General features: G+C 34.4%; 2 protein-coding genes across 2 annotated transcripts; both read right to left on the bottom strand.

Annotated features, from left to right (window-relative positions):
- Window positions 1–35964: 35964 nt before the first annotated feature.
- LOC147077659 (uncharacterized) lies at window positions 35965–57985 on the bottom strand. The gene is made up of 4 exons (XM_085940063.1): window positions 57881–57985; window positions 39055–39216; window positions 37308–37532; window positions 35965–36114 (listed from the first exon to the last, which is right to left on the bottom strand). Exons 1-4 carry the CDS (start codon window positions 57983–57985, stop codon window positions 35965–35967), a joined length of 642 nt encoding a protein of 213 aa, XP_085796189.1.
- A 12280-nt stretch (window positions 57986–70265) lies between these two features.
- Window positions 70266–277398, bottom strand: LOC147077658 (uncharacterized). Its single transcript, XM_085960663.1, has 11 exons — window positions 276807–277398; window positions 218790–218821; window positions 168031–168093; window positions 118721–119443; window positions 79422–79546; window positions 78047–78188; window positions 77534–77726; window positions 76461–76495; window positions 72907–73034; window positions 72047–72175; window positions 70266–71513 (listed from the first exon to the last, which is right to left on the bottom strand). The coding sequence occupies exons 4-11, from the start codon at window positions 119289–119291 to the stop codon at window positions 70398–70400; spliced, it is 2439 nt and encodes an 812-aa protein (XP_085816789.1). The 5' UTR covers window positions 119292–119443; window positions 168031–168093; window positions 218790–218821; window positions 276807–277398; the 3' UTR covers window positions 70266–70397.
- Between the last annotated feature and the right edge of the window lie 10960 nt (window positions 277399–288358).

Here is a 288358-nt window from a genome sequence, read left to right as displayed (position 1 = left end):
ATGGTCCAAAAAGATCGTGACTAGGCGATGCGCAGATTGTGCAAATGACGCGAGCCGAACGAAATATAATTTGTCATAAAAATTCAACATGCGTCCTTTTAATGATATGTGTATTATTATATTCGTAATAATAATAGTATATTCATTGACATGTTTTCTTTTTCAAGTACACGCGGAACGTTTTTTAGTCATCTTTACACGATTTAAGAATATATTCCTCCGACGCCATCACAAAACAAATTGACGTGCTCACACCTCCACTATTCCGATTGGCGAGTACTGCTAAATTTCGTTCCACATACTGTTGAAAATTATTTGCCGTTTCACTTATGTACGCTCTTACGTACCACACTGTGAAACCAAAAATTCCATTACGATAATATTCTTATGTTCAGTAAATAATTTTATTGTTAGTATTAAATCACTGAAGAAACAAAAATCAACTTTAATAACTCCCTTTTTTCTGTTATATGCAAAAGGAACACTTTGAAACTGGTATTTAGATTATGAAACCATATTATCTAGACCATGGTTTCCCAAACTATGGGTCGCGACCCACCAGTGGGTCGCGAGCGAATATTGAGTGGGCCCTAGCCACCGTATACATAAAAAAAATAGGAAGTGATAAATTTGATATTTAATTCAGCTGTTTATAATTCCTAAAAATTGAAATAAACTAAACCAACTAGTATGTCAACAAAAGCAAGTGAAGAACTCATTGATTTATCAGAAGATACGTCACTGAAAAATAGTTTCAATCATAAACAGTTAACGAAATTCTGGCTCTCAGTTGCTGATAATTATCCTTGCCTGTTCGATGAAGCTATGAAAGTCATCCTCCTCTTTACTACCTCATATCTATGTGAGGGCGGATTTTCGGCTATGGTTAACATTAAAACTAAATACCGAAATAAATTGGATATATCAAACTCACTGCGATTAAAAGCAACTAAAGTTGAAGTTGATGCTAAAACTGTAATGAAGAAAAATAAGAAACAAATACATCCTTCTTCCCATTGAAATAACTTTCTTGCAGGTGTAGGTATTTAAGTAATATTTTTTTTTTATTTAAGTTGTGTTTCTTATTTCAACAGTCTTTCATTCATATTGGTAACGCTTATAATTTTTTTTTCAATTAGAACAAATAAGACAGCATTAAGTAGTTCCACGAGTCGCCACTAGAGAATCTGAGCATTACCAATATTTATGCCCTCTTTTCTGTAAGACAGCTAAGAGGTGGGTCCCAAGATTGGAAATTTTTGTTAGATGGGTCGGAGCCCAGTCAACTTTGGGAACCACTGATCAAGACATTGAATTGAGAATAATTATGAATATATTTTTAGACTACAATAAAAGATTGATTGAATTGTTTTCATACGAGCTCCTGTAGCTCCGGAAGAATATGAATCACTTATATATAAAATGATGCTGTCTCTGAGTAGTGTAATAATAATATAATGAAGAGATGATTGGGTCTACAAAGTGAGCCATCACACATCATAATACCTATTGTGAGCATCTCAATTATGTTTTCCGTATCGTGAGCGGTAAGTAGCTAACAGTAAGTATCCGTAACACAACACAAGTGACAGTTAACTTGGATAACCGTAACTATACAAAAAGGCCAGTGGCGTATTCACTATACATCGGGTTCACCAATATTTTGGAATTTATTTAAAAATAATTAAAAGATAAAAAGAACTTTTTATATACAACGTTTTTAAATCTTCTGTTGAATCATATAAAGTTGACTTGACTAGCTTAAACGATCAAAAAAACTTTGTACTTGATAGAAATACAGAATAAATAGAATACTGAAATGTCATTTTGACATAACATATTGATTTCCATAGTAACGCGCGTATATATTAATAATTTAGTTGCTAGGACCCCAGACCCCTAGTAACCAATAATAGTGTTTTACTTTTTACGGATTCCTTCCGAAATAACCTTTCATACAAAACAGAAATAACTGAAAATAAATTCAATTCTACTTAAAGATGGCTAAAAGTATTAAAAAAATGTATTGGCACTGTGTTCTGATATATTCTAAAAGTTTCTAATGTCTAGCTAGTCGGGAAGTTAGTTAAAATCGATTGCAAGATTTGTACTGGATAAACAACCACCGGACCAACAAGAATACGACCTAATAAAAACGTTGTAATAAACAATTGTATACACTAGCAGGGCTATTCTAACTAACTAACACGGGTTTCAGTTATTTTTCTTGATCCAAAATAACACGGATATCACTCAGGGCAATTTCAAATACGAGACGGTTATCTCGCTTTAAAACAGTTAACACGGGCATGAGCGGTCATGTCAGAAACACAGTTTACATATCGGGATAATTAATCTGAATACGATACAGCATATTTATGACTTTTTTTTATTGATTTTGGAGTTAAGTGATATGTTAGAATCCTGCAGGCATAACCAACGAGTCGATCGCACAATATGCCTATACCCTGTACATGAAAATGTAAAAAGGGAGTTCGAAAAGGAAGAATTTAAACATCTGAATTAACCATGAAAAAGCCCGCGTAATTGATTTAAAAAAAATAATCAACACCATGTGTAAATGTAGTCTTAGTTCAATAAAAACAAATACGTGTGACTAAAAGAGTTTAATGTGTACTGTTTATCGCGGATCTTAACAGCCTACCTCCACCATTCGCTACTGGAACGTATAATATACTCTGTGTTAATAATCAGTTCCCAAAAAATTCGAAATAAAAAGTATATCGTTAGTTCACAAAGATTGGACACACGTGACCTACGACACATTGTCAAAATATCATCAAAATATCATTAAAAATAGCTACATTACGAATAGCACAGTAAAGTTAATAACCCGAAAAAACGTAAAGTTCATAAAATTGCCTATTCTCAATTGATCAGAGTTCCACGAAGTAAATCCCAGTGGTGCCATTTCGCTTAGCGCGCCACTGTCCGTTCTACCGAGCCGGGGCTTGGTTCGCCGACCTCACAATAAATAATTGACCCCACAATAATTTAGGAATTGAAATTCCACAACGGACGTGTGTCCCAGCTTATTATATACGCACGGGCTGTCGGAAAGTCAAAACGGCATGTCGGAAAGTCAAATGTGTCAGTGCACGTACCGCATTTTTTCGACAAATTAGAAATTCTCAGCCGCCTCTGGGTGTGAGTAAAATTAAATTAAATCAAAACAGTTAGTGATGGGCGCGACACACAAACATGGACCAACCGCCCTGCACCACATTCGATATTAATCGAGCGTATCAGAAAGCCCCGCGTTTAGTATGAAGCATCATCAGTTTTTTTTTTACACCTGGGAATGTTTCAGGAGCAGTTATCCAAGTGTGCTTTCGAGTTTAAATTGATTTATACCCATCTGAGTCATACTAATATAAAAATAATACAAAACAAAGCCAATTCAAAACTTCATCATCCGCAGTAAGACAGCGTTTTTTTTTTTTGAAATGAAATATTTGGGAGTGACAGTTGTCATTTCGGTAGGATTAACAATATTGTTTTGAACGGAAAGGTGCATGTTGGGCATAACGCGGAGAGACCACAAAATTAACCAATGGATAAAGAAGCCGCTAATCGGATGAAATAGTAATATGCTGGACATATCGCTTGGTGAGTGGACAACCGCTGGACAAATGGTGGTACATTAGAGGCATTAAACGAACCACAAGTGCGCCCTAAAACCCGATGGATCGACAAACTCATAAAGGTCGGAGGACGTACGTGCCAGCGAAGAACTAGGAACCGAAAATACTAGAAGGAGCTAGGTGAGGCCTTCATTCAGCCGTGGATCGAGCCCGGCTGATGATAATGATGATCTGCTGTGGTATACGAATGCCTATACCTGTACTAGTGGCGAAGACTACCCTTGTGGGAGTAAAATGATCAAGACATGTTCACGAGACTGATCTCAACCAGATTGAGCCACATTTGCTTACAAAAATTTGAGTAACAATATTATCTTATCTATTCACTATGCGTATTAAATAATATCAAATTTTTGGTTTAAATTACACAGCATTATCTAGTCAATCGGATCAAAATTATTTTTTTTTATTTCTTACTGAGATGAATAAAACGAATCCTATGTCGAATATTGAACAGTTCAAAGAGCAATAAAATTTCAATTAACACAACATGACAAGGCACACGATGAACTATTGTATATATTAAAATGTATGTGATATTATACATACTTCGAATTTATACGTTACTCACGATTTACATTAAAAATTTTTAGCAAAAAAAAAATGCATTTGGGGGTCGTCATCTTACAGGAATTTCTCGCAGTGTCCCGCCGGGTCAATCTGACTGTGACAATTATATACCTAACCTGCTATAATGGTGGTTAGTTATGAAATTACAAATTCACTGTTCCTTCTCTACCGGGGTGATTAAGCGCGAAATATATTATGGTGCATGTCACAGACTATCACGTGACGTCACAATAAGCTGCCGCTACTGGAAAAAGTGTGTAATGTCGTTTTCCTTGATGTTTAAAATGTTATGAGACTGATGCTCCCATCGCATAGCACATTTTGAACCTTTAAGCGAACATTGTCAGTTGAAAAAATCTGCCGAAATCATCAAAACAACAATGAGGTCACCTCACGTTGAACCGCACTGCATCGACACCTGCATGACGTTTCGAAAGTTTTATCATACTCCCCACATGTCTACACATTTTCGAATCATGTCAAAACCACGTTTTTTTGTTTTTAGTGGTCGGCACTATGTATTTTCTATAAGAATATTGTCTATTATCTATGGTTTGCAGGTTGGGTTCTGTTCAAAATATTATCTATGGATATAATATTGCAATATTGATACAAATTGCAAATAACGCACACGTAGAAACTGTTAAAATTAATTGAAATTAGCATGAATAATTAATAATAATTGAAAATACTAATACATTAGAGTTGGCACTCGGCACAGAATTGAGAGAGGTGGTGATCGTTCAAAATATTCTGCAAAATGACGAAACCATATACTAAATTTGTCGTAAAGACAGCGTGACAGTGATGACATGCATCTCAATTTGATCACAACTTTACGCGAATGCTAAAATGGCCGTAGCTAACAAAATTATTAAAAACTGACTCACTGATAGGTATATCAATACGATCGATTCGAATTTCGAAGTGAAGAATATTTTTCTTTTTTTAAACTGATAGACAACAAATTCCACCTGTGAATTTGAAGCATAGATAACAGATATATTAAATACATAGACGATTCAAAGGCACAGCACGATGCTAAATATTATGACAGTTAGTAATTTTATTTGTGTACCAAAATGTAAGACGCGCGTCAACAGGTGAGCCAAATTATTTGCGTCCCGGGTGTTATTAGGTGGCGCTTACCTAACTGGGTCCGTAATTATAATAAGTACACGTGTAATTCACTAATAACATTTAAAAATGACAGAATTCCCTGAAAGTTATATCAGTACCTCACCATCTGACAGCCTCGCCTTCAAACAAAAAACATAATTATAAACAAAAGAGTATGTAGATCAATGGTTTTGAAACTTTTCTTACATCACGTCGCCCTGAGTGTAGGACATGTATGTAAAATTCTGCCACACCTTCGTATGCCGTTCTTCAATTTAAATAAACGTAGGTATTTATTAAATTTGGCTGAAGTGATACAATTCAACAAAAATATTTTTCAAAGATCAGCACAAAGAAATACATACACAATTGCACATTATTTAATGGACCCACATTGGACGCTAAAGATGCACCTAGCGTGTAACGATTAGGTGACCAATCGATATAACTAGCATGCTACGAGGGTGGGTCAATAAGTCCTTAGAAAAGCCGACAGGTGGCGCGACTAGTACTGTAAGCGGTTTGTTTTCATGCAGCGGCACTACCGATTCAGTATGCTGCGAAGTTTCAATCAGATTGGTCGGGTTGTTGTGTGTTTCTCGTACATTTAAAAAAAAAATTTGCTTGTGGAAAATGGAAAAATGGAAAATGGAGAAAATTGAGTTTAGAGCTGTTATTAAACATTTTAATATAAAAGGGTTAACAGCAAAGGAAATAAAAAATGAGTTGGATTTAGTTCACGGCATATCTGCTCTTTCACTTGCAACTATTTATAACTGGTTAAATGAATTTAAACGTGGTCGTACATCAACAAAGGATGAACCACGCTCAGGACGTCCTGTAGAGGTGACTACACCAGAAATGATCAATAAAATCCACGATATGGTGTTAAGTGACCGAAGATTAAAGTTGAGTGAGATAATTGAGGTTACAGGGATCTCAAAAGGTAGCGTCATTTCTATTTTATATGACAAATTGGGCATGAAAAAAAATTCTGCAAGATGGGTGCCGCGTTTGCTCACAGTCGACAATAAACGCAATAGGGTGGTGGCCTCTAAAGCCCTGTTGTCGCTCATGCAACGCAATCCGGATGAATTTTTTCGTCGCTTTGTGACTGTAGATGAAACATGGATACACCACTATACTCCCGAGACGAAAGAACAGTCAAAGCAGTGGATTGCGAAGGCAAACCATGTTCAAAGAAGGTGAAAACCGTAAAATCAGCTGGTAAGGTTATGGCTACTGTATTTTGGGATGCACGTGAAATTATTTTCGTTGACTATTTGGAAAAAGGAAAAAAAATAACAGGGGATTATTATGCATCTTTATTGGACCAGCTAAAAAACAAAATTGAAGAAAAACGGCCTCATTTAAACAGGAAAAAAATCCTCTTTCATCAGGACAATGCCCGTGTTCATACATGTTTACGATCAATGGCTAAAATTGAAGAATTGAAGTTCGAATTGGTCGACCACCCACCGTATTCGCCAGATTTAGCCCCCAGTGACTTTTTCCTTTTCCCAAACTTAAAAAAATGGCTAAGTGGACAACGTTTTTTTTCAAATGAAGAAGTCATCCATCGGACAAATGCTTATTTTGAGGACCTTCCGAAAACTTATTTTTCTGACGGTTTAAAAAAAATTGAGAAACGTCTAACCAAGTGTATTGAGCTCCAAGGAGATTATGTTGAGAAATAAGAAAAAAATACAAAAATAAAAACTGTTTTAATGCTTTTTTCTAAGGAATTATTAACCCACCCTCGTATTTAAATGTAGTAATTAAAAAATAATTATCTCGTCAGCAGTCAATGTGCTTATTATCCTACTGTGCGACGGTAAGAGGAACGAAGCTTCAGTTTGAAGCGCGGGGATTCACATCTTATCTTTCTCTCACTCCTGCGGCAGGAAGCGAGTGATACAATACGACGAAGTCACCTGGGCTTTATCATGGTTAATTTGAAAACGATTTCCATGTAAGCTGACTAAGGTAAGAAAAATAGGTACTTATACTTAATGCTTTCCCTTCAAAATCTCAATGAAAACATATTTTATTATAACTGAATGTACACGCTTTTTACATGTTGGACATGCAAGGTATAAATATTCTCGTGTTTTTAACTGCCAATTGAAAATTAGCCTTCACAAATCACAATCAGATTCAAAAGTTATTTTTAAATTTCGCGAGCTGCCAACGTGTTTTTTAAACTAAAATAAAATATGAATGTTGACACCGTAGCGATAAGGTTGCGATCGTGCATCTGAATTTGAATTAAGATTGTCTGTAAATATTAATTTTTCGAGCAGTCTGCGGCGCCCCTGGGAGTTGCTCGCACCGCCCCGTGGCGCCGCGCCGCACGCTTTGAACACCACTTGAGTAGATCACACACACTCAACCGGACATAAATATTACAGCGAGGTACCTATTACTTGATATCCCTAGCGGAATGTGCAATTTGCTTGATTAAAGTTTGCAGAAATTAATGTATTTTGGTTACTGTGCGTTGTACCTAAACACAAGTCTCTTTATAATTAATAGCAAATACATTTGCAATATATACATACTATTAAAGTTATTAATTAATTGTTCACGAACTAGGAGTAGATATTATGACAACATAATATGAAAGGTTTGTTTATGGATTGGGACCTGGCTTAGTGCTCGGCCTAAGTGGTTTGGCGGGCGCGGCGCGGCGGCGTCTTGCGAAACTCAAACGTATAACCGTGTGTATTATGCCCCAAAAAAGACACTCTCTGCCAACATTTCACACACGGTTATACGTTTGAGTTTCGCAAGACGCCGCCGCGCCGCGTCCGCCAAACCACTACGGCTGAGCACTTAGTGTTTGTATTTAATATGCTTAAAAGAATATGGGAGAAGTACTCGCTATATTTATGGTAATTCATCATCATCGGTACTATAACCTGCCATTAGTAATGCCAATTGGGAGGGCAATAAATATGTTCAATGAGAATGATATATTCCACTTATGTGAGAGTGAGTTTAGGTAGACGTTGTTTGATAAATTTTAAGATAGGGTCTCTACCAACTTAGTTCTCTCGGCGTGTTTCCATGTAGTTTTATTTTTGTTATTTACTCATATTACCCTGTATTTTTATGTCAACATTGTCTTACTACAACGTTTTTATTAGCTCGTATTCTTATTTGTCCGATGGTTGTATATCCGGTACAAATCTTGCAAATGATTTTTAACTAACTTCCCGACTAGCTAGACATTTGAAACTTTTATAATATATCAGAACACGATGCATATTCTTTTAATACTTTTAGCCATCTTTAAGTAGAATTGAATTCATTTTCAGTTAATTCTGTTTTGTATGGAAAGTTATTTCAGAAAAATCCGTAAAAAGTAAAAGACTATTATTGGTTGCTAATGGGGTGGTCCTAGCAACTAAATTAGTAATATATACGTGCGTTACTATGGAAATCAAAATGAAATGTCAAAATGACATTTCAGTATTCTATATTTGTTTGGTTGTTTGTTTTTTACTTACTTCATATCAAGTACAAGTTTGAGCATATTGAGCATAATAATTCAACAGAAAATTTAAAAACGTTGTATATAAAAAGTTCTTTTTATCTTGTAATTATTTTTTATGTCAAGTCGTGAACGCTTTGAATTTATAATTTGTCATGTTCATTATGTAAAATATATTTTATAAATAATTTGAAACCAATGTGCATATTGGCCGCCACCAGAAAAGGTTTCTACCCCCCTATGTCTGCCAGTTGGTGGTTGGGTAAGGTTAGGTTAGCTTAGTTTCCTCTCGTTGATACATGGCCTACCCAACGGAGTCACCAAGCCTGGAGCATATTATATCGATTTAAAATTACGTAATTTGCACTGATTGGGTAGGGTATATCACAGTAGTATGACGAATTGTCCGTTATAAAAAAATATCACAATGACAATATTATGTTCAACATTTACGAATTAGCGTAAATTTCAAGGCCAACTTTTTCGTAGCATTCCTGTATAGAAATACTCCATCTGTTTAATTTTATCTCAGTGGGTCGCACCATATTCAAGTATGAGACGACTGAGGGATCATCGTACTGTTATGGATCTGTAACTCCCCTCTGTATAATATCTCCCCAATGACAATAGATTGTCTTTTGTTGATTCATCGATACCCTAAGTTACTAATAATGTACTATTATTAAGAATATTCGATCGATGTGATTTCGACTATGACGATGTACCTACTCAATATTATATTATTGATCAACCCCAATTTATCCACCCTATCTAGCTGTGTTACTACACACATATAAACCCTTGTACATGAACTAAGCATCACTAATATTACTTACTTACTATTTCATATTAATACTATTGTAAATGATCCTTGGATCCATTCAACTCGGACCATTCAACTTGTTCAAACATAATTCAGCTCTGCTCACCGAGTTGTTTCACTGCGGATCGAACTCTATTGAGTTTTTTCTTTTTTATTTATACACCATGTAATTGTAAATTGAGTATTGACGAATAAACATCTCTGAAGATTAACATCCATCGAGTCTTATTACTGACATGAACCTTCCACTGGATCACGAGAAGGATCGGAGCCCGTTGGTAAGGATTTCCGTTGCCGAAAACATAACAGTACCTACAACGCGCACAGTTCCGAAAATCTTCCTTTCAAAGATGTCCAGTTTCCTCGCATATTTTTCTAAAGTAATATTAAATTTATACTAGATACGATTCTATAAATTAATAAAAATGGCATAAAAGGCTTGGCCAAATGAAGTAATCGTGATATTTATCAAACACAAGGTGTATTCTGTATCAATCTTGAAAAGAATGACTAGTTCCGAGAATAATTGGCTTTATTGATTTCGTAAAACTCTAGAAATGAATAAGATAATAGTTAGGATGCAGCACGGTGCGTCCATAACGTCAATTTATTACGACGCCACTCGGTTGAATAACGAGTGAAGAAAATATTCAACGAAAATAGCTTCACGTACTATTAACCGACGAGAATTTGGTTATAAGATAAGTTTCAAGGATTCAAATTGGTAAATGATTATCATTAGATACATCTGAATAACAATGCTTGTTGTAGAATAAGGATTGGTTCGATTTCCTAAACCTGGATATTTAAAATAATTACAAGATAAAAAGAACTTTTTATATACCTACAACGTTTTTAAATTTTCTGTTGGATCATATAAACTTGAACATACATAATTTTGAAAAACACTTTCTGGGAGAATATATAACCAATAGAAAAAATCTTCTTATCTTAAAAAAATCTTGCAAAGCAAAGTAGCTTGATTTCGAAGAACGCTGATGAGTGGGTATTAAAAAGGCCAATAGTTAAAATTTGTCGCAATTAGTATGTCACTGCGTAGCATATTGGTAAATGCGACGGATGGGGCGTAAACCTGGGAGATACAGGGTTCGATTCCCCGTCGGGGTGGCTTACTTTTTTCAAAAAAGATTTTTTCTATTGGTTAGTTCTTCAAAATCATATATGTTCAATAATTAGAATGATACATTCTTAAATCTTGTGAATTATTCGTTGAATAAAAGAAATAGTTAAATATATACTTGACTTGACTAGCTTAAACGATCAAAAAAATTTGTACTTGCTACGATAGAAATACTGAATAAATATATAATACTGAAATGTCATTTTGACATTTCATATTGATATCCATAGTAACGCACGTATATATTAATAATTTAGTTGCTAGGACCCCAAACCCCTAGCAACCAATAATAGTGTTTTACTTTTTACGGATTTCTTCCGAAATAACTTTTCATACAAAACCGAAATAACTGAAAATGAATTCAATTCTACTTAAAGATGGCTAAATAGTATTAAAAGAATGCATTGTCATCGTGTTCTGATATATTCTAAAAGTTTCAAATGTCTAGCTAGTCGGGAAGTTAGTTAAAAATCGATTGCAAGATTTGTACTGGATAAACAACCACCGGACAAACAATAATACGACATAATACAAACGTTGTAATAAGTAAATTAAATTACCATGATCGATCCTAAAGCCGGGTACTCATTAGCGAGCCGTAACTGTAACCGTCCCATATACTGTAACCAACTCTAGGTGAGAAATAATTATTTATTAGGCTCGCGGACTAATATCTGCAACGGTCACAGTTACGGCTCGCTAATGAGTACCCGGCTTAGGATTCCTAAGCCGAAGATATGGAGATCCACAGAGTGGATTTTCTATTAACAGACGTTTTTTACGTCGTTTACCCAAATCATTGAGTCCCTGCACCGGATAAAATACACATAAAAAAAAACAACAGCATGCATTTGACCACTATCCCAAAGTGGGTGACAACAAAAACTTTTTAAAACAGTTTGTGATATTGGCAGCTGTTTGCCACCATCAAAATAGCGCACGTTAATACTTTTCTGTATGAATATTGTGTCAGAGTGGAGAAAGGGTTTTCTCAGAGACAAGTGTTCTGTCACGTCTTGTACATGACAGTGGCGTAGTGTTTATTTATCCTTATTGTGTATTATTTGGATTTTTACAACGGAGACATTCTTATCAACAGGGTAGTACCGCTACTCCGGTCCCATTTAGTGTACCGTCACTTTAACTGCCTATTATATTAGTAAAAAAACAGTGTGATTACTACTATACTTAAAAAATAATATACCTAATACATTCACGCAAATGTAGTAATGTATAGTATTATTACACTGACCAATGAATTCCCTTTAATGAAAGAATGTATTCAGGTGTATTCAAACGAACATAAAAATAAAATGCACCTGTACAGGTAAATGACCCTCTTTTATTAAGCGGAAAATGCGCAATGCAAAATCTCTTTCATCTCCCGTACGTTGTCAATATGTACAGTTTTCCGATAAACTTAGCTACACATTGAAAACTAGACACTAACACCTATAAAATCGGGTAGTATTAGTTATTATTATTATGCCTGCTAAGTATTTGTAATTATAGTAACCTTCCCACATTTAAAGTAACTATAAAATAAAAATAAATATCAAACAAATAAAATAATAGTAATTGAATAGTCAAATGGTTGAAGGGCCTACCTGCATTTATTTTCTATTTTAAAATTTTCTTCCACAAAAGTTTTTAAATACATTAATCTTCAAATATACACATCACAGAACAGATAATAAATAAAATTCCGATATGCTATATTTTTCCGACCATGTCCGATCCTAATAGGATCATATGGGCCCTCCACAGAGTAGAGGTTTGTATTAACAGATTTTGTTTTTTACGAGAAATGGATGTCAGCCACTTGCTCAACCTATTAGGTCCATACCCTGACTCACACACAAATTGAAAAACAATATGTGTACTTGCCAGACCCAAGTTCGAACCTGAGACCCACGGCGTGATATTCCAACGCTTATGCCGCGCAGTAAATTTTGACGCAGGGTTTTGAATGTGCGAGTGTCCCACGAAAATGAAACACGCACTATAGACTTGAAATAGTGTTTGTAATACTTACAGCAATATTAAATGAGAGTCAATGCATAAACCGAGAGCAGTTGTCAGTATTCGACGTATGACGAATTCTTGACACGTGTTTAAATTTATCCCGTATTTTTCCTTACTCGAGATCGGTTGCCTGCTTCTACTTACCCGTTAGGTATTTCAATTCCAATTATTTCTGAGTTCCCTGGGACACATCCACAGCACAGATTATGCTTGTGTTCCCTGGACACACATGTCAGTGAATTACAAACTAAACCATTCTTGAAATTAACAGATGGGTTTTTCTGCTACCTGAATACCGAATTGTATTTTTATTTCTGAAAATTATCATATCTTTCCACCAAGAAATAATGATAATTAAAAATGGATAATCATATTTTCAAAAGGACGTTAGATCTGACATGATCCTGGACATTCCTTAAACGTTGTAGATAATCTATTTATATAATTTTGAAGCCTTATTATCCTTTATATTTATTTTAAACATTTGATGACTGCATAAAGTATTTTTATTAAGTACATAAAATAGTATTCTTTTAAACCTCTCGCTCTAATGTTTTAGAATATAGTCATATTTCAGTACATAAATGTGCAGTGGTGTTAAGATTTTTTACATTTATTAATTTTTAAACGCATTTATAAAACTATCAGTATAATTTATGTCGACATTATTATAGTGAAATATTTACGATAAAAAATTATTAAAATTATAAATTAATACTATTTTATGTAATAAAAATAATTTATGCAGTCATCAAAAGTTTAAAATAAATATAAAGGATAATAAGGCTTCAAAATTATATAAATAGATTATCTACAACGTTTAAGGAATGTCCAGGATCGTGCTTTGAAAATACAATAAAAGCTCCATTTTGACCTACGCTGAGCATGTCCGCCCTTAAGTAAATTTAATGGCGACATCCTTTAATCATCTAAACCAAAAGATTCCACAACCCTGGTTCAAGCTAGCTAGCTGGCTGGGACGGATGTTATATCAAGTAAATGTCAAATCGATGTTAATAATTAGACGTAGGTACTGATAATTTAAAAGATATTCACGATTTAATTTACATTATTGTCACAGCTAACTGACGATATCACTGGAATGTCAATCACAATGGTTTGTTTTTTTTTTTTTTTTTTACAAAACACAATGTTTGCAATGTAGACACTTGGGTATAGGTGTGCACCTATTTCTTTTTATTAATTCTAAAACTGCAAATCGTATTATTTTTTCAGTGACGAATGTGTATAAATATTAATTATGAAATTCACTAATAAATTGCATTATTTTCTATTATATTGATGTTACAACACATTTAGCAGGGTTAATGCACTCACCATTTCAATAAAACACGCATTTTTATCATAATCGATCAAATATTGCTTAATTGATGTCAATACAGTTTGTATTCCGACTGATTTCGTAGATCTTTATATGTTTAACTTATTAATAACACTGTTACCCCACTGCGGCATTGAAGATAATTGATAACCACTATGACATCACATAACAGATGCCGCCAGAGAGTCCACCACTTCGTACCCTTGTGGCACAGCATCAAGGGTTCCGTTGCCGTGGCCGGCCCTGCAGCGGTGCTACAAAACCGACCTACGCGCTACAGGTCTGACATGGCAGCAGGCGCATGAGTTGGCATTGAACCGAGGGAAGTGGCGTGAACTTGTGCTTGCCATATGCCCCAACGCTGGGGCGTGACAGGGTGAAGTAAGTAGTAATTCAAATTTCAAAAATTCATACATAATTCGAAAACACAACAAAAAAATATAATATAAGCACTAGATTAAAAAAAAAATACGACGCCTAGCAGGATTTGAACCCGCGCCCGTGTGGTCTAATAATTAACTAGTCATTTTTACAATACTCTCTGAAGCACTTACTAAGCTGCGTATACTGTATTTAAAATTCTTTATAATTTCTTAGTTAGAAGCCGGCTTGACAGTGGGTCGATTGTTAGGGCCCTGCATCAGTTGAAATACGAACTTATGGTGGAAAAAAAATTCTGACTCATACGCGGTATAAATGGGTACTGCCATTTTAAGAAATCGAGGCCATCAGATGTTTGTTCTTCCATTGTGCAGAACTAACCTGCCATTGATGATACCAATTGGGAGGGCAATAAGTCTGTTCAACCAAATCGCTTCGGATATTCATATATTCCATCTAACTACATGAGGATGAGTGTTGTTTTATAAATTCCTAAAATAGGGCTACATAGCTCATTCGGCGTACCTCCATGTATCTACTTTATATTTTTTGTCTTAATGTTGTTTTTTATATGTACTGTTTTAATTCTATTTTTTTTCTAAATGTCATGTTGTGAATGTCTTGAATTTGAATAAATATATTTGAAAACAATGATTGTGTGTCGACCAGTTAATTGCGCTACAAATAACATTTTAATAACACGATTTGGAGTGTTTCCTTTATGATTTTCAATAATTCGAACGTACGGGCAATTAAATGAGTTATCAGTAGATTTTAGCTTATTATCACGTTTTTATTAGCTCGTATTCTTGTTTGTCCAAGATTTGTATTGGACGATTGAAGATTTTTAACTAACTTCCCGACTAGCTAGACATTTGAAACTTTTACAATATTATCAGAACACGATTACAATTCATTATTTTAATACTTTTAGCCATCTTTAAGCAGAATTGAATTCATTTTCAGTTAATTCTGTTTTGTATGGAAAGTTATTTCGGAAAAAAATCGTAAAAAGTAAAACACTATTATTGGTTGCTAAGGGGGTCCTAGCAACTAAATTATTAATATAAACGTGCGTTACTATGGAAATCAATATGAAATGTCAAAATGACATTTCAGTATTCTATCAAGTACAAAAAAAGTATTTATTAATACATAGAATTGTCAATTTAATATGATTCAACAGAAAATTTAAAAACGTGGTATTTAAAAAGTTCTTTTTATCTTGTAATTATTTTTATTCTTTAATTATCCAGAAACCGTAAAGTAATAAAAAATGTTCTTCATAATATACCAAATTAGCATATTATAAATAAATTGCAGTTGTCAAATAGGGTGGAAAACAAAGAATAAAACGCTACATTTCAATGTTAATGAGTTAATTAGAAACATCAGTTAATTAAGTAATAACTGACGTTTTACTAAATAAAATTTATAAATTATGTATGTATCGTAGTGAAATTATCTGCTAATATTTTTTCAAAGAAGAAGTAAATTCAGCATGGCAATATGAAATAAATTAATAGGTCATTAAAAATATGCCGAATCTGAAAATAAAATATTCCTAAAATCTGATAGTTACGTAAAATAAATTAGGTATTATAAAATGTATGTACTAATTTAATTAGACCTAATTAGTGTAATTCATAAGTCCTACTTAATTCAATTACCGGTCAAAGCTTCCAAGATAATTATTTTCATAGAAGATAACATACCCCGAGAGAATAAACTAGCGTATAAACTTTCATAGAGTGGAAGTATTTTAACTTGCTTTTTACGAGCATTGGTTGTTGGCTATTCTGTAAACTTATCATCACCGTGACACAAACGGTAATTCAAACTTATAACACATGTAATAACACTGTTATCATAAAATAAATAGCCCTAAGTCACGTGTTTGCCGAAATTGAGTAAAGATTGGGAAGTGTCTCCCGAAGATATCAAAAATATTAATATTACTGTACGACAAGATCTTCTTGGCTACGTGTTAAAACTGTGAACTAACAAGCTCCTCCCATTTTTAACCGCACTTCGATTATAGCGACGAGTTGTCCGCGTGTTAAAACTGTGAACTAACAAGCTTCTTCTATTTAGTCGACGACAGCGACTTCCTGCTATTGCCTAAATCTTCTTGTTGGACAGTAGTCACGTGTTCACCGTTTAAAAAAAACCTATGTGTATAAAATTCCGTTTTACAATGTCCTCCTAAGTGGACAAAACCGCTCGTGATGACAGCTAAAAATCATGACAATTAAGTTGGAATATAATATAAAATATAATACTTATGAATTATTTTCATTCATAAAAAAGTGTAATTATTAATATTACGCAGTCAATGTAGGTATTAATATTTTTATTTCTAAAAGTTTAAAGCTGTTTAATATTGAATTAATATTAATTGTTTTAAAAGAGCAAGAGTGAGCCTTTTAATTACTATGCTATTACACTGTCTACAAAATAAGAGGTTTAACTATTTTAACTTAACAATTGAATCAAATACGATTTTTTTAAAACTGAATTTAAATAAGTAGGTACACACAACATTAATATTATTGGATCTGATTAGAGATTATATTAGGGTAACACAATTATTTTTAAACATGCCAAATAACACATCGTCGGATAAACAGCCACGTTAACACATTACAATTTAATACTTCCGTATAATCCAGGTAACACATTTAATATATTGTTAGCACAGATTTTAAAGTCAGTATTGATACATCGGATAATAACCAATAACTAACATGGCCATACCGTTAAGTAATAAATTTAACGAGTTGAATAATTGAGGAAGTATCGCGGCGGCAGCATGGGAGGCGTGCCGGTCGGAACGCGCGAGACTGGACTGGCGTCTATCTGCGGAAAAGAGCGTCGGGACGCCCTAGTACCGGCGGTTCGCTGTGTGCTGTGCATGCACCGACTACAGCTCTGCTCAGTGCCGTAGTTACTGTTGATGGTATGTACCGAGCATCCGTAGCAAATAGGAATGCCCACAAAAGCAGTGTTTGCATGGAAATTCAACCTTTTTTTATATACAACAGTGTGACACCGAAACTCCTACTATAGATTTTTTTCTACAAAAACGATATTTTTCTAGTGTGTAATATGCAAGAGATGTTTTCAAATTATGTATATTCAGTATATAGAATGTAACATTCTGAAATCTTGTGTCTTATTCGTTGAATAAAAAAATGGTTTATTAAAATTATTAACAAGTCTGTACGTAATAAAAATTAAATAATGGAGTAATCCGCGAAGTCGGTTAAGCCTCAATGACATTGAGCTACTTTACAAGCTGCTTGTTGGCGAATTTACAATCTACTTGTAAACTCGCCCAGTGTCATCATCGAACAAGCTAACAAGCAGATTTATCAATTGTTTAGCGATCCATTACCCCAAGTTCAGGGATCGGCAGTTTGTCAAGTGAGAAGAGCCAAATTGTCAAGGAAACAGGATTACAAAGGTACCAGAGAGCCACATGCATATGTATAATTATGGATATGGATTTTTAGGGGAAAAAAGAATGGCATCTATGCATCGCTTTTGATAGCTTTACTATATCTGGCAAATAGCTACTTATTTTTAATTGAATGTAAATTATCATCCATTATTCTGCTTCTATGACTATTTTTTATTTTGTTCATAGATGAGAATGTTTGTTTTGTAGAGCCAAAGATTGTGAGAATAGCTAGTTTTTTAACGCTTCTTATGTTTAAGGCAAATTTGTAACAAATATTATTGTTTCTATTTTAGGCAGTTGTTTTATAGCTGTCCACTTGTGCTGATAAATCAAAACTCATAAGTTATAAGGCTGCTTGAGATGAGGTGAAATTGGTGTTTATATCTGAAGAACCGAAAACGTATATGCAAAGAGCCGCTTATGCCGACCCCTGCCCTAGTTGAAGTGGAATATTACAAATATATCGGTCCCATTAGCGGCGGTACTAAACGATTATTTAAAGTTTATCTTGAATTTGTTGATGAATTAATAATGTATGCAATACAAATTACTACAAAGCAATTTTAACAAATCGATTGCATGAAATTATTCGTTCAGGAATATAACTCCGAAATATAAGGAAATAAATAATGCCTCGTTACAGAGGTGTAAGATTCAGATATCAATAGATAGTCTTCGCTAATGGTCTGTATCTCCAGAACAAAACTATGTACAACATCTTTTTTGTGCTTTTTTTGAATGCACACCCATGTAATTTAATTATATTAAAAATCTAATATTAACAGTAGGTATTTAATAAGTTTTAATAGTTAAAATAATTACAAGATAAAAAGAACTTTTTATATACAACTTTTTAAATTTTCTGCTGAATTATTATGCTCAATATGCTCAAAATATGCACAAACAAACAAATAAGTATAGAATACTGAAATGTCATTTTGACATTTCATTTTGATTTCCATAGTAACGCACGTATATATCTATTAATAATCTAGTTGCTAGGACCACCCCCTTAGCAACTAATAATAGTCTTTTACTTTTTACGGATTTTTATGAAATAACTTTCCATACAAAACAGAATTAACTGAAAATGAATTCAATTCTACTTAAAGATGGCTAAAAGTATTAAAAGAATGCATTGTCATCGTGTTCTGATATATTCTAAAAGTTTCAAATGTCTGGCTAGTCGGGAAGTTAGTTAAAAAGCGATAGCAAGATTTGTACTGGATAAACAACCACCGGACAAATAAGAATACGAGCTAAGAAAAACGTGGTAAAATGAGTGAGCATGCAATCGCTCGACATTATATTTCTTTAGTCATAATAAAATTGGCTGAAAATTGATATAAGTAGTTTATAATATATTAAAAATAAATAAATGGCTGACCATCACTGCCACCGTAGACACTGCAGTGGCAGTTTTCGCGTGTGGGATCAGGAGTGGGGGCGGGGAGACCAACGTACAGACGCATCCACCGATTGACATAATCGCGAGGATGTAAAACTGTGTGACACAGCTAATGTGGTAAACAAGATTCCGTTACCAAATGAGAATTCTATGCTGATAAGGAAGTGCAAGATTTACAAGAAAACGGTTTTGATTTGATTTCACGGATATTCACTTTTTATTAGTTGTATATTTGGTGAGATGATAAGATTTAAGTAAATGTTTTAACATACATAACTTGAAAACACCTCAGATATAGGTTACATGTAAGTTGTACGTATGCAGTTCATCGTAGGAAACTTATTTGTGCGCCGCAGTACGTGAAACATGAGTTCGTATAACATTTTATCAAATGACGAGTTCTTCGTTGAACATTTCACCGTGGAATACATTTGCACGTATCTTATGGTACGTTTACATTTGACACTAATATCGTCATATTTATGTATGACACCATATTCACTTAAGTGTAAACAGTAAGTATATTTGTATCTGCCACTTATTTTGCGTGTGTCGACTCTCACCTACCACTTATTCAATCTACTTATATACGCAAATGTAAACACCGCGTATTCGACAAGTTCGAACTTGGAGCGATATATCACCGAAGTTGGACCACCGTCTACTTTTATGTCAAGTACCTGACACAATATTCGTAGTTTGACAGGTACCTAGTGAATTGCATATGTATATTTCTAAAACAACGGACAATCAATAATCATAGGTACACCATGAATGTATGCCCAACGTTTACGTTAATAAATGTAGTGTAGCGATCTGTCAAAAATCATAGACAATGAGAAATAAATCGGATGTGCCGTGTTCTATGGATTTTGTTCGAAAATAAAATATCGCTTGTTCTCGGCACATACGATTAATTCTGATGCACTCTGTGAAGAAAAAATGCGCTTCAAATGGTATTACCTAATTCATTTTGACCCACACCTGCACTCGTATTAGGTACGATAATATTATATTGAATATGCAATGACGATCAAGTGCTAGATATCGCAATGTTACTGTTAATCGTTCTTCTACGCATTTCTGAATTGTGTCTTGTTTTTTGGCAAAAGGTCCAATCTTGCAAACTAAAGTTCACAAATTGAGTTGGATCTTCGATTTTAAACTCTGACATTAAACGGAAGGCACCTAGTTCTTCTCGTCGCTGAATCCATTCCCGCATCCATCTAGACCATTTTTTCCTCCTTTTTGTTGCCAAAAGACTTAAAATAATAACACTCTTTCTTTTTTAACATTCCCATATTGACAACTGACATAACGTTTTTGAGAAGTATACAAAATAAGTGTCAGAATAAATTACAATATCATATGTAAACACCGCATATATTTATTCCAATGTTGCCATTGAATAAAGTGTCGAGACTTTATTTCAACGAGAAGTATACCAGAATTTTATGTCAGATCCATGCAGGTGTAAACAGTAAATGAAATTTTATGTCCGACACATAAAATAAGTATAACGGTATAAGTGTCAGATGTAAACGTACCATTACAAAATGCGGCGATAGTTTGCTAATAGTACTGTTCCAATTAGATTAACCCTAACCTAGCCCAGTAAAGACATCTCATAAAATTCGCCACATGTTGTAGCATACGTACAATTTGATCCGACAGATTTTTTATACCGATATGGCGATATATCTATATTAAGGCTATACTTCAGCTGAGGCACGGTCTAAAACGATCGTGACTACGCGACGCGCGGATTGTGCAATCGACGCGACGAACAAAACATAATAATTTGTTATAAAAATTCAACATGCGTCCATTTAATGTTATGTTTATTGTTATTTATAATAATATCTAATAATATATTCATTGACATGTTTTGTTTTTCGAGTAGGTAAATACGTAAAAAATTTTAGTCATTATTTTAGTCACACGATTTAAGAATTAATTCCTCCGACGCCATCACAAAACAAATTGACGTGCTAACAGGTCGACTATCACTCTCCGATTGGCAACGCGGCCGAAATTACGTCCCACATATTGCCGCCAAAAATTATTTGCCGTTTCACTGAAGTATGCTCTTAAGTGCAGTCGAATAGCTTCACAGCCGCATCCAGTGTATGGCGGCTATTCTTTAGTCAAAACTACCCAGCTATATAAAATAAATGTGTACTTAATTAAATTCAATGAAAAAAAAATAATGTTCAGTAATAGCCCGAAAGTTTGGGGGTCCGCGGCGCTCGCGCGCGTGGCGCTATCTTGCGCTATTTATAACGCAGACGCAACCCCAAACAGAGAACCGTTGCCTGGCAACGCAACAAACAATCTGTTCCATATATAATAATAATTCTATTAGTAATGGTACTCCACCGTTACATTACAAGTGCTTGACTACTCTATATTTTAAAATAAGTACATAATTGAATTTCGAACGTTTTTGGAAGGTAGTCTATGAAAATGGTAAAGGTACTTTATGTACCAATGGAATTGATATCTGTGCATGTTCTTATAGATAATTTTGAATGAAAACACTTTTTTCATTCTATTGTTGATAAGATAAGATACGAGGGTGGGTCAATAAGTCCTTAGAAAAGCCGACAGGTGGCGCGACTAGTACTGTAAGCGGTTTGTTTTCATGCAGCGGCACTACCGATTCAGTATGCTGCGAAGTTTCAATCAGATTGGTCGGGTTGTTGTTTTTTATTTTCGTACATTTAAAAAAAAAAATTGCTTGTTTACAAAAATGGAGAAAATTGAGTTTAGAGCTTTTATTAAACATTTTAATATAAAAGGGTTAACAGCAAAGGAAATAAAAAATGAGTTGGATTTAGTTCACGGCATATCTGCTCCTTCACTTGCAACTATTTATAACTGGTTAAATGAATTTAAACGTGGTCGTACATCAACAAAGGATGAACCACGCTCAGGACGTCCTGTAGAGGTGACTACACCAGAAATGATCAATAAAATCCACGATATGGTGTTAAGTGACCGAAGATTAAAGTTGAGTGAGATACTTGAGGTTACAGGGATCTCAAAAGGTAGCGTCATTTCTATTTTACATGACAAATTGGGCATGAAAAAAGTTTCTGCAAGATGGGTGCCGCGTTTGCTCACAGTCGACAATAAACGCAATAGGGTGGTGGCCTCTAAAGCCCTGTCGTCGCTCATGCAACGCAATCCGGATGAATTTTTTCATCGCTTTGTGACTGTAGATGAAACATGGATACACCACTATACTCCCGAGACGAAAGAACAGTCAAAGCAGTGGATTGCGAAGGCAAACCATGTCCAAAGAAGGCGAAAACCGTAAAATCAGCTGGTAAGGTTATGGCTACTGTATTTTGGGATGCACGTGGAATTATTTTCGTTGACTATTTGGAAAAAGGAAAAACAATAACAGGGGATTATTATGCATCTTTATTGGACCAGCTAAAAAACAAAATTGAAGAAAAACGGCCTCATTTAAACAGGAAAAAAATCCTCTTTCATCAGGACAATGCCCGTGTTCACACATGTTTACGATCAATGGCTAAAATTGAAGAATTGAAGTTCGAATTGGTCGACCACCCACCGTATTCGCCAGATTTAGCCCCCAGTGACTTTTTCCTTTTCCCAAACTTAAAAAAATGGCTAAGTGGACAACGTTTTTTTTCAAATGAAGAAGTCATCGATCGGACAAATGCTTATTTTGAGGACCTTCCGAAAACTTATTTTTCTGACGGTTTAAAAAAAATTGAGAAACGTCTAACCAAGTGTATTGAGCTCCAAGGAGATTATGTTGAGAAATAAAAAAAAAATACAAAAATAAAAACTGTTTTAATGCTTTTTTCTAAGGAATTATTGACCCACCCTCGTACTTATGGATGATCACTAAATCAAATTTACAATACAACATTGTTAATATGATATTATGTAGAAATTGGTCCTCTACGCAAGCATACTTACAGTTACTAGTAAAAGTACAAGATAAATAAAAATCCTTGACGATGCACATATACATAATATTGTATATTTTGTACAAGTAATAAAATAACCACAATTCAGTACGGCCAGGAAGAATTATTCTTCTTTGCAGTGGAGTACCTATTACTAAATAAAAAAAGGTTCCAGAGCGATGATTAAATATAATATTTTAGGCCCACATTAAAATGGTGTATTTTAATAATATAATATGAACGATACCAGTCAGAAGTTAGCCATGCGGGCAGTGTATCAACGTAACGGGTGTGAACAATGACATTATTAATGGACAACGCACTCAATACAGTAGCTAAGTAGTAAATTCACGCATAGCGACATTCGCACATGTATAGGTAGACATCACGCAATTTCCATTATGCGATATCACGCATCGGGAATTTATAGCAATATCACCTTTATTGTAATGGCGTTAGAACAGTGTTTCTAGTGTCAATCTTCATTTGAGCGAAACCGTTCGAACCGAACCATTAGGCAGACCCGACAAAAAGCATCGGGAATGTATAGCAATATCACCTTTATTGTAATGGCGTTAGAACATATTATGCCATTCGGCAGACCCGACAAAAAAGTGAGTGTCAGTTTTTTTCCGAGATGCTTCGTCCATATTAATGACATTGTGCGTGAACGATCAAATTGGGTAAAACGCTCGAAGGAACCAAATAACTTTTACTTTAACCAATCACTTCGGAATTGGACTGTTCAATCACTTTGTCGCATTTCATTTTCACTCGAAAAATGGCGTATTTGTTTGCAAAACGTATGTATGAGTGAATTACTCTAAATTACTAGTCTACTTCAGTCGCAGTCTACCTAGGTCCTAGATCGAGCTGTGATGATGGAAGTTTATACGAGTGATTTTCAACCGTTTTACAGCTGCGGACCGCTAAACGCAGAAATATTTTTTTTTCAGAATTTTTTAACGTTGGTGTCTGTTAAATAATTAAATAATCTCCATAGAGTATAATATAAAGTATGGAGTATACTGGACTACTGCATATACTAGTATGCGTTTCAATGAGAATTGAGTGGTTCAAGGGCAAATTCGCATCGCTCCCGCAGAGTGCGACTTTGCCATTGAACCACTCCAAAATCAATATTTATATGCGTATCAGTTTTTTACGATCGTATCGTAGCCGGAAGGCTTCGCGGAGTTAAATGTCACGTGTGCCAACTCGCCGACTGCGCGCATAATCTGCGCACCTGTGTCTTCCGGTTCGCGGTGCGTGCGCACGATTCGCCGGAAGCGCCGCGACAGGAATGCGAATTAATATTTATTTTTTGTTAAATAAAACTTTCAGATGTAACAGTGTAAAGGCTATTCAGTGAACCGAGGCCAGTTAAATCAGCACGATGCATTTTAAAGAATTATTATTAACTGGCTGTCGCAGCCCCAAAACTCAACTGTATTGATCGCTATTATATCCCTACCGTAATCAGAGGGCTTTGAACATTTTGATCGTCGATACATAATATGTGTATTTAATTTGGAACACATAAGAACCATACATGAGGACCATACCTATTATTAGTTTTTAAATGTCTCTTATAGGATTTGCAAGGCTATTCTAATTAGTTTAGTTACCACGGTACGTTATGTTCTCTCAATTCTTTTCTATGGTACGGAAGTATGGACGCTAAACCAAGAAATGTGACGGAGACTTGAAGCTTTCGAGATGTGGCTGTATAGACGCATCCTCAAAATTCCTTGGACTGACCGGGTGACAATTAATGTTGAAGTTCTCAATCGAATGGGGAAGGACCGAGAAGTTCTACGTAGTATCAAAACCAGGAAACTACAGTACCTCGGCCACATTATGAGAGGACAAAAATACAGCATCTCCCAACTTGTCATCCAAGGAAAGATCAATGGTAAGCGTAGCAGAGGACGGCGCCGCATTTCGTGGCTTAAGAACCTCCGTGATTGGTACGAGTGCAGCTCAACTGAACTGTTCCAGGTGGCCGACCTCCGCTAGGGAATGGCACAATGAGAAGAAGACCACGGTAACACTTTTCTGTTATTGCTCTTGATCCAAAATAACACGGATAGCACTCTAGCAAATACGCATGCAAGGCGATTATATTCAATAATTTGTAACACAGTCCATTTAAAGATTAGGTATAATCAGATGCATCTACAATCAAGTAAGACATTGCCATTGTAGTATAACGTAATTGAAAATTATGTTGCAGTATGTACTACTTAACGACACTAGAGGGACCAGTGTCGCAATAATAATAATCAATTGTCAATATGTAATTGTCGTACTCTTATCACTTATATCACGCTCTAAAATAGTTAACACGGTCATGAGCGGTCATGGTAAAAATCATTACGCGTGACAGTTCACATCCCGGGATAATTAACTGTCTGAATACGATACAATATATTTATCACTTTTTTTACTGATTTTGGAGTTAAGTGATAATACGAGGGTGGGTCAATAATTCCTTAGAAAAAAGCATTAAAACACTTTTTATTTTTGTATTTTTTTTTTATTTCTCAACATAATCTCCTTGGAGCTCAATACACTTGGTTAGACGTTTCTCAATTTTTTTTAAACCGTCAGAAAAATAAGTTTTCGGAAGGTCCTCAAAATAAGCATTTGTCCGATCGATGACTTCTTCATTTGAAAAAAAACGTTGTCCACTTAGCCATTTTTTTAAGTTTGGGAAAAGGAAAAAGTCACTGGGGGCTAAATCTGGCGAATACGGTGGGTGGTCGACCAATTCGAACTTCAATTCTTCAATTTTAGCCATTGATCGTAAACATGTGTGAACACGGGCATTGTCCTGATGAAAGAGGATTTTTTTCCTGTTTAAATGAGGCCGTTTTTCTTCAATTTTGTTTTTTAGCTGGTCCAATAAAGATGCATAATAATCCCCTGTTATTGTTTTTCCTTTTTCCAAATAGTCAACGAAAATAATTTCACGTGCATCCCAAAATACAGTAGCCATAACCTTACCAGCTGATTTTACGGTTTTCGCCTTCTTTGGACATGGTTTGCCTTCGCAATCCACTGCTTTGACTGTTCTTTCGTCTCGGGAGTATAGTGGTGTATCCATGTTTCATCTACAGTCACAAACCGACGAAAAAATTCATCCGGATTGCGTTGCATGAGCGACAACAGGGCTTTAGAGGCCACCACCCTATTGCGTTTATTGTCGACTGTGAGCAAACGCGGCACCCATCTTGCAGAAATATTTTTCATGCCCAATTTGTCATGTAAAATAGAAATGACGCTACCTTTTGAGATCCCTGTAACCTCAATTATCTCACTCAACTTTAATCTTCGGTCACTTAACACCATATCGTGGATTTTATTGATCATTTCTGGTGTAGTCACCTCTACAGGACGTCCTGAGCGTGGTTCATCCTTTGTTGATGTACGACCACGTTTAAATTCATTTAACCAGTTATAAATAGTTGCAAGTGAAGGAGCAGATATGCCGTGAACTAAATCCAACTCATTTTTTATTTCCTTTGCTGTTAACCCTTTTATATTAAAATGTTTAATAACAGCTCTAAACTCAATTTTCTCCATTTTCCATTTTTCCATTTTCCACAAGCAATTTTTTTTTTAAATGTACGAGAAACACACAACAACCCGACCGATCTAATTGAAACTTCGCAGCATACTGAATCGGTAGTGCCGCTGCATGAAAACAAACCGATTACAGTACAATTCGCGCCACCTGTCGGCTTTTCTAAGGACTTATTGACCCACCCTCGTATGTTAGAATAGCCCTGATGAACCAACAACCACCGCAAGCCTGTTAATTGCGAAGGTGTTATAGATTATGTATGTTCAATAAAGAATCGTACATTCTTAAATCTGATGTATCATACATTAATTAATAAACAGTGGTTTAATTTGATAAATAAATAAAACGGGTTAAAAAAATATCTAGTTACTATTCAAAATAATTATATTATTTTGTTTTTATTCATAGCACAAAAGTTGTCCAGAAATGAAACGTTTATTCGCGTTAGTTTATAAGTGATAAGTTACATACGAAGTATTGACGCAGATAATATTATAAAGCTTTCATTAATTGTTTCCCCAATGTCACTTCGTGAGTTTTGTCCTGTGACTTATTTGCATTGTGCATTTTACCCTAACGATTGTAATTGAGTGTAATCATGGCCCCCACAAGGGGGGGGGGGGCTGACAGGGCTCTAGCCTGGGTGCCCGGCGTGGCGAACCGACCAGATAAGTGAGATAAACACAGATCACAAATTTGCTCTAATAGGCGCTATTTTGATATGATATTAATAATTAAAACTATTTGATTGTATGATGCAATTTTTACTGTGCCGATACTCGACAACTCCATCATTCAAATGAATGTAGGTACTCGTACATATTAAAAATCGCTAAAAATACACAATTTTGATAACGTTACTGCAGTACGTCACACTGACTTTACCATAAGCGATAGGTAGGGGGGGCCGCAAAAGATTCTAGCCTGGGGGCCCGCTTCAGGATGTGGGGGCCATGGGTGTAATGTACCTACCAATCTGCTAAAATACATTTTTTTAAATTGGCTTTTCAATCCGATGCGGATCTTGGCCGCCTTACGAAGAGGTTTCACCGACACATACCGCTAAAAATGGTATAGATCCACCAGTATAAGTTGTCCGCTAAGTGAGGGCGCCACATGCTAACATTTGACATAATATATTATCATTCAATAGTTTTTTTTAATACTGGGATGAGCTTAGTTCTAAATTCGAACACCGGGCGATTTATGATCGTGTGTTTTGCGGAATATGTATTTACAAATAAATATCAACAATCAGGCAATTGGTCTCTAATCGTTGCTCAACATAAATTCACCGTGTTTCACAACTATTTATTTATTTATATCACAATGCATATATGTATATATCATGAAAATGCATTGTTTGAATTATTGTATTCGTATCACAAGTAGGATTTTCCAAACAGATAATATTGATGCGTTTGCTTCACAATGAACAATACAAGCAAATATTATGATAATAAATTAATTATTTATTCCTTTTCAATACGGACAATTACAACTTGCAAACTTCATAGCAGAAGTACTTACCTAGATATTATTGGTTAGAAAAAAATAAAATAAAAGTAAGTACGTCAGTTTGTGAAATTGATAGGTCCACACCTCAGAATAATAATATAAAGAGAGTGGCTATTGTTCGGCAAAATGAAGCCGTGTTTCTTGTGTATAACTACATTGTGGTAGGTAAGTATATTGTGTACAAGTCTGTTTACTGGAAGTCAGGCGGGAACAGCGGCAATTTTCATTTCCGATTTAGGCACAATTCAAGAATGATAACCTAATCTAACAAATAGCATAAAAGTTTGTTTGCAGCTGATTTCCACTGAACAGAAAAGAATAGTATATTGGTTTCAGGATTGATTGTTAGCCATTTGTCCAACCCATAAATAGTAAATGAGACGTTGTTTTATATCACACACATAATGTCATGTCAAGTCCTGGATCCAATGACACAATATTACGTGAATAATAAAATAGTAAACTATGGGAAGCAAGCAAGGAGCACAGCCGATTTTAATCGAGATTGTTTATTCTTCTTCTTATCGAGCCATCCCTCAGCGGAGGTCGGCCACCGTAGGGGCGATCTTTGCCTTATCATTTACTACCCGGAACCGTTCGATGGAGCTGCACTCGTACCAATCGCGGAGGTACCTACTTAAGCCACGAAATGGGGCGTCGTCCTCTACTACGCTTACCGTTAGGGAATCCAATTGCGAGCCAAAATTTTGATCCCGGGATTGACGTTTTTTCGATAGTTAATTTTTTATTTTATTTATACAAATAGCATTGATAAAATCTGTCAAAAATGTCAAGTATAATTAATGTGTACTATTTAAGGGGGGACATGCTCGGCGTAGGTCAAAATTGAGTTTTTATTGTATTTTCAAACCATGATCCTGGATCGACACTAGATAATCTATTTATATAATTTTGAAGCCTTATTATCCTTTATATTTATTTTAAACATTTGATGACTGCATAAAGTATTTTTGTTACATAAAATAGTATTCTTTTAAACCTCTCGCTCTGATGTTTTAGATTTAGAATATAGTCATATTTCGGTACATGAATGTGCAGTGGTGTTAAGATTTTTTACATTTATTAATTTTTAAACGCATTTATAAAACCATTAGTATAATTTATGACGAGATGATTTTAGTAAAATATTCACGATAAAAAATTATATTGATAATCTCTGTGATCCCAAATTTGACAAGAATTAGGCATTTTATTATTCAAAAAATCAACAAGTACCTGCCTGCACGTCCGTGGCACTGGCGGTTAGACGCCGTTCGCGTGCCAGAACGTCAGTGTCGTCTAGCTGGTTAAATGAACAAATTTATTATTTTCTGATGTCCTTACGATTGCGTATGACAACAAAAACGGTTATTTATTATCCGTGAGCATCCCGCGATTCCCCCTGTGATATGTGCAGGTACAAACACTTCACTAACATAATTTTGTGCACATACTAAGTATTGATTGTGATTGATAAAAAAAATCGATCCCGAAGGTTTCGGAAATATGTTTACTAATCCTGAGATTCATAGGTATCGAAAATTGTCCGGGATTCTGGATCCTGGGATTGGATTCCCTACTTACCGTTGATCTTTACTTGGATGACAAGTTGGGGAATGCTGTACTTTTGTCTTCTCATAATATTGTGCTCAAGAAACTGTGGTTTTCAGGTTTTGATATTATGAAGAACTTCTCGATCAGATGTTATTTTACGTTACCATGTAAATAATTTTTTTTTTATTTCTGCGTTAGTGGTCCGCAACACGATTTTCCTATTTTCAGTGGTCCACAGGTGTAAAAAGATTGAGAGTACAGCCGATAATTTATCAGCTGAGAAATATTTGTAGGTAGATATACACTTTTGTAAATGATATGATGGGAACGTAAATTGAGATGGGCTGCTTATATTTCATACAATTATAAACAAAATACATATGTAAGTTACGCTTCTATACTTTTATGCATGCTTTGTGAACATAATGATTCAAGAATCAATGTTAATAATAATACAACTTGAGATCTGGACCCCGGGTCAATCAAGTCATGATGAAATGCTTGCCTGCAACCGAGGCTCCTTCAAGCTCATCCGTCATCACTAGGGCCCGGATTTATATGCTAGGGCACGTTTTGTTAGGGTGTATGCACAGCTATGGGAGTTGCACAGAAATCCGTTTCGAAAGACCAGAATCCAAAAATTAAATTTTATTGTGCATATAAATGCATATTTGAGACGTTAGAGCATATTTGAGACATTAGTGCATATTTCATTAATAAATGCATATTTTAGGTCTTTTGCATTTATAATTTTATCGAAACACAACTAAATCAGGTAGATGCATTTGTATTTTTAATGGCATCCCCGAGCATTTCCTTAATCATTAATTTGTCAGAAAAAGTGAAGTCAACTCGGGCACCTTTCTATAAATTTTGCGCTATCACCTCTGTGGACGTTGAGAGATCATTTTCCGCAAATAAACAAAATACTGACAGATATGCGGAAAATTTAATGCCAGAGAATATTGAAATAACTATTGTAACTTATTTTTTCGGATAAAAAAACAGCAAATAGTATTTAGTGTGTCGTTTTTGTTTTTTTAAGTTTTGTTTAGTTTCTATAGTTTACATTTACATTTTGCATTTCTTGTTCAATTATTTGTACCTACTTGTAAACAAACTATTTTGAAAATTGTAATTGATTAACTTTATATTGATCATTTGTGTTTTTTAGTTATTGTATTATATTACTTAAGATTATTATTTTTATTAAGTTTTTATCGGTAATATTGGGTGAAGTGGGTATTTACAATATTTTTCATATTTTGCATATGTGCATGCATATAATCATGTTTTTGTTGCATATAAATCCGCTCCTTAGTCATCACCAGTGGTTACTTAAGCGTCGATGACATTGAGCTACTTTACAAGCTGCTAGTCGGTGAGTTTAAAAGCGGATGAGTCAGCTAGTGCGATTGTGATGATGACGCACAAAACTTTCCACTCGCTCAGAAGCCAACAAGCTAGCGAGTTGAAACCGTCATTTTGGTACCATTTGACAGGACGTATTGAATAGTTCGTTTTTTTACCGGCAGGTTCGCCACTATCGCTCTACTGCGCAGACGCAGATCGCCCCACACACCAGCGAGTAGCGAGTAAAGTAGCCCGGCTTTCAACTTTTCTTGGTAGATTGTTTACAATCTGCTTGTCAGCTATTTCGATGATGACACTGGGCGAGTTTACAAGCAGATTGTAAATTCACCGGCTTGTAGCTTGGAAAGTAGCTCAATGTCATCGACGCTTTACTGTTGATGAAAAAATATCGTATAGCTGTTTTATGACACAGTTACATAGTTGGCAACACTGCTCTGATAGCTTTGTTGTTCTGTTTTTCAAAATATCTGCCATCTTTTGTTTTTATTCTGCTGTCATTATCTTGATACATCACACATATTCAAATGTAATCTTAAAACGTCTCAGCAATGGCATAACAAGGTGTGCGTGCGGGCCACAGCTCTGGTAAGACCAGAAGTAAAGTTTCGTAAAGCATGCAAGAATAAAAAATGAATGGAAAATTTCATCCCGAAATGACCAAATTATGGGTGAACGAACCTTTTTATGATTTTATGATTAAACGTGATATTTTATAGTATTTTGGTATTTATTATCTTCAAAAAAATGTGTTTATGTAATACATACTAAATATTATGTTATCAATTATATTTTACTAATAGATTTCGGATTTTGCATCGTGCATGAGTCTGAGCATGCAGTTTGAAGAACTAATAGCTCACAATACTCCAGCAACACTCACATCTGGTTGACAGTAAAATGTGCAAGCATTAAAGAGGCGGGAAAACTGATCGATTTTGAGACTAAGTATACTTACTACCAGTATAAAAAAATACTTAGTATCGAAACTTGTTCCAAAATACTTACTAGTATTTGGGATATTATATAGAGCATATGCATAGAGGGTGCATAGAGCAGTAGTGCAGAGAGCATAGAGCAGTGCATATGCGTTCCGGGCAGTGGCGGGCTAGTTAGGGTAGGTTTAATGTCGGGAAGTAAAAAAAAGTTTGCCTTTAATTATGTAGTACCTATTCCGGGACTTGAGACTGACGTCAACTCGACATAAGTCTCATACTCAATCTGGAACTAAAACTAACTCTATATTATTACTATAAAACGAACTTGTCACCATTTCTGTCCTTCACTATACCAACTTTACAACTGGGGAGAAAGAGAGAGAGCAATGACGCCAATGACAGTTGAGTGTATCACGGCTCGACATACGTGTATTATGTTATCTCGCTCGCATGCGTTTAATGTCAATAGTATTGTAAGTCTACCAACTAGTGAGTCGCGATGATCTCATTGCATGTATTCGAACAAGTTTCTTGGAACAAGTTTATTGGGCCACACGTACTGAGTATGGGTAGTTGCATGCCGAGACTTGAGTACACAAACTGGTGACAGTATTTCTAACTCACCTCCAGCAAGCAAGGTTTTTTTAAAGGAATACATACTAAAACCATATCATTTTTGGAAGTCCATATGACAAGATATCTAAAATGGATGAAAATTTAGTGCCTCCACCATCAGTCTATTAGTGACGTCCACTTTAAGATGGCCTGTGACCAGAAAAAACTGAATAGTTTGTGATGACAGATCGTCGCTATAGGATTTGTTTGTCGAATATACGTTTTTGTCGAAATCGACCTTATAATGCAGAATGATTTTTTGTATCTAAATGGAACAGAACCATCCTTTTCTTTAAATTGCTTTGTAATGAAAACAGCATTCGTATAAAAATATGTAAAATACCTCCATGTATTTAAATATAGGATAATGTAATTTGTTTTTCATCTCCTGAACATTTTACATTTGGTCTATTCGACAAACCAATTCTACAGCGACGAGACAAATAGTAGTTGTCATATTATATGTTTCTCATCTGCAACCCGCCATTAAGTCCTTAAAAGTATTACATTTTGGATACAGGGCTTGAAAGGCTGCAAGTTTTTGTGATTAAGGCTAGCATATAATATATAACATACTGATATCATATTACAGAATATGATACATACAATCAGTGTTACTAAGATGTCAATCAATAATATTAAGAATGCAGATTGCAAGAATAGCCATTTTTATGATAATTGGTATCAATTGTCTGATTCATACTTAATGGTTCTTGGAATCAATAATTAATTTGAGATAAGATAACATAGCATTACTTATGTTACATGTATATTATGCAGAGGCTGGAATTTATATTTGTTCATCAACATCTTTAAAGTTATGCATGTGCTTATGTTGTTTCATAGTTAGGTACACGTTATAACTGCAAATACCTTAATTACAATTTAGTAGGTACTGATAGCATCAATGTACGATGTTATGAGGAAAGAACTGATAGACGATCATTAATTTGCTATTAATAAATGTGTAGGCAGGTAATTAGTTATTATGTACCTAGATGAAAACTCATTGATTAAATTTATATGTAAATATAGTTTGATAATATACCTATCACATAAAAATGTGTGTTTCCTGAATTCACCATCACTCCTGTGAAATTCTCAGTAAATATTGATAGTGATGATATATTATATTTGGTACTAGTCAGTTATCTTGGTTACAGCGGCAAACACATTTTGAAGATAGTCGATATACTGGATTATTTGTAATCTAACCTAACCTAAACTAATCCAAACTAACAAATAATCCAGTATATCAGATATTTTCAAAATGTGTTTGCCGCTGTATCCAGGATAAACGTATAGAACCTTATATTTCTTTATTTGGATCACCATTATTATGCAAGTTAATTTTCCATATTTGGATTGATTAATATCATAACAAGTAGGTAGGTACTTACATAAATATAAACAATTAGCGAAATTCATATAATATAGAAACATTTACAAAATCTTAATTCTTAATATAAATCTTCAATAATTATCCTATATAAAGAAAATGCTTACTAATTAATTATTGTTGGGTAAATAAACATGTCAAAAATAAATAATATTACTCATATTCACATTATTATTGTGTGGAAATTGGACAATCGAAATTATTACAGTATGTAAATGTTAATTTCTGTTGATAATAATCAATTCCTATCATTTATATTGTGTTGAATCAAGTCTAATTAAGAATCTTTTAATGGAGGGTGTTCCTTTTAACCATTATTTTGTTAGAAATAAGCTATAATATTGATACACTAATGTTGGCGTTATTATAATGCTTTACTTTGCATTTGTAAATACCTTGTGGCATTTTACATAACATACAATTCGAAATATACCCCGTAAATGTTATGAAAATACGAGAAGAATAATAAATGTGACAGGAGATGTGACATGGAGTAACATTGTGATAAGAAAAATCAATGTAAATAAATGTAATATGGTTTTATACTCACATTTGATGTTGTGTGCCGGAAATGTGTCACTTCTTGTGGGTAATTGGTGTGCCTTTATAATTATATCAATTTAATCACAAACACAACAAAAATACACAATAAATCGAATTAGCCAAGTCGCGATGTCTAAACCGACCACAAACAATAATATTCAATTAATTGAGCGGATTCAAAAATTGTCTATTGACTTGTTTATGGAACTAACGTCATTATATTTTATTTTGTTTTCGGTTTGATCAAATATTGTAAAATGCACGTAAAAAAAATTAAATCGTCCATAAAAAGATACAAATATTATTTATTTTTATCAATCGTTGTGTGCTGTAAACATACAACGATAAACTAAATAAATAAAATTATATTTAAAATTTTCTCCTACAATTTTATAAAATAATATCTTTAAAAAGCGAGTTTTTTTATTGCTTTATTCATATAAATATGTACAGTAACAATAAGTTTAATAATTACATTTCTCAGTATTAGACCCTTCTATAAATTTACATCTCATTAAAAGTAAGTAATACAACTTGAGTAATAAATTAAATAAGTACCTACTTACCTACCTATATAATAACATTACAAATCTTAAATTAAGAAAACGACTTTGTGTACAAAAGGATAGGACGTAATAGTTATGATGTCCTCAAACATGAACTACCAATAATGCTGCTTTCAACCCTTCCGTGCTAGAAAATATAAAATTCAGTCGGCGCGGTATACCAGCGCGAGGCATCGATGGCCATACATAAAAACGAAACCAAGGCGTTATTGGACACCAAGCTGAGCTAAATAGGCACAAAACTGCTTTACAAGGCAAGATATTGATGACAAACAAATTTTATTGTTGTAGGCAATAATAATATTAGGTAGGTATTGCTTTAATAATAATTATGAGTGTTCCATCATCATCAAATTCATAACATTCCATGTGACCTTTCATGCCTTTCTGTTAGAAAACAAAACAATGTCAATGTCCTTTATAAGTTATAAAAACATTACAATTTTGACGTCTCTATTTCGCTAAGCAGTTACTGCTACAGCGGTTTCTACTTAATCAAAGGTAATGTTATTTTTTGTCAGCGCTGAAACTGCCTCGTTAGTCGCTTCTGATAACTGATTACATTGTGATTGTAGCTCTTCTTTCCTTTCTGGACAGCATTCTGGTGGAATCCTGAAATTGCACGCCTTCAGCTGAAGTACCTGCAAATAAAACAATGTAATGGAAACAATTTAGAATATTTTAATGTTTGAGTATAAGAATCAACTCATAAAAGACAATTTTTGCTTCTATTGAAAACAATTCAAATATATTATTGTAATAGATTCTTGGATTTCCACCGCGTGTACTTCTTCCTCAATCATTGCATCGTTGCAGAGGCCATTATATCATATCGCTTGATAATGACCTCTGCAACTTGCCCAAAACGTCAAGTAAAGAAGGAAGAAGTGCACGCAGTGGAAACCCAAGAATCAATTACGATAAAAAACAGCTGTCAAATATATATTGTTAATTGAACATAGCATGAAAAAATTACAATGAAAGAAGTAAGTACCTACTTAAGTACCTACTTAATATTTTTACTACTACTTATATAAATAATAAAAACACAGTGTGTTAAAAATATTACACAAAACTATATCAGTACAGGAAAGTGAGCTAAATATACACTGTTTTGAAAAAAATATAAAAAAAATATCTACCTACTAATCACTAACTCACGCTCACAAGTGAAAAATATTGATATCTGAAGCACTTTGGTTGAATTGGCATCACCAATGGTAGGTTAGTTCATTGATCACAAATTAAAAAATGTCTAAATACTGACACTTAAATAAAAAAAAAAAATTTTACATTGTCTACACAGATTGAAGAAATATTTATTGTTTTACAATCAAAAAATATGACTTTGGTACAATTAAAAATGAATGTAGGTAGGTATGCATAAAATTTTGAAATCGCGCAAAAGTATTGTAGGTATGCTATATTTATTTTATTATTTAAAATGTAAGGTAGACAAGGCCAACATGATGGTTTTCAAGCAAATCTGTTGTAATATCCTAGTTTGTTAATTAGAAATATTTTTCTGTTTGCGGTGTTGAAAAAAATGCTAGATTTAACTCTATATTATGCCAAATGCGTATCTTGCAACCTAACTTATTCAAAAATGCTATATGTATCTGGCAAGTGAAACTTGAAGTTATCAAAGACATAACATGTTAGCATTTGCATTAGCATAATTGGGACTAACCACATTATGTAGGTAACCCCTTCAATAAGATAATATTATGTTTAGGTATGTGAAACTTTTTAATTAAAGTCTAGTAATGTGTAAAATACATATTTAAGTTACAATCTGAAAGACGAATATTTTCAAAACATTTATTGATCGTACCTCTAGTAGCTCATTCCGTTTGAGAAGGGATTCAAATAAATCAATACTGGAAGGCGTAGCAGCCGCCACGCAACCAGCTGCTACAGTTTGCTCAACGATGTTTGAAGATTTACTAAGACGCAGGATTATATCTTGTAATTGCTTAGGCATTTCCGAGGGTTGTATGTTGAAAAACTGTTTTATGCAATCAGTCCGACAGCTCGGTGAACTTGATGGAACTTTTTTCTGAAAAATAGATTCACAGAAATTATTGCTATTCAAAATATATTTTTTTTAGTAAAATATAAGATATTAGCAATACCTAGATATTCAACCTTTTAAATTATAATATTCAGTTAATAATTTTGCACCTAAAGCTAGAACCACATTATAAATTAGCATATCAGTTAGTTTAGTGGCGTAGACTGCACATTAGGCGATTATTTAATTAAAGGCTACCTTCTTATTAATAAAAATAATTTTTAATTGCCTATGCATTAAGGTATTTAAATAATAACTTCATTATTTTATATTCTACAAAAAAATATAATTTGTCAACGACATCTCGCGAGCCTAATACTACAAGGTTCTAAGTGTTCGTCCTTGAAAAAACAAACTCAACAATGAAGTAGTATTCTAAGCTGCCTCATGGTTACTTTTGTTTCGTCAAGGACAAACACTTAAACCCTTGTAGTTCTCCACTCGCGATCTCTCTGAAGGTATGTATTATAAATTGATTGTCGACTTGGTCAAACAGACGGCATGAAGTAAGTCCACTAATACTTTAAACTTAAAACCTCAGCGAATATGGCACATTTCATATTGCCTATACATTTACAAACGATTATACATGTATTGTAAAAAACACACGCGCACAATGTCAAAACCTGAGGCTATAGGTATAAAAGTCTAACATGTTTTGTATATAATAATATATTATACTAATTAATTTTTCGCGCTGGATGTGTGTTTTGGAACAAATTATTTGACAGCAAAAGCCAACCTAGTAACTGCAACTATAAATATTAGGTATGTACTCTTCCCAATATTTCAATGGTTTTTTGCAAAGAGGTAATAATAGATTTATTAATTTTCCAATATAATTTCTTTTCAATGCGCAAAGACTCGATAGTAAATGATTATTTCGCATGATGAAATAATTAAATTTCTGATAGCAATACTGTGGTTAATTTTAACCACAAGTAATACTAATTATAATAAAAATAATGCTCCCTTGGTCACCTTCGGCCAAAAGACATGGTCATTTGAGAATATCGGTTTTAAAGTCTGTGACTTCCATTTTTTGATGTTGATATTTTTCCATTATCTGTTAATCCATAAACTATCAAATTTACCCACGATGGCCGAGCGGCTTACGGGCCGGCTTATAATATCGTGGGTATTTCTCGTAAAAACAAAAATCTGTTAATACAAACCTCCACTCTGTGGAAGCACATATGATCTTATTAGGATCGTGCATGGTTAAAAAAATCAATTCACTTCTGTTTGTTATTAATTTATTATGTTATATATTTAGATATTTATTTCTATTATGTTTTATTCCACCGTACACTTTTTCTAATTATTTACGAATATGTTTACAAAAAGAAAACATTATATTGGAGATAAACGACTTTGAAACCAATAGCCTCATTTGTGAACAGTTTCAACACAAGTTTTAAATAATTTTTATACAATGTTTATTTGTTTACGGGTAGATGTATGTATATTGGTTTGGACTAGGCTTTAAAGAAGAAATAATAATTACACGTGTGGTCTGAGGTCTTTTGGTAGGGCAACCGGCAGCACGCAGTCCAACATGAATTGTGAAGTCGATGGCAGATTGACAAAGTTTCCCGTATGTGTCTATTGCTTCATAGAGATCCTTCATATCGCCTCCATTGCTTGCTGCAATTGTTTGATTGATCAACTGAAAATTACAATGAATTTATGGTTTTATTATGTTCGAATTATCTGAATCTCGGCCATTTTAATACCTTCGTAGGCCTTGGGCACTTTTATTTATAGAGACCTTAGTATATTAGCTTAAATTTGGTAGTACAGTACACTCTCAGTAATCCGCCGCTCAATTATCCGACAACTACTATAATCCGCCGTTATTTTTACTAGTTGAAAGCACAAAATCAATCTCTATAATTCGCCGGTGTTCGATTGTCAAATTCAGTAGTCCGCCGCGTACAAGTATACAAGGCAGATGAGACGGGCTTATTTTGGAAACTTCTCCTTCGTAAAACATACGTTCATCGCGAAGAAAGTAATGTACCTGGGAGGAAAGTACCCAAGGACCACATCACAATAATTATGCCTTGCTCCAATAGAACCGGGACACACAAAATGAAGCTTTTGGTCATAGGGAAAGCCAGGAATCCTAAGCCATTCAAGAATATCTGCCTCACTGAACAACTGGTTGTATCAAGTGATTTACTGTTTAATATTTAGTTAATAAACTTAGTTTATTAATATGTATGTCTAATTTAGTAAATACTTGATTTTGATTATAAATAAAACCGTAATTATTTGTTAATACGAATTTCGAAAAAAAACTATTTTTATGAAATACCTGTTTTATTTTTTACCATATTTTGTATGCATACACTATAATCCGCCGCTTTCACTAATTATTGTACACTTGTCTGGTTTTTGGGGTGGCGGATTACTGAGAGAGTACTGTAATGCAAACAAAATTTTTCATATCGCATTGAAAATAATCCTGTCTAAACCTAACCTAAGAAATATGTATCTACACAAAAAATAAATAGACTGATCTTAAGGCCGATTCATGCTACACCATATCGGCACCAGACCATACCACGGACGGAGCACAGTTAAATATTGTCATTTATATTTTTAATGAACCCGTTTATGATACACTAGGGTGGGCGCGTGCCTTGTCCGTGGACAATTTTTTCTCCCCTATTCTTGTCTCCTTTCTTAACTTTCTTCTACTAGTAGTATCATCATGTGGACAGGTGGTGGTCAGTCTCTTGCAGTTAATGAAAATGGACAATGAAAAATTGATAGAATATGTACCCAGTCCCCAAAATTTTTGGGTTCTATTTTCAAATCATTCATAAATGGACTATTATATCAGAGGTCAAATTTCTCTTTCAATTTTCACTCCATCAAGCTAGATTGTATTTGTATTTTGAATAATAGGACATTTTGATTTGTCTTCCTCAATGACTGTTACAATTGTTGCTAACTTCAATTGAATGCTTTTTTTACAATAGGCCATATTATAAATACATAAAATAAAATATCGCAAGAGTCAAGTAATCTTTTGACGATCATGAACAAACTATCTTAGTATAAACTCGGTGCAGTGTGCATGACAAAGCCCGTGGTTACATGTAAATTGTACGTAAAACATTTCACCGTGGCACAGTTCACTGTGAGCTTTCTTATCGGAAAAAGATGACCGTATTGACACATCCCTGTTACAGGTGGGCTTCTCCCGGTGTGAAATAATCATTTAGTAATTATAAGCCGAAACGTAACCCTGACCTCTAGAAACGGCTTAATAAACACCTAATCTGATTCCTTGCTCAACTGCTTAATGTTTTATTCTTAGGTAAAGTCCTTCGTCCGGTATGTGAAAGTAACATGCTGGGCGAAGATGAACAATAAAACGTCTAAAGGTAATAATAAAGTATGAAAGACGATGTATGTAATCGATAGATTAAGAAGATCACAAATTTATTTTATATAAAATAGGTGTTAGTGTAATAAAAAAAAATGTTTAGGTATAAGTTTTAATAAAGAAATTAATTATAAACATGTACCTAGTATCTAATGAAGTATGTAAGAGATGAACGGATCGTGTTGCATAATAGAGATGTACGTAGAAAAGAAATTATTACTAAGAGTATAATTATTATTATAGAGTGTATAATTGTGAATTCAAATATTATAATTCGGCCGTGCATTGCGCAATGCTGAACTTGTCGCGCGGCGGCGCTGAAGTCTACCTCGTGATTCGTCAAATAAAAAGATCATCCGTGGCCAATCACGGGAGTTCTTTCATGAGTCGGCGGGTTCGGAAGAATTTTGAAAAGGAACACCCAGTAGTGAGGCAGTTAGCGTTGAAACTTGATAACTGAAAGGCTCTGAGCGACTCACTTAACAAAAAATTTAATTACCAAAGAATGTCTTAAAATGGTTGTAACTTTGAAGAAAAAAAAACTATATACGCAAATAAACTTCAATAAAATAATAAAAAGGAATATCATTTACACTACTCCTTATCCCGAGAAGACTAATAATTTTAACACCACTCCGACGCACATAACTGAGCTAGCAGAAGAAGACGAGGTTTGTCAATCGAGAAAAGCTACGAACCCGTCCTCGTGCCTTTGGAGGTGTTAGCATACTATACGGTCTGAAATTTTATTAGATTGAATATGAACATTAATTCAATTTTCATAGCTGATTTTAGCAGAATTCATGATTTCAAGAATGAAAACTTAACCTAACCTAACAAATAATACAGTATATCGGCTATTTTCAAAATTTGTTTGCTGCTGGCTTCCTGTAAAGTGTAAACCGACAAGAACCGTGTTTTATTTAGACATGAATTTTATGTCAGTACTATACGACCCAAAGAGGTTGGAGGGTCTTTATATACGACCATATATTTCGGATACAACATTTCACGGTGAAGTGTGATACGGCGAACTGCATTCATACAAGTTTCTGGACACGAAAGCCCGTGTGGTACATGGTGACCATAAATTAGGTTACCCACATGATAGGCAACATCATAACTTTCTTATATTGTATATAACAAAGCTCGTAAGGTTTTTGAACATTATTCTAATCAAGTAAAAAACTTACTAGTCGGTAATTATGCGATATTTTACCACGTTTTTATTAGCCTGTATTCTTGTTTGTCCGGTACAGATTTTTTCTTGTTTGTCCAAGATTAAATTGGACGACTGAAGATTTTTAACTAATTTCCCGACTAGCTAGACATTTGAAACTTTTAGAATATATCAGAACACGACGACAATGCATTCTTTTAATACTTTTGGCCATCTTTAGCAGAATTGAATTCATTTTCAGTTAATTCTGTTTTGCATGTTTCAGAAAAAATTCGTTAAAAGTAAAACACTGGTTGCTAAGGGGGTACTAGCAACTAAATTATTAATATATATGTGCGTTACTATGGAAATCAATATGAAATATCAAAATGACATTTCAGTATTCTATATTTATTCAGTATTTCTATTAAGTACAAAAAAAAGTATTAATACATAGAATAGTAATTAATACATAGAATTCTCAAGTTTATATGATTCAAGACACAATTTAAAAATGTGGTATATAAAAAGTTCTTTTTATCTTGTAATTATTTTAAGATACTTACAGAATCATATACTGTGAGCGTGGACGCAGTCTCTGGATTGAATCCTGTAAACTTGTCAACAGTCCAAAGTGTTTCCGCCATCAACAGGGCAAATTCTCTCTCAGTGCAAGCATACATTAGGCTTATAATTGTGTCTCTAAATTCAGCCATAAGCGGTGATATCCCCCGGACTAAGCTCCATAAACCTATAATTACTTGCCTGCAATAAATAAATGACATAAAAAAATAGAAAGGCCACTTATCTTATGATAATGATTATATTGTAATTAATGTCAGCGGCTTAAGGCGAAGTCTTCACTGAGCCTTTATTAAAGAGGCACCTAGCGGAAAAATACGAAGCTTGCAATTTGAGACATTTTTTTGATAATTTACAATTTCAACTGTATTAATGAATAAATATGTATCTGAAAACATTAAAAATAAAAATATTTTTTATTTTAAGTCAAAGACAAACTTACAATTATTGTAAAAAATGTAATAAAATGTGAATTTGATCTATCGGACCGCACCCTATTATTACATATATTTTATGGTCATATTTATTATTAAAATTTAGTTTATTAAGTTTTCTAAGCATCACCTAAGCGATTTTTGACTAATTCATAGTTTTAATATTTTTTATATCTATTTTAAAAAACATCGATTTTTATAAAAAATATAAATGTGTATAACTTGAAATCCTTTTTATTTATATCAAATCAATTATTTTTATAAATATAAATAAAATATTTATATTAATATAAATAAAAAGGATTTCAAGTTATACACATTTATATTTTTTATAAAAATCGATGTTTTTTAAAATAGATATAAAAAATATTAAAACTATGAATTTGTCAAAAATCGCTTAGGTGATGCTTAGAAAACTTAATAAACTAAATTTTCATAATAAATATGACCATAAAATATAATAATAATAGGGTGCGGACCGATAGAACAAATTCACATTTTATTACATTTTTTACAATTGTAAGTTTGTCTTTGACTTAAAATAAAAAATATTTTTATTTTTAATGTTTTCAGATACATATTTATTCATTAATACAGTTGAAATTGTAAATTATCAAAAAAATGTCTCAAATTGCAAGCTTCGTATTTTTCCGCTAGGTGCCTCTTTAAAAAAGGCTCAGTTAAGACTTCGCCTTAACTGTAGGCCTATAGTGTCGTGGATCCCAGGTTCGAATCCTGGGTCTGGCAAGTACACATATTGTTTTTCAATTTGTGTATTAGTCAGAGTATGGACCTAATAGGTTGAGCAAGTGGCTAACATCCATTTCTCATAAAAACAAAATCTGTTAATATAAACCTCCACTCTGTGGAGGCCCATATGATTTTATTAGGATCGGACATGGTCGGAAATTAATGTCAAGTTATTTTAGTGCTCACTTATTCATACAAAAAATATTTACAATATTGAAGAATGAATTTCATTTATAGTCTTATAACATAATATGTCGTAATCTAATGTGCAGTCAATAACAAAGTAAAGACGCAATCTACATACCGACAAGCAACATCATGAAAAGGTGACTTTACTTAAACATAATATGTTTGATGAAGACTGTTTCCACGCGATCGCTCCATGGAAAAATTCACCTATCCCTTTCCTAACCTAGCTCGCTTGCTTGGCTTTGCTGCACATTACATATTTCCATTAGAGTAAAACAATATTTTTTTGGGGGCCCACCATTTAGGATGTTTATCAATAATTGAATTATGTTTATGAATATTAATGATTATTTTGTACACACATTTAGTGCAGTGTGTGAACTGTCTCAGAACTTTTCTGGGAAATGACAATATGTCAACCCAATATAATTTATAGGTGAAGCTTATTATCAACAACTCACTCAACCCATTGGGTACCGAAACACACATTCTGATATTAGTCCAGCCAGTGCAGTTCAAACCAAGAGCATTCTAACCATTGCTCCACCAGTCGGTGTAATGGTGTAATATTGTATTGCTGGAGAGTTGTCTTTCGGAAGAATTTATCGGTAACCAATTATACTTACTCTGGTGAAAAATATCTACACGGTGAATCCGGACAAATTATAATGCTCGTTTCAGGTATGTCTTCATCGAATGGTAAAGTTCCACCAGAACTGCTTCCTGTTATCTACAAGTTTAAATATAAATCATGCTATCATCCTGCTCTCTTATTAAGATTATAACGATGAAATTCTTATACAGTAAAACATCAGTTAACCAGAATTCAATTATCTGAATTTCATCATAATCATAATTATTATGAACATCACGAAAGTGTTTATTCAGGAAGTAAAAAGGTTGCTTTATATTTTTCAATAGTCTGGATTAGGTTGCTTCATCGTCAGTAAGGATATTTGAGGTTGTATTATATCTTCAATAATCGTAATCATAGCAAAATTTGTCAATACATTAGGAAGTAGGTAAATGAATTTCTACTGATAATGTTTCATCATTCAAACCTGTTTAAATAAATAAAATTTGTTGTAGGCATTGATTTACTTTTATGGGATAGGCCTTTAGTTAAACTTGCATAGTTTCTGACATTTCATATCGACTGTGATTAGGAAAAAGGGCGTAACCCCCGATTTTTCGAAAAGTGCTTTTACTAGATATTAACAATGTATACAACTAAATACACATTCTATAAAAAGGAAGTAAGCCGCAAATGCCGAATTATTATCTAAATTCAGGTTTTAATTGAGATTAATTAAGTTTTAATTTAAGGAAAAAAGCATTTACCCTCAATTTTAATGATTTTTCTGAAATAACTTCTTCAATTATTATTAGATTGAAAATATATTACACAGATCATCAATCATCATGCACTCAATGTCAGTGCCTTTTTTTTTTTTTTTTTTTTTTTTAATATTTTTTAAATATTTAACTAAAATCATTCAAAAAACGTTTTTTGCCCATCCTGTAAAATTTGTTCTGTGAGGGTTATGCCCTTTTTCCTAAACACGGTAGATATGATAATCGGGAGCGTTCATTGATGGGCCTTATTGGATATTATATTATATAAGGTGCTAGTAATGAAATGTGGAGGTAGGCTGTTAAGATCCAACATAAATAGTGCACATTAAACTTTGCCAGTCATGCGAATTTGTTTTCATTAAACCAAGACTACAAATTGCAGATAGTGTTGGTTAGCTTTTAAAATCCAATTAAACCCTGCGTAAACCAAGCCATAATAGATAATAGTCAAAAAATATTTATTCATCTATAAAATATCTTAAATTATGCCATTAAATCATACATAATTTTAGATACTCTATGGATAGAAGCTATTATGATTTGGTTAGGCAGGGTTTAATGACATTTAAAAAACTAACCAACACCATCTGTAATAAATATGTATTTTTAATTCAACGAAAAGAAATACGTATTACTTTCGGGAATCGGGAGCCTTTCCAAAAACAATTCAAAACACTAAATAAAATTATTAAGATATGCAAATTTGCGCTTAATTAAATTTTAGTTTTGATTCGGGCTTATGTGATGTATTAGTATCATAAAAATAGGTGTTATACTAAAAAATACTTACTGCCAAAATCACAAGAACACAAAATATTTTTTTAATTGCCATTTTGTACGATGTGAACACTTCAATGTACGCACTTGTACTATTGGGTAGAAGTAGCGAACCTGTCTAATTAATAATTAATAGGTGTGTTGATACATTTGGCAGTGAGGGTCAACTTTGTTCTATTATTTTATGCAGGTATAGAATATATTTTTTAATAATTTATTTTGATGTACCATATTGTTTTTCAATCCTTGTTGCTGGTAAGTGGTAGTACCAATCCTCGTAGAGACCAATCAAATCGCACCCCTAGTTTTAAACTATTACAATTCGAAAAAGTGACATTTTGAGTTAATAATGCAGAATGGTTGAAAATATCATTATTTATCTGGTCAAAGACTATCACAAGTCTAAATGAATTCTACGGAAATACAGGACAGAAAGAATAGTCTATAATTTTTATAAATAGTATTATGTGAAATATAAAGACTATGCTATTTTGAGTTGTTATAGTCTTAAATTAGGATTCAAATTTTTAGCGAGTTTAAGACTATGACATCTTGAATTATCATAGGTCAGGAATGGACAAAGTAAATAAAACTTGTGTTGTGGTCACACTTGTGACTAGCCATTCTGAAAACATTGAAAATTTGACAGTAGTTTATTGATAAATACAATAATAAGTAAAACAAACAGTGATGAAATCATAGAAAAGGATCTCAGAGGAACACGTGAAAATAGTAAAAAAATTGATACCGAATTAAAACAATATGTTAGAGATCACATCGATTGCATTCCTAGGGTAGACTCCCACTTTCTGAGAGCTCAAACTTTCAACCATGTCCGATCTAATAAGATCATATGGGCCTCCACGGTGTGGTTTGTAATAACAGATTTTTGTTTTTTTATGAGATATGGATGTCACCCACTTGCTCAATCTATTAGACTTGCCAGACCCAGGATTTGAATCTACGACCCACGACGCTACACCAGACTAACTACCAGAGAATGTATTGATGTCGCTTTAAATTTAGCAATACTATAGGCTATACAAAGGAAAGTGTCGACAAAATGATCGACCTTTCCTGAAATTATCTCAGTATTCTAATAATAATCTTAATACAGAATTTAATATTAGGCGCTTTCAGTCAAAAAAAGATAAATGGTCAGCACAGCATATACAAATTTAAATGATGCACAAAAAGCAAAACAATTAATTGCAGTTCTCTCATAACCCTGTGGTAAAGTCACAAACTTCTATTACACCAGAAAACTTGCAACATATTTCACAATCCTTTGATATTGGTGAGAAAAAGGGTTATGTTGTATCTGGAACGAAGTGACTCCTAAAAGAGATTCTAATGAAATTGGTAAGTAGTTGTATTTATACACCATTAATTGAAAAAGAAATTCTAAAAAATAAGAATGTGCATTTTTGGTCCGATAATTGTGCTGGACAGAATAAGAATAAATATTTAGTTGCGTTGTATTTATTATTGAAAACAGAAAATATAAAGTCTATAACGCAAAAATATTTGACCACGGGTCACACCCAAAATCAGTAAATTGCGATGCACTCACTCATTGAAAAAGAAAAAAAGAGAATGCTAAAGGTGCTCCAGTCTTCATACCAGCTCAATGAATACCCATTATAGCCATGGCTGAAAAGAATGATGAACCTTATAGAGTTAATGCAATGGCAACTGATGATATTATATTTGACCTGAAATTGCTGTCCGACGAGCTGGGACAAAATTATGTTATAACTACCGTAGGTACGAAGGTAACATGGCAAGCAATCAAAGTCATGCATCTGAAAAAAGAATCACCGTATAGTTTTTTCATTATTTCCAATTTTATTGATTCTTCCTACAAGGAAATTAATATAAGGCATCGCATGACGGGTCGTCCGGTTCACATGAATATGATAATTTTACAGAAAGCTTATAATGAGCCACCAGGAATAACCATGCAGAAAAGGCAAGATCTTTTAACTATATGCAAAAAAATTGGATACCGATGACGTACCACGATTTTTACAATAATTTGAAAGTCGCTAATAGTACTCAAGGGGCACGAAATGACTTGGTTCACGAAGAGGTGATGGAAATTACTCTGATTAATTCTAAATTATATAATAATTTTCATTACATAATATGCAAGAATCTTGAAAAGGTAATCATAATCTTATACAATTATATATTTTAAAAATTCGGTAGGTATGTGATGGTTTACCTGTTCCAGTTATTTTATTTTGAAATAAAAATTTCAAATAACCATTTCGTTTATTATTTTACTTGATATGCATAATATATTGAAGAGATTTTATGTTGTTTCATATTAGTTTGTATTGTGTGCATGATGGGTTATTTCAAAATTTATCAAAATAGTCCAATTTTAGACTATGACATTTCAAAAAAACTACCAAAAATATGTGTTCTGTATAATTTTTCAATATAATAATAATTTCATACAAAAATACAAGCCCTAATACACATTGAGCAAGAAAATCAGTTTGGTACATACATTTTTAGATTTAGTTGAGAGGGTTTGAATCTTTGAATCCAATTATCTCAGAATGCTGTTTTTTGACTTGTCATACTTTAAAACTAGGGGTGCGAAATGTAAAATAGTTGGTGATGTATTTCCTTACATCCTGATCTTGATTTGTACTTGATCATCATTGCAAGATCCTATTGTTTCTTCTTATCCTTGTTTTTACATATTTTACTTACAAGTATGGAGCTGAGCAGCGGAGTAGTGCTAATCAAAATAGTGCCGGAGCGGTGTTTAATTATAATATTTTAGGTACCCCCACCTCCAAATCTTAATATGTTGTATTTTAAGAATTTTATAAATCTCTGTCAGTCAGAAGTTAGCCATGTGGTCAGTGTATCAACGTAAGATTGGTGTGAATGATCAAATTGGGCAAAGCGTTTCAAGGAACAGAGACAATAATTTTTCCCATAATCGCTTTAGAATTGGACTGTTTAATTGCTTTTTTCGCATTTCCATACTCAGTTTATTTATTAATCATAAATATACATATTTATCTTCTCAATTTGTTTCTCAAGTTATAAATAACGACACAATTTTCTATATTCACGTTGATACCGCCTAAAGCATGGCATCCTCAGAGGATCCAATGCCATGAGGCCTGAACCATCATCAGGCGGATTCATGGAGACATGCACAGGTTGATTACGAGACATCGAAATTTCTAGCCCGTAACTAATATTAGATATTGTTACCCTTTTGAAACTTCACCAACAAAGTCTAAACTTAATATTATACTTACTTTTCTCAGCCTTAATAATTTTATCAGCAGCCTAGCCAATAAATTCGTACCTACATAGCGTTAAAATCATTGACCTAAAGCTTTATTAAATTCATTTGCATAATAATAATTACCATAGCATTTATATTAAATTCATTTATCTCAAGCCATACAATGTAATACAATGTATTTAGTCTAAACTATAAAACTGATTTAATATTATTTTGTAAAAATATGTCTGATCGATTTTGCCTAGCAATAATTATTCAGATAACCAGCAAAGATTCTAATAAATATGCAAGCCCCTTGCAAAATGGATTCAAGAATTCATGTTTCAGATGAGCGAAAATTCTCAAAAATACGCAGTGATTGTCAAGACAGAATTTGTTGTATTATTACTTTGTTTTTGCGGGGACTTGACCTGAGCCCATAGAAGGTTTCTGTTGGTTCGTTCGAATCGTCGGTCAAATTTAGCTAAATTATAATAATTTTTTTTTTTTTTTTTTTAAAAAAAAAAAAAAATTATAATAATTACAATTATTATATCTATATGCAATGACATTATTAATGGACGACACACTCAATACTGTAGCTAGCAAGTAAATTCGCGCATTTGCATGTATAGGTAGACGCCACGCAATTTCCATTATGCGATATCAAGCATCGGGAATTTATAGCAATATGACCTTTATTGTAATGGCGTTAGAGCAGTGTTTCTAATGTCAATGTTCATTTGAGCGAACCCGTTCGAACCGAACCATTCGGCAGACCCAACAAAAAGCATCAGAATTTATAGCAATATCACCTTTATTGTAATGGCGTTAGAACAGATTATGCCATTCGGCAGACCCGACAATAAAGTGAGTGTCATTTTCTTTTCCAGATGATTCGTCCATATTAATGTCATTGCCTATACGGCATACGCTGTAACTTGCTGTAATCAATGTATTCTGGAAAATAAAATACGCCGTTATTCTTGAAATCCGCATTGTCAATCAAGCATAGCATGTTCCCAAGAGAAGAGCAGCTAAGACGATTACCTACTTCATCTGCCACACTTCACCGGTCCGGAAGGGGTACCAGATCCTACGTCAGACCCTCCCGCCTCTTTCGGAGATGACAACCTGATTCTACATTATTGTGTTTAATATAATATTGATTAAAACTATTCGAAGGAGTGCTCCGGCTTCAATACACCATTAGAGTTGAAGGTTAAAAGGATCCAAGTGCATATGTAACCAGGTTGAGTAAATTAACATAATGCGCAATTATTACAAATTCTTCATATTGTGTTTTCTATATTCTGTAAATGCGATTTTATTTTTAATTGATCCACTATTATTATTCAAAGAAACTCTAGTACATACACATACATACATACATAGATTGGCCTGATCAGTGGTGGCTGCTCTAACATCATGTGCAAAGCACTCCTTGCATTTTAAAAACATCATTCACATGCTACCTACCAGTCACTTATCACAATGTAAGCCTTACCTATTCTTATACTATAAACAGTCGAAGTTAGATGTATCTCATACTTAGATCATACATATTATGAGGTTCTCGTAGGATGCAAAAAGTTTGACTAATATTAACCTAACATCGTTGAATAACATAATTTAATGGTGGTATTTGTATTCCCAAAAATTTACAATAATAATTTCTACACAGAAAATTAAGCTAGGTAATTCATCAGTTTTGAACTGGGACTTTTTGCTCAGCCGCAAGATCGAACCTGCTTCCCACTTCTTCAAAGACGGCTGTTTTACCAAACTCCACAGTGGGTGCAAAAGATTGAGAAGTGCTATGTGATGAATACTTTTTCCCTGATATGATACCAGATACAATATGTACAATACAGATGACAACATAATTTGGATCCTTTTCTTTCTGTGTGACACCTCGAGTATATGCTAAATTTTAATTTATTCATTACAATGCAATGCTATTTATTATTATCCTAAATACCAAAGTCATGATTCAGTATCCATAAATGAAGCGCTTAGTTTAAAAATCCCCTAAAACGATTTTAGGTAGTTCCGAGAAAAATGAGAAAAACGATTTTAGGTAGTTTTGAGAAAAATAAGAAAAACTCATATCTATCAAATCTGTGAACTTTATGTATTTATTTTTTAATTCGTACATTCTAAAGAGTATTTTGGCTTATCCATTTTAGGGGTATTTGAAAAGCACACCCAACCATTTTAGCGGGTTTTGATATTCACCCTAATTTTTGATCCAACGTATTGACGGTTTTTGGCATTTTCATATAGGTAACAAAAATATCCTTCTAAATACAATAAATCTAACTCAAAAATTTTCAAAGACCGTTTTAGGGGGATTTGAAACTAGGCGCTTCAAATATTAGTTGATTAATTTATATTAAATAAATTGAAAAAAAAAGAGATTTCGCTGGTTTACCTTCAACTGTATTTTTTATTTTTATATTTACAGAGAGTTTAAGTTTAAACTTTTCGGAATACATGACAGAATTAGAGATAGATTGATATAATTAGAAAACACTTCACTTAAGTACACATAAGTATAGTGAAATGTACCGTAAACACATTAACAACATCCACAGAAATGTCATAATAATACTATTTGTTTTAATGTTAATTAGTAATTACACTCCTCGTAGAAGACAAACTTGACACAGCTGTACCCACACATTATTTATAATTAATTACTTACTAAAAATATTAACATATTGAGAAGATAATATTATGCCAACAACATACTTGTCAATAAAAATATTATTAGAAAAAATAGCTGGTACGTAGCCTACTTTAGTCTATCTTATTCTAGACACGTTGTCCACTTCTCTCGAAGATTTGTGTCCAAATATCAGTACTATCAGCGCCATTTTTAGATTAATAAAGCCTGAGCATATCTTTTTGCACAAGCAACGAGTGATCCACTGTTCAGCTGTCAAAGTCAGATCCCAAATTGCTTGACATATTGATTCGCCCTTTCTCGCTTCAAATTGAATTATAAAAAATTCTCAAATCAAATATATTAACTATCAGTGTTATTTATAAATAATATACCTACATTCCTGTTATTCATCAGCTGTCAAAGTCAGACTACTTAATCCTTCACACAAAAACCGGTGGTAATATCGATTTCCAAAAAATATGTAGCATTGATCTATGCATTACGTTTGTAGAAAGTGTGTTAATGCTAGTGTATTATTTATCATGTAACTCATCTATCCAAATCAAACCATTCCCTGTGTGAACACGACAGACGCGTCATGTCTGATCATGTATAAGCAGTTTATAGAACAATGACAGGTCATCCATAGACTACAACGGGAGGGGCGGAAAAAGTAGGACCAGTCGTTGTGAATGTATCGGCTTACTACTTGAGTCGGCAATGGTACTATGCATCTTGAATATTGAGGTTACTTTGTGAGGTGTAGTCAACACATTTTTATTTTATTCTATGGAACTGCCGTCCTCTGTTTTACCTTTGTCACATGTCTCATTAGGATAATGTGTCTGAAATATGCAGGTTTCATTATCATCAGCCGGGATCGATTCACTGCTGTATAAAGGCCTCTCGTAGCTCCTTCCACTCTTCTTGGTCCCTAGATCTACATTATGGTCAAAGGTTGTCTACTCGCTGAGTGACAATCCTGCTAATTGCCATTTCATCAGCTTGGTGACCTCTATTCTTGTCAGCGTTGCCAGATAATTAATTTATCAAATCGGGTTTTTTTTGGTTCCCATTCATTATTAATGTGATATATTTTCGGCCATACAAACGTCCGCTATGGACTACAGTCGTCACGTGAGTTACCTAAAAGTCAACTCTTGTTTTACCTGTCTGGTTTTAGAGAGAGACTGTCGTCGAAAATCGGCAAACTTCGAGATTGTAGCGCTTTATCTCCGTCGCACGGCTTGTCACGCACGCTGTGCAGGACGGGCATCAGAGATGTGTACATATCAGATAGGCGGGCGACTAGGAATAGTTACGCGGTCAACGAATGATCATGTAAAATTTAGAAGAGAAAAGCAGGACAACCTAAAGAATGCATAGCTTAATATTTATTCTTGCTTAACAATGCTTCAAGAACTGTCAGAAATTTATGTACGCATTAAAATATTTCTGTGAATTTAACTATAATATATGGTAAATTAATGGGAAATACGATTACATATTAAATACATTAGCGTCAGTAGCTCCATATAATGATAGATAAATAATAATTTCTACCAATGCTCAAAATAAAACATCTGTGTAAACAAGCCATACAAAAATGAAAGAAGTTAATTTCCAATTTGTGAATTTACCTTTATTGTAAAGAAAATAATATGTATGCATTGATTTTGACAAACAAAAGATTAATGGTTATTAGTAAACATGAATAACAAATACAAATTGATTGTTTATAGATACCTACACTTACACATGTTCTTTAAAATTTATAGCAATATAATGAAACCTGTTATTATGAATTTATCCAATAAAATTACTGGCATGGTGTAGTTTTAATTGGCAATCAAATGCACACGCAAGGAGGGTAGTTTTCGAGTCCGGACCCGCCTTCTGGAACGTTACTTTTTTTTCTTCGTTGTCAGGATCTCATGTCTGAGGATTATGACCTGGATAATTTTGCTGTCAACGGGTTAACGCATGAAAGGCCTGTGTCAATGGAAGACCCGTTCACTCATGAATTGGTGCAACCAGGACTTGCTTTAATATTCTGACAAGACACTGATGATCCTAATAATTATAAACGTTAGGTCACATGTATTAAATAACCACTTCCGGATGCGACAGGTCACAATAACTTGTAGGTGAGCACCCATAGTTAGCTGTAGACCAGGTGTTCATCGCTAAACTAAAACCATGGAGTGTTTGGGTGTGGGGAATGTACCCAAAAAAGTGTGGGGTCTGTGGTTGAAGCGACAAGAAGATATAATAGGTGGGGTAAATGAGGAAGTCAGGTTTTCCAATATCTTCCTGGCACTAAAAATTCAAAAATAAATTATTATGGATATTTTTTTCAAAATGGACCCCCCCCTATACCAGCCCGTTGTCAATCAATAATATTACTGTGCTTCAAGTCTTATAAAAGCTTGCAATCATACAACACAATCTTCAAGAACATAGATTCGGTGCATCTGATAATAAAATGACCTAACAGGATAGTTCTGAGTTCTGATTAGTGCCTGTTGCACTATATATAGATAACATGCAATGTTACATGACAGCAGGAGAGGGGGTTCCGTTAAGTTTATATGTGAAAGAGCACATAATTTTTTTAACATGTAAACCTTTTAGCTTGTGTTGCCATGCCAAAATCTCGAATGGCCTACTTCATGCGTATGCTCGAGTTAAAGCTCCTTTTCTTGCTGTCACTTATCTATATAATAAACATGTCTTTATTTATTTATTATCCTATATTGACTGCACATGAGGTTGTAAAAATGTATGGTATCTTAATAAGTGTTGTGAAAATTCATTCTCCATTATTTGAACCATTTATGAATATTTAATGAGCCATACTTTAATTTGGTACTACATACACAATGTTTACCCATAATCATGAGAGTAATAAGTGAACTCACAAATTTCTTTTAGTTCACGAAATGCCTGTGATAACATATCGTCCAAAATATAGAAGTCACACTGTAGACTATAAAATTAATGCAGTGATAGTCCATTGTGCCACCTTTGTGCCCTTTTTAATAATATTATTAGCTGGAACAATTAAAAACAACTGATGAACACAAATGAGAATGAAGACAATAACCTAAAACTGAATAATGATATTAAAATGGTATGCCTTTTCTCTTCGATGCATTCAATATACGGTTATGTTTACAATTAATTGTTACTTCCTCATATCACAATTCATACATAACAGTAATTCATTGTGTTATAGTTATAGCGTTTCTTTATTATTTTTAGCATAATTCACTCATACTATACTTGGTATTAAGCAAGTGTATGCAGCCAATGAAGTGTCAGCTGATTAGTATGGAGCAGTTTTCAGCCAATGAGATCTTATATTGCAATGATGCAGGTGTGCCCAAACTGAAAATGCAGTTTATAAGGGCGTCTTCATGACAGCAATGAAAAAATCAAACATTGGTGTATCCAATAAGACTTTTATTGAAGATGGTTATAATAATTATTATGTTACCCTGAAGGAGAGGGTGAGAAAAAAAGCTGTGTGGCAGGAAAAATTGGTAGATTTGATGAATAAAAGTAGGTCTCATTTATTGATAAAAAAAAATTCGAAAAAGTCCAGACCCTGTTCATAGGTGTGCCAAAGGAAAAACAGTTTTCCTGTGGTCATTATGAGCATCCTTAAAAATCCACGTACACTTTCTATTTACATGAAAACACGTGGGCAGTTAATGTAGGTTTTGATAAGGCGGTGTATTTTGACGATCAGTTTTCCGTTCAGTCGAGGTTTCAGTTGCTAGGTCAGTTCGGAATCGGCAGTGTATATTTATGTTATGTTATTCATCTGATGACAAAGGTGTGGGAAGAAGAGCGCTGCCCAAGGGACTGGGTGAACGGTGAAATCATCACACTTCTTAAAAAAGGTGACCCTCTAAGCTGCGACAATTACCGAGGCATTACGCTACTCAGTGTTCCGGGGAAGATTTTGGCAAACATCATTTTGATGAGAATAAGGGACCCAATAATGCACGTCCTCAGGAAAAACCAAGCCGGGTTTCTACCTGGTCGAGCGTGTGCAGACCAAATCCACAACCTTCGATGTCTTCTCCAGCAGAGCCATGAGTTGAACAGTCCGATGGCTTGCTGCTTTGTGGATTATGAGAAGGCTTTCGACAGTCCGCACCGCCCCTCCCTCTGGATGATACTGGGAGCATACGGGATCCCTCCCAAGATCATTGCCATAATCAAAAGCCTGCACGAGAATAGCAAATGCTGTGTCAGAATTGGAGACACTGTCACGGAATGGTTCGGGGTCACGACCGGAGTCAGACAGGGTTGTGTCCTTGCACCGTTTCTATTTATCATTCTCTTTGACTTCATACTACGGAAGTCAATACCACCTGACCGAGGCATACCTGTTACCCCCACGGTGAAGCTATGCGACCTGGAATACGCCGATGATGCTGTCCTATTCGACAACTCAATCAAGGGCATTTCAAGAGACAATCGACAAGTTGCATAACAACTCCTCTCGCGTTGGTTTGAAAATCAACGCGAAGAAAACCAACGTCTTGTGCAATAGCACCTGTCCTGATCCAGATTTCCCTCTGATTAGTGATGGACAAAGCATCGAGAGCGTCGACAGCTTCAAGTATCTGGGGGTACACATCACGGGAGATGGCATTTTGCAGAAAGAGCTCGCTATCCGAATGGGAATGGCTGGAGCAACATTCAACTCGATGCGAAATGTCTGGGACTCACGATTGTACTCGGTCAAAACCAAATGCCGCCTATTCGACGCTTGCATTCTGACGGTGCTGCTTTACGGTAGCGAATCATGGCACCTTACGAAGGCTCAGAGCAACCGTATACTGAGCTTCGAAAACAGATGTTTACGACGAATACTGGGTGTGCGGTGGTATGACTTTAGGAGCAACGAGGAGATAAGAGAACGTACCAAGCAGCCTCTCATCACACTGAAAGTGAAGAGGCGACGTTGGACCTGGCTCGGCCACGTGCTGCGGATGCCAGAAGAGAACTTTAACCTGGCTTGCCTGTTCTTCAAGCCGACCGGATTCCGGCGTCCTGGAAGGCCGCTAAATACAATCTACAGAGTGTATACGGCGGAGCTACGGGATGCTGGTTTGACCTGGAACGAAGCAAGAAGACTGGCGAGCGACAGGGATTCTTGGAGGCGCCGCGTGGTGTCCATATGCTCCAGCTAAGGGGCGGATATGGGCAAAGAAGAAAAGAAGAATATTTGTGTATTTTTTTATCCACTAAAAATGAATATTATTTTTATACACTTGTACACTTTTAACACATTGACTGCTGACTAGATAATTACTTTTTAATTACCACATTTGAATAGCATGCTAATTATATCGAATGGCGAATGGCCACCTAATCGTTACGCGCTAGGTTAGTGTTCAATGTATTAAACATAATATTGGTTGGTGTAATGCAGTACCTATATTTAAATAAATTATAATATTTCAATCAAAATTAGAAAAGTAGTATGAAAGATATGGCAACAGTAATTTACACATCTATTTAACTGGCAACTCTAAGAACGGATACCTAAACTGATATAGGAAGTACACACGCACGTTCTTGCTCGATGGTTTTATGCTCATTCCAACATGTCTCAGCGTGTGTACCATCTAGCTCGATGGTTTTTTGTTCGACATTGAATAAATTGCGCTATCCGAAAAATATTGAAGGTCCGTAATTCTTGCTCGATGCAGTTTGAGTGAGGAGTGAGGACGCACCGGCAAGGCTCGTGTGGCCTCGCTCTCGAAGTCGTGGCGGTGCGACGGTGGCCTCACAGAGTCTTGTGTCGAGTTGCTCGACTGTATGGACGCAACGACGAGCATGCTTCCAAGTCAACATGCTCGATCGAGCAAAACCGTCAAGCAAGAATGTGCGTGTGTACTAGGCTATAGAAAATTCATCCTGTCTCATCTCCGTTTTGGTTTCGGTCGGCCGCTTCAGTTTTGCATTTACATGTCAGTTTATCTGACAGCTCGAGGGAAAAGGAGACTGATTGAATAGCAAAATTGATCGTTTAAAAATACCATATTTAATAGTAAGTATGTAATTTCTTAGTCGCCAGATATAATTTTTTTCGCAATGCTGTCAATACCTGTCACTATCCGAAGTTCCAACTTTCGAAATCGGTACTCCAAGTATACCAAAAGCAGTCATTAAATGAATCTCCCTCATTTCCTTGATCATCATTATTCATTTTAATTATCATAGTCCAATTTATTATTAGAGACTATAAATATGTACCCATATCAGGGCTTTTTTTGTAATGTAACACGGTGGAACAGCATTCCGTTTCAAAAGCAATTAGATGAAACATTGTTCGCGATTACATAGTACAAGTTAATTTTCCTGAATCATCTCATATGAAAAGACATACCCTGAAAAACTAAAAGATATGTGCATTGAATTCTATTACCATTTCTTCAAGTGAATGTGAACGCTAATTTTCGCAAATGAATCTAATTATTACCCCAATAAAAGCTTCGTTGAAGACCTAAACAGTTTCGGCACTTTTGGTCATCAAACTCGTCTCAAAACGTCGTCAAAACTCAAAATACATTGATTGGTGGTGACTCAGTGGATGAAGACATTCGGCCATAGACTCTAACTATAAGAAAGGGAATCGAGACGATTTGTCAGACGAAAATTGGACTGAACTTTGGAAATCACCATGGCCCCCACAAAGGGGGGGCTGACAGGGCTTTAGCCTGGGGGATCGACCAGATAATTGCACTGATAATAACACAATTGATATTAACTCACATCACAAATTTGCTCTAATTGTAAAAAAAATCGCCTGCGGAGCTAATTTCCTTTGGGCGTATTAACATTTTAAGATATGTGGTTGTGTAATTGCATTTTTTGGTTAATGTTTGTTGATACACTGAACACCTTAAATTTTACCTCGAATACCATTTGAAAAACACACACTGCCTTTAACCTTAGTGATAGGTAGGGGGCCCGCTTCAGGATGTGGGTACCATGGAAATCACTATACACTTTTATTCAAATATATGACGTTTTTACAGTAGGTAAATTGTTTGGTAATAAGTGAGTTCCGGCACCTTTTTTTTTCAAAAAAAAGCCCTGACCTATATTATAATAATGTCATGTGAAATTTTCAGTTTCATAGAAATAAAAGAGTATAATACAAAATAAAATTAATTTATTCTTCCTTATCCTAATAATTTATGATATTTTAATAATGTTTTTGGTTAATTACTAATTATTTAATTTATGGACGGTTCTATCACAGTGCACATAAAATGGGAATTTATTTCAAATATTGACTAAATAATCTATCAATGCCTTGTGTAGTGATACTCTTTTCATAAATGGCACCCTATAAAACTACAAGATGATTTGCCAAATATAACAATGATAATTAATATTATGGTTTATATATTGATAGAAGCCATGTAAGCGAATTGATTTTGCTATTCTCACATACAATACAATATTCAATTTGACTATTTTGCATTTACTTGTGTACGATTCATCTAAATAATAATGGTTCACCAAAATAACAGTTAATTAACCATTTAATTTATAGCAAATTTAAATCTGAGTATTTATTTGATAATTTTTGGAATAGACTGATTTAGTGAATCTAAAATTGTATTTAAATTCTTGGGGTTTTTGATATATTTATTACCCGTGTGAAATTTGCTACAAATGAATCTACAATATAAAATGACTTGCAGACAATTTAATCATAAATCTTAGTACCTGTTTCAACTTCATTTTCATATATTTAGATTCCATAGGGCTTTCTTTAATACCTTTGGTTATACCTATAACTTAACCAACTTAGTTGGCGATAGGTACATTTAATAATTTATGGAATTGACTGATTGAGTGAATCTAAAATTGTGTTTAAAATTTTAAATTGCTTGTGGTTTTTGACAGATTAGGCGATAACAGTGTGGAGTTTGCTACAAATGGATCCGTAATGCGAAATGATTTCTAAACAATGTTACCACTAATTTTTCTATTGCTTATGCAAATCAGCTACTCATCTGAACAGTAAATTTTGTACCACAAAAATTATGTGCCTAAATATTCAGCAGTTTTTTTTGCATAAACTAAACTCATCAAATTACTGTTGTGAAAAGCTGTGAAGGTTAAAAATATAATAATGTTACGACATCCCGTGTCCGGAAACTTGTACGTATGCAGTTCGCCGTATCACATTTCACCGTGAAATGTTCTATCGGAAATATGAGGGTCTAATTCCAAAAAGCGATAAGTCCACATTTGGTCAAAATCGAGAAAAAAATACGCACGTATTCTTTGTATAATTTTTCAAAATATGTATTGATCTATAAATTCCAAAACGCGACATAACCCTACAAAAAAAAATATTTTAAGTCTCGATTTATTACAAAAATCGCCAAGTCCGTGTTTCATATTATTATTTAATGCTTGGTTGATTTCGCGCGTGTTTAAGTCAACCAATAAGGGAACGTTCAATATTGAAAAGGGCGTCTCCTATGCTGTAGCATCTGGTAAACTCATGACAGTGCCACGGAAATATGTGCCTAATGCGGAATAAATTAAAAAGTGAGTTACGAATAGCGCTATGTCCAATTTTATTTTGCCTATATTTATTACATTTAAGAGTTTATCGGCTGAAATAAATTGCCATTTGGTTCTAATTTTGACATAGAATACAACGGAAAAAATAATCTCACGTTAAAACAAATAATTGAAGCTTGAAACATAAAAACGTTGTTTCCCGAAAATATTGAATTGTGGACTTGTCGTTTTTTGTAATTAGACGCCTCATAAATGGTCGTATATTAAAGACCGTCCAACCTCTTTGGGTCGTATAGTACTGACATAAAATTGATGTCTAAATAATACTCGGTTCTTGTCGGTTTACACTTTACAGGAAGCAAGCAGCAAACAAATTTTGAAAATAGTCAATATACTGGATTATTTGTTAGGTTAGGTTAGGTTTTCATTCTTGAATTCATGAATTTTGCCAAAATCAGCTATGAAAATTGAATTAATGTTCATATTGAATCTAATAAAATTGGAGACCGTATTGTTTTGCGGTCATCTCTTTCCGATAAGAAAGCTTACGGCGAACTGTGCCACGGTGAAATGTTTTACGTACAATTTACGTGTAACCACAACATCCATCATGTGAGAAATGTGCAAAATTTGGTAGGTGGAATAAAATGCTGTTCATTGTTGCAAACCAAAAATCTGGTATTGCATATGATTTTATACAAAAATGTTGTATGCGGGCGTTGGATAAACACCCACACACCTTAGAGGGAACGTTGCTCGCAACTAGTTTAATCATCAGCCTCGGTAACCCTTTCTTCAGTTTCTCTTTCATATATTTACGCTGTGTCTATATAGAGAAATAATACGACTCCTCGGAGAGCCAAGTATTTGTTTCTTTATACCAAAGTGTATCGTATGTCAGAGACTGTTTGTTGTTTGAAAAATGTGTTATAATAGGTGTATTTACTAAGTTTTGTAGTATTATGAAAAATATTCGGTTTTGCACAACGTCTTCTTGCCCAACGAGGTCTGATAACTCCCTGAAAACAGATAAAATTTTGATTATTAGACTAATTTGTGTTGGATTACTAATCTGATTATATGCCAGTGGCGAAGGGTGGAGGTAGGCTGTTAAGATCTGCCATAAATAGTGCACACTAAACTTTGTGAGTCATACGTATTTGTTTTCATTGAAATAAAACTACAATTTACAGATGGTGTTGTTTAGTTTCTAAAATTCAATTAAACCCTGCGAAACCAAGCCATAATAGATAATAGTCAAAAAATACTCGTCTATCTATAAAATATCTAAAATTATACAATTTAATCAGAAATATAACTTTGGATATTTTATAGATGGAGTAATATTTTTTTATATTATTCAATTATAGTTTGGTTTAGGCAAGACATATTTAATTTTAAAAATATGAACCAACAATATATTGTGTAATATGTATTCATAATCCAACGAAAACAAATAAGTATGAATGAAAATGTGTGAACAATTTTGTCGTATCGTCCAAAATATACCAAAACTATTATGCTCTGGTTTAGGCAGGATTAATAATTGATTTTCAAAAACTAACTAACATCAACTGTAAATTATAGTTATTAGTTTAATAAAAACAAATACGTATGACTAACAAAGTTTAATGTGCACTATTTATGGCGGATATTAACAGCCTACCTCCACCCATGCCATTATGTTTTCTGGTATATTGCAGTAGATTAGATTATAAAGAATGTTTATGTTAAATGAACATTAAAAGTCATTTAATTTAGCATAATGTAGTGTGACAAGTTTCAAAAATAGTGACACTAAATACAAACAGCGAAACAGCGAAATATGAAATGAAACCAGTGTCAAAAAATAAAAACAAAAATTATTGAGAGAGCAGGGCATGAAATTCCTCCGCTCAATCTAAACCTTAGACTAGGCATGAGACTGTGTGTGGTTTGCTGTTACGTTCTCCCAATTCTTTTCTATGGCATGAAGGTATGGACGTTGAACTAGGAGATATCACGGAGAGTTGAGGCTTTCGAGATGTGTAGACGTTTCGTTGAAATTCCTTATACATGTAACTTACGTAACAATCGTTGGTGTTCTCAAATTAATGGGAATGAACCGAGAATAGTACCTCTGGTTTATTCTTTAATTTCTTTTAATTGTTTCAATTAATAAAAATATTATTATCTTATGCGCCGGCTATACGCAGTATAGACTTTTACAGCACTCTTCGGTTTACGCATGCTTCAGTTTTCCCGTCCATACACACGGGCTTCTCGATATAAACTGGTTTGTGCAGGTAAGCTTGTCGTAAAGCATGGGTATCCAGCCGGCGCTTTACAGAGTAATTTCCTTAGTTCAGGAAATATTATTTTGACTAATGAATATTTAGGTACTTACCTATGTATTGGAAATATTTAAATATATTCTAAAATAATAGGTAGGAAATAAATAGCATTGTCACGATGGAGAAAAAATGGTGAAATAGATACAATTAGTAATGAATAATGTAGCTTTTATTTGAAATATTAGTGGTTTACATACTTATTTTGAAATGACGTGACAAGATGGCGATGAATAGTAGGTAATGCATTACTGATGTAATGAGTACTTCAGTATCAAAAGGTACATAAAATCCAAATGTCAAAATTGGGAGCTTAATACCCCGTTTACACGTGCATAGACTTAGCGCTGACAGTACGTATTATCGTGGCCATAACAAGAAGATGTACGTGTAAACATGTATTATCCTGCAGTTGCAGGATTGTATGCATGAATCAAAAAAGTTCGGAAGCTTCTGAATTTTCATGTGACAGTTGAGAGTTCTTTGATCTGCGCCTGCGCAGTAGAACGATAGTGGCGAACCTGCCGGCAAAAAAAAGAACTACGAACGAATTTTGAGGTCCACTACCTGTCAAATAGTACCATAAAACGACAACATCGTGTCTCGCTCACTCTTAAAGAATGAGATTGGAGAGACAGTCAACACTTTTACGTGTAAACAATTATTGTCACGATAGTTTAGAATACACACAATTCCTGCCAGTAAATCCATGCACGTGTACAGGCGCTATTAGAACTTTAAAAAACCTGGATATATAATATAGATCCATATTTCATAATATTATGAAATACATTAGGATTTATATGTGTCGCTAAATTTCAAAACGTGCTATAACACTTTTTTGAAATAATTAAGATATATATATCGTTGGATTCGTTATAAAAATCTCTACATGAAAATTTTATCGCCTCTTTCAAAAGCCGCTACGATTAACTGTCATTTATGAAACAAAATCAATGTGTCTATCAAATCCCGCTATAACACTACTGAAACATTCAAAAACCTTTTTAGTTCAAAAAGTTTTTATTGATTTTCTCAACATAATGAAAAAGTGTTATTGCGGGTTTTGAACTCAGCGACACATTATGTATTACATTGTTATACAATATGACCTTTTATATTTTGGACCTTTATAGGGCTTTTATATTTATATATTATAGGACTGAGAGAAGTGGAAGCAGCTTGAAGAGGCCTTCATTCAGCAGGGGATAGATTCAGGCTGATTATGATGATGATATTTAATAACTTATTTGTATTTAGAATGATTTTAAAAGTAAAAATAAAATGTATATTTTTGTGGTTATGTGTTTAACCAGGGACAAAATTTGACATCAAAATGGCAGAAAAGGTCTGATTATTTAATTTAAATGGCGTTGTTATGAACCTTTTGATATTGCAGTACTCATAATGTCAAATTATCCATATTGGTTGAATCATTATTATTGAAAATGTGCTTTGTTACGAGAAATAACAAATTTTTACAGGTACTAGCTAGGACTGGTGCAAAAATACAGTTTTATATCATGAAAATATTTTTTTCTATGAATATATAGGTACAGTGATTATATTATTTATTTACTCTTTGCATAATATATTGGACATAATGAGCCAAACAGTGTTAAGCAAAGTTACATGTTGCTTGTTTTAGTAACTAGATAGATCATGCTGGAGCATTTTAATGAGACTTTATTGTTTTGTTACACTGTTTGGCTCATGTTACTCATGATGTGTGACAGGTAAATGATCTATCTCTTGTATAATGAGATTATATGATAAGCAAGATGATTGTCTTAATTATAATGTATGAAATAATGTGCTACATATATAAAAGTTGGCCATTTTTATATTTAGGTATGGTGTGAAATTTAGATGGATGAAAATGCTTTATCCATTATGTATTCATCTGTTATAGTGACTTCATTTACAAATGCCTATTGGAAAATATTAGTATCAATTACATGAGGCATCTAATTCCAAAAAGCGATAAGTCCACATTTGGGCAAAATCGAGAAAAAAATACACACATATTCATTGTATAATTTTACACAATATGTATTGATCTATAAATTCCAAAACGCGACATAACCCTACGAAAAAAAATATTTTAAGTCTCGATTTATTACAAAAAGCGCCAAGCCCGTGTTTCATATTATTATTTAAAGCTTGGTTGATTTCGCGCGTGTTTATGTCAACCAATAAGGGAACGTTCAATATTGGAAATGGCGTCTCCCATGCTGTGGCATCTTGAAAACTCATGACAGTGCCACGGAAATATGTGCCTTATGCGGAATAAATTAAAAAATGAGGTACAAGTAGCGCTACGTCCAATTTTATTTTGCCTATATTTATAACATTTAAGAGTTTATCGGCTGAAATAAATCGCCATTTGGTTCTAATTTCGACATAGAATACAACGAAAAAAATAATCTCACGTTAAAACAAATAATTGAAGCTTGAAACATAAAAACGTTGTTTCCCGAAAATATTGAATTGTGGACTTGTCGCTTTTAGTAATTAGACGCCTCAGTTATTTGGGCATGTGTCAATTTTATTCATTTATCAATATTTTGTAGAATAGGTACACAAATGCTCCGCTCTAGGTATGCTGTAGAAAATTCCTAATGGCGAAACATATTCACATAAAAATTTGGGGCCAACTTTTATTATTAGCATTATGGTTAGATACTTACTAGTGTAGGTAACTATAATTTCAAGTGATTTGTTTTTATTACCTTCTATCTTATTATCAATAGTAAGTGTATTTTTTTATAACTTAGAATAATAAGGAGTATTAGATTGGAGAGATTATAGGATTGGGATTTAATAACTTTTGATATTATATTGATTATATTGATATGTAAGTGGACAAATGTAATATGTTTAGAGAAAATCGGATCTGAACGATTAAGATCGATTGAAAATTGAAGGATGAACACATTATGTATTTGAATGAGACGATATCTCTTGAAATACGCCATTGGGATGTACAATATTAATTAATAATTAATATTGGGCCTTCGAATACTTTCTCTTTCACACATCGGATGTCGTATACAGCGACGTCCAGACCACAATCAGGCGCTTGCACCATAGCGCGCAGACGTTATCACACAGACGGCAGAGAAGGAGTTGCCTATTTTACTATATAAAGCGATGTGTGGCCTTCAGTTATCAATTAGAATTGAGTCGAGCTTGGCTTCGTCAAAAGATCTAATTCACCTACAGTAGTCTTGCTTGCACTCTGAAAACGGATAAATGCGGTTAGCCGTAAGCCTTAAGTGAGCTATTCGATTGAATTAGGTACATGCTCTGACTATGGCGTAGTCCAGTATAAAATTACCCCGCAAACTTATTATAATTGCATTCTATCGAATTATTGTAATGTAAAGAGTTAATAGATAAAATATACCATACACACTTCGTCGAACACACGACTTATGATTATAAATAAGAGGGAAGGAAGGAGAGAAGAGTTCCATCCCTTACATAATTAAATTTTTATAAAAACTGGACATACAACATCTGTGCACTAACCCATCAATATAATCCATTTAATTCAATCTTAGTAACAAATGTTGATTGGTTCTGTATTTTTTAGCAATCAATTAAGTACCATGCAATGAATTATATAATAATTATGTATATTATGTAATAAAAAAACATAATCTCCTCCACTGTTTCTGAAATGTTCAATTAAATTAATGCTCAAATTACATTGGCAGGTTGCGTCTGGCCCGATCGTCCGCCACGATTGCCAAAATCTATTATCTATGGTTTTTTGGGATCGTGAACGATCGTGAGCAAATTGGAAACAATCCTATTTCCTTCTGCCATGATTCACGAAGATTCAAGCGAAGATTGCCGAGAAAGTACAAAAATATCCAAAGCTACCGCCCGCTGGGGGGGTTAGGTTTGACAGCTGAGTTTTGACGTAAAATTGCAAGGGAAAACTGTTCAGTGTAGCCACCAATCTAACGAAGAAATAGTTTTCAGTCAAATCATTGCCATTTGTCAAATGATGTCGAATCATTGCATGTAATTGCTTATAGTGTAAAGACATTGATCATGATGGTCGGTGTGGATCGTTGGATCTGCGCGTCTGCCAATGTAATTAAGCCTTAATACATCCTGTGATTGGTGGTTATGTCTAGCCGTCATAATGGACAGCAGACCTAAGTGCCGGACACAAGAACTGCTATACCAACTAAAAAAACTGTATTTGCATAGAGAGGTAGTGGTCTTGTTCGACTGTGTTCGGTTTTTCACCACAATTATTTGTGTTTTGTGAATAGCAGGTAACACAGAAATAACGTTACCTTCTGGATGTGGTAGTAAAAGTTTTAAATCTTGAGTGTGGAGAAATATGGAATAAACTTAAAGTGTTAAAAAAAATGTTATTTTCAATAGTTGCAGTTGTATCATAACATACATTAAAATCTGTCATGTGAACGAAACTCACATTTAATATTGGTGATATTTTGGGACATTCGGCGCCCTTTGTTTTTCTTATGATATACGGCCAGATTCATATGCCGAACCCGGCTTAAAAACCTTGGTCAGTGGCAACTGGCTATTACATTTCTATATTATTAATCTGTTCTCTGGTAAATAGTGTATGCTCACTAAAAGAAGTTTAATAGATTTGTATATTTTTGCCAAAATTAGTACACATTTGAATTAAAAAATTTTACATTAATTTAAAATTATTTGATTTCTAAACTGTTATCTGTGATTTCAATAAACATTTCGTATAATTCAAAATACCTGTTAACCGGTAAAACACTGTTTTATAATCCAGAATGTTAATGCAATTTTTTTCAATTACGCAAAAACATTGCATGATTCATAGATACATGACACTGTTAAATTAGTCAAAGGGATTTATAAAATAAAAAGGATAAAAAAATATGCAAAAAAAAACAGTAAAAAAAATTTATTCACAAAATAAAATATGCAGGTTTAAAAATGGTTTATTAGTACGTTATTGGGTGGTATATTTTGTCTACCATGCCAAGTTTCGTGTAAAGGTTGGGTTAGAATAGTGTAAATGTAAATTTAATGTAAAATATGTGGTATAGGTACATAAATAAAAATATTTTGTGTAAAAGATTCTTTTTTGTTGTGACATCCTCTTTAGATGAAACTAAAATATATAATGTACAGATTCCAGCCTGTAGAAAAGAAAATTATCAACAATTTTATAAAAAAAAGCACTGCATGTTATTTAGTAAGTATTCGATGTTTTTTTCTGGTGATATGCAAGCATATGCCATATCCCAGCCTTTTTTCAAAATTGCTTATTGTATTAATACTATCGACCGAAGGTATTTGATGAAATTTGAATTTAAATTCTAATGGACTTACAATTCTGTACTATTCCATTTGCAGAACTTAAATCCATTAGAATTGCTTATTGTTTTTAAAAAGTTCAAATATCACCTGTAACGAAATCTATAATTAAAAAAAAAAATGGTTTTGACCCTTCTTTCGACCATGTCCGATCCTAATAGGATCGTAATATGGGCCTCCACAGAGTAGAGGTTTGTAATAACAGATTTTGTTTTTTTACGAGAAATGGATGTCAGCCACTTGTTCAACCTATTAGGTCCATACCGTGCGGCTTAAGTATTGGACTATAACGCCATGGGTTCCAGGTTTTGACCCTACTGTTTAAATAACATGAAATGATTTTTAAGTATTAAGATACATGGCTATTAAAAAATAACAATATGCATAGTTTTTTTTTTATAAAAAAGCACAGGTATATCTACCAGTATAAGTTGTCTGCTGAGTGAAAGCGTCACATGGTAACATTTGACATATAATTCAATACTTTTTATAATGTGATGAGTTTAGTTCTAAATTCAAACACCTGCCTGTTTGCAAAGAAAAATAAAATGGCTGCAAATTATCATCTTATAATGCATGCTGTATAACAAGATTACACGATATTAATAATTTATTAGAAAAAGTAATAATGTAAAATTCGTTATTAATTACAATAAAATATAATATTATAATATAATAATTAATAATTCAGAAATTAGAGATGAAAAATATGGTATTAAAAATGATAATTACATTGTATTATTATAATTATTTTTATCAAAATGGTATTAATTCTTGAAATAGGTATGTAATCAATTCGATTTGTGTGTATTCTTTTAGATAAACATTATTATAATAATTGTTTATGGTAGGTAATTAATAGATTTATAATATTATTTGGTCATCTATAAATAGGGAATAAGAAAAGTTTAAAACAACACGATATTCTTCCTGCAAATGTCAATGTGATTATCATTACTATTCTATAGATATTTTTAAGGTGTCAAATTTATTAATTAGGTAAATAAATTTGTTATAACACATAACCCAAATCAGGATAAATGTTATTACTATTAATTGAGCCCATATCCGGAAAACAAGCGTTATCGTGATAATGCTGTTTTTTGGTAAATCGGTTTAAATTACGCGGCATACACCTATACATGCACTCACCAAATATTACTTTGATATTCTAACAAGAGGTGGCAGTAAACAGTCTAAATTTTCAGGATAATGCTCGTTTTCCGGATATGGGCTCAATAATTAATGTAGAACTAATTTACAATCGTAATAATTAATTTATAATATATCCATAAATGAATACGGTTAACTGATAATGCTTAATCAATAATAAGGTACAAAATCAACTACTTATGTAAAAGTCAATAATTTCGATGAAGCGTAAACAATATCTGGCAATATTATTGTAAAACAGACAATCGATAACTTTAACAAATCAATGTAAAAAGTAATATACTTTAAATATTCAAGCAACGTAATGAAATGTAGCTAGTTAACACAATCACTGCTGACCTGTTAATTAATTTTTAATTACCACATTTTAATATCATGTTAATTATATCTAATGGCCAGGTAACGCAAACGCGCCAGTCGCGGTGCCAGCACTAAATGAGTTAATAATATTTTATATAGCTTTCAAATATGCCATTTAGTTGATAATCTAATAGAAATAATTACACTTCCAATGTTTCTATCAATGACTTCAATATTTATAATAATCCTTTTTCTACTAAAGGTAAAGTATTACTATGAATATTGATGGAAATATTGGCATTGTGTTCTATTATAGCCGGCTGCAGATGATGCATTGATTTATACGAAGCACTTCAGTTTTTAATGCGGGAATTATAACGCAGGTGTATTGTTATAATACAACGCACTATCTATTTGAGTAGGTATCGCCGCAATAAAACCTGACTAGTTTCATACGAATCAATTCAACCGGCATAACATGAAATTAATAATTTGATGATTAAAAAATAACGGATGACTGAATTAAAAATTGAAATTATTTCCAATGTTATCTAGGAGGCACATCCCGTGGCGGAGGGCTGCGGTATTTGGCTCGGATATGCAAGAAAGGCTTTTGCGAAGCATCAGCTGGTGGTGTAGAAAATCCATTTCTACCAATAGTTTTCTCCGTACCGGACGGTGAAAGCGGACTTTTAATCGCTACGGGCGATTTCAAACCATTACTCTTAAAAGTAGGCGATGTTTTAGAAGCCGTTGATATGTTACTATTATCTCTTTTCAGAGTGTTAGTTAATGGTTTTGTTTTTGTGGTAGTGGAAAGCAGGGATAAATTGAGACTCCTTCTACGAGCGGCGGTATCTGGTGTGTAGTTACCAGATGGTAGAGATCGTCTTCCTTCATTAGCAGCACTTCTTACAACCCTCGTATTTGAAGAGTCTCTGGTAGAAAAAGCGCTCAATGGTCTACAACTACTTTCTACAGGTGAAATCATTCTATTATTAATGACGCCTGATGGTTTTACACGACTGCTAGGTAATGATAGATCTAATTTGAAATTCGACGGTGATATTTTCCCATTGGATCTCGCTCCGTAAGGTGAGATATTTCCATTAGTCGGAGACTTTAAACTGCTAGGGGAGGTCTTCCCACTAGACATTGGTGTATCTCGTCCACTAGTAGACGATCGAGATACATTTGACGGTGACTTTGAAACGAGACCGTTTCGCTCTGATTTCTTACGCGTTATTTGTAATGATTTCTTGCTATCAATCGATGATTTTCTGTCATTGATAGTCGAATCAGATTTGATTGAAACGTTAGACATCTTTCTTTCGATAGTGTCTATCTTGTGAGATTCGTGTGTTATTGAAATGCGAGGGGATTTTTTCCCGTCGCCCGAGGACTCCTGAATGGATTCCATGATCTTTGCGGCAAGTTCGGCGGGGGAAATATCACTGTCTTTGGTGTTGGGATGATTTGGATCGGCGGTTGCGTTGTGCGTCGGTGTCGGCTGAATCAGGTTGAGCATGGTGACTTTTTGCACGGCTGCAGAGGATTGTGGTGAAATGACACGAACTTGGCAGGGGTCGTGACGGGTCAGGAAGTGTTCCAGAGTGTCCCAGCCGCCTCCCACTCGCACCATCATGTGACGCCCTTTCAGAAGCTGAAAACATAAACAAACAGCAATGAACCACTTCTTACCATAATTCAAATTAAATACATTCATGATGAAAGTAGTTCCTTTGAAGACTTAGTTTAGTAATCCAGTAATTGGTGAATATTTATGTTTTTAATCTTTTCTTAAAAAAAAAAATAATTGTAATATGTATACTGTTTGATAGTGGCAAAGGGTAGATTGAATTTAAAAAGCTAACAATTCCCATTTGTAATTTGTATTCTTAGTTCAAAGAAAACAAATAAGTATGGCTGATAAAGTTTAGTGTGCACTATTTATGTCGGAACAGCCTACCTCCACCCTTCACTGCTGGAATACAACTTCTATTATTCTGGTTAACAACTAATTATGCTAATAGGATCTTACATCATCCTAATGCCTTCCACTTTGATTCTTAAGTGCACAGAAGTTCCATATAATATTTGGCAGAATTTATTGCATTTTTGTCATAAGTATGCCATCAAATTCATAAATGTCAATTTAGTTACATGTACTATTTTAGGAATATTTGCGATATTTACCCGAATGAAAACATTTCTTCCAGCAATATTGTATCTTCCTTCTCCGACTTTCTTCACCTTCAACAGTTTTGAACATTTTCCCTCGGCGCAATTGCAGTTTCTCTGCATCAATCTGGTAACTATTTGAACCTACAAGAAAATTGACAAAATTATTGGCAAGGGTTGAATCGAAAAGTTTGACTATACCGTCTTATGAAAGTATTGTCACATTTAATAGCATTTCTGGAAATTTTTTTTGTAAGTGGGCGAATTGAATTGAAATATCGCGGCTTATCTTTGCTTTCACTTTTCGATACGAATGACATAGGTGTTTGACATATTTGTGATTGTTCATCTAAGTACAGTAAAAACAAAACAATGATTCGGTTCCTAGATTGTATGCGTACGAATACGTACGAATTCGCGCTCATCGGCTGCCAGGTATTTAGTACAGCTTCCCATCCGTACACACACCATCGACCAACCGAATCATTGTTTTGTTTTTACTGTACAAATATTTTGCTGAATCTAGGGGCCAAAGCACACTGGAAGTGGCGTGTGTAGTGTAGGTGGCGCGAAAGGATCTTTTCGAAAGTCACGCCACCTACGCCATGCACGCCGCTTCCAGTGTGCTTTGGCCCTAACTCCTAAGAGAATACCTACTCAGTTTCTGGTTTCTCATTTTCACTCATCATCATGCCATCATATTATGCTATTTATTAATTATTATATAATATATTATTTCAGCTTTCAAAAGATATTATGATGAATATTCTACAATTGCTATCAATTGTTGAAATACAAAGAGTTCGATATGCTTTGTCTTTATTAGTGCAAACTCATTTTGTATGATCTAGTAGTTACAGCTATAATACTATTACCCTTTTATCGAGTTCGGTGAGAGGCTTAAGCGGGATGCAGTCGGGGTCCTCAGGAGTACCGCGCGACCAGGTCTCATCCGTGTGGACTGATGCCCCGTCGTTCTCAAACAATACTGACGACAGCGATACTGAAATCAAAGTAAATAATAATATTAATAAAATCATTATTATTAATGATTGAATATTGACAAGATTTACGAATGTAGCATTCTTTTATTACAAAATACTTAGTGGGATTTGAACACACATCTTTCACTTGGGTCGGTAGCTTAATTGGTTAATTGCACTCACACGGCGAGTGAAAGATGTTAGAAATTTTTCAGAGACTTCTCATAAAATTAATAAAATTGAGAGAAATTAATTATTGCTAACTGAGTTATCTCCATTTTTTTTTGATAAATCGCAAACCTAATATTACAATGTTCTAAGTGTTCATGCTTGACAAAACAAACTCAAACAATAAAGTAGTATTCTGAGCTGCCTCATTGTTACCTATGTTTTGGCAAAACACTTAGAACCTTGTAGTTCTCCACTCACGAAATCCAGTTCCTAAAACTAACACTTCAGTTAGTGAAATTGAGCTAGAGTTGTCGTGTATGGCTCGGAGACATGGTGCATGATTAAAACCATGGAAAGAGTGTTAGGCTCATTTAAGCGGAGCGTGTTGCATGGTATCTTCAGACTCGTCAATGACACAGTTGGGGTGGAGACGAAGGTACAATTATTTCAATTTCAATTTATTTATTTTTTTAACATATTGCGGACATTAAAAATTATAAGTTTAAGACGTTCACAACATGACATTTAGAAACAAAGATATATAAATATAATGGTATTACATAAAAAAAGAAATAGATCAGTAGATAAATTAGATACCCTATTTTAAGAATTTATAAAACAACATCCACCTAAACTCATTCTCACGTAGGTGGAATATATCAACACCCGAAGCAATTTCGTTGAACATAGTTATCGCCCTCCCAATTGGCATTACCAGTGGCAGGTTGGTTCTGCACCTTGGGAGAATAAACAACTGATGGTATCTATTTCTAAGATAGTTATCAGGGAGACACAGGTCTACACTGCCCAGAATAGCAGAGTTCTCATTTATACCTCGTATAAGTTGAAAAAAATATGTAGCTAAATAAAGATTTCTTCTAAATTGCAGACTGCAGTATGTAAGCATGCCTAAGAGAAAGTCAGTTGGATAAAGCCACGGATAGTATCCATACAACCTCAAGTAAAGAAGTCTCAAGAATTTTTTCTGTACCCTCTCCACCATAAGGCCATACTTCAACTGATGCGGTGCCCAAACAATAGACCCATTCTCAAGTCTGCTTCGAACTAAAGAATTAAATAAAAGTTTTAATACCGTAACATCTGAAAAGACTATGAACTGTACGCTTAGTACGGGGGCCGCCTTAAATGGTTGGGCCATGTAGACAAGATGGACATGTCATGCATGACAAAGAAAAAGAAAAAATATTCGGGAAACCGGAAGGAAAACAATGACCTGGTTGATCTTGTACAAGATGGAGGGATAGTGTCGAGATAGATTTATATAGCTTGACCATCTGAAACTAGGGGAAGCGGCTTTGGACAGACCTGGATGGATTGTAGCGCCAGGAAGAAGGTTTAACTAAGTTTTATGGGCTCTTTTATTTATAGTTTAGTGTCTGATTATCTGATGTACTTGCACAATTGTTCACAGCCTGCATATGCAAAGAGGATGTCCCAGAGGTATGGAAAAATGCCAGCATTGTCATTCTTCACAAAAAAGGTGACAGAGAAGACCTAGCAAATTATCGTCCAATAAGTCTACTCCCTATTCTCTACAAGACGTTCACAAAAATTCTCTCAAACCGTCTGCAAAATGTACTAGACGAGAACCAACCGAGAGAACAAGCCGGATTTAGAGGAGGATACAGCACTATGGACCATATCCAAGTCGTCAGAGAAATCATAGAGCGGTACCAGGAATACAAACTGCCACTATGCATGGGTTTTATAGACTATGAGAAGGCGTTTGATTCGATAAAGAAATGTTCAATACTCGACGCACTCAGAAAACAAGGAATCCCTGGACGCTATATAAATATTTTCAATAATATATACAGTAGCGCAACAGCATCTGTAAATCTCCATAAACCATCGCGCAGATTTCCTATCAGCAAAGGAGTCCGACAAGGTGATACAATCTCACCTAAACTATTTACAGCTACCCTTGAAGACTTATTCAGGCAACTTGACTGGAATGACAAAGGGATCCCCATAAATGGAGAATACCTGAGTCATCTGCGCTTTGCCGATGACATAGTAATTTTCTCGCAAGACTCAGAAGACCTCCAAAGCAGAATGCAGGAACTCGCTGAAGTAAGCAACAAAGTAGGTTTGAAAATAAATGTAACAAAGACGAAAGTCATGTTCAACTGCTTTGCAGGCCAAAAAGAGATCCTCATCAATGGCACTCAGCTCGAACAGGTGAAAAGCTACATCTATCTGGGACAACAAGTATCTATAGATGGATGTATATTTGATGAAATTGTTCGCAGAGTAAAGCTAGGCTGGAGTGCTTTTGGCCGCCTGAATAATGTCTTCAAAAGTGACCTTCCACTGTGCCTAAAGCGCAAAGTGTTCAACCAGTGTGTGCTTCCCGTGATGACATATGCGTGTGAAACATGGACCCTAAGTAAAAGAGAGATCCAGAAACTTAGAGTAGCACAACGTGGTATGGAGAGGTGCATGCTGGGCATAACGCGAAAGGACAAAAAGAGGAATGAGTGGATAAGGAAGCAGACAAGGGTTTGCGATGTAATAGAGTTTATTAAAAGCCTTAAATGGAGATGGGCTGGACACATAGCTCGAAGAAGAGACAATCGTTGGACAAATCTAGTCATCCAGTGGTATCCAAGAAGTACAAAACGTCCACAAGGTAGACCTAGAGGCCGCTGGATCGATGAAATGATAAAGTTCTGCGGAAGTACGTGGCAACGCAATGCACAGGACCGAGAGAAGTGGAAGCAACTTGAAGAGGCCTTCATCCAGCAGTGGATAGATTCAGGCTGATGATGATGATGATCTGATGGTTACTTTTGTAAAATTGGTTTGCAAAAGGAAAATGGGAGATAGATCTAAAACCACTAATTTTAGGAGAGCCAAATGAAGGTTATGGTACAACATTGTATGGGAATCGCTATGTTTTTGTGTGAAATTTATGTATTATGTAGGGAACTTTTCACCTTTATGCTTATACGAATGCATTATGGTTAATTTGGCATATTTAATTTATTGTATTTGAAAAATCGGTTATATTCTCGGACATACTATCATTTCAGTTTAGCACTTCTTATTATAAATTCACCAATACAATATTTATCAAAGATTATATTCTATTTTTGTAGTCATGGGTGATTTTTTGTGAATATTTTGGAATAAAAGTTTATGGAGATATCTGACTTGGTCACTACTATCCTTATTATTAGAAATGTATTGTTTGAACAATAGAATACCATGATTTTGGGAAAAACCAAATAAAAAAAAATGTTTTGACTCACCTTCTGCATCAGTTTGGGCTGCCTTCACATCAGTGCTAAAAATAAAAACAATGATATTAGTTAAAAATGTAAGAGTATAAGATAATATTATGAAAACTATAAACTATAGATATTTAAGTTGACAGATCAGTCTCATTGACAAAAGTACATAAAGTAAACTCCCGATTATCCGTGTGCGGATTATCTGTGCACGGTACGGTTTATACAATGATACAATAGCTCTAAGGCATAAAGCCCACCAAAAAAGCGCTCGACGCGCTTACTACTGAGTAGGCCCCCTCCCACCCGCGCATTACCCTTCACCTATGTAATAAGGGGCTCAAGCAGCACAAAATAATTATTATTATCAGCGTCTCTCATAACAGTCATAACAAAGCAATAAAAATATTATTAAATTTCTCGGGGCTTGTAATTAAAATCGGACACGCAATAAAATTAAACAATGAGTTCTCTGTTATTAAATAATGGCTTCTCGCCCGTCGATCGACGACGCTTCCAGAGCGTGATTTTGCTCACCGCGCTCAATGAATGGACTGCATTGTATTTTCGTTCATACGTATCGCCGAGAAGCCAAAAAACGATGACTCATGGGGCGGGCGCGCATAATGCGTCGTCAAATCTAGTGGGCGCTGGCGTATTTGGTTACGTTGTATTTTCGTTGATTTACGCGCCACTTGTGAAATTTTGCGCGAGAGCCACACTTGCTGCGTTAAGTGGGTTTTACGCCTTAAGAAAATTGGAACTGATATTAGAAAATCATTAAAAGAGTATTAAACATGATAAAATAATTGTCTGCTTTAGAAATGTATAATATTAGGTAGTATTTTAAAAAGAAATAACTATAATTCGGATTATCCATGTTTTCTGTTTATCCGTGCCGCCTCTCCCCACCATTAGCCCGGATAATCGGGAGTCTACTGTAAATCTATGTTTTCTTTTATCATTTAATGCAGGAAGATATGATAAGTATTCTTCTGTGATTTTATTGCCTCATCTACCTCCGGCTAACCGGAAGAGAGAGGCTATAATACATATTATAGTGTACTTAAGGATTTAATAAAATTTATCCGAACCTGTCTTCATGAGAGGTTTCTTGCTTGAACTGCCAAGCGTGTTCACCAGGATTGGCATCAGTGTCACCTTCTTCGAGGGCGATCTCTCGCTCGAGCTGAACAAGACCTGGAGGTTCTAGGCCAAAGCGAGCGGCTGCAATGCGGGCCACCTCCAGCAGGCAGAGGATCACATTCCGAGGCTGACCATGTAGCACTAGAAGAAAAACACTCCAATAAATAAGTTGTCTACATTATTATGAGTTGGCAAAGATACCATGAGGTCAATTCCCAATTTTCATTCAGTATTCTGACCATACGGAAAAGCTCGATTTGATAAAAATTGTTAAACTATAAATCCTACAAAACTGATGATGCTGAAAACTACAAACCAGATAATCAATAATAAACTATTTTTTTTATTCAATGAATAATTCACAATATTTAAGAATGTAATGCATATTCAGATTTTATTTATGCCTTGTGTCTGTGTTATCTTGGCCTCTGCGAGACGAAAATGACAAAATGAATACAAACCTAAGTCATCACTCTCAAAGAGCAAATTCTCGTGGACTCCAAGCTGCCGACAGAATGTGATGAAGTTATCCATGTTGTCCCGAGAGAAGAAACTTCTTCTGGCTGCCCGTTGCCAGCACCTGCCTCGCACATTCGGAACTGTCTGTAACGTAAAAACAAACATCTTAAATTTTTTACTTGTTCCCAACTAAATAATAGTCTAACTTTTAGAAAGTCTGGTGTTATGACTGACAGGTATCTGGGGTGACGTTGGTGATATAATTATATCAAATGGTAGAGCTCTCAGGCACCGAACTACCCCGCAAATAGATACATATGTATCAGAACATAATAATATATATTACTGACATATATGTATTACTTACATATATGGCCCCCACAAGGGCATGACAGTGCTGTAGCCTAGGGGCCCGGGCTCAGGGGGGGCCCGGCGTGGCGGGTCGATCAGATATGTGCGATAAACACACATCACAAATTTGCTCTAATAGTACAAAAAGTCGTTTGCGGCGCTATTTTACGAAATGGATATTAACATTTAAAAAATGAGGTTTTAAGGTGCAATTTGAGTGTTTTTTGATGATACTCTCGAGAATTCGAGAATTTTTTACCAGAAGTAAGTATATAAAAAATGTGAGATTCGGACGTTTCAATTGACGTTAAAAATTAAATCGACCTAGTATAAGGAAAAATAGCCCTTTACTTCGATCCAAAACCCAAAGTCGCGTGTAAATTTTTGGAAGAAAGTGACAATAGTTTGCACGCGGAACTCTGTAAATAAATTTCGAATTCTCTAGAATTAGCTCAAGACACAATATTCCAAATTTGAGTCACAAACAGTAGAGCTACGGCTTCTTAGAGGAATTGAAATGTGAAATGGCATCGAGGAGGATTGAACAATTTGGTAGAATTGTAAAGTTAAATACCCATTTAACAGAATTGGAGAGGGCCTGAACAACGAATTATTGTTAAGGTTATACTTCAGCTGGGGCACGGTCTAAAACGATCGTGACTACGCGACGCGAAGATTGTGCAGAACAAAACATAATTTGTCATAAAAAGTCAACATGCGTCCATTTAATGTTATGTTTATTGTTCTATTACTAATAATAATAATATATTCATTGACATGTTTTCTTTTTCAAGTAAATGGGTAACGTTTTTTAGTCATCTTTACACGATTTAAGAATCAATTCCCCGATCGCCATCACAAAACAAATTGACGTGTTCACAGTTCGACTTTCGCTCTCCGATTGCCAGCCAGTCCGAAATTTCGTCACACCTATAGTTGAAAATTATTTGCCGTTTCACTGAAATACCGTCTTAAGAGAAGAGGTGATACGAAAAAGCTTCGGAATAATTAAAAAGCAAATCATACCCCATGAAAAATTCCTTTGTCAGCTGCCTCCTTCGCTTTGTCTCGTATGACGGTGGCCAGTTGGCAGAGTTCCACCCCATTGTCCAGTACATCCAGGAAATTCTCGCCGCTCAAGTAAGTGATTCCTGAAAGAATATCATTGTAAAATATTTTATCAAAGGTTGATGACAATCATAACGTAGAAAGAAGCAGCGGTGACTTTCTTTGACGCAATCGATTTGTCAGAATATTTAAAAGGGGGCATCGAAACAGTTCAAACCGGTCATTAAATGTTTGTCAAATTATCAAGTAAAATACCGATAAATGTTAAAAAACCAACAGATTTAAAACCACGCGAATGCGAGCCGCCATTTTGTTTTCGGGGCTGCAAATAGAAGAAGAAAATAATGAACTTGTTACGAGTCCAACCACACGTACAGACCTATAAACTTATCTGAATAATGGAATGGGGGAGTCACTGTCGAAAACTACCCAATCAAGACTCGTAAACTGGACAAAATCTGACATTCGAATGACATTTTCAAAATGGCGTCCTTAATTAGTTCGTAGTGCCATTTTTGGCCATTCTACAGATAAGTTTGTAGGCCTGTAGGTATAATCAGTTGATTCGAAAATCGAACTGCCTTTAAAATTCCCAATACAAAATGCGAAGACTCCTTCCACCCGGAGTCAAAATTCTTTGGATTTACCTATTTTATAAAATATCATTGTTTAGATGAGAACGAAACCGTTTCCCTATCCAACGCGGAGGATATAACGAATATTATTCTACAATGTGCAGAAAAAACAGGCGTAAAAAGCTCAGAAGTTACACCTTCCACCAAGCTTTCGAAGGCAACATTGAATCTTATGGAGCAGAGAAGGAAAACCAAGAGCGATAGACAGGCGCAAAACGATATGGAGTTTTCATCACTTTGCAAAACCCTCCGAAGGAAGATTAGAGAAGACCTTCGTAAATTCAATGTAAACCTCATACAAGCAATTGTGAAAGCAGGCAGAAGTTTAAACAAAAACAAGCAATGCTTGTCGATAGGAAAACGTCAAATCACAGCACTAAAAGCAAAAGATGGTTCTATCGTCAGAAATTGGGAACACTTGTTAAGCCGAGTTGAAGAGTTCTACAGCGATCTCTACAGTGATGACACTGACAATACGACTATAGACTTAGATCTTCAGAGAAATGGAAATTCGGAAGACCATACTCCCGAAATTACATCCTGGGAAGTAACCCATGCTTTAAATTACATGAAAAGTGGGAAAGCCCCCGGGGAAGACGGTTTAACGATAGATATCCTCAAAAAAGCAGGAAAGGATGCAAATGAAGTACTTGCACAATTGTTCACAGCCTGCATATGCAAAGAGGATGTCCCAGAGGTATGGAAAAATGCCAGCATTGTCATTCTTCACAAAAAAGGTGACAGAGAAGACCTAGCAAATTATCGTCCAATAAGTCTACTCCCTATTCTCTACAAGACGTTCACAAAAATTCTCTCAAACCGTCTGCAAAATGTACTAGACGAGAACCAACCGAGAGAACAAGCCGGATTTAGAGGAGGATACAGCACCATGGACCATATCCAAGTCGTCAGAGAAATCATAGAGCGGTACCAGGAATACAAACTGCCACTATGCATGGGTTTTATAGACTATGAGAAGGCGTTTGATTCGATAAAGAAATGTTCAATACTCGACGCACTCAGAAAACAAGGAATCCCTGGACGCTATATAAATATTTTCAATAATATATACAGTAGCGCAACAGCATCTGTAAATCTCCATAAACCATCGCGCAGATTTCCTATCAGCAAAGGAGTCCGACAAGGTGATACAATCTCACCTAAACTATTTACAGCTACCCTTGAAGACTTATTCAGGCAACTTGACTGGAATGACAAAGGGATCCCCATAAATGGAGAATACCTGAGTCATCTGCGCTTTGCCGATGACATAGTAATTTTCTCGCAAGACTCAGAAGACCTCCAAAGCAGAATGCAGGAACTCGCTGAAGTAAGCAACAAAGTAGGTTTGAAAATAAATGTAACAAAGACGAAAGTCATGTTCAACTGCTTTGCAGGCCAAAAAGAGATCCTCATCAATGGCACTCAGCTCGAACAGGTGAAAAGCTACATCTATCTGGGACAACAAGTATCTATAGATGGATGTATATTTGATGAAATTGTTCGCAGAGTAAAGCTAGGCTGGAGTGCTTTTGGCCGCCTGAATAATGTCTTCAAAAGTGACCTTCCACTGTGCCTAAAGCGCAAAGTGTTCAACCAGTGTGTGCTTCCCGTGATGACATATGCGTGTGAAACATGGACCCTAAGTAAAAGAGAGATCCAGAAACTTAGAGTAGCACAACGTGGTATGGAGAGGTGCATGCTGGGCATAACGCGAAAGGACAAAAAGAGGAATGAGTGGATAAGGAAGCAGACAAGGGTTTGCGATGTAATAGAGTTTATTAAAAGCCTTAAATGGAGATGGGCTGGACACATAGCTCGAAGAAGAGACAATCGTTGGACAAATCTAGTCATCCAGTGGTATCCAAGAAGTACAAAACGTCCACAAGGTAGACCTAGAGGCCGCTGGATCGATGAAATGATAAAGTTCTGCGGAAGTACGTGGCAACGCAATGCACAGGACCGAGAGAAGTGGAAGCAACTTGAAGAGGCCTTCATCCAGCAGTGGATAGATTCAGGCTGATGATGATGATGATGAACCATTAATATTTTAATTTTTTTGAGTAATTCATTTTTATTGCTACAATGTTAACTGTTTCGATATTTCCGCAAAAACATATGACTTAATTAATCAGACTTGGCCCTAAAATTTTAATTCTATGTTTCAGATTAGTGAATCCAATCCCGAGCCAAAATTTTGATCCCGGGATTTCGGGATTACAATTAACAATCCCGGGATTGGCATTTTTTCCATAGTTAATATAATTTTTTTTATATATTATAAGTACAAATAACATTCATAAAATCTACTATTTAAGACATTTTTTTATTGTTAAAATTGTGTACGTTCAATTTTGGAAATACATATGTTTAATGGAGTAAATAATTATATTGTCATATAAATAATAATGTGAAAGTAGAAGAATTTTATTTATTTATGAAAAGATAACAAATAAAATACAATTTCAATTTCAATAAAAATTATATATTGTGTTGAAAAAAATTACAGATTTATTTAAGTAATTAAAACATTATTCTGAATAATATGCCGGAAGTAATCTCCAGAATAGCATTTTCTGGTAGTGCGCAATGGTTTACTATCTATAAAAAGAAGACAGCTTAGGTGAAAGACAGTTATAGAAAGAAGACAGCTGAAACGTTTAATTAAATGTTTTTTGATTTATTTATTATATTTCTCAAATGTTCTGTTGTCTGTGTCTAATGTGGATTCTGTTATCTGCATCGTACATAATATTATGTGGAATTTTTAATTCATGTTATTTTCAAATCTAAACGATTTTCATTTATAAAGTTTCGTAAAATCAATATTGTGTATGGTGTTTACATTATATTATATGAGATTGCTGTTTCTGATAGTAAAGTCTTAATGAATGGGTTAGCGAGATTTAAAATAGTAAAGCAAATCATGGTTTATGGCATTTCCTCTTCATAAATCTAATTAGTCAGCCAAATACGAAACTGCCGTAAAACGTATGAGATCATGGTGAAATTACTTTTTTTAAAAGTGCGAAGGATTTGTTTTTCCAATCTTTCTCATTTTTATTAATTTTATGTGAAAAAATAAAATGAATTGGCAACTTACACGTGGGTATAAATCAAACTTCATTCAAACTCAGTTTATTTCTAATGTATTTGTTTGTTATTAAAAGTATTTTTTCGGTTAAATTTTCGTTTTTATTTTATTTTCCATAAAAATTGATATAAAAATCAATCCCGAATGTTTCGGGATTATGTTTACGAATCCCGGGATTCTTATGTATCGAAAATAGTTCGGGATCCCGGGATTGGAATCCCTAGTTCAGATATATTATAAATATAGACAATTCATCGACGAACACAAGAGTTTGACAACTCTGAATAATTGGTAACAAGTCACAGAGTAGCCTATTATCCCGAGAATCCTGTATCCATGCACTTTGCAGTTGCAGCCCGCATGCATCTCTATTTGCTGCATTGCGCACTTTTAACTGTAACAACCAGTTAAACTTGCAATAATAAATTGATAGTAATTGAATGATGTTTTAGACGATAAAGTGAGACACATTTAAAAGACGATATGTGTTGATTTTTTCCCATGGTTGATGATTCACTTCTGGTACAATATAATATATATTTTTAATTATTATTGAATACAAAATAATAATTTAATAAATAACTATTCGCTAATAGCTAAGTGCAAGGATGCTGTCGATAGATTTGGTTAACTTTTGACGCTATCTGAAATCATGTTAGAAATTAATACATAATATTATAAAAGCTTGTTGCATTCTATTAGCGGAATTTGAATCCTTGGTTGAACGTAGTTTTTAGGGTTCGCATGAGTCATAGACGGATCGATGGGTTATTGGGTAAGAGCACTCACTCAGATAATGCACTGAAACTCTCCCTAATCAAACTCCCTGACTAGTGTGATTTTTCGACTTTTTTAATTTCTCAAGATTCGAAAATTCTCGAAATCAAGTAAATATATTTTTTTCTCGAGAATTCTGGATTTGTTTTCAGATTTCTCACGATTACCGAGAAATTCTCTTCTTACCATTTTTTTTAATTTTTTTCCATTCCAAAAATTCTATTCAGAATCAATTAAATGGCGTATTTACGTCGGCAGCCTAGTAACTATTTCTCGATTTTTCGAGAAATGAGATATTCCGAAATTTCGGAAAATTAATTTCTCGAGATTCGAATATGGCATTCTCTAATTATTTCTCGATCACATCCTCTACTCTTGGCCAAAGCACGCCAACAACCAAGATGCCGTTTCAAGCCTTATCACCACCTACCAACCGTGAAACAATTTTGCAAGAAAACTATATGAAAAAATATTTGTAGTTAGTGTTTTAAAGTCTTCAAATTTCCTACTTATAATTAATTGTACCTACAATATTTGGAGTTATTTCAAATTTCGCTTTCTTCTTCTTTCTTTCTACTATGTCCGATCCTAATAGGATCATATGGGCCTCCACATAGTGGAGGTTTGTATTAACTGATTTTATTTTTACTAGAAATGGATGTCAGCCACTTGCTCAACCTATTAGGTCCATACTCTGACTCATACACAAATTGAAAAACAATATATTGTGTACTTGCCAGACCCAAGATTCGAACCTGGGACCCTCGACACTATAGACCGGCGCTTAAGCCACGCGGCCATCGTCGGTGTATTCGTAGTTCACTTTTCTGATCTGCTACTTGAAAATCTTCTCTTCAGAAATTATATTCTAATTACGATACTATAAGCGGTTAAAGAGGTAAGATTTAATATATTTTGTAGTGGGTAGGTATATCCTGATTGATGTTCTATTTCCCGCCAATTTTTACGAATAAAAAATTAAAACGGCGCGGAAAAATGCATCATTTCCACTTGACCCAAATTTGATTTTAATAACGCGCGATGATGAACAGGATATTGTCGCTGATGTCGTCTTCCCGGATGTAGCGCAAAGATTGTCGTTTCAGGCGCACAGATGTGCGTCTCTAATTCTGACTCAAATAAAAAGCAAACAGCGTTTACCTACAGGCGGAACACACGAGTTGACGAGCATTGCGTCTATAACCAGAGAGAGGATATCTTATTTACGGATGCTCTTTTTTAATTTTCTTATTTTGACAGCTGTGAAGTAACACATTTTCAACTCGATAATATTTTTCTTCCGTTTGTCAGTGGTGCAGAGTTGTCGAAGAAAACCTTCTTCCATGACGGATATAAATGGGTGGTTCACAATAATTATGGATCAAGTCCAATTTTCATAAAAATCGTTTTTTTTTGTTTCATTGGCTAGATAAAACAGATTTCTATATTGTGTGTTAATATCACAATCGTAGCTCTACAATTTTCCGCATAAATGGCAATACTACTATTGATAAAACATCAAATTGAATGTGAATCATGTCCATTTTGACAGTTCCTTCAGTGGTATAAAGAGGTATTTGCTAATATTAATAAAGCCTGAATATACTTTATGTTTCGACTATTTATTTAAATTGATCCATGTACTATCAAAATATGGTATGTAGGAAAAAGTAAGAAAATAAATAAAACATAATAATAAAAGTAGATGGAAGCACACAGAGTGAACTATTGATAGACCCTATAAAACAACGTCCACCTAAATTCACACTCACGTAAGTGGAATATATCAATATCCGAAGCGATTTCTTTAAACATGTTTATTGCCCTCCCAATAGGCATTACTAATGGCAGGTTAGTTATGCAACAAGAACAAACAACGGATGCCCTCGATTCCTAAGATATATTATCAGAGACACACCAGCCAACACCACCAAGAATGGCAGAGTTTCCATTTACGCCGTGTATAAGTCGGAAAAATATGTAGCTAAATAGAGATCCCTTCTAGATTTTAAGACAAATAATGTATAATATAATGGCAATGAAACTATAAATCGATAATGTCTTTAATTCAAAATTGTTGACATGAGATGGAGACATGAATTTATTATACTTAGTAATAATTACAAGATAAAAAGAACTTTTTATATACCACGTTTTTAATTCAGTTGAATCATGTAAACTTGACAATTCTATGTACTAATAAATATTTTTTTTGTACTTGATAGAAATACTGAATAAATATAGAATACTGAAATGTTATTTTGACATTTCACATTGATTTCCATAGTAACGCACGTATATACCTATTAATGATTTAGGTGCTAGGACCCCCTTAGCAATCAGTGTTTTACTTTTTACGGATTTATTCCGAAATAACTTTCATACAAAACAGAATTTACTGAAAATGAATTCAATTCTGCTTAAAGATGGCTAAAAGTATTAAAAGAATGCTTTGTACGTGTTCTGATATATTCTAAAAGTTTCAAATGTCTAGCTAGTCGGCAAGTTCGTTAAAAATCGATTGCAAGATTTGGACAAACAAGAATATGAGCTAATAAAAACGTGGTAAAAAATGATGTTCATCGGTGAACTGTATAATTTTTTTCCGAAACCCGGGTTAATAATATATGAAAGTTTGGATTATATTTGTGGCAAAATGCTTTCCATTTAATGAGTATTGAAATAACATGTTGACAATTACTGCATGTTGCTAGCAGGATCTCCGTGTTAAAATTAATTTAAAATTCTGTCAAGTTAACACACTCAGAATGACGTGCAGCTAAAATGATACTAAAAGAAACATTTAAAATAATGATACTTTCCGGCATGAATTGATAAAGATTGTTATTGAATTGACCGATATTTTTTCAAGAATGAGATAAGTAGCTTCATTGAATAATAGAAGCTGAATTAACTATCTTAAAAATTTAAAGGGATTGAGCAAATATCTCAAAATTCGTAGCCTATTATTGAAGTTATAATACTCTTTAGGCGCATTTGGAAAATCAGAACAGGGGCCCTATGTTAGAACTTGCGAGTGCAAGCCGCCCGGTCGACATGACGTCATATGACATCATTGTGACGTACTACCGGAGTGATAATAGCATTCGAGAAAATAACGCTGGTCAGACAGTGGCGTTATTCATTGTCACCATACACATATAGGTGTGTCATCATAATAATATCTATGGTGAGCACTGTGTGCTGGGCGGCATGCCTCGAGCGTGTATTGGCTGACGTCACAATTACGTCATGTCGTCGGCTGACACACGAGTCGATAGCTAGGAAATCGCGGTGCAGAGTGTATTTTTGGCGTGTGACATGTACCTAACCACCGCCATCTTTATATTAATAAAGCCTGAGCATAACTTTTTGCACAAGCGACGAGTGGTCCACTTTTCAGCTGTCAAAATCAGATCCCAGATTGCTTGACATATTTTGATTCGCCCTTTCTCGTTTCAAATTGAATTAAGTATATAAAATTCTCACATCAAATATATTAACTATCAGTGTTATTTATAAATAATATACATTCCTGTTATTCATCAGCTGTCAAAGTTAGACTAGTCCTTCGGAGATAATATCGATTTCCAAAAAATATGTATCATTGATCTATGCATTACATTTGTAGAAAGTGTATTAATGCTAGTGTATTATTTATCATTTAACTCATCTATATAATCGAATCATTCTCTGTGTTAAGGCTTACTTTGGTCGTCACTTCCAATTATTAATAGCACAGAACCACTAAATCAAATGAACTCCAAGGTCTCCAAGATACGTTAAAACAAGCTGAAAGAATACTCCAACAAGTGAACACGACAGACGCGTCAGTATGAGCACTATATAGACAATGACGGGTCATCCATAGACAATGGGAGGGGCGAAAAGTAGGACTAGTCGTGTAATGTATTGGCTTTCTTCTTCAGTGGGCGATGACCTAACACATCATTTATTTTTTCACACAAAAATAAACGCACTCGATTGGATTCGAACCACCGATTGTTCGGATATCAGCCGAACGCACTACTATTACGCCACAATATGATACTCCAATTGTGACGATTATACAGTATAATATTATAGTTTAGAATTGTTCCGTTGCCTAGGCAGCGAATTTATTATTGCTGGCCATTTGCAATTCCTTAAGTAAACAAACTATTAAATGTCATGTGGCAGTTGTTACTTTAAAAATAAAAACAACGATAAATAATTATATAATTTAGTAATATAAGTTAAAGTGAATAGAAATAAACCAACGGCGTTCCAATAAGCGGTCATTTTTCTTCAGTGTGTAATTTAACAAGATAATTAAGAGCTAGTCGAAAAATCTAGGTTATCACAAGTTTTGTTTTTGTTTCGTTACGCCAAAGAAGTATAACTTCTAACGCGCGTACATAAGTGCACACACCGATCTTTTGTTCTATATGTAGCAGGCATATTACAACGCGTCCATCGTGGGATGGGTTTTGATGCGAACCCCTGTGGTACACAAATTGGAACATAATAATCATTTTTAGTTGTATGTAACTATAAATTCAATCGCAATGTTGCAAACAATCAATAAACACATGTAGGTATGCATTAATTGCGATTCCGAAAACAGAAAGACCAACAATAAATTTAATTTAATTTTTTGGTTTCTCATATGCAGCTTTCTCGTTTCTTGCAACTTGTAGTAAAAAAAAGAAATGAGTAAAATAATAAAATTGTGAATGGAAATGTTAATAGCTGGAGTTTTCACAGTTACCGTATCTTAATATTATCGTATAGCTGTGGTGGACATACGAATATTATTTTATAATTTAGTGCCCAAGTTTTGCAAGTAATGCAATGCCAAGTTTACGCGGGAAAACAAGCCACGGCGCTTCAAGATAACCTATAAACGGGAACATTTATTATTTCAATAATCTCGAACAACATTTGAACGTGTATAAAGTGCAGGTATTTATTTACAATTTACTCAGCGGCCCGCACACAGTGATTCAACGCAACCTCAACTTAATCATATATAATTATAACTCTTTTACGATCTGGGCGCGATATTACATAGAGTCAACATTATGGATATAAATCCAGGACAAAATACAATTTATAATCTCATTTCATTTCATCTCTATTTTTCTACTGACTACCGACTGGTAACATTATGGCGTATGAACTCGTGGGTATTGGATCACATATTGTTTTCCAATGTGTGTTTGAACCCGATCATGGATCTAAGAGATTGAGGCCAACACCCATTTCTCGTGAAAAACAAAAATCTGTTAAAAAATGTGAGGCGATCTAGGTTCGCATATTATGATTAGATATTGTAATACCGAATGAATATAAATCAATACAGGTATTTCTTATTTAATACCGGTATTAACACCGGTGTTCGTCAAAACATATTTTTGAAAAAAAAGAAGTACCTACCTATCAATAAATCGTCTCTGTTCTGGCAGAACACACTAACTGGAGAATACTAGTTTTGAGTAATTTGACTTAGAAGTTGTTAAAATGTTTGAAATGGTCTATCATGTGAGTTTATTAAGTAATCGTAAAAAGGACGACTTTAAAATAAAGACTGTTTATTTATTAAGAAGGTTTCCAGTCGGTAAAAATTTAAATAAGGAACATTTTGGTATAACTAACTCAATATGTCATTTTTTCGAATTAGTGTCTTCTGCCAGAACAATGACGAAATATAACTAGTATAATCTATTTAAAACACTGTTATGACAACCTTGAGTACATATCTACATTTATTATGTTGACCTTTATAAATATGAGTATAGATCATAATAATATTTTAGAACTGCTAATGTTTACCAAATACTATATAGGAAAATCTCTCTCAAATTCAACGTTTGTCGGATGTACTATCAATGATGGATCAATAGTTATTTATATTTATATTTGCCACGAATATGTATTTACTTTTTCAAAATAATATGTTAATTAAACTCGACAATTCTATAAGTATATATGAGGGATTTTGTTTTAATATTATTTAACTTTTGTTGGTTTCAGTAAATTTATTTGCGTAAAACTTATACAAGAAATTTAATATACCATAATATAGCAGTGAGTAATAAAAAATAACATTAAATTCATTTTCAAAAAACATAAACGTGTATGCGTTCGTAATACAGAAAATACCGGTATTTTGGATTTTTATAACAGGTATTTCGGTAACGATAAATATAATTGAATACCTGTATTGTAATCCTTACATAATATGATGATTGTGGAGCCAATTACAAAATCTATATAATACTGTGCTTCATTTTAATTAATGTGATATTTTTCTACTAATAATTTACATTATAGTATCTTTCTATATAATGCCATCGGGAAAAAACAATGCTTTTGCCAAATAAAAATAGTGAAACAGGAATGTTGGGTGCATTCATTATTTAGGAATTTATCAATGCACAGTGCATCAATTATTGGATGAGTATGTTGTCAATCCTTTATGGTCGTCGGTCATTGTCGGGTTGTGTTGAGTTGCGGTTACGACGAGTGTGCGAGGCCTCTCAGTGGAACCAATAAACTTGCATCCATAAAGAAAGCCGGTAGTTTGTCTTTGCAGATATTACAAGTTATGATAGTGCTCAAACGTCAAGAAATAAATATGAATGGAATGTCATATTATAATTATTACCACCGCATAAGTGGAATAGTGCACAATACACCCGATTACAAATCCATTCCCACCAACCTTTCCTCGTAAACAATAAGGGCTCGCTAATAAATGACGATGTTATTTTTGACCTCCTAAATTAAATTTGAATACGTACTACAGCTACTGCCAAAAGTATTGATGATTACTTTATATAAATAAATATTTTTTATCCGAGTAAGAGCGAAGCCACACGGTCTCGCGCCGCAGCGCAGACGCAGCACCGTGTGGCTTCGATCTAACCTGCCAAACAGAATCACTGTTTTGAAGTAATTTTTCTTTGGAAGAAAAACTTTTGATTCCGTTGAGACAATATAGCAAACCCTTATCGAAAGTGGTTTTCAATATGTAGGTACCTACTGACACCGATCTATTTAGCTACGTATTTTTTTCGACTTACACGAGGTATACATGAGATCTCTGCCATTCTGGGCAGTGTTGACCTGTGTGTCCTTGGTAACTATCTAAGAAACAGAGAGCATCAGTTGTTTATTCTCCCAAGGTGCAGAACCAACTTGCCACTGGTAATGCCAATTGAGATGGCGATAACTATGTTCAACCAAATTGCTTCGGGTGTTGATATATTCTACTTGCGCGAGGGTGAGCTTAGGTGGACGCTATTTTATAAATTCTTAAAATAGGGTCTCTTCAGCAAACTCGGTGTACTTATTTCAACTTCTATAAAATATGTATAATTGTATTTCCACTGCTTTTATATGTTTATATTATGTTTTCTTTTTATATTTTCATTTTTATCGCTTTTATTACTTTTCTTCTTTGTAATAATGTTTCATGTCATGATGTGAACGTCTTAAACTTATAATTTGTAATGTCCACAATATGTTAAAAAAAATAATTGAAATTGAATCCCGAGGAAAGCCCGATGGAGGAAAGAGCCTGACAGTACAACTCTGTTGCTAGGAGAGTTTGACGCAACAAAATATCAGACAACAGATATAAAGGTAGGTTCTTAATCTGGATTGTAGAATTCAGAAACTGAGGAATAATAATTATTAATATAGGTACTTGATTCTATGGGTTCTGCCCTCCTCCAAGAAACGTCTTCACTGTTTATCACAATCTCGATTCACTGACCTAGCCTCAGGGACGCTCTCTTTTTACACAAGTCAAACCACCGCAGTCTAGGTTTCCCAACCCTTCATTCATCTTTTAGTAATTGATAGGTCGGTGGTTTTGCCTCCAAGCTCTGTCAGCTTGGCCGAATAGAATCTCCGACTTTCTTATGTGGCGAATTCCAGGATGCCGATCACATCCTCTGGGAGTGTCCCCATACGTCGGTTGAAAGGGAAGAGCTTCTCAAGTCGGTCCGACCCTCAATTGGACCGGTCGGCCATTGTGACTTGGTATCGACGAGGGAAAATTTCTCAGCTTTTAAAAAGTTTGCGGCATTTTACGGCTAGCGAGAAGGTCTTTTCTCATCGAGAATTGACCGTAATACATTATATCGAAGTAGGAATCACGCACACTCTAGTGCACGCTAACCAAGGTCTTGGGAAGTTGCTCCTGGGACACTTTCGGCACAAATTTGAAGAGCGCCTAACGTTCGTTACGCTACTGAATACGTCTGCATAACGGGTGTGGAGAGGTGGCGGGTGGTGGAGGTAAAAGCAAGTCTTTGAAGAGGAACCTCTTGGATGTTCGAATATCTTCCATTATGAAGAAACGACTTGCTCAATGAAGTCGCCCGCCCCATTTTCACGTGTAGACAACAGGGAGTCACAGTTAGACTTGGGTTTCGGGAATTTCCCGACGGGAATTCTCGAGAAATTTTCGAGATTTTCCATCCCGAATCTCGAAAATTGAAATTTTTAACATTTCGGGAAATTCAGGATCTCGAGAATCTTTTCTTGGGATTCGGGATTTCTTTATTATCAAATATTAATGGAAAAAACGATTTTCTATATGAAAATAGTGGACAGAAAACACAAACTGATCGGGGCATTTAACACAATTAAGCCAACGTCGACTCAAAATGAGCGCAATTTTTGCAATATCAGGGAATTTTGTGTCTTAAAAGCGTACGCGATTGTCAGACGCAGCGATTGACAGTCTGTGTTTTTTGAAATTCTATTTTAATAAGTAATGTTTTGAATTATTTTTGTTTCCCTACGTCTATTTTGTTTGTCTTCTTACATAAATTTAAAGAAAAACATTTTTTTACATTTCTCCAGAATTCTCGAGAATTTTTTTCTGGAAATCCCGAATCTCGAGAATTGAAAATTTCATCATTTAGGGAAATCCCGAATCTCGAGATTGAGATTTTCTCGGGAAATACCCAACTCTAGTCACAGTTCAACACGCTTGTTAAATAGTTCATAGTGTGGAGACAACGTTACATAGGTACTGGATTATTCGTTCAACTCATTGTAGTCATACTTCGGGGATGTGAACCTGCGACACATCAATTAACAGCCAGACGCCATGATGTCGTAGCCGTGGTTCATACATTAATATTTTCCCATAGGTATCTAAATTATTTTACTAATCGTGCGGACAATATCAGATTAAACTGATACGATATCAATCCCGTTTGCTCTTTGTAAATGTCATCGACTATACACACAGTTTTATAGTAGTATCGGACGTGACTTTGGAAGTGAGTCAACGCGACTTTCCAGTCGCTGAGGCCTGAATGTATTGGCCATTGGTCAAACCACATGTAGGTATTCAAACAAAACCGAGAATGACAAAATATATTCATTTGTCCATATGTTCAGATATTACGAATAGGTACACCGCGTGTGAAAAGTCATAGCACTATAAACTTTCAATCCAAGATACCTATATGCATGAATTTTTTCCTAATTGTTTTTCAATGTTTGTTTTATTAAGGCCATGCATTAGTTGAGGCACGGTCTAAAAAGATCGTTGCTAGGCGATGTGCGGATTGCGGGTCGCGGGTGAAAATGACGCCTGTCAAACGAAATATTATTTCTCATATAAATCCAACATACGTCCATTTTATGTTCTGTTTATTATTCTATTAGTATCAATAATAATATATTCATTGACATGTTTGCTTTTTAAAGTAAATGGGTAAAGTTTTTAGTCATCTTTACACGATTTTAGAATTAATTGGCCCGTCGCCATCACGCAGCAAAGTGACGTGCGTCCGACTCCACGTTATCTCAATGAATGCGAAGCAAGTACAAATTTTCGTCGCGCGTACAGTTGAACATTATTTGGCGTTTCACTGATGCGTCACCTTAAGGCTATACCTCAGCTGAGGCATGGTCTAAAAAGATCGTGACTAGACGATGCGCGGATTGTGAAAATGACGCGAGCCGAACGAAATATAATTTGTCATAAAAATTCAACATGCGTCCTTTTAATGTTATGTTTATTATTATATTCGTAATAATAATAGTATATTCATTGACTTGTTTTCTTTTTCAAGTACATGCGGAACGTTTTTTAGTCATCTTTACACGATTTAAGAATATATTCCTCCGACGCCATCACCAAACAAATTGACGTGCTCACAAGTCGACTAACGCTCTCCGACTGGCAATGCGGCCGAAATTACGTCCCATATACTGTTGAAAAATATTTTCCGTTTCACTTATGTACGCTCTTAATATAATTTTTTGCTAATGGAAACAATTCATCCAAATGTTTTATGATTTATCGTCGTTTAAACGTCGGAATATAGAGTCCCAGGTTCGAATCCTGGGTCTGGCAAGTAGAGTCTGTATTCTATAAGCTGGCGTTCACGTCACATCGTTCGCGGACGGAGAGCATTGTGCCATCGCGTTCGACTGTTGCAAGTTTTCAATGGGATGGAGCGAGAGGGAATGCAGTTGTTATGTGCCATTCAAATTTGTACCGTTAGTTTGTCAGCCAGTGGGTTCGACAGGCTGAAACATGTTACATCTTGTCATTTCTTAAGTTTGTTGCATTATATTTATTGTTTACTTCCTAGTAATATTCCAGAATAAAAAACACTCTTCAGTCGGACGTCTCACAAGAAACACGCATTGTGTACCTAGTAATATTCAACCTTGTATTAAAACTTCAGTAATAATATATTATGTAATTTTGTGTTATAAATCGGAAATAAAGGAAAACGTTAAATATAATTAATAATATCTTTTAATAATTCCAACCCATAACACAGTGTTGAATGCTGAAGCGGGGGGGGGGAACCGTACGCCAGCTGATAGAAGACAGACTCTACACATATTGTTTTTCAATTTGTGTATGAGTCATAGTATAGACCTAATAGGTTGAGCAAGTGGCTGACATCCATTTCTAGTAAAAACAAAATCTGTTAATACAAACCTCCAGCCTGTGGAGGTCCATATAATCTTATTAGGGTCGGACATGGTTGTAAAAATATCTGTAGCTGTAGATAGATACAGTTGCTATAAATTACCATGTAGTTTTGGTGAGCTCTTCAGGGAGCATTACCCAGAAAACTCAGAAATAATGGGAATTGAAACACCCAATGGGTGTAGAGGAACAGGCAACTGATCTCAAGTGTGGAAGAATATGGGATACACTTAAACACGTGTCCAGAATACGCTTGTCATTCATTCTGACAGCTGGTGTCGGTTTATGTACTGACGCTCATTCAATATTGGTGTATTCGAAGATTGCAACACACACTAGTGCACATCTATGTGTGGTTCATTTTCATAGGACACTCACACATTCAAAACCCTGCGTCAAAATGTAGTTTATTGGGGTATAGCCTATCGAAATTCTATTTATTAATATGTTCTGTGGTTTTATCATATTTTTTATCATGACCATTGGCGGATCTATGTGTGGATAATACCCCACCCCCCCCCCCCCTTGTGTGCGAGCCTGAATAAATTACTAATCCTACACTATACTTCCTATTATTAATTATCTAGAATTTAATAGAACACAACCTTTTCTAGAAGATCCTCAAAACTACAAGAAGTTACTTTTATTTATGGGATACCATGTACAAGCAAGTTACTATAACTCGACAATTTATTATTTAATTGTGTACAAACGACATTTAGTACACAGAATAAGGAGCCAATGTTCCTTTCATAGAGCAATAACTTCCTTTGCAGACCACCCTAGATGTTTGCCGCGTTACATCTCCGGCCTTTGAACGCTAATGTTTGAAATGCATTGTGGAAAATGTTTACGAGCAAATAAGAATATGCACGGGACATGATATTTTCTTCAGAAAGGGTTTCGAAAGATATCCGACGTCGTAAAAAAGCTTCTTTTCAAAATGATAGGATAGATTATAGAAGTCTGGCAACATTTTCACGAATTTAATAAATCAATGTTATTTTCTATTCCATGTTTGAATATTTTGACAGCTAGTTAAATAAATTATTATTGTCGATGGGATAATTCATAGTATAAAACCAAGCATAAAGTTTGTCGCCAAATCTTCTTTGGTGGAAATACCCTTTTTAATTATTAAAATAGTTTAATGGATGTGATTTAAATTATGATAGAATGTGGATATATTTAATAATAATTTAATAATCCCTTGTGTTATTTATTATCGTAAGAGACTGGTAGAATGGTATCAGATATTTCTGGCAGTACGAGTGACTCATTTAGGTGTTGGTGTCGTTACTTTCAGCGCTCGAAATGGAAAATGTTACGAACCGGAACGCTCAATAATTTTCCGGTAATATTAACGTAAGTAAGTAGTTATTAATTGTATGTAAGTATGTGTTATCAAAATAAGTGTTAGATTTTATTGTCATTTGAAGCGCCTAATTTCAAAAAAATTTGAGTTAGATATGTATTTAAATGGATATTTTTATTACCAATATGATGGCCAAAGATTGAGATTGAAAAAACGCCAAAAACCGTCAATACGTATGATCAAAAATTAGGGTTCTTTTCAAAAGCAGCTAAAATGGTTGGGTGTGATTTTCAAATACCCCTAAAATACTCTTTAGAATGTAGCGAATTACAAAATAAATACATAAAATTCAAAAATTTTATAGAAATGATTTTTTCTCATTTTTCTCAAAACTACCTAAAATCGTTTTTCTCATTTTTCTCAGAACTACATAAAGTCGTTTTAGGGCCTTTTGAAACTAGGCGTTTCATATAGCCTGTCTAGCTCAGATGGTCAAGTTTTTTTTCCCACGAGACGGAACGATAATTTTGCGGATTTCATTAACAGGAACGGCGTTCCGGTGCGCACCGGTCCATTTCGATCCCTGGTTACTTTCAAATGACAACATTGCAAATTGATTTCGTCGTTGCCGCATGCCGGAATAATAATATGTCCTTCCTCTTCGTCTACATAATGTAAATGTACGCATATGATTATCTATGGTACGCATGAAATCTGATTTTCAATGAATTAGGAAATGTAATAACTATCATTTTTTTTGACGCCTTTTGTAAATCTATGCATGGGTCTAGTGAATATACGTCTAAGAGAAAAGCATACGGAAGCCCATTTGAATGTTCAAAATAGTCTTTCAATATGCATTTAACTGCTGCCCATATTATATACTTTATTAGGTGCCAGATATAGTGATGAAGTCAAATACGATATAAATGAAACATGTTGGAAAATGTTTGATTTCCTATCATTTATTTACACTTTGACAGGATGTTGTTACATAAGTGAAAGTACAAATAATTAGTAGCGCGTATAAAATGAGTTTTTTTATGGAAGGCATTTATCTACAATTTAATTATTAATGAATACCTCGACACAAGAAAAAAATTGGAACAGTTATTTTCTTATCACGCAGGAAATGCTAAGCAAGCAGAATTAATAATAACATTAATTTGAATAAAATCAGAATAGATATAATATGTGTCAGTGGGTCTATTCTATACACAAGGCGGCCATCGGCGGTTATCAATGGTAACTTATCATATTTATGTATTGAGGGTTATAATTATTACAATAAGTTAGCCGTCTAACTGTAAAAACTGTCTATCTCATAATATTTTAGTAAGTATTCTTTTCTTGTCTGTTAACGTTTCATAAAACACTTTTCGTCATGAGTTAAAGGCTTTTGTAAACCAAGATATATCTTTATTGAATATACCTACATATTAGAAAACGTTTTGAAAAATAATGGGTGTTCCCAAATTAAGATGTTCAATATATTATTCTCATAACTTGTGAATTATTCGTTGAATTAAAAAAAATAGGAAAGCTGTATTCTTATAGAATATATTATAAGAATTAATCTGTTTAATTTATTAATGTCATAATATTATTATCAATCGTAACTACCTTCATAGGAGTATTAGAACCAGCCAGTAAAGGCTCTCACAAAACGTAAGTTAAGATATTATTATAAAATATATTATTCTATAACAGTACGTATAAAATCGATAGGTTCTGATTGTGACCTCAGAATAAAGCAAATCAAGAGTGAAATACCTAGGTATGTTAATTAAAATGATACACAATAAAAGAAATTAAAATTAAAACAATGATAAACGAATCATTATCGGTGTCATCTAGGGATTGCAATACCGGTATTTCAAAACTGGTATTCCAGTATTTATCAATATCGAAATTTAAAAATCCAAAATACCGGAATTTTCGGTATTAGCAAAGCACACTCGTTTACGTTTTTGAAAATGAATTATAAGTCATGTGCTGCTAAAATGCAAATATATTGAGTGAATCCAACAGAGGTGAAAAAATAATAAAACAATTTTCATCAAATATATTTATATATCTAAGTAATTGTCGCGATGAATTATCATAATATTATTTCTAAATAGAAAACATCCGTGACAAAAATGTTCAATTATTCTATAAGTTTAGTGTTGAATTTAAGAAGTTTTTCCTGCAGCCTGACTTATTTGCACTTGATGCACTTTTGAGAGCTTTAGTTAAAATTATCAATATAATCAAATTATTTGTAAAAAATCACTAGTTCTACAGATATGATCAATACATATTTTTAAATGTCAACTTAATAAATGTAGGTATGTAGGTTTTTGGTACAAAATAATATTTTAAAAAGATTTTGATAGCTATATTTATTGATAAGCACCTAATTCTATTTTGTTTTAATTTTTAAGAAATACCGGTATTAATACCGGTTTGCAATAAGAAATACCGAAAAACCGGTTTTGATATTTAAATTCGGTATTGCAATCCCTAGTGTCATCGTCATGGATGAATATTTTTAGTGTCGACTAAATATTATTATTTATTATACTATGGTTACTGCGTTTACATAAATTTCTGCTTGATCGAGCTTTAGAAGTACCTAGTACCTAAGTGTTCGGATTTCTTGAATTGAAGGGAGTATAATTGGTAGGTACCGACTAGAAATAAATTCTAATTAAAAAGGCGGAATCATTTCTTAGAACTGGTTTAGTATGGCAGGCTAGCAGAATGCTAATAGTACAGCGAGCGTACATAATAAAGAACTGCAAAATGCGGAAATGAATGAATGAATGATCTAGCCTGGCTAGGTGTTTGAATGTGCGCCATATAAGGGACAAATAAAAGATTATATATTATAGTATCGTAATCGCAACACTAGCCGATGATTCTAAAACTTTATGGAGTGATACCCCCATTTTCATAAAACAAATGAACGCACCGCGCCCTAAGCATTTTTCCTACTTGTTATAAGCAATGCAACGGAATTTTAGAAATATATACCTACAAAACTAATAATTATTGAAAGATCATAAATCGAAACCTGTGAAATAAGAAAAACATCATAACATGACATAAAACTCACCTGGACAGTGAATGATGTGAGTCCGAATCACTATCGGCCTAAGATTTTTCTAGATTTTTTTTCCTAATAGGTGCCGTTTTTTTCCAAATCATATAGTTGTAAGAAAGAATATTTTTCATTCTCAAATATTCTGCATGTACTATTTATTCAGTAGGTATGGAATAATAAAAGAAATGAATTATTAAAATATTTTATAAATTTTATTTGCTATTTTTTAATAATATTTATTTAATTTAAATAATTTTTTGGCAAACAGCCGAAATGGAGATGGGCGGGGCACATTGCTCGCCGAAAGGACGGCCGCTGGACAAATGCCGTCATCCAGTGGTACCCAAGGGGCACGCAACGGCCACAGGGTCGCCCTAAAAGCCGCTGGATTGACGAACTGGCAAAGTTCGGCGGAAATACGTGGCAGTGAACGACACAGGACCGAAAGAGTTGAAAGAAGCTTGGGGAGGCCTTCATCCAGTAGTGGATTGACCCCGGCTGATGATGATGAATTCAAATAAAACAATAACAATGACTATGTGCTGGCCTGTTTATTGAAAAATAACGATTATTTCAGGGGACTAAACTAAACAATAACTATGATCATTGCTGTTGTAACAATAATATATGGTACTGCCTCATATGGGAAACTTACATTACTTTCTAAAATAAAACAACAATGTTTGGTTTATAAATGCATTATTTATGTCATATTATAGGTTGATTAATTTTCATATTTTTGCATGTAAATCATTAAAATTACAAGCTGTTTCCCATTTAAATCGAAAAATCGAAAAATTTGCACTTACTATGGTCCAACACACAAGTATTTTTTTTTTAAATATTGTATAAAATGAGTAAGATAGAAATAACTTGTTTAAAACTTGAATATCCGGCGCGACAAAAAACGTTACCTACGTGTATATCTTAAAATACGAATGTAATATAATTGATGATAGATGTCATGTTTTGATGGGGAGAGAATAAAACTCGCGCCCCAAAGTTTGATCATCATCATCGCAACTCACAACCAAAACAAACATTGCCAGTCGTGAGTTCTCCAATCACCAAAAGCTATTATTCACGATTTTTTTAATTTCATTCCGTCGGTTAAATCATTGAATAAGTACTTTTATTTCTATTCTATAGCAATAACACCAATCATTTCACAACATTTTAACAAGTCTAACCTTACTACATATTGTATAAAATGTTATGATTAGGATCGACACTAGAAAAATCAAAAAAGTTTCAGCATTCGTGAAGATTGCTTAGCATTTTTTTTCTGACATTTTAACATAATAATTCTTATATAATAATATCTAAATTTGTTTCATGATGTACAGTTTCCGCATGCAATTTTATTTAAAAAGAAATGTTTAAATTTTAACGTTGAAGAAAGCCTTCTTCTATAGAGACCAGGCAAGTGGCGAAGACTCATTACTAGGGATTCCAATTCCGGGATCCCGAGCTATTTTCGATACCTATGAATCCCGGGATTGATAAACATAATTCCTAAACTTTAGGGATTGATTTTTTTATCAATTTTTGATAAAAAAATTCAAATTCAAAATTTCAAGAACTTTTTATCTACCACGTTTTTAAATTTCTGTTGAATCATATTATAAACTTGACAATTCTATGTATTAAATAAATACTTTTTTTGTACTTGATAGAAATACTGAATAAATATAGAATACTGAAGTGTCATTTTGACATTTCATATTGATTTCCATAGTAACGCACGTATATATTAATAATTTTGTTGCTAGGACCCCCTTAGCAACCAATAATAGTGATTTTTTTTCGAAAAAAATAACTTTTCATACAAAACAGAATTAACTGAAAATGAATTCAATTTTGCTTAAAGATGGCTAAAAGTATTAAGAATGTATTATAATCATGCTCTGATATATTCTAAAAGTTTCAAATGTCTAGCTAGTCGGGAAGTTAGTTAAAAATCTTCAATCGTTCAATACAAATCTTGGACAAACAAGAATACGAGATAATATCTTTAAAAGAGAATAGTGATTGTATTATTAAGGGGCTATACCTATACATAGAATCGCGTAAGCCCCACTTTTTGGGGTTTTCTAGCTGTAACTCTCGAAGGAGCATGTTTTAATATCTCTTTCAAGCGTCTAATTACAATTTTAATAATAAACTTACAAAAAAGGAAGCATTCCAATGAATACTTGTCCCAGAACGAAAATAATGAAACAACATATTGATAACTATTACACATATTGTAACAATACACCCACGATAGCCGCGCGGTTCAAGCGTCGGCCTATAGCGTCGTGGGTCCCTGGTTCGAATCCTGGATTTGGCAAATACACATATTGTTTTTCAATTTGTATTTGATTCAGGGTATGGACATAATAGGTTGAGCAAGTGGCTGACATCCATTTATCGTAAACTGTTAATACAAACCTCCACTCCGTGGAGGCCTATAATATGATCTTATTAGGATCGGACATGGTCAAACAATAATATTTTTATTATTGTATTGTGCATTTGACAGCAGTCGATTTGGTCGCCGCGAAGGTAGTAACACCAACATAAAATACCGTTTAAATATCTATGATAATATAATATATATTTGATGGCCCAAACATTGTCACCTAATCTTTACCCCGGCGGCTTTATAAAACTCGTAATTAAAATCCCTTGGAAAATCGTCAATCTATCTTTCTATTTCAGTTTAAGTCCTCGCCCTGTGTATGCACTGGTGTACACTAGGTGGGAAGAATTTGGGAAGAAATTGAAAAAAGTATGCGAGGTGACGAATGGAGTCAATAGATTAAGTAAATATTTAAATTGTTTAATTGTGTTTTCAAATAATATGGTATGTACATAGCACGTAAGTTTTAAATAAAGAAATATCTTATTAATAATTATGTATACTCGTATGTGAGGAAGATGTAAAATTGATATACTATAAAGGAGATGAATGCCGGAGAGAATGAGAACTACGATAAATAAATATAAGCATTCATTAAAATATAATAATATGTATAGCAAAATTACCGAAGAGGGTTACTATTAAACTCAGTAGTTTTGTTTTGTATAATTAAATTCAGTAGCTGCATTTTATAATTTAAAATAAATAACGTGTTTAAATAAAATCTGTAAATTTAAAATAATACACGCACTGCACTGCGTATTCTGTCAATCACTCGATATGCGTGAATCGGGACTATTTTGATAGTGTGTGTGCACCGCTCACACCGATTCTAAACAAAGAGACAATTTTCGGCGGGAGATATGTTTTTATAATTTGGAAATTGAAATAACTTCTTAAATACTTAACTTCCTGCGTAGCTTTCTTCCGTAATTATGTTTTAAATAATTTTACCTAGTTGTTTATAGATTAGAATAAGAGTTTATAACAAATTAAATGTTAAGGAATAATACGCGCGATCGCACTGCTAATTAGGTGGTGCCTCTGAAGGGGGACAGGCTTTAAAAAATAGGTCTTGTCCCGAAATAGAAGTAGTGTGATCAGTTCGATTCTGTCCTTCTAATAAGGTAGTAATGTAGTTCGATTTCGCTCTTCTAACAAGATAGTTGAGTTCGATTCGGCTCCTCTAGGAATATAGTATAAAACCCACGCTCCTTTATGGCGTGCCAGTTAATAACTAAATAAGTAAAAATTATCAATTGAATATTAAAAAATAAGTTCCTAAATAAATAATCCTTTATTATATAAAGTTAAAAATTAGATGTATAAACCCTGAAATGTTTTAAATGATAAAAACCGTGTTATAACAAAATAAATAAATAAACAGATTTTAATATTTTCTTTAAGACTTTAATTCACATTGTATACATTTCCAAAAAAAACTATAAACATTAAATAACCACCCTATGGTACGTGCACTAACAAGTGAGCTAGCCAAATTCGTGTCGTGCTATTGAGGGTGTGTTATTTTGGCGCCCATAACGTGCAGGCTGAGGAAGTGCATGGCTTCTTCCGGAACCATGACCTGATAAAACACAAATATTAAAAAAATCATTTTTTTTTAAATATATAATAATAATAAATGTGTATAAATGCTAACGCGCTCCAAGACTCGCACCATGGCTAAAAATAATTCAGAGGACCCTAATCTTTCGGAGGAGGAGGTGCCGACTCCTATTTCAAAATTAGAAACTGCTCCGCTGTCACTGGATATCAGACCACGAGTGGAAATGACACTGCCGACAGTGACATCACTGACAACACCGAAGTCAATGCCAGAGATTACGTCGGTAGCGCCGCACTCATACCAAGCTCCGTGGGCCTTGAAGCCTGAATTAGAAGTATTTTACACCGGAAATCCTAAATATCGAGTGGCCGGTTTTATAAAAGGATGTGAGGAGTTTTTTGCATTGGCCAAAAGCTCGCCCGAAAGCTGGACGGGACTAGCGCTGAATCGTCTTCGGGAGGAAGCGAAGATATGGGGAAAGACTATCTCTTCACACGATTCCTGGGAGTCGTTTATATATCGACTGGAGTTACACTTCGAATCACCCATGAGACGTCGTGAACAACAAGACAACCTCAAACGAGTGGAGCAGCGAGCTGATGAAGATGCTTTCAGCTTTCTGCTCAACAAAAAAGATTTGGCGACGGTTCTTTTACCTAAAGAATCGAGCGAAGAGCTGGCCGAACTCTTCTTCGAGCTCCTAAATGAGAGGGACCAGTTGCGAGTGGGCCAATCAGGCTGGTCCAATCTCGAAGGACTCATGGAGATCACCAAGCGACTGAAGCCAACGAAAATAAAAACACAAATAGTAGTGGCAGGGCAACGACCAAAAGAAAAGGAATGCGGATGCCCATGCAACTGCAGCGGAAACCAGGAGCGGACCAATACGCGCGCTTCAGTAGGACGACAAGCCCCTAAAATTGATATACGCCATGAACCACCTCCGCCATTCGAAAGGCCTATAAATAACGGCCCAAGAGATATACCGGAAGGAGGTTATGTTCGAGGATCCGTAACACGAGGAAGGGGATTTTTAAATGGTAGACCTCGAATGCCTCACGAGTATGGAACCCGGCCGTGCCAAATCTGCAGGAACGGGTACCACGAGAACTATACATGTCCGGATTATCCAGCCTGGAGAAGGAACCAGGAAGCATCAAGGCGAGAAGATCAGTCACAACAATGAGGAGGCGACGCAGGTCCTGGTCACCGCCTCCGACTCAAGGTTAGGAGCCCGGACGCTGCTGATGTCTCCCCACATGACGGCGATACGTTTGAGAACTTTCTTCCAAAGTCTACTAGTGTAAAGTGTCATAGTAACTTTCTTAAAAAGCCTGTGAAGTTAAGTGGTATATTAGAAAATAGAAACAATACTTCGACGGACAATGCCAATACCTATTTTAAAAATAATAATGTAAATTCAAAAGAAAGAGATGTAAAATCACAGGCATTGCTCGCCGACGTTTGTTTAAATAATAAGTTACTTAAAGATAAAAATATTAATAAGTGTGAAAGGTTGAATGAATGTAGAATGTCAGAAAAAAATGGTGTACGTGACTTCCACGATGCGGCCGTTGGAGAGAATTCCCACAGAAAAACAGTAAGTTATTGTTTAAATCCCGAGACTGGGCTGATAAAATTAGAAAAACAATCTCATATTATGGCGCGTAAAAATTTTGAAACGCCTTACGAAACTGTAAACAAATATTCTCTTTGTCCTACACAGAATATAAAAATGTCTTATGCAAAGTTGAATAAATACTTTAAGTATAATCCTTTGAAAACCTTTCAGGTAATAAATTCTAATAAAATAGATGTATATAAAAATTGTTATGTCCATAATAAATGTGGAAATATTCAAGATAACAAGACTACAAACAAAACATCGAAAATGACATCGTTCGATAAATCAACGCATAAAAATGTTACGCATCTAGATATTAGTGACAGTTCATCTTGTGAAATGCGTGATTTACGAAATATTACAAGTCGAGAACAATTAAATTCGTTTTTGTATATGACGCCACATCTAAATAAAGCGATTATGTTACCATCGGCTGGTTTCAATGAAAGGAATGATAACATAACGTGCTCGACATTTGAAAAAAATAATAATGAAAGAAATAGTGTGAAGTGTTTAGATATAATTAAGAATAACGCATCGATATCTGATTTAAACAAGAACAGTGGTGAATATATTGAGGAAATCGACAGTGGCGTACATATAAGTAATATAGAAAATAAAAGTGTGAAATATTTAGATGTAATTAATAATGATGCACTGACATTTGAATTAGATAATAAAAGTGTCAAATATATGGAAAAAATCGACAGTGGCGTACATGTAAATAATGTAGGAAATAAAAGTGCGAAATATAAGAATGAAAATAATAATAGTTTATCTGCAATGCATATAGTAAGTAGTAAAATAAAATACGATGACGTACCCCCTAAGGATACTGTAACAATAATACATGATAAATATGCGTCCAACGGAGAAATTCTAAAACAAATAAATTGCAGAATTAATAGCATTGGTACACACCAAGACGCTAACATAAAGGAACAGCCCTATATTGGAGTGTACTTGCCCAATAAGGGGGACACAAAGGGAGTGAATGGCGAGCATCTGCTTCGACTACCACTGAAGATAAATGGAATAAAAGGATGCTACGAAGCTGTTTTGGATACGGGAGCCACCAGGACCCTGATACGTAGTGATTTGGCACAATCACTTTCCAGAATAGAGGGTAACCCCGTGACGTTGATGACTGCGGGCGGTGAGTCTCTACAGACGCAAGGCGAAGTTTTAATCCAAGGCTACTTACGAGATAGTCCTGTACACATTCAGGCACTGGTATTAGATGGATTACATATTGACGTTCTACTCGGCCTGGATTGGATGGAAGACCAAGAAACAGTGATTGACTTAAAGCGCCGATGTGTGCATTTTGGAAAAGCAAAAAGACAGACATTACATTGTATAACAAATAGGTTACCTCTACCAAATGGACCAATTACATTGGCCGAACTAAGTCCTGATATTCCCAAGGAGGCCCGCATCGCTCTAACACAAGTCATGGAAGATTTCCGAGACCAATTCGCGGAAACAGGCCCTTGCAGTCGAACATCAGAATTTAGAATCCATTTGAAAGACAAAACACCATTTCGTATAAATGCTTATAAACAATCGGAAAGTAAACGGAAGCAGATCCAGGAGGATGTGGAGCAGATGTTAGCTGATAACATCATCGAGCCAAGTACGTCCGCGTATGCGTCTCCCATTGTTCTAGTACCTAAACGCGATGGGACTTCACGTTTTTGTGTGGATTACAGAAGACTCAACGCTGTAACCATCGATGAATCCGTAACACTTCCGCTCATCCTGGACACACTTAAAGACCTTGGCACAGCCACTATATTTAGTAGTTTGGACCTCAAAAGTGGTTACTGGCAAATTCCAGTCCACAAAGATACGAGGCCTTTGACAGCCTTTACTACAGCTGACGGGGGCTGCTACCAATTCAGACGACTTCCTTTTGGAAGTAAAAATGCACCGGGACACTTCCAGCGGCTAATGAGTCAAGAGGTGCTGGTAGGCTTGGTGAATAACATTTGTCTGGTCTACTTAGACGATATAATCGTTTATAGTAAGACATGGGAGGAGCACGCCCATCATTTGCGACTTGTGTTCGAAAGGTTGCAATGCCACGAGCTACGCGTCGCACCAGCGAAGTGCCATATTGGTTTATCGGAGGTAAATTATCTAGGGCATCGTATTACCTCAACCGGGAATGAGCCGCAGGCGCATCATCTCGAAGAAATAGAAGCGTTACCGGAGCCAAAAACTCGTAAAGACGTGCGATCTTTTCTCGGTTTGGTTAATTGGCTTAGGGAATACATCCCTAAGTTTGCCGAGATGGCGACCCCGTTAACACAGCTACTTCGAACCACCGTGCGATTCCGGTGGACATCAGAAGCAACAGAAGCCTTCCGCCGAATAAAGCAAGTCTTACGACAGCCTTTGAGGTTGGCAAGGCCTGATTTTGAGAGACCCTTCTGCATTCAAACAGACGCATCCGGTTGCGGCATAGCCGCTGTGCTTTTTCAAAAGAAAGAGAACGGCGAACGTGACGTAATCGCTTACGCAAGCAAGCGCATAAACGACACTGAGAGGCGGTACCACAGTAACGAGCTGGAGGCTATGGCCGCTGTATGGGGCATCACCCGATACAGGGGTTATTTAGAAGATAGACCGTTTACTCTGATTACCGACAATCAGGCGCTTACGTGGCTCAATACTGCTAAAAACAGTAAGGGAAAGTTGGCAAGATGGGCAATCCTCCTCTCAGAGTTTAGTTTTACCACTGAACACTGTCCGGGAAAGGAGAACCATCTCGCTGATCATCTTTCAAGGTACCCACAAGAACCCGCTGGCGTCACTCTAAGTCCGGAGGAAGAGAGTGCACGTATGGCAGCGCCTACACGAAGACCGGAGTCTGCCGCAGTAATGCTGCTGACAACAGTGAATATAAGACAAAAAGTAATTGAATGCCAGAGGAACGACCCAGTCACACGGAGTCGGATGATAAAATTAAACTCAAATGAAGGTGTCCGTAGGAGACTGGCAGGATTCGAAATAAAAAACGGATTGTTGGTGAGAAAAAGTAATAACCAAGGTCCTACCCTTGTAGTACCACCACCCCTTCAAAGGGATGTCATACAATTATTTCATGACGAAGGAGGACACGCGGGCGCGCAAGAAACCGATTATGCTATTCGAAGTGAATTCTTTTGGCACAAACGAAGACAGCAAGTGGAAGCGTATGTACGCGCTTGTGTCATCTGCGCTACTCGAAAGCGTGGTGCATTGCAACCACGAGCACCTCAAACCTCGCATACGGAGGCAAAAAGACCATGGGAAATCCTGGCCCTTGACTTAATGGGCCCATACCCTGTTACACGCCGTAAAAACAAATTTCTTTTAGTAATTACTGATCTGTTCTCACGGTGGGTAGAGGCTTTCCCAATGCGATCGTCGACGGCCATGAATATTATCCCTTTGGTCCGCGATAATATCATATTGCGATTTGGAAGCCCACGAGCCATATTAACAGACAATGGAGTTCAGTTTTCTCATCCGGCATGGTTGGCCGCATTACAAGAATGGGACGCTGTTCAATGGAACACCGGAGTCTACCAACCACGCGCAAATCCTACAGAAAGACGAAACCAGGAAATAAAGAAAGGACTACGGATCCGATTGATAGGCCGAGAGCAAAATACGTGGGATGATCTCATCCCCGATATATTGGGCGATTTACGAGGTCGTCGAAACGCAGCTACTGGATTCTCACCTGCGGAAATACTTTGGGGTCGAAAAATGTGCAAACCTGGGTATTGGTCCAATCCACTGCGTACCAATGAAGAAAACAACGTGAAGAGGAGTAGCGAGGAAATAGATAGCGCCGTATTAATAAATGAGGAAGAATATTTTAGACGCCGGCGAGCACAAAACGAACCCGAAACGCCGACGTACCAAGTTGGTGATTCTGTATACGTAAAAGAATTTCCAAAGACGAGGCCAGGGGCGAATTCGGGCCTTGACCCTCGTTGGTCGGGGCCTCATAAAATTATATGGAAGGTAGGTCGGGTATCGTACTACGTATTGCGTCGGGGCAGACCTTTTAAGTTCCACGTGGACCACTTACGCAAGTATTACCCGCCGATTGTACCAGAACTGGAGCATATTAATACCGATGAAGAAGAAGAGGAAGATAACACGGAGGCACCGAACACATCCCTTCAGGAAGTACCTGATACTCAGGACATCGTTACAAGACGAGACACGACCACTGGACACGACATAGCGCAGGGAACTGTACACTCCCCGCCTGCGTCGCCGTATCTACAAATGATTTGTCCCTGGGACATGATGATGCAACTGGAAGGACATGTGAAGCGTCGACGTCAAAAAGTGACAAAGTAGTGAGAAATTGGAAAAGAATCAGGACTCCAGAAACGTCCTCGGAATCTTGTGGGGAAGAGGGGCAGGTAACCGGGTTCGAAACCGGGACAACTAACCATAATCTCTCCTTGACAAAGGTACCTGACGTAGAAGGATTGACTGACGATGATATACCGCTTAGTGAGGTGAAAATTGCCTTAGACGCCTCTCGCCAGAGGACAACCACTGTACCGACGGGTACAGTCCCTCTTGACACAACACTTATTCACCCAGTGAAAAGAAGAGCTCGACGTCAACAAAGGACGCGACCGACGCTCAAAAAGAAATAAAATAAAATAAAAAGAAAACTAAAAACGATTGATATTCTAGACATCAATACGAAAAACATATACCCAGCAAAACTCAATGATCTCGCACAACGACGTCTTGAGTGGATGACTGGAAAATAAAATAAATATACCTAGCACACTCAATAATCCCGCACAACGGCGTTTTGAGGAGATGACTAGAAGTAAACAATTAACAAAATAAAATGAATAACGAAAGTAAGTTCTAACGCTTTTGACAACGTAGCCAATTACGTCATATCTAACAAAAAGTAACGCGAAAATGTAAAGATGAAACGGTAATAAGGTAAACAAAAAAAAAAAAAAAAAAGATGGTAATAAAGAGAATTGTTGAACGAAAATTTTAATAAATAAGGTTATAAACATGTAAGCATTAAAATATACACTGAACGAATTATTGAGGAATCGGGAATATGGCCGAGAAATCAGGGTGAACGTACAAATCGCTGAAAGGGGGGACATTTTGTTTTGCCGATCCCTACACCCGCTCTTTAACTGGTGCCTACACTTTCTAAATTCTGACGGTTTGTACAGGTCGCCTGATCAAAAAAAAATAACCGGCTTAACAAAAACATATAACCAGATTCCACAATAACCTATCAGGATTGTAGGCTAATACAAGTCTTTTAAGTTACTTTAAAGTTTGAATCGTATAACTAAATAAAATGTAAATGTATGTACCATAACATGTATTGACGATCGTCCAAGGGACAAAGCACGTGGCCGTGAGATTAGGATCGACGTTTGTGCATCAAAAATTAGGGGCGAATTAACACCAACATAAAATACCGTTTAAATATCTATGATAATATAATATATATTTGATGGCCCAAACATTGTCACCTAATCTTTACCCCGGCGGCTTTATAAAACTCGTAATTAAAATCCCTTGGAAAATCGTCAATCTATCTTTCTATTTCAGTTTAAGTCCTCGCCCTGTGTATGCACTGGTGTACACTAGGTGGGAAGAATTTGGGAAGAAATTGAAAAAAGTATGCGAGGTGACGAATGGAGTCAATAGATTAAGTAAATATTTAAATTGTTTAATTGTGTTTTCAAATAATATGGTATGTACATAGCACGTAAGTTTTAAATAAAGAAATATCTTATTAATAATTATGTATACTCGTATGTGAGGAAGATGTAAAATTGATATACTATAAAGGAGATGAATGCCGGAGAGAATGAGAACTACGATAAATAAATATAAGCATTCATTAAAATATAATAATATGTATAGCAAAATTACCGAAGAGGGTTACTATTAAACTCAGTAGTTTTGTTTTGTATAATTAAATTCAGTAGCTGCATTTTATAATTTAAAATAAATAACGTGTTTAAATAAAATCTGTAAATTTAAAATAATACACGCACTGCACTGCGTATTCTGTCAATCACTCGATATGCGTGAATCGGGACTATTTTGATAGTGTGTGTGCACCGCTCACACCGATTCTAAACAAAGAGACAATTTTCGGCGGGAGATATGTTTTTATAATTTGGAAATTGAAATAACTTCTTAAATACTTAACTTCCTGCGTAGCTTTCTTCCGTAATTATGTTTTAAATAATTTTACCTAGTTGTTTATAGATTAGAATAAGAGTTTATAACAAATTAAATGTTAAGGAATAATACGCGCGATCGCACTGCTAATTAGGTGGTGCCTCTGAAGGGGGACAGGCTTTAAAAAATAGGTCTTGTCCCGAAATAGAAGTAGTGTGATCAGTTCGATTCTGTCCTTCTAATAAGGTAGTAATGTAGTTCGATTTCGCTCTTCTAACAAGATAGTTGAGTTCGATTCGGCTCCTCTAGGAATATAGTATAAAACCCACGCTCCTTTATGGCGTGCCAGTTAATAACTAAATAAGTAAAAATTATCAATTGAATATTAAAAAATAAGTTCCTAAATAAATAATCCTTTATTATATAAAGTTAAAAATTAGATGTATAAACCCTGAAATGTTTTAAATGATAAAAACCGTGTTATAACAAAATAAATAAATAAACAGATTTTAATATTTTCTTTAAGACTTTAATTCACATTGTATACATTTCCAAAAAAAACTATAAACATTAAATAACCACCCTATGGTACGTGCACTAACAAGTGAGCTAGCCAAATTTGTGTCGTGCTATTGAGGGTGTGTTAGTAGGTATTCGGATGATTTCACGACTATTGTTTAAGGAACACTGATTGTAATTAGCCTATAGTTACCAGTTCATTACAGGATACATTAATTTGTGATTTTGCCAGTAGAATTTAATTAATAAATTAACCGAAAGATATATTTTTTTCTTCAGGCCTCGAGCACTTTCGTGATCAGGATAATTGTTTTTCGACAGTAACAAATAAATGGTCGATTAAGTTCGTAATTAACAAAATATTTGATCTATTCCTATGACGGAATGAATGTTAAAATCAATTCAGCTCTTTTTAATGGACGGTATAGATTGAGTATAGTGATGGCGAAGCTATGACACACGAGATGTTTTTGCATGGCACGGGAATGTTTTATTTTAAAGAAAAAAGAAACATATAGGTAGGTACTTACCTAATAATTAAAAAAAAATATTCGTTTTAAAAAAAAAAGTTTCATAAATAAATATATTATATTTAATATTAAAACATAATGACGACATAGCCATGCGTATTTTCGTCGGATTTTAATATTATTTTTCACAATATAATTTACCAATCGATGCGGAAATGGAAACGACGAAATTCATGCATAAATGACAGATCGCTTTGTAGTAGAAAAATAGCAGGCAAATACTCTTTAAGAATAAATATTGTGTTTAACTGCATAGGTCAGTACGCTTTATGCATCACACGTTATATTATAGCACTGACCTCATCAGGCGCCGGGTAAGCATGAAGAAGTATGGTTAAAATGCTCCCACAATCTCTTTGAATTATTTTAAACCAAATAAAAAAATATTTAAAGAATAAAAAATACATATGCCTTCGGCGAGAAACACTGAAAGATAGAACTAAATTGTAATTTTTAAACGTTTTTAATGGGGTTCCTAAAACCATTTCTTTTCCTATGAAAGCTCAGCAAGTCATTTCAGTCAACATTTGACAGACAAAATAATATTTGGAAAATTTTGCCACGCCTACGTAAAAAGGTTCGCCAACCCTGGCATTGACCATAGTGCTCTGTTGTCAGTCACAAAGGGTACGCTGTGATCCTCTCCTTGATCTGAACGTGGGTAGATGGTGCATCGAAGCTCGGCCCGCTTCAGGGTGATCTTCATTTTATTGGGGCATTTTATTATACTACAATGGAGTTGTACTCGTGTCAATCACGTATATTCATGTCACGAAATGCGTCATCTTCCCCTGCCACGTAGCTACCTATATTAGTCCAGGGTCCCATAGACTTTTCGTATACATAATATTATGCGGAACGCATTCTGTCAATTATTGATATAGATTCTAGGGGTCACAAAGATATTATATAATATCGATGTTGCCAGGAAATATTAGTGGTCATATTTATATAGAAGTAAGTAATAAAAAAAAAACCAACGCTGTTAGATATTGGCTGTCAAGTGCATTTATTTCATTGTGAAAATGTGTAACTAGTATAAAGAACTAAAGCAGTTTGAACACTTTGCTCATTTGTGTAATATGTTGTTGTTGCTTTTTTTTTTAATAATTGTGTACTTAGAGTGGCATGCACAATCTAAGATTTCGATACTAAGGATAAGTCGCCGAAAAGCATGACTTAACTATAGACAATCCTGAGTATAGAGTTAAGGAATCCTTAACCATATACTACTTTTGTTATGAACACGCCCCCTTCTGTATTACCATTTACCACTGACAGCTGCTGTCAAAATAAATTCGCATGTCTATAAAACAGTCCATACACTCAAATTCATTTAACAATGTATCTCAATATGGATATTGATATTGTTAATTCGTTTGGCATGTACTTGCAGAATATTATTTTACTTTTATGCGCCAGCCCGCAGAAATACAAGATGCCAGATGATAGAATGACACTTGACGCTAGTGTTACCATGTTAAAAAAATATCTTGCGGTGCCTGTGGAATCACGTATAATGACTTATAACGGAAACATAAGAGTATTATAATTAAATATTAATATGTATTTATAGTTATTGAATTTATAAAATGCAGTTGTCATATTTTTGTCATCGTTTAACAATTATAAAATAATTTACCTAAACTATAGGAAAGAGAATGTTTAAATATGGTATTATTTTCAATAGAAATGATCTTAACAATAGGGTGTTCATCCAAAATTTTCGAATGCGATTTTACGCCAGGTATATAATACGCCCGTATAATTGCGTTCATCCAAATTTTGTATATAAGCATCTCGCCGAATCCGTACACCGAATGCCCCTCTACCATAAGTTGAGCGAACCGATTGCTAAATTTGTCAGAGTCGATGTTTGACAGATCAACTGACAGCCCGCGTTTGTTGATAATTGTCATACCTAGGTACTTGTTTTCTTCCGTATTTCATTATGATTCAGTGAATTATTTTGATTATTGTCTAATGGTATTATCTATTTTACAATTGATCCTATAATTGGTGCTTCATTTTATTCAATCATGAATGCTTTATTTATAGGTACTAAATTTTGCTTTCGTAGATGAAGCTAATCTAGCGCAGATTCATGAAAATCAAATAAATATAATACAATATTTTTAACAACACAATTCACATCATGCTGGAATCGATTTATGCATAATAATTATAGGGTAGGTAGGCATACTATCACGATAGGTAACCATTTCCTTTCATTTGTTTATATTGTAATGATTATATTTATTTTTAATAACGTTTATTCGGCATTCGGATTATCCGGCCATAATGTACATAGTATTAATCGAAAAATAAAAGAAATAATATAAAATTATGTAATAGCGACAATGACATTAATGTTATTGAATAGCGAGTTCAAAATATGTGGACTACTAGGGCTACCTAGCGGCAAAATGTGAAAAAATATCGTTTGTTTGACAGTTAAGTGCACATAGACATCAAAAACTGACCATAGAGAAAAAATATGTTTCTGTTTTAATATAAGGAATACTTGTTTTACATAGACGTGCATATACAAACACCGTTATTTGAATGCAGCATACTGTGAGCATAATAGAACACCGCGGCAACCGAGTATACAAAGCCGAAGACAAGTCAGTGAACACTCGACAAGTTTTATTGCGGCAATAAACGGTTCCGGCGTAAGGTGAGACCGTCATAAACCATTCGGTTTTGCTAATTCCATGGATAGCCTATAAGGACAATGTTTCTGCATAGTGTATTCTGCTAAGGAAATTTTAGTTATGACAAAAATGTTTCTGCATTCCGCTCTTAGTGTAGTTATCGTCGCTTCATTCACCTACCTATACATGCAACCTACACTGTTTTTGGGTTAACCATTTTACTAAAACTATTGTCATATTTATAGATGTGATATAACAAATCAAATTGAGTGATTATATACACATACTACTAAATTAGGCAATCGAATCCAAGAGTGATCCCAAGAATTGATAATTTTGTACACATTGTACTACCGACTATTTTCATTTTTCCAAAGGGGACGAACCGTCCTGCGACCGTACTGATGGCATGGTAAAAATATCGCATTTACAATCGATCCGTGCTTCGGTCTTACTTTTATTGAGGAACTCATAACAAATTTTTCGTTGGTTTATATTTTTTAATTACTTCAATTAAAAAAATGACCACTAATATTTCCCGGCAACATCGATATTATATAATATCGATGTGATCCCTAGAACATATAACTATTGTCAGAATGCGTTCCGTATATAATGTATACCTACGAAAAGTCTATGGGAGCCTGGTCGATATACATCGATTACCTACACTAATTCTATCTAACGAAATATTCGAAATGTTTTTACCAGTATGACGGCATATTTAAAAAAAAATAATAATTTTATACATCATTAATAGTCTACCTCAGTGGCTTCGAACCAGGGTTCCACAGTAATTTGAAAAAGCGTGCGAAACGTAATGCCTGTATTTAACTATGTCCGATTCCAGTTAGATCATTTATTATGGCCCTTCACAGAGTGGAGGTTTATATTAAGATTTTTTTTTGTCTTTTGTTACCCTATTAGGTCCAAATTCTGAATCCAAACAAAAATTGAAAAACAGTATATTGTGTATTTGCCAGACCCAGGATTCGAACCTGGGATCCACGACCCTGCCGTGTAAGTCACTCGGCCATCGTGGAGTCGATAATAATACTACAATAAATAATATAAAATCCATGTGATTATTGATCTGTGACGCATTCAACTTGCGATACTCAGTCATGAGGTCTTGACTACGACGAAAATGGTTGCTTACTAAAAACATACTTAATTATTATTATGGAACACTTGGGTAGGTATACCTATTAGATACACTCTATCTTGATTCTTGTCACTCGAAATTGGTCACTAAAGAGACATCTACAAATAAATATGATAATGCTATCTGGGTGATCTATGAGCTTTTGTGTTATAAGTTATAATATAATGTGATGAGTACATTGGCGTAGAAATCTCACGCCCGTTGAACACTTTCATCTTAATATTTTATTATATGTTATTTTTATCATTATAATGCAGTTTAATAAGACATCACGAATGTATTTTTTTTCAATAATTCATAGTTTCAACATGTTCTTTATTTATTAAAAAAACATCATTTTCTCAAGAAAATAAAAATTTCTAAACCCTTTTTATTTATATCTAATTGATCTGTGGTATGATCACAGTCAATTAACGTGTCATATAAAAACAGTGTTCTGGCCCGTTTCACACGCGACACCGGTGTCTAGACACCGAAGTATCCAGCCACTCGACTCTGCAGTGGCTATTGCAGCCACCGAATAGCTAATTATTTGTATCTGATGAGATGAGAGCCAAAATTACATGTCCACATTTTTGCACGAGTCACATTTACTTTTAATTATCGCCTTAGTAGCGAATGAATCAAAGGATATGTTTGCGTCATAAATTAGAAATACAAACAATGGAGACATAAAACTGGAAGCAGTAATAAAATTCGGCGGCGGTCTCCGCCTGAACGCGCCCTTTCATTTATGTGTAAATGCAGCCTCTCGCTACACCGGTGTCAGGACACAGGTGTCTCGTGTGAAACGGCTCTAATCTACACTTAGTAGCATGTGAATTGGACAGACTTTGACCCGTTTCACAAGGGACACCTACCGGGCGTGGCAAGATTCCTCATTTACATATAAATTAATGCGACACTTGTGTGTCTCCGTCTGAACGCGCCCATTTAGTTATGTGGAAATTCGGAATCTTGCCACGCCGGTAGGTGTCCCGTGTGAAACGGGTCTTAAAGTTCGTACCAGAGAATACGACTTATGGATTTGGAAGCAGTCATTATGCTACTCATCCACAGTTGACATCACCGGATATAGGTATTACCTACCATTATTTTTTGTATCTGATCCTCTTCTAACAGCGCCACTGCATCAATCTTAATAATATACTACGAGATGATCGCGTAATATTTATTTTTGCTGGGCGGATCGGTATTTTTTTTCAACTCCAACTTGTCTCATCTCATCGGCACAATAATAAAAACAAATTAGTTTCGAGTGGGAGTTTCAAATGCGCGCTAACAGTTTCAAAACTCATTCACTTCGCTAACAACAAACTAACAACTTAATACTTATTTATGTACGTACTCAGTTATCAAATCATTTTTTTCCGTTATGCATTGAGCTTTTTTTCAAAGCGACTTATTGTTGATAATTGGTGACCATTAGAGAGTAATGCTTTAAAACGAACGGAGAAATGGTTCTGATGTCGACAATTTGTCGATTGAATCTTTTACCTACTCTCATTGTGTATTGTGAGTGGAGATAATTATGTCACTCGAAGTGTACCCATATAAAATAATTTGAATGCAGAATAATAAATGTACCTATATGTGTATGTATATATTATCTTGAATATTTGTTTTTTTAGTATGGAACACTGCGATGTATCAATGCATAAGTTAGTGATTGCAATCCCAAACAATATTTTTAATACCGGGATCGCATTGAAACTGGGATGAATTTGCTAAATCGTCGAAGGTATCCAATGTTTGCTTTAATAAAAAGACAACACATGCGGAAGCGGATGACATAAATGGGCACTAATGATCCTAATAACAATGAAGCATAAGAAAAGAAATCAGCATTTACGCACGGGGTTGAGGCAACCATGGTTGTAGGAGACCAGTCGACAGTGCGTAAGAGTGGATGCTACAGGTTACAATAACTCGTAGATGAGCACCCGTTGTTATAATTGCATGCCAGGTGTTCATAGCTAGACTCAAACAGCGAAGTGTCTGGGTATGAGGAATGCACCCGGAAAAGGCCAGGGGGTCTGTGGTTGAAGCCGCGAGAAGCCATGAGTAGTGGGGGGGGCTAAATGTGGAACCCGATGGACCCCCAACCATATTTCTATGTGCGCGCAAGATATGCATTAATACACGTAAATTAGGCAGGATCATTTTGTAGACATTAAGGAAACAGAAATAAGGATGTTTTATTTAACACATAACCAAATATTGCTGTGTTTCATTAGGCTACATGTAAATTGTACGTAAAACATTTCACCGCGGCACAGTTCGCCGTGAGCTTTCTTATCGGAAAGAGATGACCGTATACTATACGGTCTCTAATTGTATTAGATTCAATATAAACAATTAATAAATTCTGTTTTCAAAATTTGTTAGACAAGACAAGAACCGTGTTTTATTTAGATATGAATTTTATGTCAGTACTAAACTACCCAAAGAGGTTAGACGGTCTTTAATATAAGGTCTGGTCTGATACAACATTTCACGGTGATGTGTGATAGGGCGCGGCGAACTGCATACGTATAAGTTTCCGGACACGGTTTCATTCAGAGCTAGAATATTATTGATAATCTGACTATCTTTGTGGTTTGAATAATTCTTGGCAATACGGGCATTTGCTTATAAAATTATTTAATTTAATTCATACACGTCGGAACGTTGGTGTCAGTACCTATTTACAATTTAGTTGCTAATGTATAATTAATAATCACTTACCTATGGTTTTATTTATCCAGTCAGCCAGATCTTCTTGAAGCGGAAAGAGTTGTCGAGCCTGCGACAAATATAGCCTATCCTGAAAGTACTCTGTCACTTCCTCTTCCAAGCAAGGCGTCTTCCTCGAAGCCAGACCAACGTCAGCTCTCTCATAACTACTACTGGTATTATCATTTTTACCGTTGACAACGATATCACAGAACCCAAAAAATCTGCTAGCCTCTTGCACTTTCTTGTCGCCCGGCTCTTCAGAACTTTCAACAGGTGCGAGCCGAGATAGTAACAGCTTTTCTGATTCTTCACTTTTGATTATATCGTCGCCATTTTGTTTAAACGTCACTTCTTTTATATTCGAATCTCTTCCGGCCTGTTCGAAAACGCTCCGCACGCATTCGAATTTGTTGGTTCTGTCAAAAGTGTTGATGATTCTGTCAAAATTCCCGCTGAGAGGTCTGTTGAATGATTTCTCAGGGAGTTCGATGTGCAGCGGCGCCGACACTGGACCCCAGGAAGTCCTGTTGAGTTTTGTTGGGCCGCTGTTGGCGTGATAACGGTAGGATTTGTACGCCATTTTATTGGACAGATTGAACTTTTCAACAATATAATAAAATTAGTTCAAAAAACATTCTTGATCTTGTAAGATATGATTAGCGATTCTGTCTTAGCGTGGACATTTTTCGTAACGTCGACATCGTGTTGTGATCGCTGACGGCGGTGGGATATCTGTAAATATAGAAAAAAAACCATTATTGTATTTGATCGTTAATAAAATATAACACTGACATGATATAAACGAATTCAAAACCAAATTATGATAAAACATCGAAAAAGTGGTCCGAAAGCAGCGCGGTGGGATGGTGAACATTCATCAACGAATCATCGAAAGTGATCATCCTGAATCAAAGTGAATGAATTTGAACTTGTTCTACTTTGGATCATTTTTAAATCACTGCGGATGATTCCGCGCATGCGCACACGCCACGCATGCGCACGCATCATATTTACACAGCTACGTAAACTGTCATTTTGAATAATTGAAAAAAAAACCGGTTAAATAGATGTTCCTGCAGTCCACATCATATTTGATAGTAGATACTGATTGTAATAAACAAAGTGTGTTTTTGTGGTTCTTGGTTGCTGTTTCTTTGTTCGCTATTTAACTTGACGCCATTTTGGAACGAATCGAGTATTTCACTTTCGGTGATACGTGTTTAAACAAAAAGTGAATGCCTGAATCTAATTCCCTGCGGAGGATCATCCGCGATGATCATCCGCAGTGACTCGTGTAAATGAGCCTTAGCTACGATTCAATTAAGATTGGTATTATATACCTATTTGCAGTATGTACATAACATCTGTATATGTATTTCACGCCGACTAAGTAGCGGGCTATCGCTAGCTTTACAATAAAATCTCCTTAAGGCCGATATTAGAGCTATAAAAAAGGATCTTCAGGATAGTGGCGGTTTTCTGTACGTGGTGGAAAAATTTGGCCTATTCGATAAACCAAAATAATTTAGTGTTACAAAATTAGCACCCATAATATAAATGATTCCAGGATTTCTTTCACTTTGGGTTGTTTTGTATTTTTTTTATTGATTCTGCACTTTTAGATTGTTGAAAAATATGTATTTTCAAATTTTTTTCAGACTTTCTGACGAAGCGACCGCTTGATAGAAAACCGTGTATGCGTCAAATAATGACGAAGAGCAGAAGTCACATTTTTATCATTTTTGAGTTAAGTATGCAGATTTTAATGTGTATTCATTCACGTTCTCTTAATGTAGAAAATTTGGGATTCCAATGTCACATGGTTTTCAAAATACTTACTTCTAAAACGACGGTAGTCCAATTATTATTCTTTAAAGCTGAAAGAGTGGATGTCCAATTTAAGTAATTTTAAGAAAAAGTGCGAAAGTCCAACATACGGAGTTTTGTTCTGAACGCGAGTGAATATTTTAACTAGATTAGATTAACTATTTTAAAACTGCTCTCCTGCAAAATATTGAATATGTGACTTCCAGACTTTAAGCTCTAAGGTAATTTACATATTATGGAAAAATAATATCACATCCAAACAGACAACAATTTACCTGGTCAGGACTGAGGTCTTTCCCATCTTTTTCATGGTATTGGGAAATGTACCGTAAAAGAAAAAGAAAAGCGTGAGATTGGTACCTTTGAAATGTGGCGTTAGATGCTAAAGATTCCATGGAAACCAAAGAGAATAAATCTCTCCACTATCAAAGAAATAAACGCGAAGGACGATTAAGGATATCTCTAAAGGGGAAGTTATAATTTGGAAAGGTTTATCGTTGGCGAAAGCAACGAAGGTTGACGCGGAAGACAGACGTCTTCAACCGGATACTACGGCACAGCGAAGGCTCTCTCAACAATTCAGCTATGCGGTCGGCGGAAACCAGGGAATACTGGAGAGATAATAATATGACTTTTAAAAGTAGTCATGCTTCTCAACAGTAAGGATATGTAAAGAAGAAGTAAATTGAATAAAAGTGTACCGGTACAGCTGACAGATAAAATATATAATATGGAGACTAATTAAAGTAGTCATCTTATTACAACGTTTTTCTTAGCTCGTATTCTTATTTGTCCGGTACAAATCTTGCAATCGATTTTTAACTAACTTCCCGACTTGCTAGACATTTGAAACTTTTAGAATATATCAGAACACGATGCCAATGCATTTTTAATACTTTTAGCCATCTTTAAGTAGAATTGAATTAATTCTGCTTTGTATGAAAAGATATTTCGACACCATTATTGGTTGCTAAGGGTCTGGGGTCCTAGCAACTGAATTATTAATATATACGTGCGTTACTATGAAAATCAATATGACATGTCAAAATGACATTTCAGTATTATTTCTATCAAGTACAATTTTTTTTGATCGTTTAAGTTAGTCAAGTCAAGTTTATATGATTCAACAGAGAATTTAACAACGTTGTATATAAAAAGTTATTTTTATCTTGTAATTATTTTTATTAATAAAACGTAAAATAGAGAGAAACATATTATAATATAAAATATTTTAAACAAAACACCAAACGACTTTTCATAAATTTAATATAACCAACATTTAAAACGAAAGATTTTGTAAACCTATTCATTGTAATGTGATATGACCATTTTTGTTTTAATTAAGATACTAATAATCAAATAAAATAACGTATTCTAAAAGAAGTCAACAAAATATCTTTTTTTATTGATACTGGATTAGGCCAAGTTTGGTTTTTATGCTTGTCATTAAATGTACCAAGTATAATATTATACTGAATAAATAAACAGGTACATTTATTATCAAACTTAATGATTCAGTTTTACTTCAGTCAATGAATGAGGTTGAAATTTTTCTCAGTTGTAATTTTGTAGATTCTGCTACCCCGTTGTACCTCAAGATACCTACGGTGGATTAGGCCGTTTGACAGTTTGACCACACGGCTTCAGTTAAAACCCGTGGCATCCTAGATTTGGGTTTCCTTGTTGTCATCTGCTGCTTAAGTTATTTAGTCGACAATAAAATTATATAAGCTTGCCCCGATGCATGGATAGAGCCATAGCGTCCGCCTCTAAGCTGTCGATGGCGGGTTCGAATTAAGTACGCATTTGCAATAAATTACTTAAAATTGTTTTTTTTTAAATATGTATTTTGACCAGATCAAGAACCTAATGATACAGAGCGGAGCTGCTTGCCAGGATCCGTCCACACACGGACCCGATTGACTTGATATCAACCAAGGCCAACTTGAGGCATTTGAAAAATTTACTGCATCATAAATGGAGGACGGAATAATTCTGATCCCTTCTTAGATTCATCACTTTCAACTCCTGACTACTCTGTTTCGGCAGAGTTTCAGTACACGGGTACAGAGGACACGTCATTAAAGATAAATGACGGAAGACAAAGTCAAGATTCTTTTTATTTTCTAAAACTCTTTCTTTAAACACTAAGGTGCATGGTTGCTACATCAGTCGCGTGCAGCATCGCTTCAGGACAAGGAAATGTGGCACTAAAATCTTTTCATTCTGACACGTTTATAAAGTCATGGAAGGCGGCCGTGCACAAACCGCGGCTGCATATACATGGCGGGTGGAGATAGGGCAACTCAAATTTGATCGAATGGCTTTATCCGTTCAACATGTCCATGTGGCGGCGAAATACAGGATGCAAATCACATTCTCTGTGAATGTCCTAAAATGTGTTTACTTAGAATGTTCGGTAGTTTCGTATTAGGTTTAATTTGTTACTTACTACAATTTTTAATATTGCTCCTACGTGCTGTTCTCTCCCATGAGTACTTTAACTTAAATTCATATAAATTCAGCCAAAGCACATTTTTGAATGCATGGAATGCACCTTAGTATTGGGTAACTGCTCCTGAGAGATTCCCAGTAATAAAATAAAATGATGCTTCACACCCAAACGTAGGGTCCCGTGATACGCCCGATTAAGACTGGGTGTGGTGCGGGGTGGGTGAAGTTTGGTGAGGCCATTAACTTCAATGATCGAATGGCTAAACCGTTCTGTAGTATACGGTATCCCATATGATACGATTTGGAGCAACACAGTTAATTTTGTAATTTATGAGATACGCTTCATAATAGTACATTATTATTAATCTACTTTGGTGATAGACTTAAATAGTAAGCAAAATGCTCGTAATAACTATTTTTCAAGGTATACAGCGGTAAATAATCATTAGTAATGAATAAATGCTAATGATTCATATAGTAACATAGATGTCGGTATATTATTAATACTCGAATATCGAGGATGTCAAGTCAAAAGGGCGTAAGGTTAGTTACGGTTAGAATTATATTGTCAAGTAACCATTGATTAGTATAATATCAATGCAAGTAAGTCATCTTTAGCGTTTCAAAAGTGCATCATCAAAACTTATTCCGTGTTGAAGTTATTACTATTTTTGCAGTAGATCAGCGTTTCCCAACCTTTTTTGGCTCGCGTACCACTTGGTAGTACATCACGCTTAATTGTACCACTTCGTAAAAATGATTGTATTTCGAGAAATTTGTTATTCTATTTGCATTATAAATTTTATAGGGTGACTATATTTCCCAGAACTCAATTTATTTAAGTTTAAAAAAAAATACCAAAGGTTTTATTTTTTCTGATAAAAATGAGACATTTGAACTTTAGATATCACAATGTTTTTTTTTTTAATAAAAGGTGCCGAAGCCCATTTCTTGTCGAAATTCAAAACCAGGACATTTAAAGAAGTTTTTTTTAACTAATTTTTATTAAAAAAAAAATTACATAGAATTTCTTCCAAAAATTACCGATATTAATAGAAAATATATGTATATAAAATTAATTAAACACGGTAAATGTAAAAATTCTTCTGATGAAAACGAGACAATTCACACTTTCATTTTTACAAATTTACAGCAACGCCGCAGGCGAAATTTTTGTTTTAAATATAATAATATTAATGAAATTGTATTTAAAAATATTTTTATTACCGAAATTTTCTATTTATTATCGAAAATAATAGTTGTGAAAGTGTTGCTTAAGATTATAATACATTGTTATCAAGTTATAAGTTTAATTTTTAAACCAATTTTACGAAAATATAAGCAAAATAAATTTAATGAGATCCTTGTGCTTATTTCGAAGAACATAATTTTTTGAAATTTGGTTCAAAAGCAACCGAACAAACACCTGCGTCCAATTTGTTTCGATACTTATTTTTTTAAAAAAAATATGAAGAAAAAGCTCTTTTACTAATTCCGTACTAGTGAACAGTAATAAGAATTTGACAGCTTTTTCAGATAGTACTTCATATTCTTTATAGATGTTTGTACGCCATTACTGATTATTTTTCGCGTACCACCAACTATCCACTCGCGTACCACAGGTTGGGAACCGCTGCAGTAGATAATAAAAAAATATATGACGAAATCTACATACGCCATTTTGGCTCAGCAATTATTATTCTATACTTACTGTTAAAATTTTACACCGTTAACATTGTTATTAAATCACAAAAAAGACGAATCACTTAAACTTCGTTAGGTACTTGAATAATAAACCAGGTAACCAAAGTGGAAAACCATTCATACGGTAGAGTATTATATTCTGCTGAGAAATTAGCATAATAAATAAACTTGTAACACACAATTCTATAAAAAATAAATAGGTATATTTATGTATTCAAACAATCATCTTCACAGCTGTAGAGATCGCCCACTAGCGTTGTGCCGCTCATCATGATACACGTAATTTGTTATTATTAAATGCAATGATATAATAGGCGAAATTAATTAATGAACCCACGCTGCTGCGAAATTATCACCGCTTTTTTGTCGTTCAAAAAGACGTAACGAATCTTAGGGTTATCCAAGTGAAACGAGGTGTAAGTGAAACGTTTTGTGCATACGTTTTCTGTAAATCAAACGACGCATCCTAAAAAGAATTATTTATTATCTTATCATATAGAAGTAATCATTAGGCGTAAAACCCACTTAACGCAGCAAGTGGGGCTCTCGCGCAAAATTTCACAAGTGGCGCGTAAATCATCGAAAATACAACGTAATCAAATACGCCAGCGCACACTGGATTTGACGACGCATTATGCGCGCCCGCCCCATGAGTCATCGTTTTTTGGCTTTTCGGCGATACGAATGAACGAAAATACAATGCAGTCCATTCATTGAACGCGGCGAGCAAAATCACGCTCTGGAAGCGTCGTCAATCGACGGGCGAGAAGCCATTATTTAATAACAGAGAACTCATTGTTTAATTTTATTGCGTGTCCGATATTTCGCTGGTAGAATAATGTCATCGTGAATATTAATTACAAGCCCCGAAATAATATAATATTTTTATTGCTTTGTTATGAGAGATGCTGATAATAATAATTATTTTGTGCTTCTTGGGTCCCTTATTACATAGGTGAAGGGTAATGCGCGGGTGGGAGGGGGCCTACTCAGTAGTGAGCGCGTCGAGCGCTTTTTTGGTGGGCTTTATGCCTTAAGGCTATACTTCAGCTGGGGCACGGTCTAAAACGATCGTGACTACGCGACGCGAAGATTTTGCAAACGCGCGTGCAGAACAAAACATAATTTGTCATAAAAAATCAACATGCGTCCATTTAATGTTATGTTTATTGTTCTATTAGTAATAATAATAATATATTCATTGACATGTTTTCTTTTTCAAGTAAATAGGTAACGTTTTTTAGTCATCTTTACACGATTTAAGAATTATTCCCCCGACACCATCACAAAACAAATTGACGTGTTCAAAGCTTGACTTTCGCTCTCCGATTGGCAGCTAGTCCGAAATTTAGTCGCACCTATTGTTGAAAATTATTTGCCGTTTCACTGAAGTATGCTCTTAAATTAATAATAATAAAAATATTTTAGCTAAAAATAGAATATATCCATTAGTATTGAAAAAGTTTTCAACGAGGCAAAAATTAAAAGAATTCTCGAGGTATCTGTAATCTCAAGATTTAAACAAAAATGCCTAGTAACGATCTTAGAGAATTCGAGAAAGTAAAATTACGTTGATAAGTAAAAGCTAAATATAACCCCACGATAGCCGAGAGGATAACGTGTCGGCTTATAAAGTCATGGTTCCCGGTTCTGGCAGAAAACAATATCACACGTCGTTTTTCAATGTGCGTTGTGACACTGAGTGTAGACTATTAGGTTGAGAACGTAGCCAACACCCATTTCTCGTAAAAACGAAAATCTCTTAATACAACCTCCACCCATGGAATAAATAAACGAAAAAAAAATAGGGAAAAATGAATGCTCAGATTTTTTTGAGTTTTGTAGGTAATTGAATTTTTATCGAGTATCTGAAATTTTGAATTTGTACCTAGTTCCTTCTTCAAAACTTAAAAATATGAGAGCACTATTTACTTTGAGTGAAAACTTTCTCGAGAAGAGAAAAAACCTGACAACACAAATTTTCGAACACCTCGATAATTCTTGAAAAAAACTTTTGAAATTCGACCTAACTTCGTTTACTTACTGTCCGGATGAGTGCTCATATCATATAAGCTACTGGCGCGTCTATGACACATGAAACTTGATCTTAACAACTTCGTTAACCGGGGTGTTTTCAAATTCCACCAATGGATTGGCAACCAGAATTGTAATTTAATCAATGTAATGATTTTACTAACATTCAGTATTAAAAAATGAAATTAAAGAAAAATATCTCGAATTTTCGAGAATCACATAGTATTTAATAGTTCTCGAAAAGTCGAGAAATCATATTTATTCAAGTTAATATATTTTTTAGAATATTACCTACTCTGACAACCCTGCATTTTTAGCACAATACACAAAAGAATAATAAACTAAAATGATATAATATTTTGCTTGGAAGGCTGTATGCTATTTAAGTATTACGTCTTAAAAATGAAGGACAATAGGTTACCAAACCAAGAAGATAAAGCCTCTTCTAGACAGCCTTAATTTTTATGACAATGATGTTTACTAATGCGTTTGTCAGTTGGCCGATTTTACAGCTTATCTTAAATTTTATCACTTATCCAAAAATATATTTAACTTTTCTATTGCGTCAAGAATATTAAAAATAACGAAGAACGACGTTTTCTCTATTATCTACCTACTTATTGTCATATTATGTTTATGGTTATTTTAGTTGACGAAACGAATATAAATAATTACAAGATAAAAAGAAATTTTTTAAATACAACGTTTTTAAATTTTCTGTTGAATCAATATGCTCAAACTTGTACTTGATATGAAGTAAATAAAAAACAAACAAATATAGAATACTGAAATGTCATTTTAACATTTCATTTTGATTTCCTTAATAATTTTCAACTATAGGCGCGACGAAATTTTGGACTCGCTGGCAGTCGGAGAGCGAACGTCTAGGTGTGAATACGTCGATTTGTTTCGTGATGGCGACGGGGGTATTAATTCTTAAATCGTGTAAAGATGACTAAAGACGTTACCCATTTACTTGAAAAAGAAAACATGTCAATGAATATATTATTATTGTTACTAATAGAACTATAAACAGAACATTAAATGGACGCATGTTGGATTTATATGACAAATTATATTTCGTTCGGAATGCGTCATTTGCACCCGCGACCCGCAATCCGCGCATCGCCTAGCTACGATCTTTTTAGACATTGCCTCAACTGAGGTATTATACCTATGCCTTAATAATTTAGTTGCTAGGACCACCCCTTAACAACCAATAATAGTCTTTTACTTTTTACTGATTTTTCTGAAATAACTTTCCATACAATACAGAATTAAATGAAAATGAATTCAATTCTGCTTAAAGATGGCTAAAAGTATTAAAAAATGCATTGGCATCGTGTTCTGACATATTCGAAAAGTTTTAAATGTCTAGCTAGTCGGGAAGTTAGTTAAAAATCGATTGCAAGATTTGTACTGGACAAACAACCACCGGACAAACTGAAATACGAGCTAATAAAAACGTTGTAAAATAACGAAGAACGACGTTTTCTCTATTATCTACTTATTGTCATATGTTTATGGTTATTTTAGTTGACGAAACGAATATAAAAATGCTCGAAATAAAATACAATACCGTAGCTTCGTTTTTACGTTTATTTAAATTTTTGCAACCTTCAAGGAAATATAATTCAAAGCATATTGTAGATATTAAATTGTAAATATTATGCGGAAAACACACGATCAATATTTTCACTAATCTATCAACATTATCTATTATTCTACTGTCACAAACAAAACAGCCGTAACTCACATTTTTTATGTAAAAAAGGATTTAAGGGGGGACATGCTCGTCGAAGGTCAAAATTGAGTTTTTATTGTATATTCAAACCATGATCCTGGACACTCCTTAAACGTTGTAGATGATCTATTTATATAATTTTGAAGCCTTATTATCCTACATAGTTATTTTAAACATTTGATGACTGCATGAAGTATTTTTGTTACATAAAATAGTATTCTTTTAAACCTCTCGCTCTAATGTTTTAGAATATAGTCATATTTCGGTACATAACTGTGCAGTGGTGTTAAGATTTTTTACATTTATTAATTTTTAAACGCATTTATAAAACCATTAGCATAATTTATTACGAGATAATTTTTGTAAAATATTCACGATAAAAAATTATATTGATAATCTCTGTGATCCCAAATTTGACAAGAATTAGGCATTTTATTATTCAAAAAATCGGCAAGATTAACACATTTCAAGATGATTTTAAAGATATTTATTATAAGCTATGTCCTTGACCATTCAAGTGTGATAAACATCTTATGAATAATGATTGATTTATAATAATTATTGACCTAAGAATAAGGTAGTGTTTTTTTGAAATACGCCATTTCTTTTGTCATTCCCTAGTAATTAAGCTACAACATACGGCCGTAGCCATAAAATGACAAACTATAATGAAAGTAGGGAGTAAAATGATATTGACGCGCGTGTTTGAACATGTACCGTTTAAAAAAAAATAAAAAAAAAATCGGTTAGGTACATGTTCAAACACGCGCGTTAACATAATTTTACTCCCTATTTTAATTATAGTTTGTCATTTTATGGCTACGGCCGTATGTTGTAGCTTAACCACTAGGGAATGACAAAAGAAATGGCGTATTTCAAAAAAACACTACCTTCTTCTTAGGTCAATAATTATTATAAAGCAATCATTATTCATAAGATTTTTATCACACTTGAATGGTCAAGGACATAGCTTATAATAAATATCTTTAAAATCATCTTCAAATGTGTTAATCTTGCCGATTTTTTGAATAATAAAATGCCTAATTCTTGTCAAATTTGGGATCACAGAGATTATCAAAATAATTTTTTATCGTGAATATTTTACAAAAATTATCTCGTAATAAATTATACTAATGGTTTTATAAATGCGTTTAAAAATTAATAAATGTGAAAAATCTTAACACCACTGCACAGTTCTGTACCGAAATATGACTATATTCTAAAACATTAGAGCGAGAGGTTTAAAAGAATACAATTTTATGTAACAAAAATACTTCATGCAGTCATCAAATGTTTAAAATAACTATAAAGGATAATAAGGCTTCAAAATTATATAAATATATTATCTACAACGTTTAAGGAGTGTCCAGGATCATGGTTTGAAAATACAATAAAAACTCAATTTTGACCTTCGACGAGCATGTCCCCCCTTAACGATGGAAAGTTTTTCGTTATCAATAATTTTACAACACTGTTTATCAAAAAACTATATTTAGTAACGTTAGTCAGCACGTTTTCACGAGTTAAAATCCAAATCCCTATTTATATACTAAACATATTATATTTGTTAGAAAATATTATTTTAAACCTAGGTCTCCCAAACTTTTTGACTCACCATCACGTTTTTAATATATTTTTAAGCGTTCCACTATCGAGAAACTTATACATTTAACCCAGCTAATATTTCAATAATTTAAAAAGTGTAGGTATCTTTTAATTTCAACAGATTATTAATAATCAAATTATTCCAATTAAAAATAATAGTTACTTACTAATTAGAAGATGAGCCTGGTGCGATGTTAATAATTTCGCTAGGTATATGATCAGAGCGTTAGAGCGGACCCTTTTTTGAGTTGCTCCGCTCCGGGACCTAGTAGGTACTTGCTCCGGCTCCGCTCCAGGTAAAAAGTTTTAATAAGTAATATATGAAGTACCTATCTTTCTTTCGACCATGTCCGATCCTAATAAGATCATATGGGCCTCCACAGAGTAGAGGTTTGTATTAACAGATTTTGTTTTTTACGAGAAATGGATGTCAGCCACTTGCTCAACCTATTGGGTCCATACCCTGACAGACACAAATTGAAAAACAATATGACGTATACTTGCCAGACCCAGGATTCGAACCTGAGACCCACGGCGTGATAGTCTAACGCTTAAGCCGCGCGGCCACCGTGAGTGCCTATAGTACCTATACAAATGTTAAAAAGATAAGTAGTTTTAGAATAATCGTCATTTCCGTCATTGCGGACAGTAAATCGTCTCTCATTCTCTTCTGGCAAAAAAGTGAGATTATTTATCACTCGGCAGTGTTGCCATATTTCAAACAATTCCAGTGTTGCGAAGTGTCAGAATATACTATTTTCATTGGATTTTAGGACGAAAATTGAATAATAAAAAAAAACATCCGGAGCAGTCGAGCACTACAAATTATAGGTGCTCCGGCTCAGCTCCTGCTCCGGGTAAAATCCCATTGCTCCAGTGCTCCGTGCTTTTGCTCCGTGCTCCTGCTCCAAGCTCCACTCCAACGTTCTATATATTATGCTCTATATTAAATTTGACGTTGCATGACTATAAGTTGGTGGATAAGTGTTTGTTTAAAAATGTTAATGCCACAATTTTTTGGCAATTTCTTATTTCTCACTTTCCCCCGTCCCAAATCTCTCCAGCGTCGACTTTGAGAAACCATGACGCGGACAATAACGGTCCTTATCAGGCAACTCATAAATAATGGGAACTGAAATTCCTAACGGGTAAGGAGAAGCAGGCAACCGATCTCCAGTAAGGAAGAATACGGGATAAATTTAAACACGTGTCAAGAATACTTTATACGTCGAATAGTGACAACTGCTCTCGGTTTATGCATTGACGCTCATTTAATATTGGTGTACTACACACACTATTGGACGTCTATAATGCGTGGTTCATTTTCGTAGGACACTCACACATTCAAAATCCTGTGTCAAACTTCACTGTATCGGTATGTATTATATAGCCCATCGGAATTTTATTTGTGGTCCTTACCATTATTTATTTATTCAAAAAAGACACATTGAGCAAATAAATTATTAATTCAAGACGTTCACAACATGACATTTAGAATAATAATTACAAGATAAAAATAGCTTTTTACATACAACGTTTTTAAATTTTCTGTTGAATCATATAAACTTGACTTGACTAGCTTAAACGATCAAAAAAATTTGCAGTTGATAGAAATAATACTGAAATGTCTTATTGATTTCCATAGTAACGCACGTATATATTAATATTAATAATTTAGTTGCTAGGACCCACTTAGCAACCAATAATAGTTTTACTTTTTACGGATTTCTTCCGAAATAACTTTTCATACAAAACAGAATTAACTGAAAATGAAATCAATTCTACTTAAAGATGGCTAAAAGTATTAAAAAAATGCATTGGCATCGTGTTCTGATATATTCTAAAAGTTTCAAATGTCTAGCTAGTCGGGAAGTAGTTAAAAATCGATTGAAAGATTTGTACCGGATAAACAACCACCGGACAAATAAGAATACGAGCTAAGAAAAACGTTGTAATAAAAAGTACAGGTAAATCAACTAAAGAAATAACAACTCACCCAAAATAGGTCGTCGCTGCGACCACGCATGTAATTGACGGGTGCATAAAATTTCAAATTTTCCGGAATATCTGGATTGGAAACTATACGACGTGAGAGTAGCGAAAAATGCTTTAAGAGCAGAAGTGACCTACGAAGTTCAAGAGAATGAAAGGCGAGCATGTCTTGATATGATGTGAATTAATATCGTAATTTTGGCTAATGATCGTTTGATTAAATATATATAATTAATGTATTAATTTTGCAGACATAAGCATCTATAACATTTTACAGCGATTTGTCTTCCAGCTCCCTAGTACGAAGTTATTGATATTTTAAGTTGGATGACAGTCAAGCAGTTAGGACAAATCGATTGAAAATGAGGCAAGTTTTAGTATGCCGATCGCATTGACTGCCATGGTAGTTTGAAGAATCCACAGTGACAAAAATACCACGATGACATATTTCCATGTCCTCATTTATAGTGACTCTCTTCATGGTCAACTATTTAGTAGCATTTCTGTGTAGAAACACTCCATTTATTTATTTCCTAAATCTATGATGGAAGTATCTACAGTTTTCGTTTATGAATTAATGTGCAAGATTTTTATACATATTTCATGTTCGTATTGAGTATTGAGTGTATTTTTCGATCATACGACTGATAGACGACTGAAGAAGTAAAATTCGGATATAATACATTTTCGATAATTGTAGGTGTTTTTAAAATACCAGGCTACTACAAAAAAGGGATCGAGATCAGTGCTTCACAATAAAATAAATTATGCCAAGTGCCGACAACTTAATATATCAAGTGGATTTATTTAAGAATACAATAAATCGATAAAAATACATGGAATGCCTTTAATTTTACCTTGTGAACCCCAGGGATAACATAAGCGATAGGAGGGGGGGGGCCGCCAAACTGGTCAGAGGGTTGTGGGGGCCATGGCTTAGTTACAGTAGTGTATTGTAACTGTAACCTTATTAATCATCTTGAATCGAACTCGGAACCCTCAACATAATTCAGTTCCTTTTACATTAGACTACGAGGGCCGCCACTAGGGTATGGTGATTGGTATCCAGTAGCGAAGGGTAGAGGTAGGCTGTTAAGATCCGCCATAAATAGTGCACATTAAACTTTGTCAGTCATTCGTATTTGTTTTTTTATTGAAAGACTACAATTGAAGATCTTGGCATAAAAACAGCAAATGTCACAAAACACTTTTTTTTCAGGAGAGGGTAAAAACATAATATCTTGGTTGTCAATTTTTTTTTTATTAATTTGACAATGAGAAATTATAGAGAAACCGTATATGCACTATATGAATGTAAAAAAAATATTAAATTTATTTCGGTTAAATAGATATTTAAAAAAGAATGAGTGTGACATTTGCTGTTTTTACACAATTTTTGGACATTTGTTGTTTTTATTGCAAAATTGAAAAGATCGAAATGTAAATAGTATGCCTAAAACTATAATTTTATGAAATAAAATAAAGAATATATATTTCTGTTATTTTTTCATCATAATACAACTTTTAATAAGGTTTGGACATATTATTTACCTATTAACAAACGACTTCAATGTTTCTAAAAAATCAAGAATTAAATATTTGAAAAAATGTCTTAATCATGTGCGGGTTAATACTGATTAGCTTCATATTATTATTATTGATTTAATTTAATAAAACACATTTTTTAGTATCTACTTATTCCACTTTTAATAAATAAATCTGGACCGGTTTCGTCCGACTCTGTTTTTCTGCCAACTGTTTTCAACAGTTGAAAATGTCCCTCTAAGGCCGACGAAACCTATCCAGATTTATTTATTAAAAGTGGAATAAGTAATAAAAAAATGTGTTTTATTAAATAAAATCATTAACACAATGGATTTCCACCATGAATTGAAAGTTAACACGAAAAAAGAAAACCGATAAGCCTCGTCTGACACCTTCACTATCAGCAAATTAAACGATACATTTATTGGGTTTTGTAAATATTAAGCTAATTTTAAAATATTTTTTTATTTAGCTCCTTTCAATGGAACTAATCCACCACATGTTGTTTTAAATGCAATCGTGACTTGCATTTGATTTTTATTCACTACATGAATCTATACCACAGTCTAGAGAGAAACTGATATGTTCGCAAAGCACTTCTCCCTTACTAGCCTGGTCTATTTTTTACATTATAACTAGCCTACAAATTTTTACCGAAAAATGCCTAAGTTTTAACCTATATTTCATATTAAAAAAATCTTTTTCTCCGGTCTCTTTAGATTTTATAATGAAGGGCCTAGAATTTTCCTTATTGCATCGAACTAAACAATAATGAAAGTCACCGTTATTTGGTAAAAACGTTCCATGGTTTTGTTAATTTTTCTCTTTCGAGACGTTTCAGCTGTCTATGCTAGTAATATCCATGATAAAATATAAAAACAGTCATAAGAAAACGTTATAAAAAGCAATAATTAAACGAATCAAGGATAATTTGACAGCTCAGACACTAAATTGTATGGAACATTACTAACGCCGCCTGGTGATAAAAGTGTAGAACTACTGGACCTTTGCTGTTTTCACACAAAAATGCCTGGACTATTGCGGTTTTTAGAAAAGTGGCATATTTTTGAGAGCAGATTTGAGGGACTTATGATTTTTTTTTTAAATATATCTTTGCACAGTTGTATGTAATCGTACACAGGGAATATAGAAATGCAATAAAATGAAAATGGAAAAAAGTGGACATTTGATGTTTTTATGCCAAGATCTTCAATTTACAGATGGTGTTAGTTAGTTTTTAAAAACCAATTAAACACTGCCTAAACCAAACCATAATAGTTTAGGTATACTTTGTGCATAATGTGTCTTTGGTGTATAGATAATTGTGCACACGTTTACATTCAAACTTGTCTGTTTTCGTTGAATTAAGAACACATATTACACGTGATATTCTTGGTTAATTTTTTTAAATACATTAAGCCCTGCGTAAAGTAAACTATAATAGATAAAACAACATTATTCGATTTATAAAATATCCAAAATTATTTATAATTTAGTTACATAATTTTAGCATAGGCTTGGTTTCGCGGGGTTTAATTAAATTTTAAAAACTAATTAACACCGTCTTTAAATTGTAGTCTTATTTCAATGAAAACAAATACGTATAAATGACATAGTTTAGCGTGCACTATTTATGTCTGATCTTAACAGCCTACCTCCACCCTTCGCCACTAATGTAACCTTATCAATCATCGTGAATCCTCAACATAAGTCGGTTCCTTTTACATTGGACTAGGAGGGCCGCCATGAGGGTATGGTGATTGGTGACACGAGGTAAGTGAACGATAATTGCATATTATTTATAGTGTTTATACTAACATAAGACTCATCTTATCGACAACAAAAAAATATAGCTTTTTGGCCATAGTTGCCTATTATATTTTAAAAAGTATGAATGAATTACGAGCCCACACACAAAGCAAATTATTGAACACTATAGTTTAACAATTTGGACAACTTAATGTCCAGTTGTGAGGTTAATAAATCAGACAATCTTAATTCACAAACTGTAAAGTGATAAAATGGAATTATGTGGTGATGTGAATTTTTTGTTGGAATTGTTGTTTTGATTTATGAAATCTTGCCATAATCGAAAAAGTGTGTTTGAGCAATCCGAAAAAATATTAATGGGAGAAAAAAGTCGAACGAACATCATTGCATTGGCAATATTATTTTTATTGGCATTGGATCTGCCATACATGGTAACTCACGATACAGGATTGTTAACGTCAGGAGTATTCAACTTTTTCCAACGTGGGTGCCTTTGAAATTTTTCATTTTAAATTCCCAACCGGAGTAACTTTCATATTGTTAAATGTAACAGTTTTGATTATTTCAATCAATTTATTATTGATAACGAGTGCGCGACAGTATGAAGTTAGCTGCGAATCAGTCAGCTGTATAAAAACGCAAGTTTGATAGTAGAATTGTTCCGTTGCTTAGGCAACGGATTTATTATTGTCGGCCGTTTGCAATTCAATACGTAAACAAACGATTAAACGTCAGAGTGACAGTTGTTTCTTTAAAAATAAAAACAACGAGAAATAATTATATAATTTAGTAATATAAGTTAAAGTGCATGGAAATAAACCAAAGGCGCTCCAATAAACGGCCCTTTTTCTTAAGTGTGCAATTTAACAAGATAATTAAGAGCTAGTTGAAGAATCTAGGTAATCACAAGTTTTGTTTTTGTTTTGTTACGCCAAAGAAGTATAACTTCTATCGCGCGTACATAAGTACACGCACCGATTTTTTTTATTATGCATAGGTACTATAAAAGTATAAAACGAATGTTTGATATTCGACACCTTACACGTTTTGATAACTAAAAAAAATCAAAAAATATGTTTAACATTGAAAACAAATTAGAAATGACCTGACAATAATGCCGATTATACCGGCAAGGATTTAAGTGTGCACACTGTTCCGATTTTAAATTACATTGTTTTATAATAAAAATTTGACGGCATATGTATAAAACAAATCAAAATCGTTTTAATGTCATTAGAATTCATTATGCACTGAAATTAGTTATTTACACAAATATATATATATATTAAAAAATACTAGGTATATTATACAGTACACTCTCAGTAATTCGCCGCTCGATTATCCGACAACTACTATAATCCGCCGTAATTTTTACTTGTTGAAAGCACAAAATCAAGCTCTATAATTCGCCGGTACTATTCGATTGTCAAATCCAATAGTCCGCCGCGTACAAGTATACAACCCAGATGAGACGAGTTTATTTTTGAAATTTCTTCGTAAAACGTACGTTCATCGCGAAGAAAGTAATGTACCAGGGAGGAAAGTGCCCAAGGACGGCATCACAATAATTATGCCGTGCTCCAATGCAACCGGGACACACAAAATGAAGTTTTTGGTCATAAGGAAAGCCAGGAATCCTAAGCCATTCAAGAATATCTGCCTCACTGAACAACTGGTTCTGCCATGTGATTTACTGTTTAATATTTATTTAATAAACTTAGTTTATAAATATGTATAATTTAGTAAATACTTGATTTTGTTTATAAATAAAACCGTAATTTGCTAGAACAAATTTCTAAACAAAACTATTTTTATTAAATACCTGAATTAAATTATACTATATTTTGTATGTATGCATTATAATCCGCCGCTTTCACTAATTGGACACTTGCTTGGTTTTTGGGGTGGCGGATTACTGAGAGAGTACTGTATTTTAAAGCTCATATTCGCTTTGTTTACATATTATTGCAACACTGTATGCAATACAATAAATATGAAGATATGTATCGAAAGGCAATATGTCTATCATTGTTATTCTCTAATAACAGATTTTATATGTATACTTTTCAAATAGTATAATGATGCATTCTAAAAATGTTATAAATATTTATAATATTATCACTTGAAACAAAAGAAAACGACAACATGATAATTTTAAATGTCATTTATAGAATGATATTAATATTTTCTCTTCTTGAAATATTCAAATTAAAACAAATGAAGCCAAACCCGTTTATTTTTATCCGCACATCTCAATGTATAGGTGATGAATAGAAGTCCTGTTGCTTTTAACCTACTCAATTTAAAATTAAATAATAATAAAAAACCTCACAAAAATCTGTATATAGGTACTATGAAAATAGATAAAGTTGGGCTCAAGCTCATATTATGTTTTACTGTCCAGGTGAGTGCTCTTATTTATTAAGCTATCTCTTTATCTGTCATTACTGCGAATATTTTCCTTTAAAAAAATCGAATAGCTAGGCACGCTTCTAAGGGTTTTTAGAATTATGTATTTTCAACAAAAATAATCTTAAATTCTTAACATCTTGTGTATACTGTATGATCATCATATATGGCACTACAGCCCTTGGCGGGCCTTGGCCTCCTTCAAAGACTTTCTCCATCCTGGACGATCTAGCGCCAACACTCTCCAGTTGCTTTGACCGAACATTCTTAAACCACCTGTGGCGCAGTCCAGCCATCTCCATTTCGGCCATAGCCCGCCTTTGCTGGTATATCCTCCGGCATTTTATCCAGTCTCTGCATTTTCATGACACGTGATCTTTTCATTGCCATGAAGTGTACCTTGACCTCCGAATTACGTATTCTTGGATAACCCCAAAGATTCCTCTCAAAATTCTCCTCTCAAAGATATCCATAATCATGGCCCCCACATCCTGAAGCGGGCCCCCAGGCCAAGATGTATGGCGGACTCCCTACCTATCGCTAAGGTTAAGGGCAGTGTGATTTTCGACAGCAGTGTTCGTCAAATGGTTTCCGCGGAACTCCATAGTTAATGTGATTCTGTGTATTTTCAGCAATTTATAAATACATCCCAGTTGATATTTTGAGTAGTCGGTACTCATCACAGCCATCAGTAGCCAAGTAACATGCAAAACTTTACCATATTGTGTAAAAAATCATTTTATAAGGCAGGAAATACACTTAATACAATTATAAAATAAAATTCTACACAATATGTATTATTATTTAATTACATCAATATAAGTATAATAAATTTAATGTAAGCGACTTTTTTTACTGTTCGCGCAAATTTGTGGTGTGTTTTTCTCACTTAACTGGTCGACCCGCCACGCCGGGCCCCCAGGCTAGAGCCCTGTCAGCCCTCCCTCTTGTGGGGGCCATGTCCATCTCTATATATATAAAAATCTCGTGTCACGATGTTTGTGGTCGAACTCCTCCGAAATGGCTCGACCGATTTTTATGAATTTTTTTATGTATATTTGTTAGGTATGATAATAGGTCAACAAGTATATATCATACCGCTAGGTGATTAGGGTATCTCTATCCATAAAAATTTCCTTTTATTTTTTTGACAATTTTTTTTAATATTTTTTTTATTATTTGGCATAAAAAAATACATATAACTCCAAATTTTCACCCTCCTACCCCTACCCTTCCATTTTTTAATCGCGATTATATTATTTTTGTATGAACAAATTTAACCGTCGTTCGTATTTCAAACAGAACGAAATTATTTATGTTGTTGAATGACAGATGGCGTTACGTCCGAGAAGAATTCAAGAGAAGCGTCGCGTCATTTTGACATTTCATTCGGCATATCACAACGCAGTGCGCGCAAAATTTTGTACGATTTATTTTAATTTATCTATTTTTATGTGCGTGTATCAAAGTCACAATGCCAGCAAGACGCAAGGGGGGCCATTTATAATATGGAATAAAGCAACAAACTTGCGAAATAGTAGAGCAGAAAGAACAGACGAACAAATCCAACAAGATAACAAAAAATGTGCGTGTAAGCATGTCGCAATTGCGTGCATCTCAATCACAAGAGGCACGAGCTGAACGAAATCAACAACGACAATTGGAACGGAGCCAAGCGCACCGGTTCGTAGTTAACACACGCAGAGCAAATGACCGACAACGCCAACAAGTACATCGAACATTTATATCCGCTTCGTTCCTTCGTCTCGCATTCGAGTACGAGCCAGATATTGAATATTCCGCTCATCCGAAAGTGCTGATTGGTGCTATGGACAAAGAATGTCCCCACTGTCATGCGCTCAAATTCAAACATGAGTCAGCCGGGATGTGTGTGCAACTAACTACCAGAAATTGAGATACCACCAGAACCATTGAACGGCTTGCTCATCGGCACGGTTCCAGATTCAAACCTGTTTTTGAAGTCCATTCGCACATTCAATTCATGCTTCCAAATGACTTCGTTCGGAGCAACAGAAATAGTTCACAATACTGCGGCAAATGGTCAACAATTCCATTCTACGTTCAAAATCAAAGGTCAAGTATACCACAAAGTAGGCTCATTGCTGCCAATGCCAAACGAACCACATAAATTTTTACAAATCTACTTCATGGGCGGTGACGACATCAATCATGTGGATGCACGTTGCGGCTACAATAGCCTCAATTCGCCTAATGCCAGGCGCATCGTCGGCGAACTGGACGCCCTGTTGAATGAGCACAATGAATTATTGAAATTCTTCAAAGCACACATGCACGAATTGCAAAGTGACAATCACGCTATTGTCATCAATCCTGATAAAACACCAGCTGGAGAGCACGTGCGTCGATTCAATGTGCCTGTTGTTGACGACATTGCTGGAATCATGGTTGGCGACCGCACATCGACGCGAGAAATCGTTATTCGAAGAAGAAACAATAATCTGGATTTCATCGCTGACACACACCGTACATACGACGCTCTCCAATATCCGCTAACTTTCTGGGAGGGACAAGACGGATATTGCATAAACATTAAATAACGAGATCCTGTCACAGGTAATTCATTCATTATGAACATCATTACTCATTTTGAATTGAGAAAATGAATGGTTGATGTTTTTTTGTTTTTATCGGCGGTCATCGTCTACAGCGCTCTATTCCTCTTTCTGTCATAGATCCCATCCCCACACACTTACGATACATTCGTTATTTTTTATTTAACAACCAAAATATTCACTAGAAATAATTTATATGGTAGAACAACGTTTGCCAGGTCAGCTAGTAATATTATAATATTTCTCTCATCTTGTTTGCTAATTGCCCGGCATTTTGATCCACATGTTCTCATTCACTGCGGACCAGTAAATTACTATTTAATTACCACATTTAAATAAAATGCTTATTGTATCTAATGGCCATCTAATGCCGACACGGCAACCGTGTCGTCAGCTCATTAGGTACCTACTGGGTGCAGAAGTGTTTTATATAAGATTGTTTTGATTTTCCTTGAGAGTGCCTTGTTCTGTATACTTGCTTTTCCCTCCATACCCGTTATGCAGGCGTATACCATGGCGTAACGAACGATAGGCGCTCTTCAAATTTGTGCCGAAAGTGTCCCAGGACCAACCCAAGACCTTGGTTGGCGTGCACTAGAGTGTACGTTCTGTATACTGAATGTTCTTGTATACTGTATATTCAGCAGTAAATAAAAAATATGTTAATTGAAAATATGTATGATCATTTTAAATAGTTTTTGACCGATATCCGGTCCACGGACCATAGATTGGGCACATCTTTTTTGTATGACAATACAGATGAAAAAAAATAATGTATTGTTTTGCAATTTACAGATTTTGAGGTGTAACTGCTAAGGAGTTTTGTTTTTCTTCTTCTTCTATTTAATAATAACATGGCGGGCGTACAAACGCCTGTCGAAATTTAAAGAGGCTAACGATTGATTGATGGTTTTGCGACTTAATTCATTTCGTAAAATATATCTCAAACAATCTTCAATAATGTGATACTGTTGTTATTTATGAAATAACATACTATTATCAAAGGAATTAATATATATTAGGCTACCTACGCGATCAGTATTGATAAATAATATTGTTTCATAATTTTAAATAGACTAATATGGTTTATGGTAGGTAGCAGTATTAAATTCAATGAAACAAAATTTTATGTGTGGTAAGTGGGTACTTCAAAATCAAAATGTGTATCGTCGTTTGCTGATTAAGGCTATACCTCAGTTGAGGCATGGTCTAAAAAGATCGTGGCTAGGCGATGCGCGGATTGTGCAAATGACGCGTGCCGAATCCAAAATGCGTCCATTTAATGTTCTGTTTATTGTTCTATTAGTAACAATATTAATATATTCATTGACATGTTTTCTTTTTCAAGTAAATGGGTAACGTTTTTTAGTCATCTTTACACGATTTAACAATTAATACCTCCGTCACCATCACGAAACAAATTGACGTGTTCACAGCTCGACGTTCGCTCTCCGCTTGCCAGCGAGTCGAAAATTCACACCTATAGTTGAAAATTATTTGCCGTTTCACTGAAGTACCGTCTTAATATATTTTCCCGGAAAGGTAATATTTTCATTAGTAAATAAGTGTATTATTTAAAAAAAAAAAAATTAAGGTACAAGTCTGTTTACTGGAAGCCAGGCGGGAACAGCGGCAATTTTCATAGCCGATTTCGCGAAAATCCATGAATTAAACCTAACAAATAATTCAGTAAGTATGTAGGTAAGTATATCAGTTATTTTGAAAATTTGTTTGCCGCCGGCTTCCACTAAACCAGGGGTAGTCAAACTTTTTATACCTACCACCCACTTTTGTATCTCTGTTAGTAGTAAAATTTTCTAACCGCCCACCGGTTCCACAGTAATGGTGATTTATAAAGTAGGGAAATAACTTTATTTTATAAAATTTATAGAGCAGAGTTACAGCAAGTTAAAGTATCTAATAATAATTACTTACCAAATACTTTATGTCAGTCTTTCGCTAGGTTTGGTATAATAAATCTTTATAAAACAACTTACTGTAGTTAAATCTATCTTTTTATTAATACTGTGCATATATAGAAGTATGCAATCGATGAAATTACAATTAATTAATGAAATTATTAATGGGATCCCTGAGGCTGATGCTGCGAAACTAAATACTGGATAACTGGCTCAATTATTGTGAGGAACAAACGAAGGTCTCCTCTTTCGGAAATATTCAGGCGGTTTCTTTCTTTGGTCATAATATGATTAACAGCACTAAGGCCTGATTCCACAAGATATGAAAGGTATCAATAAACTGAAGATCATTTTCCACATATTTGGGTATAAGACAGGCATTTTTTTAATTAATTAAACCCTTACCGCCCACCATGAAAGCTGGAACGCCAACTAGTAGGCGGTAGGGACCGGGTTGACTACCACTGGTCTACTTGAACTTGCTAACAATCTTTAATGCTATACTTCAGCTGAGGCATGGTCTAAAAAAATCGCAACTAGGCGATGCGCGGATTGTGCAAATGACGTGAGCCGAACGAAATATAATTTGTCATAAAAATTCAACATGCTTCCTTTTAATGTTATGTGTATTATTATATTAGTAATAATAATAATAGTATATTCATTGACATGTTTTCTTTTTCAAATACATGCGTAACGTTTTTTAGTCATCTTTATACGAATTAAGAATATATTCCTCCGACGCCATCACAAAACAAATTGACGTGCTCACACCTCCCTGTCAGTCTCCGATTGGCGACGACTGCGAAATTTCGTTCCACCTACTGTTGAAAATTATTTGCCGTTTCACTTATGTATGCTTTTAATAAACCATTTCTCTAATGTTACATTCTCAAAAATCTTGTGAATTATTCGTTGAATAAAAGAATTAATGGTTTATGTATCTTTCGGATTTAAGGTTTATGAAATAGACATAATAATAAATCGCAGTATTTTGTAGTGCAGAAGACAATAGATTTTAAGATATCCGTTGAACTATAGGATAATATGTCAATATTATAAAATAATATAGTACGATGCATTTCTAGGGCAACGTACTTCTTATTTTTGCGGTATGACGGAAGCCTTAGAAATTTGCACCTGCCAATGAAACACAGATAATACGACACCATTTTGTTAAGCGAAAGACAAATAATGTATTTTAAAAACCGCAATACGGAAGTACTAAAATAATTGGAAAGAATAATTACAAAATGACACCCTTAGGTATTATCGACTTCTGATTATGAAAGTTGAGCAGGTCAAATGATTTTTTTCTTTACCAAATTCTGTCATTAACACCACTATCTTAGTACATCTGTAGTTACTTATCAGTTATCTGGATTCAGGACATGGCATTGGACATTTCAACCTTTTCATTCAGGCACGTATATTTTATAACGTTTGGATAGTGATTGTGCACAAACTTCGCCTTATATACCTACAGTCCTACATTGTGGATAGCAGTGGCAAAGGGTGGAGGTAGGCTGTTAAGATCAGCCATACATAGTGCACATTAAACTTTGTCATTCGTACGTATTTGTTTTCATTGAAATAAGACTACAATTTATTTTGAATAATTTACAGGTGGTGTTGGTTAGTTTTTAAAATTCAATTAAACCCTGCGAAAACCAACCCATTATAGGTAATAGTCAAAAAATACTCGTCTATCTATAAAATATCTAAAATTATGCAATTAAATCATACATAACTTTGGATAATTTATAGATAGAATAATATTTGATTTAGGCAGGGCTTAATGAATTAAAAAAAAATGTACCAACAATATTTGTGTGATATGTATTCTTAATCCAATGAAAACAAATTAGTACGAATGAAAAAGTGTGTACAATTTTGTAGTATCGCCTAAATTATACCAAAACTATTATTACCATACAGTTTAGGGCTTAGGCCTTAGGGCGTTTAGGCAGGGCTTAATTGATTTTTAAAAACTAACACCATTTTGTAAATTATTGTATTTATAGTTCAATAAAAACAAATATGTATGACTAACAAAGTTTAATAAGCACTATTTATTGCGGATCTTAACAGCCTACCTCCACCCTTGGTAGGTGGATAGTGTTATCAACTAACCCATCAATATATTATTTTAATCAAATATGTCTCTTCTTCTATTTTCTTCTGTAATTTTTTTACAAAAAGCAATAATCATAACGGTGATGCTTGCCGCGGTTTGTATAAAAATTAGTGGGCCTGGTGGTCGTTTTTGCCACCACTGATTTTTTCTTCAACATTTTTGATTGTAGGTACGATCGAACGGTTGGAGGTAACCGTGAACAGACTCGCCGCGAACTCGAAACGTGTGGGTCTTCATCTGAATGCGACTAAGACCAAATCCATGTGCAGTGCCGCATGCATTGACGCTGACACTCCTCTACGGGTTTCCGGTTTACCCGTCGTGCCCAGGTGCAAATACTTGGGTGCCACAGTTGTCGACGATGGTGGTATTTCTAGTGAGCATGGAATCCGCATGGGTATGGTGGGCTGCATTCAACCAACTTGGAGTCGCATGGAGGTCAAGGCTGTATTCTGTGAGAACCAAATAATGTCGTGAGTTCAACGCGTGCGTGCTACCTGTACTCATGTATGGCTGTGAGCATGGCCCCCACAAAGGGGGGGCTGACATGGCTCGAGCCTGGGGGCCCGGGCTCACGAAGGGCTCGGCGAGTCGAGTCGACCAGATAAGTAATATAAACATTCTCTGTAATAGTAAAAAAAGCTGCGGCGCTATTTCCTTCAATAATGTTATTATTTAAAAATATGTGGTTGTATGATATAATTTTTAATTATGTGTCGATACTCGACAACTCCATAATTCAAATGGATGTATAAAAATATACAAAAAAAAACACTAAATATACACATTAATTTTAACGCGCACCATTTGGAAAACGCTACTGTAGACCGTCAATGCCTTTATATTTAGCGATAGGTAGGAGGGCCTGCCAAAGATCCTAGCTTGGAGGTCCGCTTCAGGATGTGGGGGCCATGGCTGTGAGACATGGTATCTTACTAAGCTTCAAAGGTCTCAGCTTTTGAGCTTTGAGAATCGATGTCTCCGCTGAATTTTAAAGGTACATTGGTACGACCGCGTTATAAACACCCGAGCTCGTGAGCAGACACAGCAGCCTTCGGTGATTGAGGTAATCACGAAGAGACGTTTTACGTGGCTGGGACATGTGTTCCGGCACAGCCTCAAGGGTTCCGTCGTCGTGGCCGGCCCTCCCTCACCCTGAAGTGGTGCCACAAAAGCGATCTACGTGCTGCAGGTCTGGAATGGCGGGAGATGCAAGAGTTGGCGATGGATCGAGGTAAGTGGCGCGAACTTGTGCTTGCCCTATGCCCCAAGGATGGGTCGTGACGTGGTGAAAGAAGAAGTATTATTATATTATAATTTTTGCCTTGCGTAAAATTTACGAAATGTAATACAAAAATAAAATTATTTCATAATATTTAAAATCATTCACATCGGAATAATCTGACATCGCATAAGGGACCTTTTCAGTAGCAATAAATTAGTCTCAAGTTGATTCAATAACTATTGAACCGATCTTGTGATAGAAACATGCATTCAAAGCCGTCTGGCTTATTTCAATGCTATAACTACGAGTTAATTAGTGGAAGCATGTCACCCCTCCTGTTTCGGCTTTCTAGAAATATCAACGCCGCTATGATGCTATTAAAAACATCGCTTATCCAAACAAAAAAGTGTTCTGGTTTTCAAAACTAGTAGATACAATGACTTCTGTTGTACGACTGGGTAACTAACTATAAGGTGTTTACGAACTAATTATAGGTATCATTTAAAATGATCTAATAATAGTCTTTCAGTGTCGAATCTTTTAAAACACTGCCCATAGTGTTTGGTGCTATTCTATTATATTCCACAATTTTAATGAAATACAGTTAGATAGATTTAGATCAGTGATCTCCAAACTCAATAAGGGTGTGAGCTACTTTCAGATATTGAAATTGTCTGCTAAGCTACTTATACATATTCCTTCTTTATATTTTTTATCATCGTCCTTTATCGTACCATACATAATATTATTATATTACTTACTTAAAATAAATTAGGACATCGGACTTCCAATAAAACATAAAATGCGTACTTTAATTATTTATTTATAAAATAAATAACAAGTGAAAAATATCTTGAAATAAGTGTGAGTAAAAGTAAAAATAATTAGTGAAAAGAATGGCCTCCTTGTCACTCCCATCCGAATGCAAATATCAAGATGTACACAATGTGAATCTGTTTCTATTTTATCACCGTGAGTCAGTTCGAGAAATATTTCATTTCGGAGTCGAATAATAAAATTTGAGAGGCAAATTAATAAATTTGATAAAATATCCTACGCGAGCTGCCGGTAGCTCGCGAGCGATCGTTTGGCGATCACTGATTTAGATCCATAGGCACGCGGTGTTGCATAGTTTTTTTTTGCGTAGATCTGAAATCACCGATTTCGGACCGTATAACCGGAAAAAAGGTAATATTTCAAACTAAAAGTTAAATCTGTACAGAAAAACTAAAGTACCTATACCTTAAATAATTACAAGATAAAAAGAACTTTTTATATACCACATTCTTAAATGTTCAGTTGAATCATATAAACTTGACAATTCTATGTATTAATAAAAACTTTTTATTGTACTTGATAGAAATACTGAATAAATATAGAAAATACTGAAATGTCATTTTGACATTTCATATTGATTTCCATAGTAACGCACGTATATGTTAATAATTTAGTTGCTAGGACCCCCTTAGCAACCAAAAATAATAACTTTCCATACAAAACAGAATTAACTTAAAATGAATTCAATACTGCTTAAAATGGCTAAAAGTATTAAAAGAATGCATTGTCGTCGTGTTCTGATATATTCTAAAAGTTTCAAATATCTAGCTAGTCGGGAAGTTAGTTAAAAATCGATTGCAATCGTCCAATACTAATCTTGGACAAACAAGAAAAAATTAGTACTGGACAAACAAGAATACGAGCTAATAAAAACGTGGTAAAATATAGAATATCGTGCAAGTATGATATTGTATAAAGGTTTGTAAATACCAAATAAATTTTATAACAGTCGTATAGTAGCGACACATAATACAAAATGTGAGAAAAACGTCAGAAAATATGATATAGTTTATTAGACATTACAAGATTTAGAAAAGAACTAAAATTATTAAGGGTCTGTTTTTCCAACAGTTTAGTCGTTTGAGGATGAAATTTCTCATTTCCCATTATGCAATTTTTACCCCTAACATTTCCCACGAAGCGGGAAATTGTCTATAATCTGGGAACACTAATGACACATTATTTACTTGTATTCTTTAGATTGTATTTGTTGGTTATTCGCTATCCCTTTCTTACGAATAGATGACATAAGAGAAAGAAAACATTAACTATTTCAATAAGTATTCGATCGACCGATTTAAGCCTATTGTTAAACACAGAGATACAAGACAAATATTATGTAGTGCACGGTTAGCGAACCTTTTTACGTACACGTGCCAAAATTTCCCAAATATTATTTTTCGACTGTCTGACGTGCCGAGAAGTTTTTCATGGGGAGAAAATAGTTTTTAAAAATCCTATTAAAATGATTCTGTTCTAGATACCACTCACAGAACAGAGCACACATACACATTTTTAAATTACGCCATACATTTCGGTCCAGCAATTTTGAAACTGTCTACCAGAATTACTACCGATTTAGCTTCAGCAAGTTTTTGTTTCTTATTTGGCGCATTCATTTTTTGTGGGTAGAAATGAAATCGTTTGTTAATGTATTAATTAGTTTGGTTCTTTACGCACTTGCTCCGATCAGATGAGATGTCTCAAGCATTGTAATTGTAAATCAATCAAAATTCGAGGTTCGTGGAGCGGCATCCCCTCCGCCTGATGAGGTTAGTGCGATAAGGACAAACCCATGCAATTATATGTTTACATTAAACGTAATGCTTATTCTTGAAGAGTACTTGCTTGCTATTTGTTATACAATGCGATCCGTCATTTATTATTATTATAGATATTTTTTCTCTTCAAACGCGTGTCATGCAAAATCGTTTCGCATGCCACTGGTGGCACACGTGCCATAGGTTCATAACCACTGAATTAGTGCAATTTGTAAATGCGTATCCGGTCAGTTTTTCGTATTGCGCGTGCGTTATCAAGCCATGGACGTAGGTATATATTATTATGTAGGTATATATAGCCATATAGGTATTATAATATAACTATATTATTATTATTAAACCTATACGCTAGAAGATTTAGAATAAGTGGAAATTTATAGGATTATCACATAGGTTAGGTACCTGCTTACTTTTTTCTACCATTTTTTTTCCTTAAAAAATTTAAGTATTCTTTTTATTGTTTTTAGATACCTACGTATTTATTGATTATTTAAAAAGAAAATTATCTATAAAATGTTTTACATTGAAGTCATCAAAATCACTCGCGGACGTATTACGATCACCCTTTAGTATGGTTGGCTATTAATTTTTGAGGGCAATATACCAGTTCCATCTATTTGAGTTCATAGCATTTAGGTTCTCTGAATATACGTATAACTATTCAGAAATGAGCCCCTGCATTAGGGTCACAGCCCATGATCAATATTCTGCGATGCCATGAGAATTTCGCGTGTTTAACAGCATTTTCGATATTATTGTCATATTATTGAATCGATTCGAAATGCGGGAGAGCTTATATTATTTAAATAATATTGTATTCAAAACGCAACCGACCTGAATATACAATTTTTGCGTGCTTCACGAACGTTTCTGGGTTCGTATGTCGTATTGATCTCAAATGATTATATTATATACTATAGCAGAAATGGCAATACAAAATATGTCAATGGACATTCTGATAATTATTGTAAATCAGTCTATTTTTAAAATACTGCCATAATATCAGTGGCGAAGGGTGGAGGTAGGCTGTTAGATCCGATATAAATAGTGCACATTTAACTTTATCAGTAATACGTATTTCTTTTCATTGAACTAAGTCTACAATTTACAGTTGGTATTGGTTAGTTTTTAAATTTCAATTAAACCCTGCGAAAACTAAGCTATAATAGATAATAGTAAAAAATACACGTCTATCTATAAAATATCTAAAATTATGCCATAAATCATACTTATATATATATAGGATATTTTAAAGATAGAATATGTAATATTTTTTATTTATTATGGTTTGGGTTAGTCAGAGCTAAATGAATTAAAAAAATAGCCAACAACATGGTAATATGTATTTTTAATTCAACAAAAACAAATAAGTATGAATGAAAAAGTGTGCATAATTTAGTCTTATCGCACAAAACATACCAACAGTATCATGGTTTGGTTAGGGAGGGTTTATTTTTATTTTTTTTAATATAACTAACACCATCATTAAATTGGAGTCTTAGTTCAATAAAAACTTATTCGTTTGACTGACAAAGTTTAATGTGCACTATTTATGTCGGATCTTAACAGCCTACATCCACCCTTCGCCACTGCATAATATAGGTACCTATTATGAATTTTTGTGGACACCGTGTGCAAAATGACATCGCCATATCATTTACGTATTGATATCCTAAAACGTTTTGGATGTTCTGATGTCTAACCTAAACGGTTTGTTGATTCTTAACATTTTAAATTTCGATTGATACACTCCTGAAATATCTTCAATTTGAATCGAGCGAATTTATCAGACAATTCCAACCAACAGCTGCTATCCATAAAGAAAAGATAGACAAGGAAGTTGCTCATGGGTCCAGCAAAATTAGCCCAGACCTCAATTGAAAACCACAGATACAGGCAGTATCGCAGTCAAACGGCACATATGCATTCAGACTAACCATAACTGAACACATCAGCAGCACAGCGCAAACCAATAACATAGACGACCAACTCTCCTACATTCTGGAGTAACCGTCCACCGAAGAGATCATCATATTTGGTATAAAACTTAGGAAAACAGATGTACCTAGGGCATTCAATTCTCGACAAGCACTTTCTGAAAGTCAGCTTTAAAAGACTTGAAAATAAATCACGATCCCAAAACGGATTCATCCGCAAGAGTCATCATCTTCACCCCAACATCACAATTCCATTACCATCTTCAACAAAGATGAGAATACACATATTCACAAGCTTTACCACCCACCCTGAGATATGGGAGATAAGGGCATAGCCCAGATGCTCTAACTAAGCGAATGTGAGAAGCAATACAATTAGGGACCTAATGTTGCTCTGAATCTTCATAAAGCTCCATGACTCAATGGTGTAGAGCAGTGTTATTTAACCGGTGGTCCGCGGACCAGCGTCGGTCCGCAAAAGCTTTCACCTTGCTTTCAACCGACTATACCGCTACACGTTTCGGAGAATTCCCACTAGATGAAAATACTGCCCGCTGAATCAGCGTTGCCATATCTATTGAAATTTCATTAGACCTACTGATATATTAATTGCCAATATACTGAATTTTCAACCATGCACGTATATCAAATTTGCTTACGAAGAAGCAGCAGCAGAGGACGAACTAACCAAAAACTGTAATTTTATAACATAAGATTTAATAAATAAACTTCTATATATATTGGGTTTTTATTTCTGGCTGATACTGGCCCGCGAAATATTTCCCTTATGTTCGCCAGGCCGCAGGTATTAAAAGGTTGAAGACAATGACATTAATATGGACGAAGCATCTAGAAAATAAAATGACACTCACTTTGTGTCGGGTCTGCCGGATGGCGAAATTCATATTTTAATATCGGTATCCTACGCTCAAATGAACATTCTGCTTGCAAGCGGTCTGGCGACACCGCTGGGTCTGCCCATACAAAATTTCTGACTGTCAGGTTTCGACTCCACCGTTATTATTGTGTTACAAAATGCCAATATGCCTAGTTAAAAATTTTAAAAAAATCTACTAAACACTCCAAGAAAGATGGGATATCACTTTTCATGTGTTAGTATTATTTATTATTTATAAAATGCCATTTTAAGATATTGATGAATGTTTATTCAATGCAATTGAATGACAGGAACCATTAGACAGTCAGTCGCCTGTGATTCGCTGGGCTCACTTGCGTCTAATCTCCGAGAAGTCGTAAGTAACCGAGAATCTGTTTCTAACGCAATGAGTCATGACACTAATACGCCATTACAATAAAGGTTGTATTACTATAGATTCTCGAAGCTTGTATCGTATAATGGAAACGGAACGTCATATGGTCACGTGACATCTACCTATACATCTGTGAATGACTTTCATGCACAATTTCTCGTGCTCGCCGGGTATGAAGTGAGTTGTCCATTTAATATGTCATTGGTTGAAGAGCACTGGTTTAGAGCATGGCAGTTAGTTTTATCGATTAGTTGGATTAAACTAAACTGCGAACTGGTTTGAAAATTTAAATTACACCTCTGCCAACGACTGAGTTATTTTTTTAAAATTAGCAAGATCATGGGTTCCCAACATAGCAACTCTCATGGGTCCCCAAGATAACATGTGGCATCCCGCCGCATTTGCATAATGAAGCATTTTTATAGACAAAGATTAAATAAATAACATAAAATAAAATTTTACATGCATCATCAATTTCTTTCTCACTCTGTCCATATTTTTCAGATGTGAATTCACAATCGTCACATTTTTGTTTGTATCAGTTTGGTTACTGTCGAACATTACACCACTGAAGATCATTTTACCACGTTTTTCTTAGCTCGTATTCTTATTTGTCCGGTGGTTGTTTATCCAGTACAAATCTTGCAATCGATTTTTAACTAACTTCCCGACTAGCTAGACATTTGAAACTTTTAAAATATATCAGAACACGATGCCAATGCATTCTTTTAATATTTTTAGCCATCTTTAAGTAGAATTGAATTCATTTTCAGTTAATTCTGTTTTGTATGAAAAGTTATTTTTGAAGAAATTTAATCCACTATTATTGGTTGCTAAGTGGGTGGTCCTAGCAACTAAATTATTAATATATACGGCGTTACTATGGAAATCAAAATGACATTTCAGTATTCTATATTTGTTTGTTTGTTGCAAAATAGCAAAAAAAAATGATTTGTTGACAATTGCCTTATTTGGCCTAAATTATTAATACATATAATTGTCAAATTCATATGATTCAACAGAAAATTTAAAAACGTGGTATATAAAAAGTTCTTTTTATCTTGTAATTATTTATATTAGTTCCAATCAAAACCCCAATTATCTGATTTTCGATCGACGAGATTTATCATGATATCCGAAGTGTTATATAAAATAATAAACGTATGAAATTCCGTCCAAAGAAGGTCCAGTCAATATTACTTAACGACACCATAGAGAATACGTAAATAAAATAGCGGGTCGCGACCCACGGTTCGGAAACCAGTGAACTAGATTATTACAGTAGCATTTGTCTAGTGACATATTTATTATGTCAAATTGTCTGGATGTATAATATCATTATCGAATAAAACAAATTGTGTGTGCACTGTGCATCAAAGGACTGTTGTGGGTCTTTGTAAACAAAGTTCAGGTCAACGTGCCGTCTCGTCTCCGGGCGGATGAGAGCAGTTATTTCATCTAGAAGCGTGGACGACAATCTCGTTCACGGATTAGCGTTAAACAATAACCGACAGCGGCGGCTCTACCTTAAGGGTTTGTAGGGACCATCCCCACATCGTTATCATGTCAAAAATACACGTACAATATTTGTATCATTGTCATAATATACCTACTTAATTACGCGATTAAATAAACTATTTAATTTATTTTATCCATCTCAACCAGTCGTAATTTTATAGACATATTTATTATTATTATACAAATAAATAAAGCAATGATTGTAAATTATGTAATAACATAATGATGATTACGCGGTATTAAAATAATTCATTTAATTAAATACGCCATATTGCTATGTGACACCTATGTAAAAATTGAAAGCTATGGCGTCTATTTTTCGCTGACTGGGGTGGGGTCACTCAGGCGCAATCCGTCGCCGCGGTACAAATCTCGTTCTACAAAGGAAGTGAATGCATTATCGTTAGTATACGCATACTGGGGAGCGAATCAAATAACCCCTAGGTGAGTAAAAACGCTCGCTGTAATGGTAACTGCGTACTATTTATTATTATTAATTAACTTAATATTTTTAAGCACGCTTTTTAGATGTGATTGTGAAACGACTCAGCTAATTATAGTATTTATTCTGAAAAAATTACTCATTTCCTCATTAATAAAATTGTAATATGATAAAGTAGGTAGGTATGTATATTTAATAATTAATGGCTAAACCCCGCCACCTAGAAAGTCGCCGAGCCGCCACTGATAACCAAATTATGTAATTTAAGCATTTAAGTGTCTGCATATCGTCATCAGCCACCCTTTTGATATTAACTTAATATCACCCTCTGACTACTGTATGGGAAATTTATACATTTAGGTACAATATATTCTTCTCTTGGTGATTGATGTCTTGTACCAAAGAAGGCGACAGTCCCGGAACTACACACACTTAATGTGTTTATGTTTTAATTAAAATTACGTAAATTCCATGTACATTATCGTTCAGCTGTTGGAGCCATTAGGTCATCCGATCAGGTCGCTACAAAGGCCAATTTTGTTATATTTTAAAAATTTGCGGCGTCATAATTCATAATACAAACGTGAAGATTTGCGATGAATTTTCATCAGAGGGTTGGAGCGGACCCTTTTTTAAGTTGCTCCGCTCGGGGATCTAATACTTGCTCCAGCTCCACTCCGGGTAAAAAGTTTTAATATGTATACAATTTAGTTTTGAAATAAGGTTTATTATTCGTCATTCCATTATTAATTGTATTAAACAAAACCGGCAGCAAATCGTCTTTTATTATTTGCCTCTTCTGTCAAAAAAATGAAGTAATTTATCACTCGGCAGTGTTGCCGTATTTCAAATAATTCCAGTGTTGAAAACTGTCAAATACAATATTTTCACTGGATTTTAGGACGAAAATTTAATAATAAAAAAAAAAACATCCGGGAGCACTACAAATTTTCGGTGCTTCGGTTCATATATAATAAATATTATTATTAAGTATAACAGTTGGTGTTAATTAATATTTTCTTTTCTGTCTTTCCATCATATCTGACATGGCGCCACGCCCTGGGGGAAGCAGCAAAACCATTTCACTCTAACGCAGCGGTTTCCAACCTGGGAGGCGCGCCTCCCAGGGGAGGCGCGATCTATTGCCAGGGGAGGCGCCAAAATTTTTGAATAAATTATTTTTTATACCATAATATCTACAAATAAATAAAAGTTCATATCTTAACGTAACAGTGAAAATTCAGTGCATGAATGTTTATTTTAATAAATAATACATATATTTAAATCCTATTAAAAAAATATTTGGAGCGGAGAAATTTAAAAATGGCGCTTTTGCAAACGCTCTGTTTCGGTAATGCACAAAACGACCGCTGGTTGCATGAAAACAATAACCTCAAATTTAAATGTCACTCGTAGCTAAAGTGTCAACTGAAGCGTGTAGGCAGGGTGTGATATATTTTTTTTAATTGTTTTTGACGTGATTTCTTTAATATAATATAACAATAATACATGTCTCCACTTTTAAATGATTTCTACGCCAGATATATTGAAGCAAACAAAAATCTATTTCCTGAGTTCTTGGTTAGTTTGCTAATGCATTTTTCATATAATTTTATAATAGTAAAAAAAGTCGCCTGCGGCGCTGCTTTGTTTCAAGGCTATTAAATATTTTTAATATATGGGTGAAAGATCCTGGCCTGTGGGCCCTATTCACTATGTGGAGCTCATGATAGAATCCATTAATTTTTGTCAATGAACGATGATGAATTTGGTTGATTTCTTTTAAAATTGATTGTGGTAATAAACAAGCTCATTCGTCGCATGAAAAAAAAATTAATTAAAAAATGAATTTGATATAAGTAAGTAGTAAAAACTTGTGTGTTAAAAAAGTGAAATAAATGGGGGGAGGCGCCAAGATTAGATTTTTTTTTAAAGGGAGGCGTAGTAACATAAAGGTTGGAGACCACTGCTCTAACGTCAAGCTTGCATGTGACTTGTTAATTTATTCAATTACAGATTGGACTTGAAAGACAGATTAAACGCTCTGATTTTCTTATCTTCGTCGTTTTGCCGTTAAACTAAGTCAAAACAAATCTAATAACATTATAGATTGCCCCAAGGAAGAAAGTAGACATCAATCACCCTCCCTAATAACAGCTTTTATGCGCGATGCATATAATTCCCGTGATATCGTAGTGCGGAGTATCTCTTAGTGAACGACATTTTCACTTTATATCAAGTGTATGTTTATTCGCTTATTTACTAATCGTAGAATGCAGATGAATATACTATATATTATGATCAGCGCTCGAAACAGAACAGTTTATAAAGGTTTCCAAACTAACTACAGTCGAACTCGGTTATTACGATCTCGGACATAGCGAGATCTCGGATGTAATGAGGAAACATTGGTTGACATAATATATAACGAGCAACTTAGGCCTGTTTCAGACGGGACACCGGTGTCGCGCTCGATATAATATAGGAGGCCTTTGTATTCGAATGAAGGGGCCTTTGTATTATGTTTATGAACGCTCCAGAGGTAATGAGTCAACGCATAATTTCGCGTTATAAATTAGAATATAAATCTGGCTGCGGTAATAACAACAAGTGTATCGGCGGCTTGAGAATGTAGCGGCCGACAGAAAAGTATACCGGACACACGTTGACTCATTAGCTCTGGGGCGTTCATAAACATAGTACAAACGCCCCTTTATTCGAATACAAAGGCCTCCTATATTATATCGAGCCCATATACCGAGCTAAAATACTGTTAATGTGTCGATCTTTTAAAAACATTTCGAGCCTAAGCAATTTAATCCGATCGTATCTATTGTCTAAGGGCAGGGTCGGATTACGTTTATGACACTAGTTAAGTGTCTAAGTACCTACCTAATTGGTGTTTCGCCGATTATAATAAAAAAATATCCACGCATATGGTTAAAAAATTCAAGGTTTGTGAAGTCCGTAGATACCTACCAGCGTTCATTACAATAAACTTCTTTTGCAGATTATGAATGCCATGCTTGTTTCGGGGATTTTTACGATGGTTTTCAGATTTTTTTATTTTCGACTTTTTGTGTAATGTGACCGCTCATTTAAAAATACATATTCTCTTATATAACGAGTAACGCTTATAACGAGCAAATTCAGTCTGTCCCATCTTTCTCATAATAACCAAGTTCGACTTTTTTCATTTTTGCACTCTTTCAGGAATCGATTTTCTATTACAGATACTTAAAAGTTCTTAAATATTAATGCATTACGATAGGTACTGTCACTGTTTACGTGTTCCGAAAAATTGGACTAGTCCATATTATAGATTAATATATATTTAAGAAAAACCAAATTTTAAATTTCCTGGGAAATGGTCAGTTTTGGAATATAAGAATTTGTATGCTTAAGGCGAATTCTTCAATGAGCCTTTTTTAAAGAGGCACCTAGCGGAAAAATACGAAGCTTGCAATTTGAGACATTTTTTTGATAATTTACAATTTCAACTGTATTAATGAATAAATATGTATCTGAAAACATTAAAAATAAAAATATTTTTTATTTTAAGTCAAAGACAAACTTACAATTGTAAAAAATGTAATAAAATGTGAATTTGTTCTATCGGTCCGCACCCTATTATTAGATATATTTTATGGTCATATCTATTATTAAAATTTAGTTTATTAAGTTTTCTAAGCATCACCTAAGCGATTTTTGACAAATTCATAGTTTTAATATTTTTTATATGTATTTTAAAAAACATCGATTTTTATAAAAAATATAAATGTGTAGATATAACTTGAAATCCTTTTTATTTATATTAATATAAATATTTTATTTATATTTATAAGAATAATTGATTTGATATAAATAAAAAGGATTTCAAGTTATACACATTTATATTTTTTATAAAAATCGATGTTTTTTAAAATAGATATAAAAAATATTAAAACTATGAATTAGTCAAAAATCGCTTAGGTGATGCTTAGAAAACTTAATAAACTAAATTTTAATAATAAATATGACCATAAAATATATGTAATAATAGGGTGCGGTCCGATAGAACAAATTCACATTTTATTACATTTTTTACAATTGTAAGTTTGTCTTTGACTTAAAATAAAAAATATTTTTATTTTTAATGTTTTCAGATACATATTTATTCATTAATACAGTTGAAATTGTAAATTATCAAAAAAATGTCTCAAATTGCAAGCTTCGTATTTTTCCGCTAGGTGCCTCTTTAAAAAAGGCTCAGTGAAGACTTCGCCTTAAGGCTATACTTCAGCTGGGGAACGGTCTAAAACGATCGTGACTACGCGGCGCGAAGATTGCGCAAATGACGCATGCAGAACAAAACATAATTTGTCATAAATAGTCAACATTCGTCCATTTAATGTTATGTTTATTGTTCTATTACTAATAATAATAATATATTCATTGACATGTTTTCTTTTTCAAGTAAATGGGTAACGTTTTTGTCATCTTTACACGATTTAAGAATTAATTCCTCCGTCGCCATCACAAAACAAATTGACGTATTCACAGCTTGACTTTCGCTCTCCGATTGCCAGCCAGACCTAAATTTCGTCGCACCTATAGCTGAAAATTATTTGCCGTTTCACTGAAGTAGGTACCATCTTAAATAAATTTTCTCTTTAAAATTAAATCTTCTGTCTATGGAAATATTACATTATGGAATAAATCGCGTGCGTATAGCGGTTTAATGGAAATAGTCGATTTTGGTTACAAATAATACAAATAGCCGGTTTTGGAAAAAATAAAAAAATCAAATCTTCATAGAGGAAATACTCAGTTTTGGAAGAAATCGCAATTTCAAACAGAAAAATCACACAGATTTCGATCGATTTGGAGAAAAATGAATATACCTATCTAACCGCTGCCTGACACAAACATTTACAATCTTGCACAGTTAACTAATGTTCGCCAATTTTGGAAAGAGTCGGTTTTGGAAAAGAACACACATTGTCTGTATAACTCCCAGAGATAATATACGAAATATTTCAATGCGTAACTTACAAACGTTTCCATATATCATCTAAATCCTAATTCGGTTATACTGAAACACTGACATAAAAGCAAAAAGCTTTTCCATTATAAGATAAAAGCCTTGTAAATATGGATACACTAAATTGAAAGATATCTACTAACATCTCCATAAAAAGGCAGAGAGCAATGCATTGGCTAGAAAGCACATACTGAAGTATGCGGCACGGTCTGGCAAATAAATAAGTAAGTAGATTGGGAATCGAACCCTGGGGCGGTAGGTTGCCAGGGCAAAAGCTGCGAGACGAGGCCATCAAGTTATATACATATTATAAGCCAAGTACTTTTTATCAACGGCTCTCGATTTTGTTTTATTTACTGAATGACATTTTGATCGAGACCGTTCGAATACTGCCTAGATTCAGACACAAGATTAGTGTATTATTGGTGAGGTACTCGTATCTACTTATATTCCTGCGTTTAATGACAGTTGACGTTTTCAATATTCATTCCTCGTTGCCGTCAGTCAGTGGCGAAGGGTGGAGGTAGGCTGTTAGGATTTGACATAAATAGTTCATACTAAACTTTGTCAGTCAAACGTATTTGTTTTCATTGAACTAAGACTACAATGTGTAGATAGTGTTTGTTAGTTTTTAAAATTCAATTAAACCCTGCCTAATATAAGCCATAGTAAGTAATAGTACAAAATATTCGTCGATCTATAAAATATCTAAAATTATGCCATTAAACAATACATCATTTTAGATAATTAATAGATATATGAATCTTTTTTATGGATTATGGTTTGGATAGGCAGGGCTTAATGAATTTAAAAAAAACTAACCAACACCATTTGTAATATTTATTCTGAATTCAAACAAATAAGTGTGATTGAAAAAGTGTGCACTATTTTTGTCGGATCGCCCATAGTATACCTTAACTATTATGGTTTGGTCTAGACAGGGTTTAATTGAATTTTAAAAATTAACCAGCACTACCAGCAAATTGTATTCGTAATTCGATGAAAACAAATAAATATGACTGACAAAGTTTAGTGTGCAGTATTTATGTCAAATCTTAACAGCTTACCTCCACCCTTCGCCACTGCCGTCAGTAACGGACAAAAGTACGAACTTGTCTCTATTTAGATCGCTTGCCCCCTTGATAGCGTTTTTCAATACATGGTTATAAATAAATTATTATAAACTTAGATGTCTTAATACAAGTAGTAATTTATATTGTTATCGTGGATATATTCACAGCCACTCCTTCTAACCTATTTGTTAATAAATATACGATTAATATTTGTATGTCAAATAAGATTTACCTAATATTTTAAGTGTATTCGGCAGTTATTAGGTGGTGATTTATGATGTAATTAATATTACATTGTTAATCAGGTTTTCGATTGTTTAAATTTACACATAATATGTTTCTCTAACACATTTATGTATGGGCTTATATGTATCTATTTCATAATGATTACTATGGTGATTTTACAATGAATATTAAAAAAAATAAGGATATGCCAGCCAATTAATAAAATGTGGTAGGTAAACATGAATACATTTATATGCAAGTATTTTTTATTTTCCATATATATATATATGTCGGATACTTAGATAATTATGCATTTTGTCGCAATAAAATTTAAATCTTTTACATTTATTTTGATCATTAATATTTGATTTTATTGTTTATAAGACATTAAGCCAATGTATGTATTGGTTTAAGAATTTAGCAAAATGAATAACTAAATAATTATTATTGTTGTTTTTATATAAGTACCAACGTATTATATAATATGTTTATAAAATGGTATTTGGAGATCGAGGTAGACTTGAAGAACCATATTAGCTTCATGAAGTGAAACGATCACCAAGAAAATAAAAATGGGAAGACTTGCTTTTCCCTCCACCACCTGCCGTTAAACAGGCGTATAGGTATTGTGGAGCAACAAACGTTAGGCATGCTTCAAGTTATATTGCGAGTGTCCCAGGAGCAACTTCCCAAAACCTTGTTTTTCGAACACTAGAGTGTGCGTGATTCCTATACTGATATCAATAGCGAAGTGTGGAGGTAGGCTGTTAAGATCCGTCATAAATAGTGCACATTAAACTTTCTTAGTCATACGTATTTTTAATTAATTGTATAATTTTAGATATTTTATAGATAAACCATTTTATATATAAGTATCTATAATGGCTTGGTTTTCTCAGGGTTTAATTGAATTTTAAAAACTAACCATCTGTAAATTGTTGTCTTATTTCAATGAAAACAAATATGTATGACTGAAATAGTTTAGTGTGCACTACTTATGGTGGATCTTTGCAGCCTACCTCCACCCTTCGCCACTGTCTGATATAATATATCACGGTCAATCCCCAACGAGAGAAGACCTTGGCGCAAACTTGTTGAGTGGTGAGAAATTTTCTGTCGTTGATACTAAGTTTCAATAGCCAACCGGTGCAACTGAGGAAAGCTCGTCCTTTCCAACTGACATATGGAGACACTCCTACAAGATGTGATCGCCACGTAAGACAGTCGGTGATTCTATTAGGCTTAGCAAGCTGACAGAGCTTGGGGACAAAACCACTGTATTCGATTATGAACTGAGAAGTCCAAACGTCTGGGATCAATCTAGATGTTACCGTGCTTGGAAGACCAGGTCTTTCGCTCGTAGTATGCAGTATGCACACAACGCGGGGTCATATGGCCACATGCAACGTACACAACAACTCCTCGACCCACCGGCCCATGCATCCGAGATCAGGTGGCGGGGATACTGTGGTACCGCATACACCTGCCCCAAACCCCGAGAAATGCAAATTCTTTGGATCAGCCACATACATGGAATGTCGGAGGAAAGAGGTGCGCTATGTATGCAACCCTTGATCATATAAGAAGACAGGCGACGTAGGCCCGTTTCAGACGAGACACCGGTATCGCGCTCTATATAATATAGGAGGCCTTTGTATTCGAATAAAGGGGCCTTTGCATTATGTTTATGAACGTCCCAGAGCTAATGAGTCAACGCATAATTTCGCGTTATAATTAGGACATACAACTGGCTGCGGTAATAGAAACAAGTGTATTGGCGGCGGAAAAGTGTACCGGACACGCGTTGACTCATTAGCTCTGGGGTGTTCATAAACATAGTACAAAGGCCCCTTTATTTGAATACAAAGGTCTCCTTATTATATACGAGTGCGACACCGGTGTCCCGTCTGAAACGGGCCGTATACTGATATGGCTGGACTACAGCACATTCGCTTTGAAGATATTCAGTTATTTTTCAATTTAAATCTCATGTTATGTACACAATATTTTATTTTTAAATAAATAATGTTTTCACCCAGGTTTAAAAATATATATGTTATATGTTGACGTTGTTATGTTACTACTTATTCTTTTGTAAGTCATATCATTCTTCATGTAGCAAGTGGGGCTCTCGCGCAAAATTTCACAAGTGGCGCGTAAATCATCGAAAATACAACGTAATTAAATACGCCAGCGCACACTGGATTTGACGACGCATTATGCGCGCCCGCCCCATGAGTCATCGTTTTTTGGCTTCTCGGCGATACGAATGAACGAAAATACAACGTAGTCCATTCATTGAACGCGGCGAGCAAAATCACGCCCTGGAAGCGTCGTCGATCGACGGGCGAGAAGCCATTATTTAATAACAGAGAACTCATTGTTTAATTTTATTGCGTGTCCGATATTTCGCTGGTAGAATAATGTCATCGTGAATATTAATTACAAGCCCCGAAATAATATAATATTTGTATTGCTATGTTATGAGAGACGCTTATAATAATAATTATTTTGTGCTTCTTGGGCCCCTTATTACATAGGTGAAGGGTAATGCGCGGGTGGGAGGGGGCCTACTCAGTAGTGAGCGCATCGAGGCCTTTTTTGGTGGGCTTTATGCCTAAGACAGAATAGAACTTGGAATAATAGAACGTGGTCTTGAACTTATAAGTAGTTGTAATGTATATGGAAATAAATACATTTTAATTATATACTCTATAAATATCCAGTTTTGCGCATATTTACTAACATTATTTAGAATTTTAAGAATACAATATATTGGCATAATTGACTCAACCTAGTTTGCCATATATATTTAAAAAAAAAAGCTTAGCGAGCTGTCAAAACATAGTTAGACAATTTCATGGAAACTAGTCGCAAACAGAATAAATCAGCAGATTTCGCAATGTCGACTGAATCCGAAATGAGAAATGGCCGGCTTAGACCATATTTGGGATTACACTCCAATTATAAGATATAACAAAGTATAATTATTTAGTTTTTGCACCTGTCAAGTAAACGAAAAAAATGGCCGACACCTGAAAAATATTTTAATTGGTCAGATGCTTATTTCGTATTTGGATTTGCCCACAAAAGATGACAGATTAATATTCCATAATCGGTTTGTATTTTAAAATAATATTGGCTTATTTTTTCTATTAATTTTATATACTTATTATATAATATGTATCCACATATAATATTATCTGTATGCCATATATCATAACATTCATAACGAACATAATAATGCATCAATAAGGAATGTTAACTAATTATTGTGAAAGGTGATTTATTATTTTGGATGGGAATTAATACATATTATTTTGATAGTCAAGTTCCATTGTTTAATTTAAACCAGAGCGTTGGAGCAGGAGCACGGAGCACTGGAGCAATGGGGTTTTACCCGAAACACCAGAAATTTGCAGTGATCTACTTTTTTTTTATTATTAAATTTTTGTCCTAAAATCCAATGAAATAGTGTATTTAGACACTGCAACACTGGAATTATTTAAAATACACATATAACACTGCTGATTGATACATAACCTCACTTTTTTTTACAGAAGAAGCAAATAATGAATGACGATTATTTTAAAACTAATCATTGTTATATTTTTTAATATTGGCATACATATATGTATAATACTTCTCAACAGTCGAACGCGATGGCACCATGCTCTCCGTCCGCGAACGACGTGACCTGAACCCCTGCTTATAGAATAGACTCTACCTATCTCAGATATGATTTTCAAGATTTTCATTATTTTTTCTGCGTTAAATAACAATTCAAGGTTTTTGTTATCTCGCCCTGGTTGGCTCTCATTTTATCAATGTTAACTCTGAAAGTAAAATACCATAATGTCCATATTCGAATGTCTCATATTTTGTTGTAATAAAGTTTTAAGTTTTACTTCTGAAATCAAATATGTGGATATAATTAATGTCATAATTATGTGAAAAATATTTTGATTGTTATAGAAACTATATTAAAATTATATCTGCAATATTATTCTTTTCTTTTCATCCGAGATTACATAAATTTAATGACTACACAATTATGCATAATATATATTATAATATATTACACACACACATACATCATATTATAATATACAGTATACACAGAGGAACTGGATTATTTATTTTGTCACAAGGTTCTAAAATTCTATTTTATTTTTAAAGCAGCATTCTGTACCAACAAAAAGTACTAAATTTATAAAAAATATTAAAAAAACAAATCTTACTTATATCAAGAATAATAATAAATGTCGTTTTACAAGTCGAAGTATCGAAAAACCACAAATAAGTGAAAAATACACAATGAAAAAAAAAATGTAGATCTTGCCATAACATGTTTTGGATTATGTGCTTTATTACACATTACAGAAAGCTTTATATGGAAAGACAGCATTATTTGGGAAAAACTCATATTTTTTTTATGTTAATGATTCCTAAATATATGATATTTTTGACAAAATGTGAATTCTCTAAAATGTCACGGGCATATAACGATATTAGTGCTACAGAAGGAAATATTATAATTTATAAAAATATAATATTTGAATTGTAATTAACCAACATAAAATAAGATACCGATGTATTATTGCAGTGATTCCTAACCTTTTTTGTTTGGCGGAACCCTTGGGACATTTTCTATGATTTCAGGAAACCCCTACTCTACCCATAAAGTAAGGCAGAGGCAATTTTCGCGCCTACATCGATGTAGTTTTTGGCGACCGTATTTCAACATCGCCCATACAGACCATAGCTCCTAACCATACTTATGGAAATCAGTACATCAGTGCCTTTCGTGCGAACGTTTTCAGCGGGTCTATTCTATACACAAGGTTGCTTATAGTTATAATTGTTACAATAAGTGCTATGTTTTAACAGCACCTCTCTTCCATGTGATACATTTTAGACCGAGACCCAATGACATTATTAATGGACGACTCACTCAGTACAGTAGCTAGCAAGTAAATTCAAACGTAACATTCGCACTGCATAGGTAGACGTCACGCAATATCCATTATGCGATATCACGCATCGGGAATTTATAGCAATATCACCTTTATTGTAATGGCGTTAGAACAGTGTTTCTAGTATCAATGTTCGTTTGAGCGAACCCGTTCGAACCGAACCATTCGGCAGACCCGACAAGAAGCTTCGAGAATTTATACCAATATCACATTTATTGTAATGGCGTTAGAACAGATTATGCCATTCGGCAGACCCGACAAAAAAGTGAGTGTTATTTTTTTTCCAGATGCTTCGTCCATATTAATGTCATTGCCGAGACCTCAGAAGCAAGAGAGGTGTTGTTAAAATATAGCACTTATTGCAACAATACAACCAACTTATTGTAATTGTTACAATACGTGTTAATACTTTGATACAAACCTACCCTAAGTTTGATAATATTTATCACTATATTATCACTTTAGCGCTCGATAAGTATAGAATAGACCCACAGGCGTTCATACCGCTTCGGTTCGGTTCCGGTTTTCGTTCCGACAAAATAACAGTTTTCCGGTTTTCGGTTCAAAGCCCTGTACCTATCACTTAACAATGTATACATTTACTTACGTGGACCACACCTTAAATTTCACATATTAATACAATAATTATATTTTGTAATATTTCAATGAAAATGTCTCTCCACCGAGAATAATTGACAGTTACCTCAATTAAAATATTACACAGATGCTTATAATATTATTATAATACGTTTTCGTCGGATAATATATTTTCAAACCGATCAAAGATATTAACAGTAGGTATAGTTACCAAGTTACCACAACTTTGAATGTGTTTTAATAATGTTTCACCAGTGGCAAGTGGTGGATGTAGGCTGTTAATAGGATTCGACATAAATAGTGCACACTAAACTTCGTCAGTAATACATATTTATTTTCATTTAACTAAGAATACAATTTGCAGGTGGTGCTGGTTATTTTAAAAAAAAATTAAACCCTGCCTAAGCTAAACCATAATAGTTTAGGTATGCTACGGGCGATTTGACAAAAATAGTGCACACTTTTTCAGTCATACTTATCTGTTTTCGTTCAATTAAGAATACATAATACACATGGCGTTGGTTAGTTTTTTTTTAATTCATTAAACCCTGCCTAAATCAAACCATAATTGATAAAAAATATTCTTCGATGTTTAAAATATCTAAAATTATGTATCATTTAATGACATATATTATTTAAGTTATTTTATAGATAAACGAATATTTTTTGACTATTATCCACTATGGCTTTGAGAATATAGGGTTGAATTGAATTTTAAAAACTAACAAATACTATCTATCTACATCATACGTCATGTTCAATAAAAACAAAAACGTTTCATTGACAAAGTTTAGTATGCACTATTTATGTCAGATCTTTACAGCCTACCTCCACCATTCGCTACTGTGTTTCACCAATATAGACAATAGACGTTTTATAAAAGTGAAGCAAAAAAGGACCCCTTGTTTACTGATTAAATAAGCTACAACTTACTTCTCATTGCAGGGTTACTTAAACAGAATGTCACACTTTCTATGATATAATTTTAATTGTCAATTTGCAATAGATAAGCCGCCAATAACACAACACCATTATTTATATTTGGGAAATCTGTAAAATTATTTATAACTGAACACAAGCAAGTAAACAGAATAAAAACAAATGAATAACAAAAAGTTAGCAGTTACTTGAGAACGATATTATATTACTATCTGTGCAGTTCATCAAATTAATCATGCTTCATTTGTTCGGTAAATGTAAATGCGTTCAAACGTCATTATCGAGATCGTGTGTTAAGGCTCCATTCTATATGGTCCAAATTATTTAGTTTTGTAGTTAATTTTATTGTTATTGTTTGCGTGCGTATTGTCATATTGAGTATTAAAAAAAATATATCGAATGAGACATGACAGCATTGTCCCAGGGTACATATTATAAATAACTTCAATACAGCACACGACATGCTTGTTAGATATTAGTACAGCATACATCAGTGGTTGCGAACCTATGGCACGCGTGCCACTAGTGGCAAGCGAAATGATTTTCCATGGTACGCTAATGTTTTATTTTTACGAGAAACAATATACCTACCTATAATGATAATTAGCGACAGATCGCATTGTATAAAAATAGCAGGCAAATACTCTTCAAGAATAAGGATTACGTTTAATGTAAATATATAATTACATAGGTCGGTCCTTAGGATTTAACGTCACATATAATATTATCGCACTAACCTCATCAGGCGCGAGAGAAGCCGCGCGGCGAACCTCTGATTTTGATCGATTTGCAATGCTTGAGACCACTGTAGAGAGAGAATGCCTCATCCGAATGGAGCAATTCTGGTGTCAATTTGTGCGCAAAGAATCAAACTAAGTAATACAAAGACAAACGATTTCATTTCTATCCACAAAAATAGCTGTACCTGTAAACTTGGTGGAGCTTGTAGTAGTAATTCTGACAGACAGTTTCAAAATTGGTGGACCGAAATGTATGGCGTAATTTAAAAAAGTCGGTGTGTGTACTTGTACGCGCGTTAGAAGTTATACTTCTTTGGCGTAACAAAACAAAACTTGTGATAACCTAGATTCTTCGACTAGCTCTTAATTATCTTGTTAAATTACACACTCAAGAAAAAGGACCGCTTATTGGAACGCCGTTGAATTATTTCTATTCACTTTATCTTATATTACTAAATTATATAATTATTTATCGTTGTTTTTATTTTTAAAGTAACAACTGCCACTATGACGTTTAATAGTTTGTTTACGTAAAAAATTGCAAATGGCCGACAATAATAAATTCGCTGCCTAGGCAACGGAACAATTCTAAACTATAATATTATACTGTGTAATCGTCATGATTGGAGTATCATACTGTGGCGTAATGGTAGTGCGTTCGGCTGATAACCGAACAATCGGTGGTTCGAATCCAATCGAGTGCGTTTATTTTTGTGTGTAAAAATAAATTATGTGTTCCATGTCACACGCCAAAAATACACTCTAATCTGATTTTACAAACGCGCCTAAAGTAGTATAACTTCAAAAATAATATTTGGGAAATTTCTTACGCGTATGTGAAAAGCTTCGTCAACCCTGGCATACATTAATATAAGTAATTGGTTTTAATAGATGCTTGTTAATAGATTAATCCTATTTGATACACTCCCTTTAATTAGATCGGTTTTCACAAAAACAGACAACTTTACTGTATTGTATAAATTATAATATGTAACAATTACCTTTAAGAATAGGATGTTTCACTATGTATTGTGCAGGGATTTGAATCTGATGTCCGGGATATCCTGAAAAAATAGAAAATGTAAAAATTAGGATTGTTTTTGAATAATGAAATATCGTAGGCCGTAGGGTAACTGTTTTAACGTAAAATATGTCATTGTCACAATTTAAAAAATATATCTAAGTGTAATATTTTTTATTGATTTTTTAATGCGGTGGGAGGAAACGGGGTTAACAAAATCTAGCATGCTTCCATATTTAACCACGTTTCCCAATCGGGGAATAACACACTTTTACGGGTACATTCCACATACCCAGACACTCCGCACTTTGAGTCTAGCGATTAACACCTGGCGTGCAGGTATATGGTTGCTCACATACACAGCTATTGCGAGCTTTCTCATGTACAAGCGGTTATCGAATGGGCGTAGCTAACGGTCATAATAATATTAATACCGTCAATTTTCATTTGTGTTATCTGTCTTGACTGTCTTGCTTGTCTTTTAGACATGCCGCATCGCATAGGAATATTGAAGCGATGAGAAGGTTGCTCAACAGCGAAATCATCCGTGCAACGATCCTCCACGAATAAATAATATTCCATTTACTTTAATAATTAGATATTTCTTTCTTTCTTGTGGGGGTCCAACCCGAAAATGCCCCCAATTTTGTGTGCGCATGAAGATGATTCGATCAATTTTAACGATTTCAGTAGAAAATAAGAGATACCTAAGAGATACTGGAGTAACGTTGTTATACTGCTGTCCAGGATTCGAGATCTGATAGACCCGGATGGGGGTGGAGTACACAGCCTTCCGCATACCAGCACGGTACTTCATCAAACCAGTGTGATGAAGCAGCAATGGAAAGAAAAAAAACGGCTGTCTCCAAGTTAATTAACAACACCGGGATATTTATAGTAAGTATAATGGATCCAGTTATGTTTGTTTTTAAAGCAAAACCGGTCACCTTGTGATTCTTTTAGTGCCATGAATAGCGCGCGATTCTGTCCGCTGCATGACTTTTGCAATGCCGTCGCCCTTGAGTGATGCACCGTGGCCAGATGAGGCGAATGGCAATCCGCGGCAATTTTTCCAATATTCCTGCCAAGATGCAGACCGCTAAGCCTCCATCAGGGGCACGATTTTTCGACTAACACAATATGAAGCGCCTAATTTCAAATCCCCTAAAACGGGTTTTGAACAATTTTTAGTTAGATGTATTATATTAGATGTATTTAGACAGATATTTTTGATACCTACATGATGGCCGAAGATTGAGCTTTAAAAACGCCAAAAACAGTCAATACGTATGATCAAAAATTAGGGTAAATTTCAAAACCCGCTAAAATGGTCAGGTGTGTTGTTCAAATACCCCTGGAATATGAAGCGCCTAATTTCAAATCCCCTAAAACGGGTTTTGAACAATTTTTAGTTAGATGTATTATATTAGATGTATTTAGACAGATATTTTTGATACCTACATGATGGCCGAAGATTGAGCTTTAAAAACGCCAAAAACAGTCAATACGTATGATCAAAAATTAGGGTAAATTTCAAAACCCGCTAAAATGGTCAGGTGTGTTGTTCAAATACCCCTGGAATTGATAAATAAGCCAATCGCGCAGGCGCGAATTCAGTGGTTACAGGTTCGAGTCCCATCGGAGTATTTTTTTAAATTTTTAAAAAAGGTCTTTTCTGGTAGGTATATAGGTATATGTCCTCGGTGTTTTTAAATTGTGTAAGTATATTCAATTAATTTTATGTTGTTAACATAATTTTTATTGATAATTTTAGTTACTTTGACTATTTTTTGAATAAATATATTTTTAACTTTTACCGACATTTATTTTTTCTCCAATAAAAATAACAATGAGACGCCTTTAGCGTTTTCTTCATGCATTGCGATAAATATATGAGTTTCAGAACCCCCTAAAATGATAGCTAAGTTTCGAAGTCCCCTAAAATGAAAATCATTATTTGATTTTTAATTCTCTTTGTGAAATACCTATTCTAAAAGTGAATAAAAGATATTAAACAAAATACTCTTTAGAATGTATGAATCAAATAATAAATACATAAGTTTTACAGATTTATGTAATTAATAGATATGAGTTTTTCTCAGTTTTCTCAAAGCTAGGTACTTTACTACTGTACTGCACTAGGGTTTTGAAACTAGCCGCTTCATATATGACTTATCTAAATAAGTCGTTGGTTATAATTTTTTAACCAACGTTGTAATTGTATTTTTTTGTTGGTTATAGGACCTCTGTCATGGAATAATGGTGAGGAATCAAACGATCCATTAAACCAAAGATGTTGAATTTTCTTCCAGAATAAGTCTGAATCCAGTGCATATAGATTTTACATCTCGTCAGGCGTCGTATTTATTTTCAAAGATTTATTTCTAGTGGGTGTTTTCAAATTATGTATCGCTACCTAAACTCAACAGTGTGATAAGTAAAAAAATACTAGTTTTGAGATAATTTAACTTTAATGTATGTTTCATACAAATCAAATCGTTAATAATTAGTTTTTCTCCGGTTTATAATAGATGATAATGGTAAGATTATAAGTAAGTATAACTTTATTAACAGTGATTTATTTCAGTTTTCCTATTGATTTTAAGTTAGGTACCTACGTGATATTTTTTTTTAATAAATGCAACATTGGTTTTTTTTTTTAATTGGGTTCTTTTAATTTTTTTTAAATAAATTTCAGTGATTCATTATGTAGGTTTAGCTTTCAGCAATCGATATGCGTATTTATTTCACCTTATCTCACTGTTGCTTTTGGCGCATCTATTCTATACACAAGGCTGATATCGGCAGCTATCGAAGGTAGTTTATCATATTTTTATTTTGAGGGAGTTAATTGTTACAATAAGTTAACCGATTTAACGGTTTTAACTGTCAAAAAGAGCTATGTTTTAACAGCAACTCTCTTGGATGTGTTAACTTTTAGAGCGAGATAGACAGTTTTGACAGTTTATACGGCTAATTTATTGAAACAATTATAATACCTTTAATCATGGCCCCCACAAGGGGTGGTCTGACAGGGCTCTAGCCTGGGGGCCCTGGCTCTGGAGGGCCCCGGCATGCCGAGTCGCCAGATAAGTGAGATACATACACATCAGAAATTTGCTTTAATATTTTAAAAAAAGTCGTCTGCGGTACTATTTTACTTCAATAATGTTAATATGTTTAGATATACGGTTGTGCGATGCAATTTTTAATTGTGTGTTGATACTCGACAACTCCATAATTCCAATGGATGTATTAAAAATCGCTAAAAATACACATTACTTTTACCTCGTTTGTATTTGGACAAAGTTACTGTAGAGCGTCACACTGCCTTTATCCTTAACGATAGGTAAGGGGGCCCGCTTCAGGATGTGGGGGCCATGACCTCAATAAAATATCATTATGATAAACTAACCTCGATAACCGCCGATAGCGGTTTATAGAATAGATGCACAGGTATGTTGTATAGATATTATGTAATTTTTCTGTCGTTACTGCAACGATAATAATTATATAATAATTAGTTTAATATAAGAAACAGCGTCTTTCCTGTACCTACACATATAACAGCAAACGTTTTGTATAAGTAACCGATATTGGTGTAAATGCGGTGATTACTGAAGAACAACTACTTAGTCGTGTGCTTAAAAAATCTGCTCCCAGTGCACGGCGGTAGGGAGATAATAATTAGCATCACTTTTTGGCCGCGAATTATTGCAATGGCCAGTTCGACCAGACTGGTTGGCCACACGAAAAGTGGCCTACATACCTTATTTCGGTAGTGACATACCAAAAGGTCACAGCAGCTGTAGTTCGGGAGTTTTTACGAATTAATCGATGCAAGTTATCCGATTTTTTATCCATTGTTGGCCGTACCAGTTGAGTTTGGATTTTTTGTTTCAAGTATTTGCATACGTACAGCACGATAACTATCTAGTTTGCTACGACTATTCCATCAGTCTACAGTTAAAAAAACCTTTTTTTAATTAAATATTTTAACCGACATATCAGCGGATCTTACTGGGCAGTGTCAGGTCAGTGAAACGGCAAATATAATTTTCAACTATAGGCGCGACGAAACTTTGGACTCGCTGGCATTCGGAGAGAGAATGTTGAGCTGGGAACACGTCAATTTGTTTCGTGATGGCGACGGGGGTATTAATTCTTAAATCGTGTAAAGATGACTAAAAAACGTTACCCATTTACTTGAAAAAGAAAAATGAATATTTATTATTATTATTAGTAATAGAACAAAACATTAGATGGACGCATGTTGACTTTATGACAAATTATGTTTTGTTCTGCACGCGTCATTTGCACAATCTTCGCGTCGCGTAGTCACGATCGTTTTAGACCGTGGCCCAGCTGAAGTATAGCCTTAATACTGCAGGATAGTGAATGACTTCTTACCTGTATGACTAGTATTGTGCAATTATTCTTCGGACACACTGTTCACCGGGGTTCAGAGAGCCTTGAAAGGTTAATTGTTTTGAACAGTGTGTCAGTGAAAAGGGACAGAGGCACCAACAATCTTGATGAGGATGAACGAATGAAGGAAGGCTGGCTAACAGTTACAAAGTGATCATTGTGACCGTGTCCGGAAACGTGTATGTATGCAGTTCGCCGTATTACACTTCACCGTGAAATGTTGTATCGGAAATATATGGCCGTATATTGAAGACCATTGAAGTTAAAGTCCCTCCACCAAACCCGCCCCGTACCACCCTCGGTCTTAATCGAGAGTATCACGGGACCCGTCAATTGGTGATGTGAAGCATCTAAGAATTGGCCTGGGAGTGTCCTGGGAGAAGATGCCCAAGACTTAGATTGCTACGCTCAAAGTGAGCTCTGACTGAGTTTACTGAGTTTACTCTAATGCAAAGTGCCAGGGAGAGAAAAAGCACATGGAAATTACTAAAAAGAAAATGAACCTACTTGTTTTTTTTAAATTAAAGAACGAAGCTAATCATACAGGCAGCAAAATTTATGTGAAGAGATCTTCACGCCCGTAGTAAGACGCCGCAAATTTTTTGAAAGCAAGATAATTGGCCTTAGTAGCAACCAGGTCGGATGGGCCGATGGGTCCAACAGCTGGTTGGACCGACCTGAGCATTTCCTCCCGTTCGGAGCACATACTCAGACACTCCCATAAGATGTGGTTGGCATCTTGTATTTCCCCTCCGCATGGACATGTCGGACGGCTTGCAAGTCCAAGCTCGAAGAGCTTGCCAGCGAATCCACCATGACCAGTCACAAATTGACTGGTGTAATGGTCTGGAGTCAGATATTTGGTTATCTCCATTCGCCGCATTGAAGACCATTGAAGTTAAACTCCCTCCACCAAACCCGCCCCGTACCACCCTCGGTCTTAATCGAGAGTATCACGGGACCCATCAATTGGTGATGTGAAGCATCTAAGAATTGGCCTGGGAGTGTCCTGGGAGAAGATGCCCAAGACTTAGATTGCTACGCTCAAAGTGAGCTCTGACTGAGTTTACTGAGTTTACTCTAATGCAAAGTGCCAGGGAGAGAAAAAGCACATGGAAATTACTAAAAAGAAAATGAACCTACTTGTTTTTTTTAAATTAAAGAACGAAGCTAATCATACAGGCAGCAAAATTTATGTGAAGAGATCTTCACGCCCGTAGTAAGACGCCGCAAATTTTTTGAAAGCAAGATAATTGGCCTTAGTAGCAACCAGGTCGGACGGGCCGATGGGTCCAACAGCTGGTTGGACCGACCTGAGCATTTCCTCCCGTTCGGAGCACATACTCAGACACTCCCATAGGATGTGGTTGGCATCCTGTATTTCCCCTCCGCATGGACATGTCGGACGGCTTACAAGTCCAAGCTCGAAGAGCTTGCCAGCGAATCCACCATGACCAGTCACAAATTGACTGGTGTAATGGTCTGGAGTCAGATATTTGGTTATCTCCATTCGCCACTGTATGTTTGGAAAAAACGTATATGTGTGCCGGCCCTTGGTCGATTCGTCCCACTTTCGCTGCCAGGTCGTAATGGCCGCGTTAAGCGACATGAGTCTAATTCTGCGCCTCAATAATGCTACTCCTTCGCCAGCTAGCCGAGGGGGAGGGACGAGGTGAAAATCACCAACGTCGGCCTCCTCGCCCTTGAGGAGCAATATTGAAGCGCCGCTGACCTGAATATGCAGGTCAAGTGGGAGAATGACGGCCAGGACCGGGAGCGCGTCAGTTGAGGTAGTACGGTAGGCCTTGGTAATGGACAGAAGCGCGATGCGCTGTCCTCTTAAAAGAGAGATTCTAAGTTTGACACTTTTGGGAATGCGCGGGCACCAAGCACTGGCGGCATAAGCCGCGATTCCCATAAAAATGGCGCCGTAGGCGATCTTGAGCGCCCTTACTTTTAAGCCCCATCCTTCACCAGCCATGCGGCCGATCCTCTGGAAGGCCACCCCAGCCTTGTGGACTTGGGTTTCGGCATGGTGAAGGAAATTTAACATTGTGTCCATTTTGACGCCTAGATAGGTGACGATCTTCGACACTTCCACTCTCGTGTCACCGAATCGGACTGTGGGTAGTCTCGAACAGCTAAGTCGTCTCGGTCCTTTAAGGACAATGGCTTCTGTCTTGGAAGGTGCGAATGATAGTCTAGTTAATCTACCCCAAGCCTCAATTGATGCTAAAGCTTCGCCAACGGTGCTCTCAATCTTCGCCCTGCTGTCGGCCTCGACCAGCAGCAGCGCATCGTCTGCGTAGACCGTCAAACCTCTTTCAATCGTATAGTACTGACTTAAATTCATGTCTAAATAAAACAAGGTATTTGTCGGTTTACACGTTACAGGAAGCCAGCAGCAAACAAATTTTGAAAATAGCCGATGTACTGGATATAATCCAGTTTAGGTTAGGTTTTCATTATTTTTTATGATCTTACCGGGGCTTATTTAAAAATACTAAACGTCGCTAAAAATACACGGAACGCCCTTAATTTTTCCTTGCGGAACCTGGGGTTCTATTGGAGTCTTCCATTTAGGGAACACTAGTAAGTGTAGAACATCGCGCTGTCCCCTTAGCGATATGTATGGGGGCCTATATAGAGCCTAGGGGGGATATATATGGATGTGGGGGCCATGAACCCATTGTGACAGAGTGAGGGTGATAATAAGAAAAATAATCTGCTGATTTACTGACTCTGACTCTAAAGCTAAAATAAGCTTACACCTAAAGTCGAAATATGTATTTTAGGTCCTATGTAGTTTTCTCAGCGACACTACTATTTTCGTAGCAAAAACCTTCTGGAAAACTAAGCCTTTTGAAAGAAGACCAAAGTAACTTCACCATCAAATTGTCCTGCATGCAGTATTAAGATATTATGGATTAAAATCATGGCCCTACATGCGGGCCCCCAGGCTAGGATCTTTAGCGGGGCCCCCTACTTATCGCTAAGGTTTTGACTTTCTACAGTTGCGTGTTCCAAAGGGTGTTCGTGGTAAAATTAAGGGTACTTTTTAATACACCCACTTGAATTATGGAGTTGACAACTATCGACAAACAATACCTAATGACAAATTACATCGCCCAACCACATAATTTTAAATGTTAGTATGCTTGAAGTGAATTTTTTTTTTCTATTAGTGGAATTTTGTGATGTGTGTTTATCTCACTTGGCTCGTCGATCCGCCATGCTGGGCCCCCCTTAAGCCCGGGCCCCCAGGCTAGAGCCCTAGCAGCCCTCTCCTTGTGGGGGTCATGGTTAGAATACTTGGCACTCAGCGAATAGGAGGAGAAAGGTTGGTATCATTGAGAGAAGAGTTATCAATGTTAGCAAAGTTCTCCTGGCAACTACATACAGCCACTAGGTCCTCTCCCTCCATCTTAATTCTTGAAGAAGTAGAGTATACGTCTTATAACTTACACTGCTACGCCTCTTTGCATGATTACCTAGCATAAATTTAGATCAAATGATATTTATTCACTTGTAATAAGGCTATACCTCAGCTGAGGCATGGTCTAAAAAGATCGTGACTAGGCGATGCGCGGATTGTGCAAATGACGCGAGCCGAACGAAATATAATTTGTCATAAAAATTCAACATGCGTCCTTTTTATGTTAGGTTTATTATTATATTCGTAATAATAATAGTATATTCATTGACATGTTTTCTTTTTTAAGCACATACGTGAAGTTTTTTAGTCATCTTTACACGATTTAAGAATATTTTCATCCGACGCCATGACAAAACAAATAGACGTGCGGACACCTCGTATCGCTCTCCGAATGGGAACGTGGCCGAAATTTCGTTCCACATACAGTTGAAAACTATTTGCCGTTTCACTTATGTACGCTCTTAATATATGTAATAATAAATAAATAAATTGATAATATGTGTGAAAAAATATTTTTAGAATATATTACATCATTTTCATCCTAGAGCCGGAGTGCAAAGTTATGCAACGTATACTCTAACGGGGAAGAAAAGTATCAGTATACATGTTTGCAGTTAATCGGGTCGGTTAAACCTTCCTGTCATTGGAAAGAGCAAACAAAAAACACTTAACAACAAATAAACTCTATCACTTTCTCTAAACTGCACCAGTTTTAAACGTTGTAATAATTATTTCATCCAATTATTTGCTATAGAACTTGACAACTAGTTTGATTCTACACTCATTATTTATTTGCAGAAATTAAATCAAGATTTCTCGTTTCAAAACTTGTTATCGTTACGATAATAATATTATTTTATGGTAAAGTAAAAAATATTTAACTTACAATTCAGAGGAAAATTATTTTAGAACTCTTGGTAGCAGTAATACCCATATCAGGAGTGCAACTGATTTTTATTTCTAGGACTTGCTTCTAAAACTAACATCAGCTGGCGTAATTATTTTAGCGTGTTAATTTTAGCGAATTTTCATATTGCGACTAGTTCTAAAGAATTTATAAAAACAAGATTTTTTTAAATAAATAAACTTAATGGCGATGCGTTTTTACGTAGTTACAAAAATGCTTTTGAAGTACCTAGCGTTATAAGAAATAAAATAATTACAAGATAAAAAGAACTTTTTAAATTTTCTGCTAAATCATATTATAAACTTGACAATTCTATGTATTAATAATTTAGGACAAATAAGGCAATTGTCAACAAATATTTTTTTTTTGCTATTTTGCATCAAACAAACAAATATAGAATACTGAAATGTCATTTTTATTTCCATAGTAACGCACGTATATATTAATAATTTTGTTGCTAGGACCACTCTCTTGGCAACCAATAATAGTGGATTGGATTACGGATTTCTTCAGAAATGACTTTTCATACAAAACAGAATAATTAACTGAAAATGAATTCAATTCTACTTAAAAATGGCTAAAAGTATTAAAAGAATGCATTGTCATCGTGTTCTGGTATATTCTAAAAGTTTCAAATGTCTAGCTAGTCGGGAAGTTAGTTAAAAGTCGATTGCAAGATTCGTACTGGATAAACAACCACCGGACAAACAAGAATACGAGCTAAGAAAAACGTGGTAAAAATGGATTTCACTGTCGATTTTTTTCCGGAAGAGAACATTATTTTCTAATTTTTCAAAAGTCATTTTCTAATTTGTCAGTTATATAGTTATTTGTTTAAGTCAATTGATATATACCGTACAATAACATAAATTCAAATTAATGCATATACAGGTTAAGCGTTCATCTACAACAGGGTTAGCAAACCTTTTAATTATATTACAAAAATGATGATATTCTTGATACTACTCACAAAACATAGCACACATATTATTATAGCTTTATCACTGTTTTCAATAATTATGTCATACATTTCGGTCCACCAATTTTGAAACAGTCTGCCAGAATTATTACTACAAGCTACACCAAGTTTTTGTTTCTTATATGGTACACCCATTTTGTGAGTAAATAATTGATTTTTTTGTTAATACATATTTACATTAAACTTAATGCTTATTCTTGAAGAGTATTTGCCTGCTATTATTTATACAATGCGATCTGTCATTCATTATTATTATAGGTATATTTTTTCTCTCTTCAAAATAAAATATACGCGTGCCATAGGTTCGCCACCACTGATCTCCAATGTCAATATGCCAGCCATCCTACCCGTCGATACAGTCCACTGTATTTCGTCGTTGTTCTGGCAGAAGACACTAATTCGAAAAAATGACATATTGAGTTAGTTATACCAAAATGTTCCTTATTTCAAACTTTACCGTCTGGAAACCTTCTTAATAAATAAACAGTCTTTATTTTAAAGTCATCCTTTTTACGATTACTTAATAAACTCACATGATAGACCATTTTAAACATTTTAACAACTTCAAAGTCAAATTACTCAAAACTAGTATTCTCCAGTTAGTGTGTTTTGCCAGAACAGAGACGATTTCCTCTCTGAACTATTGCGACCACGATTAATATAGGTATTTTACTTTTTTACTACCGATATGGTATATTATTGATGAGTTGACTGATGAGAGTTGGCAGCACTTGTTGCAAAGAAAATTGAAACAATACTGATTCCAACAGTTCCGCAGTTGCCCAGTTTTAAAACTTGGCGATTATTTTTGCTCACTACTCTCGAGTACTAATAATAATTGTACGGAGATTGGTACTTTGTATACGAGAATAATGAGAATAATGATGCGTTTTGTGAATCCATAAAAGATGACCATTTGTGTAATTTTATTGCTGTCAAGTAATATTATTAAATTTATTGCTGTTTCATATTCAATACCAAAGAGGAGAGAGTGAATTCGCTATGAATCACTAAACACATCAAATATAGCAGCGGTGGCGAACCTATGGCACGCAAGATGATTTTGCATGGCACGCGTTTGAAGAGAAAAAATACCTATAATAATAATAAATGACAGATCGCATTGTATAAAAAATAGCAGACAAATACCCTTCACGAATAAGGCATAAAGTCCACTAAAGCAGGCTTGCGGGGCGCTCGCGCATTTTCTATGTGAATCATCGAAAATACAACGTAATCAAATACGCCAGCGCACACTGGATTTGACGACGCCTTGTGCCCGCTTGCCCCATGAGTCACCGTTGTTCGCTTCTCAGCGATACGATTTAACGAAAATACAACGCAGTCCATTCATTGAACACGGCAAGCAAAATCACGCTCCTCGAAGCGTCGTCGACAGACGGGCGAGAAGCCATTATATAAGAACAGTGAACTCTTTGTTTAGTTATTGCGTGTCCGATATTAATTACAAGCCCCGAGAATTTTAATAATACATATTTTTATTGCTTTGTTATGAGAGACGCTGATAATAATAATTATTTTGTGCTCCTTGAGCTTTTTATTACATAGGTGAAGGGTAATGCTCGGGTGGGAGGGAGCCTACTCAGTAGTGAGCGCACCGAACGCTTTTTTGGTGGGCTTTATGCCTAAGCATTAATCGTTTAATGTAAATATATAATTATTGTATAGGTCGGTCATTAGGCTTTATGCGTCACATATAAACTAACCGAACACGAACCTCTAATTTTGGTCGATTTACAATGCTCGCGACCACTGCAACGACAGAATACCTCATCTGATTGGAGCAATTCTGGTGTCAATGTGTGCCTAAAGAAAAAGACCAATTGATACATTAACAAACAATTTTATTTCTACTCGCAAAAAATGAGAATACGAATAAGAAACAAAAACTTGGTGAATCTAGTTACTAAAATGTAGTAGTAATTCTGGTAGACAGTTTCAAAATTAGTGGACCGAAATGTATGGAGTACCTAATTGAAAAAAAGTGATAAAGCTATATATGTGTGCTATTTTTTTAAGTGATATCTAGAACATCATTTTAATAGGATTTTAAAAACTATTTTTTTCCTTGAAAAACTGCTCGGCACGTCAGACAGTCGAAAAATAATATTTGGGAAAATTTTGGCACGTGTACGTAGAAAGGTTCGCAAACCCTGAAATATAGTATATCGAGATTGCTAAGCCAAAATGGTGTAATGAAATTTTGCAATTTGACAGGAGAGCAATTCGTATAGGTTTCGTCATATATTTTTCGCTGATTGTCCTACAAAAAAATAGTTGCAACTTCGCAATTAATAAAATTACTAATGCACTTTCAGGACTCATTCTAAACAATTTAACTCCAAAAATCTCATTTTTGTTAAAATATCCCTTGCGATATATTTATTTAACAATCTCGATATAAACTTACCTTATATGGGATTTTATTAATAAAAAAAATGCATTGATAGGGATCAATATTTTTTTGAAAATCGAAAGGTGACTTAGGTATTATTAATGGCATTTGAAACATTAAAATATTTCTTGCCCCATTCAGTATCTACCTAATTTGGTCAAACAATTCATTATACCTACTAGAATATAGGGTCATGGCTTAAAATATTGTAATAGTATATTTTTAAAAATAGATATGCTTTATAAAGATTACATGCATCAATAATTGGTTTCAATAAATACTTGTCTTTAACGAGGTCACTTATCGAAGGATATGGTAACTTTTCTATACATGGATGATCTTTCGAAGGAAGATGCTAAAAATCTTCAAATTGTCATGTACAGTGGTGAGGATTGTTTTTTTTCCTACCATGTCCGATCCTAATATGATCGGGTGCCGGACGAAATCCCGAACGCCGAAATCCCGAATACTGAAATCCCGAATGGCCGAAATCCCGAAAGCCTAAATCCCGAAAGCCGAAATCCCGAATGGCCGGAATTCCGAAGGCCGAAATCCCAAAAAATAAAAAAATACAAACATAAATAATTGCGCAATAGTTTCTAAAAATACATGCGGTTCCCTCGCAATGGTCATTTAGGTCCCCGGGTTCCGGTTTATCATTATTAAATATTTTTAGATTCCCAGTCAAATCTTCGTCGCCAACAAAGTAAATGAGAAAACATCATAATTATAAAACGTGTAAATTCATTATTCTTTTATAATAAAATAAGTTAATAAGCAATAACTTTACTATTGGCGTCAGTCTGAATGGATTTATTTTGATTTATGTCCCATTCATTGAAAACAATAATGAAATAATTGCTTCAATTTATGACAATAATACAAAGTCAACGTACCTATATTATATTTATAAGGTAGATATATATATACAGTGACGTCCCATGGGGGTAGGCAGATTGAGCGTCGCTTGGTGGCGGCAGTTACTCGAAGGGCGGCTAATCGAGAAGAATCATTAGGTATTTATTTATTTAGAAAAAGAGTATTACCGCATTATAGAGATTGGCCAATGCGCCATAATAAATACAAAATTATAAAAATATCCTAATTACAAATAACAACTAATATAACAAGAAAGTAGAAAAGACAGCATGTGTTTATGTAAATATTAAAGAAACATGATAATATACCTATACAATTATAAATTTAACCTATTTAACAGTTCCACAAACATTATATAGTTAATAAAAAATAAATTAATCTTTATGGTGCCATCAAATAAGTTAATCGCACGATACACAGCATCATGAAACATAACATCTGTCCTGCGACTAGGTATCTTGAAGGCCGTAGAGTTACGAGTGATATTGGTGGGAACATGAAAATTAATATTTGCCAGATACGGATTGCAAATTATTAGAAATAGCTAAACTTAGTAATAACGGAAATATCGTTTCATTAAAAAATCAGCTCACTGGTTGGAAACAAAATGTATTAATAATTAACATAAAAGGTTTAACAGGACTGTATTTTTTTGTCGGGTTCGCGATGTCTAGCTTACTTCCGTTGTACTTGGACGTCACACCCTTGATGCCCAGCAATTACACGAGCAGATTTGCGAGTTATATGTAGGTACATACTACATACCTACCTAATTTAAAAGTTATCCAAATATTTTTGCTAGTCACCGTGAGTTTTGGAAGTTGTCAGGTGTATTTTTAAATGTATTGGAAATCGTGGACTCGCAATATTGTCTATTGAAGCAGAGATGTCATTTAAATTAGATTTAGTGGTATATAATATTTTGCTAGTAATGTATCCATACAACACATTTCTTAGATATCTTAGTCATGAAAGGATGATAAAAAATACTATATAAAAAATGAGGCGGCATTTTGGCGCTGCCTAGGAGCGGCATTTTGTCTAGGGACGTCACTGGATATATACCACAGAACAGATTAATAAAGAGAATTCCGATAAAATATACTTACGCCAATACATTACACTTTGACGCAGGGTTTTGAATGTGAGTGTCCTGCGAAAATTAACCATTTTTAAACCACAACAGCTCCGCACCACACCCGTTTGGATAAGCATCAGTATTTTTTTATGACTGGGGATGTCTCAGGACCAGTTAACCAAGACTGAGGTCGCCATGCATTCAAATGTGCTCCGACTGAATTTACATGACTCTTTAAGGCTAAGGGTAAGGGTACTCATGAGAGAGAGGAACACGCAGAGGCAAAATAAAAATAAAATTGTAGTAAGTAAAAAAGGCTAATACAAGAAATCCTAATAATCTAAGTGAAGAGATCTTCACATTGGCAATATGACGCCGCAAATTTTCTAAATGAAACAAAATTGCCCTTTGTGGCGACCAGGTCGGACGGTCCGATGGGCCCAACAGCTGGTTGAACTGTAAGTATAGACTGAAATGTGTGAAGAATCGGTTTTATTACCGATAGTGCACGGGGAGCGTCTGGATGGGTGCCGTCACAAAAAGAGGGTGTCTGTACCTAACACTAGGTAGGTATATCAAGCAATCATAAACCTTTTCTAGCTTAGTTTTATATAAAAAGCAATATCCGCATAGAATGAGGAGTTTTTTCAACGTATTTGGTTAGAACCAAATGTCACAATATCGTCGGTGTTTTGTAAAAAGGGCGAATTAACCAAAATGCTACTTTACAGGAGGAGGATTTTTAACTTTTAACATTTATTTGTTTTTTACCTGTAGATGATTATAAATATCTAACAAGTTTATAATAAAGCTTAGAAAGAATACTGTCATTATAATAGGTATTATTATATAATATTTTAAAAGGCCTAATATGTCACATTTGCTTTTTATTTTGTATTTTTAATTAATTTAATTTTAGTCGATTATCGTTTTTAAGTACTTTCCTGTGAAGATAAAAATTCGCCGTTTTTACACAACAAAGCTAGTGGGGTACATATTGTATTTTCATTAAAATCTCGATTTCGCCAAAATGGTTGATTCGCCCTTTTTACAAAACACCGACGAATTATGTTAATCATCTAAATTCTTCTTTTAATAATTTCAACACAACATTAAAATATATTAAACATATTCATACATTTTACGAAATTATTATACAAAGTGATTTCTACTACAATAGTCTGTAATTGCGCCAGTGTTAATATAATTACACGGTTGATTACACACATACTAATATTATTGAAATCAATACTTATTTTTATTTTTATTTGTAAATAAAATGCACTCGACTGTCATTTGGAATCGATTTTAAATTCGATTGTTATCAGTACATGCATTGTTATTTTTTTACCGCATTCGAAAGACATTTGCAATCATTTATTAGTCCAGTGGTCAGTTGAGGAATTACACATAATTTTGCACACCTTTGTTTACCAATTAATTCAGTTTCCGTGACATTTCTCAAACGTTTCGCCGGACTACTTAAAATGCCGCAAAATATTCGATTTTTATTTTGATTTTGATTAATATAAAACGAGAGAGTTGTGTATCGAATCAGAAATGCGCTACAATTCAGTAAAACGGAAATATTTTATAACACGACAAAAAGTTAGTAATTGATCGATGCTTTCATGTAACAGTGGGACTTATGCAATTTAGGCTGTTTTATATATTTATCTGATTAATTGAATCAGACAATAGAAGTGGTGAAGGGTGGAGGTAGTCTGATAAGATTCGATATAAAAAGTGCACACTAAACTGTGTCAGTCATACGTCTTTGTTTACCCTCAACTACGACTACAAATTATTGCAGATATTGTTGGTTAGTTTTTCAAATTCAATTAAACCCTGCATAAACCGAGCCACGATGGCCGCGCGGCTTAAGCGTTAGCCTATTGCGTCGTGGGTCCCATTGTTTTTCAATTTGTGTATGAGTCAGAGTGTGGACCTAATAGGTTTAGCAAGTGACTGACATCCATTTATCGTAAAAACAAAACTCTGTTAATACAAACCTCCACCCTGTGGAGGCCCATAATATAATCTTATTAGGATCAGACATGGTCGGAAAAACCGGGCCATAAAAGATAATTTAGACACAGAATATTCGTATATAGATAGAAGATTATTTTTCATTTATTGTAGTTTGGTTTAGGCAGGGTTTTATTGAATTTAAAAAAACTCACCGTGGGTGTCGGTGATTCAATGAAAATCATTTAAGTATGACTGACAAAGTGTATACTAATTTTCTCGGATCTATACAGCCTACTTCCACTATGATGGTTTGGTTTAGGCAGGGTATGGATTTTTTAAAACTAACCAGCTCTATCTGCAATTTGTATTCTTAATTCAATGAAAACAAATAAGTATGTATGACGATTAGTGTTCATTATCTATGTTGGATCCAGTCTACCTTCACCCTTCGTCACTGCTTCGCCTTATACCGTATATTATCTATATTATAGTATTTAGCAGCGTTCCAGGACGCCGGAATCCGGTTGGCTTGAAGATCAAGCAAGCCAGGTTGAAGTTACAACTACTTAAGGGATAATGAAGTAAGCCCAGTTTTGTTGACATCCTTGTATGATAAAATAGGGCATGATAAAATGACAGATTTACTTCAGTCTATGGTAGGATTTCTTTCGACCACCAGCTCATTTGTCTGCAAAAATAAATAAACGCGGAAACCCCCTAAATGTGCTTGCGTAATACTTGAACAGAGACCCTTGTTATTACATTGTAAAAGTAAATACTCAATTTGAGATTTACAAATCAAATAAACAAGTCACTTACAAACATTCTTACCGTCATGCACAAATATTACACTTTTGTTTTGTTAATTTTTATCCCAGGCATTAAATTAATTATTTGAATTCCGGGATTTCCCCCAACAAACATGGCGCCTGTATCCGACTATCTCTTGTTCTATTTATTCGCGCGCAATATTACTTGTCAAGTTATCAAGCGAATGAAGCTGTCTGCAAACAAAACGATAATTACAATATTATGCCTGCAGACTGCGGTCAAATTTCTAAAAATCTCCCCGCTTTACGCCACAATATTAATTTTGCTTCGTATCCGACATCAATGAAGCTACAATCAGTGATTCCCAACCAATTTGGTCGGCGGAACCCTTGTAGTATTTAAAAAAGCTTGGGGAACCCCTGTATGTCTGATAAAGCATTTACATTCTCAAGACAGACTGAAAATGCCACTCCTTCCACATATTTAACTGCTGGAAAACAGTGTGTAGTTACGTCTTATTCCATAAAGTTTACCTAATAATAATCAGTCTTAGTGCGCAACTTACCAGTGTCGAGAATGTCCCATTGAAGCGGACGAAACCGATCCTGATTATTATCAAACTATGTGAAAAAAGTACCTACTTACTATATTTATTGTATATATGTATTTAATTAAATTAATACTCCTTACATTGTCTCATTTGTTTTTTTAAATCCAATGTTGAAAAGTTATATTATATTATCTTAAATGGAAACAAGCATAACAGTTTTTCAGTTAATCTTGATTTATACATTTATATCCATAAACAACCAAAGGTCGTTAGTGTCGCAGGCGAAAAAAAAATTCACCTCCACAGAAACTACTATTATAAGAATTCTTATTTCCTGCACATTGGATACGAGAGTTATCTTAATAATTTTACACACATCCAACAATGAAAACAAGACTTACGTTTGAATGGACCTTGGGCTAATTAATATACACAACCCCTCATTTCAGAAAAACAACTTATTAAAACAACATTTAACAAAATGTAAAATATATTTTTTTAATATATTACAGTCTTTCGCTTTTTTGCTGTATCATATTGCACATCGTTAAACCACGAATGTTTGTCCATCATAACGTTTGAACACTGCTGGGGTGATTACTGATATACAAATTTATTAATAGTGAACAATATTAATAGTACTATATTTTTTCGTAGACGAAATAGAACGAAATGTGTTATATACAAAAATGGAAAATTAATAACCCCCCGAAAATTTTAAGCTCGAAAGCTACTGCACTGTTTTCCAAGCAGAAATATTGGCTATCAGAGAATCTCTCGAGTGGACACTGAAAGTTCCACAGATACAACTATGTCAACATAATATTATCAGATAGCCAATCCAGTCTGGTAGCTTTCTAAAACCCATCATCCACACACCCACTAGTAAGGGACATTTTAACACTATCAACACAGCTTCGAATGATAGGAAATAGATGAAGGACCTTAAAAGACCTAAAACATAAACTCTACCATCACTCTTGCCAGGAACATAACAAGATCTCACGAACTCACACAGATACTAACAGAGCACGGAGCAATGCGAGCCTATCTAAAAAGAGTTAAATTGAGCGACGATGACTGCTGTCCATGTGACGGCTACACATCTCAAACTATGTGACATGTCATCAACGACTGCCCTATACTAGAAAAAGAGCGATGGATTCTCAAGACTCTATGTAGACAACATAGCCATGAAATTGACCTCAAAAAACGTTACAAAATACTAAAAATAAAAAAAAAACAACACTATTTAATTCTGGCCATAAATAAAATTAAAGATATAAATGGAGGAACATAATTAACTACACATCAATCAATGCAACTTACCCTCTCAACCACCTTGTACGAAAAAGCAAGGGCATGGTTATTTATTAAAAAAAAACTATATTTTATTGAAAGTAACTACCCACTTTTGTGGAGCTTTTGGACCATAGAGGTATACAATAAAAAGAGGGGCAAGGAATCGGCTTTCTCATACAACTGAATGAAGCAAGCCAACAATAGCCGACAACTTACGAGAAATAGCGACGCGATAAAAAAAAATGCAGGGCATCACAGAGAATTTACTTTGGTCTTTATAACGTACCCATATAATGTAATGTTAACATGGAAATTTTGCCGCAAATTGATTACCAGCCTGCCTCACCATACTTTTTCAGTATACTTGCCTGCTTCACCATACCTTCATATAACCTGCCGCCCCTAGTTTTGGACCTTGCAAATTTAATCGCGGTGGGTCAAGTGTTGCGTCAGAATCATAACCATGGCGTTTTTATTTTGGTTTTTTTCCGGGATATGCAATTCTTTCGCACACCAGCATAATTTTCACGCGTGCCAAAAGCTTCCGCACCACTGGACTATACAGTAACTGAGTAAATTATTGCCTAAGTACCCGGCTACTCAGTTTCTCTACTATGCATGCAAATCACTACCATCAAGAAAGTGATCATACAATAAATCATCTGCCTAGTTTTGAATGACTCAATGACCACCAATGACTATTGAGAAAGTGGGTATTTAATCAATAATTTCCTTCGTTTACTAATAAAAAATTTCCTTGTACTCTGGATACGATTGGAAGTTACAGTATACAGATGAGATCTAAAAACGAAAACAACAGCCTAAGCGATAGTGCCCATAGAACGCGTCGAGCGGGCGAAGTCGGCGAATGAAGCGTTTATTCATAACCATAATCACACGTCTCTTGCCGCGCATTACCCTTCACCTATGTAATAAGCGGCCCAAGCAGCACAAAATAATTATTATTACAGCGTCTCTCATAACAAAGCAATAAAAATATAATATTATTTCGGGGCTAGTAATTAATATTTACGACGACATTATTCAACCAGCGAAATATAGGACATGCAATAAAATTAAACAATCAGTTCTCTGTTATTAAATAATGACTTCTCGCCCGTCGATCGACGACGCCGTCCAGAGCGTAATTTTGCTCGCTGTGTTCAATGAATGGACTCCATTGTATTTTCTTTCATTCGTATCGCCGAGAAGCGGTGATTCGCGAAAAAACGATGATTCATGCGGCGGGCGCGTATAATGCGTCGTCAAATCCAGTGGGCGCTGGCGTATTTGATTACGTTGTATTTTCGTTGATTTACGCGCCACTTGTGAAATTTTGCGCGAGAGCCACACTTGCTGCGTTAAGTGGGTTTTACGCCTAAAATTTAGCAAACATTATAAATAAATTCGAAATCTCGAGCATATGCCTATTATAAATAATTATATTATTCCTTACTATCAATAATTTTCAATGAGTAAATTGGTAACGAGCGATAACGCGTCAGGTCTATAATGTCGTGGGTTAGAGTTAGAATCCCTAGTCTGGCAAATTTACATGTTGTTTTTCAATATTGTGTATTTGGACCCAGAGTATGGACCTAATTAGTTGATCCTGAGATAATAATATGCGCCTCTAAAAATTGGAGGTTTATATTAAATGATTTTTGTTTTTACGATAAATGGGTGTTAGTTAGCCAGTTGCTCAATCTATTAGGTCCATAATCTGACTCCAACAAACACACATCGAAAAACAATATGTGTATTTGCCAGACCGGGGATTCGAACCTGGGACCCATAGCATTATAAGCCGACGTGTTAGCCCCTCGGCTATTGTGTGGTATATAAAGTACCCAAGTGAATTTAATTACATTTTTAAATTCGCTAACCGAAACATAATATTTATTTTTTCCACGAGGCAGAGTTTAAAATCTTGGGGATTTCACGAATCGGAGTTGGGTTCCGGTTCGATCCCGTCTATTTCGAGCACTGGTTGGACATACCTAGTATATGATCTAGGCTTCGTGCAGAAAAAGTACTATATAGTTACAGTACAGTGGTGGCGAACCTATGGCACGCGTTTGAAGATAAAAAAATAACGATAATAATAATAAATGACAGATCGCATTGTATAAAAAATACCAGGCAAAAACTCCAAGAATAAGCATTACATACGTTTAATGTAAATATTATAATTGCATAGGTCTGCTCTTACTCCTTAGGCTTGATGCGTCATATATACCCAATATTATCGCACTAACCTCATCAGGTTCATCATCATCATCGCACCGCGAACCTCTAATTTTGATCGATTTAACGATGCTTGCGACCACTGTACCGATAGAATGCCTCATCTGATCGGAGCAATTATGATGTCAATTTGTGCGTAAAAAACCAAACTAATTAATGCATTAACAAAAAAAAAATCATTTCTACCCACAACAAAATTACTTTAAAATTGGTGGACAGAAATATATTGCATAATTGAAAGTGATAAACCTATAATATGTATTATGTGAGTGGTATCTAGAATATCATCATTTTCTCCCCCATGAAAAAACTACTCGACACGTTAGACAGTCGAAAAATAATATTTGTGGAATTTTGGCAGGCGTACGTAAAAAGGTTCGCCATCACTGATATATACCATTCTTTGCACCTTTTTAAGCGGATTACCTTTTAATGTTTTTAGCAAGTAGGTGAGAATAGACCAGGATATCTTTAGCATCGTGATAATTTAACCGCGACTCACGAGCGGTGCTAAATAATGAACAAAAGCATTTTCCATAAGAGGTGATCGAACAATGAGACACTCTGTCATAAAATCATAACTCTTAAAAGGCTGGCTTAGTCCTCCCAGGTCCCAACTTGTGTTCTTGTATTCTAAGCAAGCGATAAATACGCCATTTGTTCCACTCCTGACGCGTCGGCACATTGTCAGTGATGTTCTAGTAAGGCAACAACCGGTTCGTCTAATTCAGAGCTTGTCAAACGGTGTTCCGCAAGATATTTCTGTATCTTTGAGCTGCAAGTCTTGAAGTCAATATTATTCAATATTTTGCAAGAGAGCAGTTTTAAGGCTGGGGCACGGTCTAAAATGATCGTGACTACGCGACGCGAAGATTGTGCAAACGACGCGTGCAGAACAAAACATAATTTGTCATAAAAAGTCAACATGCGTCCATTTAATGTTAAGTTTATTGTTCTATTACTAATAATAATAATATATTCATTGACATGTTTTCTTTTTCAAGTAAATGGGTAACGTTTTTTAGTCATCTTTACACGATTTAAGAATTAATTCCCCCGTCGCCATCACAAAACAAATTGACGTGTTCACAGCTCGACTTTCGCTCTCCGATTGCCAGCCAGTCCGAAATTTCGTCGCACCTATAGTTGAAAATTATCTGCCGTTTCACGGTATAGTTATATAGTTAATCTAATTTAAATCAAATCAAATCAAATTTATTTATTTTACATATAATGAACTTAACAAATTATAAATTCAAAGCGTTCACGACATGACACAAAATTGTATGTGTGTATATGTGGGGGGGGGGGGGGGGTGTAAATTTACCGCACCGGGTGACACCTAGTTACGCCACTGCTCAGATGCGTTGATGATCCGCACACAAAATTAAAGGAACATTGCTTTTATCCAAATGTAACTTACTAGCCTTGAAGAATAAAATCGTCTCCACGTGCTAAATGCAGTGTTTAATTACATCAAACCCACCCTCTTCAAGAAATCTCGATCGATCGTATGCAGTAATAAGTTGATAGAATGTCCCTAGTTTACACTACCTATACCTATTACGAAAATTAATTTATTAAAAGTAGTTGCATTAAGAAAATTTTATTTAGATGACGTCCCTTAAAAAAGTGCTTCGTCACTGTGCTGCTAAAATGTTATGTTTTGAATACTGTTGCCTTGACATAAAAAAGGTTGAGAAGCAGTGTTTGTAGATATAGCTATGATTAATTCCTTTTAGTTTTTTCATAATATCCACAGGCGGAGAAAAACGAAACGATTTTACGAGTTGGGTGTAGGAATCTCAGAAAATAATATCTTCGCAAGGATTGGTTTTTTAACTATTCGCTAGACGGCTGCTCATTAGTGAGAAGAGGAAGGGGGAAGAGACAAAAATCACAAATAACCGTATCCTGGATCCACGATAATTGCGGTAGCTGTGGAATTATGACATTGACTACGAAGACCTCCAAGGGCCACTCAAGAGTCGAGTCCCAGGCTGGTATTATTTTGTTTTCAAATACAATCTTATTTGTATCGATGGGCAACTATTTGTATCTAACGATCGTTATAGCCGATCGGTATAATGTCCGCTTATAAAAGCATGGGCTGTGGGTCCGAGCCTTGGGTCTGAAAATTCGGATGATGTTCTTTAATTGTGTGTTTCAATAGTATCTATAGACTTAATAAGTTGAGCTAAAAATCAATAGAAATAGCCGTTTCTGGTAAAAAAAAATTACACATTGAGAAATCCATAGAAAGCGGTCATGAACCACACTGCATTGTACAACCATTTAAAAAAATACCATAGACAATATAATACATATATTGGGCATACATAATGTTATTAAAACAGTAAACTTAAGTTCCTCTGCACTCACGGTGGTCGAGGTGATACTGCGACCGTCTATGAACCCGTGGGTCGTCAGTTCGATTCAATACGATTTTAGATACGAATGGTTAGGAAAATGACTTACAAATCGACCGTGCTTAGGAAAAGGGGCGTAACCCACACAGAACAAATTTTACAGGAGAGGCAAAAAACGGTTTTTGAATGATTTTGGTTCAACATTAATAAAAAAAATAGGCACAGACATTGGGTGCATGGTAATTGATGATTTGGTGTAATATCTTTCCGATCTAATAATAATTAAAGAAGTTATTACAGAAATATCATTAAAATTGAGGGTACATGCTTTTTTCCTTAAATTAAAACTTAATTAAAGCTCAATTAAAACCTGAATTTAGATAATAAATCGGCATTTTGGGCTTAATTCTTTTTTACAGAACGTGTATTTAGTTGTAAACATTGTTAATATCTAATAAAAGCACTTTTCGAAAAATCGAGGGTTACGCCCTTTTTCTTAAACAGAGTCGAAATCATTCCTCATAAAAATTATGTTAATAGAACACAACCCTGTGAAAGCCCATATGATTCGTTAGAAGCAAACATGGTAAAAAAAATGAAGCCTATGCAGCATCCTGGAAGATCTACATCAACCAACGGTGGAGGTACCTAATACGCAGAATACCGTAAACTACTGGCGAGCGACAATGATTCATGAAGGTTTCTCTGTGCTCCACGTAAGGAACGGACATGGGACATTAAGAAGAAGAAACCAGCGTCATTACAAACAGTTTATATATTTTGTTAATTTAACTATATCTGACAAAAGTATATTTTCCCGTATAATATAATATTATAATGCATTCAATCTTATGAAAAGGATTTCTAGAAAGTGGATGAAAATCCAGAACAATAAATTACACGTCGTTCTCAAAAACTTGGACTTTCTTATGGCACTACATGAATTATTAATATTCTTCATAAAGATTTACATTTGAAGGCGTATAAAAGAACTTAAACCAAATGATCGCGAATGATGCGTCGAAATTTTGCTGATTGGGATTTAGAGCAACTTTAAACAAACCCACAATTTAAGGCTGTACATCAGTTGAGGCACGGTCTAAAAAGATCGTGGCTAGGCGATGCGCGGATTGCGGGTCGCGGGTGCAAATGACGCATGCCAAACGAAATATAATTTATCATAGAAATTCAACATGCGTCCATTTTATGTTCTGTTTATTCTTCTATTAGTAACAATAATAATATATTCATTGGCATGTTTTCTTTTTAAAGTAAATGGGTAACGTTTTTAGTCATCTTTACACGATTTAAGAATTAATACGGCCGTCGCCATCACGAAACAAAGTGACGTGTTTCCAGCTCGACGTTCTCTCTCAGAATGCGAGCGAGTCCAAAATTTCGTCGCGCCTATAGTCGAAAATTATTTGCCGTTTCACTGGTGTATCACCTTAATGAAAAAAATCATCTTCAGCGATGAAGTTCATTTTTGGTTAAATGTCTTCGTAAATAAGTACAATTATTGTCGCATGTAGAGTAATGCAACCCTACATGCTATTCTTAAAACACCTTTACATCCACAAAAAGTTGGTGTGGTTTATGGTCTGGAGGTCTGGAGGTATAATTGGACGGTATTTAAAAAAAAAACTAAAATGGCAATGCTGTTACTGTCAAATTCTATAAAAACGTGAAGACTGTTTTTTTTCAGGCATAAATTAGATGATTTTGATCTGGACGATTCCTATGTGATTTTAATAAGATGGTGCAACCGATATTCTGGTAAATTAAAATTTTTATGCACCCGTCAATTACATGCGTGGTCGCAGCCATGACCTATTTTGGGTGAAAGCTGTTTCCTCGTGTCAGACTCACCAGGCACCAATAGCGAGGGCTGTGCGGCTGATCAATGCACTCCCTACAGATGTAGACATTTTAAGAGATGCATTATGCATTTTGTTATTAAAATTCTATTTTATTGTTTAATTTGTATTTTTTTTTAATTATTGTTGTTTTTTATTATTTCTTTCCTATATTTTTTTTCGCTTTGTTTTTTTTTCTCTACCTTGTTTTTATCTAGTTTATTTACTTATACTTTTTATTCTAAGTGTCATGTTGTGAACGTCTTGAATTAATAATTTGTTATGTGCTAAACGTGTCTTTTTTTAAATAAATAAACATGCCACACAGCTCGTGACACAATCAACTTACTTATTAAACAGTTAAATTAAAAATACATTATATACCTATCTTATTTGATAACCCTGGACTTCCACTTTTAGTAGCATATCTATTTAATACAATCAAATAAGCATATATGTAAAAACAATAATATTCCAAGTATTTATTTTATAGTTCCTAGAAAACAGAGTGACTGAAAAAAGCTCTGCTTTGAACTTCAGACCGACATCTATAACACAGGCCGCATACAAATTTAATGTCGCTGTTTTGCATAAGAGACGTAATTTATGTACGGCTCTTGGCTTATTTGTATTTAATTGTTATTTAATTCTAACGATGTAATCCTGGCTATAAAAGGTGTCACTGTACGAAGTAGGAAAAGCTTTCATTAAAAGCGCGCCTGTACGTAATTGGTAAACATTTTTAAAAAGGTATTATACACTTATATCCCGTAAAGTGACACGCGTTGGTGCTGAAAAAAAATTCAACAAAAACAAATTTTCATTACACTACAAAGGAATATTAATTTTCCAAAAAACAGGTATAAGTATAAATGAAATACATCTAAACTATATGTAAGTTTCGAGTCTGTATCCTCTTTTACATCTACGATATCCTAATAATGTATATACATTTCGTTGGTTCCACAATCTGTTGGGGATCTTACTCGCCTAACGATGAGGTTTCTTCTTTCTTCTTTTGACCATATCCGATCCCAATAGGATCATATGGGCCTTCACAGAGTGGCGGTATGTATTAACAGATTTTATTTTTACGAGAAATGGATGTCAGCCACTTGCTCAACCTATTAGGTCCATACTCTGACTCATACACAAATTGAAAAACAATTTGTGTACTTGCCAGACCCAGGATTCGAGCCTGGGACCCTCGACACTATAGACCGGCCCTTGAGCCACGCGGCCATCGTGGGTGTCATGATGTCACGATGAGGTTTAGTATAAATATATTATCACATACGCGTAAAGTTCGGTAGTTTTGACAGAAAATATGACCTAATTGGAGAGACCTCAAGCGAGCGAAAACGAAGTAGGCTTAATATTATAAGAGCAGTTGGAAATAGTATCAGAAAAATAATAAAATTCACACGGTGAAATTCATTCAGGAATCGCAATCTGCGCAAGTTCAAGGATAAATTGTGTAACTGTAACAGATTTTTGTGTTCATGCAGTCTCTCGTAGTTAGTCAGTAGATGCAGATGCTCTGAATCTACGGGTCGGCGAATCTCGAGTATACAGGGCGGGATTTAGCATAAGTCTAAACTCTAAAGCAGGGGTGTCAACTAATTTTTAAATAAGATCTACTTTGGAGAAGAAAATTTCTCCGTTGTCTACTTTTTCTGAAATTTAGTGCATATTATATAATATACTGACTTACGCGAACTCGGAGTTACGCGGTTCTTGATTTTTTCGTTTGGCAACATTTCACTATTTCATACATAGTTCCACCAGAAAAGTACATGACAATTGCAAGCGTGACAGAAAGTCTCAACTCAATTGAAAAGGGCTTAAAATTTTTAGAAAACTGCAACGAAGAACGCGTAATAGCTATAAAGCAAGGAATAAAACAATATTATTCTTAACTTGCTACGAAGAAATTCTGCGTGAAATAACGTATTCATTGTCAGACGAATTTGTTAGATTTTATGAAGCCATCGAGATCGAAACAATTTTTTTCAAGTTAATCACGGTAAGTAGCTCGTTTACTTATTAAATTATTTTGTACATTATGCACAAAGAACAGCAATTTTATTACTTAAATATTTTTCTTCTAAACTAGTGTTTTTGTTAGTCCTTGGTTCCAATTAAACAAAATTTAAATGTATTTATTTGCAAAGTTGTACCCCGACTTACGCGAATTCGACTCGAGCGATTTTCGTCGGACCCACCTATCGCGTAACTTCAGGGTATTACTGTATATTCTTTTTAACACTACGACGTAATCGAATATAAACATTCACACTCAGGCTTTCAAAAAACACATAAATATGTGACCTCACCGAATCGAACTCGGGGCCCTCGGATGAATAGCCAGCACCTTACGCACTGGACCACTATGATTTATAAGCTTTGTCAGTTTGGCCTTATCCAATTAGATAGTCCTGAGGTTGGAAGCTTCTCGGAGTGGTTACAATCCTATATAAGGTTAAGGCCAAATAGGCAGGTGCTTCGCTAGTCCTAAGCTAGATGCTATGCTTGTCTACTAACACTGCTGCCACATTACAGGCTACGTGATTAGGTACAAATTCATTTGACATTTGGGAGCGCTCAAGTCAACATCGATGTCACTCTCAAAACTAACCAGAAAGCTACTTCTCACAGAGAATTTAAGTTTAAAATGTCGAAACTCGCAAATTCGAAGTTGTTGGGTGCATAATGTCAATGCATCTCGAAGTACTCTTGGAGAGTTTCAACTGCTCTATAAAGAATTACAGCAGTACGATGAAATGTTTATTGGTTATTTGAGGATGAACCAAGAAACATTTGATCTATTGTTGAACAAATTTAAAGAGACGTTACGAAAGGTAGATACGCATTGCAGGTGCTCAATAGCACCTGAGGAACAACTGGTTGTAACATTAAGGTGGGTAAATCCTTTTGCACCTCTCTGCCTCGCAATATTTTGTCATCTATGGGCAATGATATTATTAATGGACGACGCACTCAGTACAGTAGCTAGCAAGTAAATTCGCCCATAGTGACTTTCGCACGTGCATAGGTAGACGTCACGCAATATCCATTATGCGATATCACGCATCGGGAATTTATAGCAATATCACATTTATTGTAACGGCGTTAGAACAGTGTTTCTAGTATCAATGTTCGTTTGAGCGAACCTGTTCGAACCGAACCATTCGGCATACCCGACAAAAAGTTTCGGGAATTTATAGCAATATCACCTTTATTGTAATGGCGTTAGAACAGATTATGCCATTCGGCAGACCCGACAAAAAAAGTGAGTGTCATTTTTTTCCCCAGATGCTTCGTCCATATTAATGTCATTGTCTATGGGCATACTACGGCACATTCATAACCTTAAAATATACGTTGTTTGACGTTTGTCATATTGAAGAAACATCCGCCATCTTGAAAAATCTATAGACAATGGCAAAATAACCAAGTGACACAATAAAAATAACCAACACGTTGTTTCGCCGGGAGACTCAGGTAGCGAGGCGCGAAGCGTGCAGTGTGGCCATTGCGATAGAATAGTGTGGGTTCATTCACTAGGATATGCCACCTAGCACGTAGCCACCAAGTAAGGCACCTGCCTATTTGGTCTTAGCCTAAGACATCGACGAAAGCGAAGATCATTTTGATAGACTAAAGACTAAAGTGAATACAGTGAAAAACAAAGTCAATATTTTTTTTATTTTATAAGAATATTAATCAAACTTCAATTATTAGTGATGATATTTAGTTACAGCACCCTTAAAAAACTGGTGAGTTTCTGGTTCGAATCCAAGGTCTGAAAAAATAGTATGTTGTTTTTTTCAATGTGTGTTTGGCCCGATGCAAGCATCTGGTGGTTTGATTCTTGTAAAACAATTTTTTTCGCGATAGAGGCGACCAAGATCTAAATTGAATCGTAAGTCAATTTAAAACAAAGTTACATAAAAAGTTTCGATTATATTATTTTATAAGTTAGTATAAATACAATGGGCACAGTGACAAGTACATTTTACACATAGAAGACTAAAGATTGTCGATTATATAAAAATTCTTTGTTATTAATGTTATTATTAAAAAAAAACTATTAATAATAATATGAATTCATTGTTCGAAGAGAGTGACTCATGCATTCAAAGTTAACATATAGACTAGCGATAGCGAACATTTTTGCGAAAATTAGACAAAATTGTTGTTTTTATCTCCGAATTTTTAAAATCATACTAAATATGCTTATTTTATTTCAATTATATTTTTTATAACTTATATCAGAGAAATAACAACAAGCTCTATCCTATAGGGCGAGAAGAAAAGAATAAAGTGAGTACGTATAATGTTTTTTTCTACCTTTTAGTGGAAGTTTGCTGTTTATTTGGTAATATTTTGTGCAATCTGAGGAATACACAACAGATTTTAATAGATAAACACGAAGTGAAGAACTAAGAACCGAGAAGAGTGAAGGCAATTAGGGGAGATGGACTGGGTCGATTCCGGCTGATGATGATGATGACATGAAGCAATTCTTTGCTTGGTTTCTTTTGAATATCATTGATGAAAACCACAGGTTACCAACAATTAATTGTTAAAATACGTCATTCCAGTATGGGCTCGAAATGGACAGGAGCGGGCCGGAGCGTAGTAGCAGTTTATGAACTCCTTATCGCTATATCTTGTGGAAAAATGTAATTGCAGTATATATAAAATTATAAGAAATAATGTCAAACTAAGAGGCCAGTACGTTTAAAATAAATTAGATTACATTCAGTAGATATTCATGTCAGAAGTTTAAAGAATGCAAATATATTTATACGTACAAGGTAAAAACCTAGATATTATGCTTTTCGGAAAATTATCAAATTTTCTATTTCAAGTGCTGATTCCAGAGTAACATACATTTTTACGCAAATCATTCGAGCCGTGAACACGACATACGACAGAGATAACGACAGTCAATTGTACTACCTCAGAGAAGTACACATGCCGCGCGACACATCCACTCGAGGGCGACACTATGTAGGTACATCTCTATTATAATATTATTGTTTGTCGCAGTCGCTGGACTCTGGAGCTTTAACTCGCTAGTGTTGATCTGTTCCCAGATAACTATCTCAGAATTCGGGAACGGCCGGGGAACACAAATCAATCTATTTTATGGGAACTCCAGTCGTTTGTTCTCCCAATAACAAGATGACAAAAATAAAAGGGCAACAGCTGTGTTCTCCCAATTAGCGTCGGTTATCGATATATAATATGTGGTGGTTATGTCTTAAAATGTGGTAGGTATTTTTAACGCTGTCTGTAGACTTCTCACTGTTTTATTCAGTACTATAATAGTCAAAATGTTTACTTTATATTTCTATTTTACACACTGTATTATTTATCGTGTAAATCTATCTATATTATTGATTGTTTGTTTGTTTAATTGAAAAAGATCTAAATGTCATACTGTGAATGTGTATTGAACTTATGATTTGGTATGTTATATAAATAAATTATAAACAAGTTAGCGTTTTTTTATTTAGAAGACGTTCACAACATGACATTTAGAATAAAAGAAGTAAATCAACTAGAAAAAAAAACAAGGTGTAGAAAAAAAACAAATTAAACAATAAAATAGAATTTTAAAAACATAATTCATAATGAATCGCTAAAAATGTCTACATATCTAGGGAGTGTATTGACCAGCCGCACAGCTCTCGCTATTGGTGCCTGCTGAGCCTGATAGTGCAGGATCACATAGACTTTTCGTATACATAATATGCGGAACGCATTCTGACAATTGGAATAGGTTTTTGGGGTCACAAAGATATATAATGTCGATGTTGCCAGGCGATATTAGTGGTCAATTTTTTTTTATTGAGGTTTTAATTTTTTTTTATAATCCACCAAAAATTGTTCTGAGTTCTTCAATAAAACCAAGACCGAATCAGGGATTGATTGAAAATGCAATAATTGTACCATGCCATCGGCATGGTCGTAGAACGGCTCGTCCCCTTTGAAAAAATTAATAAAAATAGCGGGTAGTGCAATGTGTTCAAAATTATCGATTCTTAGGATCCTCCTTGGCTTAAATTATTTTATTTAGTAATATTTTTGTATAGAATCACCCAGATTAGTTTCTTTACCATATATATGCATATGACATTAGTTTTAGTATAATGGTCAATCCAGAAATATGGTAGGTTGCACATATAGGTAGGTGAATAAATGAAATAACGATAACCAGTAACCAAACTAAGTGCACTTTATTAAAAAAAAAACAAGTCAAGTGTTCAAACTGCTTTAAGTATCATGATCACAGTTTTTACAAACACTACTTACAGATTTGCACAATGATATAGATGTCAAAGCCGATTTCTTATAACTACATGATAATGTACGGCAGTTAGAATTACATTTGCATGATTTAACGTAATAATTTGGTAGAGGTTCATTCGTCATTTGTCTTGGATACAAATTATTTTCTCGTAACTCCTAGCCAAGTTATACGAAATCAATAGGCTCAAATAGTGGATCAGATGAGCTGATTGAAAGAATGCGATTTTCTCAAAGCTTGAGTGTTTGTGATTGTTCCACTTATATTACTAAATTTACTACTGTTTCACTACACCAATGTCATTGGGCCTCTAGGTCTGTAGTAGCGTTAAAAAATATATTTTTTTTAATTAAAAATTATAAAAAAATAGTCATGGGTGGTTTCCGAGATAAAAATGTCAAAAAATAAGAGTGTCGTCGGTCTAATTTTCGAGATAATGCAACTTAAACATTACATTATAGTCGATTGATGTAACCACAATAGTAATTTATAAAAACATAAATCGAAACGTCACGTATGTGACGGGTTGGCTACTGATCTAGTCATTGTCAATTAATTAAAATTCAATTCGGACTCGTTATCTAGTTTATGATACTTATATGGGGCAAGTTACGTAGTATTTACAATTATAAATCATAAGCAGGTACTTGTAGGCATACGCAATCAAATTACGGTACCTAATTGTTTTGTTTTTTTTTTCGTTTTAGCAACAATCAACAATAATAATTGTTTTAAGAATTCGAACATCCGTTTACGAAATAGTTGCAGTTCCTGTACTGTCATCCACCAGACAACTAATTCAGAATTCGACACTGCTAAGGTGTTAATATTACAACTTATTAATTGTTTCTTTTTAATTATGTATAATGGATCAGTGAATCACAAGCGAATAGTGGGTTATTTCATAATTATCTAATAAATAGATTAGGTAGTAAAGGGGTTAGGGCCCTTTCAGACGGGACACCGGTGTCGCGCTCGTATGAAATAAGGAGGCCTTTGTATTATGTTTATGAATGCCCCAGAGCTAATGAGTCAACGCGTGTCCGGTACACTTTTCGGTCGGCCGCTACATTCTCAAGCCGCCGATACACTTGTTTTTATTACCGCAGCCAGTTTTATGTTCTAATTTATAGCGCGTTGACTCATTAGCTCTGGGGCGTTCATAAACATAATACAAAGGCCCTTTTATTCGAATACAAAGGCCTATAATATATAATAAGGCTATATTATATCGAGTGGGACACCAGTGTCCCGTCTGAAACGGGCCTTAGATTCAGTGTTGCCAACTACTACTATCATTCACATAAATATGCTAGATAGCTAGATAGTGTAAGAAAATAAGCTAGATGGCAAATCAGTCTCTGGATACTGACATTTCGAAAAAATATGTCATAATTATTGTGCAGTGCGTAAGGCGCTGGGCTTTCATCCAGGAGCTCCGGGTTCGACCTCAGTGGGGACACAATATATTTATATGATTTTCACAAAGCATTAGTGTTCACTTATATTATTACTAAATACACATATGTTAAACTACACTACTGTCATTGGGTCTGTTGTAATGTTAAATAAAAATAAGAATGTAGGTATATTATGTTAAATTTTTAATCTTTAAATTATAAATAAAATAAAATATAAATATAAATAATAATGGCCATCATTTCTTAAATCATGAAAAAGATTTATTGGAAGGTTTTAGAAAACATTCTTAGCATTTATATGATGACTTCAGTAATTATAATTGTGGAAATAATTCTTTTATACGCGCAAGATATTTTCCTTGTCGGTCGTAACATTAGGTAGGTACCAACTTTGTAAGGGGACTAGGCAATCTTTATATTATGTTGTATGTAGAGTTAGGTTTCGGGAATTTTCGAGAAATTTTCGAAGTTTTCGATCCCGAATCGGGAGAATTGAAATTTTTAACATTTGGGGAAATCCCGGATCTCGAGAATCTTTCCTTGGGAATCGGGATTTCTTTATTATCAAATATTAATTACTGTAAAACGATTTTTCTATATGAAAAAAGTAGACAGAAAACATAAAACGTTCACAGACTGATGGCATTTATGGGACATTTAACCTAATTAAGCCAACTTCGACTCAAAACGAGAGTAATTTTACAACGTCAAGGAATTTTGTGTATCAAAAACGTACGCGATTGTCAGATGCAGCGATTGGCAGTCTGTGTTTTTTGAAATTCTATTTTAATAAGTAATGTTTTGAACTATGTTTGTTTTCCTACTTTTATTTGTTTGTCTTCTTACATAAATATTTTTTTTTTGGAATTTGTCTGTTTTTACACTAATTTTAGGATTTTTTACAGGTTTTTTTAAATTTCCCGATATCTCGAGAATTCTCGAGAATTCTTTTCTGGAAATCCCGAATCTCGAGAAATCACAATTTCATCATTTCGGGAAATCCCGAATCTCGAGATTGAGATTTTCTCGGGAAATACCCAACTCTAGTTATAGGTATCACATGTGGCGCCTTCCTAAATTATAGATAGCACCATTAAGTTCCTAATAATGTAATAATTAACAAGAATTTAGATTTTTTTGTACATGCCTGGAAAGGATATCTGATTAGTTTTAAATACTAGAATATTATCAATATTATCATGACGTAAGACTTGTTTGTTAATAATATTATTTTATCTACCTACCCCATGTCTAGAAATTTTGTTATAGAATTCAATAACAACGTTGTTATTCCCTTAATTTTATTATCTACCACACAATAACTATTATTCTGGTTATAATTCTTTTTAGAATGTTCTTCAAATATTTGTTATTGTATCTTATTTATTTTGCACTAGTGACCACTATCTCTAGAACATATTATGCGTTATGCACTCGGCATTGAAAAATATGTTAGTCTTATCTAAATGCACTCGTAACTAGGGGTGCACACCATGGTTACATGTAAGTTGTACGTATGCAGTTCATCGTGGGACACTTATTCGTGCGCCGCAGTACGTGAAACATGAGTTCGTATAACATATTTTATAGAATGACGAGTTCTTCGTTGAACATTTTACCGTGGAATACATTTCTACGTATCTTACAAAATGCGGCGATAGTTTGCAAATAGTACTGTTCCAATTAGATTAACCCAAACCTATTCTAACCTAGTAAAGACATCTCCACGTGTTGTAGCATAAGTACAAATATACTCCACGGTGAAATGTTCAACGAAGAACTCGTCATTTGATTAAATGTTACACGAACTCACGTTTCACGTAGGTACTGCGGCGCACGAATAAGTGTCCTGCGATGAACTGTTTACGTACAAATTTCCGGATACGGCACACCAACGGTCGGTTTATCGAGTTGGCAACACTGGTTATTTGTACTCAATATGCTGTGACATTCTTTATTTTTAAAAGGACAGTTCTATATTAATTGACCATGATGTTCTTTAGGTTTATTTTATTTTATTTTGAAAAAACCCTTTGTTTTCCTTTGTTTTTAAAATCGTACTTTATTTTTGCCGAATACTAAAAAACATCCGGCGCCGTAGAGATTTGCATCGGAAGAGAATATTAAGTAAAGATAAAAAAAGGATGTGGTTTTTCTAGAGGAAAAATCTTTTTTGATCAAGAAACAGTGCGGGCGGAAAAAATGGAGCTGATAAAATGGATTATACATGGATTTTTTTTTTTTTGGCAAGAAACGGTAAATAACGCACTCTGAATTCAAGAGGATTTTTTTTAATTTTAGTTACAATATCCATCCGAAGAGTGATCGCTTTTTCAAAGCAATTCTTTTTACTTATTCGTGGGTTCATTTACAATCTGTCTCTATTGGCAATTAATATTAATTTACATGTTCCCACTAATATCACTTAAGGCAATACTTCAGCTGAGGCATGTTCTAAAAAGATCGTGACTAGGCGATGTGCGGATTGTGCAAATGACGCGAGCCGAACGAAATATAATTTGTCATAAAAATTCAACATGCGTCCTTTTAATGTTATGTTTATTATTATATTCGTAATAATATTAGTATATTCATTGACATGTTTTCTTTTTCAAGTACATGCGGAACGTTTTTTAGTCATCTTTACACGATTTAAGAATATATTCCCCCGACGCCGATCGGTGTGGCCACTTTCCAATTCGGTACTCCCAGAACACGGCAGTTACTGGCAGCTCCATCCAACCAGCGAATCTTTGGCCTGCCTATACTTCTACGCCCTATTCGATTGCTGGACATCACTCTCTTTGCCGGTTTATTGTCATTCATACGGTGCACACAACCTAGCCATCGTAGTCTCCCAATCTTAATTGATTGAACTGCGCTGCAATCTTCGTACAGCCCGTAGAGCTCAATATTATATCTTCTCCTCCAATTGGTGCCGTCCTTGATCGGTCCATATATACGGCGGAGATTTTTTCTTTGAAGATGTTCAGGGCTCGTTCATTTCGCAGAGTTAATGTCCAGGTTTCCGATGCGTAGGTGAGCGAGCACTGGCTTTACAACTTGTAAAGAGTGCTTTTAGTTCGGCGAGATAGTATGCGGGACTTAAAATGTTTTAACGGGCTAAAGTAGCATTTATTCGCAGACATGATTCTCTTGTTGATTTCTTCTGTATTATCATTATGTCGAGTTACAAGAGATCCAAGGTTAATTAATGAAACTGTCGACCGTAATATCCAACTTGTATGCACCAATATCTAACTTTGGTGCGCCTTCTCGTGGTGTGACATAGACAGGCATGTATTTAGTTTTTGCCTCGTTTATTTGTAAGCCCATTCTTATGGCAGAGGCTAGATCTAGCCATCGCAGTCTCCCATTCTTAATTGATTGAACTACGCTGCAATCTTCGTACAGCCCGTAGAGCTCACCATCATATCTCACCAATTGGGCCTTGGGCCGCAAAAAGTCTTCATTTGGGCCCCGAGTTTGGCATGCCTGGTTTACAGTATCAACGCTATCTCAATCATATTATACCGATAAAGAATGTTTTCACAAAGATGGCGAATTTTCGGTTGGCTTTGTTTACTTCCGAAGTCACTCAATTGTGAGCGAAACCGCACTCTTCTTGTTATGAAAAAAATAATAAAATCAAAGTCGTAAAGAAAAGTTCGCCTGGAGTCAGTCGCGTGAACAAATATTATGCATAAATAATTCTGAATTATTCATCAATTAGCCTACATCTACATGCCTCTGCCCATCTATTGTTACGCTCTGATTTTCAGGCAAACGGAACGTGCCGCCATCTTTTTTTTCATCTTTAATTTCTCATCGAGAAGTGAGAATAAACAGTGTTAATTTTCGTGTTACAAACACCTCCGTATGATTGAATTAAAATGTTTGTGACGTGATATGCATCGATATTTCTATACGGAGTCGTGGACCCTGAAGGCAAGGGAACGGAAGGAAATTGATGCCTTTGAGATGTGGTGTTGTCGCCGAATGCTTCGCATTTCTTGGACGGAGCACAGGACGAACCAGTCAATCATCCAGAGACTGAAGATAACGGCTCTCGACGATATGTCTGAGAAGAATTCTGCAGTTTTTTGGACATATTGTCAGGCGCGGACCGGACAACCTGGAGAGACTGGTAGTTTTGGGTAGCCTCCAGGGAAGGCGAAGCAGAGGAAGAGCGTCTGCACGATGGAACGACCAAGTGAAAGAGCTGACTGGGGGGGGGGGCACCATCCATTCTGCTCTGAGAGAAGCGGAAGATCGAGAAGGATGGAAAGTCTTGGTCGCTCAAAGGATGGCGAAATTTAAATGTGCACGACCAAGAAGAAGATGCATTTATATAGTTTGAAGTATCTCGCAGATACGATCGAAAAAAATGATTTAACAATCGATATAAATCAACGGATTTTTCAAAAAACAAAATGTTACACGGCAAATGGGTGTAAAAGAAAGTTATTGTCAAATTAAAGTCAAACGTATTCCAAAAATTGATCAATCCATGTCTCCATGTCTAATAATTCAAAGATAAACACACCCTTTTAATATTAAGGCTATACCTTAGTTGAGGCATGGCCTAAAAAGATCGTGGCTAGGCGATGCGCGGATTGCGGGACGCGGGTGCAAATAACGCAATCATGCCGAACGAAATATAATTTGTCATCTAAATCCAACATGCGTCCATTTAATGTTCTCTTTATTGTTCTATTAGTAACAATAATAATATATTCATTGACATGTTTTGTAGTAAATGGGTAACGTTTTTAGTCATCTTTACACGATTTAAGAATTAATACCCCCGTCGCCATCACGAAACAAATTGACGTGTTCCCAGCTCGACGTTCTCTTTCCGAATGCCAGCGAGTCCAAAATTTCGTCGCGCCTATAGTTGAAAATTATTTGCCGTTTCACTGATGTATCGTCTTAATACTATCGACCGGAGGTACTTGATACTTTGGAATATGAATTTAAATTCTAATGGATTTCAGTTTTGTACTATTCCATTTGAGTAATTTTTTGCGACCCGGGTTTCGCCTTTCGGCATCGCGTTCAACTGTTGCAAGTTTTCAATGGGAGGGAACGAGATGGATGCTGAAGCGGGGGGGGGGGGGAAACCGGCACGCCAGCTTATAGAAGACACACTCTGCGTGGAAAGGAACTACGCCAGTGTTGCCATCTCGTCAAAGTGGAATTATAGTACAGAGCCTCCAAAATTATAGTATTTGGGGAACAAATATAGTACGCGTTCTGTTGAAAATGTGAAGGTTTTTTGTTTCTCAGGAAAAAAATAACGTAGAATTTGAGAAACTCCGAGACCTCTTTTTTATTTAAGTACCTCTTTCGATCAAAAATGCTTACCGAAGAATTCAAGAAATTTCATTCTAAACCAAAGTCAAGGGATTTTTTTACGTTTCTCGAGGATTTTTTTCCAAGTTCTCCAAATCTTCTATTGCGAAATTATAGTAGCACCAATTTATCCAACGAAAATATCGAAATTTTAATACTATTTACATATTTTTTCCGATATTCAAATTTATAGTATTTTGGGCGTACTATACCTGTTTTATACCGTACATAGTACGCGGACCAAAATTATAGTACAAATACTATAATTATAGAACGGTTGGCAACACTGATTACTGCGCTTAAAACTGTTAAGCGCAGGGAGTTACGTCTTCTCCCTCTCTCACTCCCGCGCTAGGCCGTGAGTGATACGACGTAAGAGCTGGTTAAGAAAATAAAAATAGTAGTGGTTAATGCGTCAAAACTAGAGGTGGGAAAACTGGTCGATATTGAAGACTACGTAAACTTACTACCAGTATAAAAAAATACTTAGTATCAAAACTTGTTCCAAACTACTAACTAGTATTTGGAATACTTTATAGAGCGTTTGGCGTGCGTATGCGACATAAGTCTCATACTAAACTGGAACTAAAACTTAGCTCCATATCAGTATTTTGAAATATCGGCTTCAATAGAATCGTTAAAAATACACTGAGCTGGTCTTTTCGAAATGTCCCATTTATTATAAAATTTTAAACGCATTTTAAATTTATGCGATGTTTTTATGTTATGTTATAATAATCTTGTTAACAAAAAATGAATAACAATGATTTTTTTTATTGTAAACTGCATCACCTCGGTCACTCACCATATTTCCGAGGGAATAATATGCTGCTACAGAAAATTTATAACCTATTGTTCATACATAAGATGATGTCATTCGCATGCATAGACTAATAAGAGTGAGTAATAAATTAAAATATACTTGTATTCGAGAGCTATCTCGCTCGCTATTGAAAGTCTCCCAACTAGACAGAGACTCGCGATGATATCATCACAAGTTTTTTGGAACAAGTTTATTGGGCCACACGTACTGAGTATGGGTAGTTTCATCCGATACTTGAGTACACAAACTGGTGACAGTATTTTCAACTCACCTCTAGTCAACACCTTCAAATCTCAAAGGAATCATAAATTATGTTAGGTACAACACAACTGAATGTTTACATATTTATTTTACTATGGTGCAATCGACCAAAAGTCATCTCGCAATCGACCCGTTGGATATGCCTGCAATATACCAATATATTTGATCATTGTCTTATGAATCATAATAATATACCGGACAATATAATTATTATTCAAATTGACTTACTATTGGCTTATTCGATTCTTGTTCATATGGACTTTAATATAATATCTGATCTTTGGAAGACCAAAAGAAAGTAGTATCTCGAGTTTTCATGGATGACATACAAATTTAAACTTAATGATCAATATTCATGAATACGTAGATGTACGTAATTGTTATCAATTTATAATTCTGATTTTCATTGTTATACGTACCTAATTGATTTGATTGTGTAGTCATTAGTCATTGTAAACTGTCTTATCTTTTTTCTTAGTAGACTTAAAAATCGGTCCATAGTTCATTTACATTTACATGGTAGACAGGTACTGCCTTACGAAATTAGATTATATTTTGTTATAAATGGATAGGTAGGTACCTACCTACTTAATCATTTATATTATTTTATATCTAAATATATATTTTTTTTAAATTATTAATTATATTATGAGAATTTTTCAATAAATTTAATTGAATTGAATAAAACAATTTTTTAAATTTCACTTTAATATGTGCTCCATATAGCAAAAGATTTTTTTCCGTCTCCAGACAATCGATTATATTGTAAGTATAATTATTAACTATGGGTATATAGGTTAGGGATTGCAATACCGAATAAATATATCAATACCTACCGGTATTCGTCAAAGCATATTTTAGAAAAAAGAACTACCTATCAATAATTATCATAGCTATTAAAATCTATTTCAAACACAATTTTATGGCAACCTAAAGTGCATATCCACCTATATTTTATTATGTTGATCTTTATATGAATAGATCATAGTTTTTAAAAACAGCTCATTTTTACAAATACCGTGAGTCCGACTACAGGAAAACCTCTTTCAAATTCAACATATATTATCATGTTGGATGTACTATCAACGTTAGATCAATTAATAGTGGTTATAGAATAATTGGAAATATTTTCCATGAACTTTTTTTTTTCGAAGTATTTTAATTCATCGCGACAATTTTATAGTATATTATAATATAGGTATATATTGCAAGTATATTTGAAGGATTTTGTTTTATTATTATTTAAATTTTGTTTGTTTCAGTCAATATTTGAGTTTTGGCAGCATTAATCTTGTACACTAAATTGAAATATAGTACCTAATAGTAATGAAAAAATAACATTAAATTCATTTTCAAAAACATAAACGTGTATGCTTTCTTAATACCTAAAATACCAGTGTTTTGGATTTTTGAAACCGATATTACGGTATCAATAAATAATTTAATACCGGGATTAAAATACCGGTATTGCAATCCCTAATATAGGTCTCTACTAGCGCTCGAAATGGAAAATTTTACGAACGCGATTTTGCGCTCAATAATTTTCGAAAATTTTGACGTAGTTATCAATTTTATATATATTTTATAAACATAAGTGCGTTAGATGTTTTTCTTATATGACCTATCTAACTGAGATGCTAAAATATTTTTTTTGGGGATTTCATCAACCAGATCGGCGCTCCGGTGCGCTCTGGTCCATTATAACCCCTGGACTCTCTATAGAGTAGATGTTATATTAGCTTTCGTTTTTCCTACGTTGTTGGCCACTTGCTCAACCTATTACGTCCTTACTCTAAATTAAAATACACATTGAAAATCAACATGTGAATTTTCAGGACTCGGAATGCGAGCCCTGGACCCTACCCTCAACATAATAAGCTCACTCGTTACTCTCACTCCCATATGTTCGCGAAAGAAAATTGATTGGCTTCCAAAATCCATGATCCCTTTAGTTTAAATTAATAATTTATAAGCTAAATTCTAGATAATTGGTTGATTTTACATTCTTAAGACTGATCGGACAGATCACTGCTCACTGATCACTGATGACTGATGACATGCCTGCTGTGTTTAAAAGCGTAACGTGATTCGGCGATGATCACGTGAATTAAAATTTTCGGACTGGTGCCTTTTTTCCAACCACCGATTGAGATTGATTGAAAAATAGTAAATTCTTCATTCAATAGTAAGAAGTGGTAACATGCACCAAGAGAAATTCTCATTCTTAAAAATTATCATTTTATATCAATCTTTTATCATGGAATGAAATCGACGATAGCAAATTAATAACTTTATTGTTAACGAAAGTTATATAAACTTACTCACATTTTTTAATATGTATAGGTAGGTACCACTGGAAATACATTCTGAAATTTCAGGTAATTATCGTGATCATATCCGTTACTAAGGGCTGACTTGACAGCTCATGATCTCGGGTAGTTGTAACGCGGTCGTACTAGTGTACCTTAAGATTTACATATATATATATATATTATTTCTTTACACAGTTCAAAAGTCGTTCAGTCTCGATAATACGCCGCGAGCTTTGGTATATTGATCGTGTCAAAGCTCGATTCAATATACATAAATAAAAATTATTTTAAGCTATAGGTACTTACATATTTTTAAACATTATAAACAATTTAAAAAAATCTGTTTGAAATATTCGAGAAAAGTCATTAAATAGATAGATCTTAAGACGATACTTCAGTGAAACGGCGAATAATTTTCAACTATAGACGCGACGAATTTTTGGACTCGCTGGCATTCGGAGAACGAACGTCGAGGTGTGAATACCTACGTAAATTTGTTTCATGATGGCGACGGGGGTATTAATTCTTAAATCGTGTAAAGATGACAAAAAACGTTACCCATTTACTTGAAAAAGAAAACATGTCAATGAATATATTATTATTGTTACTAATAGAACAATAAACAGAACATTAAATGGATTAAATGATCGCGGGTGCAAATGACGACCGAAATATAATTTGTCATATAAATCCGACATGGGTCCATTTAATGTTCTGTTTATTGTTCTATTAGTAACAATAATAATAATATCATTGACATGTTTTCTTTTTCAAGTACATGGGTAACGTTTTTAGTCATCTTTACACGATTTAAGAATTAATACCCCCGTCGCCATCATGAAACAAATTTACGTAGGTATTCACACCTCGACGTTCGTTCTCCGAATGCCAGCGAGTCCAAAATTTCGTCGCGCCTATAGTTGAAAATTATTACCCGTTTCACTGAAGTATCGCCTTAATAATTAAAATACCGGTATTTCGGTAGCAATAAACACCAGGTCACCGGTTTTTGGAATACCGGTATTGCAATCCTTATATTATACCTATTCAGTATTAAATAAAAATAATAGGTAATTATACCTATACATAATTCAAACTATAATAATACGAGTATTATGAATTCGTAGCGACATCCTACGTAAGATTTTATAATCGTTTCTGACCGAGAGAAGGATGAACAAATTGACAATAAAAATGTTACATAGCCTCGATAATATTACAACTAATTAATATCTAAATGGTGACTGTTTTTTTTAAATAACAAAAATATCCTATTTATACTATCTATGGACTAACAAATCGTGATACCAACTTCCCGTTTGTGATATCTGAAAATAATTCGCAAACATTCAGGAAGTACGTCATAATTAATTAATTCATTGTAAATTTGTCACGCGAAAAACAAAAACGATGCAAAAATTATTACCGGTCAATGGAATAAAATAACATTGACACTGTTGTTTTGCAGACCTACATTTTTGAGCGGAATTGAGTAGCTACAACTCTGTTAGGAAACGGATACTATGAAAGTAAAACCGCAAAACAAGTGAAAGGCGAACAAAATACAAATATTGTTTATGAAACACGTGCAATAAAACGGCGAGAAAAGTGTTTTTTTTGTGTGTAGGTATAGCAATTTGAATGACAGAATCATGAATGAATAATGGGTACTTCTGTAAGAAATGCAAACGCTGGTAGACACTGAATAATCACAATGTAATTTTAAGGCTATACTTCAAGCTGAGGCATGGTCTAAAAAGATCGTGACTAGGCGATACGCGGATTGTGCAAATGACGCGAGCCGAACGAAATATAATTTGTCATAAAAATTCAACATGCGTCCATTTAATGTTATGTTTATTGTTATATTCGTAAAAATAATAGTAAATTCATTGACATTTTTTCTTTTTCAAGTACATGCGGAACGTTTTTTAGCCATCTTTTCACGATTTAAGAATATATTCCTCCGACGCCATCACAAAACAAAACGATGTGCTCACACCTCGACTGTCTTGACTCCGATTGGCGACGACTGCGAAATTTCGTTCCACCTAATTTTGAAAATTATTTGCTGTTTCACTTATATATGCTCTGAAGGGCATACTTCAGTGAAACGGCAAATAATTGTCAGCAATAGGTGGGACGTAATTTCGCATGCGTTGCCAGTCGGAGAGCGATAGTAGACTTGTGAGCACGCCAATTTGTTTTGTGATGGCGTCGGAGGAATTTATTCTTAAATCATGTAAAGATGACTAAAAAACGTTACGTATTTACTCGAAAAACAAAACATGTCAATGAATATATTATTATTATTACTTAAATAACAATAAACATAACATTAAATAGACGCATGTTAAATTTTTATGACAAATTATGTTTTGATCGTTTGCACAATCTGCGCGTCGCGTAGTCACGATCGTTTTAGACCATGCCTCAGCTGAAGTAGGCATAGCCTTAAGATTGATAGAAACTTATTATTGAAAACACATCATTTGGAAAAAAAAGAATAAATATCAGAATCACCTACTTATAAAAATCCTAAAAAAATAGAGTAAACATAGTTATAAGAAGATACCTACTAGAAAAAATTACAATTGTCAACATTCTTGAATGTGACGATACGCTAGTAGGTACTGCACTGTAAGCATATTATGTCAAACTGTAATGAGAGTATCATATTTCCATCATTTATTTTCTTTCATGACAAAACTATTATAAACGATTCCTTTATTTGCGTGTCAGTTTATTTTTCAAATTTTGAATTTTCGTTTACGTTTAGGTTTTCTCCCTGCCTCGCTCTCTCCTACACATTTACATATATTTACTCTCAAATGTTAAGGACAGTTAATTTTAATAAAACACATTTTTTACAACGTTTTTATTAGCTCGTATTCTTATTTGTCCGGTGGTTGTTTATCCAGTATAAATCTTGCAATCGATTTTTAACTAACTTCTCGACTAGCTAGACATTTGAAACTTTTAGAATATATCAGAACACGATGCCAATGCATTCTTTTAATATTTTTAGCCATCTTTTGAATTCGAATTGAATTCATTTTCAGTTAATTCTGTTTTGTATGAAAAGTTATTTCGGAAGAAATCTGTAATCCAATCCACTATTATATTTGTTGCTAAGTGGGTGGTCCTAGCAATGCGTTACCATGAAAATCAAAATGAAATTTCAGTATTCTATATTTATTTTATTTGTTTGTTTGTTTTTTATTTACTTCATATCAAATACAAGTTTTGAGCATATTGAGCATAATAATTCAACAGACAATTTAAAAACGTTGTACTTATATAAAAAGTTCTTTTTATCTTATTTTAATTATTTGTACTGAATCCACTTTTTTATCTTAAATAATTATTGTACCGGTTTCGTCCGCCTCAGAGGGAACTTGTTAAAATAATATGTATTTGTAAACAAAATGTATTTGTGAATGTGTTTGTCTCTTTTTTGAATTTGGTTATTTTAAATACATACCTATCTGTTTTATTTTTTATCAGTTGAAAATGGCCCTCTGATGCGGACGGAAAAGTGAAAGATATGGGTTCTTATCCCACTCGGACTGACTTTTCTAGATTATTCAAAATTACGTCCATAATAATAATATTTATAGGTACACCTGAAATGAACAGTAATTAGTAATTACACCGGGAATTTGTGATTTAGAACAATTATCTAATACTAAATATAATATAGCATTTTTAATTTATAATGTTGAAATCAAAATGTTTTCTATAAATATGTAAGTACCTACATGGAAGTTCACGTTGTCAGCGGTCTAAAATTGGCTTTATTCCCCCAACGAATTGCAATGAAATATAATATAATTATATATACATGCTATACATATTTTTGTCATGCAACAAAAATGTATAATATTTTCAAAAAAAAAATAGTAGTATTGTTGTAGTAAACATCAGAACATTATCTTGACCAGCGATTTCCAAACTGGGAGGCGCGGAGTGTTGCTAAGAGAGGCGCGAAAAGTTTAACACAATTCACTTTAAACCAGAATCCATATTTTCATACAGTGAAAGTGAAAGTGAGGTGACAAATATTTATTTGAATATGTAGATGTTGAATTTATTTAAAATTGAAGAAAAAAATAATGTAGCTGCAGGTTTGCAGTTTGCAAATGCATAGTTTATAAAACGGCCGCTAGTTATATAACTATACAAAAAACAGTCCTATAAAATGTTGTTTGCAAACCTGTCTGAAAATATGGAGACACATTTTATAATACCTCACTTCTACACTATTGTGAAGCGCGGGCTATCTCGTGAAAAAGTCTGAATAAAAGGGTCAAATCATAATGTTGAAATTTGACGCAAGTTTGTTTAGGAACGATAATTTTGTTTTATTTGGTTGAAGTTAAAAAAAATGAGTGAATACATCAATGCAAGGACCACTAATGCATTCACTGATTTAAAAAGACAAAGTGAAGGCATTCATAAAAAATTCGAGCTTTGGAAATCAAAATTACAAAAAAAATGAGTTCACCATGTATCCACATTTAAATTATTTCTACGCCAGATATATATTGAAGCAAACAAAAATCTATTTACTTAGTTCTTGGTTAGATTGATAACGCACTTCTAACATTATTTTATTAATAGTAAAAAAGTCGCCTGCGGCACTGTTCTGTTTCAGGACTATTAAATATTTTAAATATATGGTTGAAAGATCCTGATCTCGGAGCCCGCTTCAGGATATGGGGCCCATAATAGAATCCATTTGTCAATGAACGATGATAAATTTGGATTGACTACTATTGAAATTGATTGTGCTACTAAACAAGCACATTCATCGAATGAAAAACAAATTAATTTAAAAATGAATATATAAGTATTTAGTAAAACCTTGTTTATTTTTTTTTCATTTTTGTATTAGTACATTCATTGTTGAGTATTTAAAAAGGTGTCTGTACTATTTACTGTAATAAAAGGGAAGCGTAGTAACATAAAGTTTGGAAACCACTGATCTAGACTCTAGATATTATACTTTATTGGAGTCGTCGTATTATGTCCAAATACCCCTCCATCAAAACAACGGTCATGTTCTTGGAAGAAGTAGACAGGTCAAAGACAATATTAATAAACAATATATAAAATATAAAATACTATACATCATTGGTAAGTGTTGACGTAGATTTCTATTATTATGACATAAATATTATACCTGTTTGGTATGCTATGAAGGCACGATTGAATAATAAACTTATATGCCCAAATCAGACGGAAATGCATGTCTACAATGTTTTATTTTTATATTGATCAATGATGAAGATAAGAAATATCTTTTCGTGAGAAGAATCGTAAAGATTAATAAATTCATAATATTATGTAAAACGTATCATTAAATCTACAAAAAAAAAACTGTTTATTATTACATTATTAGTATGAGTTAGTACCTACATATTATATATTAAGTAGGTGAAAAAAACAGACGTATTGTATTATAATATTTCGTAATCTATAGAGACGTAAGTCCAGCGTGTTGTCAACTTATCGTTTTTCTTGCCAGACCGAGTATTTAAGAATAGACACCTAGCTTACAAAATATTGTAAGTATTTATGAGAGAAAAAAACAAAACATTGTGGACATAACAAATCGAAATTTAGAACGTTTACAACACAAGATTAAAGTTAAAAAAAAGCTGGTTCTAATCAAACAAGTTAAATAAAAATATCTAAGTACCTAATTGTCTAATATGATATAGAAAATATTACCCTCCAAAGAAAGAAGTAGAAAAAATAAACATAAACGTCTTCGGGGAGCGCATTGACAAGTCTTGTACTTGATAATCTTGACACGAGGAAACGGCTATTACCAAATAATTGGGAACTGAAATACTTAACGGGTAAGTAGTAGCAGGACTAGCAGGTAACCGATCTCGAGTAAGGAAGATCCAGGATAAACTTAAACACATGTCAATAATACGTCATATCCCTGCTCTCGGTTTATGCATTGACGCTCATTTAATAGTGGTGTATTACACACGCTATTGCACGTGCATAATGCGTGTTTCATTTTCGTAGGACACTCACACATTCAAAACCCTATTGAACTTATCAAAACTTATCAAATTATATTGTATTGCATAAAGCTTATCGGAATTCTATTTATTATCTGTTCTGTGGTTCTTACCATGAATAGGTTATGGCTGCGACCACGTAGGGAGGTAATTGAGACAATGGACAGGAGCATATAAATTCTTTTTTTATAGGACGCCAGGATTGGAAATCATCCCTCGCAGGTAAAAATGTATCGAGAGCTGAAGTGACCTAAATACGAGAGTCAAACTACTCAAGAGTGTGAAAAACTAGCTTGCCTTGTAGAAAGGCAGTCGGAAAATAATCGTTTGATGAATTATCGAATCTAGCGTTTTTCCAGAACACAGACAGCTTACAATTTATCTATTAAAAAGCTAAATATTATATCAATTTATTTGAAAATCAATATGCTGGCCTCTCGTATCTTATAATATTATTACGAACAAAATTAATTGTAATATATTATTTACGATATTTAAGTTAAGTAATAATAATAAGTTAATTTAAGACCAAATTTCGTAAGTTGTATGATATTGGTATTTATTAGGTGAAAACCATTTAAATTTACTTCAATATATTATTTTATTCTCGCAAAACAATGCTCAAAATTAAGACTTTTTTTGAAGTGCCGGTATTTAGACATTTTTAAATTATACGAAGATCTAGCATTTTTTCATTACAACTAGCTTATTTTCTTATCGTATCTGGCATATTTTTATCTATGTCAGCTGGTTACACTAATTACCTACATTTAGTAATTAATTTCAATAGAATGTATTTAATTCTGTTCGTAATATTGTGTATCTTTCAGAGAGTTGGAGCGGACCCTTTTTTGAGTTGCTCCGCTCCAGCTCCGCTCCGGGACCAAATACTTGCTCCGGCTTCGCTCCGGGTAAAAAGTTTTATACAAACATGTACCCATACAAATGTTGAAAAATAAGTAGTTAAAAAATATTCGTCATTTTCATTATTAGTTATATCAAACAAAATACTGCCAACAAATCGTCTCTCATTATCTGTCTCTTCTGTCAAAAAAGTGGGGTTATTTATCACTCGGCAGTGATATTTCAAATAATTCCAGTGTTGCAAAGTGTCAAAATATACTATTTTCATTGGATTTTAGGACGAAAATTTAATAAAAAAAACATCCAGAGCAATGTGGCACTAGATATTTTCAGTGCTCCGGCTCCGCTCCTGCTCCGGGTAAAATCCCATTGCTCCAGTGCTTCGTGCTCCTGCTCCGAACTCCGCTTCAACGCTCTGGATCTTTTAACAAATAAAATGTCCCTATATCAAGTTTTCCATTCATTTCACCGAAGTTTTATTTTTAAATCGTTAACTGTAGATATTATCATAGCAATCTATTTTCTTTAATCTATTTTTATACATACCTATTTGTAATCAATGCAACTGTTTATTTTCCTTAATAAATAAAAATAAATCACAGGTTTGTAACCTCGAAACGAATTTTTAATCTACAACGAACTGTGTTAATATCATAAATTAAAATATAATAGGTACATAGATATCCTAATATATAGTTATTTAAGTGGATTTGTTATTATAAGCATGTAACTAAGTGAACGGTTCTTTTCGTGACATTTTTACTAAACAATCATGATAGAGGAAGGGCGCCTATTATGAGATAGGTGCCTAATATGAGATATAGCAATAACTCAGCAACCGGACGATAATAAAATATGGTGCTGGTGTCACGCGATAGCAAGGAGTAATAGCTCCAAATGACTGTCAGTTTGCAGCGTGCAGCGCCTGTCTTTGGTGGTGTATGTGTGTTTTCGTCAATCACTCGTCCAAGAAATTTTTCCGCGTGCTACTTTTGATGATCGTAGAACATCTCCAAGGTATCGTACAATGTTTATTTCTTAATTAAATATGTAGTTTGGTAGTTTACTTTATATTTGAGTATCTTCTGTATCATTCTCGACTCTAGAAGAAGAATAGTTATTTTTTTATGTCAAATTTTGAATGAGCCTAAAATGAGATACTTGAGTGTACCTAATATGAGATATCTCATATTAGGTACACATTTTACTTTGAAAGCATATCAACGTTTATAATGTGTGTGTATATGTTTTATATTATATTTTTCATAGATGCCTCCTCAAAAAGGAAAAGCTGAGACCCCGAGTCTATGTTTCAAGCTCTGAACGCCGTTTGAAAGAAAGAAATAGAATATCTGAAAGCTGCCAAACAGTTCGGAGTACCAAAAGACACACTGGAGCGTTATGTCAAAGATGATCGAGACCCAGTAAGCGAACGAAAAGAAAATACAAAAAGAAATGACGGCTGACGAAAAAAAGAAAGCTAGAATGGAAAAAGCGATGGGAAAGAAAAATTACAAAAAGAAATTAAAAGGAAGAAAGAGGAATCTGAGTCGTCGTCAAGCGAAGGTGGAGAAGAGATGATATTTAACGATGATAGTGCTGATGACGACAATGAAGAAAATGATGCCATGCGTATTTATGTGATGTAGTTGGAATTTTACGGAAGATACAAGAGTATAAAAATGGGCGCAGGTGTTTCAATTGGAGTCATGAAGATTGTGGTAATTTAAAAGCAGTAGATGTTTTTATTTGTGTTTTTTGTTATGATAATATTTGAATAAAAAGTGGATTTGGATTAAATGAGACCACATGAAATGTAAACAAATATATAATTATTCATATCAATTACAGCTGTTGTTTTTTTTCATAATGTTCCCAATATGAGATAGTCTCATATTAGGAACAGCGACTATCTCAAATTAGGAACACTTTTTGGAGAACAGCTTATTTGACATTTTTCACTAAAATGCGAATCTAAAATAAACTGGCTGAAAGAAAAATCTCATGACTACAAATTTATTAGTAAACAGTATGTTTGATGTATTTATAATAATAGATACCCTGCAATGAGTTTATTTTAGATTTGAGAATATCACAAAAAAAAGTATCTCATAATAGGCACCCTTCCTCTACTACTGACAACTTAATTACCTTATCTGCAAGCAGTTTTCTTTTCCGTGACTCTGAAATTAAAATAAAATTTGATCATTAATATAGATGTGTAGAATGTCTATCAAGCAGTTCATAAATCATAATAGGTAAGTACTATAAATATAAAACTGTCAGTGTGTGATAACTGATTGATTAGTGATTACGATATACTTGAATCTTCATCTATGAATGAAATCAGTATATGTTTAAAATACCTACCGTCAATAAGATCTATAATATCCATATTATATATTTACCGATTGATTATCGTTTTGACTAAGTAATTCCATTAAACCTAAATACAAAACCGTTGTCGAAGAACGCACTCGCAACAATTCATTACGACTAGGGAATCCAATCCCAGGATCCCGGATAATTTTCGATACTTATAACCCGGGATTAGTAAATATAATCCATAATCCTCCGGGATTGATTTTCTTTATCAATCACAATCAATTAATATGTGTACATCGCCGTATAATCGCCGGATGCCCACTGATAACAAATAACCATTTTTTGTTGTCATACGCAATCATAAGAACATCAGAAAAATAATGAATTCGTTCGTATAACCAGCTAGACGACACTGACGTTCTGGCACGCGAACAGCGTCTAACCGCCAGTGCCATGGACGTGCAGGCAGGCATTTGTTTCTACGCCGAATTTTATGAATGTTAACTTTTCTTAAATAAATAAAACTGTTTACTTTCACATTAATATCTATTTGTGTTACAATATTATTCACTCCATTAAACATATTAACATTAAATGTCTTAAATAGTCTAAATTATTATACTAGATATTTTTGACCGATTTCATCAACGCGAAGAAAACGCCAATCCCGGATCAAAATTATGGCTCGGGATTGGATTCCCTAATTACGACTAAGTGCTCTGACACTAGAACGATTAAGGAAGCAGAAAGGCAAAGGCCAGTGCTAGACGCTTTTGAAATGTGGAGCTGGAGGCGGATGCTGAGAATGTTGTGGACGGCTAAACATACCAACGTCTCCGTAGTCAGCAAATTCTAAATTTCACACAGACTCTTCTAGGGCTGCCTTCCCCGAATTCTCCAATTGTTTGGTCGAATAGCCTACAGAGAAGATGATGACAACAATATGGGAAAACTAGTCATATTGCGTCAGGCAGAAAGAGAGGACCAGGAACCAAATAAAGAATTCAAATGCCGATACGTATGGAGGCAAGCTGTGGAGAATGCTGTTAGACGGCCATATCAACTGTGACACTCAGTCATGGAGGCCCGGCGAAAAAGAAAGTACAAGTAGAAGGTCGAGCGCCTATATCCAACCGTTGTCGATTGCTACCAGGCGTAAAACTGCTGATGTTTCACATTCAAACGTAGGGTCTCGTAATACGCTTGATTAAGATTGGAGGGGTCTATGTTTGCGTCGTTGTCGATCACACGGACTCATAATAAAATTTAATCACGAGTAGGGAAGTGGTCAGATACAGAAAGCAGCGGTGGAGTAGTCAGATGACGGGAGAGAGGCGCGTGCCTAAATCCAACCGTTGTCAATATAGGTGGTTCAGTTATATTAAAATTAACTTAGTAAATTCTTCATTTCGGTTTCCGAATCGCGAGCGCAAATTTTAAAATAACTAATCTTTTACATTGATTTTATTATCTATCTGTAAAGTCAGCATATTTATTATATACGCAGTCACCGGAGTCAGAAGTGCAGAGTAATAAAATGATAAAATAAACCAATGGGCAACGCGATAACAAATCCAGAGTAAAATGTTATTTGCAAATATTATGCTATCTTTGCGTAGAGATAAAATTCATAACCTAACTGAGCAAATCTCACAAAAATCATAGGTATTTTTTAAATACATAATAATTATTATCATTCGTTATGCTAGTGTGAATGACTAATGATAATGATAACAACTCTATGAAGTTTTATTATCAATGTGTAAATTCAATTTAAATTAAAAATACTTTTAAATTTAAATTTTGTTTTTCAAGTTTATATTTTATCGTTCTCTTAATGTGTGTAGGTATGATGTGTAAAATTCCCACCTCCGCTCCCGTTATGTATATGCAGCCACGTCATACGCGGCCGGCTAACATAACCCTTACGTGTGCCAGATCAAAGAATTTAAGCCCTCATTTTGTCCCGAGCAGAGCCGCGCGGGACTGGTGATGCAACCTTGCACCGAAGTGCGAATGCATGATGTTAATTTATATGGCAACTATCAGAGTAACTTTAATTTGAAGAATCGCAAGGGGAGTCGAGAGTGTCCCGCCCCCCGTACGCTCTGGCGAATTTAGTAAAGGCCGCAAAATTGGCCTCGGTTGCCACCATGTCCGCGTGTCCTATTGGGCCCGAATGGGGTCGGACCCGGGCAAACAGGCCCATAAGTGGACAGTCCCACAGGACGTGCTCTGCGTCCTGCTGGTCGTGTCCACATGAGCAACCCGACCCATGTCCTGCCAAACCAAACCCTTGCAGTTTGGCCGCAAAGTTTCCATGGCCAGTCATGAATTGACAAGTCCAGTGGGTCGGCACCAGTCTCCTCGTCATGTGTCTCACCGAGACATCTGGAAAGTATAGAAAAGTCTGGCGGCCCTTAGAGGAGGCCACCCATCTGCCATGCCGCATATGCGGTCTTGTAGACCAGCACAGATACAGTCTTTCTGTAGCTCACGCCCTCCACTCTCGATGGCGGTGTCAGAGGGACACCGGCGAGAGTTGTATTGATCCTCCTCATAAGGAGAGTGATCGCTCCTCTTATTTGAACGTGCAAGTCGAGGGGAAAGACCCCCGCAAGGACCGCCAGGGCATCCGAAGATGTGGTCCAATAGGCCTTACTCCTTAGTAAGGCCAATCAGAGCAACCCTCTGTCCGCTAAGCAGAGCCCTCTTCACAATTGTCAGCGAGGTTTTGGTGTGCCACACGCTGGAGGCATAGCCAGCGATGCCCATGAATATAGCCTCGTAGGCGATTCTCAGGGCCCGAGGCTTTAGGCCCCAATTGTTGCCCGCCAGGCGAGCAACCTTCTGATAGGCTGAGTTGGCCTTAGCCACAATTACTTTAGCATGCTTCAAAAAGGTCTGCTTCTCGTCCAGAACGACCCCCAAGTGTGTGTAGGTATGTTGTAATTTTATTTTGTTACCAATAATTATATTATTAAGGCTATACTTCAGCTGGGGCCCGGTCTAAAACGATCGTGACTGCGCGACGCTACGATTGTGCAAACGACGCGTGCAGAACGAAACATAATTTGTCATACAAATTCAACATGCGTCCATTTAGTGTTATGTTTATTGTTCTATTTGTAATAATATATTCATTGGCATGTTTTCTTTTTCAAGTAAATGGGTAACGTTTTTTAGTCATCTTTACACGATTTAAGAATTAATTCCTCCGACGCTATCATAAAACAAATCGACGTGTTCACAGCTCGCTTTCGCTCTCCGATTGACAGCCAGTCCGAAATTTCGTCGCACCTATAGTTGAAAACTATAAAAGGACAGTGACGTCACTCGGCAAGCCAAAATGAATGACGAAGTACGGCATTTCGGGATTATACCTGCGCTGCATGTCATCGTTATTTACAAAATACACGTTGCCAAATGGAGCTCCGTAGATTGGTCGAATGCGACTTTTCAGTTTGAAAAAACATACTGTTGCAATCGACAAATTGCACGCTTCTCGGGCTGCGAGTCGAAGACGCCCGGACGCATAATATGAACGCATACGAATTGGTTATTCCTATACTGGCTCGCCGATCGCCGCATCCAAATATCCATACGTTTCGAAGGTTACGTGCGACTATCGCTAGGTAGATGTGGAATGCTCGATAATTTTTCAAAAATGTTGACATTATGTATATCTATTAATTTTATGTGCATTTTATAAAAATATGTGTTGAACATACATAATTTGAAAATATCTCATGCATATAAACCACTAGAAAAAATCTTTTTTAGAAAAAAAAAATACGACACTCGACCGGACTTAAACCTGTAGCCGCTGGACTCGCGCCAGTGTGCTTTTCCAATTGTTAAGATACGGGCATCCTACTTAATTACAACAAATTTCCTTACATGAAATGCTTATCAAACTGCGTTATAATGTTGTTTTTTTCTGTCTAATGGGTATATGCAAGAGATGTTTTCAAATTATGTATATTCAATAACGCGTGGTTGCGGGCGCACGTGCGCCCGTTAAGCCATTTTCGTGCGCCCCCGGCAGAGTTGAGAAAAAGGAAAATTGATCAACTAAAATCAGGACTATCTACACAGCCAACGTTTTTTACTAACCGTGTAAATAAAAATAAAAATGCCACCATTCAGACATAGACATTACTAAACTATCTAATTTCATAGCGGAAATTATTCTAGAAGACACAACAAAAATTGAAGAATATATTTTAGATATTCAAAATGGTATTATCTTAAAATCGAACGGACTGACTGAAAAAAATTGGAATTTAGCTGACCATAAAAAGTACCCTCTTTTGAAAAAAGGAACTTACAAAATTAAATCCTGTCTTGGTACCACATATTTGTCGTAATCTTTATTTTTCACCATGAATATAATAAAATCACAAACAAGATCTCGACTTACTAATACCAACCTTGACAATTTGTTTACGATTGGGATTATTTTCTGACACTCCTGACTTTTGAAGTTAGTAAGTGAAATGCACTGTCAAAGATCGCACTAATAGCCTGTGTTATTTTCAATATTTTTTTTACTCTTTATTGTATATTATCTCTCTTTATTTTTTATATGTAACTGTATGGGTGTTTTATGCTTCTTTTGTAAATGCCCTTACAGGCTTTTAAATGTAAATAAATGTATAATTTACCAATATAATAAATGCAACACATAATATTTAAGTCTTGTTTATTTTAGAAATCCGACGTGCACCCGCCACTATTATCCCAAATCTCAAATGTGCCCGCTACCCCAATAAGGTTAAGAAAACCTGATGTAGAACGTTACATTCTCAAATCTTGTGAATTATTCGTTGAATAAATGAAATAGTCAAAATAAGCGTGTTTGATTTTGTGTTATTCAGACGGCGAAATTATTTTTTCCGCGAGACGAAGCGATAATCTCGGGGATTTAACGAACCGGAGCTGAGTACCGGTGCGCTCCGGTCAATTTTGAGCCCTGATCGTGTGATAAACCGATTCATGAATACCTCGATGCTGCCCACTAAATAATAATTAAACACGTATTATATTTTCTATTTATATGACAATACTATCTTCAAGCCTTCAAATACAGCAGTAAAAAATAAAATAAAAAGCAGTAAGTTCTATAAACATATTTTTTTAATCTACCTTCCTAAATTAAGTACAGATTTAATTATTTTTATTAGGTACTTTTAACCCATAGCTTACGGGCCGCACAAAATTGTGTTTTTGCTAATTACTTTCCAAATGTAAATTAACACGTTAATTACAAAATTAATTAAAAGGGCCCGTAAGCATTGTGTTATTAAGTTATTATACTATGTCATTCATTATTGCTCATCAAGTGGACAAACTATTGGTAGTCATATTATAGTCGTACCCAAGGATCACTAAACTAGAATACGACCGCCCAAAAACCCGCTAGAGTCTAGACCGACAAACTCACCAAGCTTAGCAAAGTTCAGTGGTAACGACGAAATAGATATCGAGAAGAGGACAATAAGCTACAGGAGGCCTTCACCAATCAGTAAATTGACCCCGGCGAAGACTGCCGGAGCGGACGGAGCTAAATCTTTACATAAAACAAACCTTATGAACTATGTGTAACTTCAAATGGCGCTTAGAATTTATTTATTTATTTTTATCATATTTGTCAGAAAAAAAATATAAATCTTTCTTCTTACCCCAAAACTTGGTGTTAGTTATGTATATTATACTAGTTACGATTACAGACCAATAGTTTCATACTATTTAAACATGTTACTAATTTCACACGTTATAATTTCCTTATATACCTAACTATGGAATACAAATCAATTCGCACTAAACGCGTTAATTTTATTTCCTATTATGCTTAACAAATTCTTTCATTAAAGTACTTTTTGCAACTCAAAATAATCGTTTGGTATCGAGTCTGCTTCCGCTATACGATATTATTGTAGTTTTAAAAAAAATCTGCGAATAATATTAAGATATATTATCTTTTGAATTAATGAATGTATGCCAGTGGTGTGTGCAAAAAATGATAAGAAAAATAAGGTCATTAACATAATCTTTGATAATCTGGAAATTTCTCTCATATAACATAATATGTAATATTATTTTATCTTCATGTCAACTATGCTAATGTCTTATTGTGAGATATGTAGAATAGTACCTACATTACTACTTTTAATAGATGAAGTTTAGTGATTAAGACGATACTTCAATGAAACGGCAAATAATTTTCAACTATACCTAGGTGCGACGAAATTTTTGACTCGCTGGTAATCGGAGAGCGAACGTCGAGGTGTGAATACGTCAATTTGTTTCGTGATGGCGACGGGGGTATTAATTCTTAAATCGTGTAAATATGACTAAAAACGTTACCCATTTACTTGAAAAAGAAAACATGTCAATGAATATATTATTATTGTTACTAATAGAACAATAAACAGAACATTCTTTCCTTATGATAATGACAATAAAATGAATTTCCCGACTCGTTTTCTTCTGGGTATGCTATCAATGCAATCCCTGTCTACCCGAAGAGTGATTGATCTTTTAAAGCATTTCTTTTTACTTCTTCGTGGATTCATTTACAATCCATATATACTGGCAAATATTAATTTTCATGTTCCCACCAATATCACTCGTAGCTCCACGGTCTTCAAGATACCTCGTCGCAGGACAGATGTTATGTTTCATGATGCTGTGTATCGTGCAATGGCACCATAAAGGTTGATTTGTTTTTTATTAATTATATAATGTTTGTGGACGTATTAAATAGGCTAAATTTATAATTGTATAAATTATCAAATTTCATTAATATTTACACATGCTGTCTTTTTATTGTTATTTGTAATTAAGATATTTTTATACATTTGTATTTATTATGTATTATGGCGCATTTGCCAATAGCTGTAATGCCGTAATACTCTTTTTATAAATAAATAAATAAACATTAAATGGACGCATGTTGGATTTATATGACCAATTATATTTCGTTCGGCATGCGTCATTTGCACCCGCGACCCGCAATTCGCGCATTGCCTAGCCACGATCTTTTTAGACCATGCCTCAACTGAGTTATAGCCTTAAATGGTAAATATTCATATGAAATACGGACTTGGTGGAGTGAGGGTACTCATTGGAGCTGTTTGGTGTGCAGGACTGGCTAGAGACCGCTGCAGACCCGTGTGGATTGGGTGATAAGAACTGATAAGGCTGGCCTGACAAGCCAAAAGTGCGAGGACAATAAAAGTAGTGATATTTTGTTTATGCTCCAATGATCAACGAACGAGCTTAAAATTAAAGCTTCAATGTTGTCAAACACACCATAATGTCTTCAGATAATCACGAAATTGTACATTATTAACACGTAAAAATAATATAGGAGTGAAAATAACACACATTTTACATTGTCTTCAACAAATTAATCAGTAAAAAGGTTTAGATTTAGAACAATTATTACAGTTTTTTTTCGAACCGATACTGAAAATGTAGAGAAATTATATTATTTTTTCAACATTTTTTTTTTATCAACTCAACCCCTAAAATGGCCTAAAACGTTATGCAATCGCTATCAAGTGACGAAACACAAAACTCCCTCTATTATAATAATATAATAGACCTCTTCTTCTTTGTGTGGCATATCCGTTATCAGACGTCGGCGATGAATTTGGCCATTTGGCCCCTGTCCGTCGCTGCTCTGAATAGGGATGGAGTGCTGAGCTCAAACCAGTCCCTGAAGTTTTTGAGCCAGGACGTTCGCCTTCTACCAGGGCCTCGCTTACCGGAGATCTTCCCTTGAATGATGAGATGTAGAAGGCGATACTTCTCGGGATGCCGCATGATGTGGCCAAAGTATGCCAGTTTCCTGGTTTTTATTATATTATTTTATTAATATTTATAATATTAACTATTTTTTTCTTCAAACGTGTAAGTACACAATTCACAAGATTTAAGAATGTAACCTTCTTTTTATTGAACATACATAATTTGAAAACACGTGGGCGTGAATCCCGAGAGACGCAGTTTAGAATCCTGCCGGGTGTCGTATTTTTTTTTTAAAAAGATTTTTTATATTTGTTATATATTTACCAATGTATATGATGAAAACAATAATTTTACAATTATTGATCCAATTCGCGATGGCCGAACAGTAATGTGTCGATTTATAAAGTCGTGGGTCTCGGATTCGAATCCCGGGTCGGGAAAATTTAGATATTGTTTTTTCAATGTGTACTTGGATCCAGAGAATGGACATACTATGCTGAGGTATAGTGGAACAACTTAACGCAAGAATTATATTTAATTATTGTTACCGTTATTATTTCCGACTGCTCTTACGTGAAGCCTATTGCATCGTTTTCTCTCGCTCGGCGTCTCTCTAACTACGTCATATTTTTCGTCAAAACTATCGAATTTCACGCTTATGTGGTATGTTTATAGTGGCTATCATCCATTTCTCGTAATAAAGAGAATCTACTAGGAAACCTCTTTGTGAAGCGGCTAAGATCCACATCGGATTGTAGAGCCAATTAAATAAAAATAATTACAAGATAAAAATAACTATTTATAAACAACGTTTTTAAAATTTCCGTTGAATTATTATGCTTAATATGCTCAAACGTGTACTTGATAGAATGCATTGGCATCGTGTTCTGATATATTCTAAAATTTTCAAGTGTCTAGGAGGTCTAGCTAGTCGGGAAGTTAGTTAAAAATCGATTGTCAGATTTGTACTGGACAAAAAACCACCGGGTTCGATACGAGATACGGGGTTCGATTCCCCGTCGGGTTGGCTTACTTTTTTTCAAAAAAGATTTTTTCTATTGATTATAATATATTCTCTCAGAAAGTGTTTTTCAAAATTATATATGTTCAATAATCAGAATGATATATTCTTAAATCTTGTGAATTATTCCTTGAATAAAAGAAATAGTTAATTATAAATACATAAAATTAAATAATCCACAAAGCACGTGCACAGAACAGTAAAGTTGTATTACTAACGGTGTGTTTGTATCTATAATCAAGCTATGCATACGTGCATCTGTATTCTGTCTGTATATCTGTATTCCACTGCCGTTGCTTAGCAACCGTTTTCACTCTCGTTAAGTTTATACGCGAGCTTTTCAATCGAATTCACCAACACACACACACAGATAGCGCACACCACTGCGGCGCTGGTGAAGTTTGTACGGACCGGTTCAAGTAATTACCAGGCGAGTGCATCCATTGCACACTATCAAAGAAATTGTCTTTTGTATTGCAGAATGAAGGTGTGTGGGTGAATAAAACAGCTGACTACTGACACCTCGCTTGAATATTATAATCAAGAAATCTTTAAAAGGTGTATTTTCTAACTGATCTATTTCTTACGGGGGCCTTGAAATAAAAACGACAGTTTCCATTTTCGGAAAATATTAAAGTCATTAAAAATGTCATATCTTTCTAATGTGTATAATTTATAAAGAAAGTTTGGGTAGATAACTAATAATACTTACTGAGGATGCTAAGTACATTTTGAGGATGTACAAGGTGGAGGAAGTATTAGCAGATTGTTGTTGTTTTTTTTTTTTTTTAACAATAAATGTATGTTGGCCACTTGTGGGTCTATTCTATACTTATCGAACACTAAATTGATAAATAGTATCAAACTTAGGGTAGGTTTGTATCAAAATATTAGCACTTATTGTAACAATTACACGAAGCCGGTTTTTATTGTTGCAATAAGTGCGATATTTTAACAGCAGCAAGATAGGTGCTGTTAAAATATAGCACTTATTGCAACAATAAAAACCGGCTTCGTGTAATTGTTACAATAAGTGCTAATATTTTGATACAAACCTACCCTAAGTTTGATAATATTTTTCACTTTATCACTTTAGCGGTCGATAAGCATAGAATAGACCCACTGCTCAGCCTATCAGGTCGATACTCTGAGTCCAAACACGCATTGAAATACAACATGTGAATTTGTCAGACCCGGGATTCAAACTCGTGACGCTATCACGTTATAAGCCGACGCGATAGCCGCTTGGCCATCGTAGGCGCAAAATAAGACACTTTAATTGACTTACCAACATTAATTTTCACGAATTGAAACTGTCGTTTTTATTTCTTGAACCCTCATTTATACGGTAAAATATATTTATGTTAACATAATAATGCATATTGGTCGGAGTTTGATGAATGCAGGTTCAAGTCATGTCCAGCGCCATATTTATTTTCAGGATTTTTTTGAATATGCATATCTCTGATGTGGTCTGAAATTATGTATATTCAATAATGAATGTTACATTCTCAAATGTTGTGAATTATCCGTTGAATAGTTTATTTGTATGTATGTGTGTTTGGATCCACAGGTATAGGCCCAACAGGTTGAGCAAGAAAGTGGCTAACATACATATGTTGTAAAAATAAAAATCTGCTATTACATCCTTCACCTTGTGGATGCCCATATTATGATCTTCTTAGTACTTCGGCACGGTAAAAAATAAATTAATAAAAATATGTATGTGACAAATTTTGTTGATGCATAAGTTGACAATTCCCTTCCAAACTGACGAAACCAATACGTTTACATTATGACTAGGGAATCCAATCCCGAGCCAAAATTCTGATCCCGGGATTTCGGGATTACAATTTGACAATCCCGGGATTGGCATTTTTTTCCATTGTTAATATAAAATTTTTATATTTACAAATAACATTAATAAAATCGGTCAAAAATAAATCTAGTATAATTTATACTATTTAAGACATTTATTGTTAATATTGTATACGTTCAATCTTGGAAATACATAAGTTTAATGGAGTAAATAATATTGTAATATAGATAATAATGTGAATTTAATATGAGATTACTGTTTCTGATAGTAAAGACTTAATGAATGGGTTAGCGAGATTTAAAATAGTAAAGCAAATCATGGTATACTTATGGCCTTTCCGCTTCATAAATCTAATTGGTCAGCCGAATATGAAACTGCCGTAAAACGTATGAGATCATGGTGGAATTACTTTGTTAATAATGCGAAGCATTATTTTTTCCAATCTTTCTCATTTTTATTAATTTATGTGAAAAAATAAAATGAATCGGCAACTTACACATGGGTATAAATCAAACTTCATTCAAATTCAGTTTATTTCTAATGTACCTAAATATTTGTTATTAAAAGTATTTTTTTTTTGTTATATTTTCGTTTTTATTTTATTTTCCATGAAAATTGATATTATGACAATAGCATATATTATTTTGTTTAGTATTGGGTGTCTCCAATGTTTTATTTTGAGATTAAAAAAATTAATAGTCTGACTCTGAAAGTATAATCGGGCTTTTCTGATGTTTAGGAAAAATGAAATTTTCATGGTTTTATTACATGTTTAATTAATTTCGCGAGAAAATAACGGTATTTTTATACATGGCGTTTTCCAATTAAAGACAGATTCAAATTGTCATTTTTGATCAATCGGTTCTAGCTCATAGTGTTCTATTTTTCATGGATGACATCACGAAGCTACCACAATGGCACATCATTTTTAAGCAAACAATTATTATTGTAATATCCTATACTATTGTTATAACTTATAATAACTTATAATTAGTGTTATATAACGTTTCAACTAGGGATTGCAACACAGGAATGAAAATATCAATACCAGTTTTCTGTATTTTTATTTAATATCAGTATTAATATCGATATTTGTTAAAAAGCAGAAGTATTAATCAGTACATATAGCCATTAAAATCTTTTTAAAGCATTATTTTGTAGCAAAAACTTACTTACCTACATTTATTATGTTGACATTTAAAAATAATATATATTGAAGAACTGGCGATTTTTACAAATAATTAGAATATATTGATAATTTTGACTAAAGCCCTCCAAAAGGCTAGTTCATCAAGTGCAAATAAGTCTGGCTGCAGGAAAAGCTTCTTAAATTAAACACTTGTACAATGTGATTGAACATTTTGTCAGGGATGTTTTCTATTTCGAAATAATATTATGTTAATTCATCGCAACAATTTTACAAATATATTTGATGGATTTTGTTTTATAATTATTTCTCCTCGAAGCAGTCAATATATTATTTACATTTTAGCAGCACATAACATTAAAATCATTTTCAAAAACGTAAACGAGTGTGCTTTCTACCGAAAATTCCGGTATTTTGGATTTTTAAAACCGGTATTTTGGTATTGATAAATACTGGAATACCGGTTTTTAAATACCGGTATGCAATCCCTAGTTTTAACGCTCGCGATCTATTATTATTATTATTATGTTAGTTACCGTATACAAGAATTCAATTACGGCTAACTTAGTATGGATAATATTCAGCGAGGTCGTCTCTGCGCATGGCGTAATATTTTTCTTGTTTTCGTGCCTTATCACGATGATTCTGGTAATCTTTTCCTTGCCTGTCTCTGCTTTCAACATTGGTAGAGTGCTGACTTCGAACTAGTCTCGAGAGATTTGAGCCAGAACGTTCTTCTTCTATCAGGGCTGTCACGTTGTGGATACCTACCTATACCTAAATTCAAAGTAGGTAAATACTGACCGATAGAAGAGGATGCAAGATTGATTGTCTTTCACACAAACCCCCACCCTGCGGCAGGACGAGATCCTACTTGTACTTTGGCGGGCAGGAGGGTTGGACCTTTATCGATTTCTATCACTTTTACCATGACGTCTCAACTGGATGGCTCTCAACTTAACTTACTTTTGTTGACGACCGGTACGGGACGCCGGCCACATTAAAGAACAGTTTCATTAACATTAATTTGTAAAATCAGTGTCTACAATTTCAAGGGAAGCAGCAGATGAGTACCCTATTATTTGTATTATAATGTTTTAGTAAAATTGTATGTTCAAATAAATTCAATATTTCTAGTTTAATAAACAATTGTTACCCCTAAATTATAGTGTTTTCTTTATTTATTTGGTATTTCGTTATGTACACACATAGAAAGCACTTGGCGCCCTAATCATTATTCAATTTATCATACACTTACAAGTCTTGGTTTATACATAGTTTTCTTAGTCTACTTAAATTCCTTTTTTCATTATATTCTATAGATACTAGTTCACTGATAGTCACATACATTTGTCAGCGCGATCACATGCCCTGAATAATTTAATTATCCTATTTTACTCTTTACGCTTACATCTTAATCATGCTCTATTCTTAACTTACAATTAATCCGATCTCTATTTTTATTCACACATTCTCTCCTCTATTTTATTCTCCATTTTATCGCATTTGACAGGGCCTAGCTTGCTAAAAAATTTCCATTGGCCAATAAGCTGCAGAAATTGCTACTTCTCTAGATGTATTGGTATTTTGTCAGTTTGGTAGCATTTTGTTTTGATTGTTTATGTGGCGCTTTCATTTGCGATGTTAGGAACTTTGTCTTTCCAGCATAGTTTCTTGGTTATCGTAATCTATTGATAATTACAGAAACAAATATACCGCTCACATAACAGATATTATAGAGTTCCCTGATACCGCTCATGAGAAAACAATACCTCGTATGCCACAAAACACGAGATGGAGAAAAGTCACTCTAGCCACTATTAATGCATAAAAAATCTTCATTTTTTGATTTTACTATTAAGATTAGTAGAATACAAAAAATACGTGATAAATTTGATGGAATCATAGACATAATATAGATTTTTTCATCTCATGTACAAATTTTGTCATATGGCATACGAGGTATTGATTTGTATGATTTAGAGGTTCGCAGAAAAATCAGTGAAAAGTGCACCATTTTGGACCCATATTCCGCAAAGCAGATATTTTTATTAACGTACAGAATAACAATATTCTAATACATCCAAAAAACGTTAGATCTGGAAAGGAAAACGATAAATTGCCAACGCTGTTTTATTTTATATACCTACCTGCGATATCATCATATTGAGATTACTATGCCAAAAAGGCGTCAAGGCGCATTTTAGAAAAATGGGTTATTTTCGTGGTTAGATTGTTTAGAATGTCCTCTTTAGCGTTCTAAAAGTGGGTCAGAAAGAATTATTAATTATTTGTTTTTTGTACGGTACTTACGACCTTTTGGTTTAGAAAATACGCTTCCGAGGGTGTTTGGTTTACGAATATGGAACTACCAAATTGACTACTGAGTAATTGATTAAAAATCATTTCTTGTAAAAAAATAAAACTGTTAAGAATCCTCTCGGGGTTGGGGATCATGATTCACCAGGGGCCTTATGTTAGAACTTACGAGTTGTAGTCGCCCGGTCGACATGACGTCATATGACATCATTGTGACATACTACCGGAGTGATAATAGCATTCGAGAAAATAACGCTAGTCAAATGCTGGCGTTATTCATTGTCCCCATACACAAATAGGTGTTTCAGCGTAATAATATCTATGGTGAGCAGTGAGTGTTGGGCGGCTTGCCTCGAGCGTCTATTGGCTGACGTCACAATTACGTCATGTCGTCGGGTGACTCTATATCACTAGTTAGATATAGAACATATGGCTGCAGTACCTACGACCAGAATTTTAAACTCATAAGAACACTAACCTGTAATTCAAGCCCATATTATCAATTAAGTAGAGAAAGGACAGATTTTTCTGGCATTGCAACCTCGAGAAAAATCACTTTGCACCGGTGCAATGTCATTTTGAAAGTAATAATAATAATACACACACATAAATGAGTTGCCTGCACTCCCACAAGAATCTGACACCATTCTACCGGTACAGTAAAATTTAAAAAAAATAAACAACGTACCTACCTGCCAAACGGTTTAAAAGAATAGTTGTAATGGAAATGTATTACAGGAAAACAAACATAATATACCCGTTGTACCTAGTTATTGTAGTAACTACTTACTGTACTGGTCTATACTAGTAATTCAATAATAGACCACCCTAGTACGAATCTGTATGCAGACAGTGTGTGCCAGTACTGGATATGCCTCTCCCTAAGACATAACAGTGGTAAACAACATATTAGCAGGCGGGGCCTTTCAGAGAAATTGCCAGGTCCGCGTAAACGATATTTTTAGCCCATCAAAGCTACGAGGAATCAAATAGAAAAAACTATTTGAAAAAATGTAATTGTGGTAGGTCAGTCACAACTCACAGGTTTGAAGGTGGACAACAAGGATGGAATACACTGCTTAGAATTTAGATGATGAGACAATCAGAAAAATAAAAGAATGTTTTTTGACACAACAGGTCATGAGGCTCTTCCGTCCTAACACGGCCCCAATTGACCACGCGGATCTGGGGCAACTTTACGCCATTCAAGAAATTTTCAGCATCATATGGGGAGCGGGATAGTCCCGACTTCTCTGTAGACTCATCCATTTCAACTCGTGACACTGAGTATACGGATACACAGGGCGCTTGACGTCAGTAGAGCTAGTCCAAAAAGAAAAAAAAGCTTTCTTCTTTTCACTTCCTTTTAGCACTACTTCGGGACGGAATAAGCACTTACAATCTCTTCTTTCAGATACGTTTATAGTGTCATGGAAGACGGCCGTCCATATCCGCGTCTGTACATACATGACGAGTGGCGATGGGAATATAGGTACGCCATGAGGCCCAATGACAGTAGTGTAGTGAAACATTGGTGTATTTCTTAATAGGAGAGAAACAATCACAACCACCCGGGTTTTGAGAAAATCACATAAATATATTGTGACTTCACCGTGAATCGAAGCTGCAGCCCCGGATGAAATGCCAGCGCCTTACAGATTAATACCAACACGTTTAAGCAAATCAAATCAAGCAAATCTGATACAATTTTCTCGTTTTATTACGAAAAGTTTACTGTGTCAAAAAACGTTAGATTTAACGCCATACGCAAGATGCAAATTTTCCAACCTATTTAAAAATACTAGATCTGGCAAGAAAAACGCTTGGACAATTGGAATCACCAATGAAATTAATATGGACGAAGCATCTGGAAAAAAAATGACACTCACTTTTTTGTCGGGTCTGCCGAATGGCATAATCTGTTCTAACGCCATTACAATAAAGGTGATATTGCTATAAATTCCCGATGCATTTTGTCGGGTCTGCCAAATGGTTCGGTTCGAACGGGTTCGCTCAAATGAACATTGACACTAGAAAGACTGTTCTAACGCCATTACAATAAAGGTAATATTGCTATAAATTCCCGATGCGTGATATCGCATAATGGAAATTGCGTGACGTCTACCTATACATGTGCGAATGTCGCTATGCACGAATTTACTTGCTAGCTACTGTATTGAGTGCGTTGTCCATTAATAATGTCATTGGGAATCACTGACTGTATGTAAATGAATTAATTGTATGTGTGGTGCGTCGATTTGACACACCTGCAATAGCGTTTCGGACGGCGTGCACGTACAGGTAAGTGTTACGATGGTTATTTGTTAACCATACGCGTGCTTCGACTTAACGCCTCAATACCTTACCGTTACCATGCTTAACGCTAGCCATACTAAGACTAGATGGTCAGTTATTGCTTTACTTATATGTCTGCTAAAACAAATAGATGCCATAGCATCACAGGAGAGTATTTTATATTTATATTATCTTATTGTGCGTCTTACTAAGTATTATATAATTATCGAGACACCGGTTACACGTAATTGTACGTATTACATTTCACCGTGGCACAGTTCGCCGTGAGCTTTCTTATCGAATTACGCGTTGTTCGTGGAGCATTGCAGAAAATAATGTTCCAATTATTGTTAGTAATTAATTGTTTCAATTTTATTAGATCCTAACCTAACCGAACACAACCTAACATATTATTGTTGTTTAATTAAAACGCATTTTTTTGTAGTACTTATTAGACTTTTAATCAATAAATTAGGACCGGTTTCGTCCGCCTCAGAGGGACATTTTCAACTGAAAATGTATTCAGTTGAAAATGTCCCTCTGAGGCGGACGAAATCGGTACTAATTTATTGATTAAAAGTGGAATAACTACTACAAGAAAAACTGCGTTTTATTAAATTAAACAACAATACAATGCAGTTCCACCATGAATTGACAGTTAGCAAAATAAAATAAAATAACCTAACTTAACCCAACAAAATAATCCAGTAGTTATAACGGCTATTTTCACAATTTATTTGCCGCTGGTTTCCTGTAAACCGACAAGAACCGTGTTTTATGTAGACAAGAATTTTATCTCAGTACTATACGAGCCAGAGAGGTTGGATGGTCTTTAATACACGACCATATATTTCCGATACAACATTTCATGGCGAAGTGTGATTTGGCGAACTGCATACGTACAAATTTCAGGATACGGAAGACACCATACTACGGTATAAAATAAACCATAGAAGATACCAACAGAGCCATCCATCCCTAAGTATTTAATTTAGGATTCACATACACCGTATATCTGTATCCAAGTCTATCGAATCTTCTACTAACACATGCAAACAAAGATTTGGTATAATACAAAGATTTTTTTTGTATGAAGTTTGTTGGTGTTTGTCCTTGAGATTTCAGAACTGTCTACTTCATTGTATGAAACTACTTGCTTTTCCCTCCACCACTCGCCACGTTTCCACATCCGTTATGCATGCGTATGTCGTGGCATAACGAATATTAGGCGCCATTAAAATTGGTGCTGAGAGTGTCACAGGAGCAACTTCCTAAAACTGTGGTTGGAGTTGTAGTGTGCTTGATTTCTGTTTTGATATAGTAAATCACGGTCGATTCTCGATGAGTAAAGACCTCCCCCGCCATACCGCAAACTTTTTGAAAGCTGAGAAATTTTCCCTCGTAGATACAAAGTCGCAATGGTCGACCGGTTTAACTGAGGGTCGGGTCGATAATAATTGTAGCCTATATTATTTATGTTAATCAAGTAAAGTTTAAATATCTTTTTCCCAAAAATGACCAAATCAAAGTTATCTAGTTGTAGTATTGAGGTGACGATATTATCCGATTTAGCAATAGAAATAAATAACAAGTTTTAAAACAAAACAGTATATTTCTGAAAGAAAAATGGCCAAACAAAGTAGATAAAAACACTATAGGGTTTTATACATTATACATTAGATTTTTAATTTATTTTACCAGCGGGTACTCCGATTACACTGTTGGTAACCTCTGCAGACTATAGTTACAATATTATAATCGATAGATCCTCTTAGATAATAAACATCGACGCATGTAATTTACTTTCTTGTCAGTTCACAACGAAACTGCATTAAAACGACAAATTCACTGTTATCTAATTAAGTATATTGATGTGGTTATTGGTCAGTTATAATGAAATCGTGATATATATAGATACCGCCTTGGTCGCAAGATTCTGTACTTGAATTTAAAGATAGGAAAGTAGGTACCTATTATCTACAAGAGGTGTTTCCCAACCTTTTCACGCCACGACACACATTAAACGACACTCAAATTATACAATTTTCTCCCCATAGTGTAGAATACAAATATATCTATCACCAATTTCAGACTCTTAAATTTTAATTTTAATATTTGGCGGTCCGAGAGGGAGCAGGTTATGTAGATGATGTAGTGTTAACATTAAAAGGACGCATGTTGAATTTTATGACAAATTATATTTCGTTCGGCTCGCGTCATTTGCACAATCCGCGCATCGCCTAGTCACGATCTTTTTAAACCATGAATGACTGACTTGAATGAAAGACTTGATTAGAGTGGAATGACGTTGACTATGTCTAGTGAAGGACTCGTGACAATAGTAGTGCGTCTCGTGACAGACTCGATGAGTTGAGTAAGGATTCATGGATTGTCCTTCTTATTTATATTAATGCAGTCCATATGTTACAAGAGATATTATCGCAATTGACCAATTAAAACAGACCCTACTGATCTAGTTATAATTGAAGAAATGCTGACCAATATTATCGATCTATTGTTTTGTTTTGAAGTGTGTCACACAGTCACTCATTTAATGCTAAGTGGTATGATTTCTACAATAAGATCAAAGATTTTAGACTAGAGGGCGAATATAAAATTTGTGTATATCATTTACATTTCATTTCGATTCCACAACGTTTTTAGTGTGGGTGAATTTGGACGCAAGGTAAAAAATTAAGTACTATAAACTCTTGTAAATACCTTGTCACCTTTGGCGACTTATTTTGACGCAATGTTATCATTTATAGATCAAATACTCTTGCTTGCATATTTTATAGATTGTTCATTCAACATAATATGCACTATGCAGCATACACTCCGGCAGTCACTGATCAACCAGTATTGTCAAATGAGGTTTATACAATAAAATTCAAAAAAATCTGTTAATTTTCAACATAAAAGATCATAATTATCCAGAAAAAATTACTTGCTACTAATAAACAATTATCGACAGCCTACTAATACAACACGTAGGTACTATTGCGTCAAGAACACCAAAGAAAATCGGATCGCAGAGTTTTTTTTTAGTTAACAAGTAAAATAAATTTGTGAGAGAAGTGTACGAAGATATGAAAATTAAATAAAATATTACGACAAACAGGTTGGAAATTACTGCTCTAAGCAATACCCATTTGAGGCAAGCGTGTAGGTGTGTAAATACCGAAAATACGTGTGTACCTATATAATATTATGTCATTATGTGACAACGAGTAGGTACTAATTTTAATTGATTACAAATGAACATCGTTACCGTTTTTTTTAATTACCTATACGTGACTTTGGTCAGTATAATATTAATAATATTATAAATCGAGGGCTTAGTGTCAAACAACACTATCTACAAAAGTGCAACTTTACAGGAGAGCCAAAAATCCTTATTTTAGATTCTTGTAACTCAACAAGGGAAATGTTTATTTAAAACCTAATGTTAATATTTTATAATTTATTGTGTATTGTACATTTATCTTTTTTATGATGATGTTAAAATTTATAGGGATAGTTTTAAAAAAATATGAAAACAAGGGTAACTTATGTAGTTAGCGTTAAACTTTACTGACGATTTAATAAGAAATTAGAAAAGATTGACATAACGTTGTTTGACTATCATGTAGCCGTAAATGTAAAATAACGTTATCTAAAAAAAAAAAAAAAAACACTTTTTTGTAGATAACGTTGTCTGAGTTTAAGCACTCGAAATTAAAATGGACAATAATAGAACAATTCAGCGAAAAGTTGTTAAGTAAAATACTTTCACTATAGGTAGGTACGATTAATAGATGCTGAAAAAACCGATTAAGTTAGCTAAAAGTATCATTTCTACTATGATATTAATTCACTATAATTTCAGATTCAACCCATTAGGTAATTACATATAACATGATTATATATGTGCAGATATTACCAAAATAAGCCATGCATACTTCAATAATTCATAGGATTCGATAGTATATAATTAAATTCGACTTTAATTTGATATTTCACACATCTCACATATTACCGTATCAAAGAATTGAATTTGAATACAAAATGTATCAATACCTGTGGAATGATACCTACTTGCCAATTTTATGTAGGCAGCTAAAAGCAAAACATTGACCTTGACCATTATTTTTAAGATGAATAATCACATAAAATAATTAGAAATGCGTACGTGGATTATGTGAATAACTTAAAACCAAAACGTGAGCTGCCATTTTATTTTCGGTGCTGCCAATAGAAGAATAAAATAATAAACTTGTTACCAATACAACCGAATTTACACTCGTTCGATTCGAGAAAAGATCTGCCTTCAAAATTCCTAATACGCAATGCGTAGAAGACCCTATCTTGATTCCAAATTCTTTGTAATGTACCTATATTATATAATATATAATATTTACTGTTTCATAATCGGAATAGTGCATGTATGTTGAGCATTTCATATTTTCGTATTGTTTATGGTGCACGTCAGTAAAACTATTAACTTCACTATCCCCATAGGGCAAGAATGGCAATGCGTCTCTAGAGGAAATACAACACAAGATATGGCAGCCGTATTTCTCAGGAAAAAATAACAAACGATACCTCTGCATCCCTACAATAGAAAGGAAAGAAAGTTTGCCACTCTAACCACCCCAAAAATGATGCAGTATTCATGTATGTAGGAAGAAAAACACAGCTGAGTCGTTTTCGCAATAAAAAATAACTCTGTTTTCTGAAAAGCATAAAAATACAATATCGAGTAGGTACTTCATAGTGTTCCCCTCTCAAAAAAAGTTATGAATTGCAGCACGGTTGCTCTATTGAAATATTTATCACGACGGACGGAGGGATGCTGGATGAATATAAAGGGTAGGGGAACCCTGTCATTCGCTCGTTATGAGTTTGTGATGAAAGGAAATCCACAAATTGAAATACACAATCAGTATTTAATGTACATGAACAGGGGTGTAACGCCATTGTGTGTCATTTGTGCCATGCATACAGTCTAGATATTGTTACGTCGAGATGCGCCAGTTTCTTTTGTTATGATCAGAGCTGTCAGAAACCCCATTTTTTAAAGGTTCAGTTTCGGGTTCAATTCTAGCAATTGGTATGTATATTTTATTTCACTCTCAAAACTCAAAAAATAGATATTGGTGACTTTTTAGTTATTTCCTAAAGTCAATTACCATTCAATTATATGCCCCCCACCACTGACGTATATAATAATAACGATCTCAAACAAACAAATGAAGAACAAACCTATCTTGAGGCCAAGAATTCATAAATAAATTGAAAATAAAATGATATAAAGGTTTTTATATCAGACACTTAAACATTTATTTACACAGACGTGTATTATACACAGACGCTTATTTATATCGTCAGCGTTTTAACCGGCGAGCAGTGCGGCTTGCTAAAAAAGCGCGAATTTCAAACAAAAATCAAACTTGATCTGATTTGGTCAATCAATAATACATCGTTCACACGTATTACCAATGTATTATTACGATTTTATTTTTTGGGCCTTCATATCCCTCAATTCTTTTATGTCTAACACGTGTGAGTTTATTTACCCCTATTCTCCGACCCCTAATGTAGACAAATAATATTATCGGAAGAAATGCTTCACATGGCTGGAACATGTAGATGTTTTGAAAGCCGACCAAGTGTGCGGTACCAGTCAAACAGATTCCGCTCTCGTGGCCAATCCATTCTCACCCTAAAGTTATGCAATAAGAGTGAGTTACATGGTGCAGACCACCTGACGAGAATTTATGCTTGTTCTATGCTAGTAGGCAAGAGCGAGTGCATAAGTAGCATAGGTAGAGTTGGGCTTCGGGAATTCTCGGAAATTTTCTAGATTTTGCATCCCGAATCTCGAGAATTGAAATTTTTAACTTTCTGGAAATCCCGAATCTCGAGAACTTTTCTCGAGATTCGGGATTTCTTTAGAAAAGACGATTTTTTTAAATTGAAATAAAATAACACAATTTGAGTTCGAGTGTGCGATCGTGTGATTTTAGTTTAACACAATTAAGCCAACGTCGACTCAAAATGAGCGCAATTTTTCAAAATCAGGGAATTTTGCGTCTTAAAAGCGTACGCGATTGTCAGACGCAGCCATTGATAGTCTGTATTTTTTGAAAGTCTATTTTAATAATTAGTAATGTTTTGAATTATTTTTGTCATCTTACTTAAATAAAAAAAAAATCATATTTTTTGGAATATGTCTGTTTTTACACTGATTTTAGGATTTTTTACAGGCTTTTTTTAAAATTTCTCGAGAATTCATTTCTGGAAATTCAGAATCTCGAGAATTCAACATTTCGGGAAATCCCGAATCTCGAGATTGAGATTTTCTCGGGAAATACCCAACTCTAAGCATATGTCACTATTTAGTTATTGTCATTGTCTTCACACACAGGGCATATAATATCCCTAGGGCCTGTCCTGCAGCAGTGCACCAAAAAGAGTGAGGGGTTAATGGGAGGGCACCAGGGCTAATTTAGCATTCATCTCTCGTGTGTCGTGAACGTGCTCCATAGAAGGTAATATAATAGGGGATTGTTTCCTCAATTAAGAATCCAAGGCATATGATTCATAATATAATATGATTATGGAATGAGGCAGGAATAGAGATTTTATACGCTTGACAAGTCAAATGTGAATTAATGTATCTTGTGTTATTCATTAGCATGAGCGGAAAGGCAATCCGTATACATGTTAGATAAATAAATTTACAAAATTTCGTGGTAGAATTTCGAACATAGCATATTATCTCCAATTGGGGTTGAGTTTTCATTATATAGGCAGCAAGACCCATAAATATATATGAGTGATTTTGTAAGACTTGTTTCCTTAAAACGGTATATTATTTAGGCCAGTGATCGCCAAACTGTCGCTCGCGAGCTACTGGTAGCTCGCGGCGGTATTTTCGGTAGCTCGCGTAGGATATTTTATCATATTTATAAATTTGCGGATTAGTGACTTTAAAAAAGTTGAGCAGCTTGGACAATTTGATTTCAGATCCTTTTATTAATTTCGTATTATTGCACTTAAAATGAAGGCATTCTTTTGTTATACCTACTTATGTGAATCAACGTTTTCCACTATAAAGGTGATTAAAAGTAAATAAAGAAACACACTCACAGATGTACATCTTGATAATTGCATTCGAATGGAAGTGACAAGGTACTCAACGACAATTTAAAAAAATGTGGAGGAAACTAAATGCCATTATTTTCACTAATGTTTTTACAAATACTCACACTTATTTCAAGATATTTATCTATTATTTTGTTTATAAATAAATAATTAAAGTATGTATTTTATGTTTTATTAGAAGTCCGATGTCCTAATTTATTTTAAGTAATATAGTATCTAATATTATGTATGGTACCTACGATAAAAACGATGATAAAAAAATATAAAGAAGGAATATGTATAAGTAGCTCACCAGACAATTTCAATTTCTGAAAGTAGCTCACATCCCAATTGAGTTTGGAGACCACTGATTTAGGCGAACAAGAATATGTGCTGATTGCTTAGGTAATAATATATTATAATGTAATACGTATTTTAAACATAATGGCAGAATTTAGAAATGTTTGAATACAAGTTACAGAAAAATAAATTACTACTGTTAAAATACAACTAGGTAGAAGAAATAATTATAAAACGAATATATTATACCCATTATATTCAAAATACTTTAAATTAGAAACCTTACCTTTATATTTCTTTTATTTTGTTAACTGTCAATTCATGGTGGAACTGCATTGTATTGTTGTTTTTATTTAATAAAACGCATTTTTTTATAGTACTTGTAAAATGTATTCAGTTGAAAATGTCCCACAGAGGCGGACGAAACCGGTCCTAATATATTAATTAAAGTGGAATAAGTACTATAAAAAAATGCGTTTTATTAAATAAAAACAACTTATCTTTATAAATTCAAAGCTTTTATTCATTGAATAAAAAATATAGTTTATTAAATTATTAGCAAGTACAAGTACGTTATAATAAAAAAAAAATGGAGGAATCCTGACGGACCAGTCATTAATTAAGGTAAGGTAATTATAATACTTTGATTTAAAATACCAATAAAAGCCGATTGGCAGTTATTAGTAACGCAATTTAGAAAGCACTACAAAGAGTATAAAAAGTAAATATTTAAAATCTGTCACAATTAGAAAAGATGCCTATAGCATAGCCATTAGTGGTCAGTGCACGTTGGCGCTATTCCGATTTTATTATGACGATAATTCAATACATTCCTTGTATATCTACTACCGAAAGAAGACAACTCTCAAACTTGGTCTCAAATCTGGTTTTTATTTATAATGCATAATTGATGTTTTTATTAATTGATTTTAAATTATCAAAATTTTCAGTAGATGTGACTGAATTCTATCCACGTCTACATGAAAGCCCGTCAAGAAATTATTATATTTTAACAAATATCTACAGAATGAATAGGTGGGTTGGTATGTAATTTTCTACCTGTAGTATACTTCTCGTATCTCTGAGAGAATTACGCATTTAAACTAGACAAATTTCAAAGATTTTCAAAGTGGTAGTGAGAAGGGAATGGTGTCGGGTTGGAAAAACCACAGCATAGAAATTCTTGCATTAGATTCCAACGAATAGTCGAAATTCCACATTCTACCTTGTACACGTGTACACCACCCCCACTATAGTTTTACACCCTTTTAGGGGAAATATTTCACAGTTCATAGATAATCGTTTATATCAGCGATTTCCAAACTGGGTGGCGCGGAGTGTTGCAAAGGGAGGCGCGAAAAGTTTAACACAATTATTGTAGCCACAGGTTTGCAATTTTCAAATGCGTAGTTTATAAAACGGTCGCTAGTTATAAACTACATAAAAAAAACAATCATATAAAAGGTTGTTTGCAAACCTGTCTGAAGATATGGAGACTAATTTTATACTTAATATAATTTTATAATAGTAAAAAAGTCGCCTGCGGTGCTAACTTCTTTATTTCAGGGCTATTAAATAGTTTAAATATGTGGTTGTTCGTTGCAATTTTATGTGTTACCTGTATGATGATTGATATATTTAAATGATAACTCCCGTGTATAATTTAGGAAACACTACTTTAAAGAACCACATTGCCCTTAACCTCAGCGATAGGTAGGTGGGCCCGCCAATGATTCTGGTGTGGGGCCCATGATAGAATCCATTTGTCAATGAACGATGATGAATTTGGATTGACTACTATTGAAAAGGAAAAATTGGTAGAATTATCATGCGATAATTCATTGAAACAAAATACCCTAGTTCAATTTTGGTTGAATCGACGTGAAGAATAAACTTTGTCAAGAAAAGCAATGTAAGTTGTAAGTAAAGTATTGCTAACATTCGTAACATCATATTTATTCGAAACGGGATTTGGAACAATGAAATCCAAATATCGATCCCGTTTAGTAGAAAAAGAGCACTTAGTACTAACAAGCACATTCATCGCATGAAAAACAAATTAATTTAAATTATAACAACCTTATATATTTTTTTTCATTTTTGTATTAGGTAGTACATTTTTAACTATTTAAAAAGGTGTCTATTATTTAATGAAATAAAGCGGAGGGGGAGGCGCCAAGATTATTTTTTTTTTAAAAGGGAGGCGTAATAACATAATGTTTGGAAACCACTGGTTTATATATTATTATCGACTAGGTACGAAACATCTATATAATTATCGAACCAGTAAAAGCAGTGCCGTTAAAATATACATAATATTTTAATTATCCTTGATTAAAATTAATAATGGATTATCTCTTAAACCTTAAGGGGGGACATGCTCGTCGAAGGTCAAAATTGAGTTTTTATTGTATTTTCAAACCATGATCCTGGACACTCCTTAAACGTTATAGATAATCTATTTATATAATTTTGAAGCCTTATTATCCTTTATAGTTATTTTAAACATTTGATGACTGCATGAAGTATTTTTGTTACATAAAATAGTATTCTTTTAAACCTCTCGCTCTAATGTTTTAGAATATAGTCATATTTCGGTACATAACTGTGCAGTGGTGTTAAGATTTTTTACATTTATTAATTTTTAAACGCATTTATAAAACCATTAGTATATTTTATTACGAGATAATTTTTGTAAAATATTCACGATAAAAAAATATTTTGATAATCTCTGTGATCCCAAATTTGACAAGAATTAGGCATTTTATTATTCAAAAAATCGGCAAGATTAACACATTTGAAGATGATTCTAAAGATACTTATTATAAGCTATGTCTTTGACCATTCAAGTGTGATAAAAATCTTATGAATAATGATTGCTTTATAATAATTATTGACCTAAGAATAAGGTAGTGTTTTTTTGAAATACGTCATTTCTTTTGTCATTCCCTAGTAATTAAGCTACAACATACGGCCGTACCTATAAAATGACAAACTATAATTAAAGTAGGGAGTAAAATTATGTTAACGCGCGTGTTTGAACATGTACTTAACCGAATTTTTTTTTATTTTTTTTTAAACGGTACATATTCAAACACGCGCGTCAATATCATTTTACTCCCTATTTCAATTATAGTTTTTCAATTTATGGCTACGGCCGTATGTTGTAGCTTAACCACTGGGGAATGACAAAAGAAATGGCGTATTTCAAAAAAACACTACCTTATTCTTAGGTCAATAATTATTATAAAGCAATCATTATTCATAAGATGTTTATCACACTTGAATGGTCAAAGACATAGCTTATAATAAATATCTTTAGAATCATCTTCAAATGTGTTAATCTTGCCGATTTTTTGAATAATAAAATGCCTAATTCTTGTCAAATTTGGGATCACAGAGATTATCAATATAATTTTTTATCGTGAATATTTTACAAAAATTATCTCGTAATAAATTATGCTAATGGTTTTATAAATGCGTTTAAAAATTAATAAATGTAAAAAATCTTAACACCACCTCACATGGACGTACTGAAATATGACTATATTCTAAAACATTAGAGCGAGAGGTTTAAAAGAATACTATTTTATGTAACAAAAATACTTCATGCAGTCATCAAATATTTAAAATAACTATAAAAAATAATAAGGCTTCAAAATTATATAAATAGATTATCTACAACGATAAGGAGTGTCCAGGATCATGGTTTGAAAATACAATAAAAACTCAATTTTGACCTTCGACGAGCATGTCCCCCCTTAAACAATGCAGTATGTACTGTCGCATAGTAGATATCAACTTTCTTTTCCTAATTGTCTGTTTAGTCATTCTCAAGAAGAAATATTTAATTCATAAAACAGTCGAGTCGCTGTGCTTGCGAGAAAATGTTACCTCTCGTATGGTTTTGTAGGGTAGTCTTGGAAAGGCGGGGATAGGTTGGACAGATGCAACAGTGGCGGCACTAAATTTACTTTAAAAAGTTGTATACTTAATCAATAATATTAAATAATAATTGACATACACAAAGCATTAAAAAAAATCGTTCATTTTTTAATAGAATCTGATGTCGTAGAATTAAATAGAAAGTAGAGAGAGGGCGGGCTATCGCTTTCATTTTATAATAAATAATACAGCCCTAAATTTAAATCAGTTAGACATGTTTTTGTCATTAATCAACCAATTATTTGGAAACAATAAGCGAAAGTTGAAAAATCATTTAGCTGCTTACAATAATGCATTAAGATAGTTTGTTTCAGTAGATATTGTTATGTATCTACACTATGCCCCGTGACAGGATGAGGACCGAAGCCCCAACTCAGGGTTGGCGAACCTTTTTACGTACGCATGCCAAAATTTCAAAAATATTATTTTTCGACTGTCTGTCGTGCCGAGCAGTTTTTTTTATGGAGAAAAAATGGTTTTTAAGAATTCTATTAAATAGTTTAAAAATTACAACTGTATTCTTGAGATTCTATCTTTCAGCGTGTTTCTAGCCGAAGGCATATCTTTTATTTTTTGATTATTTATTTCCTTGTTTTCAAAATTTTCAAAAATATTGTGGGAGCATTTTAAAAACGCTTCTTTCATATTATATTCCCCATAACTGAACCGGTTTTCCATTTTCACTAACTGCCAGAATTACTACTACTAGCTCTACCATGTTTTGTTTCTTATTTGGTACAGCCATTTTTGTGAATACTAATGAAATTGTTTGTTACTGTATTAATTAGCTTGGGTTTTTAAACACAGATTGACACCGGAATTGCTCCGATCAGTGATTTCAGGTATTGCAAATCGATCAAAATCAGAGGTTTGTGGAGTGGGTTCCTCCGCCGTCTGATAAGGTCAGTGGAATAATATTATGTGTGATGCATAAAGCCTAAGGACCGACCTATGCAATTATATATGTACCTATATTAAACGTAATGCTTATACTTGAAGTGTATTTGCCTGCTATTTTTTATACAATGCGATATGCCATGAGTGCATGAATTTAGTCGTTTCCGTTTGCGCATCGATTGGTAAATATTGCTGGTTATATATTATTTTAAATAATATTAAAAACCGACGAAAATACGCATGGCTATGTCGTCATTATTTTTTTTTTATTATATAAGTACTTATTTTATTTGTAAAACTTTTTTGTAAAAAAAAATATTTTTTATATTATATTTATTTTCTCTTTAAAATAAATTCGCCCGCTATGCAAAATCATCTCGTGTCGTGTTATAGGTTCACTATCACTGCCGTAACTGATCGCCTTAAAATAACATTTAAAGATACATATTGGTATAATTTAATAATTGTATGATTAGTTTGAAATTTTCTAGGCAGCTTTTTAAATTTTATGACATATCGATTGCGTCATCTGTCGAAAAAATCGCCGTTGATTAAGCGTAAAATGAGACTGATTGCTTCGATTTTCGCCATTTTTTACGATTGGCTCTTGTGTCACTTTATTATATTCCACGCCACAGTTCTGATACTGAGGTCGGGAGGCTGCGCCGATAACTCACAGGCAGACTGCCTGGAAGTGGGGAAAGCACAGCTGCAGGGAGAGGCGGCGGAGGGCAGACGCAGACGCCGATCGAAGGGAGCGTCGCGGCGCCCTGCGCATGCGCACTCCCTCACACCAGCCACGTGCGTCTGATCCCATCTGACCCTCGCTCTGTTCAGAATGCTGCACAGCTTCCGATTTATTGCTTTGCCAACACTTTCGCTTGCGTTCGCATTCGGATATGTCGGCGCGAGTTTGCTAAATGAGGTGTTAGTTTTTTTCGTTTATATTAATTTGAATGTTTTGGAATAGGGATGAAGGGGATGGATCCCTTATAACTCTTATAAGGGATTGGTTTGATAGGCGTATTTTTGATACATTTCATACATTTATCTCTAAAATACCTCAGGTAAGGGCTGCGCAAGGATTGGCGAATCTTTTAATATGTAGGTGATATCAAATATTTTGGAAAGATATATTAAACTTTGAAACTTAAGAATTACTTCATATATTAAACAAAATTATCCAATCCAACGTATGCATAAATATTACTTACCGACTTTTTAAAAAGAATATAAGCCTTTATCGTTAAATGTATCTCATCTCCCCCTTCTCAAAATGTGTATTTTTGTTAGTTTAAAGAAATAAAAACATAATAAATTATTGTTATTACAAAATATTTATATATATATATACCTATACATATTTTTTTAGAACTATTAATAACCACGTCCTTACTTTTTCGTACAAGGTGGTTGTTAGTAATTTTGAACGGTCACAAACACACAGGCTTTGAGACAAACACATGAATATTGTGTTCTCACCGGGAATCGAACCCAGAACTCTCGGGTGGAAGGCCAGCGTCTTACGCACTGCGCCACGAGAACCGCCAATATTTATATATTATAATGCTTCCCATGTGCATAAAACACCAAGACCTTTTGGTGTTTAAACAATATCAACAGGTAAGATGAACACTTACTGCCTTGCAGTGGCGAAGGGTGCCTGTTGAAGGTAGGTAAGTTTAAGTAGATAACTAAAAACAAGTCTTAGGACAACCATATTAGAGTAGGTACGTGAATTCAATTGTTTTTCATCTTTAATATTTTACTTAACAAAAAATATTATATTTTACCTTTTAACTTAGATGCACTACAATATATATTGAAAAAAAAAACAATGCCCAAGTGCCTCAAACGCAATTCTAACTCGAATGAGCTAGAAAACGCTGTCACAAGAGTCGGACGCTCAGACCACAAGACTACGGAACGAATACAACTCGTCGAAATGAATGTATACACATACAAAACTAAGGGCATGTTAGGCTTTATACAAAGTAACAGGTCACGTAATAGTATGACACTGACATTGTGTGTATGCGTTTTTTTACAATACGTCTGTAATTGTTCGTATGTGTTGTGTGCGTGATATGTACTAAATTACTTGAAGCCTTTGCATGATTGTGTTGGTTTCTGATACCTATTAGTACTAATACTATTGACCCAGTAGGGGTATATTCATGTCCGTCTAGTTAGACGACAGTCAATTTATAATATTCCAACATATACGACAGATGTCGTTGACAAATTATATTATTTTTCTAGAATAAATAATAATCAATGTATTATTTCAGTACGTTAATGGGCAATTAATAAATGTGGAAAAGTACAATAAATAAAACATATTTAACAAACATACCAATAATTATTACTAATATTCGGTAAATTGCGACTCATTGTTGATATTGTAGTTTACAATAATTGGGAAATCTGATGACCGCCGCATCGTTGCAACTTCGAGGCATTTCGATGACAAAGCCCGAAGTAGTCGACCCATATCGAAGTATGTCACACCTGTAGAATATTCTTATCGTAGATGCGACAATTGTGTGATAGTTGAACGACTCGCTGATTCTCACGTTGTCGTAATAACGCTGACAAGGACCGATGTCGTTGCCCGCTACATATATTACATACGAACTCGTTTTAATATTTTTTGTCATCAGGAATTAGGGATCTTAATTTATTAATAAATGTATATTTGCTTAATGAATCCGTAATGCCTGTTTCTCCAGCGAACCCTGTAGATTCTTTATTGTTTTACCTTTTTAATTATTCTTTTTTAGGTGGATTATTGTTTTGTGAGGTTAATCACTCTTGAGATATTCCACAAGTTAAATTTGCAATTAGAATTTTCCTTGTTTATTTTTACTACTAATGAAAATTAAATACTTCCTTCTTTGAATAAATTACAATTAGAAAACTTTTACACCCTTCCATCCGGGCATTTTTCTCCCAAAGAAGCTTTCCGGATTTTAGCAAGGCCACGTGGAATTTTCTCTATGTGAGACGCTGTAGCATATTATCGATTTTGTGAATGACTCAACAAATTTTCCTTTCGTTTGAACGTATATGTATTATGAGATGCAAATAGAGGTCTTTATTATATATTTGATATTTAAAATATATATTGACTAACGTACGGTGTGTATCTATTAGTATTAACAAGAAGTTAAATTTCAACAACTTTACTAATAAAACCTCGTAGTCCAGTGTGCAAGGTACTGGCTTCTAATATTATGGGAGTTCAGAGTTTGACTGCCGGTGAGGTCACATATATATAATTATGTATACTGTCACACCCCCAAATTTGAGCATTTGGGGAGGTCTCCTCTGGAGACCTATTTATAGTGGCCGTCACCATTCTCGAGCGAACTCATAGTAATATGAGCAATGTCGATTACGAATGGATCAATTTCTAGCACGTAAGAACATTTTATAGCCACCCTTTGACAACTTAATTAATGCTAATCATTTTTAAATAATAGTCATTCTTACTTAAGAGCATACTTCAGTGAAAGGGCTAATAATTTTCAACTATAGGTGCGACGAAATTTCGGACTGGCTGCCAATTGGAGAGCGAAAGTCGAGCTGTAATGGCGTCGGGGGAATTAATTCTTAAATCGTGTAAAGATGACTAAAAAACGTTACCCATTTACTTGAAAAAGAAAATATATCAATGAATATATTATTATTATTACAAATAGAACAATAAACATAACACTAAATGCACGCATGTTGAATTTTTATGACAAATTATATTTTGTTCTGCACACGTTGTTTGCACAACTTCGCGTCGCGCAGTCACGATCGTTTTAGACCGTGCCCAGCTGAAGTATAGCCTTAATATTTAAGACTAATAATAATGAGTAAATGTTTCTACGCCGGTCTTAGGATGTCCTTGCTGGGAGACATTGTTAGTAGATCGATACTCGAATAGATTAATAGATATTTTTATAATTTTCATATTATACACTTGTGACTCTTGGTCACACGTTCCATTTTTCCAGAGAGATTTTGTGAAGCGTCTCGTCAGATCCCCGGCCATTCAAACTATTAGCACGGTCCGTCCCTTGCATATTATATACTATAATTTCGAAAATATATTTGGATGTTTGTACCGTCGTGTCGGTTTTTCTTTATACAAATCCACACACGCAGTCGGATTTCGACAAAATTTGGATAGTAGACGGAGGCCAACGAGCCGGAGTGCGTCGTGGGGGTCTCGAATTTCAGATTTAACCCGTTGCACATCGGGGACAGTTTTACGGATTTTGCGGAAAATGCCGCCGCGTACAGGGCCTTGAAACGCGGAAATTAATGTTGCAACCCCCATTCTTCATTAAAAATGTCGCTAGAATCTGTACATTTTAAAAATATTGGCGTTTATTTCAGCTCGATCGGAGGTCAAATGGCAAAGTTAGATGCAAATAATTGTGTTAGAATCGCTAATCGGCAGGGAGCCAACCGAGCCGGCGCGGCGCGGGCGACGCATTGCTGCCACATTAGATCGGAATGCTTCACTCAAGAAAAATATTGTATTTAGCGGCATCAAGAGTGTGTAGTAGTAAAAATCTATATATTATGGCACAACATGGAAAAGCCACAAATATTGTATATCGAAAAGCCCTGGAATGATGGATTGGATATTTATATTATATAGAAAAGCCTTAAAATAATAAATTGAATATGTACTACTTTTTAAGATATTTAAATATAATACATATTATTATAGTATTAACATAAAAATATACTATATTATTATGTTAATACTTTGGACGCTGAAGACGCACCTGCGCGTAATGACCAGGCGTCTCTCTAAAAAATCTCTGATATTATATTTTTTTACTTTTTTAAATTTAATGCTTTGGACTCTACGTATTAAATTTAGAATTTTTATTTTCAAATATTAAACCATTCCACTCCTGGGCAGCGCCGGGTGATACTGCTAGTTTTTATATATACTTATAATTTTATTCAAAATGTAACAACTATAATTCGTATTAAGCAATAAATCTAGTCGTTTTTTTCACCATCCGATGTGTTTTTTATCACTCCAAGTCACCATGCAACAGACGATGCCATCAGCCAGCAAACTGAGCGAAAGGGTGAACACCCTTTTCTCCCTCTCACATTTGACCGGGGGTGATAATACTTAATTGTCATTTTCTCAAATCTTCAGTGTCCGTGAGATCGTGTCACTTACACTACTACACTCACTATTGTCATTATGCATAATGGCCTGTTGTAGTGTTATAAAAGTATGGTAAGCATGATGAGAATTATATTCCAAACGTGTGTTCGTGATACATTTTAAAACAAAACAATATAGTTTCAGACTATTTCAGTAAAATCAGTTGTCTGATTTCGTATCACTGGCATGGCCACACGGGGGGGTGATAGGGCTCTAGCCTGGGGGCCCGGCGAGGCCGGCCAGTCGACCAGATAAGTGAGATAAACACACAACACAAATTTGCTTTAATAGTAAAAAAAGTCACCTGCGGGCTATTTTCCTTCAATAATGTTAAAATTAAGTACTTAAAATAATATGGTTGTACGATACAATTTATCGACATTCGACAACTCCTTAATTCAAATAGATGTATTAACATATACAACAAAAAACACTAAATATATACATTAGTTTTACCGCGTACATCGTTTGGAAAACGCTACTGTAGAGCATCACACTGCCTTTATACTTAGAGATAGGTAGGGGGGCCCGCCAAAGATCCTAGCATGGGGGCCCATTTCAGGATGTGGGGGCCATGAACACTGGTGACAACTAACACAGTAAACGGAAGAAACTATTATTCCCTTTTACTATAAGCAACGTTCGCTGTCAGCAAAGTTGAATCCTTTTCTATATATTATTGAGATTAGCCTATTTAACGAACGAGAAACGTCGAGGAATGAAGGGAAAAAAAACACAGACACAAACCAAAAAAGTAACAATCAACCGTGAAAATATCAAGTAATATAATGTATTATTATATTAGGATCACGAATAATTACCCGATGAAACTAGAGGAAAGGATTAGGAGACTTCTGTTGACAATTTCATCTGCAATTTTGTTTATTCTGTAACCCAAGTAATGCCAGCATCAATATTAAATTTCATTTGATACGTGGTGGTTATTACTGCAGGGAACACCCTTCAGGCAGTCTGAGGTGGCTGAAAAAGAGGGTTCCCCTGGTAATAATTTATAGAGGGCGCTTATCAGCCCAACCCAAAAAAGATACTCAGTCTGACTGTAAAAATTCACATAAAATATTACCGACTTGGACAAACAGGGCGTTAATACTATTTTATAGTCAGGTCAAGAGTCTGTATAATGATTAAACGTTTATAATAATATGCACATACAGTGCATACATTGGCATAGCTATAATTAGGGAGTCCAATCGGAGATCCCGGACAATTTTCGATACCTATGAATCCCGGGATTAGTAAACATAATCCCGAAAACTTCGGGCTTGATTTTTTGTATCAATCACAATAAATTAGTATGTGTACAACATTATGTTGGTGAAGTGTATGTACCTGCACATGTCACAGGGGGAATCGCCGGATGCTCGCGGATAATAAATAACCATTTTTTATTGTCATACGCAATCGTAAGAATATCAGAAAAATAATAAATTCGTTCATTTAACCAGGTAGACGCCACTGAAGTTCTGGCACGCAAACGGCGTCTAACCGCCAGTGCCAAGGACGTGCAGGCACTTGTTTTCTACGCCGAATTTTATGAATGTTATCAATGGGTTAAATAAATAAAAAAAACTGTTTTACTTTCACATTATTATCTATACTACAATATTATTTACTCCATTAAACCCATGTATTTCCAAGATTGAAGGTACACAATATTAACATTAAATGTCTTAAATAGTATAAATTATACTAGGCATTTTTGACCGATTTTATCAATGCTATTTATATAGACCAGTCCCGGGATCCCAGGATCAAAATTTTGACTCGGGATTGGATGCCCTAGCTATAATATATTTTTTAATATAAGAAAACACTTCTTTATAATTATTTATTAGTTTAAAGCAGGCTCGGAACGGCTCTCGACAATAATAATGAATTTTATGTGGCATTCTGCAGTTTTTTGGACGTATTATTCAGCGCGGATTCGATTATCTGGAAAGATTTGGGGTTGTGAAAGTGAAGGAATTTACTGAGGGCAGCCTTAACTTTGCCCTGGGACCCTGGGAGAGAGGCAGATGACCGTAAGATGCGTTTTGAAGATGACTGTATTTCAGGATGGTCACTATCTTCAGCTACGAGGGAACGACCGACAAAAGAAGAAGAGAAAGCTGGTTTGGGAGAGGGGGAATTTTTATGGATCAGTTGATCAGTATGTAGTAAAGCCGCACAGTGGAGATAATTCAGAAGAATATTTGCTTGAGGCTATGTGGCATGCCCCCCACATCCTCAAGCGAGCCCCCAGACCAAGATGTTTGGCGGGGCCCCCAACCCATCGCCAAGGTCAAGAGTGGTGTAATGTTCTATATTAGTGTTCCTCAATTGGTATTCCGCGGAGCTCCAGGATTCGGTGTAAAATAAAGGGTATTCCGCGTAGTTTTAGCGATTTGAGGTATTTTTTTGTCGAGTTGTCGGCACTCAGCCTTATATCAGGAAGCACTAATCGCCACCCCCTTTTGTCATAGTCAAGTAACATGCGACCCTTCGCCATGTTGGATAAATAGTCAGGAAATTATAAATAAACACAAAATAAAATTTTACTCGTGAAATAGCGCCTTTTTTTTCAAATTTGTGGTGTGTTTCACTAACTGGTCGACCCGTCACTCGGGCCCCCAGGATAGAGCCGTATACATGATACTATAAATATGGTATACGGTGGATATTAATGCAGATATAATTTTGTATAATATCTCTTGAGCATGCTTACATACTGCATAAAGAGAATTCTGTCATTATTATTAATTTTATTTTGCACGAAAATTAAATGCCTGTATGTTGTGCTATATTGCACTCGCGTTACAGACAGATATATCAAAACGAATATATATGTACCTAAGATACTTTTGATAAGTACCAAGCTGTCAACACAACGCTCTATTGACAGGACGCAGTGTGCAGTTGGTAGTTCCGATCGTAGTGCTATATTTATCGCTTATACTGTTTGCAGTAAATTAACACATTAGTTTGAATATTATCATATAATTAATTTGATCATTGTGAAATAATAAATATTTGAATTCGATGTACGTAAATGCAATATTTTACTAGCCCTACGATCGGTACTCGCATTTTCGCTCCAAAATCTGACTACAAAGACCCTTAAAAATGTGAACGTTTTCAATTTATAATAAGCTGTACAGGCAGGCGTGTACCTTACTTAGCTGTATGTATTTTATTTTGTATGCATACATAATAGAATAAATGGCTTTTTGATAAAGATTGTAAATTATTATTCATTGTTTCAAGTCGTTGACTTAATAGGTCAATGATTAATGAGGTAGGTAATTAATTATTCAAGTACTTTGTCATAAATTTTAAATAATGACGTCCAAATCACAGAAGGGGTGCGGGGGACGCCGAAGCCAAACGGCAATATTGTATCATTGAACGAACAAAACAAGCGTAATTAGGTACATAAAATAACATCACATCGGGTGACGACCTCATTCAATATTAATTGAAACGATCAACATGCATCATAGTCACTTTAGGTGACTAGACTGACGTGATGTAACTTGCTGGCAGGCCCGGTCTCAGGGCGATTGGATCGATTGGGCCTAATCGGCCTCGCGCCCTGGGAGGCCTCAAGCCCTAAGTAATTTCGCACATCGTAATAGAACAAATATAATGAAACGATAATTATTATATAACAGTCGCTATCTAATTGCCATCAAATAATACAGTAGGTATAAAATATTTAAAATGCGAGGCCCATGTGTTTCTAACAGAGCTAGTAGGTACAAAACAATATAGTGAGACGAATAATAACAGCTAGTATTTTTCTGTTTTTCAATTTTTCTGTAAATTTTCTGTCAGTGAAGGAGCTAGGAGGCAGGCCTTGTCCGCATGGCGCGTTTTGACCAGGTAAATGTGACCTCATTGAGCCGTCCACATGCACTCGCGCCATAACCATTATTGCGCGATACATGTGATCTCATTGAGGTGTCCATATGCACTCGCGGCGAGACACGCGCCATGTGGACGAGACCGTAGAGTTTGTGATTTCTCGAGATTCTCGAAATTAAGGATATTTGTTCTCGAGAAATTTAACAAATCCCGTTCACGAAGAAAGTGAAATCATATTTTTAGTCCTTCCGGTTTATTTTTACCGGGAAATATGTCAAATTTTGTTCAGAATGACAGTCGAGAGCTTTTTTTAAAAGCTGTTTTGGCCAATATAACGGTGATATTAACGGATTAGCCTAGTGAAAATTTCTCGGTTTCTGGAGAATCTCATTGATGATTTCACGAGAAAAGAGAATTCTTGAAAAATCAGTAAATTAAATTCTTGAGATTCGAGATTGTCATTTTCTGGTTATTTCTCGAGAACTCTAGGGACGAGCTAGGAGTTAAAATGTTGAATAATCATGTTTCCAATAAAAATACGAGAAAGTCATCCTGATTTATAATATCATTATCTTAATGTACGGTAAAATAATATGATGGAATGTATGTAGGTGTATTTTTTAAAGTTGTTTCAAGTAAACTATTTATACTGAAAAGCAACACCCCCGCCGAGCCTTTCTGAGGGGAAAATAATATTCGTACCCACTCCGGGGTCCTCGGGCAACGCTTCAATTGGACCTCGCATATTATGCTAGAACCGTCTCTGCTTGCTGAGAGAGACAAACTATTAATGATGTTAATATTATTGATTGGTAAGCTAAGCATTGTACGTATAATGTATTATTATATCCCTCCAGTAGTCTAGTAGTGTACTAGTAATGCCCACGGTGGCGTAGTTGTTAGAGCGTGCGTCTCTGGAGATGTGGGAGTGAGTCCGATCCCGCATCTGGCACACTCGGTCCAAGTTTTTTTTATGTATGCTTATGTTTTTGAGGCGTCTCCAAAGTTATAATATGTTGAAAAAAAAAAACAACGGTTTTGAATGTAAAAATATTTAATTAAAAATTATTAGCGACAATTAAGTGCAAGGACGAAAAAATTACAATTTGGTGTCTTGACGCCATTATTGTAGTATTTATTGTAATCTCAGATATTGTAGATTTTAGAAACAATAGCAAATATGCGCAAAATACATTTGGATAATTATTAGTTTAATTGGTTAAACTCCCTACAATGGAAACCCCACTTGGTCCAAGATTTTTTGTAGTTTTATACTTATGTGTATGTATGTTTGAGTTGTTTGTTTTGAGGCGTTCCAAATTATGTATGTCAGTTAAGGCTATACCTCAGTTGAGGCATGGTCTAACTAAAAAGATCGTGGCTAGGCGATACGTGGATTGCGGGTCGCGGGTGCAAATGTAATATAATTTGTCATATAAATCCAACATGCGGCCATTTAATGTTCTGTTTATTGTTCTATTAGTAACAATAATAATATATTCATTGACATGTTTTCTTTTTAAAGTAAATGGGTAACGTTTTTAGTCATCTTTACACGATTTAAGAATTAATACCCCCGTCGCCATCACGAAACAAATTGACGTATTCACACCTATACGTTCGCTCTCAGACTGCTAGCGAGTCCAAAATTTCATCGCGCCTATAGTTGAAAATTATTTGATGTTTCACTGAATATCGCCTTAATAACATACTTGGTAATTTTTCAGGTAGGTAAGTAATGTAATATCAAAATGCGTGTAAGAACATTAGTCCAATAAGTTCTGTCAACAGTCTATTATTAGAAAATATTTCGAACTGTTTCGCATTGTTTTTATATATTGTTATCTCAAAGATACCGTAAAACTAGTAACCAGCGAAGAATACAAAATAAGAAAATTGAAAAATATTAAAGTCCATTAAACTGTATATCAGAGCGGAAAGAGTGCGTGTGAATGTGTAATTTATTATTTAATAAAAAAAAACACGAAAAAACTCATGAAGCATATCACTTTGTAATTTTTAATAATTATTTATCGAAGAAAAAATGTTCTCTGATACCAAAAATAACCACCTATTGCATTTCTGCATTAAAGCAGGGTTAACGGTCCTATATAAAAAATAATTATATTGTTAGATAGTGGAAAATAGTTACTTTTGAAAGTCGGTAGGCTATGGGAATCATAATACGTAGGAATTAGGGAGGTAAATAATATTAGATGTTAGCATGAACCATATGGTTAGAGTTGGGTTTCGAGAATTTCCCGACGGGAATCCTCGAGTAATTTTCGAGATTTTTCATCCCGAATCTCGAGAATTAAAATTTTCAACATTTCGGGAAATCCCGGATCTGGAGAATCTTTTCTCGGGATTTCTTTATCATCAAATAATAATTGAAAAAAATCGATTTTCTATATGAAAAAATTAGACAGAAAACACAAAACGTTCAAAGACTGATTGGGGCATTTAACACAATTAAGCCAACGTCGACTCAAAATGAGCGCAATTTTTGCAACATCATTGAATTTTGTGTCTCAAAGCGTACGCGATTGTCAGAGGCAGCGATTGACAGTCTGTGTTTTTTGAAATAACTATTGTCTTCTTACATAAATAAACAAAAATATTTTTTCGAATTTGTCTGTTTTACACTGATTTTAGGATTTTTACAGGTGTTTTTTAAAAATCCCGAATCTCGAGAATTCAAAATAACATCGTTTCGGGAAATCTCGAGATTGAGATTTTCTCGGGAAAAACCCAACTCTACATATATGGTATTATAATTCTGTAGTAAGATGGCAATCCCTAATATGTCCCTTTTTCTAAATTGTTCAGGAGAGCAATTTTAAACTTTGACGGGCTCGGAAAAATCAAAGTTTTAATAATAATTGAAAGCCTTACTTTATTGTTAAATGTGTATAAAATAGTTGTTTACAGAGGGATATTTTTAAAATTAAGGTATCTATAGAAAAAATGCTGAAATTTTCCAAATATCTCCAGGCTTTCGTGACATATCATATTTTACCATATAATACAGGAGGCAAAACATGATATGTCATGGCTATTGATCAAATTACATAGTTGTTTATTGTATTTTTTAAGTTTTTTTTAAAGAAGGAAAACTGCATGTTTTGACAAACATATAATTTTATTGTAATAAAAAAATCACATTCTATAACGCGAAAGACACAAAGTTTACAATTTGTTTACATTAAACATTACCACTGGTTGGATCTAAATCTTCTAACTCGTTAAACTCTGGAGCCTCTTCCGTTGTGGGTAGCTTTACAGGGTAGTGAGTACAGGCTTAAAGACATATCGTATTCTGCCAAATTGAGAATTACAAAAATGGTGACCAAATATGACATATTATCATACATGTTATAAATTGCCTTTTTATCTGGGATAAGAGTGTAAAAATGTAGGAAGCCAAAATAAGTCACGTCATGACATAGTTTTCCATCTTAAGAAATTCAAATAATGGACAAATCACATATTGACACAGCTTATTTCTCCGAACCACAGAACGGATAATAAGTAGAATACCGATTGGCTATATTCAATACGCCGCACGTTGAAGCAGGGTTTTTGAATGTGTGAGTGTCCTAAGAAAATGAAACACGCATTATGGACGTGCAATAGTGTGTGTAATACACCAACATTAAATGAGCGTAAATGCATAAACCGAGAGCAGTTTTCAGTATTAGACGTACAACGTATTGTTGACACGTGTGTAAGTTTAACCCGGATTCTTCCTTACTCGAGACGGTTACCTACCATCGCCTTACCCGTTGGGTATTTCAGTTCCCATTATTTCTGAGTTCCCTGCTCCGAACATATAAGACTTAGACATACCATATTTTGACAGCTTGTAGATCTCACCTAGACGAGTCTGGTGGTATACATAACTCAATTTGCCAAAAAAACTGACATATTGGGTATTGCCTGCCATCTTACTACAGAATTATTATACTTGCAGATTGTATTCTCTCAGAAATATTAGAATAAGTACACAAAAATGCTTTGATGTTTTCTGAGCTATAAACATCTCAAGATTTAGTGGTAATTGATAATTTTATTTTCTTAAAGGTCAATAAACTTCGTTTCAATTTTATGACAAGTGCAAATTTAATCTGGCGAATATACTTTGTAGTGATATATTGAGGATAGTTCTATAGTTTCCGATTCAGATATACAAAAACGGTCTGAAACTCCCATTAAATGTTGTAATACAAATGTGTATTATGGGAAATTTTAAAGTAGCTCAGCAGTTTCCAGAAAATTTCACTAAATTCGGTCAGCATTAGAAAACCTATGACGATTTCCAATACCTGACGTTATTTAGGTACTTATCTATCTAATTAATATTCGTACGTAATTGGTATGACAATCAGTTTCATAAAAGTCATTATAGTTATTGACATCTAATGAGTCTAATAACCTATCTGCAATCAGTTTGAATTATTATCCACTGACCATGCCGTGTAGGTATATGGTTGCGTTATTTTAAGTTACTAATAAACACTACCTATGTAATAACTTCATAATAACGTCATAAGAGGGAAAGTATTGAAAAAGAAATTGTCTATATTTTGTTAATATTTAAAATTGTAGAGTGATTCCATTTTTGGTACGTGCAATATTTACGAATTACTGTTAGGTAATATTAGTAATATATCTAAAGACATTGTAGTAAATATAGCGAGGGTGGCTAGAAACCTTTTCATGTTTCTTTCTTTTCTTTTGACCATGTCCGATCCTAATTGGATCATATTGGCCTCCACAAAGTGGAGGTTTGTATTAACAGATTTTTGTTTTTACTAGAAATGGATGTCAGCCACTTGCTAAACTTATTATCCAAACACAAATTGAAAAACAATATGTGTATTTGCCAGACTCAGGATTCAAACCTGGGAACCACGACATGATAAGCCGACGCTGTAGCCGTCGTGGGCATTTATATTTAGTTGCCAAAAAACAAAATATATATTCAAAAGGTCCATTACCAGGCGTAAAAAACTGCTGATGCTTTACACCTAAACGTACGGTGTCGTGACACGTTCGCTTAAGACCGAGTGTGGTGTGGGGCGGGTTGGTTTGGAGGGGTATTTGTTTGTGTTGTTGTTCCACCTTTTGACTTCGCTGGGCTACATTGAGTAAAGAGAAATTCTCTTGAGGTGGACACAATTTTCTTCTTCTCTTCCTGACATTTTTTCTGTCCATAATCAAAGTTTAGCAATTTTTTATAAGTTATATTGGCATTTTCGTCGCAACATTGGACACGCCTGCAACACCGCTGGACGATTTTAAATCGGTAGAATTGTTGGCCATTACGCACAGATATTCTGTGTTGACAATATTGTATGTAAAAGAGAAAAAATGATAATATCAGCTTTTTTGGGGTTGTGCTAGTTCTCCGACCATGTCCGATCCTAATAGGATCATATGGGCCTCCACAGAGTAGAGGTTTGTATTAACAGATTTTGTTTTTACGAGAAATGGATGTCAGCCACTTGCTCAACCTATTAGGTCCATACCCTGACTCATACACAAATTGAAAAATAATATGTGTACTTGCCAGACCCAGGATTCGAACCTGAGACCCACGGCGTGATAGTCCAACGCTTAAGCCGCGCTGCCACCTTGGGTGTTAGTTGTGCTAGTTACTGTTTATTATTTGTGATTTACGCGATTGTTCATCTAAATAATGACTGTATATCAAACATTTTAGAGATAATCATACGCACGGTTTGTGCTGCAACACTGTGTGGTGATTCTAGAACGTTTTAACGTGGTTGAATTGGTAGGCATAAAAAAATATGGAATACTGCGCGGCGATTTTTTTTTGATTATGTTATATTGGACGTATGGCGTGCTATTCTTTGAATTTTATTGTATATACAGCTTATTTTAGCTAGTTCCTAGGTACCCATACTACGAATGAATCTGCAATGCGAAATTACTTGCGCTTATGTCTCATCCGTATGTGTGAAATATGCATTGGACGGGGGCGGCTGAATTTTGAGGGCGACCAATCTACGCCCTTCACAAAGATAATATTATGTATGCTCGCAAATGAGATATACGATATTATATAAAATCATGTAAGTAAGGTCATTTGGCAGTGGATGATGAAGTGGCAGGTGAGTTAATAGAGGTAGCAGTGTAGATATTTATTGTCTTAATGCAGAGTAGGTACAGAGAGTTACAACGGTAGGAGATGTGATCGAGATCTGTTTGTGTTGATGAACTGAGAGACTCGATTCGAGTGGAGTGATGGTTAAATATGTCTAGTGAAGGACTCGTGACAATAGTAGTGCGTCTCGTGTCGGACTCGATGAGTTGAGTGGAATTCATGCAATGTCCTTCCAATTTATACAAATGCAGTACATATATTACAAGGGATATTTATGCAATTAACAAATCAAAACAGACACTACTGATCTAATTATGATTGAGGAAATGCTGACAATATAATCGCTCTATTTTTTTCTTTTGCTAATAAAACATACATAATATTAATGATGATGAATTATGAATGATCAATGCGATGAATATCATGTTTTAGAGGACATTGTACATATAGCACTACAATTCCCTAAATATGAACTTCACAGAGTCCAGTTGCGAATTGCGGATATCTATGAGAATGTCGACGAATTGAAAGGTGTCCTGGCGGTGGGTAAGACGGAAGAGCGCAAAATTGCAAAGTTATTTAACAAAATAGGAGTGAGGACCTGATCGACGGATCCCCTTCTAGAAGAAAAGAGGCGATATGACAGCGAGTCGCAGTCAAAGCCTCGGTAAAATCACAAAAAACAAAAAGTGTGTCACTCATTTAATGATGCTGGCTGAGTGGTATGATTGCTACATATATGCATTATGCCCGTCTTTGCATCACAATATTAACTACCGAAGTGATTATTTTTCCCAGATGTGGTATTGGAACCAGTGTACCACGGTTTCAATCCGCTACTTATTCACCGTATATGTAAAAGAAAACAAATGTTTAAAGTTGCCTATTGCTAAGAATTTCTATCAAGTTGTAAGTACTTGTATCTACGTCTTCTTGAAGAAAACGCAAGTGGATTTTTTTATAAAGCTCGACTACAAGTCATACTGAATAAACATCATCTAGCCCAGAATGGAAAGCACTTTTCTCTTTTAAGTAAGACATTATTTAAAATGAAAATGTGTCACCATAAGTGTTTTTCGCTGCCGTCTTCTTGAAATGTTTTCATCGTGTTTTTCTTTGGAAAGAAGCTTTTAGTGTTGGAAATTGGTTCATACTCTCGCCGAAGAAAAACAAAAAATACTTTGTTACAATGCATTAGTGCGATTTCTACATTTATAATAGTATACTAAGTATATTAATGAAATCAGATTAATGGTAAATTTAAAATACTTAAAGAATGTAGAGTAAGTATATAAGTATCTAAGAAAGTCGTTACAAGTAATATAATAAAGATAAGATAAGTGGATTTTCTTAGTAGGTAAGTAAGTAGTTTTTCATTTTTTGTATCGAAGTATTAATTTGTTTCTTTATTAAACACCACAGCAGGCCGTGAAACCCAATAATAGTGGTAAAACTCCCAAGCTTGAGGAATTCACATATTAGATTATGTAAATATATTTTGACCTCACTGGGAATCGAACCCAGAACTCCGTGGTGGAAGGCCAGCGCCTTGCGCACTGCACCACGAAAGCCGCCTATTAAGTATTAGCACTTATTGTAAAAATTACAATAAGTTAGCCATCGAAACAGTCAAAACTGTCTATCTCGCTCTAAAATTTAACACAGCCAAGAGAGGTGCTGTTAAATCATAGCACTTATTGTAACAATTACAATAAAATTATTGTAATTGTTAGAATAAGTGCTAATACTTCGATACAAAAAATTATTAACTACCCTCGATAGCGGCCTATTTATAGCAGTCTTGTGTATAGAATAAATGCGCTGATGGTCTTCTGTTATGGGACGATTCCGGTCAAATGGCTGGGATCCCATGAGTACCTATAACTTTTTTTTTTAATGTATGTATATTTCAAAATTATAACACTTGATTTCAATGTATTTACTTTTACATGAATAATCCCAAATGAATTAGGTAGTATCTAAACAATATTAAGCCATATTTTGGTAGGAAAATACAATACAATTAGCATAAGCAAGACAAGAGACATACAAGATTTTAAATAAACAAATATCTGATTGTCGTAATAATTAGTATAAATAATATTCTCAGAAGCAAAGTTTATTTCCGCTTATGCATTCAATTGTATTTAGTTTATGCAATCAAAACATTATTATTAGTATTATATTAAACGCAATTCAAGTGTATCGTAATATTATTTTATGTGTATTATGGAGATAACCGTACTTAATGAAATATTATATATTGCATTATTTATTTAAATAAAAAAGGAACAACGTGGTAAGTACTTAAGTGTTTTTAATGTAATTTATCAGTTTTATCACATACCGCGAATCGTTCTAGAGCAGTGGTTCTCACGTGAAATTGAACTGTAGCCGTACAATAATTGTGACAGTTATATGAAAACGTCTGGTGGCCGCCCCTAATTTCACTTTAGCTGTGATTGAACAAACTAAAGCTAAATTTTATTTACTAAAAAATGGATCGATTTATTTATAGACAAGTCGCATTAATAAAAGACATTTGAAAATTTTAGTACATATCTATTTATTTAAAAATAATGCAAATGAAAATTCCTCAATACTACTTTTTTCTAATGCGAGCCGCATGGCTGCTTCTAAGTTTACATATTCTGTCAACTGGCTTCGATATTTGTTTTTTTTATGAAGAGTATTACACTGAATGATCTTTCACAGTATACAGTAGTAGGAAAAATCGACAATGTTAATAAAACAATTGTTGCCAATTCTTTGAATTGACTCGATTCTTGGCCAACGTATAACCTCGACCACCATTTTTCAACCGTCGTATTATTAAAATGGTTTTTAAGTATGTGCTTAGTCATGACTCATTTCCAATAACGCATATTTAACGTCAGCCCAGTTAATTAAATGAAATACTGAAAATGATGTTTGTGGCCACAAGCAAAATCCTCTGGTGGACGCACATGAGAAGCACTGTTGTAGAGCTAGACTAAAAATTATTATTAATCAGAGAAAAAACGATTACGCGCATAGGTACGACACGACAACCGCTAGATGTCGCAAGAGCTCGCAATACAAATATTCACTTGCGGGGTTGGTATGGACAGGGATTATTTGATGCGGGTACGTGGGAAGAATAGGTACTTACTAGTGTTAGTGGCGCGTTTAGTGAAGTAGAGGGCCGAAGCACTAAAAATGAGCAATCTAATAACTTTTACCTATTATCTTTGTTAATTGCTTAATATTTATAGGTGCCAGTGGCGGAGGGTGGAGGTAGGCTGTTGTATGTTGCACATTAAACTTTGTCAGTGATACGTATTTGTTTTCATTGAAAAAAGACTACGATTTACAGACGATGTTGGTTAGTTTTTAAATTCAATTAACCCCTGCGAAAACCAAGCCATATTTGATAATAGTCAAAAAATACTCGTCCATCTACAAAATATCTAAAATTATACAATTAAATCATACATAAATTTGAATATTTTATAGATAGAATAATATTTATATCTATTATAGATTGGTTTAGATAGGGCTTAATGAATTTAAAAAAATGAACCAACATTATTGTGTACCTAATATGTATTGTTAATCCAACGAAAACAAATAAGTATGAATGAAAAAGTGTACACTTACACAATTTTGTGTTATCGCCCAAAATATAAATATACCTACCAAAGTATTGTAGTTTGGTGGTTTAGGCAGGGTTTAATTGATTTTTAAAAACTAACCAATACCAGCTGTAAATTGTAGTCTTAGTTCAATAAAAACAAACACGTATGACTAACAAAGTTTAATGTGGACTATTTATGGCGGATCTTAACAGCCTACTTCCACCCTTCGCTACTGAAGGGTGAATTCGTATATACCTACCTAAATACCTACAAGTTAATTGAAAAGTTATCAATACTAAAGAGACAAATTTATTTATTTTTACTTTTCGTAATTACTATCAACCTACCTACTTAACCAATTTTTACTTATTATCGGGAGCTATTAGAACTCCTACTTATATACCTACAGGTACTTTGGGCAATACCTATTTTCTACTCAGTGTGTGAGAAATATACTTACATCTTTTCTCAAATTTCGACATAATTTAATAACTGAGTAACAGGTTTTAACTCTTCGGAGGCCCCCTTTTATGTTTTCTCACGAATCGTTTGTGTCATGTTGTGTTAGGGCAGTGTTTCCCAAACTTTCGTAACACTGAGTACCCCTCGTCAAAAAAATGCATATACTTTAATAACAATTAAAATATATTAATTTTTCCTTTTCTAGCACATAAACAAAATAATAATATAAACGAAAAATACAATAATTCATTCATAATAAAATATAAATAAATTAAATAAAAGTTATAATATAAATAACATTTATTATAATCAATGAGAAGGGTGAAATTGTTTATGTTCAGGCAGATCATCATAATTTGGTTCCCTGGTTGTTAATTTTAATCTGAGATGTGTTTCCACATCCAAAAGCTTGTTCCTTTTTTGACTTAATGTCTACAAATGCTGATAAAGCAACTTCACATAGATATGAAGTTGGTAAAAAGGTAAGATATATTTCAGGACTTTCTCTGTTAAAACTGGATACACATGTTGCATTTCCAACTAGAATGATGTATTTTTCAAGAATCCGTCTGAAGCAACATTAATTATTGCTCTTCTTCCGCATATGATTAACATTTTAGCATGGATGTTGTATTGATGTCATATTTGCTTGTTGCACCAGGCGCAGCCAATGCCCGGTGCAGCGCGTACCCCCACCAAACTCTTCCTGTACCCCAGGGGATACGCGAGTAACACTTTTGGGAAACACTGTGTTAGGGAAACGAGCTTCTGGGTAGTGTAGCAGACCACAAGTAACTTCATATACACAATTTTGTGCCTGATACAATCGAATCTGTCAATTAAACATATTTGGAGTAGAAAGTAGAATCGAATAATATACAACTGCGAGATGCCATTCCATCGTCAAAAACTGAAGGAAACGGAAGTCAAACGAAGTACAAGGTAGTATCTATATCTATCAAGATTCGAAGACCTCTGGAGTTAAAAACTGAACGCGGCTTTGGACAGATCTGGATGAAAGCGCCTCTGATAGAGGAGGTACAATGCATTTTATATAATGGTTATAGTGCCAAGAAGGAGGAGATACCTATAACATTTTCAGATGTTTTGGGAGGTATTCTACCTGTCGGGGGATATCTTTAATAACATTGAAAAAATAATATCGTTATTGCCTGAAATTTAATTGTCTGTGTCATTTTATCAGGAATATTATGATATTTTACTTATTTCAACACTAAATATTTTAAATTGTATTTACTATCATACAGATTTTATATATTTAAATAGTTCTTCGATCATTAGAGCAGTAGTTACAGTTCAAAATCGTTTTTTGCATTAACTTGGCAGAATTTAGTTTAATAATGTCGATCGATTGAGACTTTGGACCAAACACTATTAGTCGAAGTCTACTCACCCATTTTATAATTGTTATTAGATTACCAAAAAAACTCTTCGAGCGTATAATAAATACTATGACAAAATTAACTAGGTGTTAAAATAACCCAAATCGAACAGAATTCTGAATCTGTTATTTATTCATAATTAATTATATGATTCTCACAACGGAAATGTCAGCCATTAACATTAATCTGTTTAATTATTATAGTAAGATTTACAGTAATTCTATGCCGCGTGCGATTGGGAATTGAGTGTCGCAGGATTTAATTAAATCAATTCAATTTGAGCACATTATTATCGAAAGACCACGAACCAAATTGTTAACAAATACGAGAAGAAGAAAAGTTAAAATAAATGAATGAACAACTAAATAATAATAGCATTCCTACAAGGTTTGCAACATGGAAACAACGGCCAGATATTATATTGAATATAATAAATATATTTAATCGATGACAACTTTGATAAGATAACACAAGATCAATATGTCAATGAGACAAAATGGCCATTTCTGTTTTTGAGATCGCACATGTTCGCATTTAGCTAATGTGAATTAGCTACAAAAATCCTTGACATTTAGCATAAATTATTAATATTATTATCTAAAAAAAACCGTTCATGCTGCAATAAATTATTATAGTATGTTTGGTATTTATTAATAAGGTCGTGTGACAATTATTAATAATATAATATTATAATATAAATCTTAGCATAAAATGTCAGTACACTTCGATGACTTTATTTTATCGGTCGGTGTGACATGATTAGGGTTGTCAAAAGTATTAACGGTTCGATGTAGGTATCTACGTATCGATTTTTTAAACGATTCTTTAAAAAGGGTTAGACCTCAAACTAGCCAAGTTCTTCCGATACGATACCAATAATATATAATTCCTATATAATAATATAATATTCTCTTGACACATTTTTTCCCGAAGTAGGTACTTTCGACACGAATAATTTATTATAAATACGTTTTCATTCGACACTTTACTGGTTTTAGTATATTCTCTATCAATATTTTTAATTTAGCGTTTTTCTTTGCAGATGTAGCATTTTTCGATAGGCAACTAGCATGCTATATATGCATCTAGCTTATGGCGTTTTTATTAGCGTTTTTTTGTTGCCTTCAACATGTTTATTTATTCAGACATTTAATGAAGGTAGGTCGGTACTTGAGAAAGAAAACAATACAATGAAACAGTAGGAGCATTCTTGGCGTATTATCAGATATTATAATTTAATGTGTGCTAAGGCATGTGGATTGGCTTGACGATTATCGGGGATTCCACTCTCTGGTATTACCTGGTTGTTAGATTAATTAATTACTTTTTATCAATTTCAAATGAGTTTCTGGGTTGATGTGGTGTGATTTTACCCATATACCCATTTTTTAAATTTTCGCACTTCCGATAGGAAAAAAAAGGCATTGCAATTTTATTTTTACAAAATCTAGCATTTTTTCCTGCCAAATAACTTGTTTTTGTACCCAATCTGGTATGTTTTTGTCAACGACAGTTGGCAATACTGGATATTTTGATATTCAAAGATTTAGACATTATTATCGATACCAGCGAATCTGTTCTATACACAAGACTACTACCGGATGTTTGTATTGAAGTATTATAGTTATAATATATATAATTTGCGCGGATTGTGCAAATGACGCGAGCCGAACGAAATATAATTTGTTAAAAATTCAACATGCGTCCATTTAATGTTATGTTTATTGTTATTTTCGTAATAATAATAGTATATTCATTGACATGTTTTTTAGTCATCTTTACACGATTTAAGAATATATTTCTCCGACGCCATCACAAAACAAATTGACGTGCTCACACCTCCACTGTCGGTATCCGATTGGCGACGACTGCAAAATTTCGTTCCACCTACTGTTGAACATTATTTTCCGTTTCACTTATGTATGCTCTTAATAATTGTTGCTACGTATAACATTAAGGAAACTGCATCAACTATTCTAAAAATTAATGAAACAACATATAATACAGTAAAAAGAAGCAAAAAGTATTTACAAAAAATATTTAATCCCGGTATTGGAAAAAAATTCTGGGATAAGAATCCCTATCCCTAGTAGATGCGCCAAAATAGCGAATAATACGTTATTAATAACAATTATGACAGTTTAGAGATAGAGTATTAAAATTTTATGTCAATATGTAATTATTGATAATTACGTCTTTATTGGGGAGTTTTGTTTGATATATCCGCATCGCATCCAAAACAAATAAATAATAAGTTTGATTGAATATAATTTAGAACAATGTCTGACACATTACATCACCACCAAATTCGATTTTAATAGGATCATAATGTGAGCCTCCAGAAAATGAAGGTTGTATTAATTGAACATACATAATTTTAAAAAACACTTGTGAGAAAATATATTATAACTTATATAAATAATAGAAAAAATCTTTTTGAAAAAAGTAAGACACCCGGCAGGATCGAACCTGCATCTCTTGGGTTTACGCCCCGTCCGTGCATTATCCACTAGTGACATACTAATTGCGACACATTTTAACTATTGGCTTTTTAATACCTACTCATCAGCGCTCCTCTAAATCTAGCTACTACTGGAAATCGGTTTTTGTCTAATAAATCAAAGTAGGTACCTACTACTTCAATTACTAACCGACGTCACGGATTTCTCCTATATTTTTATGACGTAACTTACTTGAACTTGCTAATAATTTTTAATTAACTATTTCTTTTATTCAACGAATAATTCACAAGATTTAAGAATGTACCATTCTGATTATTGAACATACAAAAACACTTCTGAGAAAATATATTATATTATAACCAATAGAAAAAATCTTTTTGAAAAAAGTAAGACACTACCCGGCAGGAATCGAATCTGAATCTCTTGGGTTTACGCCTCCGTCCGCGCATTATCCACTATGCTACGAGGTGACATACTAATTGCGACAAATTTTAACTATTGGCCTTTTAATACCTGCTCATCAGCGCTCCTCTAAATCAAGTTATTAAATTGTATTAATTGTTTTTTTCTTGTATGAGAAATTGACGTTAGCCACTCGCTCAACCTATTGGATCAATACTCCGGGTCCAAACACACATTGAAAAAACAACATATGAATTTGTTAAGACCCGTGATTCGACGCTGGGACCAAAGACCTTTTAAACCGACACGTTACCACCGCTCAACCATCGTGGGCATGGCCCCCACAAGGGGGGGGGGGGGGGGCAGGGCTCTAGCCTGGGGGCCCGGCGAGGAATTTGCTTTAATAGTAAAAAAAGTATTTAGTGAAAAGTAAGGCGCTATTTTCCATCAATTATATTATTATTTAAAATTATATGGTTGTACGATACAATTTTTAATTGTGCATCCAATGCTCGCCATCTCCGTAATTCAAATGGATGTATTAAAATATACACATTAATTTTACCGCGTACACCATTTGGAAAACGCTACTGTAGAGTGACACACTGCCTTTATCCTTAGCGATAGGTAGGGGGGCCTGCCAAAGATCCTAGCCTGGAGGCCCGCTTCACGATGTGGGGCCCATGATCATGGATGTCAGACGGAGTAGAAAAAAATCCTATAGTTCAATTGAACAGACTGAGACGTAAATCCATGTGTATCGCAATCCATGCGATGGGATTTACCGATTAATCTACCGGTACAATTGTTATCCTCGCAGAAAGTATCACATGAAACTAAATCTTATGGATATGAGACGTTTTTTTAAAATCATGTTGATATTAATTATTGGAGGTATTTGTACTAATAAATACCGTATGTTAATTTAAAAAAAAAATCATAATATCCTCAATGGTGTCAGGAATTCAATTTAAAAAAAAATCGTACCTGTTTTCACTTTTTAATTTGAAGAGAGCATGTCCGCCTGTATAAGTCATTGGTTTTGAGTTCCGATCTCGAGTCTGAGAAATCCACGTATAATTTTTCTATGTAGGTATGTTTGAACTCAAAGCACGGATATACTATGTTGAGCAAATGGCAAACATCTATTTCTCGTTAAAAATAATATACCTATTTAACAAAACCTCTTTATAAGATGGCTAAAAAATAAAAATAGAAAGATCCTGGCAAATCGATTTGAAATTCCAAAAAACCGTGTCCAATATTAATTAACGAAATTTGAAAGAATACATGAAGGAATATATTGTATATGTTACGCCGAATGTGTAAAATTGCGTTTTACTTAAAATCGGCAAAATTTTGCCTATTTCGTGAAAAATGCAAGCCCGTTGCTTTATTCATGAATTATTAATTGAATGAAGGCAAAATATCTGCCGAGTGCGTGAATTCAGCAGTAATTTTTCTGCCTAGTTCATGCATTGGGCAAATTAGATGGTCGCGCTCCGGTGGTGTTTTTTGCAACTAATCAAACTAACCAAATGTGTCAAAAAATGTCATTGCTTATATAAAAATATACCAATCAATAACTACAATGACGTTCATATCCATTATTTTTTCTTTCTTTCGACCATGTCCGCTAATAGGATCATATGGGCCTCCACAGAATAGAGGTTTGTATTGACAGATTTTATTTTTTACGAGAAAAAAAAAATTTACTATGCCCAAAAAAAACTAGAACTATAATATGCTAACGGAAGAATTTTATTAAAATGTATTTTCGCGATTTGATTCGTGCTTGGGTATCAGGCAATGGTCGATTGTTTGTTTGTTGACAGTTAAAAACCTAGCCTAACCTAACCTAATAATAATAATATTATATTATGTCCAATTATAACTAGTATAACCATCCGTATTAAATATACCTTTTCTACTGTCATGTTGACAGTTTAAGAATTTCATACCCTGCCAAATTCACGCACTCGGCAGATAAATTGAAATAATGCAAATAACGCAAGCCCGTTGCCTTATTCATGAATTAGGCAAAATATTGTCGATTTCGTGTAATACGCAATTTCACACATTCGGTGTAACACATATAAACTTAAGTAGTAAGATACTGTGTTGTCGCTGTAGATACATTTTGATAAATTATTTATTATATAAGAATACAATACATAAGGGCAATATTTTGATGACGACTTTGGGAAATGCATACTAGATAGATGCTTAATATATTATCATTTTCCAAGCCGATATTTACATACTTATGGGAAAGATTAAAATGAATGCCACTGACAGGAGATGGAAAAAAAATAATGCAATCCATCAAAACATCGTATTGTTTCTTAAAGTTTTTCTATTTCCAAGTTCTGCATTTAGCCCAAAAGTGATTGATCTTTTCCAAAATGATTGATGCCCTACTAATGCATTACAAAAAAAATATCGGAAGCTTTTTTTAAGTAACGATATTTTGGATATTATGTAGATACCTGGCCAATATTTAAAAATAAATTTTATAAGTAGTAATTAATATTTCTTAGACATCATAATTATGACATTATACATAATATTTAGATATACATTAGGAAATATTGTTTCAACTATCGATTTATAATCTATAAATGAATAGGTATGCGTTCCCTGAGGCGAAGAAATTCTTATTCTCTTATATAGATTCTTGAAATTGGAAAAGCTTTTAATATCAAGGTAGGTATCCAAAAACACTTGCATTTCTTGTTACCTGCTTAATGATTTTATTAATATCCATGCAAATAATAGAAAGCGTTGGTTTATTTTATATGGTATTATTTTTATTAAAGGGGATGCTTTGTAGTCTTTATACAGTAAATTTTAATATTTAAGTATATGTATTTGTTTATTAGAAATAAATTATACATATTGATAATTTATAATACACATTCTAGAATCTAGAGATAGTGTTTTTGATCTATGTTCAGTGACGTCCCGTGGGGGTAGGCAGATTGCGCGTCGCTTGGGGGCGGCTCTTTCCCGAAGGGCGGCAAATCGAGGAGAATCATTATTTATATATAGAAATAGCTACCTAAACTAAGTAATAACGAAAAAAATATTTTTCCATTAAAAAATTCAGTTCACTGGTTGGAAACAAAATGTATTAATTATTACTATAAAGGTTTTAAAACGACTTTATATTTTTTGTCGTGTTCGCGATGTCTTGGTTCCTTCGTTGTCCTTGGACGTCGCGTGAACAGCAATGACACGTATAGATTTGTAAATAATATTTGAATTGTAGGTAGGTACATAATTACTTACATTAATTTAAAATGTATCCAAATATGTTTGCCAGTTACTCGTTTTGGAAGTTATCAGGCGTATTATTAAATGTACCTATCTGAAATCGTAGATTCGCACGCAGAAATGGCGTTTACATTAGATTAATTAGTTGTTAGTAATGTATCCATATAACACATTTCTTAGATATTGTAGTTATGAAAGGATGATAAAAAGTACTGTATAAAAAATGTGGCGGCATTTTGGCACTGCCTAGCGGCGGCATTTTGTCTAGGGACGTCACTGTCTATGTATACCCCTCGATAGTGATAATACGATAACTATCGATGAAATCGAAAGCATCACCAGATGTTTGTTTACTTAAAATGCAGCACATGTTGTGATACAAATTGGAAGAGCAATGCCGCCTTTTTAATAGTACCTACTCCATATCGTTTTTGTGATCGAGGTCTTTTGAGACCAAAAACCGAACCAATACCTAACACTACCTACTGTAACTCAAAAATAAGTAGGTAATTATAATAAAACAGGATATAGTAACCAATGTGACCATTTTGTTTGTTAAGAAGGACATTTTCAATGGTTCTACTAATAGAAAAATAAAATTTGAACCCTTAACTCATTTAACAAACGATTTTTATAAATTTTGACAATTTATTTAGTATAAGTACAACAAACTTGCTATCATCGAGATAATAAATAATATGTGTGTGGTAATAGTGATAACTCGTTCTCCCAAGTTGCAGAATTAACCTGCCATCGGTGATGCTATTTGAATGGACAATATAATATCTACCTGTGATCAACGAAATAATTCTATTTGTGTTCAGATGTGGACTTTTTTTTATTAGTTCACTTGGTGCTTTGTATTAGTATACATTATTCGCATTGTTTTTATAATAATACATTATACCTACTTATTTATTAATGTATTGTAGACTGTAACTCTTTGGTACCCTGGGCAAAAGATATTTTGGCACCCTCTTCTACTCCTGCCTGATAATTTATAAGTTCGTAATACATGTACCTATGTAAAAAAATAAAACCCAAATTCGTCAGATATAATACGTTAATTAGGGTTTCCCGGGACGCCTATGTAAACCTAGGCACAACATGGTAAGTGCTATCCAGAAAACATAAAAATAATGGAAAGTAAGTTGGCTTTTGAGAGAGGCTGAAACAACATTTAAATGACGAGTGTGGAGAAATATTTGATAAACTTAAAACACATGAAAGGCACATTCAATAATGGTAATATTTTAGGACATTTAGCGCGCTTTGTGTTTCTTGCGTTGGTTTAACCGTAATAAAATAATAAACCTAATCCGGCTTCCAAACCTTGGTCCATGGCGACTGACTGTGGTACAATGTACAATCACATTGTATCTTATTAATTAATAGTAGTTACTAGTAGCGTGCGGTGACTTTTGCTTGTAGGGATGCAGTTGAAAAATATCATATTTTTTATAAAATTTGTATAACTAATTTAATCTTAATGGACGGTTGATGAACTATGTAAGGTTTTTGGTGTTGCAGCATGTTGGCTGACATATTTTGAAAAAAAAGTACTTACCTGAACTTTTAGAAGCTACGTTAAGTAAAATTTATTAGAAGACTTATGCAATAAATACCTAGCTACCCGGTTTCCTCGTGTCAGGCTCACCAGGCACCAATAGCGAGGGCTGTGCGGCTGGTTAATGCACTCCCGAGAGATGTAGACATTTTTAGCGATGCAATATGTATTTTGTTTTTAAAATTCTATTTGTATTTTTCTTGAATTATTGTTGTTTTTTTATTTAATTTCTTTTGCTAAGTATAAAATATTCTTTGTTTTGTTTTTTCTCCAGTATCCACTAGTCTCTAGTTGATTTTCCTGTATTTTTTATGTGCTCAATGTGTCTTTTTTAAATAGGTAAATAAATAAATAAATTTTGGGCATGCGGAGCATACTACAGCATCTATGGACCGTACGCCACTGGTAGCCATCCACTACTTTGTCGTATCATGGCGTGAACATCACTGAACTTTTAATTTATATAATAAATGAATATGAAATTGAATTTGAATAACGCCATAAAAAACGTTCAAATTTTTATGATATATTGTATTTTATATTGAGAGTGATGAGATGATATAATATAATAATGTTTTATTATTACGGTGCTCCTATGTATGTATAATAAAAAAATATATTCAATTAATATTAGACCCCAACATTTATTACTATTTTACTGATTAAAAAAAAGTACATTAAAAAAATAATAAAAACATACAATCTGCTGTTTGCTAATAAATAATATGCAAGTAACCACAATTTTATTAGTTTTAATATCTTAAGTGTGCCATAAAATATAGTTGATGTACTTTTCGCGATAAAGGAAAACGACTGATATTGATAAAATATTATGCTTACCGATAGAAACTGATGTAAATATTGATTATGTTGATCACAGAGCAATAATAATATGATGACAGTATATTTTATTATTCTCTCACAAAACTAATATTTTATAAATACTCACAATAACGTTATTATTATTATTAATTAAATTGTTCCAAACAGTTCAATTAAATTAAACAACACTCAAAATTAAATTGTCTATTTTGTGAATAAACTTAGAAATATTGGAATTTTATATAATATAATAATTAGAAACACATTTCGTTAGATTATTTAAGATATAATTATAATGTTTTAATTTGTGTATTGATTTAACACTGAATTTAAATTGTTTATTCTCATAACGATACGTCAATCGTTTTAAAAATTTATTTCACACTGATATTTATTTTAAAAAGTAAATTGTTAATAAATTAAAGTTTGATAACTTGTATAATTAAATTGTTTTTAAACACTGCATATTTTCATTTAAGATTGGGCAAAAATACGTAATGTCAATATTAAAATGAAGCGTATATTACATTCGCGATGTTATTGTTGTATTTGAATATTTTTTTTGTATGGAAGAGCACCGACGCTGCTCACCGCGCCGCGGCTTATCACGAAATGCGAGATTCGAGAATCGTAAATGAGATTTTACCGCGCATTAGTGTTGCCATATTTTAAAAGTGGAATTATAGTACAGAGCCTCCAAAATTATAGTATTTGGAGATAAAATATAGTACGCGTTGTCATCTGTTGAAAATGAAAATTTTCCCAATTTTTCATAGTCGGCTCGTTTTTATTAGGAAAAATATTTCGCCGCGGGCCGCAGGTTCCCAAATTTTCATGGTCGGCTCGTTTTTTTTAGGAAAAATATTTCGTCGCGGGCCGCAGGTTCCCAAATTTTCACGGTCGGCTTGTTTTTTTCTTTTAGGAAAAATATTTCGTCGCGGGCCGCAGGTTCCCAAATTTTCACGGTCGGCTTGTTTTTTTCTTTTAGGAAAAATATTTCGTCGCGGGCCGCAGGTTCCCGATTTTTCATAGTCGACTTGTTTTTTTTAGGAAAAAAAATTCGTCGCGGGCCGCAGGTTCCCGATTTTTCGTGGTCGGCTTGTTTTTTTGGGAAAAATATTTGGCAAATGCAGAATTATAGTACTTTTATATAAAATTATAGTACGATTTTCAAAATTATAGTATTTTGGGCGTACTATACCTATTTTATATCGTACATAGTACGCGGACCAAAATTATAGTACAAATACTATAATTATAGTACGGTTGGCAACACTGCCGCGCATGCTGAGGGAGGCAAACGGAGTTCGCCGATTGGTTGCGGTGCGATAAAGAAAGATAGCCAACGTGCCTGCTTGCACTAACGAGCGAAATAATCGTGTTCCTAATTCAAAATTATGCAATTTTGGCTAATTGAAAATAATATTATCAATAGGTATTTATAGTCTCTCTCTATAGTCTTTGCCTAGGCCTGGATTTACATAAAGTTAAATGGGATAGGTATTATAGCCCAGACCTCCCAAATTAGCAAGGGCTCCGGGGGTTGAGTAAAGTTAATTGCCGAAGGGAGAAAGAAGTCTTTCCTTCAGATTGCCAAGAATAAAAAAAAATAACACCACTATGTCCTCTAATCACCATAGAGTCCGAAATGTGAAATATTATATTATTATTAGGTAAAATATAAATACTTGCCTAAGTAGGTTTTGATTTTATTATTAATTTGATTTTATAATTATATAGAAAATTAAAAAAATATATAGAAAAACAATAATAATGATAAATGAGTAAAACAAAATAAGTGAAAAAAGGTGTAAAATTAAACGATATAAGTAATGTAATTCAAATTTTTTTTTTTTTACATACTTTCCGTGAACATTACAAATTATAAATTTAAGACGTTCACATGACATTAAAAAAACACAAAGAAACAGTGTAAAGAAGAAATAAATATAATATGCAGTATCACAAAAACAGTAGGAAAAGCAATGCAAAATGTATAAAAATTATAAAAAATATAAATTATAAAGCATGGAAGCACACCGAATGAGCTAAGTTGACCCTATTTTAAGAATTTATAAAACAACATCTACCTATAGGTACTCATCTTCACGTATGTGGAATATATCAACATCCGAAGCGATTTGGTTGAACAGAGTTATTACTCTCCCAATTGGCATCACCAATGGCAGGTTAGTTCTGCTCCTCGGGAGAACAAACAACTGATGCTCCCGATTCCTAAGATAGTTATCAGTGTTATCACACACAAGTCCTTCTTCTTCGGCCATATCCGCTCTTGGTTGGAGTATATGGAAACCACGCGGCGCTTCCAAGAATCCCTGTCTTTTTGCATCGTTCCAGGTCCATATCCACTCTATAGATAGTATTTAGCGGCATTCGAGGACCCTGGAATCCGGCTGGCTTGAAGAACAAGCAAGCCAGGTTGGGGTTCATTTCTGGCATCCGCAGCACGTGGCCGAGCCAGGTCCAACTTCGCCTCTTCACTCTCAGCGTGATAAGAGGCTTCTTGGTGTAGCTGTAGTTAGTAGATAAGAGATAAAAGTACATATTATTATAAGTAATATATAAATCAATAAAATTATAATTATAAAACTATCGCTGCTATCTGAAAAAAATTGCCTAATCTTATATTAACCACATTAGAATTTTTATCTTATATATTTCAAGTCTTTTGAGATATCGAGATGAAATGGTGGCTACCAACAGGAATAACGTAGTTTATTGGATTATAACGAACCAGTCGGACTGACAGCTGACGATAATTAAAAAAATCGAAGTATATAAATATAATATATTATATGGAGATATGGAAATATTCAAAACGCTGATCAAAACGTAAATATTTACGAATGACAGCACAGAACAGTTATAGACAGATTATTAGTAGATATAGATTTATTATCATTATGAGGGACACATTATAATATTATATATAATAAAATAAATTGTAAGTATCTACATATCTGTACATGGGAGGTAAACTACACCATGTCGATTTTTGGCAAAATTGAGATTTTTACATATTTTTACATAGCTCGCGACGCTCTTTCCAGTGATATACTCAACTATGTCGTAACCCTGCCAGAAACGAATATAATGAAAGGCATATTACACTATGTTATGTATTATATCCGAGGGATAGAACACCAAGAAGATATGGTGTTCATTACCCCATTGTGCTAAGTGATAAGTGGTTAGAGGGAAACAACACCGAAACGACTTGGTGCAGTTGACCACTGGCCATCAAAGTTTTTTCGTGAAGTTTTTGTTAGAATACTACCGGTTTTCTCATACTATTTGTTATGATCTTTGGTTTAATGATACTTGAGGTGTTTCTCTACAATATTCAAAGAAAATTTAAAAGAAAATGCATTTGATTCTTAAAATAAATGATGTTAAATGTACATAGTGCTGTTTACCTCTAAAAAGTTTTACACATTCAAATTACATGGTGCAGAATTCTCTAAAAAACTTTTACTGCAATCAAAATACCTACCTTTAAGAAAGTGAAAGAACCATTCGATTTGCGTGATATTAATAATTTTCAGTATTAAAAGATAACAAGATATTAATTTTCAAATTTTATTAGGATTATAGTGATAGTAAGTATCTAAGTATGAAAAATTAGACAGCAAATTATTATACACAAAAAATATGATAGGTACATAAAAATATTGATAATAAATTCAATCATCCTCGGGGAAAGCGTCTTATAAAATTCGTGACACTCACTGGGTATAAATGGTAGAAGTGCCATCAAATCGTTGTATTTTGCCGAGGAAATAGGCTTTAAAGTATTTCTACGTGGCCCCAAAGAAGCTGGAAATCTCCCAGACCTTATTTTTAACGAAATTGTTTAAAATAATTCTTCTTCATTAAAAGAAATTTTATAATGGAGATCTCCTATATTTTCCTGACGAATTTGGAGATGAGTGCACTGATATAGTAAAAATGCTTTCTTATCATTATTCACTTTCCTGTTAACAAAAGGTGAGTGTGTACCATCAAAGAGAACTTTAAAAATTTTAAAATCACCAAATTCTAAATTATGTACACGGAATTTATAAGAACAGCTCCTTATGAATTGCTGCAAATCCCATGGTGTCATTATGGAGAGATTGTTAATTTTCTTTCTTTTTCATTTAATTCTACTGTAATAACAGTAATGAAAAAGCGCCAAGTTGGTAGAGGAGAATAAAAGGAGAAAGAAGATAATACCTTCTAATAAAACTCCCCAAGATGTTATGGAAAACGTACAAACCCAAATTTCCAGCTTTCCGGCATACGAGAGCCATTACTGCAGGGAGAGATCTGCAAGGAAATTTTTGTCTTCTGAACTGTCTATTGAAAAGATGCACCAACTTTATTTAGCCTATTGTGAAACAGAAAACATTGATGTATAACACCGAGTAAAGAAGTGGGTTTATGGCGATATTTTCAACAGATATTTCAAGCTTTCGTTTAAGCCTCCACAAAATGATACATGCGACACATGCGACACATGCGACATGTATTTGGCTCAAAAGAAGGACTCTCAATTAGGAGATAATGAAAAAGAAAACATTGAGCACATTCACTCTGCTCATCTCAATGATGCGCAATTAAGATATGAATTTAAAAACACAGACTCTATAATAGCAAAAGGTGACAATAAAAGTATTGTTATAATGATGGATCTGCAAAAATGTCTGCCCACACCTCTTCTCACATGTGGAACAAGTTTCTACAAGAGGAAACAGTGGACATTCAATTTCACTATATACGATACAACAGGCCCGGCCCACTGTATGATGTGGGATGAAACAAAGGCAGGTCGAGGTGGTAAAGAGATGGCTTCGGCGTTATTGAGATGGACAGAACAAGTAGTACCAACATCTGCCATTGATAATATCACAATATGGTCAGATAATTGTTATGGGCAAAACAAAAACATTATTTTAATATCATGTTTCTTCTGGATCATGCATAAATGGCCGCAGATAAAGAGAATCAACCATAAGTTTTTATTAAAAGGTCACACTCATATGGAGGCTGATACAGTTCATGCCGTAATCGAACGAAAAAGAAAAAAAATAACAATCTCTCCATAATGACACCATGGGATTGGCAGCAATTCATAAGGAGCTGTTCTAATAAATTCCGTGTACATAATTTAGAATTTAGTGATTTTAAAAATTTTAAAGTTCTCTTTGATGGTACACACTCACCTTTTGTTAACAGGAAAGTGAATAATGATAAGGAAGCATTTTTACTATCTCAGTGCACTCATCTCCAAATTCGTCAAAAAATATAGGAGATCTCCATTATAAAACTCCTTTTAATGAAGAAGAATTATTTAAAACAATTTCATTAAAAATAAGGTCTGGGAGATTTCCAGCTTCTTTGGGGCCACGTAGGAATACTTTAAAGCCTATTTCCTCGGCAAAATACAACGATTTGATGGCACTTCTACCATTTATACCCAGTGAGTGTCACGAATTTTATAAGACGCTGCAAAAAGAAGACCAGACTCCAGATTTCCCCGAGGATGATTGAATTTATTATCAATATTTTTATGTACCTATCATATTTTTTGTGTATAATAATTTGCTGTCTAATTTTTCATACTTAGATACTTACTATCACTATAATCCTAATAAAATTTGAAAATTAATATCTTGTTATCTTTTAATACTGAAAATTATTAATATTACGCAAATCGAATGGTTCTTTCACTTTCTTAAAGGTAGGTATTTTGATTGCAGTAAAAGTTTTTTAGAGAATTTTGCACCATGTAATTTGAATGTGTAAAACTTTTTAGAGGTAAACAGCACTATGTACATTAAACATCATTTATTTTAAGAATCAAATGCATTTTCTTTTAAATTTTCCTTGAATATTGTAAAGAAACACCTCAAGTATCATTAAACCAAAGATCATAACAAATAGTATGAGAAAACCGGTAGTATTCTAACAAAAACTTCACGAAAAAACTTTGAACAGCCATTGTGAAAAAGTGTCTTTTTTGACATAGTGTAGTTTACCTCCCATGTACAGATATAATTTAATTTTCTTATTTTCTAAAATCTAAAATGCTTCACCACAAAATACAATAGAAAAATATATACCTATTTTATACCTAACTCTATGCTGTTGAAAAAAAGATTAGGTAAAGTTATGTAAAGTGCATAGAGGCTAGTAATAATAGGAAATGGTTCCTGGGAAATATTACACATATTTTCATGACATTGTATACTGACAGCTTGAACTCGGGACCTGCCTTCACATGTCGTCAACATTTTAGTTTTCTTGGACGACGAAACATGGATTTTTTTCCACAGTTTTTTTAAATTATTATTCAGACAGAAATAACATGTAAAATAAGGCTGGAAAAGAAGGATAGAGCCTAATGATTAATATAATAATATTTAGCCTATATGATTTTGCATTGCAAATTTATTTGTAGCTCAATTCACACTTGTTCTCTGCGATTTATTTGTCAGTGTATATCACAGTCAGTTGGGATGACAATGATTTGCATTAGTATCACAAGCCTAAAGAATCTTTTAGATTTTGGCGATGAATATCTGACCTGGCTCATCTACATGTCGTTGCAATCTGTCGTACCACAAGTGGTTATCGTATACGCGTGCAGTGACGTCCCTAGACAAAATTCCGCCCCTAGGCAGCGCCAAAATGCCGCCCCATTTTTATACAGTATTTTTATCATCCTTTCATGACTCCAATATCTAAGAAATGTGTTGTATGGTTACATTACTAACAAAATATATACCACTAAATCTAATTTAAATGCCATCTCTACTTCAATCGACAATATTGCGAGTCCACGGTTTATGGTACGGCACGTTAGTATGCACCTACCTATAATTCAAATATAATTCGCAAATCTTCACGTGTCATTGCTGGTCATCAAGGACGTGACGTCCAAGTACAACAGAAGTAAACTAGACATTGCAACCCGACCAAAAAATACAGTCCTGTTAAATCTTTTATGTTAGTTAATTCATTTTGTTTCCAACCAGTGAGCTGAACTTTTTAATTGAAAGATATAAGTTTAGGTCCCTATTTCTATATACTTATACCTAATGATTCTTCTCGATTTGCCGCCCTTCGAGTAAATGCCGCCCCCAAGCGACGCTCAATCTGCCTACCCTCACGGGACGTCACTGTACGCGTGGCCTAATAGGTGTATGTGACTAATTATTATTACATGTATTTTGAATTACTACTATTTATTCTAATTTAATTTAAGTGTCATTACTTACAATTATTAACTGTCATATTACATATTACAGATACAGAACATTTTAAAATTCGTTCAAATTATAGCTTTGGCATTGATCTGAACGAAGAATGCTCCATTCGGCTTGAATGATTTACTGCCATTTGTGAATTGGCCAGTTGCTTTAGTCCAATTTTCTGTCGTACAAATGGTGTGTACCCATATTATTTCGGTTCTTGTGTATTGACTCACCGGAGGCCCGCCCCAACGGAATCGGCCGCCCCGTGATTAAAATACACATAGGAAGATACTTACATATTTTATACCCGAAGCCAAACTATGCTTTTTTAGTGTAAAGTACCTATTTTAGTCATCCGTCAGTATCTAAAAGACTTATATAAAGCAACTACGCTGAGGCATGGTCGACCTCGAGGGGGGGGGGGGGGTAAACTGCGGCCCGCCGGGTATTTTTTTGCGCCATCATTAATTGAACTTCTGATTACAAATAACTTTTGAAAATTAACAATTGAAAATTTGAAGAATTTGTTGTTTCGTAAAAATGTTAATCTCAGTACGTCTTCCTTGCGTCTCGCCTCACACTATGTAACCACTATTTTATACGTTGAACATCGTGACACATTTAAATACTTTTAACTCCACGTTGCAAGGAACATAAATATAATTGCCCATGATATGGTAAAAGTTATTCCTTCGACAAATATCGAGTAACAACGTGGACCACTTTCCAACTTTGAAGTTGCTGAATATATCAGAATATAAATTTGAAGAATACGGTAAAATTATAAAAGCTCTGAATGACGATTTTTCTCAAAGGTTTGGTGACTTTTGGTGACAGTTTAGAAATAGTACGCGATCCATTTTCAATTGATATTGATAGTGTGCCGATAGAGCTACAACTTGAGATTATTGATCTGCAGTGTGACACTGATTTAAGAAAATTGCATCGTCGTGAAGAAGTCTCCAAATTTTACAATGCCCTTTATTCAGACAAATTCGACCAGCTTAAAGATTATGCAAGGAAAATGTTCGTTATTTTTGGATCAACCTATATATGTGAACAAACATTTTCGATCATGAACCTCAATAAAAATTCTTTACGATCAAAATCTCCGATGCCCATTTACAAGCAGTTTTGAGAATATCAACTACAAAATTAACACGTGAATTTAAAAAAATGTTAAAAAAATATAAGTACAACAGTTTCATTATTCTCATTATTTTTTTTGTAATGTTTATTTTTCGTGATAATAAATAGTGTAAATCTAAAACTGGTATTTTACTTGCGGCCCGCCGCTCATTTTAAATTCTTGAATTTGGCCCTCCATCCAAAAAGTTTGCCCGCCCCTGGTCTAACTAAACTTACTAAACTAAAAAGATCGTGATTAGGCAATTCGCGGATTGTGCAATTAACGGAAGCCGAACGAAATATAATTTATCATAAAAGTCCAACATGCATCCTTTTTATGTTATGTTTATTATTATATTCGCAATAATAATAGTATATTCATTGACATGTTTTCTTTTTCAAGTACATGCGGAATGGTTTTTAGTCATCTTTACACGATTTAAGAATATATTCCTCCGATGCCATCATAAAACAAATTGACGTGCTCACAGGTCAACTATCGCTCCGACTGGCAACGCGGCCGAAATTGCGTCCCACATACTGTTGAAAATTATTTGCCGTTTCATTTATGTACGCTCTTAAAATACATAATAGCGTTTACTACGAATGACTGGACTGTGAGGATAGCTTTATAAACTAATAACTTACATACTTACCAACTTATCACGCTCCAGCGCTGGACCATAGTGGAATCATAAGGTCGCGCCACTTTCTTCAGTTCATCGTCACGTCTCGTGCCTCCCACTAAATTGGACATCCAGCGCGTAGATCGATTTTGTAGCACTGCTACACGGTAAGGGAAGGTCGGCCATGGCGACTGAACCCTTGAGGTTGTGCCACAAGGAGCCTTATGTTATAACTTGCGAGTTGAAGTCGCCCGGTCGACATGACGTCATATGACATCATTGTGACGTACTACCGGAGTGATAATAGCATTAGAGAAATTAACGCTACTCAAATACTGCCGTTATCCATTGTCCCCATACACAAATAGGTGTTTCAGCATAATAATATCTATGCTGAGCCGTGTGCGTTGGGCTGCTTGCCTCGAGCGTGCATTGGCTTACGTCACAATTACGTCATGGCGTCGGGTGACACACGAGTCGATAGTTAGGAAATCGCAGGCAAGGTTACGAATTGTCGCACTCTGGTGGTATCTGGAACGTCTCTTTGTGACTACTTCAATCACCGAGTACTTTCGTGTCCGTTTATGAACTCGAGTGTTTGTAACGTGGTCGTTCCAATGTACCTCTGAGATTCGGCGGAGGCATCGATTCTCAAAGCTCAACAGCCGAGAATTTTGAAGTTTGATAAGATACCATATCTCACAGCCATACAAGAGCACAGCTTAAACAAACGACGTTTTGGTCCTCACAGAATACCTACATATACATTCACCTCCATGCGCATTAAGGCTATACTTCAGTTGAGGCATTGTCTTAAAATATCGTGGTTAGGCGATACGCGGATTGTGCAAATGACGCGTGCCGAACGAAATATAATTTGTTATAAAAATCCAACATGCGTCCATTTAATGTTATGTTTATTGTTATATTACTAATAATAATAGTATATTCACTGACATGTTTTCTTTTTCAAGTACATACGTTTTTTAGTCATCTTTACACGATTTTAGAATATTTTCATCCGACGCCATGACAAAACAAATCGACGTGCGGACACCTCGACCGTCAGTTTCCGATTGGTGACTAGTGAGAAATTTCGTCGCACCTACTGTTGAAAATTATTTGCCGTTTCACTGAAGTACGCTCTTAACAATTAAATTTGAATATAAAAATGGGTATTTTGCCGCTCTTTAGCTCGGCAGCCCTTATACAACGCACAGTTTGCACATATAATAAGGTGGCCCTGAGTCTTTGCGCTTCTGTCACAAAAAGAAATATGAAAATTAATCTAGGAGACAAAACATAAATATTAATAATTAATTGTTGTCGAAATCTGGCGCAGACACTACGGGATATTGCACTGGTCACTCCCTTGTTTTAGTAATTGCCTTTTGGTTTGCCCTCCTCGTAAATAAACATGTCTGCTTATTCCCGTCAAGCTTTTGTGGGAGGGGAAAGCTCATTTATATATTTTTTTCTCCAAATTAACTTTTACAGAAGGGCATGGATCATTTTAATTACATAATTGAAGTGACGTCCTTTTGTTATAAGGGCTTATTATATAATAACTTGAATTACATATATCATAATAAACTGGGTACCTACCAGTGGCAAAGAGTGGAGGTAGGCTGTTAAGATCCGGCAATAAACTTTGTCAGTCATACGTATTTGTTTCATTGAAATAAGTCTACAATTTGCAGCTGATGACGCTAATTAGTTTTGCTTTATAATAACTATTGACCTAAGAATAAGGTAGTGTTTTCTTCTGTTTGAGCATGTACCGTTTAAAAAAAATCGGTTAGGTACATGTTCAAACACGCGCATTAACATCATTTTACTCCCTACTTCAATTATAGTTTGTCAATTTATGGCTACGGCCGTATGTTGTAGCTTAACCACTGGGGAATGCCAAAAGAAATGGCGTATTTCAAAAAAACACTACCTTATTCTTAGGTCAATAATTATTATAAAGCAATCATTATTCGTAAGATGTTTATCACACTTGAATGGTTAAAGACATAGCTTATAATGAGTATCTTTAGAATTATCTTCAAATGTGTTAATCTTGCCCATTTTTCTAATAATAAAATGCCCAATTCTTGTCAAATTTGGGATCACAGAGATTATCAATATAATTTTTTATCGTAAATATTTCACTATAATAATGTCGATATAAATTATACTGATGGTTTTATAAATGCGTTTAAAAATTAATAAATGTAAAAAATCTTAACACCACTGCACATTTGTGTACTGAAATATGACTATATTCTAAAACATTAGAGCGAGAGGTTTAAAAGAATACTATTTTATGTAATAAAAATACTTTATGCAGTTATCAAATGTTTAAAATAAATATAAAGGATAATAAGGTTTCAAAATTATATAAATAGATTATCTACAACGTTTAAGTTATGTCCAGGATCATGCTTTGAAAATAGAATAAAAGCTCCATTTTGACCCACGCTGAGCACGTCTGCCCTTAATATCAAAATTGTCGTAATTATGTTGCATAGATTTTTAATGACATAGGTTTTTATATTCCGTAAAAAATAAA

Source organism: Rhyacophila brunnea, unplaced genomic scaffold (assembly GCF_057557595.1).
Source record: "Rhyacophila brunnea isolate RB1 unplaced genomic scaffold, BYU_Rbru_1.0 scaffold_12, whole genome shotgun sequence".
Classification (NCBI taxonomy): Eukaryota; Metazoa; Arthropoda; class Insecta; order Trichoptera; family Rhyacophilidae; genus Rhyacophila; species Rhyacophila brunnea.
This window is presented reverse-complemented; position numbering and strand designations above follow the sequence as displayed.

What these genes read in the sequence shown, in the direction of transcription:
- LOC147077659 (XM_085940063.1), bottom strand. Translation starts at nt 57,985, where the DNA reads ATGCTCGTCGTTGCGTCCATACAGTCGAGCAACTCGACACAAGACTCT. An exon ending in AGGCCACACGAGCCTTGCCG is followed by an intron (nt 39,217 to 57,880) that starts GTGCGTCCTCAC and finishes TGTAATTTTCAG; the next exon opens with TTGATCAATCAAACAATTGC. An exon ending in AACGGAATGAGCTACTAGAG is followed by an intron (nt 36,115 to 37,307) that starts GTACGATCAATA and finishes TTTTATTTGCAG; the next exon opens with GTACTTCAGCTGAAGGCGTG.
- LOC147077658 (XM_085960663.1), bottom strand. Translation starts at nt 119,291, where the DNA reads ATGGCGTACAAATCCTACCGTTATCACGCCAACAGCGGCCCAACAAAA. An exon ending in AGCCCAAACTGATGCAGAAG is followed by an intron (nt 73,035 to 76,460) that starts GTGAGTCAAAAC and finishes CTTTGATTTCAG; the next exon opens with TATCGCTGTCGTCAGTATTG. An exon ending in TCACCGAACTCGATAAAAGG is followed by an intron (nt 72,176 to 72,906) that starts GTAATAGTATTA and finishes ATTTTCTTGTAG; the next exon opens with GTTCAAATAGTTACCAGATT.